We start from the raw sequence: 207,816 nt of genomic DNA on the forward strand, positions 1-207,816 counted from the left end.
ATGTCCTCTTAACTGTTCTGCAGATTTGCTGAAATTCATTTTTTCATCTTTATTTTCTTTATCCTTTTAGATTTGTTATTATGAAACCTAAATAAATAAATTGAGTCACTTGTTATTTTTTTATCTCCACTATCCTATTTTTGCTATAAAATGCCATAATTTTTGTTTTCCTCTGTGAAATCTTTAGATTGTAATGTTGTTTAATTTTATTTAATTCACAGACTGATTTTTCGAAGATCGTGTTCGTCGTCTGCATATAACAGCAATATATTGACAAGAGTTTTTGTTACCTTGTTCAAACATATTTTGTTTTTGTTTGTTTTTGTCTATATTTTTATAATTTGAGAGACCACATCTTACACATTGATTAATTTTCTATCTATTCTGCTAATTTATTAACTAATTGTTGTAACCTTAGTATACTTTGCACTAATTAAGCTTATAAATATCGTGCCTGTTTTTTAATTGTAAATAGCCTACTGGAACAGCGAAGTCCCATTGAAATGCAAGCTTTTGATCGAAGTTATGCAGCCAAGACAGTAGAATACAAGCAATGCAAATGAAAGTTTTGAGGATAATCCCAGGAAAGGTACGATGTGAAATATGGATATTAGGACTACCGAGGTTGGAATATGTATGTTGAAGAAATGGTTGTAAATTCCATCTTGAAGAAGTCATTTGGATACGAATTTAAAAAAAAAAAAAAAGAAATGTATTAAAAAGCTTACCAATAATAATTTATATGAAATGAAGATTGAGGGGGGGGGGGAATTGAGACGGAATAGTGCTCATGAAGAGAATGTGGAAAGATAGAAATAGTCTGGTAAGAGTCCAGCCGTCTTACCTGACAAAATTTCCTTTGGAGCAGTTGTCGCTGATGAAGCTGTAACACGTCAGAAAGATTAGCTTAGAGAAGATCATAATACGGGTGTACGTTTTATGAGTTCAGTCATCTCATACGGTATGCATAAAGTTGTTTGTTTTGGCACCGCGTAAAACTGTAAAAGTAATTGGATTTCATATATATATATATGTGTGTGTGTGTGTGTGTGTGTGTGTGTGTGTGTGTGTGTGTGTGTGTTAAAGATACCAAGTTATTTAAAATATAAACCTGGTTTTAAATAACTTTAACATATATTATACCCAAGATAAAAAACTTTCTACATATATATATATATATATGTGTGTGTGTGCGTGTGCGTGTGTGTATATATGTTAAACATACCAACTATTTTAAATATAAACCTGGTTTTAATCCATTTCCCAAGTAAGCAAACAGACAACAGACAAGTCAAGTTTGCGCCTGCAAGTAGTGCAAGTCTTAGGCAACTCGTGGTAAAGGTGGAATAAGCTCTTATCACTATTCTTGGTATTTACCCTTAATGCAAGGCACATCTCCTAGCGGAGATGTATGATGCTATGCATTAAAGGCAAGGGGCCACTACCCAGACCAGTTTCGACCTTTATTGAGGTCTCATCAGTGGGAGATAGGCTTAGAAATACCAAGGTTTAAAAGGTTAAAATTTTTATAAGCTCTGTATTACTTAAACCTTGGTATTTCTAAGCCTGGCTCCCATTGATGAGACCTCAATAAAGGTCGAAGCCGGTCTGGGTAGTGGCCTTTAATGCATATCATCATATATCTCCACAAGGAGATGTACCTTGCATTAAGGGCAAATACCAAGAATAGTGATCAGAGCTTATTCCACCTTTACTACGAGTTGCCTAAAACTTGCATTACATGCAGGTCACCCAGACTTCCACTACTTGCAGGCGCAAACTTGACTTACTTGTCTGTTTGCTTACTTGGGAAATGGATTAAAACCAGGTTTATATTTAAAATAGCTTGGTATCTTTAACATATATTATACCTAAGGTAAAAAACTTTCTACACACACACACACACACACACACACACACACACACACACACACACACACACACACACACACACACACATATATATATAATTTATTTAATCCTAATTTTTCTTAGTTTATTTTCCTTACTAATAAAGTTCATTTCTATCTTACACTTTTGTCTTATCTACTCCACGAAGTGGGTTAGTTAGTTATTGTTTATTGGTTTATTTCTGTGTTGGACATAGATGTAATATATACCACATCACTGCAGAAGGAGGGACACACACACACACACACATGAAATACGATGACGCATATCGAACTGGAAAGCTTGTGCTAATATGTTATGTTGTCCTTCTTTAGCATTTCGTTAAGGTCTTTTTAGGATATTATTATTATTATTATTATTATTATTATTATTACGGGTAACTCCAAGGATTCCTTAGACTCATCGAAGGAGGCCATAAACATCATGTTAAGAACTATCCACCATAGTTTGCAAGATTTGTGTTTTTGAATGGTAATTTTTAACATATCTGGAACGTAGAAACTTGAGGTACCTTTTCCGTAATGATTATTGTATTTATATGTGATTTAATTAGTCTGAGGTCTTGTGCGAGATGTCGTTCTGGCTGCTCTGTAGTTGGCATTAAAGTAATATTTTATCATAACTGTGTGCAGTTGCATAGGTCTTTGACTGTTTGTATTGTAATTTTTCCGTACAGTGCAAACAAAGCTGGTATCATCTCCTTTATTCTCAATCAGGGGCGGCTCGTGCATAGGCACTACGGAACTGCAGTACCCCCAATTTTTCTCGATATATAAATATATTTATTCATTTATTTATATTTGCTTGTAATGTTTAATTTTATCATCAACAATCCTATACAATTCTCTTATTTTGTATAAAAAATAATAAAAATCCATCTTGTAGGAGGGCGCTAGCAGCACTGTGTTTACCACAGTGTCATATTGCTACGTGCGCAAGTATATGCACGTCATAGTAAGATACGAGCTATTAGCCTAATGCGACATTGTCCGTCGCGGAGTTCCACTGTTGTTTATATGCAGTTTGCCTCAGTAGTAGAGTGTTCATAGTGCTTATCGTGTTTACTACCAGTGCCGTAGCGATTACATTTTGCGCCCGTGGCGGGGGCCGCGAAAGAGACCCCCACCACGGGCGCAAAACGTAAAAATGTAAAATATAAAAATAAATAAATAGTTATAAAAGGCTGCTATTTTAACATATTGCATTTAGTAAAATTTAACTTGTTACATTTAAATTTTTCAAAATTGTTGTCATTTTTGGGTTAGGGAGGCGCAAGTCATCTCACACTTGCCACAGGCGCTTCATACCCTCGTTACTGTACTGTTTACTCCGTCTTTTTAAATATTTGGACATTACAATTAAAGACATGACATTTGTTATAGTTTTTATTTTAGAACATTATTGAGGTTATTGACAATTATGACCTCAGAATTTTTAATTAATTTTCAATTATACTAAACTGTATAATTTTATCTATAATAAACAATATTTTTTCATGCTTAATTTTTCTTTTTACATTTTTACCATAATTTTGATATTTTATCCATACATGTATATACACTGTACTTACAGTGTGTATGTATATTTCGAAAGTTGCAGCATCATCACGATTTCAAGGCACGAGCCACCACTGTTCTCAATATATCAATCAGCGTTACCATTTTATTGCGTAATGATATTAATCTATTTAGTTTATAGTCTGCACTTATACTTAAGTTGTTATCGCGTACTTGAATATGTTTAGGCATAGTTTTCCTGTGTGTTAGTGTTTCTATGTATATAGGAACTAAGTTTTTAAGTCTGTAGAATCTGCTTGCTATTGCCCGTAGCAGATTTTCTAGTTAAGATAAATTCGAAGGTACTATATTGTTTCAATGTGAGTGATGATTTTAGCGTTGTAGTATGTTTTCTGTATTTGGGAGGGCGGATGTAGAATTGTTTTATGTACTTATTGTGAAAATATATATATATATATATATATATATATATATATATATATATATATATATATATATATATATATATATATATATGTATATATGTTAAGGATACCAAACTAATTTAAACCTGGTTTTAATCTATTTCCCAAGTAAGCACAGACAACAGACAAGTAAGTCAAGTTTGCGCCTGCAAGTAGTGCAAGTCTGGGTGACCCGCACGTAGTGCAAGTTTTAGGCAACTCGTGGTAAAGGTGGAATAAGCTCTGATCACTATTCTTAATATTTACCCTTAATCCAAAGCACATCTCCTTGAGGAGATGTATGATGCTATGCATTAATGGCAAGGGGCCAGTACCCAGACCTTTTTTTTTCGACCTTTATTGAGGCCTCATCAAACTTTGGTATTTCTAAGCCTAGCTCCCACTGATGAGACCTCAATAAAGGTCGAAACCGGCCTGTCTATCAATGGTTGATCCGATATGTGTATTTTATTTGCAGCTTTTAGTTTAATTTCTAAACTACGTATTAATAATAATGAAAACACAAAAAATTAACAAAATGTATGTGGAGTTTGGCTTCTCTTCCCCCCCCCCCCCCAGGTTTACAGATTGGGGCTAAATGGCCTCGCCTACCACTTTGGGGAATAAAAGCCTTTTATTTTCGGAAGAACCGGATTGAGCTTTGCCCCACTCTCCCAGATGACTTTGCACTGCATCTTTCACTATCTTTCGAACTTCTCATTAAAATGGAGTTTGAACCAAATTAAAATGTTCATCTTGAACAATTCAAAAGGAACTTGATTTTTTCTAACCGCATGAATTAATAATCCTGAATAGAATTTTTTTTGTTTTCCTTAATCCAAATAACTATCCGGATTGGAATAATTACTTCTTCCTCTGAAGATATATTTCCAGCTCGGAGCAAAAATTCACTCCCAGAAAATAATATAATGCTCTCTCTCTCTCTCACACACACACACACACACACACACACACATACATACATACACAGTTATTTATTTATTTTTATTTATTGACTATTCAGGATTAATTTAAGAATTATGATAATGAAAAAAAATGACACAAAAATAGTATTTATTTATTGTTACTAATTAAATAAGGAAAAATAATATTGATTTAATATGAATATTTAAATTTATTGAAATACAAAATGGAAATGAGAGTTTTATTTATTTATAGAGATATAAGCACTATGTTTTGTTATGGATTTAAAAACATATATATATATATATATATATATTTAAAATGGGTTTTTTTTTTCGAGACGGAGCATTATTTTCTGGGAGTGAAATTTTTTGCTACGAACCGGAACGATTTGCCAGGGAGAAAAAAAAAAAAATTCTCTCCAGAAATCCTCAAAGATCATCCTAGAACCTAAACATCAATTGTTTCAGTCTGAGGATCAAAAAGGATTTGTTCTTTTGTCATCATTCACCGTTAAATAATAATAATAATCATCATGATCTTCCTTTTACCCTCTTTTACCTTGCGGTGTCGAGGGTTTCTTTATTAATCATCGGACCTCAAACCGTTCACAGGATAAGGTGGTTAGACCTACGCCCGGTGTATCCTATGTCCGTAGTGTTGAGTTCTCAAGGCCGGTTTGCCTGATGAAAAACCCCAAGATAAACCGGGGAAAAATCCCTACTGTCCACGCCCAAGACCGGCTAACTTGGCTATGGCTCAGGAAAATCCTTAAGTTCCTCACGTCTCCGACGAGAATCGAACCTGGGACACTCCTTCCCAGGCATATGGTTGTGAAGCGCACAGCTACTAGGCTAAACGTGCGGATTTTTTTTTATTTTTTATTACATATGATACATGCATTATATACATTTGATTACATATGATACACACTTGATTACATATTTTTCTTTAAAAAAAATTCAATCCTTTTTTTTTTAATTAAAATTATGTTAAATATTGTGATTACCTATTTACAACAGGTTTAATACTATTTTTTTTTTTTTTAAATCTTAGATGAGATGTAATTTCGCAGCTTTCATCCTCGAAGCTTATCTGAAGACGACATTAGTTATCATTTATTGGTTTGTTTGCTGTGTTGGGAAATTACGAAATCAAAACTATGTTTAATAGGTTTGATTTTCACTGCAGCCGTTGATTGTGAAATTCGCTCATGGCACGCACGCACGCACGCACGCACGCACACACACGCGCGCGCGCGCGCGCGATAACTTGGAATATCTTTATGTGTTGCTGAACTGGAAGCTTGAACGAATATATTATGTTTCATTAAGTTTGTATTTTGGGTGCATGTTTCTTGTATTATAATAATAATAAAGCCTATCGAAGGCCTGTGTAGCTCCGTGGAAGTGGCGCTTGCGTCCTCTGCGCTTGGCCGCTTGAAGTTAGACCTAGGTTCTAGTCGAGTCGCTGACTGGAGGAACTTTTTCTAAACCTATCTTCGACCGGTTCCCGAGTTAGTCGATCTCTGGCACAGGCAAGCGGGTTTTTCCTCCCGGAAACTCGGGTTTTTCGTCCCGTAAACTCAAGAAAATCGACCGTAGTACCCACATTATTTCAGACAGTGACATATCTTGTTAGGGTTAGGTACCAAGAGATGGCAGCACTTGTTTGCCAGCCTCTTCATCGGTGGCTGCTATAATTAGTGATAGACATGGGCCAGCTATCTCTGATTGGCTACCGGTGGAGATTGAACTGTCCACTCAGTCTCCAAAAGCTTGATAGGGTATAAAAGGCCTCGCCTACTCCCTATTAGGGAATAAAAGGCGTTAGTTGATTTTTTTTTTTTTTTTGATAAAGCCTATCGAAGGTATGCTTCAACAGAGCTCGGCAAATTATGCAAAACCCTACTCCCCAATAAAAAAAAAAGTATTCTTCCAAGCTAGCTTCTTCCCCTTTCCTGCGTTATCTTAAAAAAGATTAGACAGTTTTTTAATCAAATAAAAATATTCTATTTTGTCAGATCTGGCTTGGCAGCTGTCAAAATCTACACGCCACGTGTGGGTGGGCGAGCGTATTTGTCAGTAACTGTCACACCACTCTACATCGGTAAGAGGCGTGGTCTATATTAGGACAACAGCATCAATGACCAATGACATTTGTGATATAGGGTGAAGCAAGATGCTTTTCATATTCCCCACTATCTGTTGGTTACAATGAGGGTAAAATTTGTGAGCAGTTTGCTCGCCCTGAATGGGCATGGAGATTATGCATCGCTATAGGAGGTTAATATAGCTTTTGGTCTTCTATGTTTGAATATGTCCGTTGCCTCGTATGCTGCAGCTTGCTGAACCAAATCGTTGGGGTGTATGGACGTCTTTAGGAAGAGCTTAGATACTAAGGATTGTAGGAAAGAGAATATATAGGGAATATTTGTATCTCTATGAAGTTGATTGTTTCTAACAAACCATGGGGCGTTCAGAATCATTCTTAAGCACTTGTTCTGTACTCGTTGTATTTTGATAATGTTAGTATTAGAGGTGTGGCTCCAGGCTGGAGAGGCATAGGTGATTATAGGACGAATCATCAACTGGTATAGCTGCAATTTGATTCTGTTGCTGAGCTTGCTATTCCTATTAATTAGCGGATAGATCTGAGCTATGGCTTTAGATGCCTTTGTGCACATACACTTGATGTGTTGGTTGAAAGATAGCTTTTTGTCGAGAATTACACCCAGGTATTTTGTTTCTGTCTGCCAGGGAATTTTAGTATTGAATAGTAACACATCTCCTGCAGGAGATATTAGCCTTTTCGAGAAAAGAATGGCTGAGCTTTTTTGGGGTTGACTTGCAATCTCCATTTGGAGAACCAACCCTCCAGCTTTAGAAAGTTTTCTTGAAGCTTTCTGGTAATGAAATGGGGTCGGAGAGATCTGGTTAGTATTGCTGTATCGTCCGCATACAGGGCTAAAATAGAAGACATCGGATTGTGCGAGATGTCCAACGTGTATATAGAAAACAGCAATGGAGCCAGTAAGAATCCCTGCGGCACTCCAGCAAAGATATGGCGCTGGGACGAGGTAGAACCATTGATTTTGACTTACATTGATCTATTCTGAAGATATGAATGGATTAGATGAACCATTTTTAGTGAGATACCGGCTGAGATCAGTTTGTGTAGGAGTCCAAAATGCCAGATTTTGTCAAATGCTTTGGATAGGGCTAGGAAAACAGCTCCTGTGCACTGGCGTCAGTTATAGCTGGTGGTGATGTATTCCACAATTCTGTGGATTTGCTGGGTAGTACTATGGTGTTGCCGAAAACCAAACTGTTCTTTAGGGAGGATGTTTAGATCATTTACTGAGGTTTGGAGTCGTGAGAGGATGACCTCTGCAACCTTACCCAGATTGGAGATGAGACTGATTGGACGATAATTTTGCGGTAGGTGTGGGTCCTTGCCTGGCTTATGTATAGGGATTACATCAGCCATTTTCCAGGTGGAAGGAAAATAGTGAAATCTTAAGATTGCATTGATTATACTGGTCAGATGCACTACAGCTTTTCGAGGAAACAGCCTGTTTGAGAACCGTCTGGTCCAGGAGCTTTATTGTTCTTTAATTTTTAATAATAGCATATAATTCAACAGGTGATGTGGGTGCAATATGGTCAGCACTAGTATCTGGGAGATTTAATACGTGTCTGACCTATCTGTGGATTTTGTATAAGTGATTGAAATCTAAGTTGTTATAAGAAGGTTTGCACTGCTCCTCTAGATTCTTTGCTATGCCTTCTGCCTTGTCTACATCTGTGTGAGCTAGGCCCTGGTTAGAGATTATGGGGGGGATCTGTTTTTATTTTTGATGTGTAATCCCCAGATAGAGTGATTAATAGGTGAGATAGAGGCTAACTTTTTATCCCAAACCTGGTTTCTATGAGTTTTAAGTGCATCTCTCACTGCCCCGTTCAATCTATTAAGAACTGTTTTGTTATGAGGAGCGCTAGTGTTACGAAATCTCCTCCTGGCTCTGTTCTTCTCTCTGATCAGGTCCATAATATCCTCAGGCTTGGGAACAGGTTTGTGGAAGGTTGCAACCGTTATAGCAGACTTAATCTGTTGGGTGAGGCTAGTCACTGCAGAATCCACACCTTTTTCTGTGCATATGTGAGGGACAGGTCCAATTTGATCCCTAAGTGCTTTAGAGAATCTGTCCCACGACATGTCTGAGTGAGAAGGAGGAGATAGGTATTCTTGATCTCTCAGTTGTAGCAGAATTGGGTTGTGATCCGATGACAGTTCGTTTAGTGATTTAAGACTGTACTGAAGTTTAATCTCTTGCAGGATAGCTATATCCAGGATGTCAGCAGTGCCAAACGTACTGAGATGAGTTGGTTCGGTAGGTCCAGCCACAACAGCATAGTTTGATCCTATGTAGTTGGAAAGGATGCGGCCATTTTTATTGGTAGATTTACTGTTCCAGGCAGGATGTTTTGCATTGAAGTCTCCAGCAATGATGATCGGTCCTTTTACTCCAAGGATGGCATCCAGATCTGAGGTCAACAATGTCTTTAATGGAGGGTTGTAAGCAGAAAAAATGTTTAGGTTTCCAATTGAGTTTGTGAGGACATTAATGCCTGTGATTTCGAGGTTGGTGGTTGTAGGGTTGGTTATTGAATGATGGTTGATATAGTTTTTGATAAGGGTGGCTGTACCTCCACCTCTATACCCAAGTCTGTCATTTCTGTAAATCTGATACCCTCTGATTTTTAGGTTGTCAGCAGGCCTCAGGTGAGTTTCATTGATTAGAAATATATCTGGGTTATATCTATTATTGAATTCCTTGATTTCCAACACTTTGTTTTTGATACTGTTGGCGTTCCAAGCGATAATCCTAAGTGAATCCAGGGTGATTTTTTTCCTATGCATCAGAGAGTGCAGATAATATGGATTGGGTTTGCTGTAAGAATATTTTTGTAACGCTTAGTGATGGATTTGAGTTGCTGAAATCCTGCAGCATATTTGCAAGAGAAGAGGTGATAATAGCTGATAGATTTGAATGTGGATTAGCCAGGTTCTGTTGTTGTACTATCTGTTTGGAACGGGCCACATCAGCATATGTTCTCGCTTGATGTTGTAGATTCATTTTCTTAAGGGACTCAGTTAATGGTGGGCGAGCACCTATTGTCATGTTCTCACTCTTGGAGGACTGAGCAACTTCAATTTCAGGAACTCTCGCACAAGATGACGAGGTAGGTTGATTATTTGGATCGTGCCATCTGTTTTTGGGGTGATGTATACACCCTCTATAATTAGCAGGGTGAGGACCGCCACAATTAGCGCATTTAGCCGGGGTGGATTTTGACTTGGTGCAGGTGTTTGTGGGGTGATTCTCGCCACATTTTAAGCATCTGTACTGGGCTTTGCATAGCTTCTGGGCATGGCCAAATTTTTGGCATCTGTGGCACTGCCCAGAAGATGCTTTCTTTCTCAATGGTTCTGGGGTGATTTTGAGTCCACAGAGTGACTGTAAATTGTATATATCTTTGTAAATATTGTGTATCTCAACCAGAAGAGGCATAGGGGTCTTATTTGATCTAAACATTCTACTGACCTTTATGGGAGGTAGATCCTGCATGTTGAGGTCAGTGACTATTTCGTCCGGGTCAATATCCTCGGAGCACCACGGTCAGATTTTTTTCGGAGGCAAGTGAAAATGTATGATATTGTATTCTTCTTGTGTCCAGTTCCTTTGTAAGATTTCTATAATCAGCCACCGTGGCGGGCTGAATTTTTATGCCCTCATCAACGTTTTTAGCCGATCTAAAATTAATTTGCAGGTTTGCCATGGTGGTTCTTAGTGTTGTCGTTCTCTGCTTTTTCCTTAGGATAATCGGTGGCACCTTTTCATTGGGGAAGCAAAGTGGTCTGAATTGGGAGCGTCTTCATCCATACCAACATCAATTGTTGGTTCAGGCGCGAGAGTTTTTCGCTTCTTACGAGCGTGAGTCCCTCCTTAATCGGAAGGATTCGAGGCAGAGACTATAGTTCGCCCACCGTTTGTAGGTCCCTGCTTCGCGTCTTTCCAAGAATAGTTGATTCATGCTGAAGGGGAGAAAGAAATGAAGGACGTCCGAATTGGTCGCCAACACGCGAAATCACGTGCTTTATAGGTAAAATTTTCCAACTGTTATACAAGCAACATAGTTAACTACAATAATCATAAAAGAGAAGTTAATTTTCCGACCGGTAATAATAAACAACTCATCCCACAATACGGACTGATTGCCCTATTATCGGAATGGATTCTCCTTTTTCTGAGATGCGCAGAAGTGTCGAGGGACCTCTGATCGGTGGGCGAACTATACTAGATTGAGCTTTTCCTCCATTTGAGGAGAGTCTTCATTTTCCTCACCATCGTCCCCGGGTAAAGAATATAAGTTTAAGTAGCCCGGCCATTCTAGTTCAAATTTTTTAAGAAGCTTTTTGACGAAAGTGAGTGCTAGCCCTTTGTCAAGTGACTCAATGATGATATCTGGATCGATCATGTTAATAGGCCATTTCATCTTGAACTTCTTTTGAAGTTTATTAATGAGCATGAGAGCCGGCTCTTCATCGAGCAAATCAGTGACGACGTCTAGGTGAAGGTCATGCAGCCTCATAGCGATTCAATTGCGTATGAGTGCGAGTAGAAATCCCGCAGCCACAGAGGACTGCCAGCAAAACCGAGTGTTGGCTAAATACGCGAAGCTATAGCAGGTAAATTCTATCAAAAAGTCAAAGTCTTACCTTGTGCTCTACAATCAATCAGTCATTCTTCTTATCGACACGACACGTGATATGCATTATTTTATCACAATGAGATGACACATCAAAAATCCGCACTGCACCACTAACCGAGCACTGAGAAACATGTCTGTCACTAACACTCTAATTACTCGTAATCATCGACAACAGCATCTCCCTGGTTTGTGTGTATTTATTTGTGTGTGTGTGTGTGTGTGTGTGTGTGTGTGTGTGTGTGTGTGTGTGTGTGTGTGTGTGTGTGTGTGTGTGTGTGTGTGTGTGTGTGTGTGTGTGTGTGTGTGTGTGTGTGTGTGTGTGTGTGTGTGTGTGTGTGTTGTGAATGAAAACTTTATGTTAACCAGACAAACTAATCGCTGAAAAATAGTGATGTTCAGTAGAAAGTATTTTACCTTGGGTATAATAAATGTTAAAAATACAGAGCTATTTTAAACCTGGTTTTACTCCATTTCCCAAGTAAGCAAACAGACAAACAAGTCAAGTTTGCGCCTGCAAGTGTTGGAAGTTTAGCTGACCCTCAAAGTAGTGCAAGACCAAGGTAACTCTTGGTAAAAGTAGAATAAGCTCTGATCAGTAATCTTAATATTTACCCTTAATGCAAAGCATATCTCCTTGAGGAGATGTATGATGTTTTGTATTAAAGGCAAGGGGCCACTACCCTGACCGGTTTCGACCTTTATTGAGGTCTCATCAGTGGGAGCCAGGCTAGAAATACCAAGATTTTTTAATTCTTTCTACATTTATATCTCCTCCTGAGATTTTTATTTAATAAGGTTAAAACACCTTATGGTTACTTGTTCTGGTAAAATACTTATAAGCTCTGTATTACTAAAATCTTGGTATTTCTAGCCTGGCTCCCACTGATGAGACCTCAATAAAGGTCGAAACCGGTCTGGGTAGTGGCCCCTTGCCTTTAATACAAAACATCATACATCGCCTCAAGGAGATGGGCTTTGCATTAAGGGTAAATATTAAGATTAGTGATCAGAGCTTATTCTACTTTTACCATGAGTTGCCTTGATCTTGCACTACTTTCAGAGTCAGCTAGACTTACAACACTTGCAGGCGCAAACTTGATTTGTTTGTCTGTATGCTTACTTGGGAAATGGAGTAAAACCAGGTTTTAAATAGCTTGGTATTTTTAACATAGTGATGTTCATTTGCAAACTTATTACTATATAAATCCCCCCCCCCCAAATAGTGAAATACTAAATAAATCAATAAAATAATTAAAATTAAATTCACAAACATCCACCCTACAGTGCAATTCGAACTGGACTATAGTTACCAACCAATTAGCTTATTGGTTGGTGAGTAGAGGAGAACTTATCAACCAGGTATAAAATAAAAGAATAAAATAAAAAGTGGTTTGATAACTGTACACAAATTAGGAAGGGTAAAACCAAGTCTAAACTTGCTGAAAAGGAGGAGACATATGCCCTGCTCGAAAATAATATTATCATGTCGCTTCTAATTATGAAATAATTCATTGAGAACAGCAGAAACATAAGGTTATCTCTCCTAAGGAGCGAGAATCCATTAATTATATAGGAAACATTACTATCAAGTAATTCATTAACTGTATCGTAAGCTTATAGAAGACATGAAATACTGATGTTACATAAAAGGTTAAATACCTATCCAACCCCTTTTTTAAATCCAATTCATCTATGGATCGAACAGAAAACCTCTCTCTCTCTCTCTCTCTCTCTCTGTTATATATACATATTCAAGTTATGTTTATTCATGTCTCTGATATTTTTTGTCAACATAAATATTTGGTTTAGGCTAACCAATATATTATTATTATTATTATTATTTTAATGTGACTGCCACCCATGAAAGGTTGTACACATCTCTAGTACTTGAATACAGTGGTTGAGCTAAGGCTGTTCTCGTATACGAGTATATATATTATTTAGTATTTCTATTATAATCTGGAAATCGTGTTCCATAGCCAAACATGGAAGCTTTTCAAGCCATTTAGGACTCCAATACGGGGCAGTGGTCTCACATACGAAGAAATTCATCTGCTGCCTAAAGATAATTTCCTACGGCGAGATTCGAACGTGCCGCTAAGAGGGCAGATACGGTTAACCCCTCGGCCATTCCATTGCCATTAAGTATATGATTGTATATATGACATTAGTGTACTATCACAGCATATAAGTAGCGTGAATTGTTATAATATTGATAATCAGCACCATATTGTTACTGTTACAGAACTTCCATGCAGTAAGAACCATCACGGAAGATGGTTCTTCTTACTCCATGGCTCTTCTTACTTCTTACTAGATGTCACAAACGCTATCGTACCACTCTTTAAACTCATTCACTGTCTGAAACTCACTACTATTCTCGGGCAATGCATTGCACGCATTCTTCATGCACTCCTTACATAACTTCCAGGAATGCCCCCCTCCCGGTTGTCCTTATTCCATCCTCTTGTTTTATCCTTTCGATAATCTTCCCAGTCTGGTAATTACCTCACAACTACTTTAACATCAACCCAGTAAGGATCTCACAACAACGTCTTTATCTAAATCATATCACCCCAGTTTCTTCTAGCCATCAAACTCTGCAGATGATGTGCTGCTCTGAATCTGTCCTGATAGTCGACACCCCACAACTCCGACAACTAGATCAGTCCAGTTGTAATCATCAATGCCTTATTGGAATCATTACATCCTTTTCTCTGCTGGTTTAATCTAGTTCTCATTATTGCAGTTTTTCTCTGGACTGTCTTCACCACCGTTGCATATGTTCCATAAGCGTCAACTTATCCCCATCACTCCAAGATCCTTTTCCTTCTCCACTTCTTCCAGTATAGTCCCATCAATATGATACACAGTCTTGCATCTGTAGATTCCTAAGTTTCATACTTTGGGATCCACAAATTTCGATCATCTTCTGTCGTATGAAAAGAAGATGATACGATCGAAGGAAGAGTTTTTCTTAACGTACAAGGAGGAGGCTCAACGAGGAATGTGGAACTAGCTATAGAGGAATAATGATATTATGTCACTGTATAAAAATTGATGAAAGGATGGTTACGAGAATAAAAGGTAGAGTGAATGAAGATCTAAGAAGAGTTACCTGACTTCAGGAAATCAGCTGTTACATTCTAGCTCTAAGAGAAATGATGGAGAAACACTAGGACATTAGATTTAAAAATGCCTTCGAACTGTGCCTATGTGGCCTTGTAGCTGTTTCTAGACCGTTAGAAGAAAGACGATTATATAGATTCGATTATAGTTAGTCACCGACTAGAGGAAAATTTTCTACACTTAAATTTTCAACAAATTTCAGAGTTAATCAGGGCCGTCGTAAGGTATCTGTGGTCCTTTGGCAAGGAGTATTTAACTACCCCCTAAATCCAAGAAAACATGTAAACTTATAAAACGGTGTTTTTTAATAGTTGGAACACAATTTTGCTGAGTTTTGTCGCCCTCCAAACTAATTGATATTTAGTGCGGTATTTTTCAACTGGAAGAGTTTTTTTTATTAGTCAACTTAAGCAAATATTACCAAAGAATGCACGAAATGTTAGCACTCTGTTGGAAATTTATTAATAGAAATTCTAGAGATTCTAGGAGTTGATTTGTGCTTTTTTTTTTTTTTTCAGGTGATTGAAGGCACTCCCTCATAAATTAAATAATGCTAGTGTTCGGATTTTTATATCTCACCGTCACCTAATGTCGTATATGTGATATAAATAACTGGTTTCTGGCTGGCTGTCACAAAACACAGATTCCCTTCCCACAATCCCAAAAGATTATCTAGTTACTGAATTTTTAATCATTTTTCTACTTCTGAGTCACTTGTGTTTTCTCTGAAATACAAACAGTTATCGCAACGAGAAGATGTAAACTTCATTCGAAAAGAGATTGTTTACATTTTGTCGCAGCTGTCGCAGCCACCCTGACAGTGTAATAAATGTTGGTAGGAGTGACAGAATTTAAATATAAACGTTGGTATGCGACAGAATACGTTCAACTTACTTCAAGATAAATAATACAAGTACAGGTTTCCTTATTAAGTTTCATATCCTTCGAACGAGGTGTTACAGAGGTCTGGAGATCCCCTGTTACGTCATAAATAATAAACATAAACGGTTAAAATTTTAAGTTTTAAATGTTTCACATTGCTTCTTATTCTTTTTGCTGAATTCATTTTCTTGTATTTTGTAACTTCCCTATTGTAATTAGGGCATTTAGCGATTAGGGAAGTTAATAGTTGAGTTTTAAAATAACAACAAATAAATACATGATCGGTTGGAGGATGGCTAACCGTATGAAGACTTCTGTTAGAAAGGGTACATGTGGAACTATAAGGCTGTAAGATTATGAGAAGCTTAGGAGACAGCTTGAAGCAATAATATGGAAAGCGGAACTGGATGGAAAGGATATTAATGTTGCTTCGACGCTATCAAAAACTATCTAGTGGAGGCAATGTCAGAATGTATACCAAAGGTTACGAGGTTAAATAGAGTAGATGTGAAATAGATGAGTGAAGAGGTAAGGCATGCAACCTTGAAGAAGAAGAAGAAGAAGAAGAAGAATGTATTATGGAAGCAGCATAAGATGAGTGGTAATAAGAGTTGCATGAAGTGTATAAAGAGCAGGCGAGGGGGTAACGATGGCAAAAGGACAGTACAAGCAACGGTTAGTTCACGAAGATAAAAAGAATTCCAAGGAGTTTTTTCAATATGTAGCCACTAGAAGAAAGAATGCTCATGGAAAGATGATGCCAGTTAGCGAAAATAGTAGAATATAACAACTTCAGAGGATATAGTTGAGATGTTTAATGAGAATTTCGTACAAGTATTTAATTCTTGCAAATGTGACATCGTGCAGATGAATACAGTAGAAAGGAAGGAGGAGGAAGCACTCATGATGAGTGAACAGGAGGTATACGAGGAATTGGGCAAACTTGAGGTTCATAAGGAAGTAGGGCTTGATAACCTATCAACACGTGCTTTATTAAGGAATTTTCCAGCGAGTTAACAGCACCTTTGACAAACCTTTTTAACATGTTTTGTGCTGGCTGAGTTCCAAAAGAATGGAAAGGATAAAGTCGTTCCGCTTCATAAGGGAGGTGATAAGACTAAACCTCCGAATTATAGACCAATCTGTGTATCTGGAGTTGTGGTTAAAATACTGGAGAAGTTAATCAGGACCAAGATTCAGAACTGGGTTGATAACAGTGGCATTCTCTTTGATGGTCAGCATGGATTTACTAAAGGAAGATCGTGTTTTAGTAATCTGCTGATCAGGGGCGAATGCTGGTCTTGAAATTCACGCTTGCTCTTGTTATCATTCAGAAAGTGAGAGGTGTGATTGAAGTCTGATTAGCGGAATAATGAATTACTGACCATTTAAAACTATGCGCAGGTAACCCTCGTATAACGCGGATGTTTTGTTCCGCAGAAATGCCGCGTTATATAAATCGCGTTATTCGAGTCTCGGATCACATAGAAAAAGTAGGGTTACGTTCCCAAATCGTTCTTTTTTTTTTTTTTAAATTATATAAAGAACAATGACATATCCAACAAAAAATATATTTTTATTTAATTCAGGTAATTCATGTAAGTTAAGAATATATATAAACCATGAAACAAATACACAGTATAAAAGTATAAAAATTACAAATTGTACTTAAACTTCATTGCGCACAATGCATAAAGGTTTTAAGCTAAATAAAATAGTGCAGATTTTAATCTTTCATAGCACGAGGGTTTGAGGATTGGTTAATAAACACTGGTTTTGTCATGTAATTACCTGATGCATTACTACAAAACAGTAGAGTAATTCTATCTTTCGAAACTTTGAATCCAAAGTTTCCAAATTTTGAATCCAGGAGCTGATCTTTCATTTTTCGAAATATAGGTGCGTTTTTGCACTTTTTTCCAATATAACCCGGATTCATCCGCATTGAATACCTGGTCTGCACTATAAATGTTTATAAACTTTGAGTGTCTTTTGTTTAATATGATTTCCATCCGAAGGAATTTTCTTTTGAGGGCAATCTTCTATCGAAATCATTGGAGATTTCTCAATTTTTCCATTAGAATATCGCGTACATGAGCCACGCGCTTTGCACTTATCGTTGACCCAGCAATAAACACTTTCTCGGATTTTATGTTCACTTTGTTTGATTGTTCGAATTGTTAATTCATTTAAATTCATTTAAAGTCCCTGCAATTCATTTAAAGTCCCTGCAAAAACTCCGTGTTTTTCTCCATTTTTCAACCGATCCAAGATTTTGAATATATTTCTTCGAGAGAAATTAATTTATTTTTCAATATTGGTTTTTCCCTTTCGTTGCAGTTTGTGGCCGTTACTATAAAAATAATTTTTTGCACAAAAAAGCAAGCATTACATATTGTATGTAACTCACCAGAAAATAAAGTGTTCAGCTTGAGATGAACACACTTATGATTTTTAATGCACTTTCCTGACAAAACCGAGGACAATTTTCAGTAAACTTTTTATACGGTAAACAATTGAGGTACATGCGTGCTAAAGGGTATTTCCCTTAACATAAATTCTCTACTTAATAATTACATGCCGGATACAGGCAAACAAGATAAAATTTGATTTTTAAGTCGCGCGGTGAAAAACATATGAAAAGATAAAGGGTTACTTCGATTTGTAGACCGTGTTTTTATCGGAACCGTGTTGTATAAGTACCGCGTTCAACATGGGTTACTACAATTTTAGACCGCGTTGTATAAGTACCGTTATACGAGGGTTACCTGTATTTAGAAATTTATGTACATTTAATCATACAAATACAACGTTTATTTTACAAATGATATTCTATCTTTTTCAATTTAGCTTACAAATTCTACCCTACAGTTCTTCTTTATGAACTGGTCAATAACATCGTCATAAAAAGTTGGTTGTAACTTAATCTTCCAAGCAACACGCACACTTGTCAAGACTGGTTGAAGCTCACTGGCTAGAGCTACTTTGACTGCGTATGGCCCGTGTTTAAGCAACAGAGTGGATGACGTGTAGGGAGCGGAAATGACCATGCGCGCGCATGAAATCACAGTGCTGAAGCGAGGACCTGGATGCTTCCACACCCGAACAAGCCAAGGTAGCTTGACTAGCGTTGGCCTTCGATACACAACGCAAAGCTCAATTATTGCCACGCAAGCTTAAAACGTCTTCTGTCTACAAAAATAAAAGCCTAAATGGAATGCTTATAAATGCATGCATTTATTAACAAATAAATATTACTTCTTTCTCAATTAATGAGCTTGCGCAGCAAGCATGGAGAATTCGCCACTGCTGCTGATGCATTATAAGAAGGCGAGGAATACATTAGATAAAGGGTATGCATACACAGTGGTATATTTAGATTTTGCCTTTAATAGATTGCTACACGATAAGCCGGCGATTAAAGTAGAAAGCATGAAGTTGGACAGTAGATTAATACGTTGGATGAGAGATTGGCTATCTGATAGGTATCAGCAAATTGTGCATGGAGGAGCGATATCCCGGAAGAGGAAAATTACTAGTAGGGTACCTCAATGGTATGTTTTGGGGCCGTCTGTTTAACTAGTATGGTAATGATATCGAGAGGGATCTGAATGGTGATACTCAGTTGTTTGCAGATGATGCAAAGTTGGAGAGAACAATGAGGAATAAAACCGATGTCGTAGTTTTGCGAGGACTTGAATACGCTGGCTGAATGGACAAGTGATCGGGGTTGTTAGTTCAAATTTTGCAATGTGTAAAGTTTTAAGATTTGGGGAGAAAAGTTGGGGTGAAGAGTATACAGTTGGTGGGAATATCTTAGCCGATTATGGCAGTGATATGGAGGACATCGACGTGTAGAAGTAAGGTTGCTATGATATTATATGCTATGCTATATAAGGCTTTTATTTGGCCATTTATGGACAGATTTGGTCACCTGGTTTTCAAAAGGCTGAGGAGATACTGGAATAGGTCCAGAGACGATGGACTAAGATGGTTTCCGATCTCTGGAATGTTGAGCATGAAGACAGATTCACAAAATGCAATTTGCAGAAATTGGTGGATAGAAGGAGGAGGGTGTATATGATCGAGACATATAAGCTGTTAAGAGGTTAGCTCAGTAAAAGTGGCATTTACACTCTACGGCGCTTGACCGCACGAAGAAAGGATTTGGTGGTTCAAATCTAGTCACCCACTAGAGGAAATTTTTCTAAGCCTTTTTTCAACCAGTTCCCGAGTTAGTCGAACTCTGGCACCGGCCAGCGGGTTTTTTCTCCCTGAGACTCGGGTTTTTCGTCCCGTAAACTCAAGAAAATCGACCGTGGAACACACATTATTTCAGATATTAACGAATGTTAGGGTTAAGGACCAAGAGATGGCGGCACTAGCTTGCCGCCTTCTTCACTGTGTACCGATGAATATCAGTGATAGCCTTGGGCCAGCTATCTCTCTGATTGGCTACCAGTGGAGATTGAACTGCCCACTTGGTCTCCAAAAGTTAGATAGGATAAACGGCCCGCCTACTCCCTATACGGGAACAAATAGGCGTTAGCTGAGAGGTTATTACCAGATTAATGTGGATGATGTTTTATACAGAATGGAGAAGAACAAATGGAAAACAACAGGTCATTCGTGGAAGCTGTATACGGACGGTGTGAGCAAGGGGGTGAGGAGCAGATTAACTCATGAAGAGTGATGGGTGATTGGAATTTATTTCCAGAATAAGTTGTGAGTATATTTAAGGCACAGTATGATAAATTGTGGGTGTAATACCTGAGACCATCCGTGATGAGTCACTTGACTCTATAGACATTTGATAATAATAATAATAATAATAATAGACGCTACTTACGTTAATTTGTTATTTAGTTTTGTAGAATTTTCGGCTGTGTTTCATAGCCATTTTTGATACAATTTTAATCATTTTAAATTGAAAGCGCGCGATATTATATGAGCTATCAACTGCAGGAGGATAACCCCACCTACAATATTAGATTTCAATTAATAAAATTAACTTACTTTTGTTCAAATAACTATTAATATTTTTTAACGATGCACAGTCCCATTTAGTATCTATTATACACAATAGAATGTCTCAACATTACTTTATGGTACATTTCAGTGTCAATTATTTTTAGTTCTCTTCCCTTCCGGAGCAGTTTCCTTAAAAGCTTTCTTCTGCTATTAAGAAACCATGTCTTTACCTATTCTTCAGAATTGAATTTAGACAGAAGAGGTCTCACTAACTTGATAAAGAGTGGAGTTCTCTTTCGTCTCCATTCCAGTTAAAAATTGCACTTGGATGACTTTTTTGGGGAAAAAAAAATAGTTTTTCGTAGCTCCTCAGATAAACTTTTCTCTCCTGTATTTATTATCACGAATTAACGCTTGCTCGTAACTGTTTTAATTACCTCGAAAGATAACAGAAAGGAGTTTTAGGAAAAGTGAAATAAATAAAAAAATTCTTTCAAAGTAAGCTAAAGTTTCATGAAGCTTAAAGGTAAAATTTCCGTTGCAGGATTCACTTTTTAATTCTGTGAACGGGGGACGAAAGGGATAAAAATAAATAAAATAAAAACACATTCTGTGGGTTTCTAGAGCGCAATGAGACACACCACCTGACCCTTGGGTTGGTTTAAATTACGTAGGATAAATAGAAGCTACTGGTGATTCTGACTTTTTTAATATATGATCGATATCTAGATTCTGAATGAGTGTGATGAGAACTGATCTGCAACCATTTCTGAGATAATAATTGCTTTCTTAAAGATGTCAGCCTTGGCAACCGAAAATAATAATAAACAAATAAAGCCTCTATGCTTTTTATTTCTCCAAAGGAAGTAAGTGACACTCTCTAACCCAAGCTCTTTGGAAATCATTCAGCAGGAAGGTTCCATCTTGGTTTTAGCTGGAACATTAGTGATTTTTTGCCCGCGTGCGCATACGAAAATGCAGATAACTGCCGCCATTTCTTGTTCGTAAAACGAATCGGTATTTTACTCTGTGAATATACGCCCTCTATCCAAAAAGAAACCGAACTTTTCGAAAATAGAAGAAACCAGCTGCGTCACCTGTTGTATCTTTTTATTGTCGAAAGCAGTAACCTTCATTAGTGTTGTGTTAACTATTTATGTCATTTGTTTCATTAGAAGTCGAGTTATAGTGCCACGATATTCATGGTCGTCACGATATTCATACCGTACGCAACGAATTCTTCCTATCAATCGCTTCAAAACTTCAAGATAAAACTCACCATTGCCCGTTTGGCCAGGCGGAACGAATTCTTTGTGAATAATGCCCTAGGAATCGTAGAAACAAATCAGCATTGTCTTTACTTTTGACTTCTCCAAGCGGCTTTTTTTCGGATGCCCCTCTTCTGGTGGTCTCCAGTCAGCACTCTGGCGCTTTGTTTCGGTCTCTTACTCAAAACACCACATTTCATCACCAGTAACGATCGTTTCAAGGAAGTCTCAGTCCTCACGAGCGGTTTTAATGAGGTCCTTGCAGTGTTCAGTTCGATACATTTTTTGGTCATCGGTCAACTTGTGCGGAATAAATCGCGAATTCAATTTACGAAGACCCAAACTCTAGGTCAAAATGTTATGCACAGTTGATTTCGGAATTCCCAATTCATTTTCAATCAATCTCACGGACAATTTCAGGTTTTCTTTGAGGAAAGAAATCACGCACTTTTTGGATGTTAACTTCGCTCAGTCTACTTTTTGGACGGCCCGGCTTTTCATCGCCCTCAAGCGTCTCACGACCACTTTGAAATCGCTTAAACCACTCGTAAACTTGAGTACGGGATAAGCATTCATCACCATATGCTATTTGAAGCGTTTCGGAAAAACCCTTACCAAGTTTAACACAAAAGTTAAACGCAGTTTGAAACCCATTTTCCTACCGTTCGTCAAAACACTGCCACTCTTGGCACTATAATTCGGCTTCTAATGCAAGAAATATCATAAACAGTTGACACAACACTATTGAAGGTTGCCGCTTTCGACAACAAAAAGATAAAACAGGTGGTATCACTAGTTTCTTCTATTTTAGAAAAGTTCGGTTTCTTTTTGGACAGGGGGTGTATGCCTTCTGTGCAGTCCGGAACAATAATATCGAGTTAGTCGGGTCCAGAGCTGGCGTTATGAGGTTTATTTCCCGTCGCTAACATAAAAAGAAAAAAGAAAACTTTGATAGTAATGTTTACACCTAACAAGCGAGTCATTCTTGGTGTGGATTGAGAATCTATTATGGCAAACCCAAACGAGTAGCATGAAATTCACCATCTACAAAGGCTTACCCGACCTGTACATCACAATCAAAACCAAGCTCTCCTCGACCACAATTCTCATATCTTGGCACTTCCATAAGTCGAGAACTGATTGCTGGAGTACAATCTACATCTAACATCAGCCTATTTACATCATAATTAATTATTTGCTATTTATACTTAAAATAACAGTAACAACTTTTGGGAATGACTCGTCTAACTCACACAACGTCTGTCATTCATCTCCTTAAACTCATTCACTAAGTTGAACTCATCTTGTCGACGTATTCACTCATTCTAAGAAAAATCTGTTCCTCACTGTTCACTGAATCCTTGCTCAGCGTCCAACTGGTTCTTTTCCCACTTATCATGTATTGAGAAATCTTTCCTGAATCTATTCTATTAAATTCTCTCACTAACTTATATGGTAGAAGTACTCGATCATATTCCCCATGTTTCATCTATTCTGATTAATTGTTTAATCTATTCTGTTAATCTGTCTTCGTAATCAATTATACCCTCCTAAAATCATCTTAGTTATGCGCTTCTGAACCATTTCCAAAAAAAAATAAATAAATAAATAAACTAACGACTTTTATTCCCTTATAGGGAATAAGCCTTTATATCCTATCTAGCGTTTGGAGACTGTGTGGGCAGTTCAATCTCCACCGGTAGCCAATCATAGATAACTGGCCCATGTCTATCACTAATTATAAGCAGCCACCGATGAAGAGGCTGGTAAACAAGTGCTGCCATCTCTTGGTACCTAACCCTCACAGGATATGTTGCTGTCTGAAATAACGTGGGTACTACGGTCGATTTTCTTGAGTTTACGGGACGAAAAACCCGAGTTTTCGATTGAGCCCAAATCTCCATATAGTAGATGAAATGTTGTCAGATCAATTAATTATATTAGATTAGGGGCGGGAAACTGTTTAAAATATCCAAATAAAATGTCTGTGAGGCATACGCTGGTTTTCTTTTTTTCTTTTTGTTAAAGCTTTCTACCTTATATACAATGATTTTTAGGATTATTAAAATTGTGTATCATGAAAAAATTGGCATAAAGAGTTTTATGTTATTTATTGTAATATTAGAGCCTCCTTAGCTCAGTCGGTATAGACGAAGCTGTTTGGTCGGAAAGACCCGGGTTCGATTCCCGTCAGTCGTGAGGAACCTTTAGCTGGTCTCTTTCCACTAAAGGTGAGTCAGCAGGTCTCATACGGAAGTAGAAGGTTTTTTCCGTCCTGGAAATTAGGGTTTTTCGTCCCTCAAAACATGCAAACAGACCCGTGAACACACACACGAATCTACAGTCGTAAAATACTTACTTAATCCCTCACTAGGAGGACTCAGTCAGTCCCTAAGGGACGGTTGAGGAACGGAGGGAACCCCATACGAATAATTAAAATTGCAATATTGTTATGTATATAAATATACCTGAGACTTATATATTGGCATTATCTCTTATTTGCAGTCGACTACTGTCCTTTTCATTATTTCGGCAATCTTCGGCGTCTCATCTTCACTGTATGTCCTCTGAAATTCAATTCCCTATCTGTAACATTCTAAATCCCTTGTTTTTCATCCATCTCTTGCAGTGTATTTTGCACCAGTATAGAACAACTCATGTTTCTTCCGTCCGAAGTATAAAATCTTAAACTTGGTTACAAATTAAGAAATATCCCCCCCCCCCTTTTTTATACACATAGCCAGCCTATCTATATCTTCCTGAAGGCTGCTACATCAGCGTTATTTTCCATAACTTTCTCAAGTTTGCATAACCTGCAAACAGTTGAATGTATCTTTAAATGACATGCTATATAATTAACCTTCATTCGCCTCTGATTCGGCGGTTGGAGGCCATGATTTTCCACTTATTCCTGTCTTGTGCATCTTTGGATGGAACTTTTGCCAATCCAGTATTGTATGTCATTCATCTATACAAAGAATGCCGTAGAATTTCACTTTCCTCTTCCCAGATTCATTAAGTTTCTTTTTTGGTTTTCTTTTTTGATATTTCAAGCACTTATTTATTTTTGACTTTTACTGTTCCAGGTGATCCACATAATTCTTTTTACTAATCACATATCCAGAGGCATCAGTCTTCTTCTTTATTCACCATTTTCCCCCCGATAGTCTGGAATGTACATTAATGTAAGAATATACATACCAAGTCATCAGTCGCATTCACGTGTTTATATAGGCTTTTCTGTTAGTACGAGTAAATACCAAATAAATACTCGTGTTCATGTTAAGAAAGGCTGTTCTGTTGTATTTTTTTATTTCTTGTTCACATTTTGTCATCATAGCAATTAGATTTGTTTAGGTTTTTAGATGGATAAAAACCGAAACAGATGTGTTTAGGTTTTTATCCATCACTTTATCTGTGGTTATCTTTGGTTTTGTTTTCAGTGTTTATTTCTTGCCTGAATTTATCACATCTCTGTTATTTTATTAACTTTGCGGATTCAATTTGTTTCAGTGATTTAGTACTGCGCCGTGTGCATAGTTTAGGTTATTTTATGATTCTTCCACCAATTAAGATGCCTCTTTGAGTTTCGATTTCTTTCGTGACCTTTTGCGAAATCTCAAACAGCAATAGTAATAATATATATTCTTGTCGGGTTCCTCTTTTTCTACCTAATGTTTTCTAAGATTCCTGTAAGAGACAGTGTCAAATGCTTTCCAAAATTTGTGAAGCAGAGGAAGACCTGTTTTTGTGAAGCAATTGATCTTTCGTATATCATTAAGAGGGTTGGCATTGCATCTTTTGTACTTTTTTCCACTTCGGAATCCATATAGTTCTTGAGGTATTATTTTATTTATTCGATTTTGACACTTTTCCAATATTATTCTAAGAAATCAAGGCATTACGCGTTAAGGTTATCTCCATGAATTTTTTTGTATCGGGTTATCGTCAAGTTTTTATAATTTTATTTTATTTCATTTTATTTGTAACTAAATCTGGATCTTGTGCTTTTTTTTCCTTTAATTTTCTCAGTGCTTTCCTTACTTCTTTAGTTGGAATTGAAACGCCATTTTTTTACGTGAGTACTGCCAACAAAACATGTTATACACCTGTAGTACATTAGTACTGTGTGTGGCCTAAGGTTTTTATCTATTATACTGTATATACAGTATATTTTGCTTTGACTAAAAGGGAAGGTGGTCTCATACTAGGCGACGGCATTCATCCCCTGCCTAAATACGGTCACAAACAGTGAGATCACAATACACGGCCACGACGAAATTCGAGCCCGCAACGTGTTGGGTGGATGCACTGACCACCCAGGCAACCATGCTGCCATATCCATACAGCTCACTCTCATTATCTGGTTTTAGGTCTTCCCTATTCTCTGAAGGCAAGTCTTTATATATTTCTCCCAACTTTCTGGGATATCTGAACCTTCGAACAGCACTACCCTTTTTTTCATTTTTTATGCATTTCAGTTGTTTGTTCCTATTTTTTCCCTGTAAATTATTTTCTCGTGTTTAGAAAATCATAGTGACTATTTTAAGTCTTTAGTTTTTTGACATTTTATGTTCGACCATATTTATTTTGCCTCTTTCTGAGCCATTTCTTTATTTAATTTCCTGTATTTACTTGGATCTTTCTCTTTCTCCTTTCCCTTTTGTGAATTAACTTGGTAATGTCATCAGTCATCCATTCTTTGTTTCTTCCCCCTCCTTGTAGGTATTTAGTTCTTCTAATGTTTCTTAGTGTTATTTCTTTGAAATCATTCCAAGTCTTCATTATTACCCCAGCTTCACTTTCCCAGTTCTTCGTTTTCAGTATTGAAATAATTCTTTAAATTGAATCTCTGTTTCCTGTGCGTATTTATATAAAGCTTGTTTATAGTTCCAGTTAGTCTGGAGTTTTTGTTATTACTTTGTAAGTTTTATTTCTATTTTGGTTACTAATGGGTTCTGATTTGAATCACATTCGGCACTAGATTAGGCTTTAACTTGTTGAAAGTTTATTTTTCACTTGGTTAGACTATAATAAATTTAGTTTAATCCTTTATCCAAGTGTGAGCAAACAAAGTTTGCGTCTGAAAATATCTTCAGAACTGGGGTAAGAAGCTTTAACTTGTCTTATTGAGTTTCTAAATATGTTTTTAATTATCATAAAATTGATTTGATTCCTTGTGATTTCTCATGGCTCATCTACGTGTATATTCTTCTTGGATGGGATTTCAACCAAGTATTGGGAATTTTAAAAAAGTCTGTCAGTTTTTCACCCAGATCATTTCTCTCTTTCAGCTCAAAATTGTACACTATATTTTTCCTATCTTACCTCGCGTACTTTGGGCATTCATGTCATCCCGCCCCTATCAAGAACTTATGCATTTCCTTGTTTCAACGGTTCTTGTATCTTTTCATATTTCTTTTCAGATTTCTTTCACGAGTTTGATCCCCGTGGTCATTATCGATGTTCCATTGCCGCAATATACAACCTTTCAATATTGCATCCCGAGGGTCTTAGGTAGGAGCATATATCTGCAGTATGCGTGAACTGATTGACGTGGCTTTCAGCTTAATTATAATAATTCTGTCCGAGATGGACCAAAAGCCTTTAAAAGTGTAATTGTCCACCAACATTTATGTAATTTTCATGCTTTCTTATTTACAGCTGAGTAAAGTGTTAGTAGTAACAAACATCGATAACATATTATTATTATTATATAATACCGTACTGTAATAATATATACTAATAAAATATCAGTAACTTTTAATAGTTTTAGTATTTCTTGTTTGTTATGCAGTGTCTTAATTAAACTCTCTCTAGATGGCGTAATGGTCATCCACTGAACACAAATTGACCGGAAACAGAAACAACCGATTCGTCATAGTGTAAAATCTGTTTCGTTTCCTTTCGAATAATAATTACCACCATTTCTTTACCACTTCTCGCAATGCTGCGTTTGTTGTTGCTTTGAATTTAGATAAATCCATGCGCGTCTTATAATCAGTACAGACGAAGACAGACGGGACTAGATTTCAAATTAAAATTAAATTTCTTTTAATTTCAAAAGAACTTATTTATTAAATTTATATTTCGGTTTAATTTGTTGTTGTTGTACTAAAAAGTCTAAAATACTGTACTGTAAAATAAATTACAGTACTGTAATTTATTTTATACTAAGAATATGAAGTTACTAATACTGAATTTTTAAAGTGTCGGACGAGAATGAGAATTCCCGTCCGACACTTTAAAAAAAGACGGAGGAAAATAGTTTTGTTACGTAACATTTTTCGTCTCGTAATATCATGCATTGTAACCAGATCGCAACTTCCTCTAACATAATTACGTAATTTATGCACGAGCGTTTACCATTTTTAATTAATTAATTGGCGCCTAACTTAAGTAAAATGCAACGTTAAAAAGTGAAGATATATAATTACAAAAAATGCTTTAAAAATGTCCATGGAAGAATTTGCATCGGTGTTCCCATAAAGTTCATGTTTTGTGACAATAATAACAACTGTGAAGGAAAAAAGAATTCGATTGACCCATCCCCTCACACTGTTCACACAGGGAAGGCGTGTGAGAAATTGTAAAGGCTGAACGTTAATGGTGGCTAATTCGCTTACATTTGAAGATCTCTTTTCTTTCTAAGTTCTGATAAGGTCATCTTTTGGGTATTGATACTAAACTGATTTTAGTTTTCTCCATACTTATGGCTAAACATATACGCTTATCGACGACTAGCGCCTCCTGCTTTCGGAATAGTGGAGCGGAAATGGTTATAAACAAATTAAAAGAAAAATTAGGAGGTAAATGCTTATAATAAAACTCAAAAACATTGAAATATTTAACTTTTTCCAAATTTTTATACAAGGATGCAGAGTCACCCTTTTCTTTATAATTAATCCCTACTTTATGTACGTTTTGCATATTTTCATATATTCATTTATATTTTTCTGTATATCAAACAGTATCTGATAAGTAATTTCCATACAGAATGCAATTTCACGCTCCCATATCTATTTCTGTGCGATTTATCTCTTCCATTTATACTTTAATTTTTTTTTCATATTAATTTTTTGTACTGAAGGGAATGTAGTTTGTCTACATGTATTCGGTTGTATGGACGAATGATGCTTTGTTCTACATTTGTTTTCCCTTTTCTGATTTCTAGAAATCCTGCCTGATGTCTATCTTATGTAAATAAGGGATTGTTCATTTTTTTCTCGAACTGAAAAGACTGAGATTTACGATCTAGTTTATATAGCACCTGCTTTGTTTAATGGAAGAGGTCAAAGCGGTCGTCAATTTTAAATCGCTATTTAATTTTCTGAACGAAATATACGCACTAACAAACACGAAAAGTAACTTCTGTTTGTTTTGTTTTTTCCCCAAAGAGGTGAAATTCTTGTTCCGAAAGGTGTAATTCAATTTATTCCATCTTCGAATTAATTACATAAATAATCATTTTACAGATAAAAATATTTCTTTGACTCGATATTATGCAGTTACTTCTGCTGACTTGTTTCACGCACGTGATTCCAATTTCCGTCGCTGAGATTTCTTTCACGAGTTTGATCCCCGTGGTCATTATCGATGTTCCATTGCCGCAAGCTCAATCCCGTTACGTGTGTTGGGGGTAGGGAACGGGGGAGGAAGGAAGAACGAAACCGAGGTGGATGGCGTTTGTAAAGACCACCACATTTCCTTCAGGAAACGGATGCAATCTGATATTCCGTGAGACACCGATGCCAGAAAGGAAGTTTGTACCCCAGAGGAAAACAGGTGACAAAATGTTCATTACTTTTTATTAAAGCTTTTTTTTTGCGGAAGCTTAAAAAAAAAAAAAAAACTTCCTGCCCATTTACTACTAATGACGAAATTAATGAGGTGTCTTTCTTACTATCTTTTTTTACATTTTTGTTTTGATCTACTGCTGAAAAATACTATTCCGCGATAATTTAATTTAATTTTACCTTTTTTTTTTTTTTAAATAATAGAAAAAGTAGAATCCAACCAGAATTCTATAGTCGAATAGTAACTTAAGTAACTCAAGAGACAAAGGCAATTATTTGTGTAGAACTGTGTTACGAAATAGTAATGAAACAACGTTGGGCCAACACGTAATGCGAATTGTACTCCAACCCTTTTATTCTATCTTTTCCTTTTTTTTTAAAGTTCATTTTTTACAAATACGCAACACCAATTCGTTTTGTCGTTGGTTCGCATACCACATAAAATTTGTTGATTTAATTTTAGTTACATTTAGACACTTATATTTGCGAAGTTAGATCATGCTATCCAAGTAAAACAAAGTAGTAATTTACCTGTGGCTTAATGGAATTTATATTAAAAAATTGGAGGTTTCCTTAGCATTTTTAATGTGAAGGTCGCTTCTTGCTTTCATCTGTATTCCAAAAAACAAAAACTGTTTAGTTTTGTTTTTTGTTTATCTGTAAACGAAATTACCCACGTCAGTTCGGTTGAACAGTTAACGTGGAAATATTTGTAGAAATGCAAATGACAGAAATTGAACTCCTGTGTGAAAGTGTGGGGTCTGGAGTGAATTGGTCAGAGACGAGTCATTCACTTGCTTGCTCTCTTTCTGTACCGGATCAAGTATATTTAGAGAACTCTTCGGGTACCAAATGCAAGAAGTGTATTCAATTTGTATTTGGGATTATTGAAGCCGATGGTTTTACTTGAAAGTTACGTTGATCTGTGCACAGCCATGTTTGTCACGAGAAATATACTGTCATTAACCAAACTGTGTATTGAATCTATTTCATCCTCTTAAAAAACCAGGAATCTACAAAATCCATTGCTCTTGCGGGATTTGCTATGTAGGACAGACAGGAAGATCTGGAGAAATACGCATGGCTGAACATCAAAAAGACGTATAATACAAAAGAGAACAAAAAACGTCTTGCTTCCCATACCACTTCCACTGGACACGATCTACTCTGGCAAAAAATGACGATGTCACACATAGAAAACAACAGCTATATAAGAAAATTTAAAGAAGCTGATAATATGCTAAAAAACCCAACCCAATGCAATAAAAATCAAGATTTAATTCTCCATCAAGTGTGGTCAGCTCTAATAAAAAAAATCTACCTAAATCTGAGCTCGGACTGTATGAACGAGAACAAGAACACGTGACATCGTCCAGTATTGTTCAACGTCAATAACGTTATATATCTGCATTCTGTTATTTGAGTTTTATGAATAGCCAGACGGTTATGATTTGTATTTATTAATTCTCTTGTTTAAACTTTAAGTTATACTATTTACCCCCTGAAGATAAATCCTACGATTTACGAAACTTGTCGGGAACTATTGTTTCAGTATTTTGTACAACTGAATAATAAAAAATGTGGTGTAATCACCGAATATATATCTTTTGAACCAACTAGCCACAGAAGTCTACGCCTGCAATTGATTGTAATTATTACCTTTAATCCACTAAGGCTATGAAAATAGTGTGTTATGTTTCTTAATTGTGCCTTGTGCTGGTTTGCCATTCTGTACTGTGAAAAATGTTTAATGCATAAATCAATTCCTCCTTAATGGTAAGAACTGGGATCCCCAAACTCGATATATACGGATTTCCCTTTTCATAACTCTAAAGCACACATAATGCAGTGATTTCATTGTGGGCATCTGTTGCTATACTAAGACTAGACGACAAGCTCTATCTAATGCATAAATCATCATAAATTCTCTATTAATGAAAATTTAAAAAAAATCATGAATTAATTAAAATATTAATTTTAAAAAAGAATTTTATTTTCATTTAATTTTTCCTGAAAATGTATCACGCCTGTATCTATGTGTGTTCTTAGGCTATATGCAGGAAGAAACAATTGTTTTTCTAACCGAATTGTTTATCTAAAAAAAAAAGGGGGGGGGGGATAGAACCGATCATCCTTTTCCCAATAAATCTTAAAATAATAAATAAAAAAAAAGATATTAAAAATAATCTATCTGTTTTTTTATAATTATAATACAACTTAACAATTTATTAAATAAATATCTTATGTGAAAATGTGCACTCATTTGAAATATAAACTACTGGATTTTGAAATATATAATAATACGAGAATAATAAATTCAATATTTAAACATAAATAAATTCAGAAATATGGATGGTCAGAACTGGGACATAAATTAGTTATATTAGTTGTAAATATTAAAGGATTTATTTGTAGATGTATAATACACGAAACCTCATATATTAAGGTTTCAATTAAACTATAGTTATTGTATATTAATGGCATAAATTCCATGTGAAGTAAGGCAAATAAAAATAAAAAGTGTAAAAGTTGACCAATAAAGTTTTAATATTGCTTTAGTACAAGAGCCCAGTATTTGCGGGCTGTATCAAAACGCAGAAAAATGTACATTACAGAACGACACCATAAACAGAATATCCCGAAACAATAGAAACAAATGTCAAAAGACCGAATGTTGTTAGAATGATTATAGCACGCACCATTTTTAAGAGAAAGTAAATTTTAAAAAAAAAATAATAATAAAGTCTTAATAGAAACTAAACATTAACAATTATTACAAATATGATGCTTTTTTTTTCTAAAAAATGCCAGTGATGGATAAAGCAGCCTTATGTTATATTAAAAAACAAAATTTTTATTATTATTAAAAAAAGTGTGACGTGTGTTTCTTTCTCCATACCTACAATATTTTCGTCGCCTCTCCTGTTACTGGATTAATATCTGATGTCAGATTTTTTTTTTTTTTTTCCTGTCATGTCTGAAAGGGAAAAAAAAATTCCTCCCATTACAGATGAAATCGAACTCAGGTGTACTTCTGAGGGAAGTGACTCAAAGCGAAATCCTCTCACGTATACTTTGAAGGCCTACGTTGTTTTTAGGATGTGATCATCGATGGTGATATATCCTCCTTTCATCTGATTACTGCTTCCCAGTCTTCGAAACAGGCAACCAAATTTCTCATACGTATGCGCATGCGCATGTGTGTTTGGAGACAAATAAAAAACCTCAATTTATCATTTAAAGGAACAACGTTCTTCTTGTGGTTTACAGAAAAAAAAAAGGAGAGGCCATTTGAAATGGGAATGATTTAACTTGATTAAAATTCCATCATCCACCTCGCTTTTATGCGTAGTTGATCACCGGAGTAAATCAATTTCCCATTAAACATTTCCACCGCCCCAAAACAGTGAGAGTTCTGGGACGAAGATAGCAAACAGATGATCAAACGCTAGAGTGACAACTATGACCCACATCCACGACACGTGACTAACTTAGCATCTGACAGCAAAATCGATGGATGATCACCCTCCGATACTGTCAGCCGGTTGCACCGCTATACATCGGGCTTTGCTTTCGGTGTTACGTAGATAGCAAACGATTTTTGTTTTGACCTTGTCGACCGCGACCAAAGGAGCGTAGCTTACTTGCTTATCTTTCGTGGGGGAGGAGAGAAGAGGTGGAAAGGGGATAAACACACACGCCATATTAAGCTCGTGTACATCAAATCAGGGTGAAGATAATGTTTTTTTTCCCCTTCCAGCACTTCTCCGGGCAAGATTCAGACAGTATCTATCATTAAAGATAGATACTGTCTGAATGAAAGCAATTCAGAAAATTTTTATCGAAAAGAATAAAATGAGAGTCGTCTTGAGTGACGGATGTTCGTAACCCTTGGGCGGATGTTATTATTGCACGATTTTTTTTTAATAGCGCAATAGTAGTCCTAACCGCCAGAATTTCAAAGCTTAATAATTAGCCACCAAATTAAGCAGTGTTTTTCTTCTCATCAAGGATTAAGCATCTGTCTGTTCAGTCTACCTTGCAACTGATCTTTTCCTTCTCTTTCGCTCACTCTCTCTCTCTCTCTCTTTCTCATCTATCCACCTCTCTTTCCATTTCTCTCTGTATTCCTTTATCTTTTCATTTACGTCGTAAATATCTAGTTCTTTTCTGATGTCTTCATTTCTTATTTAGTCCAATTTTGTGCATCCTTTAATTCTTGAAATTCTCATCTCTTCAGCTTTTAGTTTACTTTCATCTTTCACTTTAATAGTCCATATTTCTGAACCATATAATAGAGTGTGATTGGCCATCACTTTATAAAATGTAAGTTGAGTTTCTCGTCCGTTTATTTATTTTATTTTTTTTTTATTCAGTGTCCTTTTAATTGTTCCACAGATTTACTGAAATTTCTTTATTTTTTCATCTATATCTTTATCTTTTAGATACATTATTATGCAGCCTAAATAATTGAACTGTCATCTGTTCTATTATTTTATTTTCCGTAACTATTTTTGATCTAACATGATTTCGATCTTTAAATGCCATCACTTGTTTTCTTTTGTGAAATCTTTATATTGTATTATTGGCTTATTATTATACTACACCCTTCAACAACTCACATGGTTCTTTGGTGAGATCCCATCAGATACCCACGCTACTCAACAACCTACCAAGTAATTTAAAACACACAGACAACTACAGAACATTAAAACACGAACTCTGGAAAATTTACCAACAAAGTTAATATACCATTAACACTAATATACACATCACAAATCACCAGCATCCACTGCCTACATCCCATCCATAAACAGTAACAACAACATAAATAATGAAGGCTACACTCTCTTCATAAAAGCTAACCCAAGCTTCTAAGTAGGTGGGATTAACTGACCTCACTCATCTACACGTAATCCTCATGATCAAAGAGTGCAAATTATGTAACAAAACAGTCAGTATGGTGTGTGATAATAATAGTGAAGATATAGATATTAAAAATAAAAAAGTATATGAATTTGTATCCAAATAAAAAAATATTGAAAAGAAATAATGTGCCTTAAACTGCGTACAGTATAATGTACAGAGCATCAAGTGTAATATGCATTAATTGTAAATATGTAAATACTCTGTACGATGAAAATAGAAAAAGTGTATTTTATACATAATGTGTGAACACGCAAAAAAATTTCTGTAATAATCATATGTATGTAATTTATCTGAGATATTATCATATTATTATTATTATTATTATTATTATTATTATTATTATTATTATTATTATTATTATTATTATGTAATGTATGATATGTAATCAAATATATGTAATGTATGTAATAACTGTAACAAAAGTATTGGTCAATTGGTAGAGCCTCTGCTTTTAATCGTTCGCAAAAACTTAATCAAGTTTGAGCGCGGTTAGTAGTTGGAGTGGGCCCAATCGTTCGATAGTGTTGGCACACTCTCCCTCGATGAATCTTTGGACTACCTGGAGGTGTCACATAATAATAATAATAATAATTATAGAGTGTAAAATTGCAAAGAATCATCTGTAATAATCATCATTATGAATATTATAATAATATATGTTATAAACAGTTATTGTTATTATTATTATTTTAAAAAAAATTTATGTACGAGAAGATATTTGTTATGCATAATTGTGTATGCATGTAATTTATCTGAGAAATAATAAAATGTTAAAAAAAATTAAAAAAAGTCTATTATTCAAAAATTCCGTGTAATCTTCATTGTTAATGTTAGAACACGTGTTGTAAATATAGATGCAAAAAAAGTATTATTATCAAAATTTTTAATAGAAATGCAATGTAGAAAATGAATCACATGCAGCACTCAGTGCTGAATTTTGTAAAAATCACAAGCTGGAATGTCACTAAACACGATTATTGTAATTGTGTAAATATTTTAGAAATCAATAAAAAATATTATTATTATTATTCATGAAACCACCACCCTCTGTCATCTATTATCTTCCTCAGATAAGCTCTGCTAAGCTTCGAGGAAGAAAATTACTAACTTGCAAGTATCTGTTATACACACTTGTAATGCGTTATAAATATTATATACATATAATTACTACAGCAACTATGTATGCAATTCATCTGAGCAAAAAAAAAAAAAAAAAAAAATTACTATTATTATTATTATTATTATATTCTAAATTCAAAAATTCTGTATAAACCTTATTGTAAATATTGTAAATATTATTATTGTATGTAATTTATACTGAGACATATATAATACAGTTGGATATAAACTACATTCCTCTCTTACACTATGATTAATTTCAATATCTTCTGTTAATTTATTACGTAATTGTAATTTCATTTTTGTGTCTTTGTATAAACTTTGCATTGCTTGTACTAAATGTGGATATCGTTGTTTTTTCATTACACTCCATAATTTTTCTCTATGCAAGTTGTGGCTTCATATTACAAGGGAGCTTCAGGATAGAAACTATAATAAAAAATAAATAATTTATAAATAATGAACATCAGTACACAAAGGAATATAAATATTGTTATTATTACATACTATTTTTGATGATTTCTGGTTTTACTTATATTAAAATGCAATTAAGTGCCTCCGTAGATCAGTCGAAGCCCCCTTGGTCGAAAAACCTGGGTTCGATTCCTGTCCATGACGTCTATCTGGTCTTTTTCGACTAAAGGTGAGTTAGCTGGTCTCATACGGAGATAGAGGGTTTTCGTCCCTCAGAACAGGCAAACCGGCCCTTATTATGGGATACTAAGACAACTGATGTGAAGTCATTAGCTTCTATATATGAGTTGACCTCTTCTGAAAATACTTCACGCCCAAACTTTGTTTGCTTACACTTCGATAAAGCATTAAACCAAGAATATAATTTTTTGGCATCTTTAATTTATATTTATTCATAAACCGATGTCTACGGAGCATACTCCGAATTTGGTGGGCACAAATTATTACTAATGAAGACCTCTGGAAAAATACAAACTAGCAAAAAGTCAACCTTGAAATCAGAAAACGAAAATTTAGATGGACTGGACCAATGGCGGCCCGTAAATAAGCACTGCGACACTGTAGCACCCCCAAGGAAAAAATGAAAAAAATTAAAAACAATGCTTCCAACATTCTATAAATGCAATACAACATGTTGAAGGTTACAGCTTATGTTTTGACATTGGCTGAATAGTTAATAATTGGAATTGTCGATTAACGCTTTAGATTACGAAACAAATACACTTTGCGCTTGTGATTGCACATTACAAGTCATTTCGACACTGCTCGTTTGGGCAGTGTATCGTATGCTTGCGTGCGTTATTTTTGTCAGATACGAAATTTTATTATTGGTGTTTGTTCGTGGTGAGGGTGAAATATTTTTAATAAAGCAATTTTTTATATGTAAATTTATTTATTAATAAATTAGTTACTGATTAGGAAAAAAATAATTTATTTATTTTTTTATTTTGTATATACAGCACTCCCACTTAAAATTTTCAACGGCCGCCACTGGATTGGACATACACTTAGGAAAGATCATGAAGAAATCTGTCACGCAACCCTGGAATGGAATTCATGAGGAAAGAGAAAGCGTGTCCGTTCTGAAAATACACGGAGGAGATCGACTTTAATACAATGTGAGAAGAAGAGTTTGGATGAACTAAGACTGATTTATGGAAGCTGGGCAAGAGTGTGGTTAGTAAGGGTGTTAGAGTTGGGTTCTTTACCTTTAGAGTGGTGACTGAGTGGAATAAGCTGCCAGAGTCTGTTGTGGGTGCCATGACCGTGAGTGAGTTCAAGGCAAAGTATGATAGATACTGTGGGAATGTCGAACAGTTGTGATGGACATGATGTTTAGGGCCTCCCTCAATGAGTCTAAGGACTCCTTTGAGTCACCTGTAATAATTTTTTTTTTTTTTAAACATTTTATTGTCTCAGATAAATTACATACATAGATACAACAATAGTTTTATATACACGTATATATATATATATATATACACATAATATTTATAATACATTACAATTGTGAATAACAAATACTGGCGGGTTATTAATATTTTTAAATTATAATAATTTTTTTTTTAAATAAATAATATTTTTGTTCACTGCTAAAATATTTACACATACATATATACAATAGTTATCTTGAGTATAATAGTAATAATTTTTTTTTTTTTTTAATTTAAGAAAAACAAAACAAAACAACAACAACAATTTATTATGTCTCAGTATAAGTTACTTACAATAATAATATTTACAGTAATTACTATAAGGATTATACAGAATTTTTGATTTTTGAATATACATAATAATAATAATAATAATAATAATAATAATTTATTTATTTTATTCATTTATTTATTATTATCATTATTTTTTTATTTATTTATTTATTTATTTTTTTTTATGTCTCAGATGAATTGCATACATAGTTGCTGTAGTAATTATATATATATATAATATTTATAATGCATTACAAGTGTGTATAACAGATTCTTGCAAGTTGGTAATTTTCTTCCTCGAAGCTTAGCAGAGCTTATCTGAGGAAGATAATAGATGACAGAGGGTGATGGTTTCATGGTTGTGTTCCTATACTGGTCACAAGCCAGGTGTCGATTTTACTGTTTGTTGGTACGTGCTTGTAAGACTTCGACTGCTATTACAGTTTAACTTTTTTTTTATTTATTTATTTATATTTTTGTGCAAATAGGGTTGGATTTAAACTTGGTGTGTTTGTTTCTTTGTGTTCTTGTAGTGATAGTTTTTGAGAGGGGGGGTTGTCATAGGTTTGTGTGTGCGTGTGCATGTGTGGTGGGGGAGAGAGAAACAGGAATTGCTCTAATTTTCATTCTCGCTATAATATTTATATAGTGCCTGTTTCAGCTCTCTGTATGTTCCTAGGTTTCTGTTGTCGAACGGCAGTTTGTTTATCATGTCAGGTACGTAGAAGTTTTGGGTGGCTTTGCCGTGGTGATTGTTGTACTTATATGTTATGTAGTTTGTTGACTGTGGTCTTGTTATTTGATATGTTGTTCTGGTTACTCTATATGTTGGGCTGTAGTAGTGTTTTAACATGACTGTGTAGTGGCGTAAGTGTTTCACCTTAAATATTTTGTGTTTTGTCCGTGCTTCCTGCATAAGAGTGGGTTGTTCCCAGAATATCAGTTTTATCATTTTATCTTGCAACCATTGTAGCCTGTTAAGTCTGTAGTCTGCGCAGAATGCATATGATGTGATTGCATATCTTAAAATGTTTTCACATAATGCTTTATTGATTAGTATTTTTATGTGGGTTGGGGCAATGTCTTTTAATCTGTATAGTTTGCTTGCTATTATCCTAAGCTTGGTATGTAGGTAGTTTGTATGGCTATTCCAACTTTGATCAGCATCGAAGTGAAGTCCAAGATAGCGTGTTGTTTTCACCTGTGTGATGGTTGTGATTTTAGGTTCTGCACTTTGTGTATAGGATGATGAATGTTTGATTGTGAGATATTTAGTTTCTATGGGCAGGGTTTGGGGGTTTTTGAATATCATTAGCTTTGTTTTTCCAGGGTTTATATATATGCCGTTTTTGGTTAACCAATTAGTGATTTGATTGATGTCGTGTTGCATATTTTTGTAAGCGATATTTGCATTGTTGTGAATGGATACTATGGCCGTATCGTCTGCATACTGGAAGATTTTACTTTTTAGGGGGAGTTGGCTTATGTCGTGTGTGTATATGTTAAATAGAATGGGAGATAGGACAGCTCCTTGCGGTACTCCACAGGTTACATGTACCTCTTTGCTGTGTGCTGATCCTATACGTGTGATGTGCTTTCTGTTTTTCGTGTATGCTTTAAACCACTGGAGTAGACGACCTCCAATTCCGATATGGGTAAGTTTCGTTAACAAGGTTTTATGTGTTAGTGTGTCAAATGCTTTTGTTAGGTCATTGAAGACCACTAATGTTATTCTGTTTTTATCCAATGCAGCGTTTATTAGATCTGTGAAATCTTCCAGGAGTGTTGCTGTTCCTTTATTTTTTTGAAAGCCATATTGTGTTTTGGGTATGATTTGAAATTTTTCAACGTATGTGGAGCGTTTCTGATGTACAATGCGCTCCATGATTTGGTTGATTACAGGCAGCGTGGCGATAGGTCTGTAATTACTTATTATGTTTCTTTTTCCCTGTTTGTGTATGGGTGTGATTAATGCAGTCTTCAGTGTTTCAGGTATGTGTCCCGTTTCGAAGATTTTATTTAACAGTTTTTGTATAACTGGAAGTAGGTCGGTTGAGTGTTTCTTGATATCTTTTGGTCTGATTCCGTCTATCCCCGGTCCTTTGTTAGGATTAATTTGTTGAATTGCCAGTGATAGTTCTTCTTTTGTTACTGTAGGGAACCACATCGACTGGGTTGCTCGTGGACGTAGTGGAGAATGTTCGTTTGTGTGAGGAAAGGTTGTTTCTTGTAGCATTTGGACAGAGTTCACGAAGTGCTGATTAAAGTTGTTTGCCAACTGTTTGAGGGATTTGGGGTCGCAGGCAAAGCTGTGTTTTATTGTTTCTGAGGCAGTGGTTCTGTGTATATTGTCCAGCATTTCATTAATCAGGTGCCAGGTTTCCTTTATGTCATTCTGCGCTGTTGTTAATTTGTTGCTGTAATAGTTTCTTTTTGCCGTTCTAATCTGGGTTGTTAGGAGATTCCGTTTTCTTTTGTATTCAGCTTTTAAAGCGATATTATTTGGCGACTTCTTAAGTTGTTTCCATAGGGCATCTTTTCTTTGTATGTCTGTTAGTATGTTGTCTGTTATCCATGGATTTTGTTTCGTTTGGGGGCGTATTTTTATTTTTGTTAATGCTTTGTTATATATTTTGTTAAATGCAAGTTTGAGATTATTATATACAGCTTCAGCAGAGTCTAAAGATGCTATCTGCATCCAGTCTGTTTTTCTGATTTCATCGTTCACTATTGCTTCGTTTACAATGCTATGATACTGTTTTGTAGTCTCAGTGATTTTTATGGGTTCTGGTTCAGTGTGTAACTGCAATGCTGTGAAATAATGGTCTGCTAGTTTGCATGTTATGACGGCTGCTGTGTGGCTGTTTGGAGGGGCCCTTATATTTATATGATCAATGCAGGTTGAGGTTGTTGTGTTTCCGACTATCTCTTCTCGTGTATACGACTGTATGGATGGGGTTATGTTATATGCCGATAATAGGTCTAGGTATTGTTCTGTGTTGTTATTTGTGTTCTTAATGTTTATATTAATGTCTCCTATTATTATCAAGTATTTTGAGGTGCCTACTTTCGTGGCTGAAAGCCATCTGTTTAGTTCTTCTAGGAATTTTGTGGTGCTTAAGTTGGGTGGTCTGTATATTGCGTTTAATATCAGGGAGTTTTCTTGTTTGATGTTTTTAATTTCGATGCATATGTTTTCTGCGTATTCTAATTTATAGTTTATTTCTGTTACTTCTAGTTTATGTTTGGTAAATATTATTATACCACCGCCTCGTTTTGTTTGTCTGCAGTGTTTGTGTTGTTGGAAGTGTGGCATTTGGTAGGAGGTTGCCTCTTCGTTTGTCGTAGAGTAATAATAATAATAATAATAATAATAATAATAATAATAATAATAATAGAAAGGATAAGGAAAGCAAATACAAATTTGCGATGTTCCTGATGGAATCTGGGAAAGAAGAAGAAGATAGGAGTCAAGTTGGGCAAAACTGGGTAAGTGCAAGTTTTGGGGCTTAGACTTAAATATCAATCAACCCACTTATCCGGTTTTGTCCCACCGTTCCCGAACGGTCATTTTTTTTTTAAATTCAAATTGAAACGGCTGCAGTTTATTTCTGATGTGCTTTTGTGTTTAGCGGTTTATTGTCTTTCTGCTTTTTTTTTTTAATTTCAAGTGAATTAGATTTGCTTTTAGTGTTTTATGCTAATATACACAGTATGTATGATCTTGTTAAAATGAACACAATTTTGAACCGTTATCAGGACCTGTTCAGCTGCAGGTGAATTAGTCTCCATTGTTTTGAAACGTCCAACAAATTGTTGTCTCATGAAGACAAACACATCGTTGGACGTGAAACGTTTCAAATTTCCACTTATCGGCTTATCGGCTTAACCCGGCTCAAAACAATGAAGAGACAAAAAACGTGACATAAAAACGTTTCAAAATTTCGGCCTATATATATATATATATATCCTAGAACCGTTATCAGGATCTATAGGTGAATTAATCGCTATCATACGAATGTGGAACGTTCATCCTACAAAGCCTCCAGAAGAACACACGCAAAATTCCTTACTGCTGTAGGGTTCTTCACATAGAACCCTACAGGAATACCGATTAACCACCCTATTCCGTCAAATTCTAGTTTCGAAAGCCTTCATTGTACAGTGTGGGTTTACACATAAGCATAAAAGAGGAAAGGAGATTGAAATAAATTTTGCTTAGGATTAGAAGATTGTAGCTAGCGTGTATAAAAAAAGAGAGCGAATAGGAAGTTATTAGAAGCTCATTTATGTAGTTTATCCAAATTACTTCAAAGTAACACAAAGTTATATGCTTAGAAACTATTGTTTTGGATTTTGCAATAAGGAATCACGGAAACGAGGATTTTAAATAATTTGAATCAACAATTTCATGTTATGACTTCAGTTATTTATTAATTTTATTTATCTCTTACAAGAAAAAAAAATTGCACTTTATTTTTATAAAATGCAATTTTAGCATTCATAGCTCTAGTCCATCCGAAAAAAAGAACCGTTCGATCCCAGTCGCTAAGTAGAGAAACTTTTCATAAGCCATTTTCCAACCCCAGGTTAACAGATCACTGAAAGGGAAAGTACAATTTTTCCCCAAGTCAGGTTTTTAACCCCACATCTTGCGAAAATCGTTCGTAGAATTCACACTATTATTACAGACTATAATACGGGTGTTGCAATTTAGGTGGAAGCAAAGAAGATGAAAGGTATGATCATGGTCAAAGGAGGCTCAGAGCCTTTGACGTTCATACCCTTTAGCTTTCTCTGAAATATTGTGCTGTCCCAATACTTATTTCAACATACTGTATGTTATAGTGGATGAGTTTAATGGATACAAAACTGTAGATGATTGTCTAGTGGCAGAACAATGATTGGAAGACAAACTATGACAGTCCACATGTGTGGCATACTACGGGACGACAATGGGCTGTTAAACTTTACACAAATATTAAACGCTATGTTAATTTCTATCATTTTATTATTTTTATTTTACATGAACACTGCCAAAGAGTTCAAAGACTCATCGAGGGAGGGCATCTACTCCACAACTCTCCGTCTCTACCACTTAATCCACCAACTTTATCAACCACCATTTACAACATCATCACCTACACGAACTCCATCTACTATCCTGCACCACCACTAGTATTTGTCTGTAAATTGCGTGTGTTCTCAAGGCTGATTTGTCTGCATATATTATTTTGTATATAATATTTTATATACTCGTATATTACAATCCAATAGCCTAATGTAAAAAGATTTTACATACACACACTGCCTGGAAAGAAGTCAACGGACACCAAATAGTCATGGCTCCCTTCTTAATAAGATGTAGGACCTCCTTTCATTATGATGATTGCAGCAATCCTACGGGGCATACTTTCCACAAGCTTACCATAGCGATCAATGAGAATTTTGGATCATTCTTCCTTAGATAGGTAATGAGGTCATGGACGCTTGTAGGCGGACCTCCCTTGACCTCACCCAACGCTCTAATCCATCCCACAGATGTTCAGTAGGGTTGAGATCAGAGCACTGTGGCGGCCAGTCAAATATGGCGACGTTCATGTCCACAAACCACGCAGTAACAGCAGCAGCATGACACTGTGCATCGTCTTTCTGAAAGCGACAATGACCAGTTCCATAGAAATGCCACAAAATTGGAAGCATTGTCCAGAATGTTCAGATACCTCTCAGAGTTCGATGTTAAACCAAGAAAAACAGAACCATACTATTACACAGCCACCTGCGAACTTCATAGTTGGGGATTATGCACTCTGGTAAGAGACATTCACCGTGCATCCGCCACACCCACACACATCCATCTTCTCACTAGAGGCGTCGCATGATTCGTCGATCCATAACACAGCTTTCCAACCTTCCACGTCTTAATGTACACGCTCTTTGCACTACTGATGACAATGCTGCATGTTGGTTCGGGTAATGTGAGGCTTGCATATTATGGTCCTACTATGGAAACCCATGTTGTAAGCCTAGGTTTTGAATATTTTTGTACCGATTCGTGTTACAGTCGATGTCTGGAATTCCGCATTCAACATGTTCGCCGATGAATGGCAGTTTTTATATATCCTACGTAACACCCTACGGTCACGTTCGGTGATTGTGGTGGTTCGTTCACTCCAGGTAGCACTTGCAGTTGACCTTATGCATCTCCATCTCAGTCTGGCGTGATTCTTGACTTGGGAATGCCCTATTTGTAAAAATTGGCCAAAAAGATAGACCATGAACATGACATCCTATTACAATGTCTCTTTCATACTCGCTCAGTTCCCTTCTCACAGCCATTTCACCTGGACACAGTTACATTGATTGGATCATCATATTCTTCCAATTTACACCACGTTACTCGTTACATGTCACTGTTACCTTTCCCATGGGTTTTCGGTTAACTTCATTCCAAGCAGTGCACATATTTCATTCTGAAAATGCCGCTGCATAGTGCAAGACGTCCTAAAGAAAAACAGTTATTGATTTGATTGTAGTCGCCGAGTGGTGTAAGTTGAGTCTTTCTTTGACTTATTCAAGAGTTGATTGCATTTACTCTCAGCTCAAGATTTTAACCCTACAACTCAAATAATTGACTGTAGAGCTCACACTATTACCACAATCATACGAGTGTTATTGTTTATGTCCAGGAAGAGTGGTGGTGGCACTTGTGATTCTCTCTCTCTGGTTGCCTTTCGAAGGATAGAAACTAGTTGCCCGTTGTCTTGAAAAAGTTAGCTAGGGCTAAAATAGCTCTGTGTAGTATTGGTGAGTAGGCTACGAGTTAGATAATCTGGAAACTTACTGCTCTGGAGACCATACATAGAATTTTTTTTTTTTATGCTCAACTTTTTTGAGGTCTTCACTAAGTTGTTTCACTGATAAAATTTATCTACAATATGATCTAAGCACATTAGCAATTGGCCTTAGGTTATTAAGGATATTTGCTGATATTATGAAAATAAAAGAAATATACAGCTAAGAAATTTAAAAGTTTCGTTTCGTTATTATATCCCATATTACCTGTTGCTAGTTCTTCACAACAAGATTCCTTTTGCCTAGGTGCACAGGCCTTGCCTCTTACTGGAGTATAACAACCTTTCTCATCGATATATAAACAGTGGTGTGACTCAGACATCATTTTCCAATGGTCCGTTTTCTTTAATAGTGAAAGGATTGCGATCTGGAGACCATACAGTAATTAATGTAGAGTTACCTCCAATTTCGCATATTATTATTAGAACAAACAGTATATCTTCTGATAGAATGCATCAAGGTGCCCTGATATCATTTGGACAGCCTCCTGGATCACCTCTGTTTTTCAGGCAATGTGTAGCTCAGTGGATGTGGCGTTTGCATACCACGGCGCTTGGCCGCACGAACCAAGACTTGGTTTCGAGTTTAGTCGGCGACTAGAGGAAATTTTTCTAAGCCTTTTTTCGACCAGTTCCAGAGTTAGTCGATCTCTGGCACGGGCAAGAGGGTTTTTCCTCCAGGAAACTCGGGGTTTTCGTCCTGTAAACTCAAGAAAATCGACCGTAGAACCCACACTATTTTCAGACATTAAATATATTGTGTTAGGGTTGGGGACCACGAGATGGCTGCACATTTGAGCCGTCTCTCTTCACTGTGTACCGTTTAATTAGTGATAGCCTTGGGCCATCTTTCTCTGATTGGTACCAGTGGAGATTGAACTGCCCACTTAGTCTCCAAAACTTAGATAGGGCTAAATGGCCTCGCCTACTCCCCGTATACGGGAATAAAAAGGCGTTATCTGATAGTAGCTCTTCAGTAAAGGATAATGGATGTATCTGGAGCGTCAGCTTCCCTAGTTCAAGTAATCATCGGCTAGATAAACAGAAACCTCAGTCAGGGGTTTTGCTAGAAGGCGTTTGGAAGGAGTTCGATGCTTGTAACAAGAAAGAAGCCTCTGCACTCAATAGCCAATCAGTTCTAGTCTCAGTTGCGTTGACTGGACTGAAGCAGTGTGTTTCACCAGTTATCTATCCATCCAATACTAATAGTGCTAAATGACAAATATAAAATTACGGACAATAATATATATGGTACCAAGAGTAATGACTTAGCTGATGTATATAGAGAGAAAAGTAAGAAGTACATTTTTTTCAATATACTAATGCCAGCTGCATTAAGAATAAAGGGGAATAATTAGTAGCACTGATTGATTCAATCTCTCCTAAAATTATTGATATTAGTGAAACATAGTTAATGGAGGATGATGTCTTGACAGGAACAGAGTCAAAGGATATATATTTTCGGACAGGATGGGGGGGGTGGGGTGGGGAACAGTGTAGCAGAGTATTGCTTGTGGTAGTTGATAAGATGCACCCTCTGAGGACAGTGGACCAGGAGGGATATAATGCTCACATCTCAAGGGTATATGGTACGAATTAGAGATTCGCAGACCAGCAGATTAATAACTGATGTTGCTATTATTATTATTATTATTATTATTATTATTATTCCTGATACCTCCAAGGAGTCCGAAGACTCATCGTGGGAGGACATCTACAACGGTCACTACACCTAACCTCTACTACGAATCATCTCCATCAACGCCATCTACCGCCCACTTCCAACACCACCACAACTAGTAATTTTTGTCTGTAAATTGCGTGTGTTCTGAAGGGCCGATTTGTATGTATGCGGGATGAAAAACCCGAGTTTCCGGGAGAAAAAACCCTGCTACCTCCATATGAGATCGGCTAACTCACCTTCGAATTGAAATCGACCAGATAAAGATTCCTCCCGTCGCGACGAGAATCGAACTTAGGCCTATTCCAATCGAAGGGCGCAATGTACCGTCGTTCTTCCAATTGCGCTACGGAGGCGCTATAGGCTAAGAAATGTAGAGGGTAATGAACAGGAAATGTTCAAACAAATTGGCTTGTTGAGTGGAAAGCAGCTGATAATCATGGGTGATTTCAATTATGGAAATATAGATTGGATACAGGAAGCAGTCTGTAGTAATAAGAAAAGTCACTTTTTGGAATTCTTGAGAGACAAATGTCAGACAGCATGTGTTGGAGGGAAGGCGAGGATCAAGTTTTTGAATTTGATTATAGAATCAGAGATTTGATGATGACTGAAATATCATATTTGCCTTCACGTGGAGAAAGTGAACACGTGGTATTGATTTGGGGAATACACAGGCAGGCGAAAGTATTCAAGAGAAAATAATGATGTGGAATTATAAGGTAGGCAGTTTTAATATTCCTAGAAGCCAACTTAGGGAAGTACCATGAATGGAGGAATTAGAAGGTAAAGAGGTAACTGGTGCATGGAAGCTAGTTAAGGTCCATTTATTAATACACGTGGTAAAAATTTAAAAATTTGGAATAAAATGGATGACAATTGAGATTAAGAAAGAATTGCAGATAAAAAAAGAGGTTATTGAAAAGTATCGAATGAGAGGTGTGGACAGTTGCATGAGGAATACAAAGTTCAAGAAATATAATTAACTAGTTTAGTCGGAAGGGAAATTAGAACATGAGAGGAGGCTAGCACTGAATTCAAGGAACAACCCTAAGGAATTTTTTCGTTATTTGGCTAACAAAAGAAAGAATGTGGACGAATGATCTTGATAGATGGGAAAGATGTTCTAAGGACAAAGGAAAATGATGTTGTGCAACTTAATGATTACTTTATTAGAGTGTTTCGTTCTGGGGAGGTGAGTATTATGCCAACGAGGCATAATACTCACCATATTCTGCATGCCACCATGGGTGTGGGACTGGATATTTCATACAGTCCGACACCCCTGGTTTTAAGGCACGAGTCTTAAGGGAAAGCGCTAAAGAACTAATAGCTCATTTGACTTGACTTTTAATGGAAGTCTTGCAACTAGAAAATTGTCTGAGGAGTGGAAGGAAGGTAAGATAGTGCCACTGCATAAAGGTGCTGGAAGAATGGCGATATCAAATTATAGATTAGTTTGTGTTACTTCTGTGGTTGTAAAGGTATTAAAAAATTAGTAAGAGCTCGTGCACAGAACTGGACAGATGAAAATATTATCTAAGAAAGTTCAGCACGGATTTCTGCAGGAGCATTCTTGTTTCAGTAAAATCGTTATTATGATAACACGAGTGGTTTGAAGAGGGAAATGCATACACTCTATTTTTTTTTTTTTTTTTTAGATTTTGTAAAGCCATTTAATAGAATACCACATTATAAACTGATATTTAAACTGTAGCGTATAGGTTCGGATGTTATGTTGGTGGAGTAGATTGGTAATTAGTTGTCTAATTGATATCAAAGGATCGTGTATCGAGGAGTAATACCGGGGAAAAGAAGAGTTACCAGTAGAGTTCCATAGGGCTCTGCGCTGGGACCACTACTTTTCAATCTTTATATCAATGATATTAACACTGTAATTCAAATAGATATTCAATTGTTTGAGGATGACGTGAAGCTGGAAAAGGTTATTGAGAGTAGTGCTAATGTAGTGGCTTTTCAGGAGGATCTGAATAAGCTCGAAACGTGGGCTGATGGAGGGGATGACAGTTTATTGTTGCTAAAAGTAACGTTTTGAAATTTGGGATCTGCAGATGGGCATTGCGTACTCTGTATGTAAAAGTATACTGGAAGAAGTTGAGGAAGCATGGGATGTTGGGATTATGGTGGATTGAAATTTGAAATTTAAGAAGCATGTTGCAAAGGTGATTAAAACAACGCAGAGGATTCATCATCAACAACCATGGGTCCAATACCCAGAGATGTCTGATGCCATCTTGATATGATTCTTCCATTGCATTCTATTTTGTGCAAGATGACTCAGTTTGTGTATAGAGTTTCCGCACCATTCTCACTGCTCATCAATGTCATCGCTCCATTCTTTGCTTGGTCTTCCTTTTTTGTTTTTTCCTTCAATCATCCCAAACAGCAGCATTTTTATTTTCCTCTCGTCATTCATTCTACATATATGGCCATAGAGATGTCGTTTCCTTTTGATTATTTTCTGGATCAGGTTTTCTTTTCGTTGTTCGTCTGTAGATTTCTTCATTGTTCACTTTCTGGATCTATCTTATTCTCAAGATCTTTCTATAGCACTTGCTCTCAAATGCTAATATCCTCCTTTCAGATTCTCTCAGGAGTCCCCAGGCCTCACATCCATAGAACATGCTGCTTAAGATACAGGTTTCTACAATGCACAGTTTAGTTTGCATCTTTATAGCTCGGTTATTCCATATTTTGTCCATGGATTTTAAAATAGTTGTTACTCTTGCTATTCTAATTTTTATCTCTTTTTTGGGGTTCAAGTCATGCATCATGTGACATCCAAGATATATGAAGTGTTCCACATTTTACAGTTGAAATCTGTCTATGGTAACTCCTGTCGTCCAAATATCATTGTTTTAGTTTTTTAAAAGTTGACATTCAGTCCATCTTTTCCCTTCTGTGTACAGGGTTTGCAATGTTCGTTCCAGCCTTGCTGCGTCTTCTTCAATCAGGACGATGTCATCTGCAAAGCAGAGGTAGTTTATTCTCAGTCCATTTATTGAAATGACTCCACCTTCTTCTTTAATCTTATCTAGTGTTCTTCCCGGATGTGTGATGAAGATGATTGGTGATATTGGGTCCCCTTGTCTTGTGCCTTGCTAGTGGCAAACCAATCTCTAGTCGCACCTGCTAACCTGATTTTTGCTTGTGCTTGGCTGTTTATATCTTTCAGTAGGCAGATCAATTTATTGTCCACACGATAGGATTCCTAGACAGCCTATGTTATATTTTGGTCAATATTATCAAATGCTTTTTGGAAGTCCACGAAACAGCAGTATATATTTTTGTTCTTTCTTAGAGCTTTCTCTGCTATTAGTCTTAGTGCGAGTATTTGTTGCACTGTACTCCGATCTTGTCAAAATCCGACTTGCTCATCCGGAAGATGTGCCTCCATATGCCCCTTAGGTGTTCTGTTAGTATTTTCATCAGCACTTTCCCAAGATGACTCATTAATGCAATAGTTCTGTAATTGGTGCATTCTAAAGCACCTTTCTTATGAAGAACAACCAAGACCGATTCTTTCCACTCTTGGGGGGGAATATCCTGATCTCCATATTTCATTACATAGCTCATGTATTTCTTTTACAACTAATTCTCCCCCAGATTTTAGCATCTCACCTATTATGTTGTCATCTCCAGGAACTCTTGTTGTTCTTAAGAAGTTTTATAGCCTTATTGATTGACCTTCTCTTCCAGGATGTTATTTTCAAAGATCTCTGCTGACAGAGAGATTGCTTTTAGTTCTTTGATTACTTCTGTTGCAGTATTATTTAGTTGATTTTTATATAACTTGCTGCAATATCTTGTCCATCTGTGTATGATTTCGGTCTTGTCTATCAATACTTTACCATCTTCATCTTTGACTGCTACTGATCTTGTTTGCCACTTCCTATTGATATTTCTTATAAGTTTGTAGACCTCTCTACTTTTGTACTCTCCATAGTACTGTTCAATGTCTTTGCACTGGTCCTCCAACCATTTTGCTTTATCAGATTCCGAACTTCATTGCATTTTTGACGGTAAATTCATTATAGCATCTGCCTCTTTTAAGTTTCAGTTCTCTTTTCTCTTGTACCAATTTTAGGGTTTCTTGAGTTATCTATTTCTTGTTGATCTTTTCTCTTTCAGGAATTACTTCCTCTACTACTTTTTTAGCAGTGTAGTCAGTTGTTCTGCTCTTGTATTTATATTTTGTTTTTCACTTGGGATCTTAAGCTTAGTTTCCAATATGTTCTGATATTATTATTATTATTATTATTATTCGTGACACCTCCAAGGAGTCCGAAGACTCATCGCTGGAGGACACCCACTGTACAACCCTCCATCTCCACCACTGCACCGAACCTCTACTACCCATAGACTGCATCAGCGCCATCTACCGCCGACCACCACCACCACCACAACGTCTTTTTTGTATGTAAATTGCGTGTGTTCTGAAGGGCCGATTTATCAGTATGCCGGATGAACATCCTGAGTTTCCTGGAGAATAAACCCTGCTGCCTCCGTATGAGATCGGCTAACTCATCTTCAATTGAAATAGTCCATATAAAGATTCCTCCCATCACGACGGGAATCGAACTTAGGTTTTTTTCTAATTGAACAGCGCAACGTATCGTCGTTCTTCCACTTGCGCTACGAAGGCGCTTATATGCTGATATGCTGTTCTTAGCCTGTCTTCATTTAGTTTTGAGATGTCTCTAGCTTTTTAGAACTTTCCTTTGTATTTCTGTTTCAGTTTTAGTCTTATATTCTCAATCACTAAGCTGTGGTCCAAATCAATATCAGCTCCTTGGTGGAATGATCTATACTGTTGAACTGAGGTTCTCCATTTCTGGTTTAATATCAGGTCGATCATATTCCTGTTTGTTATCGAAGGAGCGCCATGTCAATTTACGACAATCTTTTTATTGAAATTTGTATTGCAAATCATCAGGTTGTTATCAGTGACAAATTCCAGAAGCATGTCTCCACGTTTATTTCTTTCTCCATATTTTGCTATAACCTTTTCCCATCCAGTGTTATTTTTGCCAATCTTTGCATTCCAGTCTTCTACAATGATGAGTATATCCTGCTTCGGCACCTCATCAATTTCTAGTTTTAGATCCCTGTAAAATCTCTCAATGTTTTCATCTGCACTCTCTGTAGTGGGCGCATATACTTGAACGGTCGTGATATTAAATGGTCGGGCACTGGATGTTGCAACCATTATTCTTTCACTAACTGGTTTGTATCCTATCATTGCCTGACAGGCCTTGTTACTTAGCAGGAAACCAACGCCAGCTTCATGCTTACTTTCATTTCCTGACCAGAGAACTCTTCCACCATTTGATTCTCCTGACAAAGTCCATCTTATTTCTGAAATACCCGATATATCACATCTGTATTTCTTCATTTCTTCTTGAAGCAACTGCAATTTTCCAGTTGCCCAGAGTGTACGGACGTCCCATGTACCAAATTGATGTTTCATCCTTTAAAGGCCTGAGTTTGATTTTTTTGTCTTTGTTCTCAGTAACTGATTTTTCGATCCAACCCTGATTACTGGATTGGGGACGCGGACCTTGTTTGACCATGCGACTTTCGAGCCGGCATGAGTCTTTTCTCTTGTTCTTTGGCATCAGATTTCAATTATATTTTCTTTTTACTGTCAGCACATCGACACTTATCTGAAAAATCCTTAGTCTTCCTTGAAGAGTTTGGGAGAGATGCAAGGAGCATATAGATTTAGGCCTAGGGCGGCCTAAGCTGTCCTTGACGCGGTACCGTCACTGGACTTCTGGGGCATTTTATACAGTTACTGGAATTGTCCACTAACCCACCATGTGCTATTAGTATTGCCGCTTCTTGTCCGGGACTGCTTATTGGCTATTCGCAGCTAGCCACCATCTCTAGTGGCCATTCCTCGATATGCAACCTGGGGACCCGTCCGGTGGCATTCAGCTTTGCCTCTGGGAGAAAGACCCCAGACCGGAGCAGAGGATTACTGCACTCTCTGCAGATGTGGCTTGATTGTGCCTTATACGATGAAATCACTACCATTTTATCTCTGCTGATTAATGTTTATCTTAATATTGCAGCAAGGATTACTACCATATTAAGACGAACATTAATCAGCAGAGATAAAATGGTAGTGATTTCATTGTATAAGGCACGATCAAGCCACATCTGGATTATTGTGTTATTATTGTGTTCAGATCTGGTCACTAGAGATTAAAGGGAATGGGATACCTTAGAGAAAGAGTGTGCACAGGTGGTTGACAAAAAAATTTCACGACTGTGGAATGTTAGCTATAAGGATAGATTGAAGTCATGTAATCTACAGAGTTTGGATGATAGAAGGCAAAGCGGTGATATGATTGAGATGTTTATGCTCTTGAGAGGCATTTACCAGGTGGATATCAAAGTTTGTTTTTTTCAGATAGTGGAAAATAAGAAAGGAGCAAAAACTAGTTCTTCCTTGGAAATTGCACAAGGAAGTGGCAAATAAGAGTGTAAGATTTTTTATTTTATTTATTTTATTTTTATTAATCTTTACTGTTAATGGTATAAATTTCTCTCTCTCTCTCTCTCTCTCTCTCCTCTTCAATGAATCTTTGACTGAAGGAGCGTTGATGCGATAATAATAATAATAATAATAATAATAATAATAATAATAATAATAATAATAATAATAATAATAATAATAATAATAATAATAATAATAATAATAATAAATATTATTATTATTATTATTATTATTATTATTATTATTATTATTATTATTATTATTATTATTATTATTATTATTACTACACAGTTTATTCAATTCATTTAGGAAATATGTATTATTATTATAAAAAAATCAGCTAATGCCTTTTTTGTTCCCTTATAGGGAGTAGACGATGCCGTTTTAGCACTATCTAACGTTTGGAGACTGAGTGGAGAGTTCAATCTCCACTGGTAGCCAATCAGAGATAGCTGGCCCAAAGCTATCACAAATTAATAGGTGCACAATGAAGAAGGCGGCTAGCAAGTGCCGCCATCTCGTTGTCCCTAACCCTAGTACAGCGTTTCTCAATCTTTCTAAGCCCAAGGACCAGTAAAATGCCTAAAACAATTCTACGGACTGTAAGTTCCAGAGACGTAGCTGGGAGGGGGAGGGGAGAGCCGCCCTGGGTGACACTTTTTTGGTGTTTAAGAAACCTTGCCATACTGTCTATGGCAATAAAACTATATTATTGTTCACCCCTCTTTTATTATTCGTCATTTTGCCGCTACAAATTCAGCAGCAGAATGACGAATAATAAAAGAGGGCTGAAGTGAACAACAATATAGTTTCTGCCTTGGAACATTCTGACGCTATTTGTTGATATTTTAAGTAACCATTTGATTTCAGTAATTTTTACTTATTCAATTTTAATTTGTTTTGTTTGGATAATTAAAAATATATATTTATTTAATTAATTTAAATCTGCCTGCAGACCACCTGTTCCATCATCGCGGACCACAGTGCCCTAGTACAATATTTTTAATGTCTGAAAATAGTGTAGGTTCGACGGCCGATTTCTTGAATTTACAGGAGAAAAAAACCCTGCAGAAAAAGCCAGAGATCGATTAACTCTGGAACCGGTCGAGAAAAGAGTTAGAAAATGTTCCTCTAGTCGGCATCTAGATTCGACCCCAAGTCTTTCCTCGTGCGGTTAAGCTCCATAGAGTGTAAATGCCAATTCTCTGAGCTACACAGGCTCGAGTTATATTATTATCATTATTATTATAGGAATCTTCACTTTACATGGTCCAGACTTTCAGAAACAACATGGCAACGCAAATCCGGTGCCAAACGAGAAGAATGGAAGTGCCTAAACTGTAGAGAGAACAAAGAAACGCCGCCACCCACAGCGCAACTGATTGCGCCGGAGGCAGAATCGGAAGATGAACTGAACTGAACAGACAATAAAATACCAGTGAGGCTTATAATTTGAGTTCCGTAAATTTATTACTAGAAAATGGTTTAGAAAAATAAAAAAGCCAGCTTAGTAGATCTTGTCCAAGAACTATTTGATAAACAGAATAAAGAAATAACAAAAAAAAAAAAATTAGCGAATATGAAGAGTTTGTTAAATTTAATGATTCAAAAGCCGAAGAAATCTTACAAACGGTAAAAGACATTAAAACCAGCATTAACGCATTAACTGACAGGCAGCACAAATTGATAAAAGACACATCGGAACTCCGTCAAGAATTTAATTCCCTGAAACTACAATACGAAGTTTTAAACCAACAACAACATAAAGAAGACCTTGTCATAAACGGTCTTCCAGAAACTGAATCCCCAGAAGATCTCAGGGACATAGTTTTAAAGTTAGGCTATGCAATTGACATCCCCCTAGAGAATAATGATATTCAAACCATAAATCGGTTTCCCAGGTAGAACAAAAAACAAGGCTCGCCACGACCCGCACCAATCATAGTTCGTCTGACACGCAAGGCTACAAGAGACAATCGCATAAAAGCCAGCAGACTGAAAAAACCAGTAGTCAAGGATTTAAATGCATCGCAAAACAATACGCCAATCTTTCTATCTGAGTATTTAACACCTTTCAATCAGAATCTTTTGAACCAAGCAAGAAAAGAAAAAAACAGAAAAAAGTATCAATTTTTATGGATCAAAGACGGCAAAATATTCTTGAGAAAGTCACAGACTTCAAAGTCTATACAAATAAAAAGCTCGGAAATATAGACAGGTTGCCAGAGTGAAACAAAAGACTCCAACTTAGTTCAACAAGAAGATCTCAACACAACAAAAATGAATGTGAACCATCAGATAGATGTAATTACACCAGAATACATCAGTAATTGTACTTTCGAATCGCTTGATGCATGGAAACAACATACAGTACAAGCGAGAGGTCTCTCAATCTTGCATATTAACATCGGAAGCATCCGAAAATATTGGTTATTGTTACAGGCTTATCTGAGGAATTACACTGATATTATTGATACACGATTCTTACAGAAGTATCCATAACTAATGACGAAGCGACTGCTTACCAAATTTCAGGCTTCTAACAACATAGATCATGCCGCCAAACAAAAAGAGGGGGTGGAATATTAATATTTATCAAACAAAAATTAATAGCAAAAGAAATGGCCTATCAGTTTGAGCATGCTGAAACCCTTTGCCTCGAAATCACTAATACCACCAATAGACAGCATCCCATAACACTAAATGCTATTTACAGGCCACCAAACTTAAACATGATAAAATTCTTGCACGAACTCAATTGCTGGCTTTCAAGCTAAGAAATAAGCTCAACCGAATACCTAATGATAATTGGCAACATAAACATAAATACTGCAAACGAAAACCAGAACAACACTGTACAATACCTAGACACGCTATCCATGTATAATCTAATACCAACAATAACATCATGTGCTAGAGAAGAAATATTCGGAAATACTATCACTGCCTCCTGTCTAGATCATATAAACGTCCGAGTACCACCAAACAGTTACACTGCATCAGTCATAAAGTGCAAAGTAGCAGACCATTACTACACCGCTCTAAACCCGCACACTAAGACAATATCCACGCAATGTCCGACAGAAGAAAAGCGACAGAAAACAATAATAGACGAAGAAATAGTCAACCACGAAATAAGAAAACAGACTGTGAACACCTGGCATCAGATTCAGCAGATATCTTATACAACAACATTAAACTCACACTGGAGGAAATATATAAGAAAGCTACAAAGAAAGTCAGAATTTTCGTTCAAAAACAACAGAAAATCCTTGTAAAACACAAAACTTAATCCTAGAAATACACAGAAAGGACGCTTTATGGTAAGAATTAAAGCGATATCCAAATAACACAGCTTTAAAAACAGAATATAAGATAACAAGGAATCGCCTTACAACACAAATCAGAAATGCAAAAAGAAGCTACTACAGAGACAAACTACCCTCTGCACAAAACAACTTGAAACAAACCTAGCATCTGATCAATGAGATGCTAGATTTTGTTTCCGACACCACCGCCTCCGAAACCATAAAACACAGCTTCATGAAAGATGCAAAACCTATCTAACAACTACCAAATGACTTTAACCAATACTTTGCAGACTCCATCCAAGAACTGCACAGAAATATTCCCCCAATCACAAAACAATACCCTCCACTTGGACCACAATCAAAATAGACATTATGGTTCCCAACCATAAAAGAAGCAGAACTTCTCTCTGCTATACATCAAATCAAACCAAACAAAGGCCCAGGAATTGATGGTATCAGACCTAAAGATATAAAGCAACATGCAACTAGTTTAAGTCCTATCCTACTAAAATTAATAAATAAAATATTTAAAACAGGACAGATACCAAGTATGCTAAAGACCGCCATAATCACACCCATATACAAACATGGAAAAAGAAATTTAATCAACAATTACAGTCAATCATCAATCAAATTATGGAGCAGATCATGCTGAAGAAACTCACAGCATACACTGAGATCTTTTATATTATCCCCAAAACACAATGTGGTTTTCAGAAAAATAAGGGAACAACATCTCTCTTGGAAGACTTTACAGACGTAATTAATACCGCCTTAGACAAAAACAAAATTGCCATGGTAGTCTTTATTGATCTAACTAAAGGATTCGATACACTTACACATCAAACCTTGTTAGAAAAGCTGAGGCATGTTGGAATAGACGGGCTTCTTCACAGGTGGTTTACAAACTACCTTCAAAATAGAAATCATATCACACGTATCGGGTCAAACCGAAGCAGAGAGCTACCAGTAACCTGTGGAGTACCACAGGGAGCTGCATTCTCCCGAACTCTATTCAACATTTACACTCACGATTTTAATCCATTACCACTCAATGGTAAGATATTCCAATATACAGACGATACAGCAATAATATCCATCCATAATAGTGCAAGCATAACCCAAACAAATATGCAACATGACATAAATCTGATCATAGACTGGATCACCAAAAACTCCATACACCTAAACTCAGAAAAGACAAATTAATGATATTCAGAAATCCACTGACTCGACCAGTTGATAACAAATATATATAACCATCCAACATCCACTTTCCAACATAAAAAACACACAAAACAGCAAAACCACTACAATCGCTCAGGTTGAAACAATACGATACCTTGGAATTTACTTTGATGCAGATATGAACTGGAATAGCACATAAACCATCTACACAACAAACTCCGAACAATAAGTGGCAAACTCTACAGGTTAAAAGACATAGTTCCCATACACCTAAAAACACTAATATACAAAGCACTATGACAAAATATACTAAGATACGCTATAACAACGTATGTTTTCTGTGCACCCTACAAATTAAATAGATTAATGTCGCTACAGTACAAAATGATAAAACTGATCTTTTGGGAACAAAGAGAAAATAACGACCTTATATACATTGCAATGTCAGAACACAAAATACTGACAGCAAAACATTTATGTCACTATGCAGCTTTGCTAAAACATTATTTCGATGCCAACTACAGGACAGTCAGAAATACATACCGTATAACAAGACCTCAGACTACTAATTATATCACATATAAATACAATAATCACTACGGAAGGGCCACGCGAAACTTCTACATCCCAGACATGATAAACAAATTACTATTTGAATACAGAAACCTTACAAACTACAATAGCCTGAAAAGAGTTCTAAGGACATACTATGAACAAGAAACACGCATCCAAAATACCATACAAACTTAATGAAACACAATATATTCGTTCAGGCTTCCAGTTCAGCGATGCATCAATACATTCCAAGTTATTGTGTGTATGCGTGTGCGTGTGTGCGCGTGTGCGTGCGTGCGTGTGTGGGTGTGTGTGTGTGAGCGCTAGCGCGAATTTCTCAATCATAGATTTCATAGCACCCCAACACAGCCAAAAAATAAAAAAAATAAATAAATAAATAATAACCAACTGGTGTCATCCTCAGATAAGCTTACATATAAGCTTTGAGGATGAAAGCAGAGAAATTAGTTCTCATCCAAGATGTATCATACGTAACCAAGTGCATGTAATGTACGTATCACATGTAAACTAACGTATGTAATGTAAGTATTATATCTAAACAAATGTATATAATGTAAATATCATATGTAAACAAATGTATGTAATAACTGTAACAAAAGTATGCAATATAGAGTGATTATATCCATTGATATTGTATATATAGATTGTAAAAATTGCAAAGAAACATCATACTTATAAGCTTAATCATCATTATGAATATTATAATAATATATGTTGTAAACAGTTATTGTTATTATTATTATTTAAAAAAAACTTTATGTACGAGAAAGTATTTGTTATGCATAATTGTCTTCATATAATGTATGTAATTTATCTGAGGAAAAAAAATTAATATTATCATTTCCACGTGTTGGGGTGAGTAGTAGAATACCCCAATCCCACTCCTGTGTATCATAAGAGGCGATAAAGGGAGACCCAGTCCTCGGGGGTATAGCCTGGTTCCCTTCGGGGGTTGGGCGAATGGCTAATCACCCCACCCTGTAAAAATTATCTGATTATGGAAACTGCAAATCTGGATGAACAAATGCTCCTGGCAACAGACGTGACTTGCGAGACCCCAGAAGTCTGTTATCTAGCCTGGTCTGATGTGGATAACGTATATGTGACACCACAAGGGTTCCGAAAGGGAAAGCCTTTCGGAACCCTTGTTGTTGAAAGAGTCACTTATGAACCACAAAAAATTTAAAGATTGGATCATGGAATGTCAGAACACTGTACCAGGTAGGAAAAACTAGGCAGGTAACAAATGAAATGGACAATTACAAGTTAGACATTTTAGGCATCAGTGAACTCAGATGGAATGGTTTTGGTAGACTTACAACTAAAGACATCAAGACAATATTGTACTCTGGATCAGAAGAGAAGCACGAAAAAGGAGTTGTGCTAATATTGAACCCAAAAGTAACCAAAAGCCTAATGGAATGGGAACCAGTAAATGAGAGAATTATTAAAGCTAGGTTTTATCCCAAAATTATCAAATTTTATGTTGTGCAGGTTTACGCACCTACTAATGATGCAGATGAAGAAATAAAAGAATGTTTTTAAGAACTCCAAAAAGTAATAAATTCTATTCCGAAACACGATATGATAATACTCGTTGGCGATCTTATTGCAAAAGTGGGTAAAAGGTCATGTGTAGAAAAAAATCCTTAGGTTTCGAGGCTTGTGGAGACCGAAATTAAAATGGCATGATGTTTGTATCCTTTTGTGAAATGAACAACTCTGTCATTAGAGGAAGTAAATTCAAGCATAAAGAAATACATAAATTGACTTGGATCGCACCGAACGACAGCACAAAAACCAAATTGATCATGTTGCTATCCATATTAAATTCGTAAGATCCATGCTTGTTGTGAGAGTCAAACTTGCTGCAAATGTTGGTTCTGACCACGTTTTGTTAATGACGAAGTTGAAATTAAAACTTCAAAGTGTATTAAGAAAGAAAAGAAGTTTAAGAACTGCATTTGATATTGAAAAATTAAAAATTAAAGAAAACAGAGAAAAGTTTGCTTTGGAGATAAAGAACAGATTTAATATATTAGAAATAGAGGAAAATCAAGATGTAACAGTAGAAAACAACGAAGTAGAAGAATATTGGAAAAACTTCAGGAATACATATAATGAAGTTTCCGAAGACGTAATTAGTAAACGAAGAAAAAAAAAATAAAGAATGGTTAACTGCAGAAACGTGGAAGATCATTGAAGAGAGAAAAATGATTAAATCATTAATGAACAATACAAATTCAGAACGATTATATAAGGTGCATAGCAATCGCTATAATGAACTAAATAAAAGCGTTAAGAGATCTGCAAGAGCCGACAAAAAAAAAAAAAAAAAAAAATCAGCTAACGCCTGTATACGGGGAGTAGGCGAGGCCATTTAGCCCTATCTAACTTTTGGAGACTGAGTGGGCAGTTTAATCTCCACTGGTACCAATCAGAGATAGATGGCCCAAGGCTATCACTAATTAAGCGGTACACAGTGATGAGAGACGGCTCAAGTGCCGCCATCTCGTGGTCCCTAACCCTAACACAATATATTTAATGTCTGAAATAATGTGGGTTCTACGGTCGATTTTCTTGAGTTTACGGGACGAAAAACCCGAGTTTCCGGGAGGAAAAACCCGCTTGCCCGTGCCAGAGATCGACTAACTGGGAACCGGTCGAAAAAAGGCTTAGAAAAATTTCCTCTAGTCGCCGACTAGACTCGAAACCAAGTCTTCCTTCGTGCGGTCAAGCGCCGTGGTATGCAAACGCCACATCCATTGAGCTACGCAGGCTATCGCCGACAAGAGAAAATATATTGAGGAATTAGCAAAAGAAGCAAAACATGCTGCAGAAAATGGACAAATTAGACAACTTTATCAGATTATCAAACAAATCAGTGGTAACAAAAAAGCAATCCCTATCTCCATTAGAGAAAAGAAAGGAAAGTCATTGATGTTTGACTCCAAAATCGAAGCAAGATGGAGAGACTATTTTGAAGAAACTTTAAATGTAAAGGTAAAGGATCTCAACAGGCACAAAATATTACAACTAGTGTAACACCCACTTTGAACCTTTCCAAAGAGGAGATTTCCTTGGGCGAAGTCAAAGCTGCCCTGAAGGCACTGAAATGTAACAATGCATGTGGAGATGATAATATCAATGCCGAAATGTTAAAAGCTGATCTCAACACAACTGGTGCCAAATTACAGAGATTATACAATAAAATATGGAAGACAGAAAAAATTCCTGAACAATGGAAAGAATCAGTAATTATAAAAATCCCTAATAAGGAGATCTGACTAAATGTGAAACTTGGAGAGGAATACGTTTGCTGTCAATTCCCCCAAAAGTTTTTACCAAAGTTTTAATTAATAGATTAAAAAAGGAAATCGAAAATTTACTAAGAGAAGAACAGGCAGTTTTTCGACCTGGTTGTGGAACTATTCAACAAATATCCACTCTTAGAAATATAATCGAACAATGTATAGAATTTCAAGCCCCACTTTACCTAAACTTCATCGATTTCAGTAAAGCATTTGACTCAGTAAATAGAGAGAAGCTTTGGAAAACATTAGAAGAATACGGAATACCTTATAAATTTATCAACATTATTAAGAATATGCATGATGGCAGCAAGTCTTGCGTGGAAGTAGATGGAAAACGTACAGACTTCTTTATCATTGAAACTGGAGTTAGGTAGGGTTGTGTGTTATCTGGTCTATTATTTAAAATTTTAATTGATTAAATTATGAAAAACTCAATTAATCATCAAAAGAGAGGAATACTTTGGGACATTACATCCACACTAGAAGACCTTGATTTTGCTGATGACATAGTGCTTCTGTCCTCCAAGTTAAGTGACTACAGCTAAAAACTGATATCTTTGCTCCCTGTGCAGAAACTGTGTGTCTACTTACAAACAAGAAAAAACCAAGGTCATGTGAATAAATGTAAAATCAAATAAAGAAATTAAGTTATAAAATGAAACAATTGAAGATGTTGATACTTTTACATACCTTGGATCAATAATAAATAAACAAGGCGGCACTGAAGAAAACGTTTTACAAGAATTGCTAAAGCACAAAATTGTTTCAGGTCACTAAACAAATTATGAAAAGCATAAATATTACAGGTAAAGTGAAAATTAATGTCTAAATCTGTTGTGCGAGCAATACTGCTATATGGCTCTGAAACGTGAAAACTTACCAAAGCACAAAGCAATAAATTGGACATTTTCCAACACAAGTGTTTAAGAAGAATTTTAAAAATCTTCTGGCCAAATACAATTAGTAACGAGGAACTTTTAAAGACAACTTACTCCGAGTCAATAGATGAGGAGATTCTCTTAAGAAGATGGAAATGGACAGGACATCTTCTTTGCATGGGGATAAACAGAATTCACCAAGTAGCACTGAGTTGGGCTACAGAAGGGAGACACTCTAGAGGTCGTCCAAAATTAACTTGGAGAAGAATGATGGAATTCGAAATGAAGGAGGCAAGATAGGCGAGTTGAGCAGAAGCAAGAGCAGCTGTGAGGGACAAGGGCAGATGGAAAACCAGCATTGCAGCCTTATGTGCCAGTAGACACGGAAAGACTTGATTATTATTATTATTATTATTATTATAATTATAATTATTATTATTATTATTATTATTATTATTATTATTATTATTATTATTATTATTATTATTATTATTATTATTATTATTATCATCATCATCATCATCATCATACGTATCAAGGATTTAGGCCTAGCATGGCCTGTTCCGGCCTTAGAGGTCATCGTTGAATCGTTTAAGAGGACGTCCTGGTTTTCTTTTTCCTAATGGCTTGTACTTTAAGGCTTGTTTTGGTAATCTTTCTGTTTTCATTCTTTGAACGTGTCCCATCCATTTTTGTTTATATTTTTTATTTTTTTCTATTACTGGTTCTTGGTTTAATTCTTTCATAATATCTTCGTTTCTTTTGTGATCAAATAGGGTATACTTTGCAGTTTTTCTCATAAACTTCATTTCTGCTGTTGTTAATCTTTAATATTATTTTAATATTTAATATTATTATTATTATTATTATTATTTAAATAACCTCCTTGGAATCAAAATACTCATTTTAGGAGTCTCACTGTTACACACAAAATTTATCATACTGCGTCTTAAATAAATTCACTGTTTTTGTGCTCACCACACTACCAAGCAATGCATTCCAATCAGTCACTGCTCTCCATGCAAAAAAACCTCCATGCTCCTCACCCCCTTGCTCACATTCACCTTATACAGATTCCAGGGATGACCTCTTGTTCTCTCCCTATCTTCATCCATTCGATTCAAAACTTCTCCAACATTAATCTGGTAATAACCTCTTAACAGCTTATATGTCTCGGTCATATTCCCTCTCCTCCTATCTAGTACTTTCTACAAATTGCGTTTTCCTAATCTGTCTTCATACTCACCATTCCAGAGACAAGAAACCACCTTAATCAATCGTGTCTAGACTCTTTCTAATACATCTTTTTGAAAATCAGATGACCAAATCTGTTCACAGTAATCCATATGCATGACCTGATCAAAGCCTAAAACATGGGAGCATAACATCCTTAATTCTACAAATCAGTGCCCTCCACATCATTCCCATTATCTGCCCTACTGTCCTGACAATTTTATCAACATGTCCCCAAACGTTTACGTCATTGTGGACAATCACTCCCAGATCTCTTATCTCCTATACCTCTTCCAAGATATTTCCACCGATTGTATACTCTATATCCAAACTTTTCTCCTCAGATTTCAAAATCTTACACTTCGCAACATTGAATTGATATCCCCCACTCATTTACTATTCAGTCAGTGTATTCAATTCCTCTTGCAAAGCACTACAGCATTCGCCATACTCCTGATAGCGCTCCCAACTTAGCATCATCTGCAAGCAACTGCATATTACTATTCAGACCTCAAACAGCAAAGGACCATGAAACACCCCTTGGTGTGCACCACTAGTAACTTTCATTTTCTGGGATATCGCTCTCCATAGACAACTCACTGACACCTATCAGACAGCAAGTCTCCAATCCATTGAGCTAATCTACTGTTCAGCCCTCCCCATCTGTTCCAATTTAATTACCTGCTTGTCATGTGGCAATTTATCAAAGGGCTTTGCAACGTGTAAATATGTCACTGTGTATGCAACACCCTTATGCAATACATTTGTCACTTTATCATAAAAAGTGAGTAGATTGCTAAAACATGATCTTTCTTTAATATATCCATGCTAGCCACGAAAAAGTATTTTTCTGTTGTCAAGCTAATTCTGAATCTTGGTTCAAAAATTATTTATCAGCACTTTAACCACAACTCCAAGCACCGACAGACTGGCCTATAATTCAAAACCCTAGCAATTTTATCCTCTTTCCATTCCTTTGGAACTTAGGCCAGTGCAAGATTTATGTTAATAAGATATGTCATAAGACGGGGAGCTCCAAACCTACCAGACCCTTTCATCACGCGTTCGTAATTAGGCGACTGTTGATATTGACTTTATATACACCTTCAAATCTGTAAACATTTGTTGAATAATAACACAATAATGTAGGCTTAATTACCGTAAAGGGAGAAAAGTCACGAAACAGAAAACTGTTCTGGGTCCGTGCCCGTTGCATAAAAAAAGTTCCGGGTCAGGCCCCCTGAGGGTCCCGACTGAATTTAACCACTGGGAACAATCCCTCAAAACATGTGATGAAATAGCATCAAGTCTTACAGTCTTATTTACATCAAGTTTATTCAGTTCCTCATATACCTCCTATTTAAGTTTAAGTAGCTATAAAAATGCTGTTCTAGTTCTGAATCACGACGGCTTTATGCCTCTATGTAGCGCACCATAGTGCACATCTCTTTTACAGGATAAATATTTTCAATTTGAATTTAATTTGAGTTTTGATATTTGGGCTTGGAATAGTACTTGATATTATGTGCAACATTAGCTCCATCTATAATCCACAATTGTGAGACGTTACTGAGTTGTGTCGATTCTGTTAAATTTGAATTTTTTTTTCTTAATTGTATATTTCTTGTAATTGAATTATGCCTAGGGGTATGTATAATTTATTTTAGTATCGAGTATTCTTTTTTTTTATTAAAAATTTTAAATGGCAACATAATTGAGTGTATTTAATATGTACTCGAGCAATTCAGTACCCTAACGATCTAAGTAGGCTTATGGATTTTTTTATTCTACAGTTGATACATTTCGCTCAGTAGTGTTTAATTTTATGCATTGGATGTGTTAAATATTATAATTGAACTGCAATTTATGTAATATTTATACTTCCCTTTACAAGTATCAAAAATTTGTTTTCTTAAAGTATATGTTATGTAAATTACACTAAAGTTCAGTTTTGTTGGAATTCGTATCACGTATTAAATATCAGTCGTACGTTTTAAGTAAGAATCATTAATGATAAAGAAGCTAAAGTTTATCAAGGTTGATGAAAACTTATTTACTGATATCAGTTTTTAACGAAATAAGGAAGTGACGTAGAGATCGCCACTGGCCTATAAAAATAATTTTGTACTGATTGATAATAAATCTTATTTATACCGTTTCGAAGCAGATCAGTTATTTCAGTAATTTTAGTCATGAATTTTAGGATGAAAATAATGAGAAAATGTATATGATCATTATGAAGCTTTAATGTCAGCCTAAAAAAAAAAAAAAAAAAAAAATTAGAGAACCAACAATGCTGATTTGCATGTACATGACTATATTTGCATGTGCATGACCTAACGTTCCACTTTTTTTATTTTTATTTTTTGTCTGTTTCCTATATTCTGATGAGACATTCTGGATACCTATATTATTATTATTACATTGACAGCAGACTTTGTGGAAGGTTCACTTAACCAACAACTCTCATTTTTCATTCTTTCTTTTAAGGTTACATGGTAGTCAGCATTCATAGTGAAGATTTTATGTTGACACAATACATGTTAGAGTAATTACTTTACATTAATAAAGTAACATTCGACATTTTGACCAACTTACTTTTGTATAATGCAGTGTCATGTGGCTTGTATCCTGTACATATGTGTTCCTAATGATGATGACCTCAATTGGTGGTGGAGACGGAGAGTTGTATAGTAGGTGTCCTCCCTCGATGAGTCTTCAGATTCCTTGGAGGTGTCAGGAATAATAATAATACAGAGATCAAAACGTCAAATGTTACTTTGTTAATGTTAAGTAAAGCAATTATTCTAACACGTGTTGTGTCTCCATAATTTCTATGCAATGAACATATTTTTCATGTTGAATCTTAAATCCTTGACATTTCCAGAATTCACAATGCATTCTGGTATTGCATCCCACCTACACCCACAATTCTCCATGTAAAAAATCTCCCTTAAATACCCTTCTTTGCTACATCTTTATACTACTTCCAGATATGGCTTATTTGTCTTTCCCCTCTCACCTTTAACTCTTTTTTGTAATAACTTCTATTATTTTGATAAAATCTCATCAGTAACTTAAACATCTCTATCAATTTATGTTCCTTTAACGCCTATTTCCATAATCAATATTCTAGAGTCCTGTGGTCACTTGTCTCTGGACCTTCTCCATTATTTTCTCATCACAGTGAAAACTCTCTATATATAAACCAACTGTTATGTGGTGTGACCAATGCTTTGTTATAGTGTCACAACCACCTCCTCATTTTTACTTATGAATGTATACTCATTATAGCTGCAATGCAATAGATGAATTATAAAATTCTCCCAACTTTTATCATCAGCAATATCTGAAGATTCTGGTCAATCAGCATGAACCATCAACAAATAAGTTAAACAGCAGTGTGCTAAACAGATTCATGGTATATTACCACTGGTTACCATCCTTGTTTTGATACCACTCCATATGCAACTTGTTGGTATCATTTAGAGAGCCAGTCTATTATCCTTTTCCGCATCCTGCAGCTTGTATACCAACCTATCATATGGTAAATGCATGTTTATGCTTAGGTGCTTATTTACACTCATTCAGAAATTTAATGAAATGGATATAGCACAAAGAGAAATAATTAAAGAACAAGTTTACTGATTCTGATATTTCATCTCTATCACAGAGACATCTTGAGGAATACAATATTAACATTGCAATAACACACACAAAAATAAATTAGACTATCTAAAGCTTAAATTCCTATGAGGCGGTGCTGTTGGATGGGAAGACTAAGAATTAAAGTTTCTCAGATCCTGAGAAGTTTAACATAACCATATTTTTAAGATTAGGCTCATTTTTTAAAAATCCGCTGCTGATTCTGAAAAGAATCTTTCAAGATTGTATTTGCTGTGATGAAGTTTAATAGTTTTATTCCATCCGATTTGATGCAAGGTATCCAAGGCATAGTCACTTCTAGCTGACTATGCCTTTGATGATCAGTAGTTGTGACAGATGGATTTTTTGTGTTCATCTAAGTGGATGTTAGCAGATTTCTCAGTTTGACCATAATATGATAAGTTGCAAGAATAGTGAACCTTGTAAACACCTGGAACAGAGAGTGGAAAAAGTGGATCCATAGGAGAGTGGAGACAGGAAGCCAGCTCAGATGAGGCTGGAAAGCAGTGCAGAGATTATATTTCTTTAAATTTCTGACTGTTTTTTTCTGAAGTTCTCTGGATATAGGGAACCTATATCCAGAGAACTTCACCTCCCTCTCAACATTACTGTGTATGTTGAGAGGGAGGTGAAGAGATTGCAGGGACAGATAATTTGTAGATCTTTTTGGCATTGCAACCATTGGACAGGAAGGTTTGGCAAATAAAGGCAAGTTACATTGTAAGGGAAACCTTACTGTGAAGCCTACTACTGGAAAGCTAGTTGTAGGAAGCTTTTTCACTTGGTTATAAATTATATATTATAATTTTGTTTGATCCAACGTAAGCAGACAAAGTTTGCACATGAAGTGATTTCACGACTAGGCTACTTGTATACAGAGGGTAATGGCTTCACATTAATTGCCATAGTGTCTCATAATGCAAAATACTCATTCCTTCAGGTGTGTATAATACTATGCATTATGAGAAGGGCCATTATCCAGACTAGTTTTCAACTACTTGTATATGGGATATATATATATATATATATATATGTGTGTAGAAAGTATTTTTACCTTGGGTATAATTATGTTAAAGATACCAAGCAATTTTAAACTTGGTTTTACTCCATTTTTCCCAAGTAAGCAAACAGACAAAAATGTCAAGTTTGCGCCTGCAAGTGATGCAAGACAAGCTGATCCTACAGGTAGCGCAAGACCAGGGCAACTCGTGGTAGACGTGGAACAAGCTCCGATCACTAATCTTAATATTTACTAATTCTTAGTATATACTAAGACTTAGTAATACTAAATCTTAGTATTTCTAGCCTAGCTCCCACTGATGAGACCTCAATAAAGGTCGAAACCGGTCTGGGTAGTGGCCCCTTGCCTTTAATACAAAACATCATACATCCCCTTATTGGAGATGTGTTTTGGCATTAAGGGTAAATAAGATTAGTGATCGGAGCTTGTTCCACGTCTACCACGAGTTGCCCTGGTCTTGCACTGCCTGTAGGATCAGCTTGTCTTGCATCACTTGCAGGCGCAAACTTGACATTTTTGTCTGTTTGCTTACTTGGGAAAAATGGAGTAAAACCAAGTTTAAAATTGCTTGGTATCTTTAACATATATATATATATATATGTAACTTCTGCATTACTTCAACCTTACTATCTCTTCTGGGTCTGGCTTTCACTGGTGAGACCTCATTAAAGGTCAAAACTGGTCTGGGTGGTGACCCTTCCCATAATGCATAGTCTCAGGATACACACTTGAAAGGATGTATGTTTTGCATTATGGGATACTAAGGCAATTAATGGGAAGTCATTAGCTTCTAAATACTAGTAGCCTATTTATGAAGAAACTTGACATGCAAAGGATTAAACAAGAATATAAATTCTTTGCATTTTTAATTTGATGTACAGGTATCCTTCGATGTTACCGCGTATATCAAAATCGTGTTAATCAAATCTAATAATCAATGGTAAAAATTACAATTCGTCCATGATCGATTACTGTATTAATAATTCGTTTTATATGGTACTCTTAGGAAAGATAAAAAATGAATGCAAAGTAAATGTTAAATACTTGTACCTACATTTTTTACTGCAATTTTTTTTATCAAAAGAAGTTATCAAGAGTCGTTTGAACAGTTTTAGTTTTTTTCTTATCGGCGTAAATTCTGCGATAACAAGCAAAATGACTCTCCAAACCTCGGCAAACAAGCAATAAAACATAAAGAAAAAACACTGCAAATATAATTCAATGGTACAAATTAAGTGGATATTGAATCCAACATTATTTCATAGCCGAATATAGAAACTACAAGAGTTTCGTGCCAAATATATAGAGAGTAAAAATTTTGGCAGATGCAAGCATAAGCAACCTTATGGGTAAAGGTGGAGTAAGCTCCAGATCACTTTCCTTAGTGTTTTCTATAATGTGAAGCACATCTTCTAGAGGACATGTATGATAAATAAGTCTTTGGCTCTCTATTTCAGTAATACATGATGGTTTATTTATTTTCAGTTACAATCTAGAAATTATTGAACCAAGGTTAATAAAAAAAAACAACTAAACCAACTAAACCAATACTATACTGACATCGGAGGTCGCGGTATCTCTCAGATACAATTTACTTTCAAATATCACAAACCTTTACATAACGTGTTGACAGCAAAAAGCAGTGCGGAATATCACTCATAACATATGATGCACAGCTACTCATGACTTCCGAGCTATACACTGAATTGTGTAAGAATCTTTATATTAAACATTTTGCGTGTATCTGTCAGATAGCTGCGAGCTCCGAAGGGTTAAAGGCGCATTAATCAAAACTCTTGCCACGTATATCAAGGGATTGCCGCAATTAATTTCACTGTGTTAATCAAATCCTGCATTAAGCAAGGGATACCTGTATTCAGTTTGCTGCTGCTATTCTTCAGCCAACCAATCTCGTATCTTTCTGACCAATTTGCCATCCTCAATTCTATCCAACTTGCACACCAATTTACCATACAGCAGTCTATTAAATGCTTTTGCAAAATTCCAGACTATTGTTACATGACTTATTGATCCAGCATGTTGATTATTTTGTCTTAAAATGTATATCACTAAAGCAAGATCTTTACAGATTCATGTTGACCATCTTAGATGATTCCTTTGTCAATCAATTTAGTCCTGTATTCTATTTATTCACAAATGTAGATATAAAAACAGGTATGTAATTGGAAACATCTGTCATAGTTCCATTTTTGTTTGAATCCTCCTTAATGCAAGATGTTCCTTATACAGGCAAGGTTCACAGTTGACTTTTTCATGTTCCCTATAAAATGCGCCATTATATACAGTGCAGTATATCCAACTGTACTCAGTACTCCATGCGCCTGTAACATTTTCCTCCTCTTGGGTATTGAACTGAATAATTCATAGTAGTTTGATATATGCTGATAAAGTGTTTATGATATAATTCATTATATCCTCTATAGTAGTCACTTTGCCATCTTCCATTAGCAAATAGTGTTAACCATCTGTAATTATTCTTTTTTCCACATGCGAAAGAATTCCACTGAATTTCTTTTGGGGTGACTGGACAATCTCCTATGTGCATTTTTTCTTTCCTTATGCTTTTTTAGCCTGTTGCATTTTATAATGTTCTTATCTCCTCCTTAAGTTTACCCTCATTGCTAACCTAATAACTCATATGACTTGGTTTATAGTTGTATATTGCCTATCAGACATGTTTTAAAAAATTCTCATGCTTTGTCATATTCTTTACCTCTCAGCTCATCATTCCATGGTTCCACATATATCCATTTTTGACTAACCCCGAATTCTGCTTATCCTCTACTTCACTTTGTTTCCTTTCTCTGCTCTCTCCTTTTCAAATCATCCTTATAACCTGGGCAACACATTAGCCACTTTTTTTACTTATGCTCTTGTCATCTTCTGTATCTGTAAGAGATTTTTCAAATCCCTTTCGATATTATTTTCCCCACCTTCTGAATCATTTGTATTCATAATCATCACTAAATCTGATGACCATTTATTCATTCCATACAAATTCTCTTATTTTTCCTATACTACCTATCAAACATGTCTTATGTGCTTTCTTTTCTTCTACAACAATCAAGTTTCCATATCCATATGATCATCTTTTGATGCTTCCTTCATCTTATTAACTTTTGTCATTCATGTCAATCAGCTGCATGTTCAAATGCCCAGTTTCATCCTGTAATTTATCTCTTCATTGGCACTGTCATCCCTCATTCATTAGCATTACCACCATTTTTGTTCTTTTTTGTTCACTTCATCCACATCATTCTCCTCTCTCTCTCTCTCTAAATGCTCCAATATCTATCATTGCACACTTCTTGAACTATAATTCTCATTTATTATTTTTTTAAAATATTTTTTTATTTGTCCTTGTAATCCAAAGTTCTTTAACAGTTTCAATATGCACAGCAAGTGCATTAAGCAATTGTAATATGTAATTGTTTACTTGCTTACCAGATAACCGTAACAATAAATTAAAGATGCCAAGAAATTCTCTATCCAAGTGTAAGCAAACAAAGCTCAAAGTGTGCATATGACGTATCTTCATAACTGGACTAGTATATAGAGACTAATGACTTCATATCAGTTGCCTTAGTATCTCATAATGCAAAGCATCCTCCCCTTTCAGATGTGTATAAGGCTATGCATTATGATATGGGTTGCTACCTGGACTGGTTTCGACCTTTATTGAATTATATTGGAAATTTATGACTTCTGCATTGCTTCAGCATTGGTATCTCTTCTGGATCGGGCTCCCACCAATGAGATGGCACTTCCCATAACTCATAGCATTATACATGTTTGAAAGGGGGGGGGGTTGTATTATGGGATACTAAAGCAACCGATGTGAAGTCATTAGCTTCTATGTATAAGTAACTCGGTTGTGAAGATACTTCATGCATAAACTGCTTGCATACACTTGGATAAAGGATCTTGGAAATTTTAATTTATAGTATAATCAAGTGAAAAATTTTCAGTAACCCTAACAATTCTCTAAATATTCTAGATCTCTTAATGACCCTTCAAAGTATATGGTGGATGTTGTTTGTCATGTAGATAATTCAGACCACAATCTAGTATTGCTTCCTTTTCCCATGGAGTAACACAGCTGCACTCATCCTAATGTTGTCTGGAATTGTATGAAGTCAGGTTGAACAAGCTTTGTGGTTTCTGGACCTCAGTTTCTTGGTTGCATTATTGCTTTGTCTTTTCATCCAGACACATGTACTGAATGCATCCCTGAAAAAAAAAAATTTATTGGTACATAAACATTCATTTCCATTCAAGTTCTTGCTGGTTGTCTAAGCCAATGTTTCCCAAACTATGTTTTGCGGAAAGTGAATAAGTGTTCCGTGAAAAATTACTAAAATTAATATGGGCCTGGAATGGTTTTAAATACTGCAACAAGTTCAAACAAGTTTGAAAATCAGGCTCTCCTCACTTCGCACGTGGATTGTGCTATTAAGGCCTTGACTTAGCCATCTGTGGTTGTCAACACTTCTGAGCACAAGTGAAGTACGGAAGTATATATATTCTAGGAAACGTGCAGTCAAAAGCAAGGTCAATGTGCGATGTGCTGTGGCCTGGCACTCCTGTAATGTGCACTGTCGCATTTTTGAGATGCGATACAGCCTGCTGCAGCGATAGTGTGCGCTTAGCTTTACATTGAATACGAGACCAATGATACTCGACTAACCAAGGTGTTCTGTTAAAATTTCAGGATTTGTGAAGTGTTCCATTGTAGGAAAAGTTTCAGAAACCCTGGTCTAAGCTATGGTTCTCCAAGAAGTATGTGAAGTTTGTATGCGAGAAGAATCGAGCAGATTTCAATTGACTTTTGTGGACCTCGCCCATTGTTGTCCTGTTTGTTTCAGCCACCTCTATTATGCCGATCTAGTATTTATCCAATTCCTCAGCTAGCTCCATTTCTTTGCCATGTCTTCGTATGTTGATAGTACCGATCTTGAACTCTGGTGATGTTGAGTTGGGATGTGTGTCACAATTTGTTCCTGTAGCTGACTTTTCATTGTTTGCCTTGGTTCTTTGGTGAAAACAATGGGGATGTTGTTTAACTGGGCTACACCCCCAGGTGGCATGAAATTCTGTCAGGTTGTACCATCATTTTATTTGTGGTTTAATCCAATAAGAATACAATTTGGCTGGCTAAATTCCAAATTGCCAGCCCATCCTTATTCGTTCAGTATCCAGGTGCACCACGAGAAGGTAAGGATTGGATATTAGATCAGAAGCCCTGGTCAGTTCTCTGCATTCCTTTAAAAGGTCTGTTGAGGGGTTCTCAGTTATACAGCTTTTACCTTTAAGCACCCCATGTGCCTTTTGAATTTCAAATTCCTATCTACCATTATGGCAAGATCCCTAGCCTCATCGATTTCTTGTAGCATACTCCTGCTAATATAATATGCCACTGGAAATCTCATCACTCCAAAGTGCATAATGTTTACTAACATTAAACTAATAACCCATTTCTTTTGTCCAAATTTCCAGCCTATTGAAATCATTTTGTAAGTGCTGGATATCAGTAGTATCCCTAATTGTCCTACCTCTTTTTGCATCATTGGCAAATAGTTGCACATCACCACATCACCTGTTATACCTTTCCTAATGTCGTTAATATATAGATTGAACAACAGTGATCCAAGGACTGAACCCTGAGGTACACCACTGCTAACCTTAAATTTAGTAGATTTACACCCACTGCATACCAGTTTTTGATATCTATCAACCATCCACCGATCCAAGTCAAGAGTTTATATTCCAATCCTGTATTCTCCAGTTTATACAATAATCTTTTGTGTGGTATCCTATCAAATGTCTTAGCAAAATCCAACGTTATCATAGTGTATCCATTTTCTTTATCCTACTCGGCCTTAATATTGTTATAAAATATAAGCAAATTGCCAAAACATGACATTCCTTTAGTAAACCCATGCTCTCCTTGCAGAGTATAGCTTGTTTGTCTACCCATTTCTGTATGGAAGTTCTTACCAACTTTTCTAAAATTCTTCACTACCACACCAGAGATACTGATAGGTCTGTAGTTAGATGCATCATGGAACTATCATACATTCGTTTGATCTGCAGTATCAATCCTGAGCTGAGACTTATACAAACAAGTGAAAGGCCTAGCCAATTCAGCTGAACATTCCTTTAGCAAACATGCTGATATTTCATCTGTCCCTATTGACAAATTTTTATCCAGGTTATGCAACTGCTATTCAACCTTATTTTCATGCACCTCTGATATAATCTTAACAGAGTGAGCACTCATTGAACCATCTCGTTAGCTTCTGACACCAGAGTACCATCTGCATTCAATGAAGCTATTCCTTCTCTTGCTTGTGGCATAACAATAAAATTCTTTTGGATTGCCTTTAGCTTGCATAGCCAATTTCTTTTCATTTCCAATTTAGATTTCTGCAGAATAGTTGTTACTTTTCTGCCCTGGTCTTTATATATTTCATAACTCCTCTCACTCTTATTCTCACGATATTCTTTCCACGTTTCTTTCTTGTGGATCTCTTGCTTAATTAGGTTGCACATCCATTTCACTTCCAACCTATTTATTCTTCAAACACTAAGGATACATTCAGATGCCACCTCATTTAAGCACTTTTTCTAAGATTCCCATGTATTGCTGACATTTTCCTTATTCAGTAACTGATACCATGCAACCAATGATAGTATTCTCCTAAGTTCATCATAATTCCCAACTTTTTAGTTCAGCAGTAACCTGTTCTAATGGGAATATCAATATAATTAGATACTTCCCAAGAATGCACAGCATGATAACTGTCACCAACTGGTGGTAAAATGGTCGTATTCTTAACAGAGACCCCTTCTGATGCTATGAATAAAGCATCAGAAGGGGTCTTGAATAACTTTCTCACCTGAGAAAGTTGCCTCCCAACAATTCAACAAATGCATCTTCATTTTTATCAGAGATTTCTCATCTACCCAATCAATGTTTGGGTAAGTCACCCATAATGGTCACTCATTTAGTACCCATTAGACTAAACTGACGATGCATTTCTTCGTCCCCTGCAACTGAGCCACCAGGTCTGTAGTAACACCAAACCATATATTTCATTCTGTTAGCCTCCACTTCATACCAGATAGTCTTAAACTCTCTGCTACATGGGACATTGTTACCATTATTGTTTTCTTGCATTTCTACCCTAACTGGACTTGCCATCTGATATCATTATTAGTACTCCCCTCCATGTGGGGCACCTGTTCATGGTGGAGGGGACCTACCAGTGATGGTACTGGCCCCTTTCATTCTTCCTCTTTTTCTTTGCATTTCTTTCCATATTCTTCGTTCTACTTCTCCTGAATCTTTTTCACTATCCTTTTTTCCAGACCACCATCATTGAGACCCAACCCTGCCACCGTGTTTGCCGTGCAGTGCGACCTGTGGACATCCGGAAAGGGGGATCCTGGTAGTCTTGCACTACTTTTTGCCCCTGCTTCGACAAGATGGGCAGTCCTTGATGGCCCAGCCAGGATCAATTGGCAAGTGGACTTGCCTGCAAGGGTCAATGGTGTTGCAGTAAGTCTCTCATCTCATAGTCCGCGGTCGGGGATCCTAGACTTGCTGTAATGTCAGTATAGCGTCCGGGATAGCCTTGGCGTTCCACTCCTAAGCGCAGGCAGTGGGCATCCATGTGTGGCTCCATGGTGGGTGGGGAACTCTGGCACCGAACCAAAAGCTTCTTCAGCATGAATCCTTCATCCTCAAATGTTTCAGGGGCCCTAACAAAGTCCCAACCAAGTACTGATACCGTAGATATAGCATATGGAAACAGAAGTAAGAAACAAAAGACATATGATGCTAACATAAATGTACCAACATTTTTAATCATTCATGCCAGGTGAAAAACCAATAGGGAAAATGTCACCCTTCTTTATTCCCAAAGGTTTAGAAGGACCTCCCAAAACTGTTAAGAAATTGCGTTCTGGTGATGTCCTTGTGGAAACATTATGTCAGCAACATTCTGAGAAACTACTGGGAGCAACAACAATGGGTGGAATAGAAATTTCAGTAACACCTCATAAAACATTTAACTCCTGTAGAGGAGTGATATCAGAATGGGATCTCCTTGATGTTCCTGATGAGTGGATATGTTCAGAACTTAAAGTAAGAACTTAAAGTAAAGTTCAGAACTTAAATCAAGGAGTGACAAGTGTGAGGTGCATCTTGATACATAGGGATGGTCGCCTAGTTCCAACCAAGAACATCATCCTTACTTTTGATACACCTAAGCCTCCAACATCTGTAAAAGCAGGATATCTCAGCTATCCTGTTAGAATGTACATCCCTAACCCACTGAGCTGCTTTAAATTTCAGAGATATGGACATGCCCAAACTGCCTGTCGTGGTTCTACTACCTGTGCTCGATGTGGTAGTAAAGAGCATGATAACAAATCTTGCTGTGCAAAAAAAAAAGCTAAATATGTCAACTGTCAGGGAGATCATCCAGCTTACTCTCATGCATGTCAGAAATGGAAAGATGAAAAAGAAATACAAAGAATGAAAACAGAGCAAAACATAACATACCAGGATGCAAAAAGAAAGCTAGCTACTAACACACCTGCTCTGAGATCCTCTTATACTGAGAAGGTAACAATTAAGAAAGTGACAGTAGCAACTCAAACTTGTATGTCTGTTCCACCATCTGATAATTTCACCATACCTGCACCTTATGATCACAAGTACTTCTCTGTTGAGCACATCAATCACATAACCTATGGCCTTACTCCAGAGACAACTCCAAAAATGATCCCACTCTATGAAACCCACTTGTCAAAAAAATTATAGCAAAGATATCACTTAAAGATAAACCACCAGATACTCCCACAGAAAAAATGGATACTTCAGTACCCAGTGAAAGTAAACTAAACTTACCAACTGACCCTAACACATCAGATGTATTGAATACTCTACCAGAAGAAGAGATGGACACTGGCCATCCATACTTCCCCAAAACAATTGATAAATTTAAATATGACGAAGGTAAGCCCTCAACCTCCTGAAAACCAAACAAGTCTATAAAACCAAAAGAATAGGAAAATTTGTGCAATGGAACTGTCGTGGATTTCGCCAGAATATCAATGATATCAAGATTTTGTTGCAGAAACGCAAACCTTTCTGTTTCTGTCTACAGGAAACGTACTTAAGACCCAGTGAAGGCCCTACCTTTAGGAATTTCGCTGTTGTACACAAGGATAAAACTGGAGGTGGTCCTGCTCATGGAGGAGTAGCTATCTTAGTGGGCAATCATATTCCCTTCCATCATGTCCAACTTAATACTTTTCTGGAAGCAGTAGCGATTCGCTTCTCCGTGGGATTTCTTATTACAGTATGTTCAATTTATTTACCACCAAGTGCTGAGTTAAATGAAATCGATCTTGATAACCTTATCTCGCAACTGCCTGAACCTATACTTTTGATGGGTGACTTTAATAGTCACAATACTCTATGGGGTAGTGCCAGCACTAATAGACGAGGTCGAATCATTGAAAGACTTCTTCTTGATAATAATAACCTCTCCCTTTTAAATAATAAATTCAATACTTTCTTCCATATGCCTACCCGTTCATATTCTGTAATTGATCTTACAATCTGTTCCCTTCCATTCTTTCACTGCTCACGTGGGACGTTGAAGAGAACATATATGGAAGTGATCACTTTCCTGTTCTCTGCACATTTTCTTCACCTGCACGGAACCTATATGGAAAATGGACCAGGGCTGAGTGGAATACTTTCTCTCATCTTACAAAATTTAATGCTGATGCCATTAGTCAAACGCCTATCAATGAAGCAGTAAAATATATAACAGAGTACGTTGTCCAGGCAGCAACAGCCTCCATCCCAAAAACATCATCTCGGTTTCCACTCTATCCAAAGCCTTGGTGGAACCCAGAATGTCAGACAGCCAAAAAAGATCAACACAGAACATGGGATATATTTCATATATATCCCACCACATCAAACCTTATAGCTTTCAAGCGTGCTCGAGCCAAAGCATGCTATGTGAGGCATCAGAGTCAAAAACAATTATGGATCCAATTTACTGGTATTTAGAAAGCAACAATCTTCTCTCAAATACACAGTGTGGGTTCTGTAGACATCGCTCAACTTTAGACCATTTGGTTCGTTTAGAAACTTGTATAAAAGATGCATTTCTGAAACAAGAACACCTTGTTTCATTTTTTTTTTTTTTGACATGGAAAAAGCTTATGACACAGCCTGGAGATATGGCATATTAAAAGACCTCTATAACATCAATTAATCAAATGACCAGTCCAAAAATTGTATGGGATAAAATCTGGAAAATGAAAGGCAGATATAGAACACATTGTTTGTCTACCCCTTAGACCATAATGGAAGTGTTATTGCTGATCCTAAAGCCATTGCAGACACTCTGGGAGAAAATTTTGCCAGAATCTCAGCAACAGCTTCATATCCTCCTGAATTTTTAATTCTGAAAGAACAGCAAGAGAAACAAAGGCTAAATTTTTCTACCAATGTTCTTGAGCCATGCAATCAGCCATTTCTTTAGGAGAAACTAAAAAGAGCTCTCTTATTATCTCACCCTAGTGCAGTAGGGGCCTGATGACATCCATTATGTAATGATAAAACATCTACCTTCTCTTACTATATAATAGAATACTTGCAGAGGAAGAGTTTCCAAATTCTTGGCATAAGTCGATTGTCATTGCTATCCTAAAACCAGGAAAAGATCCAACACAAGTAAATAATTATTGACCCATTACTCTGACCAGCTGTCTTTGTAAGATACTAGAAAAAATGGTTAATGCCAGAATTCTCTGGTATTTAAAAAGCAACAATCGTCTCTCAAATACACAATGTGGGTTCCATAGACATCACTCAATTAGACCATTTGGTTCGGTTAGAAACTTGTATAAAAGATGCATTTTTGAAGCAAGAACACCTTGTTTCAGTTTTTTTTGACATGCAAAAAGCTTATGACACAGCCTGGAGATATGGCATATTAAAAGACCTCTATAACCTTGGTCTAGCCTGTGTAGCTCAGTGGATGTGGCGTTTGCACACCATCGCGCTAGGCCGCACGAAGGAAGTCTTGGTTTCGAGTCTAGTCGGCGACTAGAGGAAATTTTTCTAAGCCTTTTTTCGACCGGTTCCCGAGTTAGTCGATCTCTGGCACGGGCAAGCAGGTTTTTCCTCCCGGAAACTCGGGTTTTTCGTCCTGTAAACTCAAGAAAATCGACCGTAGAACCCACATTATTTCAGACATTAAATATATTGTGTTAGGGTTAGAGACCACGAGATGGCGGCACATTTGAGCCGTCTCTCTTCACTGCGTACCGCTTAATTAGTGATAGCCTTGGGCCATCTGTCTCTGATTGGGTACCAGTGGAGATTGAACTGCCCACTCAGTCTCCAAAAGTTAGATAGGGCTAAATGGCCTCGCCTACTCCCGTATATACGGGAATAAAAAGGCGTTAGCTGATTTTTTTTTTTTTTTTTTATAACCTTGGTCTTGAAGGACACTTTCCTGTATTTATTGAAAACTTTCTTTCCAGGCGAATTTTCCAAGTCAGAGTGGTAAATACGTTATCTCGATCATATCATCAAAAACAGGCTGTGTTCCCCAAGGCTCTATCTTAAGTATGACACTCTTCGCTGTTAAAATTAACTCAATCACCGAACATCTTCCTCTCACTGAGACAATGCTCTACATGTTGATGACTTCACAATTTACTGCCACTCCTGTAACATGAGGTTAATTGAAAGACAACTTCAGCAAGCAATTGATCATGTTTCTCTGTGGGCTCTTAGTAATGGGTTTAGGTTTTCAACAGAAAAAAGTGTCTGTGTACACTTCGAAAATGCACTCTTCACCCAGATCCTGAATTAACAATGGGACGCACTATTATTCCAGTAATTACAGAAGCCAAATTCTTGGGACTGATCAGGATTTGACAGTAAACTTATATTTCTAGCACACATTCGTCAACTAAGAGAAAAGTGCAAGAGAGAACATTGAACCTTCTTTGCACTCTATCCTCTACTGAGTGGGGTGCTGATCGAGCCTCATTGCTCTGTCTTTATTGTGCACTTATACGTTCAAAGAAGCTGGATTATGGGTCTCAAGTCTATGGTTCTGCAACACAGAGTAACCTGCGATGGTTGGATTCCATCCATCATCAGGGTATATGAATAGCTACTGTTGCCTTTCGCACATCACCCACTCAGAGTCTTTATGTTGGAGCAAATGAACCAGCTCTATCAATTCGATGGAAACAGTTGTCTCTTAATTATGCCCTAAAGATAAAGTCTCTCCCAGATCATCCTACATGGACTAGTCTCTTTTCTCTACACTGGGAAGCTCAATACCACACTCTTCACACTTCCATACATCCTCAGTGCCGTTTCTACATTTTGCGGGGCCCCTGAAAGTTAGTAACTTTTATGGAAATTTTAAATGGAAGAATATCTTGTTAATTAATTGATTAAATCAAATATGAAAAATATTTATGCACATTAATAAACAATATGCTCTTTTAGCATCAGTTTAAGTAAAGGGAAAAAATTAGTTTAAAAAAATGTGTTTGTATGTACATATGTACATGATATGTTATTTTATTATGTAAGTACACATTACCATATAAATATGCCAGAACAATGATTTATTTAATAATATAAATAATAATATAAAAATATGAATAAAATATCCATTTTTACTATAAAGAATGAAATATATGTATCACAACTTATAAGATTTAAAAGAAATCCTAATATATTAAATTTTATTTAACCTAATGCGCTTAGCAATAAAATAATTTATAACGCTATAAAATTCAAATTTTTTGCAATTTCATGCTCTATAGATATTATTGCCAGGGATGACAAACGTTCTTGAGACATAGAAGATCGCAAATAGGTTTTTTATTAATTTTAATTTGGAAAATGACCTTCATGCTGATGCGACCGTAACTGGACTGGTCAATAATATTTTAAATGTCATGGAAATATTTGGATAAATATCCGACACATTATTCGCAATTATGAATTTTAAAATATTAACGGGTGCATCTTCTGGAACAATATTTCTAAAAATAATCAATTCATTGTAAAATTCAGATTCATCAATATCTGTATTTAATTTTTGATACAGCTGTTTGCACCAAAATTTTAATTCATTTTCTGTCATTTTTCTTATTAATTTCATATCATAAAGAAATCCAAATGATTTTTAATGAATTTCATACAATTCAAATCTTTTTTTGACAGATTGTAGAGCAGTATCTAAAATTACAAAAGAAATTTATCCTAAAATTATCTTTGTTATCACCTATGTGTGATTCATCAGGCATTTCATAATCAAAAAATGCTTTTCTTCGACGTACTCAACTTTCTTTAAATTTAATTTCTATTTCTAATAGATTTGACAGTTCTTTAGCAATCTCAAAACAGCTATCAAATCTTGATATTTTCTACTCTTCAAAGTACTGCACTAACATGAGAATTTTTGCATTTTGTAATATTTGACTTACTAAATTAACTTTTGACAAAAGCTCATACTAAATTACAAGGCTTAACATAAACTGAAATGAATTTATTTGTTCATATTTTGAAACCACTTCTACTTTGATAGTATTATCTGATGCAGTTTTAAATAATTCTTTTAGTGCATTTAAAAATTCTGGAATTTGAGAACGTACAGCTCTAACTGATTCTATTCTGCATTCCCATCTTGTATCACATAACGGTTTTGGAGTTAATTGTTTAACAAATTTCTTTAATATGTCCCAACGTGAAGTTGAGGCAGCAAATAATGTACAGTATATATTTTTTGTATAACATTAAAAAAATGTATTGCTATAATTGATGATTTTGTGACATCTCCTAAAATCAAATTTAAATTATGACAGGCCCAAAGAGTATAAAATGCCTTTTTGTTTTCATTTTAAAATGTGAGTACGGACTCCCTTATATACTCCTTTCATGTTCGCTCTGTTATCATGCCCTTGCCCTCTACAATCTGATGATTTAAGATTTAATTTATTCAAAAGTGATTTTATATTTTCATATACATCTTTACCAGTAGTGTCATTAGTTGTTTAAAAACGTCAAAAAGTGTTCACGAATTTCAATATCTGCTTCAAATATATGTAAAAATCTAAAAATTACTGAAATTTGCTCCTAATCACTAACATCAGGAGTACAATCGAGAATTATTGAATAATACTTTGCCTGTCGTATCATATTTACAGTATTTTGTTGAATTTTGGTTCTCATATCAACAGTTAATTCATTTTGCACAATGGGTGGTAGATACGAATTTTGTTTCTTACCTGTAATTTTTTTTTCTGAACATCACATTAAATGATCTTTTAAAAGTAGATCAAATTCTGCAATTAATTCTATGATTCCAAAAAAATTACCATTATGGGCTGTGTACAAAGTATCAAAATTACCTCTAAAAGGTAAATTATGTTCGGATAAATAAAGAATTGCTGCTACTATTCGTCTTAAAACATTTCTTAACTGTTTTGCTTCAAATTTTATGACATTTTGATTTACCTGATCAATTGTATTGTGATTTTATAAATTACATTCCATTTGTGTCCATGAATACATGCATTTCATGTGCACTGGATATTGTTCATGTAACTTTAATCTTTCACTTACATATCGCCAGTCAGAAAAGCCATTATTAGATAAAATTATCATCAGAAGAAAATAATTTGGAACAGAAACAAAAAATAGAGTTGGAAGAGTTTGAATATACAAGCCATCTTCTGTTTTGCTTCTCTCCATTTGCAATTGTCCTAATATAGTGAGTTGTGGAAAAACACCTCTTGTTGTCATCTTTTGGAAAATCATTTTCGGAGAAGATGGTGGACCACGTTGTATAATTTATGTTAGTGTTGTGTTGTTCAAAATTTTGGGCCATGTTGCTGGATCATCAGTAGTAAATAGTTCACCTTCATCTGGTGTCTCAGTTTTAGGCTCTTCAATACTCATTGTTTGACCAAACGCGTCATGTTCTCCGCTTCCTTTGAGTATTTCAGAACTCTCATTATTAATTAATGTTGAAGCCGAATAACTGTTTGGTTATTTCAGAACTACCATTATCAACTGATACATCTGAACAAATATGAGTTCAACTTCATAAATTTAAACAGTGAATTTCTTTGACGTTCTTCAGCAGCTTCTTTTTCTTGCTTTCGCTTTAGTTTTTCATGCCCACTTGGGCATTTTCTTCCATAATAATCTCTCTCACGACTAGTCATACTGTAGAATTAAATACGATAGATTTAATTATAAAATAAGTTAATAAATTAAAACAAAATTACTTACATGATAAATAAAATATATCTAAAATAGATATTATTAGAAAATAAATAAATCTAATATAGATTGAAAACTGCTATTGAAGAAAAATTCTGATGTCGGATAACCAAAAACCAGTTTACAAAATGTATTTTTTAAGATGTTTTGCAAGTAATGTCACAAAAAAAATTGCCATGACAGTACGTGTATATACTTGTTCATAAAATCATAAACTAATATCAAAAAAACTCCTTAAAATTATTAAAAATACCTGTTTTAAAATGCACTTTTCCCTATTTAACACTGTTGTACGATATTGTTATATATCTTTGAGTAGTTTCAAATACTACCGCTCTAGTGCTACGATCTTATTTCGCTTACTATAACAACAATAGTTGGTTGTAAAATTATATACATATATTTTTCTATATAATAATTAAAAAAATTAATTGATTTTCTTTTTTCAATTTTTTGCGCTTTGCGGGGGCCCTGTGCCACCGCACAGTTCACACACCCATGAATACGGCCTTGTACATCCTTTTGGTATGCGTATAAAAAGACTATGCAAGCTCTTGATATAAATGTTGACAACGTTGCCTACACTAAACATAACTGCATCCCTCCGTGACAGGTTTGCACACCATCCTGCAACCTCTCACTTTGTCAGCTATAGAAATCTCATAATCCATCGGTCTACCTCCAATTGTTTAATGCACACAGAGCAGCACACTCTGATTTCTTGCCTATACTGATGGTTCAAGAACTAATACTTCTGTTGGCTGTGCTGCTGTGTTTCCTGACATTATTATCTCCAACCAGATCTCACTTGATTGCAGTAATTATACAGCAGAGTTACATGCCATTCAGCTTGCACTTTTTCATATAAAAAAAAACTGCTACCAAAAGTGTATAATTTATACAGACTCATTAAGCTCTTTACAGGCTATCTCCTCTCCTATGCATAACCCACATCCAGTACTTTTTTTGAGGTGTTACACCTGTTTCACAAAATGAAAATCCTTAATTTTGATGTTCAGTTGTGCTGGATTCCGAGCCACATTGGAATTAAGGGAAATGAAACTGCAGATGCAGCTGCTAAATCAGCTCAAACTTTCTCCAAGTACTGTTTGACAGTACCATATACAGACTACAGACAGTTTATACGATCAAAGCTAATTGCCATTGAGCTAATTACTCAATGGCAGTCATCATGGCAGGAAGATTAACAAATTATATGACATTAAACCTGAAATCAAGCGTTGACATTCTAGTCAACGAATAAAGAGAAGAGGGGAAGTTCTTCTCACTAGGCTCCGCATAGGTCACAGTCATCTTACACATTCTTATTTACTGAGAGCTAATGACCCTCCCATGTATGAAAAATGCAATACACATCTCACTATTTATCATATACTGGTAGAGTGCCAGCACTTTGCATGAGAGAGGAATGAAATTTTTGCCTACCTGGCCAGACCATATACACTCAGGCAGATGCTGACAGACTCGGACAGATTGCACAACGTTTTTAATTTTTTACAAAGAATTAATTTATACAAACACATTTGACTGTAATTTTGTTTATATGTAAATACTGTATTGTTTCACTTAACTTTTGTACGTATATATTACAAAATATGTAATGTTTTGTGATGTATGTGTGCAGGAGTTGAGTACTAATGTATATATTATTCATTAGGTTAATTTCTGACCAATCATGCATTTCTGTAGCCTTGTGTTACCTTGTTGTGATTTTGTTAATATGTAAATACCACACTGCTAAACTTAATTTTTATGCATTCATAATGATAATAATTCCTCTTTAACCATGTATTACTGTAATAGCATTTGTTGTAGTCTTATTATAATAATCTTATATGTAGATACTGCATTCCTTGGCAGTGGTGTTGTACATGCATTTTGTTTATTAACTTATATTGTTGTCTAATTATGTACTGCCTTAAATGCTGCAGTAATTTTGTTTATATATAGATACTGCATTGCTCAGCTTAACTTTTGTGCATACATATTATGTACTAATTTTTTTGACTAATTATGTATTGCTGTAGGACACCTTGTATATTTGTGTAACCTTCTTGTAATTTTGTTTATATGTAGATACCACATTGCCAAATTTTATTTTTATGCATGCATGTTGTATAATAATTCCTTTTTGTCTATTTATGCATGGCTGTAAAAACATGCTATAATTTTAACTATATGTAGATATTGCATTCCTTGGCTTGTACATGCATTTTGTTTATTTAACTTGTATTGTTGACAAATTTTTGTACTACTATAACCTTTAACCTTGTGTGTTGCTGTGCCCTCTGCAGCAATTCTGTTTCTATGTAACTGCTTTTGTGGAACCTAATTTTTGTACAGACATATTGTTTACAATTTTCTTAACTGCTTATGTATAGTTGTAACCTTAGTATGGCACATTATGACCTTTGTAGTTTTTGTGCCAAATAAACTATAAACCAACCAACCTATCTCTTCTGTCATTCCCAAAAATAGTATACCCATTACACTCGATCCCAGTTACCGTATCATCTGATAGCAGGGTTTCACTAATGCCAACGATCTTAGGTCAGATCATATTCAATAAAGCAATGAACTCAACCCCTTTGTTTCTGATGCTCCTGGTATTTGTGTACAGACACAGCAAATTATCATCTAGCCTATTCTTTTAATTAGATATGCAATTTATTTGGCCTTGTAGAACTTTATTTTTTCCCTCTCCAGACATACTCAAAAGGTCCAAACTGAAAGCATGTTTTTCCATCCCCCTTTGCCAGATACATAATTTACATTGATTAAAAAAAATACATAAATTGATAAAGATAAAATACATTACTGCAGTATCATCAGCATATAGTGCCATTGTGGCGGCAACTGTTAATGAGGTGTCAGCTACATAGATGACAAAGAGTAGAGGTGATAGCAGGAAGCCGTGTGGGACACCTGTTGTGATTTTGCATTCAGATAATTTAATTCTTTGTCTCTTTGCATGGAGTTTACAGTCGCTGATGTATAATTTGCTTAGTTCCACTAGTCCTGGTGGGAATTTGGCCTACAGGAGTTTGAAAAGCAGTTGTGCCAAATTTTGTCAAATGCTTTGGCAACATCCAGGAATATAAATTAAAGATGTCAAGAAATGACTAAGCTACTTGTATATAGAGGCTAATGACTTCAATTACACATCCCCTTTTGGACATGTAGTTATGCACTAAGGCAATTGATGTGAAGTCATTAGTCTCTATATACAAATAGCCTCCTAGTCATGAAGAAACTTAAAGTGCAAACTTTGTTTGCTTCCACTTGGATAAAGGATTAAACCAAGAATATAATTTCTTGACATCTTTAACGTATAGTCTAATCAAGTGAAAAAAAACTTGCAACATCTATCTCTGATTCAAAGTTTTTTTAATCTTTTCACTACTTTTATATGGGAAATATATGACTTCTGCATTACTTCAACCTTAGTATTTATTCTGGGTTTGGCTCCCACTGATGGAAGCTTGCTTCTTGGGGAGTAGAGAGTTTCTGCTTGGTGGCTGGATTTTTCTTGTTGCTGAGCAGAGCTACTGCTGAGTTTCTTGTCCTGGAATGATTCAGGTCAGGAGTGATTAGTTCAGTAGTGTCCCTGTAGGGTCAGTCAGTGAGATTTAGAGCAATCCTGTAGATCATTCAGAGTTTTTGGAGAGGTATCTCCCACACTTTAACATACCTCAATAAAGGTTGAAACTAGGCCGGGTAGTTGTCCTTCCCATAATGCACAGCCTTATATCTGTATGTATATCAAGTAGCCCAGTCGGCAAGAAACCTCATGTACCAACTTTGTTTGCTCATACTTTGGTAAAGGATTAAACAAAGAATATAATTTCTTGACATCTTTAATTTATAGTTTTAACTGGTTAAAAAAAAAAACTTTTAACATCCAGGAAGATTGCCCCTGTGTGCTGCTTCCATTTGAACCCTACACTGATGTTTTCCACGTCTGAGAACTTTTGTGGAATGCAGTGGCGGCCAGTGAAAATTTTAAGTGCGGGTGCTGCATATACAAAAAAAAAAAGACACTTTTTTCCCTAATCAGTAACGAATTTATTAATAAATAAATTTACATGTTAAAAATTGCTTTATTAAAAATATTTCATCCTCACCACGAACAAACACCGATAATAAAAGTTTCGTATCAATAGCAATGACAAGTGCAAACGAATATAGGCGCTAGATCGCAGTGCATTTGTTTCGTGTAACGATAATTGAAAAAATATTATTCTTTTCATATTTTCAACAGTGATGCTCGTCATAATTCAGCCTTGTATCTATAATAAATAAATAATTATGTTATTTTAACAAAATAAAATAAGATTTACAAAAAAACAGTTCACCACGAACACGCTCCAATAATAAACGTTTCATATCTCACAGAAATAACGAGCGCAGGCATAAGCTACACTGCCCAAACGGCAGTGTATCTAATGACGTGACGTGCAACGACAGCAGACGAATATAGGCATTAGATTGCAGTGCATTTGTTTCGTGTAATGATAATTGAAAAAATATTATTCTTTTCATATTTTCAACAGTGACACTCATCACAATTCAGCCTTGTATCTATAATAAATAAATAATTATATGTTATTTTAACAAAATAAAATAAGATTTACAAAAAATAGTTCACCAGGCACACGCACCAATAATAAACTAATAAACGTTTCATATCTCACAGAAATAAGGTGCGTAAGCTTACAAAAAATACACTGCCGTTTGAGCAGTTACAGATGGTAATGACATAACGTGCAATGACGAGCAAATGAATATCGGCGTTAGATCGCAGTGCATTTGTTTTGTAATCTAAAGCATTAATCGAACAATTCCAATTAACTATTCAATCAATGTTGTCAAAACATAAGCTGTAACCTTTAACATGTTGTACTACGTTTATATAATGTTGTAAGCATTGTTATTATTTATAAACACAAACAAAATTTAATTTTTTCATTTTTTCCTTCGGGGTGCTGCAGTGTCGCAGTGCTTATATCGGGCCACCACTGGTGAAATGTTTCTCCCAGAATAAAAATTGCTTATCGAAGATGAAATTTTTGATGAAGTCACCAAAGAATTAGTGACTTTCTGTATCTAACTAGTATTACTCCCCCCCCCCCCCCACACACAACTATTTTTACTGGACAGGATTGCAAGCTGATTAGATAATAATAGTTTTGGAGAAGGTGTGCTGCTTTTCCTGGTTTTTGGATTAAGATTACGTCTGCTGCTTTCATTGTGCTAGTAAATAGTGATATCTTAATTTTGCATTAATAATAGCGACAATGTGCATTATGGATTTATGTGGCAGGAATTTGATGATTTTGTTAGAAATCCCACCTGGGCCTGGTGCTTTCCTGTATTTAAGTTTGATGATGATTTCATGTACCTCAGCAAGTGAAATTGGTTGAATGGTGTTTACATACTCTGTGCATTTTAGTGTACCATGTACCCAGGTGTATACTCTTTGGATGAAGTCTAGATCTGCATGGGTGTAGTTTGGATTACACTACTTCTTGTAGGCTGTTGGCTATAGCTTCAACTTTGTCTACATCACAGTAAACCAGACCACGTTCACCATGGATTAGTGGGAGGAGGTTTATGCTCAGTGCATGGGTTTTTTATAATTTTTCCAGAGCATCTAGTTCTCTGTATTTAAGGAATGAAATTTTGTCTCCTACTGTTCATTTTGATAGTTTTTAGTGCATATTGAACTTCCTTTGCAGCCCTGTTAAGCAGTTGGTATTCCAAGGTCATTCTGTGGTATTGGCACCTGGCTGTGTTCTTTTCACTGATCAAATTTTTAATCTCATCTGGAAGTTGGTCAGAGTTTGTGCATGGCACATCTGTGGTAGCAACTCTTAATGCAGTTATCTGCTTTTCCAAGCTCAAAATTGAATTGTTGAGTTAATGGTTAGAATCAAGTCCACAGATTTGTGTAAGGTGGTCATTAGTTTTGTCCAGTTGACATTTGGGACCTGATCTGGGATATTGTATTGTCAGCCACTCTGCTAACCATGTCATCAACTTCATATCCATTCCCATTTGCTTCAACTGATGTAATAATTTTTCTAGCTGCTTGTTACCTTTATTATAAAATGTGAATTTTATAATAAATTTCGATCACTTAGTAAATCAACTATTTCTTATGATTTTGTCATTTTCTAACCATTGCTATTGATTACAGTTATCCTTCCATAATCATTCTTCCTCCTACTTGCTACATAAAAATTAATAAAACTAGGATTTTCTTTGGCCTGCTTAGCTATTTATCTCTTTGTCTGATTTAGCCCTACTTACCATACTAGTCACTCTTCTTTTGTATTGCTCATGAACATGCTGATCACTCTTCACAATATTTTTTCTTTTTTCCTGCTTTATATTGCTAATCATTTCTATTCGTCCATTTAACATTTACTTGGATTTTGGCTTTTTTTTTTTCAGTCGAAGGCGAGTTACCTGGTCTCATACAGAGGAAGTGGGATTTTTCTCCCAGAAACGTTTTTTTTTATTTGTTCCACAATCGGACAAATTAGTCATAGAATACATTGTTAACATTAACAGACAAAAATATAGTAATAATCTACCATTTACCTAGACTTCTAATCCAGTGACACTTCAATTAACCAACCCTTGTATGTCAACGAACAGCACTGAGTCATCATCGAATTCCTGATATATACCCTCCAGGGGTGTACAGGATATGATAGTAATACATGAAAAATTTATATCATTACCAACTTCCTATCTACAATTTTCCTCCAGATCAGTCTGTTAAATGTCAAGACTCCAATATTATGAAGTTTTATATTTCTGTCTTCTGAGCCACTTTTTACTGTATCAGTCCACTTGTTTTGCTAATCTTTCTTCTCCCATTCTACTTAAGTGACCATACCACCTGAGATTAGCTCTGCTAATGCATTCCTGGATGCTGACAACATCAAGTTCTTTCCTAATATCCTCGTTTTTAATATGATATTGCCATTGATGGCATTTGTTCCTGCCCCTAATCTTTCACAGACTCATATCTGCGATCTCTAGTCTTTAGTCAAGTGTTTTACTTCTAACCCAGCTCTCAGATCAGTAAGTTAAAATTGGTTTAAACACTGTCTTGTATACAGCTAATTTAGTGTTTTGGCTAGTTTCTCTCTTATTTCATATAAATTTATTCAGTTGACTTTCTGCCATACCAACTTTTTTGATTCTGTTGTTTCCATATTTAACTTACCATCTTCACTAAAAATCATGCCTAAGTAGCTGAAATATTTTACTTGTTCTATACCTTCTCCATTCATGATGCAGTTCATATTTTCAATGTTTCTGCCCGTTTTCATTGTCTGTTTCATACCTTATCTATTACAACAGTTATTCAATTTAGTCAGGGAATCTTGCAGATTTATTTAGAAGTATAACATCATCCGCATAAAGCAGAGCTGAGATGAACATGTCCAATTTTGATATCAGGTTTAATACTACTTTCATTCATAATGTGATCCATATAGACAATGAATAAGAGTGGGGATAATGTACATCCTTGTCTGACACCAGATTTAACATTAAACCATCTTCCTGTATTTCCATCAGTTCTAACTGCTGATTTGCAACTCAAATAAAGACCAAGTATTGCTTGATATAATGTCCCATTAACGCCATATAACTGTAGCGTTTGGAATAGCTGCTCTTTTCTCCAAATTTTCCCAAAATATTTTTGTATGACAGTCTGACAATCATTTTGTACTCTGCCATTTAGATCCCCAATAAGGACCAACTTTTCCTTTTTTCATTGTGTCAGTTGCTTTCTCTAAAGCCTCAAAAATATTCCTCCACTGCTACTATAATAGAACCTTCTGTGGGACCATCGGCACAAATAAGTCTCATTGTCCAGTTCCCCATTCTCATATTTGCCCACATCACTCTACTTGAGACTGCCTGCCATTCAGGAAGATTAGCCTCGTATTTAGTGTTGAATACTATGGCTACTCATTCTTTTCCATGATTGTCATTGCCTGAATATAACATTTTGTATTTATTGCTCAGGAAGATCTCACCAATTTCTCAGCTATCGCCATTTCTTTGCCATTCAGGCTTCTCATGTTGATAGTATTGATCTTGAACTCTGGTAATGTTGATTTGGCTTAAGTTTTAGGATTTGTTCCAGTAGCTGCTGTCTGCCCTGGTTCTCTGGTGAAAACAATGAGGCCTTGTTTAACTGGGAAATGCCCCAGACGGCATGAAATTCTGTCATGTTGTACCATTATTTGAAATTTTGGTTTAAGCCAATAAGAATACAATTTAGTAGGCTAAATCCCAAATTCCCAGCCCATCCTTCCTCATCCGTTCAGTATCTAGGTAGATATTTAACAGGGTGCACCATGAGAAGGTGAGGATTGGACATTAGGTCAGAAGCCCTGGTCGGTTCTTTGCATTCCTTGGAAGGTTATGCGGAGGTCTCCTCTCAGTTATATAGCTTTGACCCTTAAGCATCCCCTGCATCGAGTAATTGTACTGTGGTAACAGCACTGAGTAATTGTACTTTAGTTATCTGACCCCTTTAATTATCAAAATGGCAAATTGTCTTCTGAATGTAGTTGGATAAATGATAGATTACTATTTAGTGGCTGGTGGATATAGCGATGAAGAATAGTGGATTGTGTAGTTAAGTCAGTGGCAAATGTAATATTGTGCACAGCAGCCTCCTGCATTGAGCTTCCTACTGTAGTGTGTGTGTGTGGGGGATCATTATTATTATAATGACACCCCCTCTGGATTATTGTAATAATAATATAATAATACAGAGTATCTGTTATTACAAAAGTAGTAATGATGGTATGTCATCGACCTCTCAAAAGTGTGTAGGCTCCATGGAGTTTTGTTTTCTCAATTTTGTATGTTAGGCTCAATTATCTGTTGTGATCAAGTAACTTGCCTTTCTTGAAACCTAATTAATGTTCTGATTGTGTGGTTAATTCTGTCTGCATAGCATATTATTACTGTCACCTGCATGTTTTTCAGATTGAAGGAACCTTCCATCTCATGAGACTAACTCATCTTTACTTGAAAATCCTTGATAAAGGTTGATAGCAGAATATCTGACCCCATGCTCCCCCGGATACAAACATTTCTTCTCACTTCTATATAAGGAATTAGGCATTTGTCTGTTTCATTATTAAAATATCCTGTCCCATATCCTATGAATCCTAGACAGAATCAAACTCGGGTCTTTTCAACCAACGGGCATAGTCAAGATTAACTGAGCTATGGAGGCAGAGCTTGTTGTGATTAGATTAAGATATTGTTATGATTTATAATAATAATATTCAAAGGTGAGATGACAGAAATGTTTTTCTGTAAATACAAGCAAAAAATCATCTTTGTTTCTCAGCTTTCCCCCTGTCCCCAGATACAAATATTTCTTCTCATAAAGGATTAATCATTCGTATGTTTCATTATTAAAATATCCTTCCCCATTGTACTATTTGACAAATAAGACTGCAGATGTTTCTCTTAATAATGATGTTACATTTTTGAAGTACAGTTATTATTTTTAATATCACTAACACTCAGTAGCGGCCATAAAACTTTTAGAAAATAAATGATATATGTGGGTAAGGATTAAGAGAAAGTAATGTGTTGATATTCTCTTTGAAGAGCTGGTGGTTGTCTTTGGGTAATATTTCATGAGGAAGGTTGTTCCACAGAACTAAGGTAGATGAATGGAAATAACAGATTTGGTGAGTCAGCAATTCAACTATAATAGAATATTGAGCAGCTGTTGCTCATGTTGCTATAGGTAACTTGTGTTTAATCTTATGCCTAAATATATATTTTTTTTGTGTATATAGTGTGTGTCTGCTGGCCAGTTTGTTTGGTTGCAGGACAAACCCTCACGTTTTTTGGAGGAAATATGCTTTCACTTTTGTATAAGACAGACTAATTCAGTTATAATCTTGATAAAGGTTCTTTACATATTATTAGATAATCCAAATCTCTTTCCATGAGGAGGGCTTCATTGAAACCAACTTAGTTAGAGGCTCTTATTGCTTAATAGTTTACATAAATAATTAAAAATGAAATTCTGTTGAAAGAATGTGAGTTAGAAATATAAAGAAGAAATAAAGGAATCGAGTATAAAATACATTAAAAAGAAGGGGGGGGTGAGTTTGGGGGATAAGTAAACAGATGTTCAATGAAGTGTAATAGAGTTGAAATCAAAGCATTACATTGGAAAGAAACACATTAAAGCAGAACAATAGCCTGTCATTGAGAAATACTATCCCTGAAAGAATCTCTTAACAGTGATTTTTCAGATGCATTGGCTAGCTATCTAGCTAGATAACTGTCAAGAAATCAAGATGGATGCAGATGAGTGTGTGTGTGTGTGTGATGCCATCCATGAACTGAATGAGTGTGTGAATGAACAAAAAATGTGAAATCTAGTCTCTCAGACAATAATATTGAATGCGATAATCAGTTCAGGATGTAATTATGGTTGGGGAACTGGGGGGGGGGGGAGCCATAGTTTCTATCTCATTAATGATCTTGATCCTTCTAGCATTAGTATATAGTAGATGACTAACAGTAGATGATTTAATTACAGGAATAGAATATGATGGATTTAATATTTTCAGGGAGGGTAGAATAGACAGGACAGGTGAGTGGGATACTGCTGATGATAGCAGATAGAACAATTCTGGTACCATTTCTGCAAACCAAATATGGCCTTATAACACTCCTGACTTTCAATAAGCACGGTGTTGGCACACCACTTATTAACAGAATATAATAAAAAGCACTACAACTTAAATACAATTGTTGCCAAGCATGTTTACACTAATGAATCAGTGGATTATAACCCAGTGACACCCTCCGTAGCTCAGTCAGTATAGACAAAACCCTTTGGTTGAAAAGACTTGGGCTTGATTTCTGTCTATGATGCGAGGAACCTTTTGGTCTTTTTCGACTAAAGGTGAGTTAGCCAGTCTTATACAGAGCAAGAGGTTTTTTTTACCCATAAACTCGGGTTTCATACCTCAGAACAGGCAAACTTCCCTTGAACACACACAGATTTACTGTCATAAATACATAATTAATCCCTTATTAGGAGGGCTCAACCAGTCCTAAGGGACGGATGAGGAGGGGGGGGAACCCCATATGAATACATAAAAAGCTTACTGACAAATTATTATTATTGCGTTCACACCTCCAGGGAGTTCAAAGATTCATCAAGGGGAGGGCATCTGCTGTACAGCTTTCTGTTTCCACCAGCTACAACGAACTGCAACTACACCAATGTCATCTACTGCTCACCACCACCACCTCCACTAGTATTTTCACAGACAATCACAAACATACATGCCTACAGCGGGATTTAAATCTGCAGCCATTTGGCTGGAGAGCAGATAAGCTAACCACTTGGCCAACCAGGCCATCACAATACTTTGATGAATATGCATAAACAATCAGCAAACACAAATACACACACACGTGGCTTTTATCCTATACACTTCAAGTGCGATTCTGGTATTTGTTTACAGTTAACATTTGCATTAATAGGTTGTTAGATATCACTTACATTATAATCCATAGTGTCTTTAAGAAATTAAAAGTCTCTGATACATTGCATTTGACCCATTCAGAAACAGGAGATTGTCAGTTTAAAAAATAATAAAATAAATAATTTTGCCACAGTGGAAAGGCATTTGGAACAATGAATCTCTCTTTTCATGGTTTTCAGCTTACAGGTGAGTGGCAATCATTAATGTATGTCAGTTGGGAGTACCACCAATAAACCATTGTATTATATGTGATGTATGGTGGCAGTAATGCACTAGTATGTGGACATCTTAGGATAGGATATTGGATCACTAATTTTGTCAGTATTGCTACGACCAGCCCCTGAGATATAGCCACGTTCTCTGGCTATATCTCAGGGTTGGGGGTGGGGGGGGGATTCCTTACTCATTACAGATGTGGGCTTGTTTGAAAAACAACAACTTAGGTGGATGTTCCAGAATTCTGATCATAACCATTCAAACATGGGTACATAATGTGATGTTCGAGGTTATATTGTGAGTGGTCGGTGTAATTTAGCACTTATGTAAAATTGATTATTTTTATCTGTTTTATTGTGTTTTTTCATTAGATAATTGAGTTTTATAGTATATTAGAATAGATTTTCATGTTTTTAGAGTATTTAGTGTCTTTCTAACATTATAAATTTTGGCACCAAAAACACAGATGAATGAAATGCTAATAAGAACAGCGAAGTAGTAAACAAGAAGGTATTCTCCATTAAAGAGGATATTGAAAATAATTTAACCTCCAAGATAGCTAGGTTAAAGCAGATTATTAAACAGACTGAGGAACTACAGAAAGTTGAGTGGCATTTAGAAGAACACAGGGAGAATAAAAAAGTTCAGCAGCAAAATGGAAAGCAAAGCATGGAATCAGGTAAGTCAGTACTTAATAATAAAAATCTGATAAGTAAAGTTGATTATAAAAAGATGGATGTTATTTGGTATGGTGACTATCATAAAAAATGCCACGAGCGAGTTATAATATCAAGTTTTCCCCAGTGCAAAAGTATAAAGCAAGCAATTCAAAAACAAAAGAAAAGTAAACAAGATTGTAATTGTAGTAGGCACTAATGACTTAACTAGCTATAAGTTCAGTATGAGAGAGGACATGAAAGGGTGTTGGAAGAGGCTATGGTGGCAAATGATTCGATGCATAGGCTGTATAGGAATGTATATGTGGGTGACTAGGAGGGAAGATTGGATTTATATAAGAAGGATTGCCTATGCTTGAATGTGTTTGGCATCAGGACTCTTGAAAAATTATTACTCTATGTAAAACCTAACCATGAGAATCTGTGTAAGGGCAGCAATGCTAGGTAACTGTGTTAATGGTGAGAATGGTTATTATTATGGAAATAATTATGAAGGGAGAATGATTCTGTGTTTGTCCAGTTTGGACCCATCAGGCATGTGTAACAATGTCTGCATAAGTCAGGAACTAGATAAGAACAGAGATCTGCAAGTTCTCAAACTTTGTCATGCAGAAGACAGACAAGTGTATGCAAAATAGCATGCAGGTAATTGTTTATGTAAACGAATACTAGGAGTATCAAAAACAAACGAGTAGTTTGTTGCCTTGGTTAATATATTTTGATCCCTTATGTTATAGGAATGCCATTTCCGTCCTTTTGCAGAACCATTTCTTTGTGCTGCTCCTAAATACCTCCCCAAACGGGTAATGGGCCCATTGATGGAGTTTCCTTTAGCAGAGTGCTGAGGAGTGGTGTCTAAGGGGGCCTATAACATATTTTTTGAACGGGTCCCTCTGCCTAAAACCCGAATGCATCCCTTGGTAACCCGTGCGATGGACGATGTGGTATGAACATTTTTTGATGGCCTGATCATGTTACAGTGTTTGATAATGTCCTGTTAGCACAAGACGAAATGACACAGCAAAATAGGAAAGATTCCCCTTGAATACGCTAATAGCATTCAGGGGGAAGGAGCGAGAAGAAAGAAAGAAGCAAGGGAGGAAGAGGAGGGACCAGTCTACAGATAATATAACAGATGTATATTACATGAAGTAAGGCATGGTCCAGCATCAGGTACTTTGGGTTTGCCATGCCTGTACTCACTAAAGTGAGCCCCGACAGAGTCAGAAGCTCTGCAATTCGGGAAATTCTCAATACTCAACCGCTGCTTCTCCGTGTTGAGAGATCACAGTTATGTTGGTACGGGCACCTGGTTAGAATGCCACAAGAGAGGCTCCCTCAGCAGGCCCTCTTTGCCAAGCCAGAGGGTGGGAGGCCACGTGGAAGGCCAAGGACTCGCTGGATAAATTATATCCAAAACCTTGGGCGGACACGTTTGGGAATCCCACCAGAACACCTGAGCTTGGTGGCAGAGGATCGTGACCGTTGGAAGTTCCTCTTGCAGCTGTTGCCCACACAACCCAATTAGGAAAGGTGGGCCTTGAAGATGTATGTTTGTTATAGGAATTAGTGAGAGTTGGCTATCAGAAGCAGATGTACTAACTGGTATCGACCGCAAAGAGTACAGTATTTTTAAGAAGAATAGACAGGAGAGTGCATGTTGCTAATGATATCAAATGTCTTGAATCCAGTTAGAGTTGAGACCTATGACGGCAATACCAGTAAAAATTTTTCATGTGGCAGTGAGATTGAAGCCATCTGGTGTGAGGTGGAGTCTAACAAGATTAAATACACAGTGGGGATGTTGTTACAGAGCTGGTGGATTGGTTGCTAGTGATGAAGAAATGCATTAACAAATAAATACCATGGGTGAAAAAAGAGTAGTCATAATGGGACTTTAATTATTTGAACATTGATTGGGTAGCTGTGAAATTGCACAAGAAGAAAGAAACTTAATTTATTGAGCTGTTGCGAGACAACTTTTGCAATCAGCATGTGACAGAAGGAACTTCAACACAAATAGTGTTAGATCTGATTATAGTGTGTAGGAGTGAAATGGATGTGTAATCTAATTAAGCAAGACATTCATATGAAAAATATGTGGAAGGAATATTGTCTGCCTAAGGATGATGTCAGTTATGGTAATTATAAGCAACAGACCAGAAGAGTCACAACTGTTGTGCAGAAAGCTATGTGTGAGTATGAAAAGAAACTGGCTTTGCAAGCCAAAGACAACCTACAAGAATTCTATCATTATATTGCAAGTAAAAGAAAGAAAAATGAATTTGAAAGAATAACTATTGAATGCAGATGGTATGTGGGCAACTGATGCAGAAGTGATTGTTCAACTAATGAGCAGCCATTTTGCTAAAAGCTATCAACCTGGCATATGCAACATTGAACTCACTGCTACCTCTTCACTGAATGAGGAAACTTATGTGGATGAGGAGGAAGTACTAGATCTGTTGCACGAATTGAATAACAATTTTTGCAATAGGAATTGATGGAATATCAGCATGGATGCTAAAAGAGTGCTCAGCTGAACTGGCTATGGCTATTCCCTTGACTACTCTATAAGTTGAGTCTCAGAACAGGGAAATTCCACAGGAATGAACGAATGTATGGCTGTGCAAAGCCTGATGCATCCAACTTTCAAACAATCAGTATCCCAGGAGTAGTGCTGTACATTTCGGAAAAGTTGGTTAGGGCCACATTCAGAAATGGGTTGGTAGAGAATCACTACTTTGCAATGAACAGCATGGGTTTATTAAGGGAAGGTCATGTTTTAGCAACTTGCTCACATTCTATAATAATGTTACCATTGAACTGCATAAGGGGAATGGACACTTTTAACATGATACTTTTGGATTTTGTTAAGGCTTTTGACAGAATATAGCATGGAAGACTTGCATAAATTGGAGAATATGTGATTGGATTATAAACTATTGGCATGGATAGCAGGATGGCTTACTGACATATCAAAAATTGGTATGTTGGGGGGGGGGGGTTCTGCAAGATTCAAGGTAACCAGGTAGTGCATCAAGAATCTGTAAATACACCTCAGAGAATAATGGCAATGCTGAAATGAACCTTTACATGTAAAGATAAGGAAGTCATTTTGCCTCTTTACAAGGCCTTGATAAACCCTTACTTGGACTATTGCCCATAGGTCTGGTCTCCTGGTTTCTGTGGTGATTCTGATATAGTGGAGAGAGTGCAAAGAAGAGTGTTATAAATGATATCAGGATTGTGGAATGCAGATTATGAAGACATTGAGAATTTGTAGACTGAAGACACTTGCAAACAGGAGAAAGAGGGGGTGATATGATTGAGACTCATAAACTTCTGAAAAGGTTATATAGAATTTCAGTAGATGGAGGATGGGGGGAAAAGGATGCGAGACATCGATGGAGTTGAGGATGAATGCTGTCAAGAAGGGGGTTAGGGCTAGATTTTTCTCTTATAGAGTAGTGTATAATTGGAAGGGATTGCTGTTGGGTGTTGTATGTGCAAGTAGCATGAATGAATTCAAGATCAAGTATGACTACTGGTGCGAATAGTATGGTGTCTTTCGATGAATGACTTCCTGGAGGTCTCTCTTAATAATAATAGTGTAGTTTGCAGGTAATTTCTTTGACTACAGGCAAACCTTCATTGATTGCATGAAGGAGTTGAATATATCTTTTGAACCATGATGCAAACTGATTGCATTTGTAGGTCAACATTTGGGATGCTTCAGGTATTAATCTGCACGAAGAGTATGATCATCTCTTGAGTATCCAAGCCTTATCTCTTACTGTGGTACAGCATAAACACGATGCAGATTGCCACAGTTAAGCAGGAGGAAAATAGGAAGACCTAAAAAAAAAATTCTCAGCAATTCCTGTTAAAAAAAAAAAAAAAAAGTGCCATCAAGAAGTAAGCAACTTGACACGCTGGAGGTGCAAAAAGAGGCTGTTGAAGGGGGTGGACACTTAATCTCATTCATCGAATCAAGTTTTAGTTCCTAGTTCTTTGCTACCTGAGTTATCCATACCCAGTGAAAGTGCTTGCAGGTCTGGTTGAACCAACACACTATGGACTGCAAGGCAGACCTGATGTACCGGATATAAGACATTGATACTGTCGTCACAGCCTTATTTGATGTAAGGGACACAGCTTCTGCAGAAAACCGTACATAAGACCTGGGTTCATACTACTGGAAGTGAGGAATCTAAGGAGTGAATTAATTTGGTGCAGAATGAGATATAACAATTAGGAAAGAAACTGACTGTTGGAAGAGGAAAGCTGCCAGTAAATGAAAACTTAAAAAAGTGACTAATTGTAGCATCAAATTAGAATGTAAAAGAGAAAAGAGGAGAAAGAATAGTATTGTTTAGGGATTCGATTTATTAAGAGAGACCTCCAGGGAGTCAGGGATTCATCGAGGGAGACCACATACCACACACACCGGCTATCATACATATTCTTGAATTCATTCACGCTGCTTGCACATACACACAATATCCACGGGCAATCCATTCCAATCGTGCACCACCCTATCACAGAAAAATCTAGCTCTCGCACTCTTGTTCTTTCCCTATTCACCATAAATGAAAAATTCCATCAACTAAAATCCTGTATGACCCTTTCAGAAGTTTGCAAGTCTCAATTATATCACCCCTCTTTCTCCTGTTTTTTAGTGTCTGCAGTTTAAAAATTCTCAATCTATCTTCATAATCAGTATTCCACAATCCTGATATCATTTTTAACACTCTCCTTTGTACTCTCTCTCTAATATCAGAATCACAATGGAGATCAGACCTGTGCACAATAGTCTAACTCAGGTCTTATCAAAGCCTTGTAAAGAGGCAAAATAACATCCTAATCTTTGTGCGAATGTTAGTTTCAGCAATGCAGTTATCTTTTGAGTTGTATTTGCAATCTTTGCCATATGGCCCCTTAACTTCAACTTCCTGTCTATTAACACTCCAAGATCCTTAATCTCATCAGTTTCTTCTAGCCTAATCCCACCAATATAATACAACATTGGATATCTAATCACACCAAAGTGAATGACTTTACATTTACTGAGCTTGAACTGACACCCATTTTCCCATGTCCACAATTCCAGCCTATTCAAATCATTTCTGCAAGTACTGCATATCAGCAGCATTCCTCATTACCCCACCTATCTTTGCATCATCAGCTAATAGCTGTATGTCACTTGTCAAATCCTTCCCAGTATCATTAATGTACAGATTGAATAACAGTGGACCAAGCACTGATCCTTGTGGTACACCACTGGTTATTTTTATTTATTTTTTTTTTTTTATTATTTATTTATTTTTATTAATCTTTGTACTGGTTATGGGCAGTACTATCCTTACATCACATCCAGACATCCCGTCCAGACTTGATATAGGCCTAAGCCTCTACAAGTGTTTTACCCTATGCCTATTCTAGTTATCATTGTAGTCACTCTTTGGTGGCAACAGCATGCCACCAGTGTGCCCTGTAGGGCCCTCAAGGAAAGAACGTTTATATCCTTCTACATAAGCCCAAACTGTTTTAAGTCCGTATAGCTATCTGTGCTCCATATGGCATGTAGAGAGATGGTGGTGTGAGTTCCCCATGCTTCTCTCGTATCTTACTGACTAGATCTTGGTTATTCTTATAATAGTTTACCTTATTATTATGGCTATAGGCTAGTGGGCGTTCTGTTTCCACCACCTGGTCATCAACAACCCAAACATCACCATCTCTTTTAATCACTAAGTCTGGCTTATGCAAACCAGCAGAGGTCCTGTAATATGGTTCCACCGTGGTCTACCAACCTTTGTTTTTAAAGTGGTTTTTCAGAATGGAGACCATGTCATCATGCTTTTGCACGCAGACGCCATGGGTGCAGAAGCAACACTGGGCTATATGAGACAATGTCTCACTATAGTGACAGCCAGCCCTACAGTTTGAGTCATTACTACTCCATTGAGCTGTGCAGGCTCAAGTGGGCAGGGCATTGATCCTCGTCCTAATAAGGTCAATATACTTGAACCCAGGGAGGAGTCTCGCCATCCCTTACTCACTCTTGCTTGGGAGGCACCAGATATGACTCTTTTAAAGGAGCACCATCTACAGAACAATGCAGCAGAGATGCCCATCTCTTGTGTTCTGCAGGTGCTGACTCAATTAAGGTACCTTGATAATGGGACCAGTTTAGCCTGCCTGAAGTCCTTGTATTAATGGGCTATAGAAAGCCTCTCTGCAGATATGGGAAGAAGATAGTTCTAACTTCGCGATTCTGGACAGCTGCACGCGTGGGATCAGCCATCTAAGTGATGGAACCCCGGTCCTGGCCTTCACCCTCACGTTAAAATATGCAGTAGGGGTGTCAGGCGGCATTCGGAACTATGATCTCGTGGCTGAACGGATAGCCCTGTCCATAAATCTTGCAGACTCACATCGCCCGTATACCACTTTTTGATATCTGTCAGTCAGCCATCCTCTTCATGCTAACATCCTATAACCCAAACCCATTTTCTCCAATTTATGCAACAGTCTACCTTGCTGTATTCCATCAAAAGCCTTAGCAAATCTAAAGGTATTGGTGTATCCATTCCCCTTGTCTAATTCAATAGTAACATTGTTATAGAATGTGAAAAAGTTGCTAAAACATGACCTTCCCTTAATAGACCCATGTTGTTCATTGCAAAGTAGAGGTTCACTGTCAACCCATTTCTGAATGCGAGCTGTAACCAATTTTTCCAAAATCTTCATCATCACTCCTGAGATACTAATTGGTCAATAGTTGGATACATCAGTCTTTGCGCCACCCTTGTGCAATGGAATTACCATACATTCCTTCCATTCCTGCAGAATCTTCTCTGTTCTGAGACTCATTTAAACAGCCTGGGGAATGGCCAGTTCAGCTGAACACTCTTTTAGCACACATGCTGATATCCCATCAGTCCCTATTGCTGAATTCTTATTCAGTTTGTGCAACAGCTCTAATACCTCATACACCTGCGTTTCTTCATCTAGTGAAGAGGTAATAGTGAGCTCAACGTTGCGTACACCAGGTTGATTGCTTTTAACAAAATGGGCACTCATTAACTCAATAACCTTTTCTGCATCTGTAACCCACACACCGTCAGGATTTAGAAGTTATTCTTTCATATTCATTCTTTCTTTTACTTGCAACATATCGATGGAATTCTTGTGGATTTTCTTTAGCATGCAGAGCCAGTTTCTTTTCAGTCTCAGACTTTGCTTTCTGTACAAATGTTGTGACTATTCTAGCCTGCTGCTTATAACGGACGTCATCCTTATGCACACGGCATTCCTTCCACATCGTCCTTTTCTTATGAATCTTTTCCTTAATAAGATTACACATCCATTTGACTCCTACTCTATTTATTCTTCAAACTCTCAGGACACATTCTGATATTGCATCATTTAAGTATTGTTTAAATGCTTCCCATGCACTGTCGATATTCTTTCCATCCAGCAACCAATCCCATTCCACTGAACTCAATATACTCCTGTTGGTCATAATTTCCTGCTTTGTAGTTCAGCATGTAACCTTTTCTGAATAAAACATTCATCAATTTAATCACTTCCCAAGTGAGTACTGCATTATCACTGTCACCAGCTGGAGGCAGAATAGTTACGTCTTTAACTGAAACTATAATAAAATCTAACACTCTTTGCCTTCAAATTCCTTCTGTCACATGCTGCTTGAGGAAGTTGTCCTGCAAAGCTCAATAAATGCATTCTTATGAGATTCTGCTGGTATTCAATCAATGTTTGGATAATTAAGGTCTCCCATTATGATTACTCTTTTTTGCACTCATCTTTTCTATTTGGTGATGCATTTCTTCATCACTAGCAACTGATCCACCAGGTCTGTAACAACACCCCACTATGTAATTGATCTTGTTAGATTCCACCTCGCACCAGATGACTTCAAACTCACTGCCACATGAAATATTATTAGTAGTACTACAATCATAGGTCTTAACTCTAATTGGATTCAAGTTATCCGATATCATTAGCAGCACCCCCCCCTCCTCTCTATCCTTATTAAAAATATTGTACCCTTGACGCTCGATACCACTTAATAGGTCTGTTTCTGATAGCCAGGTCTCACTAATACCTACAATCTGAGGCCACAACATATTGACTACAGCAACAAATTCTATCCCCTTGTTTTTGATACTTCTAGCATTCGTGTACAGACATCTCACATATTACAATAATTTGCTGTAGTACTTGTATCACCTTTGACCAGATTGTTTGAGTCGTAGCTCTGTGAAAGTCCCAAGCAAATTTTGCTGAAATTCCATTGCATAAAGGAGACTCCAAGACAGAAGTAGCTAATTATTGACTGATCAGTCACAGGAGTGGTGATCAAGGTATTGGAAAAGTTGGTTAAAAACAAGATTCAGGAATGGGTTTATAGAAATCAGATACTCTTTATGGAGCAGCATAGTTTTGTGAAGAGGGTAGGTCATACATCAGTAATTTCTCACTTTTTATAATAATGTAACAGCTGATAGGATAAGGGGAATGGTTACATGATGATACTGCCAGATTTTGCAAAAGCATTTAATTGGTTACCACATGAAACTTTGTTACATAATTTGGAGCAAATGGACTTGGATATGAAGCTAGTGAGGTGAGTAAAATGGCTAATGGATGGACATCCAGTAGTTTATGGAGGAATTGAGTCCTTGAGAAGGCGTATGACTAGCAGTGTGCTACAGGACTCTATACTTGGGCCATTGCTGTTTAACTTGTACATTAATGATATAGGATATGGTCTGAGGGGAAATATTCAGTTATTTGCTGATGATGTAAAGCTGGGTATAGTCATAGTTATTAAGGGTGATGTGAAGATCTTGTAGGATGACTTGTATAGACTAATAGTATAGGCAAAGAAGAATGGCTGTGAGGCCTTGATAGGTCCATCTTGACTTGTGTGCAGATCTAGTTACCTAGGTTCCTTGGAAATGTAGAAGATGCAGAAAGGATCCAGAAGCAAGTCACCAAGTCCCATCGACCAATGCAGGTCTGTGGGACGCTTCTTATGTGAGGATAGATTGAAGATTTGTTTGTTACAGAAATTGGCAGATAGAAGGAAAAGGGGGGGGGGGTATGATAGAGACATATTAGTAACTTGAAGGTTGTTTTTATAGGATTGACATAAAGATTTTCAGTACATGACTAGTATGGGGAGAATCAGGGATCATTCCTGTAAATTAAAAAAGAGTTATCAAGGGAGTGAGGGCTAGAGTTTTTTGCTTGGAGTTGTGAATGAATGGAACGAGTTGCCAGAGTTAGTTGTAAGTACTGTGATGGTGAATGAGTTCAAAGCAAAGTATAACAGATATTGTACAAATGAAGGTTAGTATGTTAGTGGACCTCCTGTGATGAGTCTGGACTCCATGGACATGTCCATAATAATAATGGTTTATTCTGCATTGTTCATGTGCTGTATTGTCAACCTAAGGTAGATTAAAGTGAATTTCAGATTGACTGGCTTAAGGTTCCAAAAGTGTTATATGATGGTGAAGTTGCTGGAAAAGGTACCAGGTTTCTTTCTAGAGCTGTGTTCCCCAATTATCTCCTTTTTTGTCCAGCCATGACACTTCATGTGCTATAGGATTTTAATTTTTGATGGGTGGAATTTACATTAAAAAAGAATCATTCTGGTTAAAGTGCTATGAATTTTGAATGGCACAATTTCAGGACTGGCTAGCATGTTAATGGATGGTGAAGTATAGAAGTGTGTTAGAGATAAACAGTACTCAAGGATTAGAAGAAAGCATTGACCTGTGTTATCATCATCATTGTTATATTTTTGTTAGTAATTTAGGATTAACTATAAAATTATTTTTACATTAAAAATAAATCAAAGTTAATTATAAGATTTTTACCTTAGGAAGAGGCCGTGGAGGTGGTGGTCATAAAGGGCAACGTAGGCATTTTACTAATCCTGAAGAACTTGCAGCAGAAAAGGAAAAAGAAGAGAGAGAGAAGAAATGGAGGGCAAGTGATGCTTAATTACAAAACCATATGCTGTTATTTTTTTTACAGTGGTATTATATTCCAGTGTATCTTTCAATCATATTTTGTCTATTTGCTTTTTTCTTTTATTCCTAGGATAATGTATTTTGAATTTAGTGGTTCAGTGTGTTAGGTGTTATCAATCGCTAAAAGGTTTTGTGCATCACATTCCTGAATAATGCTTATTTGAGGCTTTGTTTTTAACTCCATTTTGAATACCACACACTTTTTTTTTATAACATTCACCTGAGAAAACTAGCATATATATCTTTTTTTGTCAGAAAAGTTCTGCACTCTGGCCAGCAACTGTGTTGTTTCAACCAGACTATTATGTTCATCTAATATATGGCTCACTGTAATTGTTGTTCATTCCTGTAATTTGATTATTATTAATTTACAAGACCCATTGCTTGTGGCTCATTCTAACTCTCAGTATCTATTGCACATCTCTAAATATATTCACTAGTTACTCACCATTTGCTATGACAAAAATCTACTTCCCACTTCCTTGCTCTGTTCTTACTGAACTTAAGGTGATGACTTTTAATACCCCCCCACCTTGTATCTATCCAATAAAATTCCTTTCAGCTTATCAGCTTATGTTTTTTTTCCTAAGAATGCACCAAATATATGGTTTTGCTTCATTTGGCTGATTTGGCATGTTTTTTTGGATATTCAGCTTCAGCCGAATCATTAGACAGATTCAGTATTTGGCCAGCATAAGCAGAAAAATTCCTGTTACATGCATCATAACACACCCAACCACTTGAGAAAATCCTCTCATATTCTGTACCCATTCAAATAGAAGGGTTTTCAAGGCTAATTAGTAAACTTATGCCATAGGACAATTTCTCAGAAAATTTCTTTTGCCTCTAGCTGCCAGCTTTTTTTTTTGAAAGAGTTTTTTTTTCAGAAGTTGGAAATATTTATGAAGAAACGAGACGTATGCTACTCCAAAAAATCAGAACAATTCGTTTTCCTACATCATAATTTATCATAAATTCATAATTATTCTCTATATTTCACAATTGAAAATAAGTTCCATTAATATTTTATAGAAAGGAAATGAAATTTTGAAAATTTACTGGCATGCTTATTGAGAACAAGACCGTAATTGGAGTTGCCTTTGCACTGTTTAAACAACATGAACACTACCCACAACTCATATATATTCGCATTCTATTAATGCTTTGAGTAAGTTGCACTAGCCTGAAACGCCAGCTTCAAATCCACGAAGTTAAAACAAAAAAAAAATTTACAAATGGAAGTGATGACAAAAATGCACTCGATGCTATAACTAAGCTATGTCAGAAAGTTAAATTCATAAGTGGTGAGTGTTCTAGGTGGGTGTATAATAAACTATAGCACTGAGAAGTTTATATTATCTTATCTAGATACTATAACAGACAATATTACAGATTCATGTGTATTTTATAGCAAAAGTAAGAAATGTAGAAAAATTTTCTAACTTTTGAAAAATTACTAGAAAACCTATGAGAAGGTTATGTTCTTACAAACTGGTAAATTTTTGAAAGCTTTAACTTTTTTCTTTTTTTCCTACATTTGGCTATAAAATATGGATGGATCGATCCATGGTTCCATTACAATAGCTCACTTTATTTCAAATTGTAAAGCATCTTGGCTCTCTAGTTAAAATTTTGACAGTTATTATATTTAGGGGAAGAAAAATTTTATTTTCCATTTTTATCAAAGATGATCCTAAAAGTCTTCATTTTGGCAATGTAAAATAAACAGAAATAGGAGATATTAAAGATATACAATTATTTTGTAGCCAAATATACATCTATATAGAAACTGAGATTGCAATTCCCAACATCAGAGTTGCCTTAGCTTGCACTACTTAAAAAACTTTCCAGGTTTCATAAGTAGTGCGTGAAATATAAATTCATCTGTTATTTTATAATGCTGAAATGAATACATTTAGGCTCTTTGATAATTAATCTTAAGCACCAACTGCTGTTGTCTTATTTTTCATAACTATTCTCCAACAAAAAATTGCTTTTGTATTGAATGAGGATTCTTGTTATTTTAAGGTTTCTGCCTGATCTCTGATGAAAACTAGCAGTTCGAAACAGCTGTCAGGCCAGTGAAACCTTAATTAAAAGAACTAATAGGCGAATATATGGACGCCATGGCAGTGTCTTTTTAGTAGTGCAAGCTAAGGCAACTCCAATGCCGAAGATTGTATTCTCATAACCTCTCTGGTCAGTTTTTGAAACTTGTAAAGTTTCTATATACATATATATTTATTTTCAGTATTATTACACAAATTTTTTAATATTTTTTCATTCTGCATTTTGGCTGAAGCATAATTAATTAAATTTTATAAAGAAATGTCTTGAACAAAAAAAACTGATTAAAATTTTTATCAATTTTAATGAATTTTTTTTTTCCCAAAAAATATTTATGTATAAAATTTAATTCAGTATGCTTGGGCCAAATCCCGCTTCAGCACATCCCTATTTCTTCCATATCCCCTTTTTTTTTTCATCCATTTACCAAAGTCAGCAACTTGCAGTCCCATAACCCATTCCAGGTTAACTTTTTTCCCGTTTACATGGAAAAAATGCTATTTCATAGAGTATGAGGGGAAAATGTCATGTTTTTAGACAGTGGAAGTTATGTACACCGTCTAAAAACATAATGTATATCTACAGAAGCGAATAAAAAAAAAGTTAAAGGGAATTGACACATTCTATTAATCAGATATATCAAGTTTTTATAATTTGGTAAATTTTACTAAATAATATAATGCGAAAATAAGATTAAATAAAAAAAGAAATAGAACCTATGTAACGAGTAAAATATAAAGTATAAATTAAAGAAAAGCTGGCCTGGTTAGCCGAGTTGTTGGCATATCTGCTCTCCAGCCAAAAGACCATGGGTTCGAATTGGTGGTGGATGGCAGATGGCATTAGTGTAGATGATGATAGTTGTGGTTCGTTGTAGTTGGTGGATTGAGTGGTGGAGACAGAGAGTTGGTGCCCTCCCTCGATGAGTCTTTGGACTCCTTGGAGGTGTCGCGTAATAATAATAATATTTCATCTATTTAGGCACAGTTTTTAGTGAAGATGGCAAGTTAAATCTAGAAATAGACAACAGAATAAGCAAAGCTGAGGTGTGGAAGCTGGTTGAATAAATTATATGGAATAAGAGAGAAATTAGCCAAAACACTAAAACTAGCAGTATACAAGATTGTTCAATTACCCAATTACAGTTTTATGATCTAAGAGTTGGGTTAGAAATGAAACACTTGATCAAAGATTAGACAGCCCATGGATATGAGAGGTTCTTAGAAGAATCAGGGGCCTGAACAGATGGCATCATTGGAAGAATCATATTAAAAATGAAGATATTGGGAAAAACTTGACATTGTTTACATTCAAGAATGTATAATCAGGGCCTAATCTAAGGTGGTATAGTCATTTAAATAGATTGGGAGAAGAAAGGTTAGTGAAACAGATGTTTGCTAAGATGGCAGGAAAAATATCTAGAGGAAGATTAAGGTCAAGGTGAATTGATTCAGTTAGAAGTGCCTTAGGAGAATGAGATGGTAGATGAATTTTGGCATGCTGACAAGTAATAGACTAATTGGAGGAAAATTTTTCATAGGAGGTTATTAATAATGTAAATTTGATGTGGTGCTATCTTTAGTAGCCTGAATACCCCTTGAGGATACATACCAGAAAATTGATGATGATATAATGCAGAATGGGCAAAATTTAAGAGAAAGAAAATAAACTTAAAAAAAAATTCTGCTTATTTCTAACCTACTTTGTTTATTTAGATGCAGTGTGAGAGAGATATATATTTGTTACTGAAGGTGATGGAAATGTGGAAAGTGAGAATGGCAGTGGAGGATGCTGGAAGTGTTTACAGTGAGTTCCACAAGTTCAGGTCATGTAAAGAGTGAGATAGTGGATTGATGAACAGCTGCCAAAAAAGAAAAGCGTTAAAAGGTGTCATAGAATACAAATATACATCCAATTGTGGGAGTGAGGAATGAAATGCAAACAATAACATAAAAGAAGTAATGGACGATTTGGAGAATGAATGAAGTAACCATAATGAGAGAAATGTCATGCTTATATGGAATCTTTCCTTGGACAAAGCATGAGCTTGAGCAGCTGAAAAAAAAAAAAAAAAAACCTGGAGAGAGAGAGAGAGAGAAATAGATGCATCAGAGAAAAAAGGTAAGGTGAGAGGGAAAGAGAGGTAGAAGTATAGTATGATGAGAGCATAACAAAATCATGTTTTCTTGCTGTGAGGATTAAGAATGTTAGTGACACGGTTAAAATACAAAAGGAGCAAAAAAAGTTGACTGTTTTGGTAATCTGAATGATGAGGTAACAGGTATGGAATGAGAGAAAATATGAAAAAGTTACTGTAAGTGATGAAAACGAAGAGAGAGAGAGAGAGAGAGATAGAGATCAAAGATTGTAAGTCTTTACAGATTGCATTTGAAAATTAAGAGTTAAATATCTTGGTGAAAGTGTTGTTCATTGGGAGATTAAAAGTGCAAAATCACAGAAACTAGAGCTGCTGGGGTGGACAGCAGGTGAGCATGTGTGGGCACCCTTAAGGCTAGTGAGCAAGAATAGGAATGCTTTAAAAAAAGATAAAAAAGTAGTTGTGGACCCAATTACAGTTCATTGAATGCCATAAACACCAGGAATAAGGATGAGAAGTTTTTGACATTGGTAATTTCATGTTGTATAAAAGAACCTGTGAGATTTGCATATTTAAACAAAACATGTATGCCACAATAAAATAAACATCATTTATTAATCAAAAATATTTCAATACAGTATATTATGATATGTAAAACAAATATTTGTGATTAATAATAATTATTTTATGTGCATACATGTTTTGTTTAAATATTGGTAAGTTCAACTTCAAAAATTACCAGCACCAGCTAGACTTCAATGATGGAGGTTAGTATAGTTGTAGGGATAAAATGTAAGGGATATTATATTTTCAGGAAGAATATTGAGTACAGTGTGGAGTTATTGTTGATAATGGCAGAAGAATTGAATTAAGAGGAGTTTTAGTGGAAATTGAATTTTTTATTAGTTTGGTAAAAGTTCATTAGGATGGTTGGATTTGTACCCTGAAGGAGTTGGTTTGAATCCAGCAGGACATTAACAACTTAATATTTAGTGGTACAATCATTATTTAATAATGTAAATTTTTTGCATAGTGTTATGATAGTATCCCGTATTACACTTGAACCCTGTAGGTACATATCATTTGATGATTAATCATTTTCATAGATTATTTTGTGGTTACCTGATCGTGGTAGTGACATAATTTTATTAAGTGTATAGAATGAATAGCATACTACTCAGCTTGGTGATGGCATTGTATATGTGCAGAAAAATAGACAAAAGAATCGTGAAGGGTAACTTGAATTGCACAATTTTGAAATTTTGAAAAAAATTTAAAATCACTGTTACTGAACTTTTCAGTAATAATTTTGATTATTGTCATTAATTGATCATTTATGTATTTATTTTTTTTTCCCTCAAAGCATTGCACTTGGTCATAGTGATTGTTGAGCTGTACACAAAGTGAATTTTTGGCACTCTATGGTTAACTTGCTCACATGTTATATTCGTGTGTGAGCAGATTTTTGGTGAGGTCTCATCTTCACTGCAGATTGCAGATTTTGCACATGGGGAACAGCTTGTATTTATTACGATTCAGTATTATTGGTTTTCTATGGTTACATTTAAAATGTATCTATGCAGACAGATTACTTCAGATCCAGGATTGTTCTGGATTTTCAACCAATGGTGATTCATTTTCTGAATGTTTTTTTTTTTTTTTTTCTATTTAGTTTGATTTGTAAAGTATGCTGCATGTTTTGCTGGGTCATCTGATGTATAGGCCTTTAAGGCAATACATCAGATGGTATTCATTGAAATATGACTACTGTCCTTGTGCAGGTTATTGATATTTATAGCTATGTCATTAAGTATTTGCTTTGAACTTGTATCACAGTTCCTGAGTGCTTGGAGGACTGCATTACAGTTGCTTGAGAGTATGAATTTCTTCGTGAGTTTAAAGATCGTAAATCTTAATTGCTAATAACTGTTAACTGATTTATTAACTGTTGGGAGTTGTTAAATAACTTGTCTATTTCTCATCTCTCATTCCATTTCATAGTTTCCTTATTGTATACTGCCAAAATTTCTCTTTGAATGTTTGGACTGTGTAGATCATCATCTTCATAAGTTTCCTGGAACACCTACTATTTTCCTCCAAATTAGTCTATTGCAAGGGTGTCAAGAATGTCGATTGTGATCTATGGGTAGATTGCATAATGCTTTGGGGTCAATCGCAAATTTATTTTGTCTCAGTTTTCAAAATAATATATAGATGAGTCCGAATACGATAAAAGCAAATAAATAATGTTAACCTATTTATCAAATAATAATCTATATTATGGTTCTATTTAAAATTTACTTTAATTAAAAACTTTAAAAAAATAATTTTTGTACAATAATTCCAGTTTATAATTCAGTTATATTAAATTGAATTTTATTTCAAAAATTTCAATAGAAAAATTACAAATATTAGTTAAAAATATTTAAATTTTCCACTATGAGACTTTTGTTGTGGAGTGTACTTGGAAATGTATGTGCCCTCATAGACATGCCCACTTTGGGTTTTTGTTCGCTTTGACACTGTACAAACATAACATGTGAAGTTCGATGTATGAACGATAGCAGTATTATAAACTCGGTTGTTTGTTTTGTGCTATTGCTCTGCTACAAGTTTAAAATTTGAAGTTTAAAGTGGTTTAATATAATTTGAAATTGTACCATCACATCATGACTACTACGAAAAAAGCAAAGACATATCATTATCATCAAGAGTGGTAACATGATTATTTCTTTATTATGATCAAAGACAAATGTTGTTGTTTGATTTGCAATGGAAGTGTTTCTCTGCCGAAAAAAAGGAACTTGGAACGACACTTTAAATCGGTGCACAGCAGCTATGAAGCGGCGTATCCACATAACAGTGATTTACGAAAAGTCAAAATTCAAGAATTGAAGAAAAGTTTCTCATCACGGCAGTTATGTTTCATTAAAATAATATTGAACTCAGAGACAGCAACAACTGCATCGTTAAGAGTGAGCCATATTCTTTCCAAACATAAGAAACCTTTTAGTAATGGTGCAATTTTTAAAAAAGCATTTCTTTCAGCAGCTGAATCGTTGTTTTGTAATTTTGAAAATAAATCAGAAATAGTTGCTGCTATCAATGAAATACAGTTATCATGAAATACAGTTACAAAACGAGTAGAAGAAATAAATTCAGATCTAAAAGAGCAACTAATGCAGGATATTAAGGATTGTCAGGCCTTTTCACTTCAGTTGGATGAATCTACTGATGCAGTTAACATTGCCCAAATGATTATTTTTATTAGAATGGTTTTTAAAGACTTTTCTACTAAAGAAGAATTACTTACTATCATTCTGTTAAAGGGGAAAACACAGGGTGAAGATATATTTACCAGTTTTAAGAGTTACAGCAAGACCATTCAACTGCCTTTTTATAAACTAGTATCAATTACCACAGACAGAGTACCAGCTTTAACATGTTGTCGCAATGGTTTTATCACATTTAATTTAGGCATGATGTAGAAAGTAGGCATGTAATTTAGTTTAGGCATGATGAAGAGTTTTCTAATTTCTTGCAGTATCATTGTATTATACATCAACAAGTGCTGTGTGCTAAAGTTTTAAATTTTAAATATGAAAGAAATTATGAACATAGCCTTCAAGATTTCCAATTAAATTCGGGCAAACACTCTGCAAGGCGCCTATTTAAGTTGCAAATGGAAGAAAGTGATAATGATGGATCTTCTGAGCTGCTTATGCATACTGATGTCAGGTGGTTAAGTCGGGGCATATTTCTTCAAAGATTTAGGGATTTAATTGAAAAAATTAAACATTTCTTGCTGATAGGGGCGACGAATATGAACAATTAAAAGATGATATTTGGCTATTGGATTTAGCTTTTTTGACCGACATAACCAGTAAATTAAATGAATTAAACCTAGAACTTCAGGATCCTGGAAAAACAATTTTTGATATGATTAGTTCTATCAATGCTTTTAAAGAAAAATTGAATCAACTGATAGTGAAGCTTGAAAATAATAATTTATGTAATTTTCCAAATATGACCACACAATTAAGTAGTTCTGCTTTTGCTAATTTCAATGGAAATAAATATATTGGTGAAATTCGGAGAGTAATTGCAGAATTTGACGACCGCTTTCAGGATTTCAAGAAACTTGAGAATGTAATTCTCTTCGTGAGTTTTCCATTTGATACCAACGTAAAGCCAGAAGTAATAGCAGAAAATGTTTCCTTTATTTTTGATATGCATATTGTTATGCTAGAAGAAGAAGAAATAATAACAATAAGAAATTATGTTTACATTAAAGCAAGAGCACACGAAGAGAGATTTTGGAAATATTTACCAGAATGCAAGTATCCCAACTTAAGAAAATGTGCAGAAAATATTTATGCTTGTTTTGGTTCGACATACTTGTGCGAATCAACATTTTCACAAATGAACATTATTAAGTCAAAATATCATACCACATTAACATTCGAGCATTTGGAGTCATGTTTGATTAATGCATTGACTAATTACACACCAAATTATGCAAAAATTGTAAAATTGTGAAGTCGTTGCAGTGTTGAATAAGTAATGCTGGTTCATCAGGAAGTTAAAATGAAATGTTTATTTTAATCAGTGTGGTTAAAAAACTGCAATATTCTTTTAAACATTATAACTAATTAATATTATGATAATTATAATAATATATTGTAATAATAATAATAAATAATATTACAATAATTTTTTCTTTGTCTAAACATAAATTAGAAATCTTATACCTTATACTCCAATTTTGAAAAAGGTAGATCACAGGTATATCTGTGTGGGCAATGTAGATCTTATGCAAACATTTAGTTGACACCCCTGGTCTATTACTTGTCTGTACTCCAATATTGTATCTAACATTTCATGCTTTTAAGGCACTTCTGACTGAATCAGTCCACATCTTGGCAATAAATACCCGCTTTGCACTAACCTTTCTTCTCCCCTCTAGGCAGATCTTAGTAGATCTCTTATTCTGACTATAATATAAGTTGTAAGAATTAAGAACCTTTTAAACACCTGGAATAGAGAGGAAAGTATGTGGATCCTTAAGCAAGCAGAGAAGGGTAGCAAGCTTCAAATGAGATTTGAAAATAGTCTGTCTGTGTTCACTGGGCATCTACAGATGCTGTATGGTCACTCCGATGCTCGATGATGTTCCACACTAGGCCTCGCCATGTAGTCCTGTTGTTTGTCCTTCTGGCAGCCTCAACTCTCTGAAGATAAGTCACTCCACACATGCCATCCATCCATCTCATTGATGGTCTACCCCTGCTCTTTTTCCAGGAACTTTACCTTCTATTACTGTTCTGAGAAGTCTTCCTTCCATCCTTTCTATGTGTCCAAAATATTTTAACTTTCTTCTGTCAATATCCTTAAGGAGCCTTAAAGTTCTACTAATCTTTTTTAACACCCATTCATTTGTATGCCTTTCAGTGTATGATATCCTCAACAACCTTCTGTAACACCACATTGAAAGTGGTGCAGAGATTATATTTCTTTAAAGTTCTGGCTATTTTTTCTGAAATGCCCTAGATATAGGGAATAGATAGTAATGGCATTAATGTAATCTTTATGTTGAGAGGGATGTGGGAAGGTAGGTGGAAGGGACATAATTTGTACATCATTTTTTGGCATAGTAACCATTGGACAGGAAGGTTTGATGAATAAAGGGCAGTTCCACTCTAAGGAAAGTTTAGGTGGAACAGGTTGATGGTTTTGATGGCACCATACTGTTGAAAGGGGGGTGGGATGGGAAATCTACCTGTGTGAATGGGTTTTCTGTAAACTGAATAATTATCAGTTTATGAATAATTATTGGTTATTTTCTGAATAGTGGTTTCTTTATGGCCATTAGACAACAAAGTGATTTATATTCTGTTTAATTCTTCTGATAGAAGAGTGTTCGAGGAAAACTTGTATGTGCTCTGCATACAAAACTTTTGATAATACCTGTCTTGTGTGAAGAAAGATGATGTGAAGCTGGGTGGATATACCTGCCAGTGATGAATGGCTTCCTATAGGTGGAAAAAATTCAATATTGCCTGTAGAATTACAGATTACTAAAGTAACCAGGATGGTTAGACTGTTGTTGGATTCACGTTCAATAGTGAAGTTGATGAGTTGTATAAAGAGTTTATTCTGTCCAAAATGTTTTGAATGTTGTAACCAATTCTTTTGCTCTTGAATGATCCTCATGTTTCAGTGAATGAAATATATAGGAGATCTAAATAAATTCTAACTTCCTTTACAGTGAAAAGGAAGTTAGACAGTGAAAGTAAGCAGAAACATAGAAAACATCAACTGTATTCTGTGATAGTTCCATTGTACAAGGGTGGTGCAAAAATTGATGTGTGTAACTATCGACCTATCAGTATCTCTAGTGTGCTAGTGAAGATTTTAGAGAAGTTGGTAAGAAGAATTTGTTGAAGCGAACTTTGATATATAAGGAAGTTATTTTGCCTCTTTATAAGGCTTATCAAAGCCTTATAAAGAGGCAAGCGTTCCACACGTGGATTATTGTGTGCTGATTTGGTCTCCTGGGTTCCAAGGGGATAAAGAAGCTATGGAAAGGGTTGCAAAGAAGAGTTACAAAGATATCTGTATTATGGAATTTAGATTGAGGACAGATTGTAAGTATGTGAATTACAGACTGGTTAACAGGAGAAAGAGGGGTGTATGATAGAGATCTATGAACTTTTGAATGAGTAGGATATCGGCGATGAAATTTTTCGTTGTATGGAAGGTGGGGAGAGAACACGGGGGCATCCATTAAATTTTTTCACACTCAAGAAAGGAGTAAGAGCTAGGTTTTTCTCCCAGAGAAAAAGTGGAAAAATTTGCCCTTAGGGGGGTAGTGAGTGCATCTAGTTGGAATGAATTTAAGGGTAGGTATGATAGCTGGTTTGGGTGATTTATAGCCTCCCTTGATGAGGCCTTGACTCCTTGGAGGTCTCAGATAATAATAATAATATTCTGAATGGCGAACCTATAGAACAAGTAAAACATTTCAGAAAATTCTGCAAATTACAGAAACAAAATAATGATATTTACAAAAGAATAAAATGGGAAATTCCTGGAACAAGTAATGAAATTTAAATACCAAGGAATAACCATGAACAGTGAGAATATAACACAACATGAAGTAAAAGAGCAATCCTTAATAAAATATCATCATCAAATTCCATGTGTACCTTCAGGGGATGTACAGGATAATTATGATTACATGAAAAAGTTACACCATTACTAACTTTCGATCAACAATTTTACTCCAAATTAATCTGTTATCTGTCAAGACGCGAATGTTATAAGATCTTATATTTCTGTCTTTTAAGGCGTATTTTAGTATATCAATCCATCTACATCTTGGTCTTTCTCTGGGTGTTTTTCTTGCCAACCTGACAAAGAACAGTTGTTTTCCTAATCTTTCCTCTCCTGTTCTATTTAAATGACCATACCACTTGAAGTTAGTTCTACTAACACATTCCTGCATACTAACAATGGCAAGTTCTTTCCTAATAACCTCATTTTTAACGTGATACTGCCATTGATGCCACCTGTTGACTCTACTAATCTTTCTCAGAACTCTCATATCTGTTCTCTCCAGTCATTGATCAAGTATTTTATTTCTTACCCAGCTCTTAGATCCATAAGTTAAAATTGGTTTCAATACTATAATAGATTTAGTTTAATCCTTTATCCCAGTGAGAGCAAACAAAGTTTGCACCTGAAAATATCTTCAGGACTAAATATAGTGTTGTACTATCTTATCCAGTAAGTAGTGCAACACCAAGGCAACTCGTGGCAAAGGTGGAGCAAGCTACCAGGCACTTCTAACCCAGTATCTCCCATAATGCAAAACACATTTCCTATGTGGATATGTATACTGTTATGCATTAAAGGGATTGGCCATCTACCCAGACTAGTTTCGACCTTTATTGAGGTCTCTTCAGTGGGAGCCAGGCCCAGAGCTGGAGATACCAGGCAGAAGCAGTAGCAAGTCATCTGTGCCTAAGGGGGTTGCCAAAAGGTTTATCACCTTTTTTTAAAAATTACTCTGGATTTAGAGAAAGATGTTGAAAATTTATTTATCACTAGGTTAGACTATAATAGATTTAGTTTAATCCTTTATCCCAGTGAGAGCAAACAAAGTTTGCACCTGAAAATATCTTCAGGACTAAATATAGTGTTGTACTATCTTATCCAGTAAGTAGTGCAACACCAAGGCAACTCGTGGCAAAGGTGGAGCAAGCTACCAGGCACTTAAACTTAAACCAAGGATTAAACTAAATCTATTATAGTCTAACCTAGTGATAAATAAATTTTCAACATCTTTCTCTAAATCCAGAGTAATTTTTAAAAAAAGGTGATAAACCTTTTGGCAACTCCCTTAGGCACAGATGACTTGCTACTGCTTCTGCCTGGTATCTCCAGCTCTGGGCCTGGCTCCCACTGAAGAGACCTCAATAAAGGTCGAAACTAGTCTGGGTAGATGGCCAATCCCTTTAATGCATAACAGTATACATATCCACATAGGAAATGTGTTTTGCATTATGGGAGATACTGGGTTAGAAGTGCCTGGTAGCTTGCTCCACCTTTGCCACGAGTTGCCTTGGTGTTGCACTACTTACTGGATAAGATAGTACAACACTATATTTAGTCCTGAAGATATTTTCAGGTGCAAACTTTGTTTGCTCTCACTGGGATAAAGGATTAAACTAAATCTATTATAGTCTAACCTAGTGATAAATAAATTTTCAACATGGTTTCAATACTGTCTTGTATACAGCTAGTTTGGCATTTTGACTAATCCTTCTCTTATTCCATATAAATTTGTTCAGTTGACTTCCTAGCATACCAGCTTTGCTAATTCTGCTGTCTATTTCCATATTTAATTTACCATCTTTACTAAAATTGTGCCTTAAATAGCTTAAATGTTTTACTTGTTCTGTAGATAAACCATTCAGGATACAGTTGAGATTTTCAATGTTTCTGTCTATTTTCATTGTTTTTGTCTTTTTATTGCTGCTTTTCATGCCAAGTTTATTATAACAGTTATTCAATTTATTTAGGGAATTTTGCAGAGACTTGTGCTGGATTCATTTAGAAAAATAATATCATTGCATAAAGTAAAGAGCTAAGATTAACATCACCCAATTTTGATATCAGATTTAATATCTTTCCTTCATAATGCAATCCATATAGATAATATAAAGATAATGTGCATCCTCGTTGCACACCTGATTTAATAACAGACCATCTTCTTGTACCTCCTTCAATTCTAACTGCTCACTTGCAGCTTAAATTAAGACTATGTATTGCTCGATAAAATGCCACATTTACACCATATAACTGTATCATTTAGAATAGTGCCAAGAGGAAAATGTTCTTGGCACCTTTTCATATGCCTTTTCCAGATCAACAATCTTGTCTTGTCAGATGTCATCTCCTTCCAGGAGGTTGATTACCATGAGCTTCCACCATGTACGGTTTTGTGCTTCTCTTTTACATTCTTCATAGGACAAAAAAGGTCCAGTCCTTAATATTTCCCATCCAATCTGTTCTTTGTCTTCCTCTTCTTTTTCCTTGTATCATTCCTTAGAAGGCATGATAGTGTTTTTTTTTAGGAATTCATGCTTTAGTATGTGACCAAGATAGGTGGTTTTCCTTTTCTTAATGGTTTTCAACAGAGTCCTATCGTCTCCAATCTCTCTAATATATCTAAATTAGTTTTTTTGGCAGTCCATGGGACTTTAAGAATTCTTCTGAGGATCCACATCTCAAAGGCTTTTAGTTTTTCACAACTTTTTGATATTGTCCAGGTTTCTGTTCATTATAGCAGTGTTGACCATACGTAGCATTTGGACAGCCTAATTCTTGTACTTGTGTGAATTTCCCTTGAGATCAGAATGCTTTTCATGCTAATGAAGGTTGATCTAGCAATTTCTATTCTTAATATTTCCTTATCACACTTTCCATTCTCTGTAATTAGTTGACTTAAATATATATAACTCTCTACTTGATCTAAAGTAATTCCTCTGATCTTAATATTTATATCGGATATTTTCCCTTTTTCTCTTGTTTCCAGCATGGTTTTGGTTTTTTGAAGTTGAAATTAAGGCCATAATTTTCATTTAGTTTCAGCATCTCTTCTAGTAGGTTTTGAAGATTTTTTTTTTATTTTCAGCTAGTAGTACTGTATCGTCTGCATATCTTAAATTGTTTATATTCCTGCCTCCTATGCTGACTCCTTTAAATTCTTCTAATTACTGGAAGATATTTTCAGTATAGAGGTTAAACAGTATGGGAGAAAGAACACAGCCTTGTCTGACACCCTTATTTACTGGGAATTCCTCCAAGGTTTCTCCTGATATTTTCATTGAGGCAGTTTGCTCCCAATATAGATTTATCAGTAACCTGGTATCTTTACCATCTACTCCTAATTTTCTGATGCATTTGATTAGTTGTTCATGTTGTATATTGTCAAAGGCCTTTTGTGTAGTCAATAAAACATAAGTAGACTTCTTTCTGCTTTTCCAGATATCTTTCTATAATAGTTCTAATGTTGAAGAGTCCTTCTCTAGTTCCTTTATTTTCCTGAAAACCAGATTGTGTTTCATTTATTTCCAATTTGATTTTATGTTTATTTCTTTCTAGGATGATATATAACATAACTTTTGCTGTCTGACTGATCAGACTGATTGTTCTGTACTTTTCACATTTGATTGTCTTCGATTTTTTAGGTATTGGTAGGAATGTTGAGTGCTTAAAATCTTTTGGCAGGTGTCCAGTTTCGTATATTTTGTTACATATGTCAGTCAGTGATCTTATAGCCTTATTATCTAAAGCCTTGAGATATTCTGCCATAATTCCATCCATTCCTGGGGCTTTTCCTAGTTTCAGCTTTCTAATGGCATCTGTTACTTCCCAGGTAAGAATAGTAGGCACTGCTTGTTTCATCATGATTGTAGAGTTCCTTTGAATACTCTACCCATCTATCCCTTATTTTCTTTCTCCATTAGGATGTTTCCACTGGTATCTTCAATGCAATGAGGGCCTACCCTTTTGCAAGATTTGATAGTTAGCTCCCTAACTGTTTCATGAAGTTCTCTAGTTTTGTGCTTTTTGTTTAGAAGTTCAATTTCCTTGCATTTGTTGTTGAGCCATAGTTATTTTGCAATCCTACATTCTTTCTTGATCTCTTTGTTTAAGTTCTTGTATTCAGGACGATTTTTGTATTTTTTTTCTTTCCTCCATCATTTTTAGTATCTTGTCATTCATCCAAGGTTTACTCATCTTCACAAATTTGGGAATTGTTTGCTTTACTGCCTTTTTTATGCTCTTTAAATTTCTGCCATCTATCTTTAATCTCATCTTTAGGGTAAGGATGCTTGGTGGAATCAGGAATGTTAACAGCAGATCAGCAATACTTAAACACAAATTCTTGTTATAATCTTAGGATTTCTCAGCAGTTTTTCTTAAAATGTAAACCTCTACATTTGACCTGAATGCAGCTTGCTCTTCACCAAGCTTCCCTTTCACAATTGTTCTTAGCCATTTCTCAAGTATACTTGCATAAATCTTACCAGTAACACTCAACAAGGAAATAACTGTAATTTGCACATTCAGTTTTATTTCCCTTTTTATAGATGGGTACTAGGAAAGCTATGCTCCAATCATCTGGAATTCATTCCTCTGATCAGGCCTATTTAATTATGCAATACAGCCACTGTAAAACTTTTATGCCTCCATATATGAGCATTTCTGATTGAATTTCATCTACTCCATCTGTCTTTCTGACTTTTTTTTCTGATTTTCCTTACTGGGACAGTTTTCTACTTTGCTGTGGCACTGCTTGTTTCATTTAGCAGTCATTCAAAGTAATTATTCTAAACATATAGATTCTACATTTTCATTTTTATTTATCTTTATCATCAATGATTCTTTTTTACAGTACTTTTTTCTCCATTTCTAAGCTTTTTCAATAGTCTTCAAACATTTAGCCACCTTTCTGATATTTATTTTCTATGTTCTTACCAAAGACTTCCCATGGCTTTTATTTAGTTTGTTTTACACTGCTTCACTTTCTTACATTTTTCTCTGTACTCTCTAAGAATACCAGCTGACTTATTTGCCAGGAACTTTCCATATGCTCCCTTCTTTTTCTTGACTGCCTCTTTGACTTCCTTTGTTTCCCCCATGGAGTTCTAATTTTTCTATCATTATAGACAACCTCACCAGATGCTTCTCTGGCTGAATCATTCGGTGGTTTCTTCAGGGTTTTCTGCTGAATCTCGAAGGTTTGGCTCTTGTCAAACTTTTTCATATTTTCTTCAATGATATTTGAGTCTACAGTTCACCTCTGAAAGGATGAACTGTAGACTCAACTGTGGAAAAGAGTGTTAATAATAACTAATCCATGTCCTGAACAGAAATCCCATAGGTATTTACCATTATTACCTTTGAGCTTTTCTCCATATTTTCCCAAAACAATTCTATACATCTGGTAATCATTTCCTGTGCTATTTAGATATCCAACAAGGACCAACTTTTTTGTCATTTTTTTTTTATTGTGCCAGATGTATTCTCTAAAAAAAAAAAAAAAAAAAAAAAAAAAAAAAAATTCTCCATTTTTCCTTGGTACAACCTTCTGTGGGAATGTAAGCACAATTAAGTCTCATTTTCCAGTTCCCCAATTCTGATATATGCCTACATCACTCTACTTGATGTTGCCTGCCATTCAAGAAGATTACATTCATATTTAGTGTTGAATGCTGTAGCTATTCCTTCTTTTCCCTAATTATTATTGCCTAAATATGACATTTTGTATTTGTTTAGGAAGATGTCATCTGTTTTTGTCTTCTTTGTTTCAGTTACACACCTATTTTTTCGATCTGATACTTATCCAGTTCTTCTGCTAGTTCCATTCCTTTTCCATTGATGCTTCTTACGTAGTATCAATCTTGAGCTACTGATGTGTGTTCCAGGATTTGTTTCAGTAGTTGACTTTGCACTGATCGCCCTGGTTCCCTGATGAAAACAATAGTCTTGTTTAACTAGGTAATGCCCATGCAAGCATGAAATTCTGTCATGTGATTTAAACCAATAAGAATGCAATTTGGTTGGCTAAATCCCAAATTTGCCAGCCCATCTACATTCATTCATTATCTGGGTAGATACCTAACAGGATGCACCACGAAAAGGCAAGGATTGAACATTAGGTCAGAAGCGCTAGTCGGTTCTCTGCATTTCTTCAGAGTCTATGTGGAGGTCTCCTCCCAGTTATACAGCTTTGACCCTTAATAAAATATCAGGATGTTTAACTTCAACTATATGGAAAAATAAGAACTAAAAAAAAAAGTATATATATATATATATCAATAATCTGACCTGTACCGTGATACAAGTGATATCACAGTACATGATTATGCATGTGATACAAGAATAGAAATGTCAAAAATATAAATACAACGTGAAATGAAAACATTAAAAAAATAAACTTTGATAGATCCAAAAAAAGAATAGTTAAACTAGCAAGAGACTGGTAACCAAATATGAAAAGACCAAGAAAATTACAGATTGGTTCTCTTGATGTATTGTAGATGCAACAAGCTGAAGCTTAAAGCAAGAAATAGTAGTATTGATCACATATTTATAAGAAATAAAATACCCAATGACATATCTTCTGCAGTCTGCTTTAAAAATGTGTCAGATCACTGGACATTGAATCTCTCTTTACCTGATAGCAGTGATATGAGCTGTGCAGTTAAGAAAACATCCAAATTGGTTTCAACTATAAATAAGTTAAGGAAAAATATAAAAATTAGCATCTATTTTACAGTGATCTATTAGATATAAATCAATTATGAGGTATCAGAATGATTAAATATCATTCTGATTAAATATGCAGAGAGAAAATTGCAATATGATAAAATTAGTTGCAATGAAAAGGACACCGGATGAATTTTTTTAAAAATTTCATCTGGTATCCTTTTATCGTAGCTATTAAAGTGTCTATTTCGTAGCTTTTATTTATTTTATGAACATCTGGTGTTCATAAAATAAATAAATAAAAGCTATGAAATACGAGGGTGGTCTGAAAAGTTCTCGGCCTTGACCGTAGATGGCAACACTTTGGCAAGTTTTTTTTTTTTTTTTTTTCTCTAAGTTGGTATATCTGTCATAAGCATCCATGTGAAATTGCAAGTCATTCTATCAAGTAGTTTGTTTTATACAGCTGTCTGAAGCAAAAGTGTTATCTGCATCCCTTGAAATGGATAAAATTGAGTATGCATATTTTATGCAGTTATAAAATTACAAATTTTTGTAAAATAAGGTTTAACCAAAAGAAATTCATTCAAACGTCATAAAAGTTTATGGGCACTCTTCTCCTTCGTTTTCGACAATTAAGAAATGGGCTGCTGAGTTTAAACGTGGCTTGAAGATGATCCACGTGAAGGATGTCCAAAACGTGTAACAACACCAGAAATCATCGATTGAGTGCATGATATTTTATTGGATGACTGGCGAGTCAAAGTGCATGAAATTGCTGAGACTATAGGCATTTCAAAAGAAGGTGTAGGATAATTTTTGCATGTAGAATGCATCTTGTGCAAAGCATATGAAAACGCTTTGCACAAGATGGTGTTGCACTTGCTCATAGCAGATCAAAAATGCACTCGCATAAAAATCTCTGAACATTGCTTGAAACATTTTAACATGAATAAAACTGATTTTGTGCTTTGATTTATTACTATGGATGAGACTTGGATTCACCATTACCCACCAGAATCAAACAGCAGTCAAAACAGTGGACAGAAGGTGGTTGTTCAGCACCAAAGAAGTTAACATCGTTTCCATCAGCAGGAAAGGTCATGTCATCAGTGTTTTGGGATGCTAAAGGCATTTTTATTTATTAATTATCTTGAAAAGGGTAAAACAATAACCGGGAAATATTATTCCGATCTTTTAACCAGACTAGACGAAAAAAATTCGTGAGTAAAGACCTGTTTTGCAGAATAAAAAATCATCTTTCATCAGGACAATGCACCTGCCCACAAAGGTGTTTTGGCAATGGGAACATTAAGGGATCAGCACAATGAAATGTTGGAATATCCACCCTATTCCCCAGATTTGGCTACCTCTGACTTCTATCTCTTCCCAAAATTAAAACTCCTCCTCGCTGTTCAGCGTTTTTCTTCGAATCAAGAGGTGATTGCAGCTACAGAGGGGTATTTTGCAGATCCTATTGAGAACCACTAGTGGGACAGGATAATGGCGCCGTAGCATCGCTGGAATAAATGTATTAGTCTTAAGGGAGATTATGATGAAAAATAAACATAATTTTGAAATTATAAATTAATTTTTTCTTTGTTTGACCGAGAACTTTTCAGACCACTGTCGTAAGCAAAGGAAGAATCCCTACCATTTAATATTTAAAATTGACTAAAAATTTTGCTAAATGCTTGAAGAAATAAAGTATGCAAAAGAAAACTTACTCTTAATGGAATTTCATTTTTTTTGTATGACTGATAAAAATATAGAATAGAAGTTGGCACAAATGATAATTGCTAATAAAAGAGCAGCAATCACACGCTTTCCTCATGGGCAATGATATCACTGTGCTACTTTAACAAAATGTATAATAAATTTACTACTGTGGATGTGATTTTGATTCAGCAAACAGGACAAAGTTTGAGAGTTAGTCGTGGATAAATAATTCCATTTACTTATATTCGATGGATCAGCGTTAGATAAAGGCTGTAATAATTGGTTTTAAAAAATATAGATAAAATTGTCTTAAAATTACAAATTGTAAGCAAGCATAGAAGCACTTCCATAGCACAATTATAAGAAAAAAAAGGGACATTGCACCCTTTTATTGGAAACAACCTGAGTTTGATTCTCATACAGAGGTAGCAGTATTTTTTTTCTCCTTGAAACTCAGGTTTTTCATCCCACATACAGAGAAATATTGTTAGTGGGTGATAGGTGGCATTGTGTGTAGACAGGATTAAGTAACATACATAGTGGGTTGGGTGAAGTAGAGTTTCCCCCTCTTACAGTGAATCCTTGGAAGTGTCATATAATAATTTCTTAATGCATATTATTAATAAATGATCATGGGAATTTTATAAAATAGATTGAACCCAACTAAATATAGCATCCGTTGTGAATTATTTAATAATTCATCATTGTTATCTGATATGATCTGGGTTGTTTTTATAACAATGATGAATTTAATTTATGCATTAAATTTAAATTTATATTTAATTATCCAAGAATTCATCATTGTTAGAAAAATGCAAATCAGAGTTTTAATTACATTAAATAATATTAATTTATATTTATTTATTAGACATAACATTAAGTTGCATTATACATACTATTTATAGTGTAATTGGCTTTAGTTCAAGTGTTATTTCAATCGTCTTGCTAAAGTAAAGAATAACTAATAATTAATCTCAACAGGAACAGCGAGGAGAAATTAGTAGTGAAGATGAGGAAAAATCTAGTAGTTCATCATCATCAGAGGAAGAAGAAGATGAAGATGAAGAAGGGGAAAAAGATGCAGAGGTGAAGATGTTATATAGTACTTTAAATTTGTGAATATGAACATGCCATCTACCAAAAGTTGATGCTATGCACGTATTCTCCAAAAAAAAAAGTGTATATCACAAAATTGATATTTTGTAATTATCCATTCTCAGTTTTTTTTAAGAGTAAGAGGTATTATCATTTACATCAAGTACATTTAGCAGCCTAAAGTTATGAGAAGTATGTTATCCCATATTGCACTGGGTTGCACAGTGCACTTTTATGACTCATTTGTGAAGCATGAATCAAAACAAAACCCACACTATATGAAAGTAGGCTTTGTTTTGAATGAATGCCTAAACAAAGCCCACCTTATATGTTTGTCCATTTGTGACTTATCATAAGAGATATCCATTTGTTAGTTTTTGATGTAACTTTCCAGTGGCATTCACTAAAAGTTCAATACAAAAACTTGAATTTTTCCACTAAATCAGCAATTCTTAAACTACAGCAACAACTGTAGAAATCTTTGTTTGAATGTATAAATTTTTGCTTCTCCCAATTCTAATGATGTTTACAAAAGTATTATTTTAGTGATATTACCCTTTTGTTGGAAAGATCTGTATTCATATCTCATCTAGGATGTGAGGAACCCTTATAAGGACTTTTCATCTGAAGGCAAGATAGCCAGTCTCATATGAGAAATGACAAGGTTTTTTCTCCTCCTTGAAATTGAAATTTGTCATGTAACATATGACAAACTTCAATTAGGCTACTTGTATATAAAGGCTAATGACTTCACAGTAATTGCTTTGATTAATAGTGTATTACTTGCCAAATCACATATCCTTTCAGGTGTATATAATACTATACATTATATACATTATGAGAAGGGCCACGACCCAGACCTTAATATGAAGGTTGAAATTGGTCTGGGTAGTTGTCCTTCCCATAATGCATAGCATTATACAACCTGAAAAGATGCATGCTTTGCTTTATGGGTTACTGAGGCAAAAGTGAAGTTGTTAGCATCTATATATAAGTAACCTAGTCATGAGCAAACTGTTTGCTTACACTTGGATAAAGGATTAACCAAGATTATAATTTTTTGGCATTTTTAATTTAAGTTGAACTTGGTAAACACCAGTTATCAGCAATGAGAATATGATTTGTTTGTCTTTAGAAAGAGTAATTGGCAGATTTGCTATTTATTGGTTGATTAGTTGGAAGTGGTAGTAAGTTGGAATTACCTAAGAATCTTTGTTATACATTCAGAAAATGCCTTTTATTATAAGAAATAAGCATGATTTTGTCTTCACTTGGATAATGTGGAGAAAAAATACCAGCAAGTATTTGGGTACCTCTTAGGTTGTAACCATTTAAAAGGTCAAGTATGAGAGATTCCTTAGAGGAACAAATTTATGGGCTTTAAAATAAGAAATGATTCAATAATTTGTGTGTGATGTATATAATGGCTTACAGCCATTATATACATAATGTAAAATATTGGTTTGCAGTAGACTTGAGTTGCCAGAATCATCAGAATCATATTTCTAATGCTGCTTCTAATGATTATTTTTCCAAAGTAAATTTTATTGTAATGTGTGCCTTATTAATTTTATATAGAAAGAATTGTAATTCTTGCAACATATCTTTCTGAATAGCATGTATGTTTTATCCACAGCGCATAGCTAAAGAGATAATTTTGAATTATCTCTTTAGCCTTCCAAACATTCTGGATAAAAGTTGGTCAGATTCAACATAGTAGCAAACCCATAGTAAGCTCCTTCAATTTGTTTGTCAAGTTTATCTTTCCAGATATAATATCCAAAGGTGACAGTAAATTTGAATAAGTTAGTAATGTTCATTGGAAGTTCTTGGAATAAAAATTCTAACATCTCAGGAAGAGATGTCAGAATTGATGTTCTAATCAATTCTAAGAATTGATGAGATGTTCCACATCCTCAAGATGAGGAGCATTGGCAAAAAAAAAAAAAAGAGGAATATCAAAACTAATTATAATATCTGAAGATTAAAAGCTTTTTAAAGCAGAAATAGTTAGTTCAATTAATGGACAAATAAAGTTGGACAAAAAGTTTGAAATTTTGTAGATCCGGTTGCCTATGGAGTTAGTCAAAGAGGACAATCATTTTTATTTAGTTTAGGTGTGTGACAAATCCTTGGAGGTATGGAATGAGTTTTTTAATAGTTTCTTGATCTCTAGAAATGCTCTTATGTGCAATAAGCTTATTTAGCTGAATAAAAAGTCCAAAATGAAAATAGGCAGGAGTATAGAAAACTTCAGCTGTATTCTGAATGGAGACCCTATAGAACAAGTACAATATTTCAGCTATTTAGGCACAGTTTTTAGTGAAGATGGCAGGTTAAATCTGGAAATAGACAACAGAATAGCTGGTATGATAGGCAACTGAATAAATTTATATGGAATAAGAAAGAGATTAGCCAAAACTCCAAACTAGCGGTATACAAGACGGTGTTCAAACCAGTTTTAATTTATGGATCTGAGAGTTGGGTTAGAAATAAAGCATTTGACCAAAGACTAAAGACCACAGATATGAGGATTCTTAGAAAAATTCAGGGAGTGAATTGATGGCATCATTGACAGAATCATATTAAAAATGAAGATATTAAAAAGTAACTTGTAGCATTCAAGAATGTGTCAGCACAGCTAATCTAAGGTGGCCACTTAAATAGAATGGGTAAGGAAAGAATTAGCAAAACAGGTGTTTGGTGCCAAGATGGCAGGAAAGAGACCCAGAGGAAGACCAAGGTCTAGATGTATTGATTCAATCAGAATGACAATATGAAGTTCTCACAAGTAATAGATTGATTTGGAGAAAAATTGTTGATAGGAGATTAATAATAATGTAAACTTAATCATGTAGTGCTGTTGTAGCAATCTTAAAATGATGAATATTTAGCTGACTTTTAGTTGGATCTCTATTAATCACAATAAGTATTTTGATTTCATAGAAATAAAGTGATTTTTTGATCATAGGCTTTAGAGTCAAACACAGTGGTTGCATTTATCCAAGGCTCTTCAGAAAAAACTGGCTAGAATCTTAAAGAAATACAATCTCTGCACAGTTTTCAAGTCCCATCAAAAGTGTGCTACCCTTATATGGTAGTGAACAAATTAATCCGAATGCTAACATTTTAAAGAATGTGAGTGTTTGGATTAATTTCCTTTAAAAGAGAAAATTTTTTTTTTTTTAATTTAATTTTGCAAGAAAATAAGTACATAAATTAAACTCGAACTTTACCTAATAATTTATATATGCCCCTTGTTTCTAATCATCTTAGGTGGCATCTTTATATTGAAGGTTTGCAGTTATGGATCTATCCATAATACAACACTGGGACTAATACTGCACAGGGGCCCCAAGAACCAAGTGCAGATGAAAGATTCCCTATATATTTTTGACTGCATCCATGTGTGTTTACGGACCAGTGTGCCTGTTCTGAGGGATGAAAAAAACCTGAGTTCCTGGGTGAAAAAACCCTCTTCTTCCACATGAGACTGGCTAACTCACCTTTAGTCGAAAGAGACCAGATAAAGGTTCCTCACGTCATCTGTTCCTGATAAGTTCATCAATTTACTTAGGCATCGGACTCTACCAACGTAAAACACATTTTTATTTCTGCATCTTGAAATCATACTTTTATAATGGATTTTATTAAGTTATCCTTTGTGTCAAAATTTAATTTTCCAAGTCTTTTTCACTATGGCCCACATTTTCTATTGGGTTAATGTCAGCGAAGGCCACTGAAGCAATTGGAGATTGTGATTTTGAGGAACCTTTTCACTTTTTTTGAAGTGTGGCATCTAGTGAGATCTTGTTGGAAGATGAGTTTTTGTCCTTCTGGATCTGTGGGACCACTCTTTTCTCCAATATTTTTATGTATTGGTAATTTTTTATCATACTGCCAACAGGCACAAGTGATCCTGGACCGTCATATGTAAAACAACCTCAGAACGTTTTTTTTGCTGGGTGTTTAGGAGTTTGTTTAAGCTGAGAAAACTTCTCCTGACCACCTTAAACATAGGATACTCACTTTCCTTAGACAAAGAAGTGGCTCTCATCTGGGAATATGACCACCTTCCACTTCTCAACAGTCCAATCTTTACACTTTTGTCCACTGGAGACTCTTTTTCTGCATAGTCTTCATCAATAGTTTCTTTTCTAGTCTGTGGCAGTTCTCCCTACTTTCAGCAATCTTCGATGGGCTGTCATATCAGAAATTTTAATCATTAATCCATTAAAACATTAATCCCACTAACTGCAAAGTCTGTTTAAGTCTACAGCAGACAATCTTGGAGATATTTTGCTTTTCCTAACTAGTAAATGATCTAGAGTAAGTGTAGGTTTTCTTTTTTTCTCACTTTTTTTATTTTATTTTATTTTTATTTTTGAGAAAAGACACCTGTCTTCCTAAACCTCTTTAAAATTGCATTAACAGTACTGAAACTAACGTCATACTCACTGGCAATTTGTCTTTGAGTCATGGATGTATACTGAGTAAGAGTACATGTTTTTGAACACACTCTTGGAGATGTATTTATTTTATAGTTACACAAAATGAATAAAACACCATGAATATAAATTTGTTTACGCTGTTAAAATGCACAACACTATTAATAAACATCATAGAGACAGTTAAAACAGGCAGCACTCAACCAAAATAGTGAACTAAAACCCAAATCATAATTACTGTGAACGGAAACAAAAACCAAAAACTTGATGAAAATTCAGCTTGATTGGATTAATTTGTTTGCTACAGTACACAGTACTAAAGATCATATCCTGCCTCTCTTTGTGCCTGCAGTAAAGTGCCCTCTTCCTGCAAGTTGACCTACTATGGACAGACAGGAAGATCAGAAAACATCAGCATGGAAGAACATAAAAAATACATCTGCAGTCATGACTGCTCAATCAGGCCTTGCAGACTTTGCTTTAGATATTGCTTATATAATCAATTGGAAAGATTATCATGCTCTGTCACAGTAAATTTAGAAGAAAAAGTCTATTTTCGGAATCTTCAACTGCTCTCAGAAATCAGCCTAATTTAAATAAATATGGTTGCATTACACTTTCCAAAATATAGAAAACCCTAACACTTTGAAATCCCAGTTTACATCCGAGACTGCCAACACGTGCCCACAAGGGTACCCCACCTAGTTAGGACTCTAGTCTTTCATTCACGCGCTGCACTTAGTTTTGTGTTGTCCTTATTACAAGTCTCATATTGTACTCCACGATGATCTCAGTGACCGAAATGAAATATTGGAATAATTGGTTTATTTTTAATCCTTTCTCAGTGCTGTTTCACTCCATTAAGCCTATAATATAAGTTTCTCCCAGCACTTAAGCTTTAACACATGGCAAACAGAGGTTATTAACCACATCACTAGAAAAAGGTAAGAAATATTTTTTCTATTATGTCAAAAACCTAAATAAGGAATTTATTTCAGAGCAGGGAAAATTTATGGCCTCAAGATAGAATATTCCATTTATCTTTTGTTAACACGTGGAACAAATTACCAATATATTTATCTGTCAATGTACTGAAATCTGAAAACGCACCCAAACTCAATATCAGTACTACCAACATAAGAAGCCTGAATGGCAAAGAAATGGAGCTAGCTGAGGAATTAGATAAGTACCAGATCGGGTGAATGAAACAAAAAAGACAAAAACTGGTGAGATCTTTCTGAGCAATAAATACAAAATGTTATATTCAGGCAATGACAATCAAGGAAAAGAAGGAGTAGCCATAGTATTCAACACAAAATACGAGGCTAATCTTGAATGGCAGGCAGTCTCAAGTAGAGTGATGTAGGCTAATATCAGAATGGGGAATTGGACGAGGGGTGTTTAATGGTCAAAGCTGTATAACTGAGAGGAGACCTCCACATTAGCCTTTAAAGGAATGCGGAGAACCGACCAGGGCTTCTGACCTAATGTCCAATCCTCACCTTCTCGTGGTGCACCCTGTTAAATATCTATCTAGATACTGAACAAATGAGGATGGGCTGGCAATTTGGGATTTAGCCGACCAAATTGTGTTCTTATTGGTTAAACCAAAATAAAAAATGATGGTACAACATGACAAAATTTCATGCCTGCTGGGGTGTCGCCCGGTTAAACAAAGCCCCCGTTGTTTTCGTCAGGGAACCAGGGCGAACAGCTAAAAGTCAGCTACTGGAACAAATCTGAAAACAAACCCCAACTCAACATCACCAGAGTTAAAGATTGGTACTATCAACATAAGAAGCCTTGGCAAAGAAATGGAGCTAGCTGAGGAATTGGATAAGTATCAGATCGACATAATAGGGGTGACTGAAACAAAAAAGACCAAAACTGGTGAGATCTTTCTAACAATAAATACAAAATTTTATATTCAGGCAATGACAATCGAGGAAAAGAAGGAGTATCCATAGTATTCAACACAAAATACGACGCTAATCTTCTTGAATGGCAGTCAGTCTCAATTAGAGTAATGTTGGCAAATATGAGAATGGGGAACTGGACAATGAGACTTATTTGTGCCTATGGTCCCACAGAAGGTTCTACTAAGGTAGAAGTGGAGGAATTTTTTGAGGCTTTAGAAAAAGCAACTGACACAATGAAACAGGAAAAGTTAGTCCTTCTTGGGGATCTAAATAGCAGAGTAGAAAATGATTGTGAGACATGCAAAAATATTTTGGGAAAATTTGGAGAAAAGAGCAAAGCTAATAATAATGGCAAATATCTGTTGGATTTCTGTTCAGGACATGGACTGGTTATTACTAACACAATGTTCCAACATAAAAATGTGCACAAATTCACATGGAGAGAAGAGGCTAGGAATAAGAAAAGTCTCATTGACTATGTTATTGTTGATGGTGATGTTTTCTCCCTGGTGCAGGACACCAGAGTGTACAGAGGATTTGAAATTGGAAATGATCACTATTTAGTCTTGAGCAAGATAAAATTGAATTTCATATTGAAAAGAATAACATGTAAGAAACTTTTAAAGCGAATAAAAATTGAGCAGCTCTCAGATGTGAACTGTAGACTAAAATACACAAACATTATTCAAGAAAAAATGAAGGCATTTGTGAACAAAAATCAAACCTTGGAGATTCAGTGGCAAACTCTGAAGAAAACATTGATTGATTCTGCCAGATAGGCATGTGGTGAGGTTGTCTGTAAGGATAAAAAAAATCAGAACTCCCTGTTGGACACAGGAAGTTAAAGAGGCAGTGAAGGAAAAGAAGAAAGCATATCAAAAGTTCCTGTCAAATAAGTCAGCTTGTGCTCTTAGAGAATACAGAGACAAATGTAAGAATGCTAAACACTGTGTAAAACTAGCTAAACAAAAGTAATGGGAAGACTGGCAAGAATATAGAAAATAAATATCAAGAAGGTGGCAAAATATTCTGGAGGTTGTTGAAGAAGCTTAGGAATGGAGGAAAGAGTGCTGTAAAAGGAGTTAGAGATGAAAAAGGTGACATGAAAACGGAAGAAAAAGATATCCTTGAAGTATGGAGTAATTACTTTGTAAAACTGCTAAATGAAACAAGCAGTGATGACAGCACAGTGGTAAAAAACACTGACCAGGCATGCAGTCAGGAATACATATACATAAGGCTTGAAATGAGGAATGCTGAAGTATGATGGTATAAGAGTCTTACAGTGGCTGCACTGCATAGTTCAGAAAGCCTGGACAGAGGGACGAATTCCCGATGATTGGAGTAAAGTATATAAAAAGGGAAATAAAACTGCATGTGAGAATTGCAGAGGTATTTCCCTACTGAGTGTTCCTGGCAAGATCTATGCAAGTATACTTGAGGAACGATTGAGAAGAATTGTGGAAGAAAAGCTGGGTGAAGAACAAGCTGGATTCAGGCAAAATAGAGGCTGTCAGGATCAGATTTTCACTTTACGACAAATAGTCGAGAAAGCATGGGAATATAACAAAGATCTGTATTTAAGTTTTGTCGATTTGGAAAAGGCATATGACAAAGTGCCAAGCGAGAAGCAATTCAATACGCTGCAGTTATATGGTGTCAATGGGGCATTATATCAAGCCATACTTAATCTTTATTTGAGTTGTAAGTCAGCAGTTAGAATTGAAGGATGTACAGGAAGATGGTTTAATGTTAAATCTGGTGTGAGACAAGGATGTACGTTATCCCCTCTGTTATTCATTATCTATATGGATCACATTATGAAGGAAAGTGGTATTAAACATGATATCAAAATTGGAGATGTTAATGTCAGCTCTTTGCTTTAATGCAGATGATGTTATACTTCTAAATAAATCCGCTACAAGTCTGCAAGATTCTCTGACTAAATTGAATAGCTGTTGTAATAGATATGGTATGAAGGTCAGCAATAAAAAGACAAAGACAATGAAAATAGGCAGAATCATTGAAAATGTCAACTGTGTTGTGAATGGAGAACCTGTGGAACAAGTAAAACATTTCAGCTATTTAGGCACGATTTTTACTGAAGATGGTAAATTAAATATAGAAATAGACAACAGAATCAGTAAAGCTGGTATGGTGGGCAGTCAATTGAATAAATTCATATGGAATAAGAGAGAAATTAGTCGGAACACTAAATTAGCTGTATTCAAGACAGTGTTCAAACCAGTTTTAACTTATGGATCTGAGAGCTGGGTCAGAAGTAAAACACTTGACCAAAGACTAGAGACCACAGATATGAGAGTCCTGAGAAAGATTATAGGTGTGAACAGATGGCATCAATGGCAATATCATATTAAAAAAGAGGATATTAGGAAATAACTTGACATTTTCAGCATCCAGGAATGTGTTAGCAGAGCTAATCTCAGGTGGTATGGTGACTTAAACAGAATGGGTGAGGAAAGATTAGCCAAACAAGTGTTCTCTGCAAGGTTGGCAGGAAAAAGACTGAGAGGAAGACCAAGATATAAGTGGATTGATACAGTACAAAGTGCCGTAGATGATAGAAATAAAAGATCTGATAATCTTGACAAGTAACAGACTGATTTGGAGGAAAATTGTAGATAGGAAATTAATAATGATGTAATTTTTTTCATGTAGTACTATCATATCCTGTACACCCCTTGAGAGTACATGGCAGGAATTTGCTGATGATGGAATTGGACAATGAGACTTATTTGTGCCTATGGTCCTACAGAAGGTTCTACTAAGGTAGAAGTGGAGGAATTTTTTGATGCTTTACAAAAAGCAACTGACACAATGAAAAAGGAAAAGTTGGTCCTTGTTTGGGATCTAAATAGCAGAGTAGGAAATGATTGTCAGGCATTCAAAAATATTTTGGAAAATTTGGAGAATAGAGCAAAGCTAATAATAATGGCAAATACCTGTTGGATTTCTGCTCAGGACAAGGACTGGTTATTACTAAAACCATGTTCCAACATAAAAATGTGCACAAGTTCACATGGAGAGAAGAGGCAAGGAATAAGAAAAGTCTCATTGAGTATGTTGTTGTTGATAGCGATGTTTTCTCCCTGGTACTTTTCGAGATGTCATAGGGAAGGAATAGATGAGGAGATAATCGGCAGCATTTCAAGCAAGCTTGAAGGAACTGACCACCATATACGTCCACGTGTATCGATCCGAGCCATGCTGTTTCTGGTCCACAATGGGAAAGAAAGGCAGAACAATGAAGTCCGAGCCTAGCCTGTGAGACAGTCGTCTAGAAGAAGACCGGACATTCCGTGGGACGAAGTAAGGATAAGATGACAGAATGAATATACTTCCAGAAATATGGTAATGTTAAACCTTTTGTAATTCTTTGTTAAGAAAGATAGGAATATTGTGATATAGAAGAAAAGAGATGTTATGTTTCAGAACTCTATACTTGTAGGAAAAGGACTATAGTGAACATTGGATGGCAGTGTTTTAAGTCTTAGGGCTATTTCTCAAGTGATTAATTGAATGAATTGTAGTTTGAATTGTTGTGAGTAATGATCTATAAAGTTACCGATGTGATTGAATTTATTTGAGAGAATGTGTAGACTAGTAAGGATATTTGAAGGATGCTAACAAATTTTGTGCTATGGAATTAACCCATGCTTAAATTGTTGTATAAAATACAGTTGCTATGCTTTACCTTTTTTTTTTATACTTAGGATATTCCAATTGAGTTTATTCTTGTAAATGTGTAACCTTAGGAATTTAATAAATGTATCTTGAATATCTTAACCTGGTTTGTGCCTTGAATTGAATCCAATGCGCCGCTTGCTGATATCTGAATCTGAGTGGGAAAGAATTATATGACAGAGACCACGACTGCAAGCTGAAGTATTTTAGGAGAGAGAGATAAAATTGAGATAAAGAGTAATTAATAGATTGATTTCCTTAGTATATTTTCTGAGGGTTATGTCTTGGTTAAGAAGAATTTCTAACCTAGGGATCTGGCTGGTGCAGCTTGATCAAATAAATATTGCCAGAACCTGATTAGGAGATAACTCCAGACTCGTTATTGCTGAGGATCGGACTCTATTCAGAGGTAGACCTCTGAATAGAGTCTGATCCTACCTGTTTTTACATGATTAGAGAGGAAAGTGAGGGAATGGCAGTGGCCAGTTTGGTAGAGCACCATTCTTGAAAATACCTATAAAAAACAATGCAGTAATAGCATTAGGAGAAAGTGATTGGAGGTTGTGTGTGTTAATTATTTAATATACTTATATAATTATTTAATATACTTAATCATTCTAAGAATCGGCCAATTGTCTGGATAGATTTTACAGTAAATGCGAGAGTGCAGTGTTATGTTAGTTTCATGAGTATAGACCATAGAAGTACATAGTTAAAGTGATAACACTACACAGTGATAATTTAAGACTGATAAAATTAGGAAGAAAAACACAAACAAAAATATGAAATTAAGGAAATGTCACGACATAACAGTGGCAAGCCTTGAAGAAAAACCCTGGTTGAATCAGCTAAGAGGCATACATATGGTGAGGTTGTCTGCAAGGATAGAGAAATCAGAACTCCATGTTGGACACAAGAAGTTAAAGAGATAGTGAAGGGAAAGAAGAAAGCATATCAAAAGTTCCTGTCAAATAAGTCAGCTTGTGCTCTTAGAGAATACAGAGACAAATGTAAGAAAGCTAAACAAAAGTCATGGGAGGATTTTCGTAAGAACATAGAAAATAAATATCAAGAAGGTGGCAAAATATTCTGGAGGTTGTTGAAGAAGCTTAGAAATGGAGGAAAGAGTGCTGTAAACAGAGTAAGAGATGATAAAGGTGACATGAAAACAGGAGAAAAAGATATCCTTGAAGTATGGAGTAATGACTTCGAAAAATTGCTAAATGAAACAAGCAGTGATAGTACAGTGGTAAATAACACTCAACAGGCATACAGTCAGGAATGCATATCCATATTTGAAGTAGAAAAAGCCATCAAAGGCTTGAAATGTGGAAAGGCAGAGTAGATGATATTTGACAAGATGATTTGCTGAAGTATGGTGGTATAAAAGTCTACAGTTTATGGTGGTTTGAAAGTTTACAGTGGGTGCACTGCATACTTCAGAAGGACGAATTCCTGATAATTGGAGTAGAGCTCTCATAGTACCCATATATAAAAAGGGCTGAATGTGAAAATTACAGAGGTATTTCCCTACTGAGTGTTCCTGGTAAGATTTATGCAAGTTTACTTGAGAAACAGTTGAAAAGGATTGTGGTAGACAAGCTTGGTGAGGAACAAGTTGGATTTAGGCCAAATAGATGCTGTCAGGATCAGATCTTCACTTTACGAAAGCTTTGAGAAAGCATGGGAATATAACAAAGATCTGTATTAAGTTTTGTCGATCTGGAAAAGGCATATGACAAGGTGCAGAAGCTATTCAATACGCTACAATTATATGGTGTCAATGGGGCATTATATCAAACAATACTTGGTCTTTATTTGAGTTGTAAGTCAGCAGTTAAAATTGAACGAAGTACAGGAAGGTGGTTTAATGTTAAATCTGGTGTGAGACAAAGATGTACATTATCCCCTCTGTTATTCATTATCTATATGGATCACATTATGAAGGAAAGTGGTATTAAACGTGATATCAGAATTGGAGATGTTAATGTCAGCTCCTTGCTTTATGCGGACGATGTTATACTTCTAAATAAATCCGCTACAAGTTTGCAAGATTCCCTGACTGAATTGAATAACTGTTGTAATAGATTTGGTAGGAAGGTCAGCATTAAAAAGACAAAGACAATGAAAATAGGTAGAATTGTTGAAAATGTCAACTGTGTTGTGAATGGGGGAACCTGTGGAACAAGTAAAACATTTCAGCTACTTAGGCACGATTTTTACTGAAGATGGCAAATTAAATATGGAAATAGACAACAGAATCAACAAACCTGGTATGGTAGGAAGTCAATTGAATAAATTCATATGGAATAACAGAGAAATTAGTCGGAACACTAAATTAGTGGTATATGCAGCTCCAATGTTGAGTATACTAGCTAGTACTGACACTAGCCCTAGCCACACAGCGCATTAACTATTGCTACAAAAGGAATTACTGTATTTGCTGGCATATAAGATGCACTTTTTTTCTTTGAAAATAGGTCTGATAAACAGGGTGTGTCTTATACGCCGATACTCAGTTTTTTATTACTTTCATTTCTGGAAATTTTCTCTGTTCCGAGTTACGCAATTTCTTTTTTGCTTCCTTGCGGCGAGTTAGAGCATTCCAGTTATGTAGAGTTCAGTGGATGTGCATGTGCTGTCATCGGCGATCACGGCTGTGTTCCTGTTTGTCTAAAATTCTAATCATTTTCACGGTTGTTGTGAACGGCAATAAATTTCTGCTGTTAAATTTTCTCTAAATTTCTTGGCAAATTATGGCTGAAAAACATCGGCATTGCTACAATATTGCATGCAAGCTACATGTTCTTTTGCGTACTCTAAAGAACATGGAAGCAGGGCTACAGAGAGGCATTTCGGTCTACCCCCAACTGAGAAAATGACAAGAACTTGGCAGAAGAGGATCTAAAAAAAAGCAGCTCACAGTAAACATAACCTACGATAAATTTCTGGGTTTTGATGTGGGTACTCTTTCCTAGTTCTAAAAAAAAAAAAAAAAAAAAATCAGCTAACGTGTTTTATTCCCTTATCGGGAGTAGGCGAGGCCGTTTTTTAGCCCTATCTAACTTTTGAAGGCTGAGTGGGCAGTTCAATCTTCACTGGTACCCAATCAGAGATAGCTGGCCCAAGGCTATCACTAATTAAGAGGAACGTAATGAAGAGAGACGGCTCAACAAGTGCAGCCATCTCGTGATCCCTAACACAATATATTTAATGTCTGAAATAGTGTGAGTTCTACGGTCGATTTTCTTGAGTTTACGGGATGAAAAATCTGAGTTTACGGGAGAAAAAGCCCGCTTGCCCATGCCAGAGATCGACTAACTCAGGAAGCGGTCGAAAAAAGGCTTAGAAAAATTTCCTCTAGTCGCCGACTAGATTCAAAACCAAGAAGGCTTCCTTCATGTGGTCAAGTGCCGTGGTGTGCAAACGCCACATCCACTGAGCTACACTTTATATTTGAAATGCTGTAAATTCATTATAATATTCAGTGATAAATTTTTTTCCTAAAAAATGTGTACAAAAAAGGGGGTGTGTCTTATACGCCATCAAATATGGTATATAAAATATTATCGAGCATATTGTATTACAAACAAGAAAATAACAGTTTTTAGATCCGTTTTAACGACAACGACGTTAATTTGTATTGTTTATGCTCGTGTAGTAGCAACTTATCTTTGGATGCAATGCTACCAGCCCGAACTGTACATAAATCATGCGTTATCACCACTAGGTAGCTGTTTGGTGCAGACTGCAGCGTTTGAGTATACCTGTCAGTACTGATACTAGTCCTAGTCCACACATATTGCAAAATACAACTATTGCTATAAAATGAATTATATAAAATACTATGAAGTGGTATTGTATTACGAACAGGAAAATAACAGTTTTTGGATAAATATATAAAAATTTAAGAATGGTGATGGTGAAACAGGAACTTCCATTTTATACTGGTGGAGCTGCAGCCTTGCAGCCCTTATTGATGAGTCGCTGCCGATCCACTGTATACTGTTTTGTCCTAAACCAGCATAAAGGTATTATCAGTAGTAACATAGTCAATAAGAATTTTCTTCTTCTCTCTCTTTGTAAGTTTGTGTGCATCCATGTGTTGGAACATGATATTAGAAATGACTGCTCCATATCCTGAACAGAAACAAGCAGGTATTTGCCACTATTATTAGCTATGTTCTGTTGTCTAAATTTTCCAAACACATTTCTATATGCTTGGTAATCATATTCTGCTCTGCTGTTTAGATCTCCAGTAAGGACCAACCTTTCATTTTTCTTTGTCAAGTGACTTAAAAAATTCCTCCACTTCTTCTTAGTAGAACCTTCTGTGGGAATGTGAGGCAAATAAGTCATAATTTAATTAAGTCGACAAGTAATTTAAGAATGTTTTCAGCAGTTCAAAAACACTTCAAAATTTATATGCAATTTTTATAATTATAGGGCAAAGCTAAAGGAGTGGAACATCTTATAGACGTCCAGAACCCTAACAGGTTGATAAAAAAGAATAAAAAAATTCTTCAGATTGATGAAACAACAGAAGAAACCTCACAGCTATCAAGAAGAGAAAGGTAATGTATGAAATTGTGTTTATCCAATGAAAATATGTAATGTGAAATTTCTATATTGCTATTTTCTCTATAGGAATATATTTTTGCCTTCTGTCTTTCATTTCTAGGTGAATTTAGCAGTTGTTCTTAATTTGTGTAATTCATGCATTCTGAAAACTGTCTCAAAAATCAAACTTGTATTCAATGAGAACATTTTTCTCTTATAAACATAATTAGAATGTCTGGCTGGAGGAGTATTATGTTTCTGTATTAGCCTATCCATTGTACTGAAATTTGCAGTTTTACTCCACATAGGTGAAACCAGAAAAACATATAACACAATTACTCTAACCAAGTGAAAAATAAACTTTCAACATCTTTCTCTAAATCCAGAGTAATTTATTAAAAAAGGGTGGCACACCATTTGGCAACTCCTATAGGTAGAGATGACCTGCTAATGCTTCTGCCTGGTATCTCCACTTGGGTCTTGCTCCCACTGAAGGGACCTCAATAAAGGTCAAAACTAGTCTGGGTTGTGGCCCTTCCCTTAATGCATAACATTAGACATATCCACAAGGAGATGTGTTTTGCATTATGGGAGATACTGAGATAGGAGTGTTGGTAGCTTGCTCCACCTTGCAAGGAGTGCCCTGGTATTGTACCACCTTACCCCAGTCCGGAAGATACTTTCAGGTGCAAACTTTGTTTGCTCACACTTGGATAAAGGATTAAACTAAATTTATTATATAACACAGTAGTGCCACGTGATCTAGTAATTTAGAAAGAAAGAAAGAAGAAATCTGTTGAACAGATTCTTGAAGGACTTGTGTGCATTGTAGAAAAGGGGGAAAGGGAAATTTTCTACATTGCATACAGTTCAGCCTCTATAAGAAGATAGAGGCTGAACTGTGTGCATGTGAATGTTGACCAATGTCTACCTGTTTTTACATGATTAGAGAGGAAAGTGAGGGAATGGCAGTGGCCAGTTTGGTAGAGCACCATTCTTGAAAATACCTATAAAAGACAATGCAGTAATAGGAGAAAGTGACTGGAGGTTGTGTGTGTGAAGTAATCTGTTAAGCAGACAGTTCCATCATCTAGATCAGTTTTTTCCAGACTTTTCTGACTGTGACCCACAATAAAAAAAAAAAAAATATATATATATATATATATATATATATATATACATTTTACATCTTGATCCAACACATACACACATGTGCGTGCTGTATATATAAGGCCATGAAGTGATAGCCTCAGGGGACCGAGGTTGCATAATACAAGGAAACTCGCAGCAAATTTAGAGCAAGCACTTTGCTACCTTCCACAACTCTTGGCCTGTATCAGATCTGAAGGTGATAAGAACAGATATTACTACTGCACTCTTATCTTAGCCAAGAGGCTGAAAAGTGAAAAGTGTAATGTCTGTTCTTATCAGTTTAATATCTGATAGTGGCCCATTGGCCTCCAAAATATTAAACTGATTTTTTGAAGATGGGCAAGTGCATTTAGTTCACTCCACCTTTTCTCCGAGTTTGCGTTAGTGTTGCACTACCTCTAGTGGTCAGTTCTCTCCATCGGGAAGAATGAAAAAAAAAAAAAAACATGCCCTTACTGTGTAATAATAAAGTAAAAACAAAAATGTAATCAAGTTAATAACAAACATGAATTTTATTAACATTTAAATACAACATAGAAAAAAGCTCAAAATAAACAACAAATGTTACAGCTGTGCTTGCCATAAAACATAGGATACATTTTTATTCATAAAATAGTTTGCTCACTACAACTATTCTTTCAGAAGATGAATGAAAAGAAAATGTCCCTGTGTAATAATAAATATCCCTTCCCCAACAGACACCATACCACAAATGCATGAAAAATAAGTAGCTTTATTGTATCACTAAATACATTATTGACACAATTAGTCTACATAGTGACAGTTAGTGGAAATTGTATACATCTAGAATGCAAACCATCCGACTCTGCACAATGATAAACAACTTTCCTTTCACAGATACTATGCATTAAGACAATACTAATTTTATAATTAAAATTTCACCAAAAATATTCAAACTAGCATGCCATATAAATTTAAAACTTTGTGAAATGTGTCTGCTCAACACAGAAGGGACTACCCTCTGGAAGGAAAACGTGGAGTGTGACAGGATGATTGTGTTAAAGCTCTGAAATTCATGAGATAAAGACTAATATTTTCCATTTCATTTTTGAAAAAAATGTTGGTTGCAATCCTCTAAACTGATTTCACAGCCCACTAACCAGTAGCAACCTGCAATATGAAAAACACTAATCTAGATACACTACAGCATTTTTAGGAAGATTATGGGTGCACTACCCAAAATCTCCCTACGTATTCCACAGTCAAGTGGAGTATTCTACATTCAAAGCACCACTCAGGAAAAGAGTGGTGCTTTGAATACACTACGGCATTTTTAGGAAGATTATGGGTGCACTACCCAAAATCTCCCTAAGTATTCCACAATCAAGTGGAGTATTCTACATTCAAAGCACCACTCAGGAAAAGAGTGGTGCTTTGAATGAAAAACACCAAGAATTTTTTGAAGGCTCATGAGGCTATGCATGGACTGTGTTTGTAAGGGAGAATGAAATAAGATTGTAGTAATTGCTTAATTGTATGTTAGACACAAATTGTAAGTTATGCATTGCACATTTATGGCTTTAATAATAATCAGAAATGTTGATGATGGTATCACCCAAATACTGGTCGGTCTTTCCAGTTAAGGCCATAAAATCTGTAACATTTAAAAAAAAAAAAATAAAAATAATAAAAAAATAAAAATGGGAAGGAAATACAGCAATACTAGTCCAGATTCACTATAGTCTAATTTTAAATCCTAAAAAATTAGTACACAAAATTATTTTTTTATATATACATAAATGTTCGGTTTTTTCCCTTTATACAGTCAGTCTTTTTGTGTGGTTTTAAAGGTATTGTCGTGATGTTCTATTTTCATGTTGTGTTCTAATTTACCATCTAGTTTCAAGTCACTCTTATAAATAAAATAACTAATTGCGAATTGATCACCGATCCAAAAGTAGGGAAATTTATAATTATACTGCGCCACCCTATTTTTAGATTAGTCTATATAAAATAGTAGGATCAATTCTCAATTAAGTTAGCAGTCTTCTCATTAGGCCGAATCATTTATTATTATTCTACTTGGGGCACCCGCAAGATTCGAATTTTTTATGAATGATGCAATAAAGGGGAGTTCAGGCAAACACAATATTTAGATTAACAAAATAAAACATTTAATATACGATATATAGCAAATACATGAATTCTACTTTTAAATGAAACAATACAAATAACTTAATACATCTTGCTAAGTCACTCATTCCAATTCAATGTTCTAAACTTTAACATACAATTCACTGCTTCAAAATTATAAATTTTCTTAATTCAAGTTAATAAAACAAAACTTCTCATTTGATCAGTCTGCACACATCTATCAGTTGTACTTAATGTTTAAATTCACAGCAGGCACTAATCAAGGTAGACATTAATCCAAGCAATCTTATTTCGGACCTTGAACTTCGAAGATACGCTATAGTTAATGTTAGAATAAACAAACATGTATGACTACTCTTACCAGATACAATCTTCAATACATCAATTTATCGCGAGCACACTTATGAATTAACTTATTTGAGCTAGCGGAACACATTAAATAAAATTCTCCAACGCTTTAACTGAACTACTGTTAATCGCGCTTCACTACTCTAAAAAAAACAGCAATAAGGTACTGATATCCTTCCTTGTTTACTTTCCTGCAACTAGTTAAATTCATTATAATTCTTCTCAGGGCAACATAGAATTAAGACGTAATCCTAAATTAACTGGAACTAATCAGAATTTCCCATTGAATGTCTAGTTCTTTATTTATCCGATTACGACATCAATTTTCCTCTATAACAACAGCTGATTTCACTTGCAGCTGAGTATAAGATTCACTACGTTTCTTGCTTACTTCTAAACACTATGCTCTTGAATTTCTGCCCTAAAGAATTTACAATTTTCTTTCACTTCCTTGCTTATATCCTACTTTCCTTGAGGCTCCACAAAACTCTTCCCTTTTCTTTCTATAAAATTCTTATTGCCTCTTCTTTCTCCTTTCTGGTTCCAAGGTTACGCACTCTTCCACTCGTGCTTGTTTATTTCATGCGTCTCCATAACAACGCATGAACGCAAACATTTCGCTAATGTAATACAACGCTCTACTACATAAGTGATTACATAACGTTAAATTTTCACAAATAAGAATAAACAGAATATTTGAGCTACTTAATCAGCTCTTTCATTACGTGTACAATTATTTATAATACACTTTTCGTTACTTTACATATATATTCTAGTTATCATAAATTTCTACACATATTATTATTTAATAAATTAATAGTAGGTTAAGTTTAGAACAAATATTTAAATAGTAATTCTTAATTAAGGAACAATAAATTTTTATACAAATTATGATTAATATATAATAAGCAATGTTAAATGTGAATAAAAAAAAATAAATTACACAACATTGTTTCATTCACAATTTAATAGTATGTACCTAGACTCGGCGAGAATGTAAATGTGGCATTATGTAAATGACATTGAAAAGGGCTTAAATGGTGATATACAGTTGCTTGCAGATGATGCAATGTTAAGGGAGAGTTATGAGAAGTAGAGCAGATGTAGCTTTGCAAGAGGACCTAAATTGACTGTCTCAGTGGGTGAATGTGTGGGAATGTCTGTCTAATGTTGCAAAGTGCAAGGTTTTAAAAAATGGGATGCAGAGTATAGGATTTGGTGGGGATATTTTGGAGGAGATGAAGGATTTGGGGGCTGTGGTGGATAGGAACTTGAAATTTCATGGACATTTTGTTAAAATTGTGAGGATTACACAATGGATTATGGGAATGATGCAGAGAACACTGATGTGTAAAAGTAAGGATGTTTTGATTCTATTGTACTTTGATCAAGCTGCATATGGATTACTGTACATAGATTTGGTTGCCAGGTTTTCAAAAGAATGACCAGATGTTGGAGAAGGTTCAGAGACGATTGTCCAAGTTGATTTCTAGTCTCTGGAATGTGGAATATGAGGACAGTAGAGAATGCAAATTACAGAGCCTAGTGGATAGAAGGAAGACGGTGGAAACATGATAGAGACATAAGTTTGGTAAGGGGTAATTACCAGATTAGCATGGATGAGATTTTTCATAGAATATCTGGAGATGAAGAGAACAAGAGGCCATCCCTGGAAGCTCTAAGGACTAGATTTTTTGCATGGAGAGGGGTGGGTGATTGGAATGCATTGCCTGAGAGTGTGGTGAGTGCAGGGACAGTGAATGCATTTAAGTCAAGATATTATGAGCTTGTCATGTGAGAATGGGACTTCCCACCATGAGTCTCTTGACTCCGTGGAGATCTGTTGATGATAATAATAACTAGGGTGACCACACATACCCTTTTTTCATATTTCCTGGCCACCCCGTTGTTTTAATATAAATGTCAATTTTGTCCCTTTTTTAATAAAAACTATAAATATAGTTTAATATCAGTCGATCATGAATTATTATTCATAACCTATAATCTTATATCAATATCAAGGATACTAGTAATTTGTATAACCATGGAGTCGCATTCTTCGATACTAAATATATATATCTGCAGTGATTTATTCAGAGTAAATTTTTGAAAGCTTCAAGTCTATCCTTGCAATGTCAAAGAGGCGAAACTGCAGTTTGAATGATGATCTCCAGAAAGAATTCAAATTTATTAAATTGGACAAACTGTGTAGTGATGGAACAAAAGTGGTATGGCAAACATTGTAATGTCCATTTTTTCCGTTGCTCATGGAGGCAGAAGCGACATCAAATAACATCTACGTAGCCAGAAACATAAGGATGCTAAACTTGAAAACGAACTAAAGAGGCAGATTATCTGTATTGGTTGTAGGGCACACATTATACACAATTGTCTCCAGTGTGCTGTCGACTGTTTACCAATATATACACAGAGTTGAAGAACTGAAAAGCCTGGCTTCAGTTAAAAACATCAGCTCATTTATGGTGATAGCAAAAGCGATAAAATTGCAATTGATGCTCTTGTTGCTTATCATAGTTATCATACTATGCATCACGGCCAAAGTTTTTGCGCAAATGATTGCTTGTCGATATTGATAAATAAAATTTATGAACCAAAATTTTCTTCAGCACGTATCAAATCAGAAGCAATAATTACCAATGTTTTATCACCATACATATTGGGCGAAGTAATAGAAGATTTCAATAAAAACAAAAAGCATTATAGTCAGTTTAAATGCATCAAACAAAAAAGACATCAAACTTTTTCCAATCAATGTGTGGTATTTTTTGCCAAATTGTGGTGTTCAAGACAACATTATACTTTATTTCCTTACCTGGTAAAACATCCGACCTACAGTGTGCTATGTTGAAGGAACTAAGTGACAAATTTGCTTTACAAAACAAAATTGTTGCTTTGTGTGCAGATAACACGAACACCAATTTTGGTGGTTGCAAAAGACTTGGCAAAAATAATGTGTGGCAAAAACTTGAAACCGAACTGAAGAGGCAGATTATCTGTATTGGTTGTGGGCCACACATTATACACAATTGTCTCCAGTGTGCTGTCGACTGTTTACCAATATATACACAGAGTTGAAGAACTGAAAAATTTTTGTGACTTTACAGGAAAGAAAAACAATTACACTAAATTGTTAGAGCATGGAAATACAAGATTTTTGTCCTTCGGTCCATCAATTGATAGAATTTTAAGCATGTTTGATGGATTTCGTTCTCATTTTCTTTCTCAAGAAAAATGCCCTGTTGTGTTACGAAAATTGTTCGAAGATCCCTGTTTGAAATTGTGGTTGTCATTTGCAAGAGATCAAGTGTCTACATTCCAAACATACATTAGCTTAATTGAAAAAGATAATATTTCAGCTACAGAAGTAGCCATAAACATTGAAAATCTTGTAAACAATTTAGACTCTAGAACATAACCCCATCCCGTTTTTGCCATCGCAATGTCCCGTTTTGGTCTCAAGGAAATATGGTCAGCCTAATAACAACACAGTGGAGTTGTTATTGTTGACACAATAACAACTCCACTGCTGTTTCACACTTCTACCTTGATAGACTCAATTCTCCAACAGACAGAATAATATTCGGTGCATTTAAAAGTACTGATTTATATTACATGTTCTGCTTTACTTTGTTTAATCAATACTATGCTGATAGCTTGTGTACATCTGATGCAAGCGTTATTACCATTGAGGAAGTAATAATGTGCTGCCAGTGCATGAAGGTAAACATAATTAATTTCTAATTCACTTAATTACATTTAACAGAGCCTTATAGATAACTAATATCTAAAGCATAATAAAGTCCAGATAAGAAATGGGGAGGGGCACAGAAGGGGAGTGAGCATGAATATTCACATTACACAGATATGACAGATGCCTTGTGATCATCTTAGTTCATTTGGTATGATAATGAAGGATTAATTGATGAAATTTAGTGAATGGAAGATGGGATGCAATCCTTTCTGGGTGAAAGAAGATGGGACTGAGTTTTGGCAGCATTGAAATTGGCCTTGGTTGTTCTTATGTTCATTGAAGAGTGGCAAGGATATCAGTTTAAGGCATTGATTGTGGAAAAACTTCAGTCTTGGGATGTTTGAACATTGCAGGGTTTGTCAGATGAAAAAAAGGAAGGGAATCCTATTAGCAGAACTACAGATAAGATATTAAGATCATTGTGTGTGTGTGTGTGTGTGTGTGTGTGTGTGTGTGTGTGTGTGTGTGTGTGTGTGAGGAGAGGGGGGGGGGCATTTCTGTAAAAGGAAGAGAATAGACAAAATGACAAGTCCTCTTTATATCAATTCCATATACACAAAAGTTGACAGAACTTATAGCATGAGTGCTGTGTGCAGGCATTGATATAGTTCTTGTAAAGTAATACTTATAGAAATTGGGGAACACTTCATTTAGAAGGCTGTTCCAGAGAATAGTCATAGGAATTGGATAAGCAGGTAGGTGAGTGTGTATTGTTGAACTATAAATGTAGGAACACTTGGGATACCCCCATATTGATAAGGAAATCTGAAGAGAGAAGATCTGTCTGCTATGACAGTAAATGAGCACATCGAAAACTAGTCACCTAAGGAGGAAAGCAGGCCATGGGATGTACAGTTTTCTGAGTAGGCATTTGATTGGTTACCAGACCTAATCAGATGTTTCTGTAACGTGTTCAGAAACATTATCAGCACAAAAAAATGCAGTATCCAGTCTGCAGTCATCTCCCTTTTGAACCCCTCCCCCCATAATCAGATACATCTTTTGATTATCTAAATTTTCATTTTTGTATCCTACAAATTTCAATCCCAGGCCTTAATTGTGTTTTTTCCTAATTCTCTTCCAATTGTGATACTTGTATACTAGTATCCCCATGGGTAAAAGTCTTTTAATCAAAAATTTGGTCTACTTCTGACTTGACTTGTTAGTGAGCAAAGGTTCAGATCTATTATGTAACTGGTTTCAATTTCACATGATTATACTGATTACAGCAGAGAACAAACCAGAAACCCATGTTGCAACAGATACGTGAAAGGAAATGGAGATGGTTGGGGCATGTGTTGAGGAAAGAAGATAAAATAATAGTAAAACAGGCTCTAGATTGGAACCTACAGGGTAAAAGAAGATGAGGAAGGCCAAGAGAAACATGGAAAAGAACAATACTGAAAGAAATAACAAATATTAATAAAAACTGGAACCAAATAAAAGCAGAAGCAAAAAACAGAGTCCGGTAGAAAATGGTGGTGGAAGACCTATGCTCCCAGGTGGAGTGAAGAGGATTAAATAATACTGATTACAAAACATGAAACAATTTCATGTTTCTTAATCAGCATTATGCCAAAATTTCATGGTATAAAATGATTTATACTTTTTTGGAATTAAAAGAGCTCTTTTTTTTTTTTTTTTTTTTTTTTGAAATCTAGAGAGGAATTGGAACGTCAAAAAGCTCGAGCCCACTATATGAAGCTTCATGCTGCTGGAAGAACTGCTGAAGCAAAAGCAGACTTGGCAAGGTTGTCAATGATCCGTAAGCAGAGAGATGAGGCAGCCAAGAGACGGGAAGATGAGAAAAAGCGTAAGTATTTGTGCATCAGTTTCAAAACTTTGAGAGAAATAGACTTGTTTTTAAGTAATGTATTTTGTGTGTGTGTGTGTGATTTTAGATTATTCGAATTGTGCAGTTGACTCACTATAGGAACCAAACAAAATACAGTAATCAATTATCCAACCACAGCATTTGCCTATTGGATTGAAGGGGGGTTGGATAACTGAAGGTACAATTATATGGTCCTGCACCAGAAATCATTTAACATGCTAATCCATTGAAGGGGTGGTTTGTTTATTTGAAGGTTGGATAATTAAGAGATCGCTGTAGTTTGTTATAATGATAAGCTTGCTAGAATTTCTCTTAGAATACTAGTAATACTATGAGTTTTGAGTACGGGTATCATTAGTTCAAAACATATCTGAAGACTGCAGATAGAAATTTGGAGGAAATTTGAAAAGTAAACAGATGTCATCATTGTCAGAACTATATTAAAAATGAGGATATTAGAAAGGTACATGGTATTATTAGCACTCAAGTATGTATAAATGGAGATAATCTAAGGTAAAATGATAAGAAAAGATGTGAAGGAAGAACAAGATTTATATGGAGTGGCGTAAATTTCATCATTCAAGTTCACAGTATCTAAGAGGTTGTAATGTGACATCTGTCAGCATTGAAATTGAAAGAAATTATTGCTTAGAAACTAGGAATACTAAAAGCTTAATTTGTCAGATTGTCATAATTTCCTGTTCACCCCCTCTCCCATATTAGGAAATTATATCTTTCATATATGCATATACACATTCATTTTATTCTTGGAAGTGTTTGGTTATCTCATAATACCAGTAAAGTCAATTTTATCTGTATGCAAACTGGGAAAAGGTATAACATAAGTAATAACAGATAGTAGTAAAATTTAGCTGGTAATAGAGCTGTCTGACTTCCATTGTAACAGTTGTCTGCCATTCTGCTCTGATGGACTGGCTCATGTTCACTTGAGATAAGGTAATCAACAAATAAGCTTAGAGGCTAAGGAAAGTTGTGGATTGGCTACAGGTAATCATGCCTAAAGATGACATAGCCTTTAAAGGAATGCAGAGAACCGACCAGGGCTTCTGACCTAATGTCGAATCCTCACCTTCTCGTGGTGCACCCTGTTGGGTATCTACTTGGATACTGAACAAACGAGGATAGGCTGGCAATTTGGGATTTAGCCAACCAAATTGTATTCTTATTGGCTTAAACCAAAATAAAAAAGGATGGTACAACGTGACAAAATTTCATGCCGGCTGGGGCATCGCCCGGTTAAACAAGGCCCCCATTGTTTTCGCCAGGGAACCAGGTCAAACAGCGAAAAGTCAGCTACTGGAACAAATCTGAAAACAAACCCCAACTCAACATCACCAGAGTTAAAGATCGGTACTATCAATGTAAGAAGCCTGAATGGCAAAGAAATGGAGCTAGCTGAGGAATTAGATAAGTACCAGATCGACATAATAGGGCTGACTGAAACAAAAAAGACCAAAACTGGTGAGATCTTTCTGAGCAATAAATACAAAATGTTATATTCAGGCAATGACAATCAAGGAAAAGAAGGAGTAGCCATAGTATTCAACACAAAATACGAGGCTAATCTTCTTGAATGGCAGTCAGTCTCAAGTAGAGTAATGTGGGCAAATATGAGAATGGGGAACTGGACAATGAGACTTATTTGTGCCTATGGTCCCACAGAAGGTTCTACTAAGGTAGAAGTGGAGGAATTTTTTGAGGCTTTAGAAAAAGCAACTGACACAATGAAAAAGGAAAAGTTGATCCTTGTTGGGGATCTAAATAGCAGAGTAGGAAATGATTGTGAGACATACAAAAATATTTTGGGAAAATTTGGAGAAAAGAGCAAAGCTAATAATAATGGCAATTACTTGTTGGATTTCTGCTCAGAACATGCACTGGTTATTACTAACACCATGTTCCAACATAAAAATGTACACAAATTCACATGGAGAGAAGAGGCAATTAATAAGAAAAGTCTCATTGACTATATTATTGTTGATAGTGAAGGTTTCTCTCTGGTGCAGGACACTAGAGTGTACAGAGGATTTGAAATTGGAAGTGATCACCATTTAGTTTTAAGCAGGATAAAATTGAAATTCATATTGAAAAGAAGAACATGTAAGAAAATTTTAAAACGAATCAAAGTTGAGCAGCTCTCAGATGTGATCTGTAGACTAAAATATAGAAACATTATTTAAGAAAAAATGAAAGAGTTTGAGAAATGGAATCAAACCTTGGAGATTCAGTGGCAGGCTCTGAAGAAAACATTGATTGATTCTTCTAGAGATGCATGTGGTGAGGTTGTCTGCAAGGATAGAAAAATCAGAACTCCCTGGTGGACACAGGAAGTTAAAGAGGCAGTCAAGGAAAAGAAGAAAGCATATCAAAAGTTCCTGGCAAATAAGTCAGCTTGTGCTCTTAGAGAATACAGAGACAAATGTAAGAAAGCTAAACACTGTGTAAAACTAGCTAAACAAAAGTCATGGGAGAACTTTGGTAAGAACATAGAAAATAAATATCAAGAAGGTTGCAAGATATTCTAGAGGTTGTTGAAGAAGCTCAGAAATGGAGGAAAGAGTGGTGTAAAAGGAATTAGAGATGATAAAGGTATATATGAAAACTGGAGAAAAAGATAACCTTGAAGTATGAAGTAAATACTTCGAAAAATTGCTAAATGAATCTAGCAGTGATAAAAAAAAAAAAAACACTGACCAGGCATGCAATCAGGAATACATATCCATGCTTGAAGTAGAAAAAGCCATCAAAAGTCTGAAATGAGGAAAGGCAGCTGGAGTAGATGATATTAGACCAGAAATGCTTAAGAATGGAGGTATAAAAGTTTTACAGTAGCTACACTGCATAGTTCAGCGGGCCTGGACAGAAGGGCGAATTCCAGATAATTGGAGTAGAGCTCTCATAGTACCCATATATAAAAAGCAAAATAAAACTGATTGTGAGAATTACAGAGGTATTTCTCTACTGAGTGTTCCTGGTAAGATATATGCAAGTATACTTGAGAAACGGTTGAGAAGAATTGTGGAAGAAAAGCTTGGTGAAGAACAAGCTGGATTCAGGCCAAATAGAAGCTGTCAGGATCAGAGCTTCACTTTACAACAAATAGTGGAGAAAGCATGGGAATATAACAAAGATCTGTATTTAAGTTTTGTCGAGCTGGAAAAGGCATATGACAAGGTGCCAGGAGAGAAGCTATTCAAAACACTACAGTTGTATGGTTTCAGTTGATCATATATCAAGCGATAGTTAGTCTTTATTTGAGTTGTAAGTCAGCAGTTAGAATTGAAGGAAGTATAGGGAGATAGTTTAATGTTAAATCTGGTGTCAGACAAGGATGTAGATTATCGCCTCTGATGAAGGAAAATGGTATTAAACCTGATATCATAATTGGAGATGTTAATGTTCAGCTGTTTGCTTTATGCAGATGATGTTATACTTCTAAATAAATCTGCTACAAGTCTGCAAGATTCCCTGACTAAATTGAATAACTATTGTGATAGATATGGTATGAAGGTCAGCAATTACAAGACAAATATAATGAAAATAGGGAGACGCCTTGAAAATATCAGCTGCATTGTGAATGGAGAACCCATAGAGCATGTAAAACATTTCAACTACTTAGGTAAGATTTTTAGTGAAGATGGTAAATTAAATATGGAAATAGACAACAGAATCAGCAAAGCTGGTATGGTGGGCAGTCAATTGAATAAATTCATATGGAATAAGAGAGAAATTAGTTGGAACACTAAATTAGCTGTATATATACAAGACTGTGTTCAAACCAGTTTTAACTTATGGATCGAGAGCTGGGTCAGAAGTAAAACACTTGACCAAAGACTAGAGACCGCAGATATGAGAGTCCTGAGAAAGATTAGAGGCGTGAACAGATGGCATCAATGGCAATATCATATTAAAAATGAGGATATTAGGAAAGAACTTGACATTGTCAGCATCCAGGAATGCATTAGCAGAGCTAATCTCAGGTGATATGGTCACTTAAATAGAATGGGCGAGGAATGATTAGCCAAACAAGTGTTTTCCGCAAGGTTGGCAGGAAAAAGACTGAGAGGAAGACCAAGATATAGGTGGATTGATACGGTAAAGAGTGCCTTAGAAGATAGATATATAAAGATAAGATCTGACCATGTTGTAGCTTTGACAGGTAACAGATTGATTTGCAAAAATTGTAGATAGGAAGTTAGTAATGATGTAAATTTTTCATGTAATACTATCATATCCTGTACACCCCTTGAGGGTAAATGTCAGGAATTTGATGATGATGATTGTTATTTTTTTAAATATTTTTATATTGTTACCGCACATGAAAGGTTATTACTGAACCAATAGTACATTTGTACTATTCATTTAGTAGGCTAAGGATTTTTTTTCCCCATTTTTGTCCATTTTATATATACAGGGTGTTCGGGATAAATTTGACATATTTATAATTAATTATATTTTTCCGTAAGTTACATGTATTAACACACACTTCTCTTCATTTAAAAGTTTGGACCCTTCTTCATTCATATACAAGATGTCAGAAAGGATGGATAGCTGGAACCCACCTGAATCATGGAAGAGAATAACTTGTATCATGATGATTCGTGCCCGCCATCAAAATAAGGATATTACGACTGCTGCCCAATGCTCCCTGAATACAGTAAAAACAATCAGGCATGAACTAGAGACTTGCAATGGTGACTACGAGGATGTAGCAAGAAGAAAGATCCCTAGCAGACGATCTGATTGCGTTCGTACAGCAGAATTCCTCGCAAATCTGCAGGAACAGGTGTTGAAGAACCCTGGCATTGGAATTCGGGCCTTGTTCGTGGAGTTGCTAACTGTAGTCAAGCCCTGGATAACAAGGGTAGCCAATGGTAGGCCGTATGTATGGCAGCAGGATTCGGCTCCTTGCCACACCTCTGGGAAAAGTCAAAAATGGTTGTCTGAAAATTTCTACGACTTCACCAGTCCAAATGTTTGGCCTCCAAACTCCCCAGACCTTAACCCCATGGATTATTTTGTATGGGGCACAGTTGAAAAAGACACCAATCACACTTCCAGTAATACAAAAGCCCAGTTAATGGATAAAATTAAAACAGTTTTTGCGGCCCTTCCCAGGGAGACTGTAGCATCAGCTTGTTCGAGGTTCCGAAGCAGAATTGAAGCTGTGATCGATGCTAATGGTGGTTATTTTGAGTAAATCTTGTTGATAGTATTGTAATTAACTCTGCCTGTAATGTTTTTTTGTCAATTCATTAAATTTAATAGATACAAAGAAGATTTTCTTTTTCCTTACGAAACTGTCAAATTTATCCCGAACACCCTGTATATATATATATATATATATATATATATATATTAATAAAGCTAAATTTAACTGACTAGAACCCGAGAAAGTATAACAAAAAACCTTTAATACATCACAACTAGTTTCATCGGTGCTCCGACTTCTTCAGGTGAGAAATAAAAACATAAGATATAAAATAACACGGTAAAAATGAACTTTACAGCTTAATAAAAAGCAGAATAATAACAGTCATATTTGAATAGGTGACCGCGTGCTACCGTTGGCATGAGTAGAATGTGTGCGACAGCTAATTTTTGAGCGCCAGTACTGGATTACTGCGCTATGGGAATCAGGTAGATTGTAGCTAAGATTATTGTTTAAATGTGAAGGGTCCAGAACTATTTCTTTTGATTCGATAATTCTTCTTTCGAATTCATCCTTGAAAATATATAAATTAGTAGTGCGTTCCCAATCAACTTGATGTGGCTGTTCTTCAAGGTTAGAGTTTGCCGAGAAAAGGACATGACTGGAAAGGGCGCTCGCTCGTGCTCTACTGTAGGAGATGTCACGTCTATGTTCCTCAAGACGAAGTGAAACAGATTTGTCTGTCTGGCCAAAATAAGGTCGACCACAGTTGCACAAAACTTTATAAACACCAGGAAAATGCAGATGGTCGTGTTTTGGTTTTGGTCGACTCAGAAAAGAACGAAGTTTTGGCAGCGTAGTATAGTCAGTCTTTATGTTGAATTTTTTCAGAATCTTAGCTAGTTTTGGGGTAAGAGTGCTGATAAAAGGTAACTGAATATGAGTGATAGGGTTGGAGTCATCTTCTTGTCGAGGATGTTGGCGTGGTCTCAAACGTTTAGCGATGTTACGAGACGAATATCCATTATTTAAGAAGGTGTTTTTCAGGAAGTTAAGCTCTGTTTGAAGGTCTTCTTCTGTGGAAATGAGACATCTTGCTCGATGGGCGAGGGTGGAGATGATGCCCAGTTTCTGAGGTGGGAAGTGATGAGAAGAACCATGTAAATATCTATCAGTGTGGGTGGTTTTTCGAAAAATTGAAAATTTAAGACAGTCAGGAAATCTACTGATCTTTAGATCCAAGAAGGGGAGAACGCCGTTAATCTCTAGTTCAGATGTGAATTTAATGTTTTGATGTTGGTTATTTAAATGGTTTAGGAAGTTTTGCAGTTCCTCTAAACTATGTCCCCAAATAAGGAAGACGTCATCAATATAACGTAACCACAGTTTAGGTTTCAAAGTAGCTGAGGAAATAGCTTTCTCTTCAAAATCTTCTAGAAAAAAGTTAGCTAAGACTGGAGATAGAGGGCTGCCCATAGCTAAACCGCTAGTTTGTTTGTATATTTTCTCTTCGTAGCAGAAATAGCCGGAATTGATGCAGTGAGTTAGAAGAGCGAACACTTTTTTAGAAACCTTGTCCTTAAGAAGACTCAGAACTTCATCTGTAGGAACATTCGTAAACAGAGATACGATGTCAAAACTCACCATTCTGTCCGAGTCTAAAAGATTCAAATTTTTTATTTTTGAGACGAAATCTTCAGAGTTTTTGATGAAGGAAGAAGAATTGCCAACTAAATGTTTTAAAGAAGCTGCAAGATATTTAGACAGATTGTACGTAGGTGAGTCAATCCCTTCCACAATAGGTCTTAAAGGGGTGTCAACCTTATGGATCTTAGGCAAGCCATACAACCGAGGAATGAGGGGATGGAGAGAGCGGAGAGATAGTCTTGTATGTCTAGGAAGTTCAGAAGTTGATTTCAGAAGATTGTTTGTACGGTTATGAAGTTCTCTTGTGGGATCACTTTCTAGCATAGAATACGTATTAGAACTTAACAAGTTGTTCATCTTACAACGGTAGTCAGCTTTGTCTAAGATTACAGTTGCATTCCCTTTATCAGCAGGTAAGATAATAATGTCATTGTTGTTACGAAGTTGGTGTATTGCTTTCCTTTCTGTCGGCGATAGATTATCTGTAGGACGACGACTGTTGTTAATGGTAAAGATGGCATCGATCCTAAGTAGATTCGCAGTTTGTTTTGGTAATTGTCCAGCTGCCTTCTCAACTTTCGTAAGAAAGAGTTCTTTAGGAATGAAGGTCGGAGAAGGAACGAAGTTAAGGCCCTTTGAGAGCACACTAAGTTCTGCAGGAGAAAGTGTGTGAGAGGATTTGTTAATCACAACATTTTTTAAATTTTGTGAGTTGATATTGGATTGGCGAGTTTGTTCCTGTTTGAGTTGGTTGAATTTTCTGATAAGAATTAATTTGTTGGAGAGTTGCGATCTAGAAGCACGGAGAGAGCTCGTGTTTTTAATAACAATCCAGAACCTGTTATCTAAAGATGAGTTTAAGTTATTTTCTAAAGAATCTCTTTTGCGGAACAAAGAAGCTAATGTGGACTTGGTATCTGCGATTCTTTAGTTTAAGAATTGATTCGCACTAAACATGCTCATAATATCTATCACAAGGCTAAACTTGATTTATTATATGAAAGAATCGCAGATACCAAGAAAGAAGAATTATCGAATCAAAAGAAATAGTTCTGGACCCTTCACATTTAAACAATAATCTTAGCTACAATCTACCTGATTCCCATAGCGCAGTAATCCAGTACTGGCGCTCAAAAATTAGCTGTCGCACACATTCTACTCATGCCAACGGTAGCACGCGGTCACCTATTCAAATATGACTGTTATTATTCTGCTTTTTATTAAGCTGTAAAGTTCATTTTTACCGTGTTATTTTATATCTTATGTTTTTATTTCTCACCTGAAGAAGTCGGAGCACCGATGAAACTAGTTGTGATGTATTAAAGATTTTTTGTTATACTTTCTCGGGTTCTAGTCAGTTAAATTTAGTTTTATTAATGTATACATCCCGAGTAAATCCTAATTTCAACAATATATATATATATGTATACATACATATGTATTGTAATTTTTTATTTATTTTTACATGGCCTGGAAATTCTGCTCTAGAGACCAAACATGGACTTTTTTTCAGCCATTTCGATACTATCTGTGAGGAAAATGAAGCAGTGCTTGATAAGTTGAGGTGAGAGGAATTCCTTCTGTATCGTGGTGAGTGTCTTTGATCTCCAATTTTGCACATGCTGGTTCCAGGCTGCTTGCTATCACAGAGAATGTGGATGTTATTAGCATGCAGTCGATCAGTTATTGACTTGGGTTGTCATCATTATTGTATCCCCATGGAATTCTGTGTTTGTAGAAATCCCTACTGATGATGGTAGGATGGGTTGGCTGAGGAAGTGCAGGGCTTGGTCGTTCGAGTTAGAGGATTTTGGTTTAGTGAACACATTATTCATGCAATTCCCAATGTTGTCATTTTTGTTTATTTTTAAGATGAATAAAAAAATTTGGAGACTGTAGTGGACCCTTTGAACATATTCCTCTACCTGAGCGATGGACTCAAACCTTGTTGACCCAGGTGATGTTCAGGCTCGTATGTCAGTTGCTTTGATAGCATGCTCATTTCTTGTAGCATCCAGGATACCATTGTTGACAATTGGACCCTGAGGTGAAGTATTGGTCAGAAGTTGCTACTACTTGATTAGGAAACCAGTGCAGGCTTCCAACATTCTTCAGAATACAGGTTAGACTGTTTCTGGAGAAAACTCTTCTGATAATAATTGGAGAGTGTTGGCAAGAAGTTCACTAGTGAATTGGATGTTGATACTTACTATGCTGTCCATAGGCTGTAGACATCATGGTGAGCTTTAATGTCCAATATTTATTCACTGGTATACCTCTTGCCAACACTCCAGTTATTATCAGAAGAGTTTGCTTCAGACATAGTTGAACTGTTTGACTTTGTTATGTGCTCAGGCTACTTCATTAACAAAAACTTACTCTACGATGATCTGTGATTGGATGCTATTGTCTCCTTCACTAGCCAATTTCTACATAAAACACCTTGAAGAGTTCTTATTCTCTTCAATAAAACTTCAAACTTCCTTTTGGTTGCATTTTGTGGATGATGTATTTGCCATCTGGCCAGAATCAACAGCATTTCTACTAATCTCAACCAAAATCAGCAGCCTATATCTACATATAATAATCAATATTTATTTAATAATAATATCTCATCCTCATAAGTGGCAAGCAATAACATGTTTTTTTTTCATAAATATGATTTAAATTTCTTTATGTAATCTTATTTTATTGTATCTTAAAGTTAGTGTATTTTAATTTTAGTTTCAACTATAATCTTTTCTTATTTTGTAATCACCTCTATACTTGCACTCCAACACATCACTAAACTCTTAAAAAAAAAAAAAAAAAAAATCGTTTGTTTTAGTCATCATCATCATCATCATCATCAAATTCCTGCCATGTACCCTCAAGGGGTGTACAGGATATGACAGTACTACATCAAAAAAATTACATCATTACTAACTTCCTATCTACAATTTTCCTCCAAATCAGTCTGTTACTTGTCAAGACTCCAACATTATCAGATCTTATATTTCTATCGTCTAAGGCACTTTGTACCGTATCAAACCACCTATATCTTGGTCTTCCTCTGGGTCGTTTTCCTGCCAACCTGGCAGAGAACACTTGTTTTGCTAATCTTTCCTCTCCCATTCTATTTAAGTGACCATACCATCTGAGATTAGCTCTGCTAACGCATTCCTGGATGCTGACAATGTCAAGTTCTTTCCTAATATCCTCATTTTTAATATGATATTGCCATTGATGCCATCTGTTCACGCCTCTAATCTTTCTCAGGACTCTCATATCTGTGGTCTCTAGTCTTTGGTCAAGTGTTTTACTTCTGACCCAGCTCTCAGATCCATAAGTTAAAATTGGTTTGAACACAGTCTTGTATACAGCTAATTTAGTGTTCCGACTAATTTCTTTCTTATTCCATATGAATTTATTCAATTGACTTCCCACGATACCAGCTTTGCTGATTCTGTTGTCTATTTCTATATTTAGTTTACCATCTTCAGTAAAAATTGTGCCTAAGTAGCTGAAATGTTTTACTTGTTCCACAGGTTCTCCATTCACAACACAGTTGACATTTTCAATGATTCTGCCTATTTTCATTGTCTTTGTCTTTTTATTGCTGACCTTCATACCATATCTATTACAACAGCTATTCAATTTAGTCAGAGAATCTTGCAGACTTGTAGCGGATTTATTTAGAAGTATAACATCATCCGCATAAAGCAAAGAGCTGACATTAACATCTCCAATTTTGATATCAGGTTTAATACCACATTCCTTCATAATGTGATCCATATAGATAATGAATAACAGAGGGGATAATGTACATCCTTGTCTCACACCAAATTTAACATTAAACCATCTTCCTGTACTTCCTTCAATTCTAACTGCTGACTCACAACTCAAATAAAGATTAAGTATTGCTTGATATAATGCCCCATTGACACCATATAACTGCAGCGTATTGAATAGCTTCTCTCTTGGCACCTTGTCATATGCCTTTTCCAAATCGACAAAACTTAAATACAGATCTTTGTTATATTCCCATGCTTTCTCGACTATTTGTCGTAAAGTGAAGATCTGATCCTGACAGCCTCTATTTGGCCTGAATCCAGCTTGTTCTTCACCAAGCTTTTCTTCCACAATTCTTCTCAACCGTTTCTCAAGTATACTTGCATAGATCTTGCCAGGAACACTCAGTAGGGAAATACCTCTGTAATTCTCACATTCAGTTTTATTTCTCTTTTTATATATGGGTACTATGAGAGCTCTACTCCAATCATCGGGAATTCGTCCCTCTGTCCAGGCTTTCTGAACTATGCAGTGCAGCCACTGTAAGACTCTTATACCACCATACTTCAGCATTTCTGGTCGAATATCATCTACTCCTGCTGCCTTTCCACATTTCAAGCCTTTGATGGCTTTTTCTACTTCAAGTATGGATATGTATTCCTGACTGCATGCCTGGTCAGTGTTTTTTATCACTGTGCTGTCATCACTGCTTGTTTCATTTAGCAGTTTTTCAAAGTAATTACTCCATACTTCAAGGATATCTTTTTCTCCTGTTTTCATTTCACCTTTATCATCTCTAATTCCTTTTACAGCACTCTTTCCTCCATTCCTAAGCTTCTTCAACAACCTCCAGAATATTTTGCCACCTTCTTGATATTTATTTTCTATATTCTTGCCAAAGTCCTCCCATGACTTTTGTTTAGCTAGTTTTACACACTGTTTAGCTTTCTTACATTTGTCTCTGTATTCTGTAAGAGTAAAAGCTGACTTATTTGACAGGAACTTTTGATATGCTTTCTTCTTTTCCTTCACTGCCTCTTTAACTTCCTGTGTCCACCAGGGAGTTCTGATTTTTTTATCTTTGCACACAACCTCACCACATGCCTCTCTGGCAGAATCAATCAATGTTTCCTTCAGAGTTTGCCACTGAATCTCCAAGGTTTGATTCCTGTTCTCAAACTCTTTCATTTTCTTTTCAATAATATTTCTGTATTTTAGTCTACAGTTTACATCTGAGAGCTGCTCAACTTTTATTCGCTTTAAAACTTTCTTACATGTTCTTCTTTTCAATATGAATTTCAATTTTATCCTGCTTAAAACTAAATGGTGATCATTTCCAATTTCAAATCCTCTGTACACTCTAGTGTCCTGCACCAGAGAGAAACCTTCACTATCAACAATAATATAGTCAATGAGACTTTTCTTATTAATTGCCTCTTCTCTCCATGTGAATTTGTGTACATTTTTATGTTGGAACATGGTGTTAGTAATAACCAGTGCATGTTCTGAGCAGAAATCCAACAAGTAATTGCCATTATTATTAGCTTTGCTCTTTTCTCCAAATTTTCCCAAAATATTTTTGTATGTCTCACAATCATTTCCTACTCTGCTATTTAGATCCCCAACAAGGATCAACTTTTCCTTTTTCATTGTGTCAGTTGCTTTTTCTAAAGCCTCAAAAAATTCCTCCACTTCTACCTTAGTAGAACCTTCTGTGGGACCATAGGCACAAATAAGTCTCATTGTCCAGTTCCCCATTCTCATATTTGCCCACATTACTCTACTTGAGACTGACTGCCATTCAAGAAGATTAGCCTCGTATTTTGTGTTGAATACTATGGCTACTCCTTCTTTTCCTTGATTATTATTGCCTGAATATAACATTTTGTATTTATTGCTCAGAAAGATCTCACCAGTTTTGGTCTTTTTTGTTTCAGTCACCCCTATTATGTCGATCTGGTACTTATCTAATTCCTCAGCTAGCTCCATTTCTTTGCCATTCAGGCTTCTTACATTGATAGTACCGATCTTTAACTCTGGTGATGTTGAGTTGGGGTTTGTTTTCAGATTTGTTCCAGTAGCTGACTTTTCGCTGTTCGCCCTGGTTCCCTGGCGAAAACAACGGGGGCCTTGTTTAACCGGGCGACGCCCCAGCCGGCATGAAATTTTGTCATGTGGTACCATCATTTTATATTTTGGTTTAACCAATAAGAATACAATTTGGTCGGCTAAATCCCAAATTGCCAGCCCATCCTCGTTCGTTCAGTATCAAAGTAGATACCCAACAGGGTGCACCACGAGAAGGTGAGGATTGGACATTAGGTCAGAAGCCCTGGTTGGTTCTCCGCATTCCTTTAAAGGCTATGTGGAAGTCTCCTCTCAGTTATACAGCTTTGACCCTTAAGCACCCCGTTTGTTTTAGTTTCATCTTGTAAGCATACTGAACATTCTTGTTAATTTCAAGCCAAAATATTTGCTCTTATAAAATCATTAATCTTTATTCTGGTAAATACATGTTTCTAATAATTGTTATTATGTCACAAGTGCCATTATTAACTGCTATTCGAAATGTTTTTTGAATAGCAGAAAATATTAGTTTTGGGGAAAGACAGTAAGGGAGGCTGTTCTTAAAAACAGACATAGATGGAATGATAGACAGATTTCATGGAGGTGGAATTTTTCTTGCAAGAAAGATCCCACTTCATGAAAGAACGGAGACATGACTGTGTTTTAGCAGTGTTAAAATTTATAGGGTAATCCTAACCCACTGAGGAATAACAAGGTGATCATGTCCGTTATTATTATTAAGAGAGACCTCCAGGGAGTCAGGGACTCTCAAGGGAGGCCATACTACACCAGCTATCATACTTGTTCTTTAATTCATTCACACTGCTGGCACACACAACATCCAGTTGCAATCCATTCCAATCATGCACCACTCTATACGAGAAAAATCTAGATCTCATCTTCTTCTTAGCAGCATTCATTCTTGGCTTCCAAGGATGCCTTCTTGTCTGTTCCAACCCTCCATAAAATTAAAAAAATTCCATGAAATGAAATCCTGTATGACCCTTTCAAAAGCTTGTAAGTCTCAATCATATTACTCCTGTTTGCTAGTATCTGCAGTCTTCAAATTCTCAATCTGTCTTCATAATCAGTATTCCACAATCCTGATATAATTTTTAACACTTTCCTTTTGCACTGTATCAGAATCACGATGGAAACCAGGAGACAAGACCTGCACACAATAGGCCAAGTGAGGTCTTATCAAGCTTTTAAAGAGGCAAAATGACATCTTTATCTTTACATGTTGAAGTTTGTTTCAGCATTGCAATTATCTTTTGAGTTGTATTTGCAGTTTTTGCTACATGGTCCCTGAACTTCAACTTGCTATAATAACATGCCAAAAATCTCTAGCCAGATTATTTTCTTCTAGCATAATTTCACTAACATAATAGCACATTGCATATTTCATCACACCAAAATGCATGACTTGGCTTAGTATTGAACTGATCGGCATTTTGACATGCCCACAATTCCAGCCTATTCAAATCATTCTGCAAGTCCTGCTTATCAGCTGCATTCTTGATTACACTACCTATCTTTGCATCACCAGCAAATAGCTGTATGTCGCCTGTCAAAGCCTTCCCAATGTCATTAATGTACACATTGAATAACAGTGGATCAAGGACTGATATTTGTGGAGTACCACAAATATCAGTCCTTGGTTGTTATCTTGAATCTTACAAACTCACATTCCCCAAATGCCACTTTTTGATATCTGTCAGTCAGCCATCCTCTTGTCCATGCTAATATTTTATAATTCAAACTCCTATTCTCCAATTTATGCAACAGTCTTCCATTCTGTATATTCTGTCAAAAACCTTAGCAGTCAAAGATCCTTCTGTCAAACGAAGAAAAAGAAGAAGAGGAGAAATGAGTATATTGCTGTCATCATCATCAAAATGTTGATGGGAATTGAGGGATCGGTGAGAGAAGGTCATCTATGTACAGGAAGAAGATGTGGATACCTGGTGCCCTGGAATTTGCCAGCAGTGGTAGAGAAATTTGAGGTGAGGAAGCAATATACCATATATGTAGTGAATAACCAGAGAGTAATCTCTCAACACAATTGCAGAGGATAGAGGGCACACCATTATATTTGGCATGCAATTGAAGGGATCACCTGAATTACATGTGAGAAGAGAGGCAGAGACAGAAACTGGAGCCCATGCTTTGGAGACTGAATTTTGGAATCAGGCTTCTGAATAAGCACAGTTGTGTTTCACTGAGTAATGAAAGTCATCTACCATTTAGTGATCTAGTTGACATTTCCTCCAACCAGTAGATATATGGTTGTAGCAGTACTTTGCTGGATTCGTCCATTTGTGAAAAGAGACTGCATCATAAGAAAGCATTGGCTGGGAAAGGCTATATGTTAGACATCACCTCATTAGAACAGCTGAAATGTTTTTCTTGTTCTTGTTTTTATTTTTACCAGATCTGTTTTAACAGGTGTTTAGTTTTAGTTACAGAGCCCTGAAGATTTGCATTGGATTTATTTAGAAGTATAACATATGTAAAGTAAAAAAAATGAGCTGAATATCTTGTAATACCAAATTTAATGCTACATTTCCTTTATAATATGATCTTTATAAATGAAACTCAGGTATTGTTCTTCTATGTATTCTATATAATATCTTGTTTCAAACCATATAAATTTAGCATTTTGAAAGCTTTTTTGTTAGCACCATATGTTCTTTTTTGTAGATCTCAAAACTTAAATATACATCCTTATTCATTCCCATGATTTGTAGACCATCTTAAAATTTAAATTCTGCCCTTACAAGCCTCTATTCAGCATAAACCTGGCTTATTCTCTTCATCTCTTACATATGTTTCCATAAACCTTACCTGGAAAAACTTCTCTGCAAAATTCCACTAATTTTCCTTTTTTTAATAATAAATGACTATGACAACTCTAGTCATTAAAAATTCAGTCTTCTGACTAGTCCTGTGATTTATGCAGCATAGCCACTATAAAACTTTAACTTTAATACTTTTTCAGTAGTTCTGTTTGAATTGGAAATCATTTATTTCAGCTGTGTCTTTCACATTTTAGATTTCTGACAGGTTTTTTCCTCTCTCTTCAATACTGAAGTGTGCTATGACTTCATTCCCCAGAGTATTTCATTGCTTCTCCCCTCCCCCCTTTTTTTTTTACTAAACTCAATTTTTTTAGATGTAATTTTGAAGTTTGGAAATAAAATAGCAGTGAAAATGAATCAAAAAATCATTTCTTACTGTTTCCAGAATGGAAAGTATAGTTATATATATAGATGCGAAGTGTGATTATGTGAACTATCTAAATAAACATATCGATAATAGTATTACAAGGCTTGGAGCCATAACCCAGTTGGTTCTTACTGTGGCAATCACTGCTGTAACAAAAACTTGTTCATTAATTACTGTACTTTCCAGTAGTTTTTCATAATGAATCAATAGAATGTTATGTAAAAAGAAATTCACTGTATCAAACTGTTCATATAATGAGAGTTGACTAAAGATGAATTATTGTACGTAAAATAATTCCTTTTTTACTTTCAGTTAAGGATGAGGAACTGGCAGCAAAAGCACAAGCCAGGAATAAGGCTTTGGGCAAGAAATCATGACCTTCACTAACCTCTATCAAAATAGTAAAGTTATTCATGTAACTCTTATCGACATTAAAAAATGCTGTTTTTTATTTGAGTGTTCAGGACATGCTTTGTAAAGGACTTTGGAGTGTACTCCATTTATGTCCAGTTTATCTTTTACTAGACCGCAAAAAATATATGCAATGTTTCATAATGGTGGTGAAATTTTTGTTAATGTAAATTTAAATGGTAAGGTTCAAATTGTTTCTTTTCTCAAAGAAAAGTTCCCACAAAAGCAACCTCTGGAGGTAATGCTTAAAACTGATCATTGTATATTATATAAAAGATGAATTTTCAGGCTGTATGTAACATCCTTTGAGTTCATGAGTTTATATTATTATTATATAAATTAACAGTTTGTCTCTACTCTTTCAAGTCAGTAGTAAACTGTCTTTTAAAACATGCAAGCCTTGCGTATTGTAAGTGTAGAAGGTGATCTGTATCTGAACCTTCAGGTAGTATTACGTAGAAATTCTAACGATCACTTATTTCAGCTTCAAGATTTGACACTGTTCTGCATTTAATTTTTCATTCTGAACTTAATTTGTATTTTAGTTTCAAATATTGTATGCAGACAAAAAAATTGAATAAAATTTAATGACTTGATCTCAAATTTAAAGTGCCTTTAAATCTTTTGTTGCTCTCTCTCCCTCTGTGTTGACCCAAATACTTATTCCATGTGCTATTTTAAACATTTGATGTTGACAATGTTATCCTGCTTTTGTAACCTTAAGCACCTTTTTGCTTGGAGTGTCATTGATGATAAATTTCATCTGTGGAACTGACTTTTTATTATTATTATTATTAAGAGACACCTCCAGGGAGTCAGAGACATCGAGGGAGACCACATACTACACACACCAGCTATCGAACTTATTCTTGAATTCATTCACACTGCTTACACTCACAACATCCAATAGCAATCCATTCCAGTCACACATCACCCTCTGAGAGAAAAATTTAGCCCTCATCTCTTCTTGACAGCATTCATTCTCAGCTTCCAAGGATGCCCTCTTGTCCTTTCCCCACCCTGCATAAAATGAAAAATTCCATCAATTGAAATCCTGTATGACCCTTTCAGAAGTTTGTAAGTCTCTATCATATCACCCCCTTTCTCCTGTTTGATAGTGTCTGCAGTCTACAAATTCTCAATCTGTCTTCATAATCAGTATTTCATAATCCTGATATCATTTTTAACACTCCAATATATCAGGATCACATTGTAAACCAGGTGATCAGACCTACGCACAATAGTCCAAGTGAGGTCTTATCAAGGCCTTGTAAAGAGGCAAAATAACATCCTTATCTTTACATGTGAACGTTTGTTTCAGCATTGCAATTATCTCTTGAGTTGTATTTGCAATCTTTTACCACATCGCATCTGAACTTCAACTTCCTATCTATTAACACTCCAAGATCCATAGCCTGATCGGTTTCTTCTAGCCTAATCTCACCAATATAATACGACGTTGGATAGGTAATCATGCCGAAATGAATGACTACATTTACTGACATTGAACTGACACCCATTTTCCCATGCCCACAATTCCAGCCTATTCAAATCATCCTACAAGTACTGCATATCAGTAGTATTCCTGATTACTTATCTATCTTTGCATTATCAGCAAATATCTGTATGTCGCTTGTCAAATCCTTCCAAATATCATTAATGCACAGATTGAATAACAGTGGACCAAGCACTGATCCTTGTGGTAAACCACTTATTATTATTTATTTATTTATTTTTATTAATCTTTGTACTGGTTATGGGCAGTACTACCCTTACTTCTCGTCTAGACTTGATATATAGGCGTAAGCCTTTACAAGTGTTTTACCCAATGCCTGTTCTAGTTATCATTGTAGTCATTCGCTTGAGGGCCCTACAAAGAATGCTACCAGTGTTCTTTGTAGGGCCCTCAAGGAAAGAACTTTTATATCCTTCTGTGTAACCCCAAGCTGTTTTAAGTCCATATAGCTATCTGTGCTCCATATGCCATGTAAAGAGATGGTGGCGCTGGTAAACCTTGGGGTTGCCCCATATTCCTCCTTTATCTTACTAACTAGATCTTGGTTATTTTTATAATAATTTACTTTATTATTATGGCTATAGGCTAGTGGGTGCCCTGCTCCCACCACCTGGGCATCAACAACCCATACATCACCATCTCTTTTAATCACTAAGTCTGGTTTACGCAAACCTGCAGAGGTCCTATAATATGGTTCCACTGCAGTCACCCAACCTTTGTTCTTAAAGCGGTTGTTCAGAATGGAGACCATGGCATCATGCCTTCGCACGCAGACGCCATGGATCCGGAAGCAACACTGGGCTATATGAGACAATGTCTCACTGTAGTGGCAGTCAGCCCTATAGTTTGAGTCGTTACTACTCCATTGAGCTGTGCAGGCTCGTGTGGGCAGGGCGTTGATCCTCGTCCTAATGAGGTCAATATACTCGAATCCAGGGAGGAATCTGGTGCCATCCCTTACCCAGTCATGCTGGTGAGGCACCGGATATGACTCTTTTAAAAGAAGCACCATCTACAGAACAGTACAGTACAGCAGAGATGCCCACCTCTTGTGTTCTGCAGGTGCTGACTCAATTAAGGTACCTTGATAATGGGACCAGCCTTTAGCCCCCCTAAAGTCTTCTTGTATCAACGGGCTATAGAAAGCCTCTGCAGATAGGGGAAGAAGATAGTTCAAAATTCGCGATTCTGGACAGCCGCAGGCGTGGGATCAGCCATCTAAGTGATGGAACCTCGAGTCCACCATCCTTCACCCTTGCGTCGAAATATGCAGTAGGGGTGTCAGACGGCAGTTGGAGCTATGATCTCACGGCTGAATGGATAGCCCTGTCCATTCGGGACAGTACTGAGATATATGTCCTACCAAGCACCAACTTGTGGTAAAAGTGAGGTAGGAGATAGTGGGGAAGGAGAAACAATCTTTGCTGGGGCTTGAGAGGAGCTTTCCTCAAAGACGCTATCCCAGCTTCTAGGATAGAAGGGACAGAAGACCTTCCCTTTGGGGTGAACATGATACCGAGATATCTCCACTCTTCCAGGATGGTCAAAGCATGCAACAGCCTCCTGTGCAGGGAAAACTCTATAGTCTCGACCTTAAGCTTCTTGTCACGACCAGAGGGGACAAGAGCTAAAGTGCAGGACTTCTCTACATTAATAGAAATGCCTCGAATAGAGAAAAAGTCAACTGCCTGGTCAAGGAGTTCCTGCAAGCCTACCTTAGTAGAGGCTACGAGAATAAGATCGTCCGCAAAGGCAATAGCATTAAAGGAAGAAGCGCCTAGAGAGTAGCCTATATGGCTAGGAAGAGAGTGAAGAAACTCATCTGTGACGCAGTTAAAGAAAAGGGGAGAGGATCACCCTGGTGAATGCCCTGCACTGCGGGAATAGAAGTTGCATGGGACCCTGTAGTGATAGTGATGGAGCTACCCAAGTATAGCTCCATAACATAGGAAAGAAAGGGTTCTGGACATCCAGCAATAGATAGCGCTCGAAGGGAGATGCTATCAAAGGCCTTTTAGGGGTCCAGCGACGCCATATATAGAGGCTTAAGGCGGCGGCGGCGGGAATCAGGGAGAAGAGAAGATATATATTCTCAGCACAGCCTTCTGAAGGGACAAAAGCTCTCTGTCTATAATCATGCGACATGTACATGTTGCTGAAGTCATTTAACTAAAATTTTATGAGAGAGTCTAAGTAACACAGGGGAGATGGTAATAGATCTAAAGTCTGATGCACAGCTTGAAGTTTCTTTCTTAGGAATGAACATAGTTCTTGAAGCACGTAGGTATGGTGGTATTGCTTTACTGGAAAGGAGAATGTTCAATAAGTCTTGAAGAATCTTCAATGGCACCTTCTGAAGTCTAGATGCAGGAAAGCCATCAGGACTGGAGGCAGAGAAATTGGATGGAAGAGCTGCTTTAATCTCTTGGATGGAGACAGGCTGGTATATTTGAAGGGCAGGAATGGACTTCAATATCATTGGTTGGTCATCATCAGGGAAGTGTGGAACAGAAAAGACTGTACTCCAGAATTTAACAAAATCATCATGTATGTCTGCTAGAGATGGAGGGGAAGCACCGTCCAGGATGGTTTTTGGCACACTGCCCTCTATTCTTTTTATAGAGGGCCTGCATAGCTGCATAGGCCCTCTTCCTCTGCTTCCTATTTGACAAAGCCATTGTAGAATGAGAAGTAGTCTGATGTTAATGAGGCATCAAGTGTTTGGAGAATTCAGCATGGAGGTAGTCATTTAACTGATCTGTGATATCCATTCCCAGAAGGTGAATCTGGATGAGAGATTTAAGAATTTGATGGTTATATTCTAAAAGAGGAGGATCATCAAGAGATGATGTCAGTCTGAGAATCAAAGCCTCCTCTTCAACAGCAGGATGGTGGCTAGAAGATGGAGAGGCAGGGACAGGAGATACGGAGATATTACCTGTCCCTACCTGCGGCAGATGGACTGCCAATTCTTGAACTAAGGCTTTTTAACTGGCTTTTCGTCTATGACACTTGATGGCATCCAAAGATCTTGATGGGAACACTTTAAATAAAGCCTCATTGATTTTCTTTATCTTCTTCTTCTGCAGCTTTTCTCACTTAGTAGGGTTGCTGTTTGTGGTGAGTCTCCTTCACAACCTCCTGTCTTGGGCTGTAGCCACATCCATGTTCTTCAACCTCAAGTCAACCTCTTCCACCATCTCTTCTTTGGATGTCTGCGTTTCCTCCTCCTCTGCACATCCATCTGCATAACCTTTCTTCCCACATACTCTTCCTCCCTCCTCATCACATGACCAAACCATCTCAGTCTCGCCTCCTGTATCTTTGCTCCTAGGTTTGTAACTTTCACCGTTCCCCTTACATAGTCATTTTACTTCTGCTCAGTCTCATACCTCTCTCTTCCAGTATTTTCCAGTTTAGCTGCCACTTCTTCTCTTGATTCTGCACACAGCACGATGTCATCTGCTTACAACATAGTCCAAGGCGCATCTTCTCTCACCTCCTCCATCACAATATTAAACAGGAATGGACTTAATGCTGACCCTTGATGCAAGCCAACTGTCACTGGAAAACTTTCTGTCTCTCCCAGGCAGGTTCGAACTCCTGTCTTCACATTTCTGTACATCTCCTGCACCAACCTGACATATTTCTCTGGTACCTTCTTCTCCCTCAAACACCTCCAGACTTCTTGCCTTGGCACTCTATCATACATTTTCTCCAGATCAATAAAAACCAGGAGTAGCTCCTGTTGCTTCTCTTGAAACTTTTCCTTCATCTGTCGTAACCCAAAGATAGCATCTGTCATCGATCGACCAGGCATGAAGCCAAATTGCTCCTTTGCAATCTCCACCTCCTTCCATCAAGAACCCTCTCTAGGATCTTCATTGTGTGGGACATTAAATTTATTCCTCTGTAATTCTTACAGTCTTGGGCATCTCCTTTACTCTTGTACATGTGGACAAGAGTACTTTCCCTCCATTCCTCAGGTATATTTTCCTGTTGACAAACTTTTATGAACAGGTCCCACAGCAGATCGATTCCCACTTCCCCTAGTGCCTTCTATGGCTCCACTGGGATCCTGTCAGGGCCTACCGATTTTCCATTCTTCATCCTCTTTATGGCTTCCTTTACTTCCACTCTACTAATGTTCTGCACCATCCCCTCATTAGGCTCCCCATCTTCTCTGTGAGTCCTTGCATTTTCTTCATTCAAAAGCCCTGCAAAGTATATTCTCCATCTGTTTCTTATATCCACGTCCCTCCTTAATATCCTTCCTCCAGAGTCTTTTATCTGCCTCACATGTACGATGTCCTTTGATGCCTTGTTTCTACATGTCTTTCCTTTGTTTCTGTTCTGACTCTGTCCTTCCTTTGTTTCTAATTGATCATAAAGGTCTTGATACCCATGGCCTTTGCCTGTGCAACAACTCTTTTGACTTCTCGCTTTTTCTCTCTGTATTCCTCTCTGTCCTCTACCACTCTGGACTTGTCCCACTTCTGCTTTACCTTCCTCTTAGCCGTCATTGTATCTTGTACATTATCATTCCACCACCAACCCTCCTGCTCTGTAATCTTTCTGGATGTTTCACCAAGCACCTCATTTGCACAGCTTAGAATTACATTTGAATTATGTCTCCACCAGTCTTGTACACCTTCTAGTCTATCCGAAATCCTCTCTAATACCTTCTCCCTAAAACGGTTCCTCACACCCTCTTCTTTTAAGCAAAACCACTTAATTTTCTTCCTCCCATGGCTTCCAAAGGTTCTTATCTTTAACTTTATTTTCTTTTTCTCTCAAGCTAATTTATGCAAAAGTCTACCATGATGTATTCTGTCAAAAGCCTTAGCAAAATCCAAAAGTATCATGTTATATCCATTCCCCTTGTCTAGTTCAATGGTAACATTGTTACCATTGATGGTAAAACATAACCTTTCCTTAGTAAAACCGATGTTGTTCATTGCAAAGTAGAGATTCACTCTAAAATCCATTTCTGAGTGTGAGCCCTAACTAATTTTTACGAAATCTTCACTACTCCTGAGATACTAATTGGTTGTTAGTTGGATACATTGGTCTTTGCACCATCCTTGTGCAATGGAATTGCTATACATTCCTTCCATTCCCGCAGAATCTTCCCTATTCTGAGACTCATATTAAACAGTCTGGTCAAAGGAATGGCCAGTTCAACTGAACACTCTTTTAGCACACACGCTGATATTCAATCAGTCCCTATTGCTGAATTATTCAATTTTTGCAACAACTCTAATACCTCGCCCTCACACACATGTATTTCTTCATGTAGGTAACAGTGAGCTCAATGTTGCGTTCACCAGGTTGATAGCTTTTAACAAAATGGGCACTCATTAACCGAACAATCTCTTCTGCAACTGTAATCCTCATGCCATCTGGATTTAAGAGTTATCCTTTCATATTCATTCTTTCTTTTACTTGCAGCATATCGATAGAATTCTTGTGAGTTTCCTTTCATACTCATAATAGACGCCATTCTTATGCAAGCGATATTCCTTCCGCATTGTCCTTTTCTTATGAATCTCTTTCTTAATAAGATTACACATCCATTTGAATCCTAGTCTATTTACTCTTCGAAACGTATGGACACATTCTGATATTGCATGATTTAAGTATTGTTTCAATGCTTCCCATGCACTGTCGATATTCTTTCCACCCAGCAACCAATCCCATTCCACTGAACTCAGTATACTCCTCAGTTGGTCATAATTTCCTGCTTTGTAGTTCAGCATGTAACACTTCCTGAATGGAACATTCATAAACTTAGTCACTTCCCAAGTGAGTACCACATGATCATTGGTAAACGTCCTCTGACGTTTTATCTAACCTATTATCAAATCTAACGCTCTTTGCCCTCAAGTTCCTTCTGTCACATGCTGCTTGAGGAAGTTGTCCTGCAACAGCTCAATAAATGCATTTTCATTCTTATGAGATTCTACTGCTACTAATCAATATTTGATTTAAGATGTATGATGTAATGTAAGATTTTAGAAGTATGAATGAATGAATCTGTTTTATATAGCAGAAAAGATAATTTTCATTTAGCTCAGTTATCTAGCAGGGTTATGCTTCAAGAAACTGATGAGGCTAGGGATCTTGGCATAATGGTGGATAGGAATTTGAAGTTCAAAGGTCACATAGCAAAAGTTGCAAATACAACTCAGAGGATAATTGCAATGTTGAAGCGAACTCTGACATGTAAGGATAAGGAAGTCATTTTGCCTCTTTATAAGCTAGATGGGGTATAAAGGCCTAAGGCCTCGCCTACTTCCTATAAGGGATAAAAGGTGTTAGCTGATTTTTTTTTTTTTTTTTTTGATCTAGCATTATGTATATTCTCAGATAATAATAATCTCATATATATATATATATATGCGTGTGTGTGCGATCTGAACATGTTAGAAATTTGGGCAAAAGAAAATGGCAGTCAGTTTAATGTTAGTAAGTGTAAAGTTAAACACTTTGGCATGATGAGATTTCCAGTGCCATATTATATTGGCAGGGTTATGCTACAAGAAACTGATGAGGCTAGGGATATTGGCATTATGGTGGATAGGAATTTGAAGTTCAAAGGTCACATAGCAAAAGTTGCAAATACAACTCAGAGGATAATTGTGATGTTGAAGCGAACTCTGACATGTAAGGATAAGGAAGTCATTTTGCCTCTTTATGAGGCCTTGATAAGACCACACCTAGATTATTGTGCATAGATTTGGTCTCCTGGGTTCCAAGGGGATAAAGAAACTTTTGAAAGGGTGCAAAGAAGAGTTACAAAGATTATATCCAGATTATGAGAACTGATTGCAAGTATGTGAATTACAGACTGATTAACAGAAGAAAGAGGGGGTGATATGATAGAAGTCTATAAACTTCTGAATTGATGTTATAGGATATTGTCTGATGAAATTTTTCGTTATATGAATGTGGGGAGAAAACACAGGGGCATCCATGAAACTTAAGTTTGTTCGCAGTCAGTCAAGAATGGGGTAAGAGCTAGGTTTTTCTTTCAGAGTGGTTAGTGAGGAGAATAGTTTGCTTTTAGGGGTAATGAGTACATCTAGTGTGAATGAATTTAAGAGAAGGCATGACACTGATTTGGGGAATTTATAGCATCCCTTGACTCCTTCGGGGTTTCAGATAATATATCTTTAGATTGTTTACCTGATATGCTAAAGTGCAAAAATGTGTCAAGGTACTATTTTATTTATTTATTTTTTTCAGAAAGACTTGTATGTTTAATGTGGGCATATTTGTTGTCCACATTCAACATACATTAGACATAACTGCAGATAACACACAAAGAAAAAGTTCTTTTTGTTGATATTTCACTAATGATGCATCGGGCATCTTGAGGAAAAGTACTCACAAATCTCCACTATAGCTAAAAAAAAAAAAAAACTGCTAATCTTCGTTGCATAGAAGGAACTGTACAGGTGGACTTACCTTAATCATTTATTGACTAAGTGGTATGTTGCACTGCTGGAAAAGAAAGGATATTAATTCTGTTATCACATAACCACCTTTTACATAAAGAAAAGTATGCAAAGAAGTAAAGCAGACAAATACACTCAAATCCTATGAATTTACTACAACCTTGTAGTAAATTCATAGCGACCATACAAATAGAATCTGGTTCACTGTAGTAAAATGCATTGTTGCTGTGAAGCTTTGACTTTTCAGTAGTTTTTATAGTGAGAGCTGATTAAGTTTTGTCTTATGTTGTGTAATATGTATCTGGCAAAACAACGATAGGCACTATTCAAGAAGAATGCAATCAAAAGTACACATCGATACTTGAGCTAGAAAAAGCCTAAGTTACAAACATACTGAAGCGTGGGAAGGCAGATAGGATAGATGTTTGACCAAATATGCTGATGTGCAGAGGAGGTAAAATGGTTTTACAATGGCTATACTGCATAATTCAAAAAGGCAAATTCCAGGTGGTGGGAGTACAGCTCTCATAGTAATAACTATCTATAAAGGGGAAATAAAACAATGTGTGAATTAAACAGAGGAATTTCCCTACTGGTGTTCATCATAGATTGATGCAAGCACACTTGAGAAAAGGTTAAGAAAAATTGTGGAACTGAAACTTGGAGAAGAACAAGTGGGATTCAGGCCAAATATTTGTCGAAATTTTTACTTTGTGGTGAATAGTTGAGAAATCATTGGAATATCACAAGAATCTGTTTTTAAGTTTTGTAGATTTGGAAAAGGCATATGACAAGGTGCGAAGAAAAACTGTTCAAAACGCTTTAATTATATGGTGTAAATGGAACAGTATAGTCTGTTTGAATTGTAAGTCAGCAGGTTAGAATTGAAGGAGGTATAGGAAGATGGTTTGATGTAAAATTAGGTGTGAGACAAGGGTGAATTTTATTGCCCCTGTTATTCATCATTTGTGTGGATTACATTATGAGGGGAAATGGCATTAAACCTAAATTGGAAATGTTAAATCTCAGCTCTTTACTTTATGTAGATGATTCTGTACTCTTAAATAAATCCAGTATAAGTTTGAAAGATTTCTTAACTAAATTGAATAACTTCTGTAACAGATATGGCATGAAAACACTAATAAAAGACAATAACTGAAAATATATGCAGCAATGTAAAAAAAAAAAAAAACCCTTCAAACTGCATTCTGAGTGAAGATGGCAATAGATAGAATTAGTAAAGCTGTTATGGTGGGGTGTCAACTAAAGAAATTTATATGGAATAGAAAGAAATTAGAAAAAACTAAACTATCAGTATACAAGACAGTTATTGATATTGAGTGTGGGCTGAGAAAAATTAGAGGAGCGAACAGATGACATCAGTGGCATAATTGTATTCAAAATGAAGATATTAGGAAGGAGAACTTGATAATTCAGGAATGTGCAAGTAGAACTTATCTCAAGTGTGGTCACTTAAACAGAATGGGAAAGGAAAGATGAGTAAAGCAGGTGCTGGATACCAAGATGTCAGGAATGAGACTCAGAAAAGACCAAGTTGTAAGTCGAATTGATGCAGTTAGAATTGCTTAGAATTGAAATTCTGGAAGATAAACTAATTTGGAGAAAAAATAATGAATTTTTCATATATTCAATACAAGAGAACATTACATTTTTAATAATGTTAAAAAGAAAACCTGCATATAGTTGCAACTAAAGTATACAGAAACATACAGTGATGCATAAAATAGTTGATCAGAAGATTGCAGGTTACACTTCATATTTTTTCTTTATTTTTTCTACTTTTCAAATTATAGTTTCTAACTCTTATAATGCTAATGAGTTTTTACTATATCACATAGTTTTTGCAGTTCACACTTAGCTGTTAAATTCAATAAATTTGGTAGACATCATACAATGCATGTTGGACTTCAACTTTTCAACCACCTATCTGCACACAACACATTAATGGTAGATAACACATGCTGCCTCAAATGTGGTTTGTCAATTTATATTGTATTGTTTCCTACATACCATGTTTTAGTAATTTTATGTATTTTTTACCCCAAAGCCACAAGTTTTTTTGGAGAAAACTAGTAGGTTTATTTTTGTAGTTATCCACAATAAAGAAAATCCATTTTTTTTCTAATTAAAGTTATTTAGTTTTTAGATTTTAGGTTTAGAATTTAGTTTTCGTGTGTAGAGGCTTAAGTGCTGTGAGGACATCATGTTGGAGGCTTAATGGATTTTTTACAACACTCAAAAAGAATTAAAATAGAATTTAATACTTCCTATATTTCGTCCTAGTCACTAGGACATCTACGGGGATTACAAAACAATTAATGTAACATGCACACAAATAACATACAATACTAAGCTCAACCACGTGGGTGACACTAAAGTCCTATCTAGGTGGAGCGCCCTCTAAGGGCAGTAGTAGGTGGCCTGGAATGTAAGGTGGGACCTCTGGTGATGAGTGTTTCCCAAATCTTCGGAAGCTTAATGCAACCGTATTAAGATTTGGTTTGTTTTTGAGAGCTGCTGCTGCTTCTAAGAAAAGTCTCTCTTGAATTTGCTGTGGTGGAGCATGGTGGTTTTCTTCCATGATACCCTGTGGGTAGTGTCCAAAACATGGTCTGCCAAGCCTGAATGGCCATAGTTGTGTTTACAGATGTAAGACTTGTGTTCCTCAGGCAGATGGATACTGATCTGCCTGTCTGTCCAAAGTATGCCAGCTTACAGGAACAGGGTACTTTGTAAACTCCAGGCAGAGAGAGAGGAGGGAGCTGATCTTTCATAGAACGGATAAGGGTAGCAAGTTTGCGGTGGGGCTTATATGCTGTGTGTAGGTTGTACTTTTTTAGTATCTTGGCTATTTTTTCAGATGTGCCACGGATGTAAGGTATGGTGATGGCATTTTTAAAATCTTGTTGACGGGGAATGGGGGAGGAACTGATTATTTTTTTGATACTGTGTTCGCTGTAGCCATTGGAGAGGAAAGTGCTGTGTATGTGGTTAAGCTCAGTAGTTGAGGGTGGTTCCACTGGAACAAAGATTGTGGGCTCTCTTGGTAAGAGTTTTAATAATGCCATATTGTTGAGAGGGGTGGTGGTGGTGGTGGGAGAGTTTGTGAATGTATCTGCCTGTGTGTGTGGGTTTTCTGTATACAGTGAAGGCAAGTGTATCATTAGGCAGGCGTGTGACTAAGGTGTCTACGAAGGGTAAACAATTGTTCTTTTCCATAGTAAACTAAGAATCCAGTTTACTATGGAAAACAATTGTTCTTTTCCTTTTCCATAGTAAACTAAGAATCCAGTTTACTATGGAAAAGGAAAAGAACAATTGTTTACCCTTCGTAGACACCTTAGTCACACGCCTGCCTAATGATACACTTGCCTTCACTGTATACAGAAAACCCACACACACAGGCAGATACATTCACAAACTCTCCCACCACCACCCCTCTCAACAATATGGCATTATTAAAACTCTTACCAAGAGAGCCCACAATCTTTGTTCCAGTGGAACCGCCGTCACTACTGAGCTTAACCACATACACAGCACTTTCCTCTCTAATGGCTACAGCGAACACAGTATCAAAAAAAAAAAAAAAATCAGTTCCTTCCCCATTCCCCGTCCTTCTCGTCAACAAGATTTTAAAAATGCCATCACCATACCTTACATCCGTGGCACAGTTGAAAAAATAGCCAAGATACTAAAAAAGTACAACCTACACACAGCATATTAGCCCCACCACAAACTTGCTACCCGTATCCGTTCTACGAAAGATCAGCTCCCTCTTCTCTCTCTGCCTGGAGTTTACAAACTACCCTGTAAGCCACCCTATAAGGATATAAGTGGCTGTTAAATCATATTTCTTCAGAATTCTTGAAATTGCTTCTGAAATTCCTGAAAAATATATAGAATTGGAAATCGACGTATTGATATTTTGTTGGTCTGGATAGGATTGTAGGGATCGAACAGATGTGTAGTCTTTTTGGAGCCATTTAATTTCATGTAATGTTTGATAGTGGAAAGTTCTTTCTGTAATTCGTGGGGAGTTCAGCAATTAGTTCTAGCTCGTTGAATTAACCATTTTATGATTCCTGTTTTTTGATAAGGATGATGAGCAGATTGTTTGAAAATGTACAAACAATCTCAAACAAACATCCATGGTACTAATGTTCAATAGGTTTATGGGTGGTGTCATAAAAACTAGTTTTTTTTTAGAAGGAAACGCTTTTCTGATAAACTAACAATAGATATGTGACCGAGTTTTATGCGCCAATTTAACAAAGCTCAGAATGTGTTATGATGTAAAGTATGTCAGCAATTCACATGCTATGAGAATTTATTTGAATCTAATAGGATGGCATATCATTATTTTTGAAAAGAGCCGATTTCTTGGACACTGCTTGAGAGTTTCCCATGGATTACATCATTAAAGTATAAGTATTAAAAGCAGCTTCAATACAGTGTCTAAAGACAAACCCTATAGGTTTTTGAGGTGCTACAGAAATATTGAAGAGTACATGACAGGAATTCACTTAGGTGTGCATTCACCCCCTAATAAAAGGAAGCGAGATGTGCATTAGATAAAGTAATCACTGTATGCAAATATGGTGAGAAATGGTTTCCACAAAGGTTAATGGATAGAGAATTAAAGGTACTGTGACATAACGAACTTCTGCAGAAGTGTGGTATCCTATTCTAGCATAATAAAATAGAATATAACATCCATACCTTTACAGGAAAATATACTGGTTCTGTCTGATGCATAAACAGCCGCTATTTATCATATACACTCAGGATTTGGCTTGAAAGCACAAACACAAGTACTTGTTATAATCGCATGATATTTCAACTATATAAGGTAAAAATATAATCCTTGACAAATGCTGTTTCTGGTGAATCTAGTTCTTGCCTAAGTTTCTCTTCCAAATTTTGCTTAGTCTCTTCTCAAGTATGCGCGTATAACTCAAGAAATTTCTCTCGTTCAGTGTTATTTCAATTTTTATCTGTGGTATTAAGAGAGCCAGTAATTGTCTGCTATTCGAATTGAATCATACAGTGCAGCTATTGCAAAGCTGTGATGCTTGAGCATTTCTGGCTGAATAACACGTTTCTTGCAGCTGCCTTTTCTAACATATTGTCACGGAGACATCTGGAATATCTCAGTTTTAACGCTACGTTTATCATCTGTGAGCCCTTTTAACAGTACTCTCCTTCATTTCTAAGGTATATTTTGCTGGCTGGTACTTATTTCTTTGCTCATCACATGGGTATAGAAGAAAGTCGTAAGTTCGATTCTATTCACCACTTAGAGATACTCGTGTTCTTTCAGACAATATATAGTATCGATATCAGGGTTCACGAGAACTGCAGCTGTCTACCATACTCCCCAGATGCGTATGAAAATCATTGATAGTTTCTTAGACTAGTAAGTAATGGGTAAGATTTGAGATAGTCTGGGCCACAAGTTTTCAAATACATCAAGGTTAAAGGGCTTCACCTATTGGCCACTGAATTAGAAACGTTTTTTGCAGATGTACGTAAACGTTACTTGCTCTAAGCAACTAAGAATGCTGCTAATCAGTAATCAAGTGTTGATCAAAATGAAAAAAAAAAGCAGATCTCGGAGTTTAATAAAGTGCTTATTGTGAGCCTGTTTAGCTTGATCCACGATTTTGAAAATGGCAGATATGGCTGGTTTCTCAAAAAGTGAGATATTCCGGGTGTTTAATCAGCAGAAAAATAACCCAAATTGGTCGTCCAAGAAGCATAATCTTGGTCATAAGACTGTGAGGAACGAGCTCGCCGTCTTCTGAGAAGGCTTGTATAGACAAACAACACTTCCTGTGTGCAGCAGTTGACCAAAGCATTTAATGAAGGCTGTTCGTAAACTATATCTCACCAAACTATGCCCTGGGATAGTTTGGTGAGATATTGAAAAGGATCTGCAGTCTTATTCCTATACGGAAACTACTGTATTAGTTTCTAATTCAGTGGCCGGTATGTGTACTTACTCAATTTGGCATTAGCACATTTGTTTATTTCTTTATTCTTACCACCCTTCCCATAACTTGTTTAGTTACTTTTGCAGGTAGCTTTGTTACTTTGTAATATTCTAAGAGCATCTACATACAGACTTAATAGAAACTTTTGATAAGCTTTCTCTGCTCCATAGAATTTTAACAAAGCAATTAGGAAGTGTAGTTTATAATTGGTGCCATTTGCAACAATGCAGGAAAATTTGGCACGGTATCTTGTAGATATTAGACATGTGGCTAATCCACTGAACTGGTAGATAAATTTATACCCGACACTCGTTATTCTTATATAAGTATGCCAGAATGCTTATATAAAATTTTATTTTGGAGACTTAAATACTTGCTCCTCATCCTCTTGCTCACACTCTTCTTATGCAGCTTCCAGAGATGGTCTCTTGTGCTCTTATCTTTGCTCATTGGAAAAGGTGGAAAAACGTTTGACTAAACACAGACACAATATAAAAAAAAAGGATCAGAACAAGAACAGCAAGAAAAGTACTGAACTTGTTAATCATAATATTAATAACAAGATAAGTCAGTTAAAATCTAAGAGGTGATATGATATGGTGACTCAATTTTAAAATTTATGCTTGCCGAGGGAGTCAACATTTCTAGTTTTTGGGAAGAAAATTAAAAATATGACAAACGTAATTGAAAACGAAAATAGAAAAGTAAAAGAGATGGTAGTTCTGGTAGGTACTAATAATTTAAGTAGTGGCAAACATAGTATGAGAGAAGATATGAAAGGTCTGTGGGAAGAAGGGAGAAAGAAATCTGAGAATAAAAAGAGGATTATTAGCAAGATATGACATTACTGAGTTCAGGAGGATGATGATTCACGCGCAGGCTCTGTAGAAGAAATGAATGTGAGTTTGTAAAACTCGCATCCATTTTGTTTGGTGGCAGAAAAAATTTGTCTAAAAAGGATGGTCTGCACTTGTATTCATTTGGCATGAAGAGCCTGGAGAAATTAATTCTTGGCATGAGTCCTAATGCAAAGTCAGGGAAACTAGATCAAGGGAGGAATGGGGAAAATGTGTGTGAAAGTTCAGCTATGGTATGCAAACGTGATAAAGATATGAATCTTCGAACATTAGGTATGTGGCGAAGGGGTGGAAAAATATGCTTTGGTTTCCCACCTTTTAAGTATGTCTGTTGAGAGAAAATTCTAGAAAAAGACCAAATAGATTGTATATCTAACTATAAGAATATCCTAGGTGGTAATTTATTATGTCTGTACACAAATGCCAGGAGCATTAGGCAGAAAGGAGTTGAATTCGTTGCTTTATTGAATACGATGTGGCTTAAGATTGTTGGCACTACTGAAACCTGGTTATCAGAATCAGATATGGTAACTGGGATAGAGTGTAATGGGTATACTATTATTAGGAATGACAGAAGATATAGGAGAGGAGGAGTGCTACTAATGATATCAGATAACTTAGAAACACAAGAAAACAATGTTGGTAATGTCCCATGTAGTGGTGAGTTTGAGTCTCTCTGGTGTGAAGTGGAGGTTAACAGAATGAAATTTATTATTTTATATGGTGGGGTGTTGCTCCAGACCTAGCGGCTCAGTTGCAGAGGACGAAGAGATGCATCGGCAACAGCCTTGTGGATATCAAACGAATGATCATTATGGGTGAACTAATTTTCCAAACATTGATTGGATAGAAAAAAAAATATAAGAAAGAAGAGAAATTGTTGCCAGACAACTTTCTCAAGCAGCATGTGAAAGAAGGAACTCGAGGTTAAAGAGTGTTGGATTTGCTCCTACCGTCAGAAGGGGGTCCCTGTTAAGAATATGGCTATTTTACCACCAATTGATGACAGGGATCATACTGTGCTTGGGAAGAATATCATTGTATTGATGCTCCGATTAAAACAGATTACATGCTGAACTACAAAACTGGAAATTATGATCAACTTAGATAAATATCTTTGGTCCATGGTATCAGTTACTGAATGAAAAAATGTCAACAACGCATGGAAATCTTTGAATCTGAATGTATCCCAAGTGTTTGAAGAATAAATAGATTGGGAGTGAAATGGATGTGCAACCTTATTAAGCAAGAAATCCACAAGACGAAGATGATGTGGAAAGAATATTGTGAGAGGACTTATCAAATATATAAAGCTCAGACCAGAAAAGTAACGAGTATTGTGAGGAAAGCTAATCGCATCATGAAAAGAAACTGGCCCTGCAAGCTAAAGGCAATCCAAAAGAATTTTATCTTATGCCGCAAGCAAAAGAAAGAATGAATGTGGAAGAATAACTTTACTGAATGCAGATGGTACTCGAGTTGCAAGCTAATGAGATTGTTCATTTAATGAGTGCTCACGTTGCTAAGATATATCACCCATGCTGAACAGGTTACCCTGGATGAAGAGTTAGAGGTTCATGAAAATGAGGTTGAAAGGCTGTTACATAACCTGAATAAGAATTTGTCTATAGGGACAGATGAAATATCTGCCCGTTTGCTAAAGGAATGTTCAGCCGAATTGGCTAGGCCTTTCACATGCTTGTATTACTTGAGTCTCAGCTCAAGAATGGATGGAATGTATGATGGTTCCATTGTACAAAGGTGGTGCAAAAGCTGATGTGTCCAACTACCGAGGAATCAGTATCGCTTGTGTAGTAATGAAAATTTTAGAAGTTGGTAAAGAACTCGCATACAGAAATGGGTAGACAAACCTGCTATACTCTGCAAGAAATAGCATGGGTTTACTAAAAGGAGGTCATGTTTTAGCAATTTGCTCATATATTTTATAATAATGCTATGGCCGAGTTGGATAAGGGGAATGGATACACTATTATTATTATTACTGGCGACTCCAGGGAGTCCTTAGACTCATCGTGGGAGGCCGTAAACATCATGTCCACACAACTATATGACATTCTCACAGTATCTATCATACCTTGCCTTGAACTCATTCACTGTCATAGCACCCACAACAGACCGGCAGCTTATTCCACTCATTTACCACTCTAAAAGTAAAGAACCTAGCTCTAACACCCCTGCTAACCACACTCTTTCCCAGCTTCTACAGATGTCTCCCTAGTTCTCCCACCACCAGTCCTGATCTCAAAAATATCCTCTGAATTAATCCTATAGAAACCCTTTAGCAATTTGAATGTCTCAATCATATCTCCACTTTTCCACCTATCAACCAATTTCTGCAACCCACAAATCTTCAACCTATTCTCATATGGTTCATTCCATAGACCTGCTATCATTTTAGTCACTCGTCTCTGGATCCTCTCCACCTCCTCCCCATGAAGGAATCTAGGTGACCAAATCTGGCCACAGTAGTTAGTCGAGATGAGGTCTTATTAAGGCTCGGTACAGAGGTACAATAACTTGCTTGTCTTTGCTCGTCGAGGTATTTTTCAACAACCAAGTGAGTAGATGAGCTGATTTCGCTACTTTTGCAATGTGCCCCCCCTAAACTTCATCTCCCTACCCAACAACACTCCCAAATCCCTGGCCTCGTCAATCTCCTGGAGTACAGTTCCACCAATGTGGTATACTGCTGCTAATCTTTTCACCCCAAAATGCATAACCTTACATTTTGTCACATTAAATTCACATCCATTCTCCTTAGTCCAGAACTCCAATCTATCCAAGTCGTCCTGCAAGATTTTGACATCTTCTGCATTCACTATTGCCCTACCCAACTTTGCATCATCAGCAAACAAATGAACTGTTCCTCTTAGATCCTTTCCTATATCATTAATGAACAAATTAAACAGCAGTGGTCCAAGAACAGAACCCTGTTGCATATCACTAGTCAGAGGCCGTCTTTTGAACTCTACTCCTGAATAAATTACTCTTTGATATCTCTCCATCAACCACCCACCTATCCATCTCACCAACCCTATATCCATTCCCATATGTTGTAGTTTACAGATTAGAATTCCACGTGGTATCCTGTCAAATGCCTTTGCCAGGTCCAGCAGTACCACTGTAAACCCATTACCCTTGTCCAGTTCAGCCGTCACCGTGTTATAAAACTTGAGCAAGTTACTGAAGCATGATCTACCCTTCACAAAGCCATGCTGTCCGCTGTACAGAATCTCATTTTCATCAATCCATTCCTGTATTTTTCCCTTGACTGCTTTCTCCAAGACCTTGACAACGACTCCTGATATGCTGATCAGTCGATAATTTGCAACCATATTCTTGGATCCTCCTTTATGCAGTGGAACTATTTTCCACACCTTCGGGAATAAACCAGACCCAAGACTCAGATTAACCAACGTGGTCAAGGGCACTGATAATTCTTTAGCCGCTTCATGCAAGACCCTTGCCGGTATACCATTCAATCCCACAGATGTATTCACATTAAGGTTCTGTAATAGACTATTCACTTCCACTTCATTCATCACAATTCCCGTATAAACTAATGGCTCTTTCATTTTTTCAATGTCACCAATTGGATGATATACTTTTGCAAAGTGCTTGCTCAGTAACTCCACTATATCGACTGATTCAGTGACCTCCTTACCATTGTCATTCCTTAAAATCATTTTTCCGTGTACAGTTTTTTTTTCTTGCTTGCAGCATATTGAAAGAACTGTTTGGTAAAGAACTCGCATACAGAAGCTTGCATAGCTAGTTTCCTTTCATAATCCACTTTTGCTTTTTTTACCACACTCTTTACCCTTCTGGCCTGCGGGTCACCTTTCTCTTTAAATTCCCTCCACAGTTTTCTTTTCTGCAGCTCAAGCTTAATGGTGTTATTCATCCATTTAACCCCTGCTTGTTTTACTATTCGACCCTAGGTATACAATCAGCCATAACCTCCTGTAAATGCTCCTTGACCACTTCCCATGCTCTATCAACATCCAGCCCTTGCAGTTGTGCATGCCATGGCACTGATCCAAACAATCTCCTAAGCTTGTCATACTTGCCAGTACGGTAATTCCACATATACCCTGTCTTAATCGAAAATTCCACACCTTTAGCCACCTCCCAGGTCAAGACCTTATGATCACTCTCACCAATAGGTGGCAACATGGTCATATTCATTACAGTCAAATTCTCAGATGCTATTACCAGGTCAAGCACTCGCACACCCCTAGTATTTTCACTTACATGCTGTCTCAGATAGTTATCCCTTAATAATTGAATAAAATCCATTTCCTTCCTCACATATGTCCTCTCCTCCTTCCAATCATTGTTACCATAGTTGAAATCCTCTATAATAATTACCCTCCTTCCACTCATTTCATCAATTTGTTTATGCATACTGTCTCCACCATCTATTCCATCACCTGGTCTGTAGCAGCACCCAACTGTATATTTTGTTCTGCCAGTCTCACTCTCAAACCAAATAGCTTCAAATGAGCTCTTTTCACTATCCTGTGATACAACTTCAATTCTCCTTGGCTGCACTTCATCAGCTATCATCAATAACACCCTATGATAATGTTGGATTTTTCTAAGGCATTTGATAGTATACCACAAGAAAGGCTATTGCATAAACTAGAGAATATGGGAATATAAACACTTGACTTGGATTAGGAGATCGTTCAGAGACAGATATAAATTAGTGCTACACAGTGGGTGTGAATCTACCAGATTTTAGGTGACCAGTGGTGTACCGAAGGGTTCAGTCCTTGGGCCATTATTGTTCAATCTATACATTAATGACATCAGTTAGGATCTAACATCAAATGTGCAACTGTTTGTCGATGATGCGAAGATAGGCAGAGCAATCAGGGATGCTGCTGATATTCAGCATCAAAATGATTTGAATAGAGGGGGAAATTTGGGCAAACGAAAATGGCTATCAGTTCAATGTCAGTAAGTGTAAAGTTATGCACTTTGGCGTGATTAGAGTTTCAGCGGCATATCAACGGGGTTATGCTACAAGACAATGAAGAGGCAAGGGATCTTGGCATACTTGTGGATAACAATTTGAAGATCACAGGTCACATAGTCTGTGTAGCTCAGTGAATGTGGCGTTTGCATATCACGGCGCTTGGCCGCACGAAGGAAGACTTGATTTCGAGTCTAGTCGACGACTAGAGGAAATTTTTCTAAGCCTTTTTTCGACCCGTCCCCGAGTTAGTCGATCTCTGGCATGGTCATGAGGGTTTTTTCTCCCGGAAACTCGGGTTTTTCGTCCTGTAAACTCAAGAAAATCCACTGTAGAACCCACATTATTTCAGACATTAAATACGAGTGTTAGGGACCGCGAGATGGCGGCATTTGTTGAGCCGTCACTCTTCACTGCATGCCGCTTAATTAGTGATAGCCTTGGGTCATCTATCTCTCTGATTTGGTACCAGTGGAGATTTTACTGTCCACTCTGTCTCCAAAAGTTAGATAGGGCTAAAAACGGCTTCGCCTATTCCCTATATATACGGGAATAAAAATGTGTTAGCTGATTTTTTTTTAGGTAAAGCAAAAGTTGCAAATACAACTCAGAGGATAATTGCGATGTTGAAGCAAACCTTGACATGTAAGGATAAGGAATTTATTTTGCCTCTTTATAAGGCTTAGATAAGATCACTCTTGGATTACTGTACGCAGATTTGGTCTCCCGGATTCCATGGGGATAAAGAAGCTGTGGAAATTGTGCAAAGAAGAGTTCCAAAGATTATATCCAGATTGTGGGATTTAGATTATGAGGACAAATTACAAGTATGAGGATTGCAGACTCTGGTTAATAGGAGAAAGAGGGGTGATATTATAGAGGCCTATAGACTTTTGAATGGGTGTTATTGGATATCATCTGAAGAATTTTTTTTGTTATATGGAAGGTGGGGAGAGAACACGTGCGCATCCATGTAAGTTAAATTTATTTGCATTCAAAAAAATGATAAAAGTTTGTTTTTCCTCTCACAGGGCAGTGAGTGAGCATATGGGTGTTATTGGATATCATCTGATGAATTTTTTCGTTATATGGAAGGTGGGGAGAGAACACGTGTGCATCCATGGAAATTAAATTTATTTGTATTCAAGAAAATGATAAAAGTTATGTTTTTCTCTCACAGGACAGTGAGTGAGCATGAGTTTGCTTTTAGGGGGTAGTGAGTACATCTGGTGTAAATGAATTTAAGGAAAGGTATGATAGCTGGTTTGTGGGATTTATAGCCTCGTCGATGAGTGATTGACTCACTGGAGATCTCAGATAATAATTCTGTGCAAAACTTCCGCAACATAAATCTGGTAATTTCTCTTCATACTCAACATTCTAGAGGCCAATACATCTTATTGAAAATCAGGTGACCAAATCTGTGCACAGCAATCCATATGTGGGCGAATCAAAGCCTTATACTACATACATATAAGTGAACTATAGTATTCTTACACAAGTCAGTGCCTTCCACAGCATTCCCATTATCTGCTGCACTGTCCTCAATTTTAGCAAGAAATTCCCGAAATTATAGGCCCTTGCCTACAATCACTCTCATCTCCTCTGTCTTCCAATAATTCTTACACAAGTCAGTGCCTTCCACAGCATTCCCATTATCTGCTGCACTGTCCTCAATTTTAGCAAGAAATTCCCGAAATTATAGGCCCTTGCCTACAATCACTCTCATCTCCTCTGTCTTCCAATATATTTCCACCAATTGTGTACTCTACATCCCATCTCTGCTTTCCAAATTTCAAAACCTTACACCATTGAATTGACAACCCTACTTATTTACCCATTCAGCCAATGTATTGAAGTTCTCTCGAAAAGTTACAGCATCCGCTCTACTCCTAATAGCTCTCCCCAACTTTGCATCATCTGCAAATAACTGCACATCACCATTCAGACCTCTCTCAATATCATTTACATACAAATTAAACAGCAATGGACGTAAAACAGATCCTTGGGGTACGCCACTAGTAACTTTCCACTTCTGGGATATCGCTCCTCCATAGATAACTCGCTGATACATATCAGACACTCAGTCTCCAATCCAGCAATCTAATGTACTATATGAAGGTGGTCTGAAAATTTCTCGGCCGCGACCATAGATGGCAATATTGGCAAAATTTTTTTTCTAAGTTGGAACATCTGTCATAAGTATCCACATGAAATTGCAAGTTATTCTATCAAGTAGTTTGTTCCATACAACTGTCTGAAGCAAAAGTGTTGTCTTTATCCCTTGAAATTGATTATCGTGCGGTTAAGAAATTCTTTGTAAAAGAAGGTTTAACACCAAAAGAAATTCATTCGAAGTTCATAAAAGTTTATGGTCACTCTTCTCCTTGTTTTTGATGATTAGGAAATGGACTTCCGAGTGCAAACGTGGCCGTACCAGCCTTGAAGATCATCCACGTGAAGGACGTCCAAAAAGTGTAACAACACTAGAAATCATTGATCAAGTGCACAATATGGTATTGGATGACCGGCGAGTCAAAGTACGTGAAATTGCCGAGACTAGAGGCATTTCAAAAGAATATGTAGGATATACGTGTAGGAGACAAGAGATCTAGGACCTGAAATTCAGGAGCCACATTGCACAAGTTGTGAAGAGATATCAGTAATAGCAATAATCTGAAGAACCCTGACATGCAGAAATAGAGGTTATAATTTCATTGTATAAGGCCTCATATGGATTATTGTGCACAGATTTGGTCACTAGGTTTTCGAGGATCTGTTAGAAAGGGCACATAAAACAGACCCTTGGGGTATGCTGGAAATTTAGCAAGATTCACAAAGGTAGTCAGTGGTCTTTGGAATGTGGAGTACGAGGACAGATTGGAGAGAACGCAAGTTGCAGAACCTCGTAAATAGGAGGAATAATATAGGCTTGTCAGGAGTTATCAGGTAGACATGGAAGAGATTTTTCATAGAATGGGAGAGGGGAGTTGAACAAAAGGACATTGCTGGAAATTATAAGGAGGGTATGAGCAAAGGAGTGAGAAGCATGGTGGATAATTACGAGATAATGGCACGGAAGCATCGCTGGAATAAATGTCTTATATGTCTTAAGGGAGATTATGTTGAAAAATAAAAATAATTTTGAAATTATAAATTCGTTTTTTCATTGTTAAGTCAAGAACTTTTCAGACCACCCTCGTAATTAAATTCCAACATGTGGAGCTGAACTGTATCATGTGGCAATTTATCAAAGTGGTTTGCAAAATCTAAATATATCTCTGTGTATGCAACACCATATTTGTATATTTTTTTACAAAGGCATAAGAATAGGCATTTATTTATGCAATTAGAAATGATGTTTCAAAAATAACTACAGGCTCCTGGTTTTCCATTAAGCGGAATAGCAAATTTATACCTCTGAGCCACAGGATATCATGGCTAGCGAACTCCTAAAAGAGCGCGGTTTATATAAAGTATGGAAATGAAATGTCTTTTTACTCGTTCTGCTTTTTAACTGATGAAATAATTTCCGATTTTACTGTCGATTTTGAAGGAAGCTGCGCTCATTACTATAAGCAAAAAGGAAGATTCCTTCAGATAAAATTGATGTGATTGTACGACATCAATGTGATCATAGCAACTCTGAAATAGGATGTGTTGTTGAAATACCTGAATCTATATCTATAGTATGGAATTTTTTAAAACACTCAGGGGAATGAACTTTTTGTGGTTTGCAAACATTTTCAAGAGAAATGTAAAGATGATAGAATCATCCTAGTACAACAGTGAAAGCTTTAAATGTTAAAAGCGTGAAAGAAAGAAAAATATAGAAGCAGAAGAAACGACCAATTCAAGTGTTGGTTTGATCGATTTAAAAATCCAGTTCAGCTGCAGAATGTTAAATTACCGATGAAGCGGCCAGTGCAAATGAGGACACAGCATCTAAATGATGCTGCATCCCAATGTAGTGCCAAAGGACACGACTGTGAACTGGTGGCGACTTGTATGAGGTCAGTTTCCAAGAGAACTGACAACCACATTATACCTGGAAGTGTTGGAATGTGTGATCTGAGATAGTGCATTGCTGATAGCAAACACCTCAGCCTCTCTTCCTGATTCATCGGTGAAGAGGATTGAATATGAGTTGTGGTCCCCAAGGATGACCTCACTATTGGGGATACTTACTGTATAAATAAAGTCGAGCTTTAGAGGAATTGAATGAATGGAGCAGATTGATTTGATAATTTTTGAGCCAAAGCAGATCAAAAAGTGGGGAATTCAAGGATTTGCAGTGTCTGACATGATATGTCGGTTCTCACGAATGCTCAAGTGCCACCCTTATTACGAAAGAGCTGTGTAATTTTAATGTGTAGTTTGGGCAGTTGAGGATACCGGTTGGGGTTCTGCAAGGAATAGTAGTTCTGGTTTAAATGACTGTAGGTGGTGGTACACATCGTTTATATATTGTTCTTTATGCTATGTTGGTGAATGGTTGGATGTGGAAACTTTTCTTTGGTTAGAATTGGTGTTGTGGTTATATATTTATTGTTCATTAGGCCATGTTGATGAAGGGCTGGGTGTGGAAACTTTGTGGGTTGGATATTTGTTTTCTTTTGCGATTTTTTGATGTAAATTTATGTGATCCACAGTAAAAACATTTCTTTCGGTTCGCAGTGAGAGCTGGCAGACTCACAAACCAACTACCCACACAGACGGGAGTCGGTCTCCTGCCCATACGGGGCCTCAACAGTCCCCCCCCCCCCCCCAGCAGAAGTATCTGGTCTCCCTCCAGTCATCAACTAGCAAAATATACGTGGTTGCATTTTTCCCTAAAAGATCGGGAAGTTTGCAGGTTTGGTTCCACATCAGCCAGCCTGCAGAACCATTTTACTGCTGTACCCTCGAAACGGGGAGTGTCGATCCCCCTAGAGTGAGATTGGTACTTTTTTTTAACAATATATTTAAATTATAAGTATATATATATTCTTTTAATCCGTTACTGTAAAATTTAGATTTCGTTAATAAACATAACTTGTTTATTTTTTTTACCTATTTCTGCCATGCTGGAATCAATATTTTAAGTTCGAATAATGTGACTTCATGGGATTCATTATCCACATTAATCGAGACATACGCTTTGATGTTTTCTACCTCACGTATTGCTATCTACTCCTGGGAACTAATTAATGCATTCTCTCACTGTTTGTCTTTATTATTAATTTACTTTAATAGCAAAAGCCATTTATTCCTTTACCATGAGGTGAGGCCGTTTTTGCCCTAGTACTAGAGTATTACTAAGTATAAGCGTAATCCAATGGAGATAACTACATAACTGTTGCCATCTCTCTCTCTCTCTCGCTTGGACATGTCTGAAATCCCGTGGGTTCTACCATTGATTTTATGGGATTGACGGGACAAAAAACCTGTTTGCTTGAGTTCAACTAACTCGGGAATTAGTCGAAAAAATGCTTGGAAAATATTCAGCCAACTAGGAGTGTTTTTTAGAACCGCATTGCACAAACATCCATATCTTGTCCCTCCACCCCCCACATTCTGTCTGTGCAATGCTGTTCGAAAAAACACCGATTCTAGCTATTAGCTGGCGAAATATCTTATCCCCCCCCCCATAGACTTGGAGCATTTTGCTACCTTCCTCATACTATCAGAATGTTACGTGTTTTTACACATAACTTAGCTCTTACATTTTTTTCTTTACACCTGCTTAAATATTTTAGTATGCTTTCTTCGTTCCCAGAACTCAATGTTATATCCACCATAGTTCTTGTTTTTCATATATGCACACCACTTAACCATATACCTTTCTAGCTGAATCCATCAGTTTTCTTCAGTATGTTCCTGAGACTCCAAGGTTTGTGTTCTTGTTTATGAACTTTCATTTTTTTCGGAGGATTAAGTAGGGGAGTACGAGTAAGAACTCCTTGGAGGTGTCACATAATATAAGTGATAACTGTAGTTGTCTACAATTCACTTATCAATGCAGCTGAATGTTTTTAATTTCTTACATAGTTATTTTCAATGTGATATTCATTTTTAACCCCCCTAAAACGTAATGATCACTTCCAATTTGAAATTTTCTATATGCTGAATCAGCTTGATGATATCACTACCAACAAAATAGGAATAGGCTTTTGCTGATTTTTTTTTTTTAAATTGCTAAATATAACATAAGCAGTGACAGAAAACATTAGTCAGCCAGGAGTACATAGCAATACTTAACGTAGAAAACATCAAAACTTGAAATGTAGAAAGTCAGCAGGTTTACATTGGTTGGAAAGAAGTCAATGGACACCCTGATAGGCAAGGTGCATCGTGAAAGTAACAGGTCTCGTGTTTGTAGAAGGTATAAGATTGGTGGAATATGATGCTCCTAAGTCAGTGCAACTGTATCCAGATGAAATTGCCGAGAAGCAAACTGGTAGTTTGAAAGATGCCTGTTTGGAAAATTGGGCTAACATTGCTGTTAGCCCAATTCAGCCAAGTGATATATACTATACTAAACATTCTGGAAAATGCAGTACTTTGTTTTTGTGGCACTTCTACCAAACTGACATCTTGAGCAAAACAATACGTGACCTAAGGCTGCTGCTAAAAACTGTGGAGATGAACTGGAGCACTGTATGAGGTTAAGCGACATCCAGCACCTCGATATCAGAATTGGGAAAAAGATGCAATAAAGAATTCTAGATTATATTATCGCATATCAGGATTATGAAGGTTTACATTGAAAGATATATTTTATTATGAGGACAGATTGTAAGTATGTGGGTTACAGACTGGTTGATATAATAAGGTCTATTACAATATTATAAATTTCTGAATGAGTTACAGAACATCATGTCATATGATGAAGTTTTGTTATATGAAATATAGGGAGAGAACATGAGGCATCCATCGAAGTGAAGTTTGTTCATGGTTAAGAGATACTTTTCTCTTATGTAAATCAGCGAGTGGAAATGTTTGCCTCTTGAATTGGCAAGTGCATTTAGTATATAGCATGAATGAATTTAAGAGAAGGTATGTCAACTGTGGTTTGGATGATTATAACAAGGATCTGTATTTGGATTTTGTAGATCTGGAAAAGGCATGTGACAAGGTGCAAAAGAAAAGCTGTTCAACATGCAATTACATGTTTAAGTGATTTTGTATCTATTTAACAGTTGGAAGTACAGAATGAGCTGACATTAAATCAGACGGTGTGATACCTACTAAGATGAGGACTGTGCATTACACCAGAAAATCCAGTTGTTTCTCTGCATTGTCTAAAGTCTGTGGTTTCCCAAATATCTACATTTTTTTTTACCCCTGTCACCTCAATATTCCTTTAGGCTGACTGTCAGCATTGGATGCAATTTCAATTCTCAGCCTGTGGATTGAATGACAGCCATGCTTCAAAATCAGAACTTCTTTAGCTGGTTCCATATTCCATAATAAGCACTCCCGATGTAAACAATTAAATTAATTTTTTTAAAAAAAAAATTACAGCTTCAAAGAAACCTATGGTTGAAAAATGGAGACTTCCAAGCAGAATTCCACACGGTAAAGGATGCCAAATTTTCACCATTGGCACAATGGTGAAAATTGATTAAGAATCCTATTTCGTATTTATAAGTTAGTTTGGTAACAGCTATTAATTTAAAAGCTTTATAATGAATAGGGCAGGTTGTGGGTTTAAATCCCACAACAGACATGGTGTGCAAAAATATGAAAGTTCTTTCATTTTCATTATGATCAATAACGGTAAAATTCAAAGAAAATATCCTTTCAAGGACACAAAATCTTCCTAAAATGATACAGAAAGTGGGTGAGCATAAATGAAGACAACATCCTTATAAGAAATCATGCAATATATCGTTTATTTTTCAACTTGTAAAACTCAGTTAACAAGACAATATTAGTTACCATATTTTTATGCAGCTCCTCGTGTTGGCATGCACTTGAAGGATCTCTCACATTCCATATAAGTGAAGGAATGAAACCATATTTGCTACACAGAACTTTCTGGGTAGTAATTGTGTTTCATTGAACCTTCTGGTGATCTATTGGAATTTTCTGCAAGTAGTAAAGCCATGTTTAAATTGCAATTCAACAGTCCATACTGTGGCTTAGCTAGTGGGAGTATGTCATGTATACTATTTGGAAAGGAGTCAATGGACACCATACTGGGAGTAACAAACAGCCATGGAGCCAACCCCTTAAGATGTGTAATGACTGCAGCAATAATATGGGGCTTGGGTCTCTGTGGAGGTCAGACAATTGTGGTCATGTTGAAAGAGACAATGGTCAGTTCCAGAGAAAGCCTTGTCCAGATTGGTCACGTTTGCAAGTGCAACTACCGTGAGTAGCACTTGTAGTTGACTTCTATCTCAATCTCAATATGGCATCAGCGATTGTTGACCTGGGATGGTCCAGTTTATCAGATAGATCTGCAACATGACACCCTACTCAATTCCTCTTTTAAAGACACAGCTGCACTCAATTGTTAGCATCATATTCCTCCAATTTAACAACTACAAACATGACTCGCTATACAGTACAATGCACCTTGCCAAATGGGGGGTGTGTGTTGGCTTTTTTCCAAGCAGTGTATTAGTACCCAGCAAAAGTTTCTCATTAGAACTCTCACTGCATTTATTCCAGGAAGTTTAGTAAGAACAAACCTTGCACTAATATTTAATGAAATGAATTTCCCTAGCATGCTCAATAAAAATTGCTATTTGGACATTACTTGATTATTCAGAATAAAATTAGACTGCAAAGGATTTTTTTTTTTTTTTTTTTTGGTTAAAGGCAGCATACTATCATTCAAACACTGGATTGGCATGTCTATAAGTATCAATCTTTAGTTGGTAAAAAAAAACTTAACTGGCTTGTATAAATCTGTTTTGTTCCAGCCATTCTACATTTTCATGCACAATTGCTACCTTCTATATTTTCTCTCATTTCAGTAACACAAGTATGTTACTTAAATTGTCCCCCTTCCATGATATTGCGCATGTTCAAATCTAGATACTTTTTAACGGTTTAAAATCAAATTAATGTTAATTTAATTAGCATATAAAACATTAACACAGCATAGTGTTGATATTTTTAGGGGAAGGTTCTTTTCATTTTATAAGCCAGTCATCATACTTCCATTTCAGGAGGTACAAGAAATTTTTATCATTTTCTCAAGCATAATAACTTATGAGTAGATGGATTTTTATCCTTTTTTTTAAAAATTAAAATATTGCAATTCATCTCAAAGCAGAAAGGTGAAACTGGCCATGTGGACTTTATTTATTATTATTGAAATTCCTCAGATGTCTATTTTTAAACACATGATGAGGTACTACACACTTAAGAACAATTCCACTTAAAACAGTGGAATATACTTAACATTTTAGGCAAAAAGATGTTTATTTATTAATAAACAGTAAGCCAATTTTGGAATGTAATCCTTTATTGATGACAAAGCTAATGGGAAAAGGAAATAATAATAATAAAATAAAATCACTAACAAGAATGGGATAAAATTTTCTTACACAATTTTTCTTCAATCCAAATCTGCATTTAGCACATTCCAGAGCCTTCTATTACCTGAGCCACTAATACATATGGCAGTGAAATGCAGTACGTACATGTAAAAATCCTGTCTTAATTCTCACATACCACATAAAACAGAAAAAAATGTTTAATTTTGTTTTCATCAGCTTTCACACTGCATGTAGCAGCAAACAAGAACCAATAAGTAAGCAATTTTATTCAACCACACTGTCCAGCCTAAATGGAAACATTCAGATCTGAGAGTGGAACAAGGAATTACTACACACATCTGACACTGAATTTCTAACACAAGCACAAACATAGTACAAAATACATTGATCCCAGACTCCATTTAACTTGTGTGAGCAGGAAATAAGTTACAAACCTGTGTCTTACAAAATGATTTTGGTGATGGCTAAAAATAAGGATCGGTCTGTGTATAAAAGGCTGTTTTCTTTGATGGACATGTCAGATTTGTGGTGATGAAGGTGGTTTATGTGCTCTTACACAAGATTCTGGGACACTTATGCACGTTCTCCACGGATTCGTCTTGCCAGCTGAATGTCTTTGGGCATGATAGTCACTCGCTTGGCATGGATAGCACACAAATTGGTATCTTCAAACAAACCCACCAAGTAGGCTTCACTTGCTTCCTGAAAACGTATACCAAAAACTAAGTTTAAGTAAAATTACATAAGTACCACTAAACTTAAACCATTTTTAAAAGAAAATTAGCTTTTCTTAAAAACCAGGATAAAACTTTTCATTCTCAAGACAGTGAAGCTAATCTAACAGCTTTCAGAAGTAATCTAAAAAAAACACTGAGTTGAAAATAAACTGAATATTTATTCAATTTAATATAAAAACAATCCTTTGCTGTATCTGCAAAATGAACAAGTTTTTGTTCTGTTGCAATTATAAGAAGGAAATGGTACAATGAAATTGACTATGTTAAGGATAAAAAACATTAAACTGATATGTACCCTAAAGAGTGCATTAGATACTATGACAATCATTACAAGACCACAACAGGGAGTTATGGTCTTTCCATCTTGTGTCATTTAAAAGATGGAACGGAACAATAACATGACAGGATATTTACAATTCAAATATATGCACCATAAGGAAACAGTATTTAACATATAAATTTATATGCATGCAAGTTAGTATCCTGTGAACTTATTCAATGCAATTTCATTCAATTGAATGAAATTACATTCAATTTCATAGCAAATAAAAGAACTAATAAGGATGTGCTTCCCTCCAACTTTTCTGAAAACAAAACTACCACTATTACATAAAAAGGTTTTCTTAGCATCATGTAGAATAGAAATGAATAGTGAATATATTTGTTATACTGATATAAATAAGGTTAATTTTTTTTTTTTTTTACATAACTTAAAAACTCTGATTAACAAAATGCAGAACTTTTCCAAGCCGCTTCAGGAAAAGCATCAAGAATCTTTAGGGATGTCTTAGGTGCACCATTCCATACATGAGAGCAGAATTCCAACATTGGTAAGATCTGGGATTTATACAGAGTAAGTAAGTGTTCTGCAGAGAAGTACAATCTTGACCAGAAAGGGTTTGGAGCAAGTCAGTCTGAAAAGAGATTTGGACTTGACTGTTTTGCTGAGCATTATCAAATGTAAGTGGAGATGTGCGAAGTCTTTTTGCAAGAAAACTGCTTTTAGAAGCAGATTAAGTTCACACATAGAGAGCTGGTGTATCACAGGGAAAGGAGGTAAATCAAGTTATTAATAACAAGAAATTAAAACTATTAATGCTATCAAAACAGGATTCTTCTAGCTACTTTAACTGAGAGTTACTGCATGAGTTTCACACAATTTCCTTAAAGAAAAGAAAAATCTTCCAAGGAAAAGACCAGTCCTTATATAGGACTCATTTTCCCCCACCCCAGTGAATTCTGCTCCTCTTTCCTGTTAGAATGAATAGCTTTCAGTAGTGCTTTATGCTTAAGCACTTCATACATCCTATAATTACTACACACTATATCTTTGCTTTTTGACATAAGCAGAGATTGAATGTGCTTCTATGCTCATACACAAGTTTTATGCTAGAGTTTTTGAAATGTTTGTTGATTATCACTGACTGTCAACGAAATTCTCAATTAGAAGATAGAATACTAATGCTTCATTTAATCTCTAGTAAGTACTCAAGCATACTGTTACATATGCTAGCCAATTGTGACACAGTAACCTAAAATAGATGCAGTGGATATGAAAATTCTTTATATTCATTCTAAAAATGCAACATGTTTCACAACTGTTTTTTCACTTGTCACAACTTTGTGAAAAACTGACAACACATCTCGAATGCACAGGTAATTAACAAAGAAAATAGTATTAACAGGCAGTAGATGGCATAGTCCACTGTTGAGTGTCCTCTGACTCCATGGAGATGTGACTTAATAGTAACAGGCAACTATCATCCTTCAGCACAAAGTTTTTCAAAGCCCTGACTATAGGGTAAAAGAAACAAGTAGTTAAACCATTATTCTATTTAATGCCCAATTCATATTCATAACCTGCACAAAACAATTCAATTAATTCTAAAGTAGAATGTTTCAGAACACAAATTAAATCCTTGAAGCTTGGTAACAATGATGCTGTTTGCTTAATGGAAAAACAGAGACACTGGTTTTTTTTTTTAACCAGCCAGGACATACAGAGAAGAGAATACTCAATCACCACATCACAATATTAATTAGGTTTATACGAAGCCTAATTAATTAGCAATCACAATTTCAGAGGATTAAGGTTTGTGAAATTTTGCTGTGGCAGCCACTGAGTGACTTCACAAAAGGAATGCACTTTAAGTGCAAAAGGATAAATTAATATAAAATAAAAGAATCGGATAAAAAAAAAGTGATGTAAATAAGATATTATGGAATAATCATTTTTGAAAAAATTCGCCATTGTAAACTACCTATCATTGTAGTACTGTATTGCCAAAATTCATAAAAACAGAATAAAAGCAATGTTAAAATTGTAGAGGAATCCCACATTGAGCAGTTCAGAAAAGCAAACCACACTGAGAAGACTATAGTTGGGTTTGATGTTAGATGAAAGACAAAGTTGTACATTATCTCTACTGTTTTATATGATCGATACGCATCATATTAAGGCAAGCAACATCAAACCTGATGTCAAAAAGAATATTAAGTTTAGTTCAACACCATTTGTAACACCTTTGCAGAAGTCTTTGCAAGAACATTGCAAACTTGAACAAGAACATGCAACTTCCTACTAGCGTATGATAAGTGATCAATGAGAATTTTGGACAATTGTTCCTATAGGCATATAATGAAGGTCCTGGATTGTTGTGGGGCACCTTCACAACAATCCAGGATCCTCACTCTTTATCTCGCCAGATGCTGCAGTTCATTCCACAGATGTTCAACAAGGTTCTGTGGAGGGCAGTCAAATGTAGTGATGTTCATGTCCACAAATCATGAAGTTACAACAGCAGCCTTAGAGGACAAGGAGCATGGTCAGTTGCATAGAAACACCAAAGTAGGAAACATTGCATTATCCAAAATGTTCAGATACCTCTTGTAGTTCAACGTTTATGCCACCACAGAGGTCTAAGGCCAGACCAGGAAAAACACAACCATACCATCACACTGCCAATTTCACAGCTGAGGCTATGCCTTCTGGTAATAGACAATAAATAGCACAGCTTTCCAAGGCTTCAATGTCCCACTGAAGATGCTGCTACATGTTGGTTTGGGTAATGTGGGGGCTTGCATATTGCAGCCCTACCACGGAAACCCATGTTGTGTGCCTTGCATTTGAATGTTTTTGTGCAGATTTGTGTTCCAGTCAATGGCCAGAATTTCACATTCAACATGTTGAACAATGAAGGGCAGTTCTTACATGTTATGCTTCGCAGCACTTGCATCCCCACATTTCCACTCTAGTATGGTATCACTGAGTATTGAACTGGAATGGTCCAATTTTCAAACATACGCCTGTAACATAGCATCCCACCACAATTCAGCAGGACACAGATGCATTGATTTGGGGGCATCATACATCTCCAATTTATGCTGCCTACAAACAAACACAACTCATTACATGGCACGATGTAATGTAAATCTTTTGATACCAAAGCCGGTGATGATAGTCTCAGCTGTTTACTCTGAAGATAAACCCAGCAAACCATGACAGACTGTAGAAAACAAATTCAGCCAGAGAAGCATGTGTAATTGTCTGCAAGAGAAGGAAAAGCTGAACTCCAGATAGTTTAAAGGGCCAATCATGTAAAAGAACACAAACAGAAGAGAAAAGTTGCTAGTAATTAAGTTAGAATATGTGGCAGGAGAACAGAGAAACATCTATGAACGAAAGCAAAACAAAAAATAAATTCAAGTAGACTAGTAAGAATACAGAAGATAAATATCAAGTAGGTACAAAATGTTCTGAAGGCTATGGACAAAAGCTTAGACTGAAAGAAAGAGTAAAAAATCAGACATTGAATACATTCTAGATATATGAAGCCATTATTTTGAAAGAGCACTAGATGAAAGAAAAGAGAAAAATAGTGGCAGAAAATTTTCATGAGGTACCTTGTCACAGCAAGAAATGCTTGAGTATAGAAGCACAAAAATTTATGAGCATACTGCATAACTCAGAAGGAATGGTCAAGAGGCTAAAACCAAGGTGAATGGCCATCAAATATAAGATGAGAGCTGAATGCAAGTAGTCCTAGAACGTAGTACAAACACAGGCAACTCGTTGCAAAGGTGGGGAAAGTTCTGATCACTAATCTTGGTATTTTCCATAATGTAAAAACACATTTCCTAGGAAATGTATGCTGTTATTACATTATGGTAGTGAGGTCACTACCCAGACCGGTTTCAGCCTTTTTTGAGGCTTCATCAGTGAGTAGCTAGACCAAATTAATACCAAAGGGTATAGCGAAAAGAACTTATATACTCTGCTATGAATTGTCCAAAAGGTGCACCCATTAAGTTACTTAAATATAAAGAGCCAACAGGCTTCATTTCTCTGATTTCAATCCTTGAGTTTCTTATTCGGTTTTAAAACAATGTGGGATCTTATATCCCCTTCATTTAATTAAAACTTAACATGACTATTAGAGGAATTTGAAAACTAGGCATTCCCAGTAAAGTATCCAAGCATATTTAAGAAAAATTGCAGAATAAATTGGGGTTGTTGGGATCATTTTCATGAAGATACCTTGTCACATGACTAAGTGCCAGGAAAAACAGCTGTTCATAAGTATCATGTTGTATAAATGGGATACTTGACATAGTCTGTATTCAAGAGGCAAGTCACTGTTAAAACTGAAGTACAGAAATATGATGATGTAAAATCATGTATGAGACAAGGGTGCATACTATCCCCAATGTTATTCAGCAAATTAATGAAAAATGCATGCAAGAGATCTCTGGCATGAAACAAAGTGAATTAAGATTTGGGATTCAATGGTAATGACTATACAGCAGATACCACTAATACAATTTTATTGAAGTGATTATCAATCCAACGGTTCTGTTTTCAAGTCCAAAGAGCGGGAGAGAAATTACCTTAGGATGTAAATGTAATGCCAGGAAAGATATCCCCTTTTGAATAGTTTTCTGGTGCAGTGTAAATGGACTGTGTTCACAGATATGGGTTCCAAGAAAATTAGGAGAGTGAACAGCATTAATGGCAGAATCATTAAAAACAAAGCTATTAGGAAGTTGTCATTGTCAGCATTAAAGAATATGCTAGTAGAGTAATTTAAGATGGTATGGTCACAAGAGAATGGGAGGAAAAGTAAGCAAACCAGGCGTTTGATGCGAGAATCAAAAACACAGAGGAAGATCAAGAGATCTAAAGGTGAATTGATGAAGTCAAAAGTGCCTTAGAAGATAAATATAAGATCTGAAAATAGTGGAGCTGACATATGATAGACTAATTTTACAATATGTACTGCATCAAGTCATGATTCAACTTCTGTACTTGATCACATATGTTGTGGCCACAATAGACAATACATCTAAAGCACAAACATGCAACAATCTCATTCCCTTTATGCTCTCTTTCAATGCTTTATTCACTTCAATTTTTGTATTACTTAAAAAAAAAATTTTTCCCTTCATTTATTTTCCTACAGTAAAACTGCATAAATCACAGACATTTTATATTAAATCATGTAATTACACTGAATTGTTTTTTTTTTTTTTGAAAGAATTTTCTTTGAATAACAGTGCTATGTCAATGCCAATAAAATTTGGAATTATAACATTTATAAAACAGGGTTTTACATTTTTGACTCTGCTCAAAATGCTCTTTCACATATGAGTGTATGTAGCAAAAAATTAGAGAAAAAAAAAACTTATTTTGTTGACAAGATTTGGATCATCTTGCAAGCACTTACTGTTCCTGCTTGGTTAAGTGTAGTATCCCCTCTCTAATATACAATCATTGCTTCACACAGTGGAAAGGATATTTGTAAATGCTTTTAGACAGCAGATACTTTTTACTGACCAGTATAAGACCACTGCACCGAGATCTGAAGTTGCTTGAAGGTGGTGTACACATGATCACTAGCAAAGGATTCAGAATTATTTACCCCTTAACCTACTCACTAGAGCTTGATGTAAAGTTATGCAAGACAAGGGTGCACACTATCTCCATTGTCATTCAGGAAATTAATGATGAAAAAGGGATCTCTTTGGTATGACACTGAATTACCATCTTTTTTTGAACGGAATGAATTAAATGTTGGTTTGACTTTCAGGATATTCTATCCCTTATTTTACAGACTACCAAAAACATGCTGAAACTTTTGTGGGTGGAAATGAAATCAAAAACATAAAATGAATGCAATACAACACTTGTTGCAAATGCCCCCATACAGAACAGGATTTGTTGGTTTCTAATAGGCTATTCACTCGCAGTACATAGCTGAAATACGAGAATTTTAGAATGAACAGTGTGTATCCACCTTGCGAATTAGAAAAACTGTCTGCTGCTTTTACTACACAAAAATTCTAATAATCTCTTGTCATTATTTCAAATAGATCACCTGATAAGTGGTGATCATTGAAATGAGCACAGCAGGAATAAGAATATTGACAACAACCAGTTCCAAGCCTCTTAATTTGTTGGCTACAATTTTTGTTTAATGTTTATGATTTGGTTTGCTTTGTACTATTCTCTATCATGCAAAAGTACTAATGAGACTTATTGCATAGGAATATAGTGTAGTAGGAAAATCAAATGGACCAACAAAAGTATGCTTTCTGTTACAAGAAAATGCAGTGTAGTTTGTATTATTAAAAAATGTACCCACTGAAACTTGCTAATTTTCACTAGAAAAAAAAAAGTATATATATACGCCCACATCTTTGCCCTTGTTTTTAATTTCTGCTAGTTTTGCTCACTGTACTATATTTTAATGTGACTAATAGAATTAAAATTTTAATACAAGTTAAACTATACTAGAATACTGAGTTCTGTATTTAGGTTTAAATAATGGTTGCATCCCCCCCCCTTTAATGTAATGAATTAAATATTGGTCTGATGCCACCAGCTATAACTTTAGGTGTGATCACTTCTACTTGTTTGCACATTACTTTTGTATTGTGCACATTTTTGTTACAGAAAGAGAAAAAAAAAAACCTTATTGTAGTCATTAACCCTTTTTGGGAAATATAATAAAACTAAAAGTTTAGAGTGGTTTTGAGCATTGCTGCAATCTCTTAATCTTCCCAATTTTTTTTTGTACGTAAGTATATACTACAGGTGTGATACTGTACTTTTAATTCACTACTCAAATGGTTAATAAGTTCATTTCCAATGACATATTAAGATTTGTATCATTACAAGTGCAATAATCAAGCACTTAACCAAGGAATGTGTGCAAAACTTATAACAGACCATAAAGGGATAGAAAAAAAAAATTAAATACCTGTAAAGCGCCAATAGCAGCACTTTGAAAACGCAAATCTGTTTTGAAATCCTGAGCAATTTCTCTTACTAGACGCTGAAAGGGCAACTTCCTAATCAGCAGTTCAGTGGACTTCTGATAACGTCTGATTTCTCGAAGGGCTACTGTACCAGGTCTGTAACGGTGAGGCTTCTTCACACCACCAGTGGATGGTGCACTCTTTCGTGCAGCTTTGGTGGCCAACTGTTTCCTGGGTGCTTTTCCACCAGTGGATTTACGTGCAGTTTGTTTTGTACGAGCCATAGTCTTTCAATTCCCTATTATTTTGAGATAATAGCATCAATCAATTTACACTGTAAAACATTATAAAGAATGATTAATTGCTCCATAGTACTCAGAGAAGAAATAACTTATCTAACTTTCCTATTACAAGCCATAATTATGGTATCATATTATCCCAATTTTAAATTTAAAAAAATCTCGTTATATATTTAAAACAATGTTCCTGGTTTGCTTCAGTCTGAAATTAATGCAAACTGAAATACTGAGTTTAGTTACCATTCTATTTTTTTTTTTTTTATAAGCATAAGGACCTTAAAATTATTGCTGTCTGTATTTCAATAGAAAATTATTCAGCCAAATTCTTTTATTTAATGTATTTCTAGTGACAACTCACTTAAGTTAATTAGAAGACTTAACTAAATTACTTATTGATTCAACAACTATCATTTGGTAAAAGAATTATACAATTATATTTAGGAAAAAATGTTTATCAGAAAGTTAGTGATCGGGTGTGACCTAAATTATAATGGAAAATACTTCGTTATTCAATGTTTTCATTTATAAATGTGCTTAATAATGTTCTCAAATTTCAAAAATAGAAGTACCGTAGGATAGTTCCACAAGAACAGCGGTGGCGGCGGGGAGAATCACGAAAATAATCGCTTGACTAAGTTTTATATGATGTGCACGAGTTCGAATTTGTTCGTTACATTCCCGATCACATCTGGGTAAGACAGGTATTAAGTTTCATTAGCCCGCCAATTTCTTCCAAGAATGCAAACTGTTAATTCTCTTAACACTTAATTCTACATAAAGTAAACGAAAAAATTACTACATTATTATCTTTTACGAATTTTTGAAATCCTGTTCTCACAATCATAAGAAAACTAAATGGCACATAAATCCTGTCGTCAGGGTTAACGGACAACAAAATGGCGTCCAAAGAGCGCCAAAATACTAAGCCTATCATTGTTAAATTACTGTCGAAGTTATCTAAATATACTCAAAACATTTTCTTGTCACTTACCCTTCTCAATATGAAACTTGCAATATATATAATAGAGACTTGATGTATCAAATGGATTATTACACACGCTTACCAACACTGTAATTCAAGAATGCCGTTTTAAGAAAAACTCAGCTTGTACAGAAGGAAAACACAATGACTATCTTCGTTCAAGAATAATAACATTGACATCACATATGTGAAGTGACGTCACACTGACCCCTTTTCTTATTAGTTACTCTTCACCAGTGAATTGTGATGATTGGGTGTTTCAAACTAAATGATGATTGGTTAATATGCTCAAACTTCTTGAATGTTATTGGCTATCATGAATGTATTCTATTGGTCTAAAATAAGACTTCACAATCCACTACAGGTAGAAAGGAAGAGCAAGTAGCGATATAGAGATGTAACTAAGTTGGCTTGTGATTTAAAGAAAATGTAGTATGTTCGAAATTAGTTGTGAAATAATTGCTATATATAGTAAAGATGACTTATAACAGTGTTAAGATGGCTGGAAAAGCGCTTCTCTGAGAATAATATAATATTCCCTTTTGTGCTTTGTAGTTTCTGTGCAATCAGTTTAATAACGTCATTTTGGTTTACTCTTCTGATTTAATAAAGAAAAGATGCAATTTTTCCCATGTTGTGAGTACTCAAAATTAGTGAGGATTATTCTGCATTAATCTGAAGTGTTTGTAAACATATGATTAACTGCATCGCAGTTGGAAGAAACTCCCTTTTTATACATAGTAAAAGCCATTGTCATTTGTTAAGTATATTTATGTAAGCGAATGTAATTATCAAATACAGTGCACGGGTATTTAAATATCTAAATGGCTTAACGCCTAAATTTTGTGACACAATTGCAGCTATGAAATTTTTCGTTAGGGTACGATTCAAAGATTTCTTACAGCCATACAAAATGAAATGTTCATGTGATGTTTGCCTTGTAGCAGTTTAAGGAAAGTAACGTTTACTTGAAAAGTTAATGTTTAATAGAAAATTGTTACTGCTTATTATGACATGGCAATGTCCTTTGGTATAACTTGCGTGTCATGGAAAATTCAGTAAACAAAATAATTAACAAACTGTGATCTAAGGTACGACTACAGGAATTATATCTAGATTTTCCTGTGATGCTAAATCAAATTTTCTGATTACTGATTCAAATAGAACTACAGACAGGAGAATGAAATGTGCCATGGTGTTAGGCATGAGTAATGTGAATGAAGAAAACAAAAAAATATTTAGCAAATACATATGAAAG

General features: G+C 35.9%; 2 protein-coding genes and 1 non-coding gene across 3 annotated transcripts; 2 read left to right on the forward strand and 1 right to left on the reverse strand.

Moving 5' to 3' along the window:
• The first annotated feature begins 64,963 nt into the window (after nt 1–64,963).
• Nucleotides 64,964–167,540, forward strand: LOC150097140 (28 kDa heat- and acid-stable phosphoprotein-like). Its single transcript, XM_090406879.1, has 6 exons — nt 64,964–65,053; nt 105,873–105,979; nt 126,674–126,778; nt 141,306–141,433; nt 150,468–150,619; nt 166,839–167,540. The coding sequence occupies exons 1-6, from the start codon at nt 65,044–65,046 to the stop codon at nt 166,901–166,903; spliced, it is 567 nt and encodes a 188-aa protein (XP_090263005.1). The 5' UTR covers nt 64,964–65,043; the 3' UTR covers nt 166,904–167,540.
• Nucleotides 142,794–142,990, forward strand: LOC150097141 (U2 spliceosomal RNA). The gene has a single exon (XR_016549721.1). It is a non-coding gene; the product is annotated as a U2 spliceosomal RNA (small nuclear RNA).
• Nucleotides 167,541–197,231: 29,691 nt separating the features above from the next.
• On the reverse strand, nt 197,232–206,708 carry LOC150097142 (histone H3.3A). The gene is made up of 3 exons (XM_090407438.1): nt 206,568–206,708; nt 205,280–205,575; nt 197,232–197,985 (listed from the first exon to the last, which is right to left on the reverse strand). Exons 2-3 carry the CDS (start codon nt 205,559–205,561, stop codon nt 197,857–197,859), a joined length of 411 nt encoding a protein of 136 aa, XP_090263564.1. The 5' UTR covers nt 205,562–205,575; nt 206,568–206,708; the 3' UTR covers nt 197,232–197,856.
• Nucleotides 206,709–207,816: the final 1,108 nt, after the last annotated feature.

Source organism: Typopeltis vanoorti, chromosome 17 (genome assembly GCF_054136105.1).
Source record: "Typopeltis vanoorti isolate ZY-2024b chromosome 17, IOZ_Tvanoo_1.0, whole genome shotgun sequence".
Taxonomy (NCBI): Eukaryota; Metazoa; Arthropoda; class Arachnida; order Uropygi; family Thelyphonidae; genus Typopeltis; species Typopeltis vanoorti.

Bases quoted from the DNA above. Each gene is read 5' to 3' on its own strand.
- LOC150097140 (XM_090406879.1), top strand. The intron at 105,980-126,673 runs GCAAGTGATGCT...TAATCTCAACAG, and splicing joins AGAGAGAGAAGAAATGGAGG to GAACAGCGAGGAGAAATTAG. The intron at 141,434-150,467 runs GTAATGTATGAA...TTTGAAATCTAG, and splicing joins CAGCTATCAAGAAGAGAAAG to AGAGGAATTGGAACGTCAAA.
- LOC150097142 (XM_090407438.1), bottom strand. From the start codon at position 205,561: ATGGCTCGTACAAAACAAACTGCACGTAAATCCACTGGTGGAAAAGCA. The intron at 197,986-205,279 runs GTATTTAATTTT...ATACGTTTTCAG, and splicing joins CTGCTATTGGCGCTTTACAG to GAAGCAAGTGAAGCCTACTT.